At 37.9% G+C, this 211,138-nt stretch overlaps 1 protein-coding gene and 1 pseudogene across 3 annotated transcripts; one reads left to right on the top strand and one right to left on the bottom strand.

Moving 5' to 3' along the window:
• Positions 1 to 33,913: 33,913 nt before the first annotated feature.
• NARS2 (asparaginyl-tRNA synthetase 2, mitochondrial) lies at positions 33,914 to 210,775 on the top strand. Of its 2 annotated transcripts, XM_081064086.1 has the most exons (14): positions 33,914 to 34,433; positions 37,232 to 37,341; positions 37,730 to 37,850; positions 40,255 to 40,395; positions 45,745 to 45,825; positions 96,735 to 96,829; positions 175,944 to 176,076; positions 180,138 to 180,236; positions 180,345 to 180,382; positions 187,738 to 187,804; positions 189,244 to 189,381; positions 202,385 to 202,482; positions 204,443 to 204,469; positions 207,277 to 210,775. In XM_081064086.1, exons 1-14 carry the CDS (start codon positions 34,293 to 34,295, stop codon positions 207,419 to 207,421), a joined length of 1,434 nt encoding a protein of 477 aa, XP_080920212.1. In that variant the 5' UTR covers positions 33,914 to 34,292; the 3' UTR covers positions 207,422 to 210,775. The 2 variants fall into 2 exon arrangements, with proteins under 2 accessions (XP_080920212.1, XP_080920213.1); XM_081064087.1 differs by lacking the exon at positions 187,738 to 187,804 and having other exon boundaries at positions 33,952 to 34,433; positions 180,350 to 180,382; positions 207,277 to 209,791.
• LOC308504148 (small ribosomal subunit protein uS5-like) lies at positions 191,354 to 200,170 on the bottom strand (annotated as a pseudogene). Its single transcript has 2 exons — positions 200,161 to 200,170; positions 191,354 to 192,170 (listed from the first exon to the last, which is right to left on the bottom strand). The product of its transcript is annotated as a small ribosomal subunit protein uS5-like (transcript).
• Positions 210,776 to 211,138: the final 363 nt, after the last annotated feature.

Raw genomic sequence — 211,138 nt, 5'->3', positions numbered from 1 at the left:
TTGCAGCATACAGGTAATTTTTCATCCTGCTTTTCTCACTTAACCTCACATTGAACCTCTCCATTCTAGAAGTCTCATATGACAGCTGGTCACTTAGGAAAGGACATTTGCTAAGCCCAGCTCCCTGGTGTGAATGGCAAACCTTATGAAAATTCAAATAATTGAGGGCAGGAGTCAGAGCAGGCGGCACATTGCTCTCCCGTTGGCCTCAGGACAGGCCCGGCACCAGGCCCTCTGGGAAGGAGCTTCAAGCTTCTGGCTGTTCCTTCCAACCGTGGGCTCTTCAGGCACCGCTGCCCAGACCGTCACTCTTCTGAGGTGCCAGGAGGCACCTGCAATGGTGCAAACACACCTGCTTTTGGAGTCATGCCAAATTGGGTGCAGAACTTGGCTCCAGCACTTACTGTGTGGCTTAGGCAAGTCATTGAAACTTCTAGGGCTTGGTCTGACGTCTCTGACGAGGCTATGATGGTACATAAGCCTGCCAGTTACTGCTCAGATCACCTTAAAGGAGAGGGTAAGTCAGGTTACATATTGCTCAGAGCACAACAGGCCTTTACCCATGTAAATCTTCCACCCCACTCCCACCGCGCCCACCTTCCTTCCAAAATCTGGCACTCTTTCTGCTACCCCAGTGGTTGTCAAACTGGGACCTGCATGAGATTCACCTGGAGGGCTTATCGAAACAGATTGCTGGGCCCCACCCCCAGTCTCGGAATCGGTGCTGGGATAGGGCACGATAGTTTGCATTTCTAACATGTATCCAGGTGATACAGATGCCCCTTCACTCCCTGAGAACCGCTGCTAACTACACTATCCTTTATACTAGGTATAGAATAAGCTACTTAGCGCACCACTTGAGATGTCCTTAGTCAACGAAACCTACCATGGCCAGCCAGTAGAGCAGGTGCATCAGGTCCTCTGCCACTCCCCGCCCCCCTCCCACCACACTGCCGTCAGCTGCATGAGGACACCCCAGCCCCAATCGTACTCACAGAGTTTCACACCTGTGCGCCATTGCACACACCGCTTCTCAAGCCCAGCTGAAGCCCTCTCATTTGGCACTCGCTGAGCATTTGCCACGTGTCAGGCCCTCTTCAAGACTGAATAATTTGGGGTATGAGGTCTCAAGCCTGAAAAAGGCTGTATGTATCTAATCCCCTGTGCAGCCCCAGTGCCCAAAGCAGGTGCTCCGCTGTGGGTCACATCAGTTCAGCTTTCCCTTTGCCTTAGAGGTCCACCCTCTCTGGGATATTCGAGGAAGAAGGGGTTTGTCTCCTCTCCACTTCTGAATGTGGCCACGTGTCCTCTGAACTGGGTGTTGTGCCTGCCTACCCTGCATTCCTGGCAAATCTGTTGCAGCTGCCACTGACCTTGAGAAAGGAAAAAGTGGTGGAGAACAGAGGAGTCTCCTCTTCAGTATGCCCCAAGCCTCGCTGCCCTCTGTAACCCACCCTCAAGGTCGCCAGACTGATTCGACCTTTCCCAATCCAGCGGAGACCATGGAGAAAGCTACCACGTATGAAGACGACAACTTTCACAGTGAGTATTAATATGCCGTTTCCATGTCCAGGGAAGGAGTGGCTAAGAGTTCAACCTCATAGGGCTTTCCACTCCAGCTCATCCCACTGTTCTCACTCCTCACCTTGGAGTCTCTCAGGTTGTCTCTCTTCCCACACTGGAAATCGCTCTCCATGCCTCGGGCAAGTCCACCAGGCAATCCAGCGTTTATGTCTCAAGTCTGAAGTCCTCAGTTTGGAGTAGCCCTAGGGTGGGGTCCAGACACCACCCTCAGGCCAGTCCCCTCTCAAGGACTCAGGGGCAGTAGGAGTTGCAAATACATCCTTTTTCATTTGTTTTTATTAAATTTATTGAGATCACATCGGTTAGTAAAATTATCTGGGTTTCAAGTGTACATATCTATAATACAATATCTATATGTTGCATTGTGTGCTCACCACCCAGAGTCAGTTCTCCTTCCATCATCATATATTTGACCCCCTTTTTCCTTTTCTGCCACCCCCTCCCCCCTTACCCTCTGGTAACCACTAAACCAGGGGTGTCAAAACTGTGGCCCGCGGGGCAATTGCAGTCTGCAATCCATTGTTAATTGGCCCGCAGCAAATTCCAAAAATACATTTAGTTTACTTAAATAAACCAGGTGAGGCAATACATACTTCACCTGGAGTGAGTGGCCCAGCTGTTTGTGTATTTTACCGCATATGGCCCTTGGTGAAAAACGTTAAAAAATGTTTGGACACCCCTGCACTAAACTATTGTCTGTGTCAATGAGTTTTTGTTTCTTTGTCTTGTTCGTTTGTTGCTCTCAGTTTTATATCCCACATATGAGTGAAATCACATGGTTCTCAACTTTTTCTGTCTGACATATTTCTCTTAGCATGATAATCTCAGATCCATCCATTTGTCACAAATGGCAGTGTTTCATCTTATGGCAGAGTAATATTCCATTATGTATGTTCTTTATCCTTCAAGAATCCCAAGTGTGTTTGTGGAGATACACACCTTTCAAGGAAAAATATAAATTCTTAGGTGCAGTAGAGTCTTTGGCCCATCGGGCAAAAAGAAACACTTTCTTTCCTCCCCTGTAATCTGCAAGCCTGCTCCTGCCCACGGCGAAGTCAGTACCTGACATTGTATACAGGGCACTTGCTGTGCTTCTTTGCCTTTGTCATCTTCTCCCCAACCCTCAGAATGTGCCCACTCCACTCTCCCAGGACTAAGTTCTTAGAGTAAAAAATCCCTTCTTCAGTCTGGGAGATAGGAACAGAGGAAATAGAGTCATTGTTTCAGATACAGATATTTATTATATGACTGATTGGGTGAGTGGATGGATGGATGGATGGATGGATGGATGGATGGATGGATGGACGGACGAACGGATGGATGGATAGCAAATGAATGACTGAATGAATGCCATAGACAGGCCCCAGAGGAGACCTAGCGGAAAAACTGTAATTGATCAATAAACATTTAATGAGCATGAGTCAGAAAACAGACTCTGTGTTACCAGGGAGCATGTGCTCTGTGTCACTACTCCAGAAGCCTCAGTGTCCAAGCTTGCTAGAACTCAGAAGTCTGGTGAAGGAGCAGAAACTTTCCAGGTTTTGCCCTGAGAGAGGTGGTCGGAAGCCCAGTCTCAGGAATCAAAAAGCACCATAAGTTTGAGCTCAATCTGGATGATAAGGAGTTGTCAGTTTTACAGCAGAAGCACAGAGAGGCAGCCAGAAGCTCCAGGCACTACAGTAGGTAGGGCTGTGGGGAGCAGAACCCCATCCAGTGTCTAAAGGTCAAGTCCAGACCCTGAGGCAAGGTGTCTGGCTTCAGGTAAGTGGGATGTGCAGATGCCCTGACATCCGTACTTTATTGACATATGTTTGACCTTAAGAAGAACCAAGCTCTGGAGGACTGCAGTTCCTCCTCTGCCCACAGCCACAATCCTGTGACAGCAGCCCAGCCCCAGCTCCCACCTCCAGCCATGCCGAGCCCTCTGAGTGTGCTCCTTGCCACGTCAGCTACAAACTGTAGATTTCAGCTACAAACTCAGAGACTCCGGCTAGCTTGAGGGAAACGAGGGGTGTTTCTTCCCCAACAATAACCACTTGCCACAGTGCCAACGAAGGGGAGCTCAGGGTTGCCTAGGTGAGGAGAGGAAGGAATCTGAGAAAATTTCTGGAAGAGGTGGGTTTGGTGAGAAAAGATTAGATGAGAGTGAAAGATATTCCTAGTGGAAGGAAGGTGTGCTGTTCACATGGGCCTGGGGGAGCCTGAGCCCCCAAGCTCTACTCCTGTGAACCTAGTCTAGGCAGGCATAAAGCCAAAAATTCCCAGAGATCTGCTTTAGCATGTCTCAACTTTTTTAACACAGCAAAACACAACAATGGTTGATGTTTACATTCAGGAGCCACTCCCATGAGTATATCTAGGTTGGGTATAATAAAGGAGTAGGTTATATGCAAACCCCAGCTAACAGGAATGCTGCTTCTTTTTCCCTGCTCAAAAATCACATCAGCTTGGCCGGTTGGCTCAGATGGTTAGAGCAAGGTGCTAATAACACCAAGGTTGCTGGTTCGATCCCTGCATGGGCCACTGTGAGCTGCGCCTGCCTTAAAAAAAAATAAAAAATAAAAAATCACATCAGCGTGCAAGGGAGGGAGAGTGAGCTATTTCAGGGATAATTTTGAATATACTGTAATGTATAACAAAAGGAATTATTTTGCAAAGCTGTACTTTATTATTCATAATGCTATACTATGACATATTGCATCGCTGTTTATAGTAACGTGAAGACCAGGAACAATCGCTACCTCCTTTCTTCTTCTCTGTCTTGAGTGCAGGAGTTCCCCATGAGTAGATTCTGAACAAGGATTTGTCTGAAAGTAAGTTGTTAGGAAGTAGACCCAGGAAAAGCAGGCAGACATATGAAAGTGAGAGACAAGAAAGAAAAGAGGGTCATCCAGATCTCAGGCCAGTGAGGGAGTTGTGGAACCAATCAAAGTCACACCTGAGAGTTGTCCCCAGCGTGGCAGGGGACTGGGTATTTATACCTTTGCACCTGTTAAGGGCTGTTTCCGGGGATGTCGTTTCCCAGTCACCTCTGGCTCTCTGTGTACTAGGCAAAGGGAGCTCCAGCAGCCTAAGGACAGCCCACCTACAAAGAGTCACAGGTGTTCGCTGTTGGGAATGAAAGCACACAGCTTTCATTCATTTCCATCCAATGAGGGTGGCAGAGTCTCATAGCACCTGTTGTGGTCTCATTTCCTGCCTTATGGTGGGCACCAGGTACACACTGGCTGACTGTTGGCCAGTGACAGATGCCTCCGAGAGAGCGGGACACAATGATCACATGTATTAAGTGAAAAGAGGGCAGGACCCCAGCTGTTATGCTTACCACTGTATCCCTGCCACCTGGCACAGAAAGCCTTCAGATGCTTTGGTAGCTAAAAAATGAAGGAATGTCCCCCATGGTGATTCTATGATCAAAGATCTTCTCCAGGACGTCCTTCGTTTTCTCTTTCATTGCTTGTCTAATTCCGTGGGTGCTGCCAGAGATCATGGAGCACTCGGGCAGAGGTCCCTGGGGCTTCACTACATGGTGACCCTCCTCAGTGAGCAACACTGTCCAACCATAGGCCCAACATCTGCCTGAGCAGACGTTTCTGTGGATAAGCAGTGTTGCTCAGTGGGGAGAGCTCAGTGAAATGCAGGAGGCAAGGGCTCTAGACCCAGTCCTTTCTACATTAAATTTTATTTGAACCTACAGCAATATTCATGGTATGTGTTATTATCTTCCATTTTACAGACGAGGCTTAGAGATGTCAGTATTTGTTTGTACTGTTAAGTAATGGAATCAGAATTCAAATCTAGGTTTGCCTAACTCCAAATTCTAGGCTATTTCTCTTATGTCTCTAAAACTGGGGAGTAAGAAAATTTCTGATGTGAAAGTCTTTATGCACTGAAAAGTCTGATGATGGCCAGTCACCTTTCAAGTGCCCAGTGGGTCACCTGATGACTTCAACAAACACAATGTCAACCTGAGTCTTTGCTCAACTGTAAGCTCAGGGCTGCCTTTGTGGACGGGCAGCCTGTGCAGTCACACAGGGCCCTGGAGTCAGAAGGGTGGGCCCCACTCTTGGTTTAATGCTCTGCTGTCTCCATCTTGAAATTCTTGGTAGTTTTTTAACAAGAGGTCCTGTATGTGCTCCCCACACTGCTTACCCAGTGTGGACAAACTTTCAGCATTCTAGGGAGTTCTCAGGCCAAGGGTGAGGCCTGGAACCCCAAACGGGTGCTATCACACATATATTTGGGGACCAGTGGTACTGAATAGAACCAGCCAACGTCTTACCACCCTTGCCAACACCAAGCCAGGAAACCCCCACACAGTGGTAACCATCAAAGTCCACTAGAGTGGCAAAGACCTGGGAAAGAAGGAGATGTAGGCACATTGGGGCACAAAGAAGCTAGTAGTCATTTCCATCTGGATGAGGAAAGGTTCCAGAGGAAGGCGACACCTTGACTTAAGGGAAGGGAATGAAGAAGGGCATGATGGGTGGAGAGTGTGATGAGGTCAAGGCACTGAGTCGTCCTGCAGGTATCTCGGCAGGTCTCCTGGGCAAGGCAGTCGGGGGCCTCATGAATTAGAACTAGACCAGTGGGCAAGGCCCAGACAACCAGACAGGTAGGCTTGACTTTTCCTCCTTCCCCCAAGTGTCCATGCTCCTGTACCGTGTACATTCTCCTAGGTCAGTCTCCATTTCCACCGCACGTGCTACCAGATGGCTGGAATTTATTGAGATGACCGGTTTGATTTTCTCCAGATAGATGTTTGTCTACTCTTCTACTCTATTGTACAGAGCAGGTGATGAGCTTACAAGCTAATTGCTTCCCATTGATAGCGCCACCTACTGGTCATCTGACACCTTTTCCCATCTCTCCAGACTGACGCAGGAAAACATAGTGAGATCACGTACAAGACATAACAATCCCCGCTACACACACCACCACCACCACCACCACCACCACACCCACACCCACACCCCTGAAAGGGGACAGAGAAGGGAAATCAGTTTCAGAGGTCCCTTGTTCCCCTGCCTCAGTGCCTTTGGAGCCTTGGGCCATTGTGAGGAGGATCCCTCAATCTTGAATGTGTTGTCCCGAACACTATGTGGGTGACTGCAGAGGCCACTGCTGAGCCGGGGATTAGAAGAAGGTGGACAAAACTGTACTCATGAGTCATGGGCTTGGAGACTTACCTCAGGCCTCTTCAAACGATCGATAATGATAACCTCAATAACAAGGAGGAGGGGAAGGAGGAGAGGAGTTGGAGGGGAAGCTGCTATTTCTTGAGCTATCCTCTGTGCCAGACAGCCATACTGGGCCCTTTAGATATCTTTCCTGAATGTATTTTTGCAAGTGCATTAAATCTGTCTCAAACAAGGCAAGGTTCCGATGACAAATAGCCCTGAATGCCTACTATGCGTCAGGCACTTTTATAAGAACTTTAAATGTATTTGCTCACTTAGTCCTCATCATAGTAGAACAAGAGAGGTGCTATTGTTATCCCCATTTTGCAGGTGAAGAAACTGAGGCACTTGTCCAAGGGCATGTAGCTAGTAAGTGGAGAAATTGGGATTTGAACCTAAGCTGTCCAGTCCCAAGGCATGCTCTGTTAATCACTACCGAGGCTACCTTTTTGAGAGATGAAAAGAAAATGCATATACCCTAGAGTATTCTGGGGAAGAAGGATAAAGTGATTAAATATCCAGAATGCATTTACTTATTTACTCATTTGACAAACTTTTCCTGAAGGACATCTTACCCCCAGGTGTGGGTGGGTATATAGGTGTAAATTACCCCAGGAAGAGAAGATGAACCAAGCTAGACCAGCACACAGGTAATTCAGGGTGGAGCAGGAGGCCCTGGGACAAGAAGCAGAATCTAGGCACAGCTAGCCAGGCGGAGCTTGAACCCTGGCCTAACTGGGTCTGAGGAGTACCTAGCAAATAATGAATCCTCAGCAAACTGCCACTCAAACCCTGATTATATCTAAGATGCAACACTGATTCTCTCCTTCGGTTTTTTGCCTCCTACCTAGGGACAGAAGGGCAACAATACAGGCAGGACCCAGCTTCTTACAGCAAAACAAGATTAGCTCCCTCATGGTTCCAGATTTCAGATAGGCGGGCCTAAGCTGCCATCTACTGGCCAACAGTACACACTGCTTGAGATAGTGCCAGGGTCCTGACTTCTTACCCTGGTGCAGGGGAAAAGGGACCTAACATAGATGAATCGTCTGATCCTTGAGCAGCCCTGAGAGACTGTCATCTCCTGTGTTTTACAAATGAAGAGGAGGCTGAGACTCTGAGAAGTGACAGAGGTAGTAATAGCTTCCATCTACCATTTGCCAGGCACTGTGCATTCATTATCTCTGTGAAACTGCTCCCCTGAGATTTATCCCCCTTTTACTTATATCTCTGAAGTCCCTTAATCTATAATAGTTTCACCTTCTTCTTAATGCCATTTATTTGATGATGGTGCTAGGTCATTTGTACTATACAGAAGGTCTCACAACCTGGATTGAGGTGATGGCTCTTCAGACTGTCATTTCACTCTTAGGCCCCCATCTCCTATAAGCCAGCATATAGTTCTAACGGCTCAGTGCAATTCAGGTTCAGTTGTTTCAAGCAAGACTAATTCATTGCTTTCTGTTGCATCTTCTCAGGAGGCACATAATGTGTGGTCGTCCTATTTCTAGTGATGTTGAAATGCAGTGATGTTAAAGCAGTGCAAAAATGCTGACTTTCTAAGTCTATTATTCCTTTATTACCTAGGACTCTTCTTTAAAAAAGAACTTTCAGGTTCTGGCTCTAGATAAGATGGAGCAGCTATTGAATCTGCACAGAGCAGATACAGGAGGAGTCTGACAAGTAAACGGCAACAGGCAGGTGGGGGGAATGACCAGAATTTTGAGTGCCATTGAATTGGCAATAAGTTTACCTTTTGTATTCTCCTGTAGAGCCTCCCGGCCTTGATTCAAGCCAGCCCCAAACCCGGAAGTGGGTATCAGCACAGACAGACTCTAGGAGAAGCCCTCTGTTTCATGCTTGAGGGATGAGATAGGGGTGTCCAGAGAGTGTCAACCGAAACCTCTGACACCCAAAACTGTAAGGGAGGGGGGATAGCCTCTCAGATCAGAGGAGTGATGGTCTCAAGAGTGGGGGTGAATGTATCCCCTGCTACTTTTTTCCCTCTCTGTTCTCCCACCAGATGTCAGAAGGGGGGGAGGATAAATAAAGCCCTAGATTTCTAGCTGGAAAACCCAAAAGGGAGCCTCAGAGAAACAGAAAACACCAAGGAGACTATGGAGCAGGAGGAGCTCAGGAGAGTGGACCTGGACCCACTCCCAGTGGCACACACAGAGATCTGCCCCTAAGCAGCCTACTAGAAACTGTGAGAACTGAACTGAGCAGTAGACCATGGCCCAGGCCTCAGACTGGCTATTGGGTGGCACACAGATTTGAGCAGCCTGACAAACTCTTTGTAAACACTGAAACCACAGTCCATAGAAAGTTGGCCAGAACTTGTGGCCTGAACCCAACTTAGTCAAAGCTTGCTTCTGAATTTTTTAACTTCTTCATGGAATTTGAATAAGATCCGGAGACTCATAACATAATATTCAAAATGTCCAGGATACTTGGCACATGAAGAACCAGGAAAATCTCAACTTGGCCAATGCTGAGATGACACAATTGCTGAAATTATCTAACAAAGGCTTTAAAGCAGCTAGTATTAAAGTGCTCCAAAAGTAAGAGTGAACACTTGTGAAGCAAATGGAAAAATAGCAAGTCTCATAAAATGAAAGATATGAAGAAGAACCAAATGGATATTTTACAGCTAAAAAGTACAGTAACCGAAAGCTTAAAAACTCACTGGAGAAGCTCAGTATGCCAGAATGGAGATGACGGAAAAAGAATCAATGGCCTTTAAGATAGATTGTTTAAAAGTATCCAATTGGAACAACATGGGGGAACAAAGATTGGAAAAAGAAAAAAAAAAAAGAATCGAGATTCAGGGATCTGTGAGACCACATGAAAAGGTCTAACATTTGTGTCACTGGAGTCATAGAAAGAGGAGACAGTGCAGTGCAGAAAACATGCCTCAGGAAATAAAAGCTGAAAACTTCCCAAATCTGGAGAAAAACATAAACTTACAAATTTAAAAGGCTCTGTAAATCCTAAACAATATAAATAGCTGCCTACCAAGCCTGTTATCATTGGGAAGACTGCTTGTGATTCTGTGGGGGCCATAAGAATCTGTGCTGGGTATGTCATTCCCTGCACTGAGGTAATTCTACACAGGTAAAGGTAGGAACACAAGCCAAATGAGAGCAAAGAACTGACAACTGTTATCAATCCAGGTTCCCAATATTATTGTTGATAAGTAACTGAATTATGCAGTTGTCAGTCTAAGTCGATAGGTTTCGTAACATAATTCTCTAGTAATTAAGCAATTATCTGAACATTTCTTAAACTATCAGGAAATATTTTTGTGGTTCACAACTTCAATCCATTCTATCCGTGAAGAATTTTAGTAAATGGAAGTTCAATATAATGTGAAATGAGTAAACAAATAAGAGAGGACCTGGGAAGCACCAGTGATATTTGTATATGGTAAACCAAGAATTATGATGAATCTATTTTGGTATACTTGAGGTGTTTGGAAAAACTAAAATAATTATAGTGATTTTTAGAAGGGTAGAAGGAGAAAAGGAGAGGAGAAGTAGAAGGAAGAGCAGGTGGAGGAAGAAGAGGAGGGAGAAGAAGAATATTGTTTTTCTAACTATTTCACTCTGAAATGCAATTTATATAGGAAAGACAGGACACATTCTTGATTTTTTTCTGCCCTTTGTTTATCAATTTGCTAATCAATTAATTGGTGCCCTAGTTAAGATATATATATATATATATATATATATATATATATGTATATGTATATGTATATATATATATATATACATATATATATACACACACACATATATATATATTCTTAGAAATAAGATTTTTTTTCCAACCATCATGAACTAATGAATTTTTATGTGTTTTTCAGTTGGTTGGTTGCATTTTGATGGGCAAATTATCTTACCTTAGGCCAACTGGCTCCTAGTCCTTTTGACATGACCCCAGTGTCTTATATGGCTTCCTTACTTTCTAACAGAGTAAGATATCCCTAACTCATATTGTACATTTCAGACCCTAAAATTGGAATCAATCATTTCTCAAAGGATTCCTTGTTCCTTTTACTGAGAAATTGTATTCAGATACCATAGTCTGGAAGACATGTGCTCATTGCTACAGGGTTTTAATGGCTTCTAGGCCTTTTCAGTGAACAGAGCAAGGAAAATTATATTTTTTAAATGTGGAGGAAAATCATAAATTCTTACTGCATTTCTAATTATAATTGAAAATTACATGGTTTTTACTCATTTGATTTTGTACTTGGTTTTCTTTCTTCTTAATTTGAAAATCTTGATTTCTAAACATATTAACATAATTACTTTTTCAACTTATCCCACAATAAACCTATAATAGTTTCAAACTGACGATAAGACTAATTAAGATAGTTTAAGATTTCTTTGCAGTATTTTGTTGTTGTATAGTGTTTTACATCATTTGAAGAAATATTTTCTCAGTGTGGTATGTCACCACATTGATATAGTTGGGGTCATTTGTTTTCATTTGTTTTTTATTAAGAACTGATATTATTCTTCATTCAACTTATTTTTTTAAACTATGTAAATCATTTACATAGCTCCAAAGTCAAAACTATATAATGATCTAAATTTACAGAAATCTCACCTCAGTGTCTGTTTTTTCCAACCTTTTCTTTCCCTCCCCTCATACATAATTATTAGGTTTTAGTTTAATATTTCATTTTTTTATTTTCTTATTTGTATTTATTTATTTTGTATTTATTGTATTCAGCAAGAATTAGCACACTCTGGTCCTGTTCTGTACCTTGCTTTTTTGTGTTTTTTCATTTAACATATCCTAGAAATCACTCTATATCAGTATATAGTGATCTTTCCATCACTTTTTGGAGCTTCATAGTACTTCATTGCCTGTCTATACAATTATCTCTTCAACTAGTCCCCTATTGATGGATATTTTGGGCTATCTCCAATCATTTGTTATTATTAATTATACCACAGAGTTGTGCTTAGGTCATATTTACTTTTGCTGATATATCTTTAGAATCATATTCCTAGAAGTAGGATTGCTGAGTCAAAAGGTAAATTAATATATAATTTTGTTAATATGTCACCAAATTCCCTTCCAAAGTTGTATTTCTAGCAAAAAGGCATTTGATTGCAAGAATGTCTGTTTCCCTCACAACCTCATCAACAGAATATGTTGTAAAATTTTTGGATATTTGCCAATCTGATAAATGAAAATTGATAAATCAGCATACTTTTAATTTGTATATCTTATTATGATTGAGGTTATGTATTTTTTCTCATGTGTAAAAGCTTTTTTGTTTGTTTCTGTCTCTGTGAAATGTATGTTCCTATCTTTTGCCCATTTTTCTAAGCAACTATTGGTCTTTTTTCTTCAATTTTTAAGTTGTTAGGTGTTTATTGGGATTTGAGTAGCAAATATTTTCCTAGTTGTCACTTGTCTCTCAGCTTTGCTTGTGATGAGTCTTGCTACACACACAAAAAAAATGCATCAATATTTTTTTGTATTGCTTTTAGATTTTGAGTCATAAGAGAGTTTTTTTTTCACCCATGTTATTAGGGTAGTAGGAACATTTAGACTGTCATTGACAAATTGCTAGAGGCTCAGTGTGGACTAGTTTGAGAGTTAAAAACTCTGAGAGCCCAATCTTAGGAAAATCCCCACACTTTTATGACTTTTACCTCCAGGAACCCCATCAGGTTCTCCGGGTAACAAAGAAAAATCTCTTCATGCTTCTATCAGGAAGAGGAGAAAAGTAACCATTATGAAATACATCCAACGCATTCTGTTCTCCTCAAAGGAAATTATTGTACCAGAGCCTAACGTAACTGGAGGAAGGGAAATAACAAGCATGTACTGCTTAACAACAGGGATCTGTTCTGAGAAATACATTGTTAGGCAATTCCATCATGGTGTGAATATCACAGAGTACACTTACACAAACCTAAATGGTATAGCTTATTATACATGCAGGCTATGTGATGTAGCCTATTGCTTCTAGGCTACAAATCTGTACAGCATGTTACTGCACTGAATACCACAGGGAATTGTAACACAATGGTAAGTATTTACATATCTACACCTATCTAAACATAGAAAAGATACAGGAAAGATATAGCATAAAAGATTCAAGATGGTACACCTGTGTAGGGCATTTACCATGAATGGAGCTTACAGGACTGGACGTTGTTCTAGATGAGTCAGTGAGTGAGTGGTAAGTAAATGTGAAGGCCTAGGACACTAGTATACACAACTGTAGATTTTATAAACAGTGTACACTTAGGTTACACTAACTTTGTAAAGCAACATGTGACTTAAATGAAACACAGGAAAAAATGATGCCATCAAGAGACATGGTAAATGTGAGACGTATGAGGCTGCTATCGGTATAACACAGCATACTGCTTCACAGCACGCTTTTTTTATATAGAAGTACAGAGTACACACTAAAACACAATAAAGGATGGTAAGTACATACACCAGTAAGATAGTCATTTATAATTATTATCGAGTATCATGTACTGCACATAATTATGTGTGCTGAACTTTTATCCGACTGGCTCGCAGTAGGTTTCTTGACAACAACACCACCACAAACACGTGGGAATGTGTTGTGCTATGACATTATGACAGCTACAATGTCACTAGGCAAAAAAAATTTTCAGGTCCTATAATCTTATAGGACCGTCATCTTAAATGCTGTCTGTCATTGACCGAAATGTCATTATGTAGCACATAACTGTACCCAACTCCAACTCCTTCTAGACCTTTTTGTCTCACCTAAGGGGGGGAAGGGGACTGAGAATTGCTTGTGAAATTATAGCCTAGAGGCACAGACTTCCTGAAAGACTGAGGCCTAATTATACAATTATGGGGTACGTTGCCCCACCTTCAAACATTACCACCTCATCAATCAGGGCTCTGTATAATAGCAGGGGATCACTACTGAAAGAACTGCGAAGCTCAGACTCTATTTAAGAAAGAGTCTCTAGAGAATTCCAAAGATAACAGGGAGGACCAAAAAAAGGACAGTAGAGGAAATTCACCTATAGCCACCGCAAGCTGTAAACATAGTCTAATTCTTAGATAAACACAAAGCCTCACAATAAAGTCTTATTTAACTCAGTTCCTTTTACCGAATACATCATGTTCAGCTTTCCACAAATAAAAAAACACAAAACAAGTCATAAACATAGTCTGAAGAGACAAAACAAGCTTCAGAACTAGACTCAGATATGACAGAAATTTTGAAACCATAAGACTAGGAATTTAAAATAGCCACGGCTGATAAGAGCGCTAATGAAAATGCGAACAACACGTAAAACAGATGGGTAATGTAAGCAGAGAAATGAGAACAGAACTCTAAGAAAGAATCAAAAGGAAATTCTAGAAATCAAAGACAATAGAACAGAAATGAAGATGCCTTTGAAGGGTTCCTCAGCAAACTGAACACAGCTGAGGAAAGAAAACAAGTTTGAAGATGTGTCAACAGAAACTTCCCAAACTGAAACGCAAAGAGAAAAAAGAATGTGGGAAAATATGGAATGGAATATCCAAGAAATGTGGGACAATTACAACAGACTTCACATATGCATGATGGAATACCAGGAGAAGACAGAAAGCAACACAAGAAATATTGGAACTAATGCCTAAGAATTTTCCAAAAGTAATGACAGATCCACAAATCACAAATCAAGGAAGCTCAGAGAACATCAAGCATGATAAATTCCAAAAAAATTTGACACAAAGACATATTATGTTGAAACTACAGAAAAAATCAAAGACAAAGAGAAAACCTTGACATAAGCCAATCTTGAAATAATAAGCTTGCCAGCTTACCTATAGAGGAGTAAGGATAAGAATTATATCAGAAACCATGAAAGCGAGAAGAGAGTGAAGTATTTAAAATATTGAATGAAATTAAAAATATTGAGAATTATATATCCAGTAAGCACTTATTCTTCAAAAGGAAAAAAAGACTTCCTCAGACAAATAAAAATGGAGGGAATTTGTCACCAATAGATCTGCCATGCAAGAAATGTTAAAAGTTCTTCAGAGAGAGGGACATGATATAGGTTAAAATATGGGGATATGATATACAGAGTACAGAATATAGTCAATAATATGGTAGTATGGTATAGTGTCAGATGGTTGCTGGACTTATGGTGATCACTTTCTTAGATATATCAAAGTTGAATAACTATTGTGTACACCTGAAACTAATATTATATGTTAGTTATATTAAGAAAGATATTTTAAAAAAAATGAAGTCTACATGAAGAGAGGGAGAAGAGCATTACAGAAGGAATAAGTGAAAGTAAAATAACATTTTTTATTTTTCTTACACTTAACTGATCTAACAGATAATCTGTTCAAAATGATAATAGCAATAGTACATTCAGTGATTATAGCTTATGGATACGTGAAATGATAGGAACATTATAAGAATGGTATACAAAGAAGAAAAAAACAAGGGAAACAAATAGAAAATAGTTACAAATATCGTAGATATTAAACCAACTATATCAATAATTACTTCAATTTGGAATGTTCCAAATGCATCAAATAAAAGACAGACTGTCAGAATGTATTTTTAAAAAAGGCCCAAGTATATGTTGTCTAAAAGAAACTCACTTTAAATATAAAGGCACAAGAGTAAAAACAAAAAGATGGATAAAGACATATCATGCTGATACTCATCAAAAGAAAGCTGGAGAAGTTATGTTACTTTCAGACAAAACAGACTACAAAGCAAGAAAAATTATCAGGGATAAAGAGGGCATTACATAATGATAAAGAGATCAATTCTCAGGAAATCTTAGGTTTTCAAATCAACGACTGGTTGTGAGCGGGACAATGTGGGGGTGCAAAAAGATGCAGAAGGTGAACAGACTATGAAAGGTCATGAGGAAACTCTCAGGGATGATGGACATGTTCGCTACCTTGATTACGGTAAATGCATCAGGGGTATGTAGGTATGTCAAAACTTGTTAAATTGTGCACTTTAAATATATGCAGTATGTCAATTACAACTCAAAACTGTTTAAAAATTTTTTTAAATGCTTGCCATCATTATCCTTCGCTAACTGAAAGCCATGACTCCTTTTTCATAGTTAAAGAATTTGAAGCACAGAGAGGTTAACTAACTTGCCCAAGATCACATAGCTAGTAAGTAGTAGAGTCAGGATTTGAATTTAATTTGGCTGCAGAGTCCATGCTCAACCACTTTGCCCGAGTGAAATAACCATGGCCCACGTCTCCATTGCTAGTTTTGAAGCTGGCAGGGAGCAGATGCTAATGTTTGCTATTTTTCAAGTAATACCTGAGAACAGGCACACATTCAAACAATTCAGATAGAGAAGTTCTAGAAAAGACCTGTGTTCTAGAAGTTCTAGAAAAGACCTCTGAAGGGAAGCCAGGTGCAGGGTAGTGTGGATGGGTGTGACCTAGGAAGCTTGGAGGCTATAAGTGAAGAGTCCAATTTCAGATCTCAAAGACTCGAATGTGATCCACACACACGGTCGCCATCACATGCTCACTACACGTGCAGAGGTGTAAACTGGTTCCTGTGACCCTGAGATAACACAGGTCTTTTCTAGAACTTCTCTATCTGAATTGTTTGAATGTGTGCCTGTTTTCAGGTATCTATCTTCCTAATCCTCAGTTTTCCCAAATATAAATTAGGAACAGTATATGATGTCTGACAACCATTAAGTTTGTAAACTTGTTGCAACAATGTTGCTAACTTTTTTGATATTAGAGTCATTATTCATTATGCGTTTGTACCAACTGGACAAACAGTTAACTAAGTTTACTATTTGGAAGTGCTGAAAAGGCTGCGTGAAAAAGTTAGACAACCTGAGCTTTTTGCCAACAATTCATGGCTCTTGCATCACGACAATGCACCAGCTCTCACGGCACTGCCTGTGAGGGAGTTTTCAGCCATTAAACAAATAACTGTATTGGAACACCCTCACTACTCACCTGATCTGGCCCCCAATGACTTCTTTCTGTACCTGAAGATAAAGGAAATATTGAAAGGAAGACATTTTGATGACATTCAGGACATCAAGGGTAATACAAGGAAAGCTCTGATGGCCATTCCAGAAAAAGAGTTCCAAAATTGCTTTGAAGGGTGGACTCGGTGCTGGCGTCAATGCACAGCTTCCCAAGGGGAGTACTTCGAAGGTGACCGTAGTGATATTCAGCAGTGAGGTATGTAGCACTTTTTCTAGGATGAGTTTGTGAACTTAATTGTTGACCTCGTACTTCATGGAATTGTTGTAAGATTTTTTTATTTTTTTGAACATTATATTTAAGATTTTTTGAATCCCCATTCCCCTACTTCCTCCCTTTTGGCAACTTTTTCAGCTTGTTCTCTATAAGTATGGGTCTGTTTCTGTTTTGTTTTATGTATTCATTAACCTGTAGGTCTATCCAGGTCGCAAATGGCAAGACTTCATTCTTTTTTATTGCTAAATAATATTTCATTGCACATATATATGCAATGAAATATTATATATATATGTATATATATGTATATGTATATGTATATATATATGTATATGTATATATATATATATTTATATATATATATAAAATCTTCTTTATCCTTTCATCCACTGATGGACATCATCAAGGCTGCCTCCATATCTTGGCTATTACTAGTAATGCTGCAATGAACATGGGGGTGCATATATATCTTTTCAAATTAGTGTTTTGGATTTCTTCAGATAAATACCCAGAAGTGAAATTGCTGGATTATATGGCAGCTCTATTTTTAACTTTTTGAGGACCCTTCATACTGTCTTCTGTAGTGGCTATGTAGTACCCCCCAACAGTGTACGAGGATTCCTTTTTGTCCACATCCTTGTCAGCACTTGTTGTTTGTTGATTTATTGATGATAGCCATTCTGACAGGTGTGAGGTGATATCTTGTCATTTTAATTTGCATTTAACTGGTGATTAGTAATGTTGGCCATCTGTATGTCCTCTTGGGAGAAATGTATACTCAGGTCCTCTTTAATAGAATAATTTGTTTTTTTGGTGATAAGGTGTATGAGTTCTTTATATGTTTTGGATATTAACCCTTTATTGGGTATATCATTTGCGAATATCTTCTCCAATTCAGTAGGTTGTCTTTTTGTTTTGTTGATGGTTTCCTTTGTAGTGCAAAAACTTTTTAGTTTGATATAGTCCCATTTGTTTAGTTTTTTCTTTGGCTTCCCTTGCTTGAGATATATTCAGAAAGATATTAAGATTTTCCTGCCTATGTTTTTTTCTAGCAGTTTTATGATTTCAGGTGTAACATTTAAGTCTTTGTTACATTTTGAGTTTATTTTTCATATGGTGTAAGAAAGTGGCCCAATTTTTTGTGTGTGTGTGTGTAGACATCTGTGCAGTTTTGCCAACATCATTTATTGAACAGACTGTCTTTACTCCATTGTATATCCTTGCCTCCGTTGTCATAGATTAATTGACCATGTAAGTGAAGATTTATTTCTGGGCTCCCTATTCCATTGACCTTTGTATCTGTTTTGATTATTGTGGCTTTGTAGTATAGTTTGATATCAGGGAACATGATACCTATCACTTTATTCTTTCTCAAGATTTCTTTGGCTATTTGTAGTCTTGGATGGTTCCAGTATAAATTTTAGGATTAGTTCTATGTCTGAGAAGAATGTCATTGGTATTATAATAGGGATTACATTGAATTTGTGCTCTACTTTAGGTAGTCAGTAAATTTAAACAATATTAATTCTTCCAATCCATGAGCAAGGTATATTCTTCACATTTATTTGTATCTTGTTCAATTTTTTATCAATGTCTTCTAGTATTCACAGTACAGGTCTTTCACTTCTTTGGTTAAATTTAAGCCTGGGTATTTTATACTTTCTGATGCAATTGTAAATGGGATTATTTTCTTAATTCCTTCTTCTGATTGTTTGTTATTGGTGTATGGAAAGGCAACAGATTTTTGTGTATTGATTCTGTATCTTGTAACTTTACTGACACATTTATTAGTTCTAGTAGTTTTTTGTTTGAGTCTTGAGGATTTTAGTATATATGGTACCATGTCATTTGAAAATAATGAGAATTTTATGTCTTCCTTTCTAATGTGGATACCTTTTATTTCTTTGTCTTGTCTGATTGCTGTGGTTAGGACTTCCAATGCTATGTTGGATAGAAGTGGTGATAGTGGTGATATGCTTGTCTTGTTTCTAAGTGAGTTTTGAATGAGATAAAACATGTACGATATATAGTGGATGGTGTTGTAATTGCATCAACGTCATTATTCTCTCTAAGGTATTTCACACAGTTGTCAGACACCAGACTAGATCATCACATAATGAATTCATTGCTAACTTTAGGAGAGCTTTAAAAAGGAGGATATGCCCCATCATTTGGAGTGGTCCCGCCAAAATCAGGGGGATGTAGGAAATAATCTCAGTGCTTCATTCTGATGCTGATATTCTGTGATCTCAGATTTTGAAACTTCCACGGATGAACTGAGAGAATAGATACTGACAAAATGGATAGCCAGTGGTCATAATTGTGGGCTCCCTTGTAAATAAACTCCTTGAAGGTAGAGGCAAAAAAAATGTCTTTGTTTGTGTCTTTGGTACCTAAGACAAGGTCTAGTCTACAACATCTGTTTAGTAAACATTTAGTAAATCAGTCGATCCCTATACCAGGGCTTTAGGTTGCTGGTGGCAGGTCACCAGTTGTCCCTCTTTAGGATAGCTTAGGCTGAGAGAAGTGAGAATGCATCCCATGAGCTGCCAATAACATAAATCTTTCTGTGTAAAGTAGAGTTATTATCCACTTTCAGCTTTGCAATTGAACATTACCTGAGCACTGACTTATGCAAGTTACTTATGCACAATTTAACATGAGAGTTAAGTATTAAAAGAAAATCTATCTACCAAATACAAATTAAATACTCTTATCAATAACAGGTATTATCAGTCTATGCTTGTCTTGTTCTTCCTCTCCTTCACAAACTACCCAGGTCCCTCTGGGGGGTCCCCAGCAAATGTTCAGCCTCCTGACCAAGCCCAAGGGTTCATTGATTTACTAACACTTTCCTGTTACTCTGAGAATATTTATAATTGTTCCAAGCCTCAGTTCCCTGGAGCCCATCTGAGCTCCTGACCTTTGCATATTTTCTCTTTCTTATTTTCTCTTTCTCATCAGGTTCTGAACTGAAGCCACAAAGTTGGAGATGTTATTTGCTCTGATTTTTGAGTTCTGGTTTTCCTCCTGCCTGATGCTTGCTTTTCATTTGACTTTTTACAGAAAGAGAAGAGAAAGGGCTCTAGATTTCCTTGAAGGGATCAGACCCTTTCACCTTCGAAACTCCTTTTATAATGTCAATATTTTAAAACTATCCAACTAAACAGGGCAGATGTTAAGCAAGCTTACAGATTAGGATCTTTGCAATATGTTACAGTTAAATGTCAGAACTGGATAATGTCAACATTAATCAAAATAACCAGCTAAGAAGTGAAATGATGTAGGAACTACTTGGGTCCCCATTCGGGAGGTAATATTGCACTGGCAGATGTCAAAGTTATCAATGTTAGCCAACTAAACATGGAACTTCCTGAGCATATGTTGGAGGTGAGCTGATCAATGTTGAAATTAATCATGCTTTGGACAGCAGACAGACAATCTATAAACACTCAGTTGGCATCAAGAAAGAAAACCAATTTTATTTTCTTCTATTGCTACCGAAACCTTGACCATATTTCTTGTCATATTTGAAATAAGTTCATTGACTATGTCCATCTACAACTTGTACACACTTCCTTGGTGATATTTACTGCTATCTATTGTAATTAGTTATCTATCTTTCTCCCACACTAGCCTATAAGATTCTTGAATTCAGGGACTGTGGTCTACTAATGTCTGCCCAGCCTGCAATGGAATAAGCAAGAGCTTGAGAGTAAAAAAATATTTAGATTTAAATCCTGGCTCTAGAATTCTATCATCATGGGCAAGTTTCTTAACTTCTCTAAGCCTCATGATACTCATCTGTAAAACAGGGATTTTAATGTCTAGAAGAGTTGATTAGAATGAAGTGATATAACTTATTATATCATAAAGGTTCTTTGGTTAGAAACAACAGAACGACTGTATCATTAAGATTCTTTGGTTATAAGCAACAGAGATAAACTGGCTAATGAGAAAGAAGAACATGACAACTAAATTCAATGTGTAATCTATTGTGGGATGTAAGGGCAGATGGGGAAATTGATATAAATGACATTATTGGGAAAACGTAATCTGAAGCATGGACTGTATATTATAAAATAGTATTAATCTTAAATTTTCTGAATTTGATTATCATGTTGTGGTTATATAAGAGAATATCCTTATTCTTAGAAGATATACAATGTAAGCTTTGGGAGTAAAGGAGGATGGTGTCTAAAATTCTGAAATGGCTCAGCAAAAAATTATACACATATAATATATACATATGTATAATGTATATAATATGTATAACACACACACATAGAGAGAAAGCAATAAATTAAATATGGCAGAATATTAACACTTAGTGTCCAACTATCAATATTTCAAATAAAGGATATGGGAGTTTTTGAAATATTCTTGTTATTCTATAGTACTTTGAAATAATTTCAAAATAAAAGCAAATTTTAATGGAAAAAGAGGGAATTCATTGAAATAATCATGGAACATTCAAAAATCAACAAGAAGGCTGGAGAACCAGGCTTGGAAACTAGATGGGAGCCAGGACAAGAACTATTCAACTATCAGAATACAGCACTGGAAAAAAATGACTTTCTTCCTTCTTTTCATCACTTCTCACAGGACTCACAATCCCAGGAGAGAGAGAACTGTTCATGAATCAGTACAGGGGTAGGGATAGGATCTGGCAGAAGGAGTTTCCAGAAGGGTTCGCTATTGTGTCCCTCAAAACCTAGGACAGACAGTGCCTGGCGCAGCAGATGGTAGGAGCTTAAACAATAATTTTGAAAGCATGTTTCTACTCTAGCACAATAAAGGCGCACAAGAAACCTACCTAGAAATATTAGTCCCCTTCCTCCCCTTGTGTACCTCCAGTTCCGAGCACTTTACCAAACACATTAGGAGGCGTTCTCCAATGGTTGCTGATTGCATCATAGCACTGGCCTGGCCTGCAGTGGAGACGGCAGCTTTGCTGTGTCAGTGGCTAGTTCAGGGATCATATCTTCTGCCTCACTGATGAGTGCACCCACAGGCTACTCCCCAGACAGGGGACAGCTTCAAGGGTCTACACCAAAATGTAGGGAGCAGTGCCAAGGAAGCATAGTAGCCTGATTTTAGAGTTACCACCACTTAATCACTGTGAGATTTGGGGAGTGAGTCTCAGTCTCTCTAAGTCTTGGTAACCTCATGTATAGTATAGGATGTTAAATAGTACTTATAACCACTAACTCCCAGGAAAACTCCTTGTTGTTGCTTAGCAATCATATTTCCCTAGTACTTTCACTTTTCCACTCTCCAAAGGAATTACTTCACTCTCAATCATCTACATCTTTCCCCATTCTCACACTTGGCTGATGAGCCCTCCCTTTAACGATTCTTCCCAGAAGTTGCACAAACCACTTCTGTTGTATTTTATTTTCTAGCATTTCGTTACCTAGTTACATGTCCTTGCCTACCTACAAGAGAAGGTAGGAAATGTTTTTATCATGGGGGCCATGTACTACATACAATTCTAGGCTTCTATTATTAAAGCAAGGAAAATGGACATTGAGAAATAGTAGCAGTTTTTCCTATGATGGATTTATCATGTTTCCTGAGGCTAGGGGCCTCACTTCAAAATTATAAGTGAGCCTCAAGTGAACCCTGACTCTGGCAATCAAACTGTCTTTCTCTCCAGTCCATCTACTCTTCTACTCTCCTAGATGATCATTATATAGTCTTTTCTCTCTTTTCAAAACTTCAACACCTACTTCACACCTCTCTCTCTCTCTCTCTCTGAATGGGTACATGCAGGCTGGTGGATATGTATGGTAATGGGAGCTGGTGGAAGTCCTCAAATTAAAGAGGACTTCCACCAGCTCCCATTACCAAACATATCCACCAGCCTGCAGGCACCCATCCATGTACTCTACCTTCTCCTGCTATTATAAACTGCACAGAATGTTCCTAGCTAAGCTAGTCCTACTTGTACACTAGACCTCCCTCGCCCCACTTAGTGAATTTTCTCTTTCCTACATTGATTTTTTTCCTCTTCTAGATCTTTCCCTTCTAGTTTTCGATCCAGCATGTGAGGAGCTTGGAACTCATCACTCCTGTCCTCACAACAACAAAAAAAGTTGAATAAACTGAAAATCAACAAGTCTTCTTAGATCGATCAGAGAATTGAAGTCACAAGGCAAACCGCTGCACCCCAAATTGGAGAGACAAGACAAATTTCTTTAAAACTACAACTTACAAAACCTGGCACAAAAAAGAAATAGAAAATCTGTGCAACATCGTATTTATTAAACACACTAAATTTGTAATCTCAAACCTTCTCATGAAAACAGCTCCAGGCCCCCATGACTAGCAAATTCTATCAAGCATTTATGGAAGAAATTATACCAATCTTGCACAAACTACTCTTTCAAAATGTAATACCCTGTGCCTGTTGATATCTCTCTCTCTCTCTCTCTCTCTCTCTCTCTATATATATATATATATATATATATATATATATATAAAATACATATATATTATATATATTATTTATATATATAAATATAAATAATATATAATATATATTATACATAAATATATTATATATTACATGTATAATATTACATATATATATACCTTTTTTTAAACAGGATCCAAACAAAGATCCACGCATTGCGTTTGTGTGATGTGTCTCTAATTTTTCCTTTATAATGCCCTCTCTCCTTTTTTAATACTTTTAATTGTTGAAGAAACGGATTAATTTGTCCTACAGAATTTCCTACATTCTGGATTAGGCTTATTTCTTCCTCATGGTATTATTTAGTTTGTTCTTCTAACCCCCATATTTCCTGTTAATTGATATTTGTTCTAGTGCTAGGGTTGGCAAACCGTGGCCAGCAGGCTAAATCTAGTCTACAGCCTATTGCTGTAATTCCTAAAGCTAAGAATGGTCATTTATGTTTTTAAAAGTTTGTAAAAACAAATAAGAAAAACAATATGCAATAAAGACCATATGTGGCCTACAAACCCTAAAATAATTATTATCTAGCCTTTTATAGAAACCCCTGATCTAGAGACAATCAAATGTAAGTTTTATTTATTTGTTTATATTTGCAATACTGCTTCACATACTATTCTCAGTATGCGAAGCATTTCCTACTGGATCACATTAGGAGGCATATAATGTCCCATTGTCATACTTTTAGTGAAGTTAGGATTAATCAGTAATTTCAGAGGTATCAGCCTGATCCATTCTTTATAAAGTTTCCTGTCAATATTTCTCCTGTTTTAGCATCCATTGATGTTTATTGCCTATATATTTCATTAGAGATTATAAAATGGTGACTTTTCTAATTCCACTATTCCCTTTGAATATTTTAGTTGGAGTTCTTCAAAACAGAATAACTTTTCTCTATTTAATGGTTTGGTTACCCCAAAACACAGTTCAAGAAAGGCAGGACAAGTGTTTGTTTCTTATTATTTACCAGTTTTCAGAATAATGAATTGATGTCCTAATAGTCTCCAGAAGTGACCAATAGGATTTCTTGATTTTGGTGTTTGTTTGTTTGTTTGTTTGTTTTCTAATTTGTTTTTTTAGTATACAGTATTTATGATTACTTGGAGGTTTATAGATTTGATGTCTTTTCCTAAATTGTTATTCTTGATGGACAAAATGTCCCAATTTTGGGAGCCCCTTAAAGTTGTTTTCTGTGTTCTTTTGGCAAGACCTCATTAATATTCGATAGCTTCCTCTAATATTTGGCACAATCAGCCATCCCATTGTACATTTCCTTCCTCGGACCTGGAATTGATCTTTTCTCCAAGAAGTCCTAGTTCCATTGGTGACTCCAATCAGGCTTTTCCACCTACACTCTCCTACCGTAGTCTGTCAATGTCACCAAAGACTCCATATTTTTAAATCCAATGGTCATTGATCACTTCTCATCTGACTTCTCATCTGACTTGACCCATGTGTGGCTTTTGACGTGGCTAATCACTCCCTCCTTCTGAAAATGCTTTTTTTTTAACTTGGCTTCCAAGAACTCTACACTCGCCTGACTGCCCTCCTCTTTCACTGGTCTCTTCTCAGTCTCCTCTGCTGGTCTTCCTCATCTTCCCAACCTCTTAATATTGGCTGCCACAGTGCTGCCCTTGGACTTTTGTTGTTGTTGTTTTTATCTACCCTGACTTCCTCTGAGATGTCATCAATCTTATAACTTTAGATCCCACCTATATGCCAATTACTGCTCAAGTTATCACCAACCTAAACTGACTTCCTGAATTCCAGACTTGTATGTCCAACTGCCTGCGAAACTTCTCCACTTGAATAACTAAAGATATCTCAGACTTAACATCTTGCCAAACCCCACCCACCACAAAAACCTACCTCTCCTACAGTCATCATCTTGATAAATGACAATGTCATCATTCCTTTGCTCAATTCAAAATTGCGGTGTCATCCTTGACACCTTTCTCACACCCCACATCTAAATACCTAAGGAAATCCCGTTGGCTGTACTTCAGGATACAACCAGAATCAGAGCACTTCTTAAGACTTCCTCTGCTACAACCCGGTGCAAACTATTATATTCTCATTTCTCTTCTGGATTATTGAGGTAACCTCCTAACTGCCCTCTCTGCCTCTGTTCCTGCCCCCTTTCCTTAGGTCTAGTCGCAATACAGTAGCCACTGTGTTTTTATTAAAATATAAGTCAAATCGTGTCACCCTCTCTGCTGAAAACTTTCAAGTGGCTCACCATCTTACTCAAAGTAAAAGCCAAAGTCCATCCTCCAACTTACAAGTCCCTCTGTCTTGTGGCTCCTGATTACCCCGCTGACATATCTCTCTTTCCACCGACTTCACTCTAGCTAGCTACACACCTCTTTCTTGTTCTTTGAGGCATGGTCTTTGGTGGGGGCTTCAGCATTTGCTTTTTCCTCTGCCTAGAACCCTCTTCCTTCAAATATCTTCATAGCTTACTCCTCACCTTATTCAGGTGTTATCTTCTCAACAAGATCTTCCCTGGCCATTCTATTTAAAATGTTATTCTCCCCAGCACCCCCTATCATCTTTCTCTGGTTTAATTCTCGATAGCATTGAAAATACTCTTAACACACTGTATGGTTTACTTATGTGTTTACTGTGCGTCTCTAAGAGGTATGCTCTATGAGGCAGAAATTTTTGTCTTGTTTGTTCACTGCTCTATCCCCAGCACCTAGAAGAGTGCCTGGCACATAATATTTTGCAAATAAACAGATGTATAGAATTGTTGAGAGGGTTAAATGAAACAATACATCTAAAGCCCTTAGCATAGTGAATGGTAACTATTGATATTAACATTGTTATTATGAACCATTTTGTTTCCTCTGTATGAATGTAGTGACTTTCCAGAAAAGGGGAAAGTGTCAGTGTAGGACAATTCTCTGGTAGGGGCCATAGGATTGATTTCTCCCTGGGTTAATACATTCGTAACGCAGCATCTATGCCTCCTGGCACACGTTAATCTGAGGATACTAACAGGCTATTTCAGAGAGCATTGGTTAATTTATAGAAGGCTGTCCAGAAAATAATCTTTTAAAAATCTTTAACTGTCATTGCAAAGTCTCCTTTCCCTAAATTCTCAATAAATATTAAAAAATGGAGAACAAGACTTTTCTCAGACTCAGATTATACTGCTGTCATCATCCAGCCTCTGCGTGGGATGAAAGTTCATTTATTGCAATTCTTTTTCTACTACAAAGAGAAGAGTACATAATAAACAGTCCTTTCAGGTTCTGCTGGTTTCCTGAAGGGGAAAAGACAATTTTAACTTGGATTTCTCTTTTCCTTTGTTTTGGTTTTTAAAATGTTTTTTATTTCCAATGTGTTACCTTTTGGTTACATTATGGGTTAAATTGTTTTTTTTTATTGACGTATAATTGTCATATAACATCATATCCATAATGATTTGATATATGTATATGTTATGAAATTATTACCATAGTAAGTTTAGTTAACATCCATCACCACACATAATTCCAATTTTCTTGTGATGAGAACTTTGAAGACCTAGTCTCTTAGTGACTTTCAAATACGCAGTACAGTATTGTTAACTGTAGTCCCCACACCATATGTTACACCCTCAGGACATATTTATTTTATAATGGAAGGGATTAGCATTTAAATTGGTGGGCTGAGAAAAGCAGATGGCCCTCTCCAATGTGGGTGGGCATCATCCTATCCACAGAGGGCCTGAATAAAACAAAAAAATTAGAGGAAGGTCAAATTCTCTCTTGGCCCCACTGCATGAGCTGAGATCAGTCTTCTGCTGCCCTCTGTGCTCCTGGGTTTCAGGTCTGCAGACTGGGACTGGAATCAACAACATAGGCTCTCGGGCTCTTAGGGTTTCAAACTATACAACTGGCCTTCCTGGGTCTCCAACTTCCAGAGGACAGATCATGGGACTTCTCAGTCTCCATAATCACATGGACTAATACCTTTAAATACATACTTCCATACTGCATAAGAAATAACTCACCAACTTTCTCAGGGATCTCCAGAAAAACAGGACAAATAGGATAAACATATCCTATACATGATCCAGGGGTTCTCACTACTCATACAGTGGTGCTGACAAACGACCTCCGTTCTTTGCCATGGGAGCCTCTTCACAGGGCTAGTTGAGGATCTTTATGACATGGTACCTTGCAGCCCCTGGAGTAACTGATCCGAGAGAAGAAGCGATGTCTTTCATGACTTATCCTCAGACGTCACACACCCACACATGCTATATTCTTTTCGTTTATAGATTAATCATGTGTGACTAATGTGAAGAGCACTATACAGAGCTGTGAATACCAGAAGTAAAGATCACTAGGGCCATCGTGGAAGCTGGCTGCCACAGCCAGTCACTAGGAAATGTAAACCAAACTATATGATTGTGCTGGGCTCCATCCAACAGGAAAATATTTTTAAAATAGGGATTCAATCAAGAACTTTTCAGTGTGTTTATGACATATACATACGCACATACACGTATGTAGAAATATACACACATACATACACGTACATATCACATTCCTTTGTGATCCCTACCATATTCTAGTAACGAATGTTAAATTGCTTAATCTGATATATTGAAAATTAAAATTTTACATTTTTATATCAGTCAATGTGCTTTATTCTGAAAGTAAAGCCTGAACAGAGGATAAATCAGTTTTCAGGGAAAGATACGCTGTCAGTCAAGCTTCCTTACTGCTGTTCACAGGGACTGGTGGAACTCAAGGAAGCTCTGCTAGAAATCTACCAAAAGCCACATCCACATCCCTGGATTTTTAGGCATTACTGTTCCTGTGCTGCAGTCTACTTGCCATCCTTGTTCTAATACACCTTTCACGAGCCTCTTCTCTAGGAAGTTCAAAGGTTTACAGAGTCATCAATATTTTTTTTTCTAGTTTGCAAAAAGGACTGCATGAGCTCGTCTCCTTTTAGTGTTTTTAGGGGTTTACGTAATTGTCTATTAGTTTTAGACCAATGGTGAGTGCTGATAGTCATGTGGATTCCAGGAAAAACTCTTCTCGATTTTTTGTCATAAGGACAAAATCTTTCTTCAGTTAGAAGCTTTATAGTTTTAATCGTAAGTTTTTCTTTTCCCAAAATATCTCTCATTAATTATGATGTTACGTACCTGTATCTGACCATATACTTAGTTACCCTCAGGAGCAGCAGGGAACTTCCTTTAAGGAAAAGCATTTTGCCAAAAGTCTCCGAAGATATCCTTAAAAGTAGTGGCTTGCCAAGGGCGGGGCAGTGGGAGTTGTCTTCCCAAGGTACAGGCAACAGGGGGTGACAATTTAGAAATTCTTAAAACAATGATAGAACTAATCAAAAGCCAATCTGCTTTTTATTTGCACGGTGAAGTATTCTACCCTGAAAAGTATATCTGAACATTTCTGGAATTTTACTATTTTGGAAGTGTTATTTCTTTATGTGTAACATTTTTGGAAACTTTGGGGGGAAAGTTGTCCATTCTTTTCAGACTCATTTCATCAATGGAAAATGCTGCAAAACATAGGTATAGGCTGTAAAAAGACTTTCCCATACAAGATGGAGTGCTCATTATGAAGCCGTGTATGGATGAAAGGAATTTTGAAAAGCTAAACTCAATCTTTGAAGTTCTACGTGATCTAAAGAAAAATATGAATACACGAGGATTGACTCAGATTTTATTGCCTGCTATATGTGATTTTTCTGAGTTATCTTGTTTTCTGGAACGAAATTTTAGAGGTTAATTATACACAAAAATATTTGTAATCAGACAGAATCAGCCTCAAACAATGTACAGTGAAATTACAAGCTCTAAGATTATTCCCTGAAGATCACACAGAAATTGTACAGGCCATTACCCATGCAACTGAAACTAAGGAACATTTAAATAGAAAAAATCCATTTTTAAAGAATAATGACAGGAGAAATGACAAAAAAAAATGCTGGTCTTACATCGCCAAAAAAAAATCAAAAGGGTAATTTTGAGTGTCTTAAGAACTGAACGCTATTTCTAAAGCAAAGGATCAAATAATGTCAAGATTTGCTATCATTCAGCTATTTCCTCGCCATACCCCTTTGTAAAGGCAACCTACAGAATGGGTGAAGATGTTTGCAATGCATATAACTCATATCTAGAAAAGCTCATATCTAAAAGATATACATAAGAACTTGTATAGATTAACAAGAAAATCAATTAGAAGGAAATACTACTCAGTAGAAAAGTGAGCTAAAGACTTAGTCAATTCACCAAAAACAAAAACAAACATTGAAAGATGCTCAGGAATGATAATCAGGGAAATGCATATTAAAACTGCAATGAGATACTGCTCCACTTCCCCCAATACGGCTAAATTTAAGTCTGATGAGACCAGGTGTTGGCAAGAATGTGAAGCAGCAGGATGATGATACTTTGGAAAAAGTTTGGTCCTATTTACTAAAGCTTCAGTTTTTATATCTTATGATATGGCAATTTTACTCCTAGCTTTTATTCCCAGCTTAAATACATACAGATATACAATGAGCTATGTACAAAAATATTCATAGCAGTGTTACTCATAGTAACCCCAAACCGGAAACAATCCAAAACTCAATCAACAGAGTGCATAAATAAATTGGGTTGTAGTCATAAAATGGGATATCATATGGCAATGAAAATGAACCAACTATGGCTACAGGCAATGACAGTTTATTCTCACAAAAATAATGAGCAAAAGAAATCATACACAAAAATAAAGTACTATATGAGTCTACTTGCATAAAGTTCAGAGACAGGTAGAACTAAATTATAATGTCTGGACTACATAGTGAGGTGGTATAAAACAATAAAGAAAAGCAAGCAAAAGATTACCAAGAAGGTGAGGAGAATGGGAAGGTTATGATTGCAAAGAAAGGGCTGGCAACATGCTTTTTCTTGACCTGGATGGTGGTTACACAGTTATTCATTTTATAAATATTCATTAACTGTACATTTATATTTTATGCATTTTTCTGTTATTTTCATCATAACAAAAGCATTACTTAAACCTCCTTTTATCCTTAGCAGTGAAAACCCAGGCAATTACTCGTGCCAATTTACCCCAAATAAGGCATAAAAATTGGTGTGATTTACACATTAACTTATTTGTAGAGGATATTACAATTTACTTTCAACCCCATTTTAGGAAATGCAAACGTTTACCAGTGAGCCAGCGAATTAACAAGTATCAAACTCCAGAAGTAATTGTACAAAATCAAAACCTGTAGCAATCCCTCTAGTGGCAGGCTGTGTCCAATCTCTGCTAAATTTAAATTTTAAAGGGTGATAAAAAAATTAAAAACAAAACAAAACAAAAAAGTTTAGGGACTACTGGGAGTAAGTGTTTTCTTTAATCTACAATGTGGTCTGAGAACATTACAGAAATCTATTTTCTAAACTTTCTAGAAGGTCTTTGCCAAACACATAGAAAGTATCATGGTTAGTAAAACCACTGTGGGCAAGATCAATATCTCAAAATGGGGGTGAGGAAAGTGAGTAGGCACTAAATAACATCTTCTCGAAGATTCCACAGCTAATTTTTTTGGTCTTATTTCTCAGAATTCATCCTGCAGATATACAAGTTCTGTATGCATAGTGTATGAACCCCAGCATACTGAGTGCAGACTGCATGGTGCTCCAACAATAGGGGCTCCTTCCACACTCCTGAGGTCATGCTCTACCCACGGCTCTCGGATGCTTCCTTCTCTCTAAACCAGGAAGGCAGCTCGGACTGTAGATTTTTTTTTGTTATAGTTTCCTTGAAGATATGTTGGAAGTTTAATAATATAATAATAGTAACATATTGTATAAAAAAAAGATGTGCAAGTCTGAAAGTAAGGGCCTCCTGAATGCAAAAGGAAGAAACCAGGGAAAGGATGAGATCCAGCTATGGAGCAAAGCCAGTCAGAATATTCAGGCAAGAAACCTGGGAATTTGCATTTAACAAGCTCTGCACACTGAAGAAATTGTACAAAAACAGATAGAATTAATTTTGGCCTGCTACTTTGGTATCTAGAGAGAGTTTGCTGATGAAATTGAAGGGACTTCCTTATTCATTCTAAAACAAAACTCATCAACGATGGAGAGTATTCGGTCAGATATAATATGCATTTCTCTATCACAAAATTCACAAAACGCTTCAGTTAATACTGTTGACAGCACTGTGATGGAAGTCTAGCGTTTAAGTGACTTCCTGAAGATTCCACAGCTAATGAGTTGTACAGATGAGATTTGAACCGGGACTTCTGATTGCAGACTAGAGCTCTTTTCCACTATGTAATTGAAAATGATGGGGGTTATGGGTGAAATGGACTTTGGGGGGGAAAAATCAAAAACATAGAATCTCCAAAAACACTGAGATATTCTTTCTTACCCAGCATTGGGGAAAATTAGAAAGTCTGACTCTATTAGTTGTCACTAAAGTTATGGAGCTCTGAGAACTCTTATAAGCCTTATAGTACCAAAAGTCAACAATAAGGACATTACACTTCTGTTCCTCACTCCAAGACACTTCAGGGAACTTCCTGGATCATGGAAAGCCTGCTAGGCATGCTAAAGAAGGGAAGTCCTCTTTAAGTTGTAGGGGGAGCAACCAGAGGGATGTTTAATCACGGTGGTAACGAGTGGGTAAGAAGATGGATTCTGGTGTCAGACTGCCAGTGTAATGGTACAAGCTTGAAACCTCTGAGCTTCAGTTTCTCCTTTGGAAACTGGGGATGATGACTCTAACCCTACTTCAGAAAGCTATTGTGAGGATGAAATGAATGAATATGTGAAGAATTCCTGGCATATAGGCATTCTATAGCACTAGCCATCATTATTATTGACATGGTAATATATTCATTTTGGAAAGACCACTCTGGCTCCTGTCTGAAAGGTAATAAATCTAAAAGGGGAAGTGTGATTCCAATATTGAAAATAAAATAATATGATTAGCTATAGACAAAATGCCATAGGTAGGAAGTGAGCCAAGTGGGTCACTACTTTTTGTGCCTTGGACAAAGTAGGCATATTCAAACAGATTTAAAATGGGAAACGTGTCATTGCTGTGTACCCCAGATTGTCTTGTTCCCCAGATTTTGTAACCAATATACTGAAGGCTTTTTATTTATTTATTTATTCATTTATTTACTTTTGTTTTTAAGACCCATAGCTACATAATTCTGAAGGCATTTGGCTGGAAGTTTCCCTATTTCTTAAGGTTTAAGAAGTGCCCCAGAACTATGGTATTTTCACGGGAAATATTTTCCACTCTGTCTTGAGAAGAATTTTACAATTCTTCCATGCTGTTTGCTGTCCTGGAAACCTTTCCTGCTCAGCTGATGGCAGGAAATACCCTTTCTTACATCGCCACCTGGCAAAATTCTGATCCTCCTCAAAAAAACTCTATTTCCTTCTTTAGACTACCACTCCACCTGCGTCCACTTATGTATAGTTAGGGGTTTATGTTGCAAAGACCTGTTTTCTTGCCCGTTTCCCTCTCTAGACCATGAGTTCCTTGAGTGCAGGGACCAAGGTTTTACTCCCCACCTTGAGACATGGAATAATATACAGCATAATGGTGTAGTGCATGAAGCCAGGGTTTGGGGGTTAAATCTCACACTTAGAGGATGTATGTCCTTGAGCAAGTCATTTACCTTTTCTGCACCTAAGTTCCCTCACCTGTAAAGTGGTCATAATAATAGTGGCAAATTTAAGTAAGTAGCCCTTACTTCTTCTATCTTTCAATCAGAAGCCTTTTTGAGGATTGTTACTGAGTTACAGGCGATGACTTACGTTTCTGTGTACATTTAAAAGGTAGCCTAATACAGTACATAAAAGGATCAGTGTTCCCAGGTGAAACGAATGCAGATAAGCTGTGTTGGAAAAAAGGGAGAGACCTGAAGATTCTGGCAGGCCATGAGGGAGGGACGTCCCCGTCCTCTCTGCGACACCGTGACACTAGCGTGCCGTCTCTGATGCCCAGGTTCAAGGTCCCTTTCGTTCCTCTTACGTGTGAGAGCGCTACCTTCTCCAGTCATCTCTGGCATCCCCGCTTAGGCGTTACCAGCGAACTGACCACCCGTTTATGCCATTGTCTGTTCAAATGTCTGATGCCACACAGATTTGACCTGAGCAGGGGCCACACCACTTTCTGTACTCAGAACTCAGGAACGACGGATATCCTCAGGCAAACCCTCTCAACAGCTAAGACTCCTTCTGGACGCCGTCCCTCTTCATCAGTCACTCCTGCCCGGTCAGCGTTCCTCAGCATCACGTGGAAGCTTTAGAGATCAAGGTTCTCGCGCCCCTCCCCCAGCGCGCGCCGCAGCTCCTTCGGCTCCTTCCGGAATGCCTTAGCTCCGCCCCACTTTAGCTCCCGATCCCGCCCCTTCCTCCGCCCCGCCGCCTCTTTAAGCTGGAGTCGCAAGTACGCATGCTCCTTCTGAGCCTCCTCGTAGCGTGAGGACGTTAGCGTTGGCGTGGTGACGTAGGGGCGGCGGCATCTCGCATTTTAACTCGGGGTCAAGGCGTAGGTTTGGAAACCACGCGGGATCGTGGGGCGTCCTGGCCGCCCGCGGCGCGTGGTTTCCTCTCGGCTTGCGCCGCTTGATGTGTGGTCTCCGTCCCGCCCCTTCGGGGAGAGGGAAGCGGAGAAAAGGCGTTTTGGGAACAGAGTTGGAGCGTCGGAAGGGGAAGGGAGCACCCAGGGGGCCGTGGCGCGTCTGAGGACAGGGCTGCAGCCGGCATTGGGGAGCCGCTGAGGGGGGCGGGTCCCCGCAGGCAGGGTCGGACGCCGCCGGGATCGGGGCTGGTCCCGATGTTGGCGGCCCGGGGCCTGCTCCGAGCCCTGCGCTCCTGGTCCCCCGCTCCCTCCCCGAGACGCCGGCCGTCAGCCACGCTGAGCGTGCGGGACGCGCTCGGCTCCCGGAACGCGAAGGGGGAGCGCGTTAAGGTTCAGGTTGGTGTACGGGAAGGGGCCGGGTTGTTTCTTGTTAGGAACTTAGAAGGCACATCCACGTGTAAGCTCGTCTTGGGCTGTCAGGTCAGCACGACGGGCGGGGAGACGTTAGAAAACGTGGGCAGTCGTGTGCGTTCACACCTGCCTCCTTTCGCCGGACGGTGGCGATGCCCGGGACGCGCTGGCACTTTCCTGCCACAGCGCAGGGCCTCGCCTGTAAACGTGTTAGTCGCACAGCAAAATAAAAGCAAGAGCCCCTTTTCCTTTAGCACTCGAATGAATAGCCACAGGTATGTGGTGGTGGTTTTGAGCTAGCTCTTGGGACGCACACACACGGCGAACAGCAAATAGTCAACTAAACCATACCTTCCACTTGTAGCCACCTCAGTGCCTAATATGGGGCTTCGCAGATAGTTTATGTTTCACAAATTGGGAGAAAGATTGGAGTGTAGCAGCTTGAAAGAGCTCTGAGTCAAGATGCCCAGGATTAAATCTCTGCAATTTAACTATGGGCACGTCGCTTACGTGCTCTCTTATAAAGTGAAGGTAACAGTAGTCCTTTAATTGAAGATTAAGGGATAATAGGATAGTAGGTATAAGACATTTAGAACAGTGGCCTACAGTCAGTGTTAGCCGCTGTGTTTGCTCATATTTGCAGCAACTCTGCATAGAAGATTTCCTCTTAAGGAGCAGGCCAAGCAGGGTGCTTTCTTTCCTATTAGGTTGCTGAAATACACTGACGCAGTTATTTTTGTTGTCCTCACATACCCTTGATTTTTAGAAATATGACCAATTACCCCTCTGCATTTCTTTGGGTTTCATATTCTTTCCATGATCCAAATCAAAGCGTTTTCTTGAATTCATCTATGAATTCGACATACACTAATGATACCTTCTGTGTGCTAGTCTAGAGAGGATTCAAAGATGGGAAGAACAGAACCTACTCCTAGGTTAGAGGCTTTCATTTTAACGCCGCGCAGTCTAATACAGTAACTACCTGCCAGTTGTGGCACCGAGCACTTGAAATGTGGCTAGTCCGAATTGAGAGGTGCTGTAAATAAAATACACACCAATTTTGAAGAACAACAACAACAAAAAAGCAAAATACCTCATTTTTATGTTGATTACATGTTGATAATATGGGCCTAATGGGTTAAATAAAATATTAAAATTCATTTCACCTGTTTTTTTTTTTTTTAATGTGACCACTAAAAAGTGTTAAATTATTTATGTGGCTCACATTTTTGTTGGACAGTCCTGGTCTAACAGCTAAGACAAGTAATGATAGCAATATGACAAGTATTAGTGGTATAAAGAAAGAACTTGGAGAAAACAGAGGGAAGTCCTTAACTGCCTGAGGTCAAGGAAGACTTGTCTATAGGGTATGGGGGGGACACAAAGAAAGTAAGGGTCAGGACAGTCATGTGCCACATGATGTTTGGGTCAATGACAGAATGGCATAAAAGACGTGGTCCCATAAGAATAAAATGGAGCTGAAAACTTCCCATCACCTAGTGACCTGGGAGCTGTGGTAATGTCACGTGATAGTGGAGCACATTACTCAGGTGTTTGTGGTGATGCTGGTAACCACCTGTGCCGTCAGTTGTATAAAAGTATAGCCCCTATAATTATGTACAGTACATAATACTTGATAAGGATGATAAACGACTATGTCAGTAGTTTATGTATTTATGACACTTTTACCATTATTTTAGAGTCTACCCTTTCTACTCATTAAAAAAAAGTTTGCTGTAGAACTGTCTGCCATGTTACACCGGCAGCAGCCTGATACAGCCTGTGTTTACGCAGCTCTTGATTGCCTCATTTTCTCCTGTGTTTGATTTATTCTGATGTTATTTTGTACAATAATATGCTGAACAGGCTATGCCACAAAGCCTAGGTGTGTAGTAGGCTTGTGTAAGAGCACTTTGGAGTGTTCGAACAACAAGGGCATCGCCTAACGATGCGTTTCTCAGAATGTATCCCTGTTGTTAAGTGGCGCATGACTATATAGTTTTTCTGAGTAGGATCATTTTTCTTTTCCCAAGCATGTTTGGTGGTTAATCAAACACCGTCATTTATTTTACAGTTGTTCAGTGTCTGCTAGAGGAATATTCTCTTAACTTATATGCTAATTAAATTTCAATTAGATGTGATCTGTGAAAGAGCTGTTTTTAATGTCACTAGTCTACTGAAGACAGCTCATTTGTACTCACACCTGCCTGTTGTTTAAGTTCAGAATGCCTTTGAAAGTTTATGTACTGTTTAGTATATATTCATAATGAGAAGTTTCTTGAGAACTCTTTACGTTGTAAAAGGGGAAAAAAATCCATGAAGATGTTTCTAGTCTATAACTACATCATCTCTCTCTGGGTTTTGATATAAAAGGAGAAAGAGACCCAAGATATGTGCCCTTTTATTTGTAATGGCCCGAGGGGGCGTAGGGTGGGTGTTAGTGCAGAGGCAGGAGAAAATACGTGGAATAGCCAATATTGGGGGGATTGGTTATGTGAATTAGGCTCATCAACCTAATGGAATGTCAGGTATCTATTAAGGATGATGAGCTTTATTGACAAAACATAAGGTGGAATGCCAAAGCTATATCTCACTGTGATAAAAACCATGTAAAATTATACATGCATATGAGTCTGAGTGAACTAAAAGCAATTGATTTGTTAAGGCAGGATTATGAGGACTTTTTTTTCCCTATTTTCATTTAGTCTTCTATGTGTATTTGTAATGAAAATGTAAAACGTTTGTGTTTTAAACTCACGTTTAGAAGTATTTCTCTTTATTAGGGATGGATTCGTTCAGTCCGATCCCAGAAAGAAGTCTTGTTCCTGCATGTAAATGATGGGTCATCTTTGGAAAACCTTCAGGTTGTAGCAGATTCAAGCTTTGACAGTAGGTGAGTTGGGGGGAAAAAAGGGTCCTTTGATTGTGTTTTTTTCCCCCCATCTCTTCTGCTCCACATTCCCCTAATCCAGTGTTCACTAATCCAGTTGCCCCCTGAGTGATTTTTCTAAACAAACCTGCTTTTCATAACTTTCAGGCTCAAGTCCAAATACTCAAGATCCTCCAACCTCAGACCTTTTCTCCTGTCTAACGTCTTTGTGTGACAGTATTCCCCACCTACCCTTTGCTTCAGTTTCTCTTAATTACCTGCAGCTTTTAACCTAATTAAGGGTAAAAACTTTTATCATTAAATAGTTTAATGTTCTGATAGCAAGATTTCTATTAAAATGAGGGTTGCATATAATGATATCTTGTTTATGCCGGTTTTTTATTACTATTAGAAAACTGACTTTTGGGAGTTCTGTGGAAGTTCAAGGGCAGCTGATAAAAAGTCCATCCAAAAGACAAAATGTGGAACTGAAGGCAGAAAAAATTGAAGTTGTTGGAAATTGTGATGCCAAGGTATGTTTTCTGACCCTGTTATGGAGGCTGTTTAGGCTTAATTTAAAACATTAGCAGTCAGTTTTAAAAGTTATTATTGGGAAGATGACACTTAGAACATGTTTTGATTGTTACTTCCCAGATAATTGAAACAGGCTGTAGTGTCTAAGGAATGTAGAGAGTAGCAAAAAGTATTTGTGCAGATGGCTGAGTCTTATGAGTGAGAGCTAAGTATTAGTCTGTACATCTCTGTGGTTCATGTTACGCTTGAAACTTATCACTTTTACAAGCATGCTCAGTCAGTTGTAAATCCAGAGATGAACCAGGCAGACCACTTCCAGGCAGTTCAACTTCCAGGCGGTTCTTAGGAAAGCTGTCTAGAAGTGACTTTTTGCATGATCTAGAATTGTATTGTCCAGTATAGTAGCCACTAGTCATCTGTGGCTGTGTAATATTAAATCAATTAAAATTAAATTAAAAATCCCATTTCTCAGGGGCATCAGCCACATTTCAGGTGCTCAGTGGTTATATATAGTGGCTACCATACTGAATAGCATAGATACAGAACATTTCCACTTATAGAAAATTCTATTGGACAGTGCTATAGTGTTATAATGCTTGGGCTGAACAAAGAAATTCTACATTAAGACATGTTTATACATGTTTTTGCAAGACTCTTCTGTGTAGCTTTTTATTTGTAGTCTGATAAAGAGGTTAGAGGGAATAAAATCATAGATTATCGATCTAATTTCTTAAATTGTAGAAAATGAGGCCCAGCCAGGTGAAATAACTTTCCCACGTTTATAGTGCTCATCAGTAGCACAGCTGAAATTGATGTACGAGCCATTTGACGCCCCTGTGGTTTTGCAATACTTGTCTTCAAATATTTAATGAACAAAAATGAGAAAATATAGGGAAATTGCATCCTTTTAATTCATTTTTAGTTCTTTTGGATAACTGGGAGAAGTTAAATGTAGGAAATAAAATGGGCAATTTTTTTAAAATGTCATTCTGAGTAATTTTCTAAGAAATTCTAACTGACATGTAAAATCAAGAATCAGATTCTGAAGCTGAAGTAGAATAATATTGAATGTCAACTATAATTATATATATACACATACATACATATATATATATTTATTGAATGTCAACTATAATTATATATATATATACGCATACATACATATATATATTTATGGTCACGGGGTGTAAAGTACAGCATATTGTAACAGCTTTATGTTATACGCTGTCAGAGGGGTAGTACATGGGGGGGATATCTCTTTGTGAGGGTGTAAATGTCTAATCATGTTGTTTTGTACACCTGAAACTAGTATAAAAATTTTTTTAAAGAAAGAATTAGGTTTTAAAAATAGACTGAAAATAATTTGAAACTCAGAGAGGAATGGAGATGGTAACCGTTTTTGTTTTTGTTTTTTTAGAGGGATATAGGATTATTAAGAATTTGCCATGTGTTTTACTCCTTTTAAATGGTTCTCCCTTGGCTTCTGTAGGTGTTGATGCCTTCACCTTTTCCTTCATTTCAGTGTCATTTTTAACTATTCGGACATTAGGGAATTCTGAACTCCTAACAGTCCCCAGATTCCTATTTATGTGGGTATATTTTCACTTTAGTAAGTGTGGTGCTTATTTGTATATGACTCAAATTGGTATGTGCACAAGGCCTTGAAAGGAATAGACAAGACTAAAAGAAATAGGCTGCCATTGTAGCTCTTTTACTTCGTTTCTTTCTTTATTTATTTTTTACTGAAACTTTGGTTTTGGTCTGAAAATTTGTTTTTGTCTTTTTAACCTTATAACATGAGTGAGGATAAGGTGGAAATACTTCTAAGTAGAGTCATGATTTCCTTTAAAATTTTCGTAAATATATACTAGTCTAGAAAGCTGTTGACCCTCCCTTATGTTCTTAGATGGCAGTGCATGTTGATAAACAGTGATAAACAGTATCAGTTGATTATGAATAGTAGTGGACTCTCAAGACATTTCGGTGATTTTAAAACTGAACAGCAGCTGTGTATATACAGCTGTAGAAAACTAATGTCTATAATATTCTGAACTCCTGTCGGCCAAAAAGTGGATTGTTTTGCATAATTATATCCTAATCTCTCTATTTGTAAGTAGTGATTGATAGCTAATGGATAGAGATATGATAAATAACAGATTAGCCTTCGTGATAGTAAATGTATTCGCCCACAGCTGTACGTAGTAGAGCAGAATTCAAATCCACATCTGATTCCACCCCACCACCATTCTACTAACTTGTTGGAATTAATGTGAACTATATTCAGTTACATTAAGAAATAAGGGAAAGCACCTTAGTTTTGTTGTAAAGCACTATTATTTTTTAAATGCCCTGGAAACTTAATCTTTTTAGTTTCTAATTTTTTTTCTTTCCATTTATTGGCAGACTTTCCCTTTTAAATATAAAGAGAGGCATCCTCTGGAGTATCTGAGACAATATCCTCACCTGAGGTGTAGGACTAATGCTCTGGGTTCTATACTGAGGGTTCGCAGTGAAGCCACAGCTGCTATTCATTCTTTCTTTAAGGTAAGGTGCGCTTCTCATTGTTTTGTCTTGTGAAGAAGTTGAATAATTGTAACACTGGAGTATTATCCTGAAAGTTCTGTTAGTTATTATTCCAAGCACCCTTTACTTGAGTGGTACTTTTTTCTTTGGTTGATTTAAAATTTTCTCTGTATCAATGATTTTGAGCAATTTGATTTTGATGTGCCTTGGTATAGTTTTCTTTATGTTTCTCATGTTTGGACTTTGTTGAGTGGCTTGGATCTATTTTTAATTTTCATCAACTTTTTCAGCTTTGTCTTCTTCAAATATTTTTTCTGTTTCCTCCTTTGGGACGTCAACTACCCAGGTATTAGGCTACTTGATGGTATCTCCATAGCTCACTGATGTTCTTTTCTTTTTTAAAATTATTTTTTGCTCTCCATGTTTCTTTTGTATAGTTTCTGTTGCTGTGTCTTCAAGCGTACTTATATTTTCTTCTACAGCTCCTAATTTGTTGTTATTCCTATTCAGTGCATTTTTCATCTCACATATTGTAGGTTCATATAATATCTAGATGTTTGATTTGGCGCCCTCTCTTTTTAAAAATATCTTCCATTTTCTACACTTAATTTTCTGAACACATACAATACAGTTTTGAACATATACAATGAAGTAAAAATACTGTTTTTATGTCCTTTCCTTCTAATTCTAACATATCTGTCAGTTATGAGTCAGTTTTGATTGATTGATTAATCTCCTCATTACGGGTCATATTTTCCTGCCACTTTGCATACCTACCAATCTTTGATTAGATGCCAGACATTGTGAATTTTTACCTTATTGGGGGCTGAATATTTATAAAACTTCTTAAGCTTTGTGCTGGTATGCAGTTAAGCTATTTGAAACTGTTGATCTTTTGGGTTTTCCTTTTAAGCAGGTCTGGAGAAGTGCTCAGTCTAGGACTAATTATTTCTCATTGTTGAGGTAAAGCCTTCCTGGGTACTCTACCTAGTGCATTGTGAATTATGAGTTTTTCCAGTCTGGCTTGTGGGAATAGGCACCTTTTGCAGCCACATGTGAACACCAGACACCGTTTCCTCTAATCTTTTTGGATGATTTTTTCCTTGCCCTTGGATGGTTTCATAACACAAATGTGCTGATGATTCCTCTACCTAATACTCCAGGTGACCCTCTACACGTCTCTGGAGTTCTCTGTACAGCTCTCTCCTCTCTGGTACTCTGTCTTATGAATTCTAATGACTTTGGTATCAGCTCTGTCTCTTCAACTTAGTGAGTTTCCTGGGCTCCACTTTATATCCCCCCCTCTCCCTGCTATGGCCTGGGAAATCTCAAGGAAGTAAGCTAGGCTGCTGGGATTTCACTATGTTTGTTTTCCATCTCTCGGGGATCACTGTCCTTTGTTGTCTGATATTCAGTGTCTTGGAAACCATTCTTTCATGTGGTTTGCCTGTGAGTTTTTTTGTTTTTCATTTTTTGATTATTTCAGGTAGGAGGGTAAATCTGGTCCTCAAGACGGCTTGGTCGTAGACATATTTTATATATAGTAAGCACAAATTTTAAAGGGATACTGGCATTGATCAACTAAATTGATCTATCAAAAGGCATTTTATCTTACTTAGTTTTGTTTTTCAGCCATTTCCCCTCCCCCGACCCCAAAGCCACAGTGGAATGTAGCTCGTAAGTCGATAAGGTGAAGGGACCCTCTCCCCATGTGGATGGGAGGGCCCCAAAGGTGAGGAATGACCCAGCAGATAAAGTTTAGTGTTATTTCATGTGGTTTTGGAACTTTCTAGGCCACTTTTCCGGATCCAACTAATTTGCAGAGATTTTTTAACAGCATACCCTTCCCGGTATCCAAATTCATGCAGGCCCAGCCCTGATAGAGCTTACCAAAAGAGTTCTTGCTCTTTGAACAGCTCCTTCTGGCGAAACAGCTAAAGGACATCGTGGCTTTAAAGCATATACTGTACTTTTGAATAAACAAAGGAAAATAAATCACATTATGCAATGTCATCCCATTATAGTTTGAAAGGGTGCATTTGCATATGCTCTCATAAACTTTCTTATGCAACGTCCATATGTATTTTGAGTAGTGCTTGAACCACACAAAAAGAAAGTTTGTTCAGATCCAAAAATATTTCCCCCCCATATGGTTTTAGCAGCTGATAAAGTGATAAAGTGGACCTCCTTTAATTCTGAAACAGTTTTACAGATGTCTGGCCACTAGATGGTGGTATTGGCCATCTATTGACAAGTAGGCTTTACTGACTGCATTTCTTCATTACTTGAAGCTTTTGCAAATACGTAAACAATTAAAAAAGAGAACTAGAAAAATCTGAAATGAAAAAATAAGCAAAATAAAGTAAAATTTTAAGAAAGCATTCTAAGTGGTTGAAAAGAAATCTTAGCACTGTTGGTGATAGTTATACAGTAGGTACTTTTGAGTGCTATAAATTCACTTTGTAATTGTAAAACCATGGAAAATACAATCCTGATACCTTCTATACCTTCCTGATAACTTCTATAATGTTACCCAGTTATGCGTATGATAATTATGATTGAATTGTTTAAGGAAATCACAGGATATGTTAAATAATCATTATATATTATTTAGTATTTGGTACTATTTCTGTGACTTGTTACTTTAGGCTCCCTAAAAGATGTTAAGACTTAAAATCTAAAATTTTCATAAATTTCAAATCTAGAAACACAGAGAAAAAATAAACTTGCAGTACCTTTTAGTTAGGATACTTTAAGCATCTAGAATTATTTTTTTGGTTTAAGTTTCAAAAATATTTTGTATGTAACTTGGTTTGCTCATAAAATTGACACATTTGCTAATGTACTAAAACTTGGCTCTCTAGAATCCTCAAGGAATGAATTATTTAGAATTGAGTTTCTCAAATAATGGGATTCTCTCTTCAGGCACCAATTTTTCTAATTTCCAGTGGAAGTTATCCCAAAATGTATTACATACTTAACTTCCCTGGCTTCTTAAATTGAGCCGATAGAAAAAGAGTTTGCCCTTTCTTGATGAGTCAAGGTCCTTCCTTTGAGTATCAGAGTTTTCCCTCTTCTGAATGGCACAGTGCGGCCTATTCTTTGTCCCTGTGTTGAATGACCCCAGACTATCTTTGAGTTCCTGTGACTGTTTTCTGTGGATTTTTTTTTTTATCTTCTCTTGCTGTCACATTTTATTGCCAATGGTGTGCCTGTGGCTAGCAATTGCTATCATGTTGCTTTTTTGTTGATTTTGATTAAATAATGATACTTATTTTGGATGTGTGTGAAAGAAAAATATAGTCCATGAGCCAGTGAGGGATATGTGTGGGCTCTTGTAGGTGAATTTTGTAATTTTCAGATACTCAGTGCCTTATAAAATATCTGGTTCTAGAAGGTGTAGCTATCAAAATATTTAGATTTTTAGAGGTAGTGGGTGGAATCTGAAAAATTGGATGAAAGTGTATACTTGTCCTTTCTCGGGCCTTCATACCTGTAATTAGGAGCCCACTTTGCTGTGGGGTAGGGTAAGTACCTGACAGTGGTACCCATCGGAGGCAGCGACAGGCAGTGCTTCTCTCCTTCTTGCGACTTATTTTAGTGTTTATCTTTCTACTCCCCTGTCCACTCTCTTTTTTGGAGGACTTTGTTCTCAAAGCTTTATTTTTCTTCCTTTGTACTCTCCTTCATAGCTTTTGGTGGTAATGTTATGGACTTTGATATGATAAGCCTTGCCAGCAGCACTAAAGCTTAAAAAGTTAGTGCCACCTTAGGAAAGGTTTAGCATTCATAATAATTCCCACTGCTTGAATGATTTTAGAAAACAACAACAACAACAACCTCATACTGTTATTTTCATAAAATTTACAGTGTTGTTTCTTGTGGCAGTTGACCAGATCTAACTTTGGCATTTATATTTAGCCGTTAAATTTTCTCCTCCCTCTTCCCCTCCCTCTCACCACCCTCGTTTCCTTTGGATTTTTCACTTCCTTTCTTTGTTTACTGCACTCGTGCTCATAGTTGCCTGCATTTGTGTGGAATAAATGATTCATGTCCATAATTCTTGGCTCCTGAGAGATAAAAATTGTATGCAGTAATGTTATTGATTATATTTCATTCGTTCTCTATAATGTGCTCTGTGCAGCACCTCTAGGCATGTTGCTCGGGATTAAGTACATATTTGAATACTTTCTGAGACTCCTAATTTAGAACTTGAATATTTAATCAGTCTACATCACAAGGCAAGTTGTTAGCTAGATATTTTGTATCTTAGCCAGAATACTTGAGTTCAATCTTTTTAGGAAGGGGCAAATTTGGGAGGTCCCTGGTAACACACTGAGACATTTTACATTCTACCAGTGATAGGCAGAATTTAGCAGAGATAACATGTGTATATGTGAATTTATTGTATTGATTTCAAGACCAATTTTTTCTTTTTGCATTTAACACATATTATTCTGCCTTTTCAGCATAAATCCCTTTAGCTATCTGAACCCCAACCCTGCAACATTTATGCTGAATGTAACCTTTTGCCTACATCTATTGTCAAAATGAAAGAAGCATAACTTTGAAGTTGCTGGGTTATTCTAATCCTACAGCTTTTGTGGTTCACTAATGGAAATAGTCTCAGACTTTGGAGGTGAAGAATTGCAACTGGGCGCCTCAGTAATGGATGGATTTGCTGCTCAGAATCTTCTTTGAGGCGAAGGAAGTGCACTGCTTGTGCCATGTGCAGTGCACTGTGCAATCCACTTAATGACAGACTTCCTGAAATTCATTTCTGCCTTGTTTGCTGTTTATTTCTCCAGTCCCTATTTGTCAACCTACAGTTTTCTCCTTTTTTGGTTGGTTGTTACAATTGAGGGTCTCATTTCAAAATAACTGAACTTTACATGGATCGCTTTGTATTCCCTTAGCAATGTGGACAACATCATACATTAGCCTGGAGTGAGTGAGGGAGTAAGTGAGTGAGTGTGTGATCAATCATTACCAGTCTGTTAGAAAAGTGGGAAGAAGAAATAGCACCAGAGAGAGACGCGCAAGACCTGAGTTCCAGTCCTTGCTCTGCCACTGACTCCTTGTGTGACTTTTGGCCATTCGTTAAATCATTCTGGACCTCAACTTCCTTATCTTTGAAATGAGGAGTTTGGACTAGATAATGTCTAACTCAGTTTCTGATTTAAAATTCTTTGTACTTCTGTGCATAGTAAAACACTCAGCTTCCTATTTCAATAGTTTTCTTTAGGGGTTAGGGAGGGATTGCCCCTGGCATTCTCTTCTGCTCTTTTAATAGTGTAATAAGGTGTCCGTTCTTGGAATTGTTTCCTATACAAATGCACTGAAAGAAAGTGGCGTTTGTTTTTCTTCCAGGACCATGGCTTTGTGCATATTCACACTCCCATAATCACATCCAATGACTGTGAGGGGGCTGGGGAACTTTTCCAAGTTGAGGTAAGTTGTGTTTCCCACCTTGGGGGATATATTGCCCTCCGATATTTTACATCTGAGTGTTTGCTTTAAATTTAATAAGAATTGTGTGGATAGACCATGACCAGAACGTGAACTTTTGTCAATAGTAATCCTTAAAAAAAATATGTAGAAAATTCAAACTTTTCTGATTTCCTGTCCTACCAGCTATACTATTTACATTGAGACTAAACGGAGTGGATTTTTAATTTAGTACTCCATTTGATTTTCCTATAGAACTGTGAGTTGGTGAACTAGAGAAATTTGAAGAGACTAATAAAATTCCAAAATATATTTTGTGCAAGTTCAACCCCCAGTTAATATTTTTGAATGTAATTCATATTTTAAGAGATAAAATAGAAAAGTATACGTGTTAATATTTTCTCTTTCAAAGTCTTTAAAATATATAGTTTTCATAAGAAATGATTTATGTTCTGGATACCTCATAAAGGTTCTTATTTTAATTCTTTTATTCAGCAATCATTTTTTTGAGTTCCTAATATGTGCCAGGTATTGTCAATCTGGACTTCTTGCAGGAATTTTTAAATTTACCAGTATTTCTTACTTGTTGGCAGTAGAAAGCCCTTTCTTTTACCACTTTGCCAGGCTGTTTAAAATCATCGGCCAGCAGTATAATAATGGACAAAGAAAAATGTATGTTCATGAGTGGTGCTTTTTGTATTTTTTTCATTTATTCACTGATCTCTTTATCTCTAAAAAGTCAAGATTCTTCTTTACACATTTAGTTGATTCCATCAAATGACAAAACCTGTATATAACTCTCTGATTCTGTACACTTTGACTCTCTCTTTTTTCTTCAATTACAGTTGACATGCAATATTATATTAGTTTCAGGCGTATAACATAATGATTATACATTTATATAACCTAGGAAGCAGTCACCCCAGTAAGTCTAGTACCCATCTGATACCATACATAGTTATTAAAATATTATTGACTATATTCCCTGTGCTGTATTTTACATCCCCATGACTGTTTTTGTAATTGGTAATTTGTCTTCTTAATCCCTTCCCCTTTTTTCACCCATATCTCCACCTCGCTTCCCATCTGACAACCATCAATTTGTTCTCTGTATCTATGAGTTTCTCTGTTTTGTGTATTTATTCTGTTCTTTAGCTTCTACATATAAGCAAAAGCATATGGTATTCGTCTTTTTCTATCTGACTTACTTCTCGCTTAGCATAATACCCTCTAGGTCCAACCATGTTATTGCAAATGGCAAGATTTCATTCTTTTTTATGGCTGAGTAATATTTTGTTGCATATATATGCCAAGTCTTTTTTTAAAAAATATTTTCATTATTATTGACCATATTCCCTATGCTGTACATTACATCCCCTTGACTTATTTGTTTTATTCCTAGAAATTTGAACCTTATTCCCCTTCAAATTTCCCCCCCTTTAAAATTTTTCAATTACAGTTGACATTCAGTATTATATTAATTTCAGGTATATAGCATAGTGGTTAGACATTTACATAATTTAAGAAGTGACCCCCCTATCTAATCTAGTATTCACCTGGCACCACACACAATTATTACCATATTATTGACTATATTACCTATGCTTTACTTTACATCCCCATGATTGTTTTGTAACTATTAATTTGTACTTCTAATGCCTTCAGCTTATTCACCCTACTCCCCAAACCCCTTCCCATCTATCACCCTGATAAATCTAGTACCCATCTGACACCAAATATGGTTATTACAATATTACTGACTATATTCCTTATGCTATACCCTACATTCCCATGACTATTGTGTAACAACTAATTTGTATTTCTTAATCCCTTCCCTTTCTTCACCCATTCCCAACCCCCCTCCTGTCTGGCAACCATCAAAATGTTCTCTTTGAGTTTTCCCATTTTGTTTATTTTGTTCTTTAGATTCCACATATAAGCAAAATCTCACTGCATCTGTCTTTCGCTGTCTGACATACTCTAACTCAGCGCAACACCCTCCAGGCCCACCCATGCTGCTGCAGACGGCAAGAACCCATTCCCTTCCCTGGCCGAGCAATATTCCGTTGTACTTATGTATCACCTCCTCTTTATTCATTTATCCATTGACAAACACCCAGGCAGCCTCCACATCTTAGCCATTGTAAACAATTCTGCAATGAACATATGGCTGCACATGTCCCCTCAGTAGTGTTTTGAGTATCTTCGGATAAATACCCAGAAGTGAGATTACTGGATCTTTCTTTGATTCTTGTTATAGTCTTTGTTGTAAAGTCTGTTTCATTTGATGTAACTATTCCTACTCCAGCTTTTTTTTGTTTTGTTTCTATTTTCATGAAATATCTTTTTCCATCCTTTTACTTTCAGTCTGTGTGTCTTTCTATCTGAATGAGTCTCTTGTAGCCAGCATCAGTAAGGGTCTTGTTTTCTTATGTATTCAGCCACACTATCTTTTGATTGGAACATTTAATCCATTTACATTGAAAGTAATTGTTGATAGATATGTAGTTATTGCCATTTTATTATTTATTTGTTTGTTTGTTTGTCTTAAGGAAGTCCCTCTAAGATTCCTTGTAATATTGTAATATTGGTCTGGTGGTGATGAACTCCTTTGGTATTGTCTTGTCTGGGAAGTTCTTTATCTGTCCTTTTGATTGTAAATGACAGCTTTACTGGGTAGAGTAATCTTAGTTGCAGGTCCTTGCTTTTCATCAGTTTGAATATTTTGTGCCAATCCCTACTGGCCTGCAAAGTTGCTGTTGAGAAATCAGCTGACAGTCTTATGGGAACTCACTTGTGGGTAACTAACTGCTTTTCTCTTGCTACTTTTAAGATTCTTTCTTTGTCTTTAACCTCTGGTCTCTTAATTATAATGTGTCTTGGTGTGGGCTTCTTCAGGTTCATCTTGTTTGGGACTCTGCACTTCCTGGGCTTGTATGTCCATTTCCTTTATCAGGTTAGGGAAGTTTTTGTCATTATTTCTTCAAATAGGTTTCCAATTCTTTCCTCTCTTCTCTTTCTGGTACCCCTATGATGCAGATGTTGTCCCAGAGGTCCCTTGAACCCTCCTCATTTCTTTTGGGTTCTTTTTTCTTTTTGGTGTTCTAATTGGGTGTTTTCCGCTACCTTATCTGAATCAGTCCTCTGCTTCATCTAATTTAATGTTGATTCCCTCTAATGTATTCTTCATTTAAGTTATTGTATTCTTTATTTCTGACTGGTTCTTTTTTATGTTTTCTATCTCTACTTTTATGTTCCCTGAATCTTTGTTGAAGTTCTCCCTGAGATCACGGAGCATCCTTATAAGCAGTGTTTTGAACTCTGTGTCTGGTAGATAGCTTATCTCAATTTTGTTTAGTTCTTTTTCTGGGGTTTTTGTTTTTTTCTTTAATTTGTGACGTGTTTCTTTGTCTCCTCATTTTGACTGCTTCCCTGTGTTTGTTTTTATGTATTAGGTAGGGCTACTGTGTCTCCAGGTCATAGTATAGTGGCCTTATATAGTAGATGTCCTGTGGGCCCAGTGGTGCAATCTCCCTGGTTACCAGAGCTGGGTGCTCCATGTGTGTGCCTTGTGTGAGTTGTGTGTGCCCTCCTGTGGTAGTTGAGCCTCAATTGCTTTTTGCACATCTCTGAGAGGGATTGAGCCTTCGGCTGATTGGTGGTGAGGACTGGCTGTGCCTACAGTGGAGGAGCTGTTGTGCAGGGGCTGACCGTACAGAACAGGACTCACTTTAGCAGAGCTCTGGTACCTGCCCGTTAGCCCTTTGGGTGTGTCCTCTTTGGAGGCACTGGGCGATGCTCTGGCTTGGTCCAAAGCTAGCCACTGGGTGTGCCAGCACGGGAGCCTACTGGGAGGGACCCTGCCACAGGCCAATTTTAGCCAAAACCTGTTCCCTTCTCAGGACCACCTGGCATGAGCCACAAAGCAGTACACAGATTGCCGTCACCCTCGCTGGGCTTGGAGGTGCCTTGAGAAGCCAAGCCGCAAACTGAGGCTGGCTGCTGCCACTGCTGGCTTTGGGGCTGCTCAGCAAGATGTACTGGATATGCTGAAGCGAGATGCTGATTGTTTGGATTTTGTGAATCTTTGAGAGATTTTTAGGACAGCCGGCAGCATGAGCCATTTGTATGAAAGAGCCATTGGAAGCGGCTTGTTTGTACCTGAAAGTTGGGTGGGGCAGGCTCTTGGGGAATCATCAGAGTGGTGATTGTCTATGTTGATGGAGACTCAGATATGGTAGCTACCTGCATCTGCATGCTGGAAGGGGGGAGGGCTCAACCAAGAAACAATGGGTTCTGTCAGCACTTCTCTCTGGGAGAAAGCTATCCCTCAGCCCTCGTCCTGCAGCCAGACAACTCATCTCTTCCCTGTATGTTTCTGGTGCTTTCCAAGCTGCTGATGGAGCTCAGAGTGAGTGAGTCCGTGAGTGAGTAAGTCTGTGCATGGGCCCTTTAAGAAGAATACCTGGAACTCTAGCTGCCCTCAGTCTCACCCAGCCACAATCTCCCCTGGTTTTCACAGCCAGAAATTATGGGGACTTCTCTTCCTGGCCCAGAACCCAGGCTGAGAGCCTGGTGTGAGGCTAGGACCCCTCGCTGCTCCCAAAGGGACCTCCACAGTTGAGCTATCCCTCCCAATTTTTAACGGTCGTATGCAGGTGTGGGACTAGCCTCCATTCCCTGTCTGTGCCCCTCCTGCCAGTCTTGAGGTGGCTTCTTGTGTATGTCCTTAGTTATAGGACTTTGGTTCAGCTAGACTTCAAGCGATTCTCAATGATGGTTGTTCTGTAATTTAGTTATAGTTTTGATGTAATCATGAGAGGAGGAAAGCACAGCATTTACCTACTCCCCCATCTTGACTAGAAATCTGTACTAACTATTCTTTTATTCATTCATCTAATGATGGACACTTCAGTTGCTTCCACATCTTGGCTGTTGTCAATAATGCTGCAGTCAATATTTGGGAGCACATATCTTTTCAAATTAGTGTTTGGGATTTCTTCAACTAAATACCCAGAAGTGGAATGCCCAGGTTATATGTTGCTTCTACTTTTAACTATTTGAGGAACCTCCATACTGCTTTCCATACTAGTAACTGCACCAATTTACAATCCCACCAACAGTGCACGAAGGTTACCTTTTCTTCATATTGTCGCCAACACTTGTTATTTGTTGATTTATTGATGGTAGCCATTCTGACAGGTGTGAGGTGATACCTCATTGAGGTTTTTATTTGCATTTCTCTGGTGATTAGTGATGTTGAACATCTTTTTATATGTCTATTGGGCATTTGTGTGCCCTCTGTGCACATTCAGATCCTCTCCCCACTTTTTAATCAGACTGTTTGTTTTTTTGGTATTAGGTTGTATAAGTTCCTCATATATTTCGTATGTTAACCCTTTACTGCATGTATCTTTGGCAGATACCTTCTCCCATTCAGTAGGTGGTCTTTTCATTTTGTTGATGGTTTCCTTTGCTTTGCAAAAACTCTTTAGTTTGATGTAGTCTCATTTGTTTGTTTTTCTTTTTGTTTCCCATGCCTGAGGAGGAATATCCAAAAGAATATTACTAAGAACAATGTCAGAGAGTTTGCTGCCTATGTTTTCTTCTAGGAGTTTTAAGGTTTCAGGTCTTACATTTACGTTTTTAATACATTTTGAGTTTTTTCTTGTATATGGTATAAGAAAGTGATCCAGTTTCATTCTTTTGCATGTGTCTATCCAATTTTCCCAAAACCATTTATTGAAAAGACTGTCTCTACCCCATTGTATATTTTTGCCTCCTTTGTTATAGATTAATTGACCACATAGTCATGAGTTTATTTCTGGATTCTCTGTTCTGTTCCATTGATCTGTGTGTCTGTTTTTATGCTATTACCATGCTGTTTTGATTGCTATAGCCTTGTAGTATAGTCTGATCAGGTAGCCTAATACCTCCAACTTTGTGCTTCTTTCTTAAGATTGCTGTGGCTATTCAGGGGTCTTTTGTGGTTCTATATATATTTTAGGATTTTTTTGTTCTAGTTTTGTGAAAAATATTGAATCTATAGATTGCTTTGGGTAATATGGACATTTTAATGATGTTAATTCTTCCTACCCATGAGCACAGTATATGCTTCTATTTATTTGTGTCTTCTTCAGTTTCTTTCTTCACTGTCTTATAATTTTCCAGGTACAGGTGTTTTATCTCCTTGGTTAAATTTATTTCTAGATAGTTTTTTTGATGTAATTGTAAATGAGATTGTTCTCTTAATTTCTCTTCGATAGTTTGTTATTGGTATATAAAAATGCAACCAATTTCTGAATGTTAATTTTGTATCCTGCTTCTTAACTGAATTCATTTATAAGTTCTAATCATTTCTTGGTGGAGTCTTTAGGGTTCTCTATATGTAGTTTCATGTCATCTTAATTTAATGACAGTTTTATTTGTTCCTTTCCATTTTGGGTGCCTTTTATTTCTTTTTCTTGTCTGATCGCTGTGGCTAGGACTTCCAATACTATGTTGAATAAAAATGATGAAAGTGGACATGCTTGTCTTGAACCTGATCTGAAAGGAAAGCTTTGAGCTTTTCACTATGGAGTATAATATTAGCTGTGGGTTTGTCACATATGGCCTTTATTATTTTGAGCGATGTTCCCTCCATTCCCACTTTGCTGAGAGTTGTTATCATAAACAGATGTTGGAATTTATCAGATGCTTTTTCTGCATCTATTGATATGATCATATGATGTTTATTTTTCATTTTGTTTTCATTTTTTTGTTTTATTTTTCATTTTGTTCATTTTGTTTCATTAATTGATTTGTAGATATTGCATCCCAGGAATGAATTCCACTTGATCATGGTGTATGATCTTTTTAATGTATTGCTGAATTCAGTTTGCTAATAATTTGTTGAGGATTTTTGCATCTATATTCATCAGGAATATTTGTCAACAATTTTCTTTTTGCATCTATATCCATCAGGAATATTTATCTATAATAGTGTCTGTCTAGTTTTGGTATCGGTATTGCTGGCTTTGTAAAATGAGTTTGGGAGCTTTCCCTGCTCTTCTATTTTTTCTGAGTAGCTTGAGGAGGATGGCTATTAATTCTTCTTTCAACGTTTGGTAAAATTAATCTGTGAAGCCATCGGGTCTAGGGCTTGTGTTTGTTTGGAGTTTTTTGATTACTGATTCAATTTCATCAGTAGTTATTGGTCTGTTCAGATTTTCTGTTTCTTCACGTTTCTTTAGCTTTGGAAGATTGTATGTTTCTAGAAATTTATCAGTTTTTTCCAGGTTGTCCAATTTGTTGGCATATAATTGTTCATAGTATTTTCTTATAATCATTTATATTTCTGTGGTGTCAGTTGTCACTTCTCTTTCATTTATGATTTCATTTATTTAAGCCCTCTCTCTTTTTCTTGATGAGTCTGGCTAAAGGTTTATCAATTTTGTTTATCTTTTGAAAGAACCAGCTCTTGATTTCATTGATTTTTTTTTTTTTTTCTATTTTGGTAGACTGTATTTCATTTATTTCCTCTCTGATCATTATTATTTCTTTCCTTCTGCTCACTTTAGGCTTTCTTTGTTTTTTTTTTCCTAATTTCTTTAGATGATGATAGATTATTTCAGGTTTTTCTTGTTCCTTGCCTGTATTGCTATGATTTTCCCTCTTAGAACTACTTTGGTTATGTGCCGTAGATTTTTGGTCATTGTGTTTTTATTTTCATTTGTCTCTAGGTATCTTTTGATTTCCTGATCCCATTAAGTCATTCATTGTTTATTAGCATGTTATTTAGCTTCACATATTCATATGTTTTTCAGTTTTGTTCTTGTAATTGATTTCTAGTTTCATACCATTGTGATTAGAGAAAATACCTGATATGATTTCAGTCTTCTTAAATTTGTTGAGACTTGTTTTGTGACCTGACCTGTGGTCTATCCTGGAAAATGTTCCATGTGCACTTGAAAAGAATGTATGTTCTGCTGTGTTGGCTTGAAATGTTCTAAAAATATCAACTAAGTTCATCTGGTTTAATATATTATGTAAAGCTACTATTTCCTTGTTGATTTTCTGTCTGGATGATCTACCCATTGTTGTCAATGGGGTTTTAAAGTCCCCTACTATTACTGTATTACTGTCGATCTCTCCCTTTATGCCCTTCAATATTTGCTTATAAATTCAGGTGCTCCTGTGTTGGGTGCTTAGATGTTATATCCTCTTGTTGGATTGAATCCCTTTATGATTATGAAATGTCCTTCTTAGTCTTTTATTATGGCCTTTGTTTTAAAGTCCATTTTATCTGATATAAGTATTGCTATCCCAGTTTTTCTTTTCATTTCCATTTTCATGAAATATCTTATTCCATCCCTTTACTTTTAGTTTGTGTGTGTCTTTCAACCTGAAGTGGTTCTCTTGTAGGTAGTGTATGTATGGGTCTTGTATTTTTTATCCATTATGCTACCCTGTGTTTTTTGATTGGAGCATTTAGTCCATTTGCGTTTAAATAATTATTGGTAAGTATGTAGTCATTGTCATTTTATTCTTTTCTGATTGCGTTTTAGTTCTCTGTTTCTTATTATTTTACTCTGTTCTCTTGTATGTTGATGGCTTTTTATAGTGTTGTGTTTGGATTTCTTTCTCTTATTTCTTGTATATCTCTTGATTTTTGGTTTGTGATTACGATATGCTTCCTATATACCAACCTATGTTTACATCAGACTACTTTAAGTTAATGGTTGCTTAAGTTGGAACACATTCTAAAAATAACAACAATTTTTACTCACCCCCTTCACATTTGTTTTTTCCCCATTATGTTTTACTTGTTTTGTTTGTGTGTTTGTGTGTATCCCTTAACTTATTGTTGTAATTACATGTGATTTCCTACTTTTGCCTTTTAACCTTTGTACTAGTATTATAGTTGGTCGATCCACATCTTTTACTAAGTTTTTGCTTTTGTCAGTGAGCATTTGTTCTTTCCTATATTTTCTTATTCACATTTTTGATCTTTTATATTTAAAGAAGTTCCTTCATTGTTTCTGTCATGCTGGTTTCATGGTGATGACTTCCTTTAGCTTTTTTTTTTTGTTGTTCTGGGAAACTCCTTCAATTCTAAATGATAGCCTTGCTGGGTAGATTAATCTTGGGGAAGGTTTTTACTCTTCATCACTTTGAATATTTCATGCCACTCCCTGCTGGTCTGCAAATTTTCTGGTGAGCAATCCACTGATAGTTTTGTGGGAGGTCTGTTGTATGTAACTATATTAACTGCTTTCCTCATGCTACTTTTAAGATTCTCTTTGTCCTTAACCATTGGCATTTTAATTATGTTGTATCTTGGTGTAGGCCTTTTGGGTTCATCTTATTTGGGACTCTCTGTGATTCCTGGATTTGTATCTGTACTTCTTTTGCCAGGTTAAGGACATTTTCAGTCATTATTTCTTCAAATAGGTTTTCAATCCCTTGTTCTCTCTCTTCTCCTTCTGGTATTTCGATGATGCAGATGTTGGTATGCTTGATGTTGTTACAGAGGTCTCTTAACCTATCCTCATATTTTTTAATTCTTCTTTCTTTTTCTTTTTCTGCTTGGGTGGTTTCAACCACCTTGTCTTCCAGATCATTGATTCACTCCTCTGCTTCATTTAATCTGCTGTTGATTCCTTTCAATATATTTTTTATTGCAGTTATTATATTCTTCATTTTTGACTGGTTCTTGTTTATGGTTTCTGTTTCTTTGTTGAAGCTCTCACTGAGTTCATCTGTTCTTCCAGAGCTAAATTCCTTGACCATCTTTACAACTAATGTTTTTTTAACTCTGTAACTGGTAGATGTCTTGTCTATTTCATTTAGCTCTTTTTCTGGTGTTTTGTCCTGTTTTTTTCATTTGGGACATGTTTCTCTGTCTCCTCGTTTTTGCCAACTCCCTGTTTTGGTTTCTATGTATTAGGTAGATATGCTACATCTCCCAGTCTTGGGAGAGTGGTCTTATGTAGTAGATATCCTGTTAGGCTCAGTGATAGTCTCTCTGTTCACATAAGCCAGGTGCTCCAGGAGTGTTCGCTGTGTGGGTTCTGTGTGCCCTCCTGTTGTACTTGGGCTTCAGTTGCTGTTGGCATGTCAGTGTGTGGGATTCACCCTCAGGCTGTCTGGCTATAAGGGCTGGCCGTGACTATAGTGGACAAGCTTTTATGTGGATGCTGATCCCACAGAGTGGGAGTTGCTTTAACTGGGCTCTGGTGTCAACCGAGTCCACTCTTGAAGTGTGACATTTGTGGAGCTGTTGTGTGGTTGTCTGGTGTGGCTGAACCCAACCACTGGGTGTGTTGGTTCTGAACCCTCTTGGGAGAAGCTCTTGTGTAGGCCAATGTCAGCTTCTGTATGTGCCTGGCCTAGGGCCGCCAGGTGGGAGCTGTACTAATTGATCTGTGCATTGCTGCTGTTTTTGCTGGTCTTGGAGGTGCTTAGGAGAGGTTGTGCTGCAATCTAAGGCTGGTTGCCACTATTGCCAGCCTTGGGACCCTTTGGTGGTCAGCATGATGTGTGCTGAGTACAGCTAGGACTTGGAACAGGATTGTGGCCGCTTAGTTGAAGTTACATTTCAAGCCAACACTGGCTGCAGCTTATGCCAGGCTTTTGGATTAGATTTACAATGCAATTTGAGGCCAATTGCCACTTGTGCCAGGCTTGGGGTTGCTTAGCAAGAGGTACAGGGCGTGCCGAGGCCAGCCACTGCTTGTTTGGGGTTTGTGGACCTATGAGATTTTAGGAAAGTCTGAAGCATGAACCAAAGTAGGTTGCTCATGTGGAAAAACCGCTGGAAGTGGTTTTGTCCGGGTGCACGGGTTGGATGGGGCATGGTCTTGGAATCACCAGGGCAATGTGAATGTTAGCCAGGTTAATGGATAGCTCAGATTTGGCCCCTGCCTACACCTTCCAGCTGGGAGAGAAGAGGAGTCAGTAAAGGAACAATGGTGCCTGCCGGTGCTTTCGTCCCCAGATAGAGTGGCCCTCCAGTCCTCGCCCTGAAGTTAGTACATTCACTTTTTTTCTGTATGTCCCTCGTGCTTTTCAAGCTGCTGCTCCTGCACTGGAGCTCAGAGCGAGTGAGTTTATGAGTGAGCAAGTTCAAATGCGGGCTCCTCAAGTTACGCTTGGGACTCCAGCAGCTCTCTGTCTCACTTGGATGCAATCCCTAGTGGTTTTCATAGCCAGATGTTGTGGAAACTTCTCTTCTGGGCACTGGAGCCCCAAGCTAGGGAGCCGGGTATGGGGCTGGGCCCACCTGCCTCCTGAGAGGGGACCTTCACAGCCAAGATATCTCTCCAAATTCTTAATTGCCACACTGTGGATGTGAGACCTGCCTGTTCTGTGTCTCCACCCTTCCTACCAGTGTCATCGTGGCTTCTGTATAGCCTTAGTTATAGGACTTCTTTTCAGGTAGTCTTTAGGAGTTCTGTTATGGTTGTTTTATAATTTAGTTGTAATTTTGATGTGATCGTGGGAGTAGGCGAGCTAGCATTTACCTAGTCCACCATCTTGACTGGAAGTCCCCTTCATGTTTTGACTCTTGATAATGATGCTTCCTCTTCTTTTTATTGAACAGAGTGTTCACTGGGAGTTGTCCTCAGGTGTTGAAATCATTATTAAAAATAATCAATGCTGTCTTTCTTCATACATAGATTGAAGAAATCTTGATGATAGCCTTCTGCAAAACGCAGAATACAAATGTTTTCTTGAACATTTAAAGTAGGAGTGTTAGCATGTGTATATATGAATTCAAAGAAGACAGCAAATGATAAAATTACAATACAGTTGTCTCTTTGTAACTGTGGTTTCTGCATCCACAAATTCAACCAACCACAGATAGAAAATATTCAGGAAAAAAAGTTATGATGCTGCTGACGTGTGCTATATAGTTAGGCCCACAATGGTTGCATCTATTCTGAATAAGAGCAGACTTTTTTCTTGTCATTATTCCCAAAACAATGTAGTATGGCAACTATTTACATAGCTTTTACATTTTATTAAGTACAATACATAATCTAGAGGTAATTTAAAGTATATGGGAGGATGCGTGCAGGTTATATGCAAATGCTATGCCATTTTATGTAAAGGACTTAAGCCCCCGCAGATTATGCTATTGGTTGGGGGTCCTGGAACTAATCCCCTGCAGATACTGAAAGACAACTGTATATAAATTATAAAAACGCATTTTTTTTATCGGCGTTTATGTTGTTTATTTTCTGTTTGCACCCTAAGAGTCTTCTGAATATTGAAGTTATGAAGAATCACCCACCTTAAATACATTTGATAATCTTTAATCTAGACCACTGAATATTAAAAAATAAATGACAGGGAAGGAAAGGTATAATTTAAAGGCATTTTTACAAATAAGAAAAGAATTATTAAAGAGACACAAATTAAACGAGTAAAAAAAAGTCTGTAACAAATTTAAAAAATGGAGATAACTGCTGTGCTACTAGGGAAATCTCATAGCAACTGAATGATTATGTGTATTTTGGCTTCTGAACAACACAGGGCAAGTTACCAGGTAAGTATAAATACATAGGAAGGGAAAAAAATTTATTTCTGAACCTGAACAAATGAGAAGTGTTCTATGTTCATAGTATTTCAGGGCCAGGATGAGGAATTTTATAGTGGAATTAGGCTTGTCTGTTCAGAGTACCAGAAAGAGATGCTTTTGAATTCGTTGATCCTGGGCTCCTGCAGGGAGGATCTATAGAAGGTTTCAGCAATGTGTGGCTTTTGTGCTGTGACCCACTGTGTTCATTGCTTTCAGAAGTTCAGCTCCTAAGACTTGTCTTCTGCCCCTGCCAATTCTCCATCCTCTGAAAGCAGAGTTCCTTGTTATTGTACCTCACACACACACCTCTGTACTTCCAAACTTCATTGTGTTAACTTCCTCCTGACTGTATGAAGAGGCATAGGGATTTGAATCTTGGCACCCGACTGTTAGGAGGAAGTAGCGTTTCATGTTTAAGTAATTGCTTCTCTCAATAGTGCTCTTTTTGGCTCTAACAACAATGAAGTTTCAGTAACTATTTAAAGGTAAGGATGCTTCGTACACACTCCGGTTTGAGGACAGCAGTAAGAGGCCCCCTTGAAATGCACATAGTAAGAGCATGCACTTCTAAAACAGTGTTGGAAAGTGAATGCGTGGCCCATTATTTTAGTTTTCTTTTTCCTCATTTCCATTTCCTGCTTTAAGACTTGGATATTTGTTAAGTTTGGGGGACTACTGAATACATATGTAGAAAGTTGTATTCAAGACATTCATTTGTTATTCAGCAGACGTTCAGTATCATCTGTGTTCAAGATGCTGTGCTAAATGTTACGAGGGATAAAAAGAGGTAGTTGCAGTTCTGCCCCGTAGAGCTGGTGAGTTGGCAGAGGCTGACAGAGGAAGGGACATCCTTTTCATTCCCTCTTGTTGTTTATCCTACGATATTCCTTGATTGTACACTTTTTCCTCTAGGTCAAGGCCCTACCTGAGTCCCCACAATTGTTTGGTTTACAATTCTGGAGTAACTGTTTTGTCTCTCAGAAGATAAAAGAGATTAAAGGAAGAATTAATAATTGTGGCAAAAACTAGATGTTGATGGGAAATACGGTCAAACGGCTTTATGTATGTATTTGCGGTTATAGTGTTACTAATCATAACTGGTATGTAATCTAGAGGAAAATTAGGGCCGTGAGAATTGACTTGGTTAGAAAAATCTTCAAAATGAAGATGTGTTTGGACCGTCCCATTATTACATTATTACATTAGGGAGAGTATTCCAGATAGGGAGCAATGTGAGCAGAGTCAAGCAATTGAAGGGGTTTTCATTGGACTCTGGATGGACAGATGAGAAGGCTTATATTGGAGAATCAGAGAAGACACAGTTGGATAGCTACAGGAATGAGGAGATGGAGCAGGTTTTTAAAAGATAACTTTATGGATATATACCGGCAGTACAAAAAAAATGTGTACACATTTTAAGAGATGTCATCTGTGCTCAAGCAGTAGTTTGCCGTCATCAGAAGTGTCTGGATGCTGAGGGTAACCACTTTGAGCACCTCTTGTAATTGCAGAAGTCAAATGTGACTTGTATTCATCTTTTGCTCTCGGTATATATTGAGTGTTACAATTAATACAGTTTTTTTCCTTTCTTAAAATGTGTATACATTGTTTTTGGCCCTCTCTGTATCTTACCGTAAAATTCACTCACATATCCAGTCCTGTGGTTTTAGCATATTCATGGGGTTGTGCGCCCATCACCACAGTCTAAGTTTAGAGCATTTTCATCACCCCCAAATGAAACCTGGTAGCCATTAGCAGCCCCATCCCATTCCCACCCCCAACTGTGGGTAATTTAAAACTGCTCTCTATAGATTTACCTCTTGAGCATTTTATATAAATGGAGTCATACAACATATGGTCTTTTGTGCCTGGCTTTTTTCACTTAGCACAAAGTTTTTGAGGTTCATCCACACTGTAACATGTACTTCATTACTTTTTATATCTGACTAATATTTGTGTAGATATACATTTGTTTATCCATTTAGCAGTTGATGGATATTTGGCTTGTTTCCACCTTCTGACTATTATGAACAATGCTACTATGAACATTTGTGAAAACATTTGGATAAGCCTATGATTTCATTTCTCTTGGGTGGAATTGCTGGGTCATATGGTAACTCTGTTTGGAGAAACTGCCAAACCATTTTCCAAAGTGACTGCACCATGTTACATTCCCACCAGCCATGTATAAGGCTTCCAATTTCTCTACATCATTGCCAACACTTACTATTGCTCTTCTTTTTTTTTTTTCAATTATAGCCATACCAGAGTGTGTGAAGTGGTATCTCATTGTGGGTTTTCTTTTTGTCTTTTGCTTTCAGACATTTACAATTTACATATAAATGTGTAATTCACATTTAGCTTTAAATGACAATTCTGCTATGCCAAATATATAAATGGTCATGTGTTATGAAATTAAATTAGACTGAGACAATCTAAGAGTAATACTTCATATAACAGGACCACTACTCAAGTTTAGAATTTATACATTTAGGTATTAAAGTGAAGAAGGAACTAAAAGTGTAAGTCTATTAAATGGAACCGAAGAAGATATGTATACTTTTATATCTAAATCTCACACTGTGAGAAATCTCATACTGAGATTCTCATACTGAATCTCATGCTATGTATTACAGTTTGGCCTTAGATTGGTTTGCTTTTATTATTATTATTTTGGAGATATACACACACACACACACACACACACATATATATTATATAATTGACTGCTTTAAACATTATTAAATGTACAATTGAATACTATTAATTATATTCACAATGTTCTGCAACCATCACTACTATTTCTAAAACTTTCTCATCACCCCAACAGAAACTCAATAGCAGCAACTCTCCATTCCCCTTAACCACAGTCCCTGGTCTCCTCTAATCTACTTTTTGTCTCCATGGATTTCTCTATCTAGATAATTTCACATAAATGAATTCATACAATATGTGGCCTTTCCTCTCTGGTTTCTGTTGGAGCATGTAGCAGAATTTCATTTCTTTTTATTACTGAATAATATTCCATTGTATGGATATACCACATTTTGTTTAACCATTCATTCCTTGGTGGACATTAGACTGTTCCCACCTTTGGCTAATGTGAATAATGCTGTTATGAACATTTGTGGACCGATTTTTGTTTGAACACCTGTTTTCTTTTGAGTGTATACCTAAGAGTGGAATTGCTAGGTCATGTGGTTATTCTATGTTTAACTTACTGAGGAACTGCTAAATTATTTTCCACAGTGGTTGTACCGTATTATATTCCCACCAGCAATGTGGGAGGGTTCTGTTTTCACTGCATCCTCTCCAGTGCTTGTTACTCTCCGTTTCTTTGATTATAGCCATCCTAGAAGATGTGAAATGGTATCTCATTGTGGTTTTGATTTGCGCTTTCCTAGTGACTAAGGATGTTGAGCATCTTTTTGTATGCCTGTTTCATTTGTATAGTCTTCTTTGGAGAAATGTCTATTTAAATCCTTTGCCCATTTTTAAATGGGTTTGTCTTTTTGTTGTTGAGTTACAGGCGTTCTTTATTCTAGATACAAGCCTATCCTTCCCTCTCCCCCCCACAGCAGCCCCTGATGTTGCCCCTCAGTAGGCAGAGCCTTGGGTTTGCCCACAGTCACCAGAGGCGGCATTGGTTATGGCATAGCTCTCTCTGTCTCTTTCCTAGACCACACCCAGCTCTTAAACTTCACTAATTGCAGGCTGATTGCTCTATTGTTTTCAACAGTGTTCCGGGGCACAAATTACATCACAGATTGATCCAATCAAATTCAGTCTCTGTTAAGAGATAGGCTTTCCAAGGTCTGTGTTTGAAATTTATTCTGAACCCAGAAAGTCTCTTTCCAGAGGTCTCTTTCCCAGTTTCTGTCCCACAAACCAGTAGGTCTGCAGCCTAGCCTTTATCTCCAATGAATCTGTCTGTCTCCTCACAGTTGCCTTTCGTCACAACCTCTGTTTTCGAGAGCACCCTTCCTTTTGAACGTCTCCACACACTGTTGCACATGACGTCAGTTCCTTTGGGGAGAGGTTTGGAAGTCTGTTTTATGGCCTACATCTAGACCAAGGTAGAATCTGAACCAAGACTCTAGTGCTGGAGGCAGGGACAATGAATGCTTCTCTTTAAGTGACATCCTGATTTAGGAGCTGACTGCTCAGTAGAGCAAGTGCTGCAGCCCCAGATCTACCTGTTTCCCCAAAAATCAGACCTAGCCAGACCATCAGCTCTAATGCATCTTTTGGAGCAAAAATTAATATAAGACCCGGTCTTATTTTAATATAAGACTGGGTATAATATAATGTAATATAAAATATAACATAATATAATACAATATAATATATAATGTAATATAATACCAGGTCTTATTTTAATATAAGACTGGTCTTATATATTAAGTTTGCTCCAAAAGACGCATTAGAGCTGATGGTCTGACTAGGTCTTATTTTTGGGGAAACATGGGAGGCTTGCTTCTCCCAGCCTGGAACCCTCACCCCATGAACCAGGGTACTGGAATCAGGGCCTGTTGTTCTCAGCAGTGCTTTCCCTAAGGCAGAGCCTCCATCCCTCTAGCATCAAGTGGGCAGAAGACAGGAACTTGCGCCTCTTGGCCACACCCACCCATGGTTTAGCTTCTGCAACAAGTAGCTGTGGGCAATATGAAAACTGCTGGCCTGCTGTGCCCCGTGCTAAGGTAGTCCTTTGGGAGCTGGAGGTCAAGAGAGCGCTGTGCCCTTGGCTGTATTAGTCTGGAGCGGAGTTTCTGTCATACTGAGCTGTGATGGGGAAGGGAGAGATTGTTTGGCATTCCAACACCACCAGTGTTCCTTACCAAGTTTTAGTAGATTTTCTTGAATAGATATTTCTTCCTTTGTTGTATGTCCTGAGGGCCATTTCCAGAGACGCTAAATGGCTGGAGTGGGGTGGGCTTTTTTGTTTGTTTTTTATTTTATACCTTTGACCAGTTTCTCTGAGGAGTGGGTCTGTAGAACGCCCCACACTGTCATGCCAGAAGTGAGGGTTAAAAAAAAAAAAAGGTTAGTCATTTTCGGACTACTTTTTACCACCATGATCCTCAATTGCAAAATGTGAATAACACTTTTGTTATTCACATTTTGCTTATAGATTGTAAAGATGTAAATGAAATAACATGTGAAAAACTTAAAATTGTTATTCAAAAATAAGGAAAACTTAATATGCAGGAGCAAGCTAATGTAAGCACCAAAAGTTTCTTTTCCAAACTATTATGCGTTCTAGAAATGGTAACAAGACGTTCTTGGACTTCTGGAATTTTGATGCTTGTAAATTTTTATGTCTAAGTTATTTAAGACACATAACATTTTGGTTCTGCCTGATGTTTTCACTTTTTAGTACTCTCACCTGTTTCTTTAAACTTGAGATGGTTTGCGGTCTAGCCCACGTCAAACCTTCTCAAAAAACTCTTTTCCGTCTTCCAGCTCCTATTCACTTGTATTCCATTGTTGTAGCCTGTTTTAACATTCAGTTGACATCAATTTTGTTTCCTCATCTAGATTGTAAGCTCCTTACAGGGAAGAACTGTGACGTCCGCACTATCTGACAGAGGTGGAACCTTTGGATACCTGTTGGCTTTTATTTTCTGTGGGCTCTTTTAGTTTTGCACAACTTTCAGCCTTAAGACTAGTCATTTTCTTTTCTGTGAGGATGGCTGTTTCTATTAAGGAAGTCCAGTTTTTGTATGTGAGAAATACCTAGGACAGACATATCTTGGAAGATAAACAAGAGACTCACAATAATGTTTGACCCTGGGCATGGGGTCTACTGTTGTATATTCTTTGAATTTTTGATCGTATGCCTGTGTTACTTAAAAAACAAAAAAAGATAATATAAAGGTACACGGTTCAAAAGTTACAAAAGAGCATAAAGGAAAAAAGTCAGTTTCCCTTCTACCCCTGCCTCCCAGCTACACAATTCACCTTCCCAGAGGCAGTTACCTATTTCTCTTTACAGTAGCGTTTGTAACAACTTTTATTTCTGTGAGCAATGTGTGTGGGTGCTGTTTCTTATGAACTAGCTGTCAGAGTGTGTTACCAAGTTTTAAAACTTTTTTTTCAATTTTAATTTGATGTGTTACTTTTTCAGTTAAAAAAGAAAATGCCACACTAGATTAAGAGAAGCAAATCTGTTTTCAAGAGCACTGTAAAGAGAACTGCTCTGGGAAGCTGGTGTGCTCCCACCCATATTGTGTTATTGCCACTTCCATTGGAAAGTGAGAATCTTGTGAATTAACATCATGGTAAAAAAATTTCCTCAGATTGTGAACTGATACAGCCTGCTGCTGCTTCCTATTCAGAAGACTGAGCTATTTCTTCCCTCCTCTGTTACCCACCAAGTGGTGTGCACTCTTAAAATAACCTGATCCCATCAGCTACACACTAGACTAAAATTGCACTATTTGATTCATCCTGTAAATATTTGTTAAGCCTCCTTTTTTTGTGAAAAGTACTGTGCTAGTGCTATTTGACTTACAAAGTTATTTCCGTTTTGCCTCTCCGCAACATGAATTTGCAAGATATTTTTAAACGGGAAAACCAAAATTCTGCAACAATAAATGGCACCGAAATAATGTGCATTTGAAAGCTAGCCATATTAAAAGCAGATTGCAGATATTACAAGGATACATGTTAAGTCAAAAATAATATGAATCCAATTATGTTTAGGTTTATAATTTTAAAATAGTTTTAATTTGATTCAGATACTAGCATTTTAACCTGAGGATAGATCAGACTAATAACAACACCTAACATTTGTAACATATGTTAAGTCCACTAATATTTGTATAGTACTTTACTGCCATTTGTGTTATTTTTGCTGATGTTTTTTGGTAACATTAAACAGGGTACCTAAAGGGAATAATTCATCTTACTAGCTTTGAGTGTTCTAAGCAGAAAGGAGAAATAGCATTTATTGAATACCAAGTACATTTCAGGCATATTGAATTCAAGTTCCTTTATATATTATATACTCTTTTTAGCAGCCCTTTGAAGTAGGGATTAGTTTGCGTTCAGGAAGACAGAAACCATGTATTTCTTATACATTTGTATAATACCTGGCATATTCCCGGGATCATGGTAGGAGTTATAAATATTTGTTGAATAAAATACTTCTCAAAAACCACAAAGAAAGAGACAGAGTTGTAGTTTAAATGAGATCTGTTTGGCTGTAAAGTAAATGTTGTTTGTATATACCAGATACTGAAGTTGGGTTTTGAGAAAAGACACCAAAACTTCTACTAAAGTTCTCAGATTAAAAAAAGACTCTTTATTAGGTAACAGACAATTGTTAAAGTAAAGCATCCTTGCCATTTCTTTTTGGCTACTTTCCAAGACAGTCTTTTTTTTTCCCCTGGGGAAGGAGAATAAGAACATTTATTGATAGCCTGCATTGGCAAAAACTATGAGTACTGTTCTTTTTTGTATAAATAACCTATTAGTAATACTTAACTTATTTTTATTAAATATTATGTAGATGTTAAATAATATAAGCTATGTAAGCAGTAGGAGGCATACACCTGTACCCACTAGTAACCTTAAGAAAGTGAACATTATTAGTACCGTGTTTCCCTGAAAATAAGACCTGGCCGGACCATAAGCTCTAATGTGTCTTTTGGAGCAAAACTTTATATAAGACCCGGTATTATATTGTATTGTGTTATTATATTCTAAGATCCGGTCTTACAGTATAGTAAAATAAGACTGGGTCTTATATTAATTTTTGCTCCAAAAGACGCATTAGAGCTGATGGTCCGGCTAGGTCTTATTTTCGAGGAAGCATGGTACCTTTGATTCCCCACTTTGTGCCTTCCCCATTCCATTGCCCTCTCTTCTCCCACTGTGCTGATTTTGTGTTTATTATTCCCAAGTTTATAAAAAAAAAGTTTCAACACGTGGATATACCCCTAGGCAAAATATTGTTTTGTTTGCATGGTTTTCAATGTACACAAATGGAATCATGCTATTCTTCTGTGATGAGGTTTTATTGCTTTGCTCCAGATTACGTTCCAATTAGATCAGAATCCCTGCGAAGTAGGACTCAAGCCTTAGTATTTCTTAAGGCTCTTGGCGTGGTTCGAATGTGCCTTCGGGCATGTACAGAATAGTGGAAGTATACTTTCAGAGCTTCAACTTTCTCAATAAATCCAAATTTTTACAGGAAGGGAAGACTAAATTTAAACTCCCACCAACAGCGTGTTCCATATCCTTGCTAACATCTCATATTTTCAGTCTTAAATTTTTGCCAATCTAATGGATATAAAATGGTACCTTGATGTGATTTTAATTTGCTTTTCTCTGGGAATTGTTGAGAATTAGTATTTGTTTGGCTTGTTTATTTTTTTACTGTCATCCATCCTTTTGCTCTCAACCTTTCTTTGTTTTATGTTTTAAGTGTGTATCTTGGAAACAGCATATAGCTCAGATTTTTAAAAATTTAATCACTTAATCTTTGTCATTTTTACTGTTTAATTTAGTCCATTAATGTTTATTGTAATTGCCTATGCATTTTGATTTTTTTAACCATCTTATTTTCTGACCTTTGTCCTTCTTTGGAAAACATCCCTCCCTTTCTTGCCTCCTTTTGAATAAATAAATTTTTTTTCTCTCCTTTCATGTTTCCCTTCCACTACGAGTTTAGAAAAAACTAATAGAGGTAAAGGAGAAGGGAGAATTTAAAACAATGATTCTCAGTCTTGACTGCATATTAAATTCACCTAGGAACATTAAAAAGCATGAATGCCGGGGCTCTGCCCACAGAAATTAAGATTAATTGGTGTAGGATGTAGTCTGGCATGGGGAATTTTTTAAGTTTGCCAGGTGCTTCAATATACAGTCAATCTTGCAAGCTACTGCTCCTGCAGAAACTCATAAATGTATGTCATCAAATGTAGACACAAACTTCAAAAGCTCGGTGATCATGACTAAACACCCTTTTCTCCCCATACTCACAGCTGCTTTGCCTCAACCAACTAGGAGAATTCACTAGTTAGTCCTATTCTTTTTTTGTTTGTTATGTACTGGTATGCACAGATGTGTATTGTGTAATATGTTGAGAATTTTGAATTAAAAATTATGTTTTAAATTAAAGTGAGCTGGTGTTCAAGAAATATTTCCTTATCCAGAAGATGAAGTTGACAGATGAAACTATAGACAGCATAACTAAATATTTAATTGGGTTTTATGAGGATAATTACACAGAATAATTTATGTAGAATTATTAAATGTCAAATGTGGTTCATATTTTATGTGTGCTAGGAAAGTTTTCTAACAAGGAAAACCAAGTGCTAGAGTGATCAGAGATGTCTGCAGGGCAAAGTAAGCAGTTTATGACCTTTTTGATATTTCCATCTTTGATTTTTGCCCCCACCTTTGTCTTTCACTTTCTGCTTCCAAAATAACCCAGATTCATCCCAGGTCCCTTTCCAGAAAGTTAAATTGGTAGGAGTTTGGGGAACAGAGAGGCCCTTGGTGAGAAGCAAGTATAGAGTATGAATTATTGATGTACATCCCTTATCTAATGCAATGATTAGTTCTTTCTTTCCGGTTAATATTGAGTACTAACATGTACTGGGAACATAGTAGTGAAAAAGTACACAGAAGTCTTTTCTCTCGAGAATGTATATTGTTGTAGAAAGATAGGCACAATAAGTAATATATAAAAGTAATATCTGTAGTATGTGAAGTATTATGGTAACAGTCTCTAAAGATACCGTGTTTCCCCGAAAATAAGACCTAACCGGAAAATAAGCCCTAGCATGATTTTTCAGGGTGACATCCCTGGACATAAGCCCTAATGCGTCTTTTAGAGCAAAAATTAATATGAGACCCAGTCTTCTTTTCGGGGAAACACAGTAGCTCCCTCGTGTACTCTGCTTCCCAGCATTCATACCCTTCTGTTGTCTCCTCCCACACTTCATTTGGGCTCATTTTTTTTTAAATTAAATTTATTGGGGTGACAATTGTTAGTAAATTTACATAGATTTCAGGTGTACAATTCTGTATTACATCGTCTAGAAATCCCATTGTGTGTTCACTACCCAGAGTCAGTTCTCCTTCCATCACCATATATTTGATCCCCTTTACCCTCATCACCTACCCCCCCACCCCCTTACCCTCTGGTAACCACTAAATTATTGTCTGTGTCTATGAGTTTTTCTTTCTCATTTGTTTGTCTTGTTCTTTTTGGTTTATATACCACATATCAGTGAAATCATAGGGTTCTCTGCTTTATCTGTCTGACTTATTTCACTTAGCATTATACTCTCAAGATCCATCCATGTTGTCACAAATGTTCCTATATCATCTTTCCTTAACGCCGAATAGTATTCCATTGTGTATATATACCACAACTTCTTTATCCATTCATCTATTGAAGGACATTTTGGTTGTTTCCATGTCTTGGCCACCGTAAACAAAGCTGCAATGAACATTGGAGTACACGTGTCTCTATAGAGAAATGCTTTCACATTTTTTGGGTAGATACCCAGGAGAGCAATTGCTGGGTCATATGGTAATTCGTAATTTCTTGAGAAACCTCCACACTGCCTTCCATAACGGCTGCACCAGTCTGCATTCCCACCAACAGTGTATGAGGGTTCCTTTTTCTCCACAGCCTCTCCAACACTTGTTACTATTTGTCTTATTGATGAAAGCCATTCTGACTGGGGTGAGGTGATATCTCATTGTGGTTTTCATTTGCATTTCTCTGATGATTAACGATGTTGAGCATTTTTTCATATGTCTATTTGCATTTGGGCTCATTTTGTATAACCCAGTAGAGCAAGGAAGAAATGAAGCTTCCTTGGCTAGGGCATAAACCTCTGTTTTTGACTCTGAGCTTTTGGAATGTGAGTGCTGGGGGAAGCCAGCATCTGTATAAGAAGTCTGACTACCATGAGACCACCATGCTTTGAGCTAGCCCAAACTAGTCATGTGGGCAGGCTAAGTGGGGAAACAAAGATTCCTGGCCAGCACCCAGCTGTTTGAGCCATCCCAGCTAAGGCACCAGACTTGTGGTTGAAGAAGTCATCTTAGATGTCTAGCTCAAGTTGAGCCTTCAGATGGCTTTAGTCCCAGCAGCCATTTGGCTCTAACCACATGAGACATCCCAAGCAATAACCACCCAACTGAACCCAGGCAACCCACAGAACCATGAAGGATAGCAGTAAATTGTTGTTTTAAGCCACTGAGTTTTAGAGTAGAATTGTTACTCAGCAACAGGTAATCAGAACTGATGTTAATTAGTACTGAGGAGAAAAGTAAAGTGGGAAGAAGAAGTTAGGGAGTACCAGAGATAGTGAGATTCTAGTTTAAACTGGGTGGTCAGGGAAAGCCTCACTGAGATAATCAAACAAAAACATGATGGATGTGAGGGAGTAATGTTGACACCTGGGGGAAGAACATTCCATCAAAAAGAACCGCAAGTTGGCCGGCCTGGTGGCTCAGGCGATTAGAGCTCCATGCTCCTAACTCCAAAGGCTGCCGGTTCGATTCCCACATGGGCCAGTGGGCTCTCAACCACAAGGTTGCTGGTTCAACTCCTCCAGTCCCGCACGTGATGGTGGGCTCCGCCCCCTGCAACTAAGATTGAACACGGCACATTTAGCTGAGCTGCCTCCTGGATGGCTCAGGTGGTTGGAGCACATCCTCTCAACCACAAGGTTGCTGGTTTGACTCCCGCAAGGGATGATGGGCTGCGCCCTTGCAACTAACAGTGGCAACTGGTCCTGGAGCTGAGCTGCGCCCTCCACAACTAAGACTGAAAGGACAACAACTTGACTTGGAAAAAAGTCCTGGAAGTACACACTGTTCCCCAATAAAGTCCTGTTCCCCTTCCCCAATAAAATCTTTAAAAAAAAAATAAAACTGCAAGTGCAAAGGCCCTGTGGCTAGAGCTGCCTGAAGTTTTAAAGAAATAACCACGAAGGCCAGTGTGGATTGAGCATAATGAATGAGGGGAAGAATAGTGGCAGTTGAGGGGAGACGGGTATAAGGGGTTGGGAGTAGGTGCAGATTATAGGGGCCTGCAATTTTCAACTTTATAAGGTACAACACTCTTTTTCATAAGAAATTTACTGTAATAATACCTTTTCTCTCCTGAAATGAAATATAGATAATACAAGCTTTTTATGTACTTAATTTAAAAAGAAAATAATACAATGTTCACAACTTAATATAAAAAAGACATAAGGTGAAACTAATATACTTAGTGTGCTTCATTATGTAAATGCTGTGGTATGACAAGTTTAGGACACAAGTAGCCTTTATATGAGTTGGTGACTTTGAGAGCAATAAATGAGGATTTATACAGGTGTCTTCTATTGGTGACTCAAATACCATATACAGTGGTGCTAATGGTGATGGGATTTTATGAAATCCCAGGTGACTAATTCTTGATAGAGTTCTACACGAAGCAAAGTGCAGCCTTTCCTTAATTCACATGGAGGATACATTCTAGTCCACTGAAAGGATAAAATGCACATAATTCACTAACACGAATGTTCCATGGGATATTTGAAACTCTGGTGATACCTACTAAACTCTAATACTTCTCTCTAATCATTGTGATAATCAGCAACATTCCCATTAAGAATGTCAGATACAGGACCTTTCAGGCAATTTTAAAAACTTTAACTGTGAGTGAGATGGGAAGTCAGAAAGTTCTAACAAAGGAGTAGCATAAATCACATGTCTTAATGAGATCATTCAGCCTGCTGTGTAGAGAATAAATGGTGGGTGGGTAAGTACAGAAGGAAAACCAGTTAGGAGTCTAATGCTACAATCCAAGTGGAGAGATGATAGTGGTTTAGACCACAGTTGAAATGGTAGATCCTAAAATGTGGATGGATTCTGGATATACTTAGAAAGTAGTTTATGCATGTTAATACCGTGTCTCCCCGAAAATAAGACCAGCTCTTATATTAATTTTTGCTCCAAAAGATGCATTAGTGCTTATGTTCAGGGAATGTCATCCTGAAAACTCATGCTAGGGCTTATTTTCCGGTTAGGTCTTATTTTCAGCGAAACACAGTGCCAAGGCACATTGTTGTTGTTGTCATTATTATTATCACCATCATCGTCACCATCATCTCCACTCCTGGCCTATGTTTTCCCGAAAGTAGTTATGTTGGCCATTTCCCCTCTGTTAGAGACCTTTGAACTTTTAATATGGTGGTGATTGTTTTTTTCTGCAAATGTTTGTGTCCACTGCTAATTAAAGCAGACAGTGGATTTCCTTTTTTTTATTTAACATGAACTTTTATGTTGCTAGTTCAGACATTAGAATTCAGGTGAGTACTCATTAATGACAAATGTCAGCTTCAGAAACGCTAGACAGACTTTTGAACTTATACTTTTTAGGGCCAATGCCATTTATTGTTTGGGGAAATTATTTTTGTTGGAAATTGGACATTTATGGATGCCCTCCTTAGTGAAAGCAGCAAGAATAGGCTAGAAGAGGACGAGGTAGGAGACCAGGAGGTAGTAGGCCATTGACATAAAATCTAGATGTCAGTGATATGCACGAGGTCTTGGCAGCAATGGTAAAAACAGAAAGGAGATAACAAACTAAAAGTTTTTAGGTGCTAAAGATGAAGACAAGGTTTATCAGTGCTTCATGATCAAAAAGGGCTAAAAGGGGAGGTTTTGGGATACGCAATATTCCCAGTTTGCTTTGACTACTTCAATATTTCGGCCACCTCCTCCCAAGATTCTCACATTTTTCTTTATCTCAGTAAATGGGAGAAAATATTCATTTAGTTGATATGCAAGTGACGTAGGGGCTGTCACCTTTAAAAATTAAACAACAAAGGTTATCGAGCAGCAGATGTGTTTATTTGGGAATTGCAATTAGGGACATGCAGACTATGGCGAACCATAGGCAAGTCAGGAGAGACAAAAGGGAGGTTAGCTTTTATTGAGTTCCAGGAGGAAATTGGGGAGGGTTGTTTTGAACAGGAGTCCATTGGTAGGGAATGAGAGTTCAAGGTCGGGGCGGTTTCTTATTGGCTGTGAGCTGGGGGCAGTTGCTGTTGCTGAGACAAGCAGGGAAGAAATCTTCCTTCTTTTTGCTGGTTTTGCAAGCTGCAATGTAGTGCATGAGAGTCTCCCTTCATGGCTTCCCGACTCCATTCTAAATGAGAGTTCCTCTATTCATTTTCACAAGACTTAACCCTGGACAGTAGATTTCCCTTCTCACAGATGGGGTTAGAAAATGGGAGGAGAGGATAAGTTAATGGTCTGGGACCATATCATCTCCATCTTTATAACCCCAGTCTGCACACTAGTAAGCCAAAATTAATATTTTGTGAATGACACTGAAGAAAACGTTTGGTACATTTTCTCTGAACCCTTCACATTTGACAGCAAATCTGACTTTTGGCAATTTGCACCATTTCTCTCCTGAAAGAAAGGGGGAAAAGAACGGCAGCATTATTTATTCACCTTTTGTTTCGGCCCAGCCTCACTCTGATCTTACAGACTCCAGACCCCTTTTCTTGGTTCTTCTCTTGTTCATTCTCTTTCTCAGACGGCTCAGCAGGAAAGCAGACTGTTTACAAATAATCTGAGCTAACAACTTCCTTTTCTGCTGATCAAATAGTTGCCCAAATGAAACCTTTCTCAGGGCTGAGAGTGGGTGTTCTAGTTAGTGGGTGTTCTGGAATGTAAATGGATCCTTATTTTAAGAAAGATTATTTTTATTCTAGAAAGTCATTGTACATACACCAAGATACACACACATTTGTAGCAACTGGAAAGTATGGAAACAAACTGTACTTAATTAGAAATTATTAGATTAGTAAAAGGCCTACTTATATGGCTTGTTAATAATAGGAGAATCTTGAAACTCATGTAAACAGCAAAGTAGAATACTGTTTATTGAGCCTGTTTCCCTTGGCTTTCATTTTTATATATGAGATACAGTCTGACGTCATGCCAGGGCAATTTCTATGGCATGATAGTAGTCTCCTTTGAGACATAGTTTGATGGAGAACGACAAGCTACCCAACCACAAATCTTTGGGGACTGTATGACAGATTTAGTTTCTATATGTTGTTTTATATTATCAGAATTCCATACTTAGGAGAGCAAAAATACACTTTTAGGAAAAAAAAAGCATTTTGAATCCTATATCATTATTTCTACTGCACAGGAAAAAAAATAGGGGAGCAACCTGTTATATTAGGAAGATGATTGTAGTAGAAGCTGAAAAATCTGGATTCTACAACTGGTCTTGGCCAAAAACTGGTTTCGTATGACATTTTACTTAACGTTTAACACAACATTTTTAACCTATAGGAGATATATGTGTATGTATGTGTGTGTATGTATGTGTGTGTGTGTGTGTATATATGTATGTATATATATATATACATATATATATTTATATATATATATATGAAGTTGTTGTATTAGGATCTCATCTAACTGAAAGGTTCTTTGATTCTTCTTATCATCTGTATCACAAAAGGCATAGCCTGTCTATAAACCCTTTGGAATGAAAAAAGAATATCCACTAATTATGTGAAGCTTACAGATGGTGAGTACTCTCCCTTTCCTTCATGCTCTTTAAAGGAAATTGCAGATTAGGGTAAACAGGGCAATGGCATGCTGTTTTGATTTTAGACCTTTTATAGGTTTCTCTGCCATCCTTCATCTTTATGTGTTCTGTTCTCAACTTTTCCTCTCTGGAATTATGAGTAAATAGAAGAGAGAAAAATGTGGGGGTGGAGGGACAAAGTAGAAGATGGAAAAAGAGTAAAAGGAGATACAATAGGATGTGGGTGCTTCAGTAACTATGGAAGTCAAATGAATTTTCCATTGTTAATTATATTCCTTTCCACTCTTCAGTTAACTGCTGTTTGTCCTCTCCCTGCTATGCATTTTACATAGAGGCAGAGGCAGACTTGTGTGGGTTTTTCTATTTCATTCCCTTGAGATTTTGAAAATACTCAGCTATATTTGTTCTGTTCTGAGAACAAATAACTGGAGGGCAATTCAAAATATTTATTTAATATTTTCTTGGAAATCCTCAAAGAAACAGGGAGGCATTGAGAACTCCATGTTAATGAAACTAACTGGAATACACACATTTTTAAATTTTTGGTAATTCTTGGTTTCCCTTTTCTTGGCTCTGCATTTTCTGTCTTCCAATGGCAGAATAACCTAGCAAAGAAAAATAAATTTTGTTGTACAAGGTGGAGAAAGACTCTGTTAAATTGTGTTGCACTAATAAACTTTGTATGATCTGGGAAAGTTTAGTTGAATCAGAATGTTAGAGTGGGAGGGACTTTAAAATTATCCATTGTGATTTTGAAATGTTTTTGCTCAGAAGTTTTTTTCAAACAAAATCTTATACCAAGACCCAAAATATAAAGTAGATGAAAATAGTGACTGTTTATCAGGCAGCTCAGATTTGCATTGTTTGGTTGATAATTTTATTCCAATCACTTATATGAATGTCCAGCAGAACATTAGAAAGTTGGGAAATCACAGGAAAAGTCTTAGTTGTGTAAGACTACATATTGCAGGACATCTTTCACTTCTGCCCACTAAATGCCCCTCCCTACACATTTCCAATGTGTTTGCTAGAGAACATCATCATCACAGTGAAAAGCACTCATCTACTCATATAACCTTTCCCCCAGGTAATCTTACCCAGTTCCAAGGCTGTGTGTACCATCTACATACAGATAACTACAAACTTTTCTCTGCAGCTCCAGCTTCTCTTTCTGAGCTGCAGATTTGTAGAAGCAACTGACATTTTTCCTGTGATATTCCAATATACATTCAAACGTATGACTTAAATACGTATAACTCTTGATTTCCTCCCTCTGAAGACTCTTCCTCTTCTAGTCTTTCCCATCTCAGTAAAAATTACTGCTCTCCATTCAGTTGCGTAAGTAAAAAACCTAGAAGTGAAACTTAATTCCTATTTCCCCTGTCTGTCTTCTCTAACCCCACATCTAATTTATCGGTAAATTCTGTTGACTTATGGCAACATAGATCCTTCATCTCTCCATTTCTACTTCCAGTGAATGGTTCTATTCAAACCATTGTCTTTTTCCTTTTATTATCTATTCTCCGCTCAGACATTAGTGTAATCTTAATATATATCATGCCACAACTCTGTTTAAAACATTTCAGTGGTTACTCCATGTTCTTAAACTATCATGATCTATGAAAGGCACTGCAGTGATCTCACTCCTGCCTCACCCTCCAACCAATTCTTTTAACACCCTCTGTAATGCTTGATCTTCTCAAGCTATAGTGATCTACCTTCTCCTCGAATATATGAAGCCCCCTTCCCACCTCCTCATCTCTCCCCTGGCTGTTCTTTGTACCTGGAATCGTCTTTCCCAGTACAGAGTATAGCAAATGCCTTCTTGTCCATCCAGTCTCTGCTTGCATGTTGCTGCTTCAGAGCGCTGACCTTCCCCACATCCCATCCCTGACTCACTTATCCCAACTTGTAATTACAGTGGTGCCTCGGTTTTCGAACGTAATCCACAAGTTCTGAAACGTTCGAAAACAGCCGACAGCTAGGCGTCAGGATCTTGCACTTAGCAGAAGCCGCGTGACATGTTTGACTTCTGAGTCGTGTTAGAAAACCGAAGCATTTACTTCCGGGTTTACGGCGTTCATAAACCAAAATGTTCGTCAGTGGAGACGTTCGAAAACCGAGGTACCACTGTATCTTGTTTCTGTATTAGTGTGTATGTTCAGTTTCTTTGTTCCCCATTAGACAATGTGAGCTCTCAAAGAAACTGCCTTATTCATTGCTCTGTCTCCACAGTCTAGTACAGTGCCTGGATGAATGAATAGCATGTATGTAGGGTGTATTATGGAAGCCCAGAGGAAGGGCATCTTTTCTAGGCACAGAGTGGGTGGGCATCTGGGTAGAGGGAGCAATGTGTTGGGTATGAAGATCCAGAGGTTAGTGAGAACATTTTACTGTTAAACGTGACTAGATGTACAATGTGAGTACGAATTAGAGCAAGAAGGCCTTAGAAAGGTAAATGCCAGACAGTGAAGTTTCTTTGATGCTAGTTCAAGGGAGGCTATGGGATACTATCAAAGAATTTTTGTACTGTTTTCAGAGTAATCAAAATTTTAGTTTTATAAACATTACTCTGACAGGAGGCTTGAGTTTTGAGTGGAGTTTTTCACTATTGGAGACCCTGAGACTTCTGCCTGTAATTTTTTTCCATTTGGACACCTATTTATTAAGGTTTTATTTAGTCTTTGATTGTGTTAAGGAACTCATTTTGCTTCCTGTTGGGGGAGCCAGATTGTTTTGGCACAGCAGTTCACTAGACCCCTTCACACTAAAAAGTTATGGAGGACCCTGAAGAGCTTTTGTTTATGTGAGTTATATTCTATTGGTGTTTGCCATATTTGAAATCAAAGCTGAGAAAAAATTTTAAATATTTAATACTGTATTGAAAGTTAATTACAATAAACTCATATTTTAGCATAAATAAACAATTTTTATGAAAGATATTTTCTAAAACAAAAAGAATTAGTGAGAAGAGTGGTATTATTTTATACATTTGCATGTCTCATTAATGTCTGATTAATATAAGACATCTTGATTCTTTTACTTCTGTCTGCTTTCAGTCTATTGCAATCTATTGTTGTGGTTGAAGTATATTAAGAAAATCTAGCCTCATTTAGATATGTAGTGGGAAAAAGGAGGAGTATTCTAGTAGCCTTTTCAGATTATTGTGGCTATTCTTCTTTGATACTATACCGCAACTCAACAAGTGGTAGTTTCTTAACGATTAGTTACGTTATACTCATATCATAATACACTGATCTCTCTGCTGGCTGTTTTTTGTGCCTGGGCTACTCTTCCCAGTTCATACTATAACAGACATATTTTCATCCTTTCATATTCTGTTACATTAAAATCCTTTGGTTTCACTTATTATTTGAGTGCATCTTTTATCCATGCATAATTTTGTAGCATCATACATTTATTTGGATAATATTTATAGTCCTAGTTATACAGACTTTTAAATGTTGACACATTTCATTGTACAATATCAAAAAATCACATTGATTAATATCACTCTCAGTCTCTTAAAAAAAACAGTCTTTCAAGACTGGGACGCTATGGGGGCCGGCCCGGTGGCGCAGGCGGTTGGAGCTCCGTGCTCCTAACTCCGAAGGCTGCCGGTTTGATTCCCACATGGGCCAGTGGGCTCTCAACAAAAAAAAAAAAAAAAAAAAAAAAAAAACTTTGGGCCGGCCCGGTGGCTCAGGCGGTTGGAGCTCCATGCTCCTAACTCCGAAGGCTGCCGGTTCGATTCCCACATGGGCCAGTGGGCTCTCAACAAAAAAAAAAAAAAAAAAAAAGGCAAAAAAAAAAAAAAAAACCCAAAAATATTAAAAAAAAAAAAAAAAAAAGACTGGGACGCTATGAAACTCACAGTGGTAGATTCACATTTTCCAAAATCCCAAGTTTTTCTTGAAAACTTGAATTTTATCATTGGTTAAAAATGCTGTCCGTTGTTTTCCTTGCAGCAATAGGCTCCCTTCATTCAATTTTGAGAAAACGTCAGCCAAATATGAATAATCATGTTGGTCACTCTTTCAAGTAAAATTGGTATTCCATGAAGTAAAGCATCTTGTTCAACTCGCTACTCAAATAATCACACAAGTGCTTTTGCTCAAGACAACAATTCAGTGTGTAGCACAAGTACTTTATGTGTACTTCCTGTTTTGTCACACCAAATATTAAAAAGACATTGTTTTCGTTATTTCTCTTCTGATAGTTTCTTGTCAGTATATAGAAACTCAACAGATTTTTATATATTGGTTTTGTATCCTGCAACTTTATTGAATTCATTTATTAGTTCTAACAGATTTTTGGTGTAGTCTTTAAGGTTTCCTATACATAATATCATGTCATCTGCAAATAGTGACAGTTTTACTTCTTCCTTTCTGATTTGGATGCCTTTTATTTCTTTTTCTTGCCTAGTTGCTCAGGCTAGAACTTCCAGATCACATAATTTTCATCTTTCATTTTGTTAATGTGGTGTATCACATTGATTGATTTGCGGATGTTGAACCATCTTTGTATTCCCTGGAATGAATCCCACTTGATCATGGTGTATGATCCTTTTATTGTATTGTTTAATTTGGTCTGCTAATACTTGTTAAGGATTGTTATATCTATGTTCATCAGGAATATTGGTCTGTAATTTTTTTGTTTTATAGTGTCCTTCTCTGACTATGGTACTATATGGCTTAAAAGGAGTTTGGAAGTGTTCCCTACTCTTTTTTTTTTTTTTTTTTTTTTTTTTTAAAGAGTTTCTGAAGGATTGGTGTTGCTGTTTCCCTGAAAATAACACCTAGCCGGACCATTAGCTCTAATGCATCTTTTGGAGCAAAAAGATGCATTTTAATATAATATAAGACTGGGTATACTATACTATACTATAATATACTATAATATAATATAACATAACATAACATAACATAACATAACATAACATAACATAACATAACATAACATAATATAATATAACATAACATAATACCGGGTCGTATATAAGACTGGGTCTTATATTAATTTTTGCTCCAAAAGACGTATTAGAGCTGATGGTCCGGCTAGGTCTTATTTTTGGGGAAACACAGTAGTTCTTTAAATGTTTGGTAGAATTCACCAGCAAAGCCGTCTTGTCCTGGACTTTTCTTTGTTGGGAGTTTTTTGATTACTGATTCAGTTTCCTTACCAGTAATTAATTGATTTGTTCAGATTTTCTGTTCCTTCTTGATTCAGTTTTGGTGGGTTGTATGTTTCTAGGAATTCATCTTTCTAGGTTGTGCAGTTTTTTGGCATATATTTGTTCATGCTAGTATCTTATGATCCTTTGTATTTATGTGGTATCAGTTGTAATGTCTCCCCTTTCATTTATAATTTTATTTTTTGAGTCCTCTCTTTTTTTTGGTGAGTCTAGCTAATAGTTTGTCTGTTTTGTTTATTTATCTTTTCAAAAAAACAGCTCTTAAAAAAAAAAAACAGCTCTTAGTTTTATTGATCTCTTTTGTTGTCTTTTTAGTTTCTATTTCATTTATTGAGTGTAGTTTGTTCTTCTTCATTAAGTAATATAATGTTTTGATCATCAGGTTCACAGTTACCTTGGGGAGAAAAGAGGAATTACTGAGGAGAGGGACACTAGAGTCTTCTCAGATGTTGTTACCGTTCTCTCTTGTGATCTGGATAGTAGTCACATAGGCGTGTATTTTGTGATTAATCATCAAGCTGTATGTTTTCTGTACTATTCTTCATGTGTGTTGTATATTGCAATAGACATCTTAGAGGAAAAAAGATAACATTAGTGTTTAGTAGTATTTTAGTACACACTTTTAGTAGAAATATACTATTTGTGTTTCGTAAGTAAATTATCAATTTTTACCTTGCTAACCCCTGCATCAAAAATGACCTTTTCTAGCATTTTAATATTTTTAGAAATTGAATTTTTTATTTATATCCAGTATGGTTATATTCCTTATTGCTAGCATAGTATGCTTTAAAGTTCCTAACAAGGAATGTTTTAGATAATGTGATGATAATTAAGTGGCACGTTGTAGTCACTAAATATTTGTTCAATTCTAAAATGAATTGATGCAGGGCCTTGAAATCTGAGAGATATCTATATTTAAGATGAGACACAAATTTATTTCTCAATGGAGAGACCTTGGGAAAGTCTCTATTCATGTTAATTAATGCTAAGGAATACAGTAATCAAAAATGTTTGAATAACCAGAAATTAAAATATACTATAAAGCCTCTAAATTAAAATAGTGTGGTACTGGTACACAAATAAACCAGTAGGACAGAACTGAAAGCTCAGAAATAGATCCAAGTTTCTAGGAAAGGTATAAAGATAGTATCTCAAATCACTGAGGTAAGTGATGATAGGTCAGCTTGTGGCCATATAATTGTATCAACCAGGAATAAGTTGCAGAATTTGTATTTACACTGTGGCAGATAGAGTGATATGAATTTATATTTTTTCCCAAGGAACTTCGGGCTAATAATGCTGTGGTAATTTCTGGTATTTCTAGCACATCAGTACTAATTTCTGTGATTCTTACAATTATGGTACATGATTCATCTACTTTTATCCCATCTTCACCATATGTCTTTCAACCCCTGAGTATTTTTCTCTCATTTGGAAGAAATATTGGAATATAAAAAAGACATTTCTTAAATTATTGTACATTGAAATTTTTGGAATTAGAGCTTTTGTTCATTGTAAAAAGTATTTCTGAACATAAACCAGCAAGAATGCTTGTTATCTCGTTACTTGCCTCATATTTATTGATTTTTGTCATTATGGTGTCTTGATAGTGCATGAAATACTTTCATTTTTATTTTCTTTAATTATGTTGAATCTAGTTATCTTGTTCGTTTGTTTGTTTTTAAGATACAGCAGAAATATATTTATTTTGAAAGTTCATTTTTAAGTGGGTTATTTTGGATCATAGAACTCATTTTCCCTTACAGAAATATGTAGTAATTATATTCACAAGGTGTCCATAAGACTATATAATGCATCACATAGATAAAATGCTATGACTATTAATAAAAACTTACAGAACACTAGTAAGTAAATGAAACGAAAACAGTGAAACTGAATAAGAAGCAGTTTATTTTATGCTTGAAGAAAATAGGAGAAGGAAAGGTATTGACACTTGCGGGGATCATACAATACAATGTACATTTTTAAAGAGCTGTAAATGTTGATTTGTGGTTTTTTGTAATTTTAAACGTACAGAAAAGTACAGAGAATAATACAATAAACAACCAAATGCCATCACCCAGCTCAATATTTTGTTTCAGAAACTTAAATAAATAAAAATGACATTTTTAATATCATGTTTGATTTTTACTTTAAAACTTACAACTCTCAGTAAACTAGCAGGATATAAAATTAATATTTGGAAATCAGTTGCATTGGTATATACCAATGATAAAATATCAGAAGGAGAAATTAAAACAACAATTCCATTTACAATTGTTCCAAAGACTATAAAATATCTGGGAATAAATCTAACCAAAGTTGTAAAAGATCTGTACTCAGAAAATTATACAACACTGAAGAAAGAAATCAAAGAAGACATAAATAGATGGAAACACATTCCATGTTCATGGATAGGAAGAATTAATATAGTTAAAATGTCCATAATGCCTAAGGCAATATACATATTCAACGTAATTCCTATCAAACTACCAACGACGTTTTTCACAGAAATAGAACATATAATCCTAAAATTTATATGGGACCATAAAAGACCCCGGATAGCCTCAGCAATCTTGAGAAATAAGAACAAAGTAGGAGGTATAACGATACCTGACTTCAAACTATACTACAAGGCTACAGTAATCAGAACAGCATGGTACTGGCATAAAAATAGACACATAGATCAATGGAACAGAATAGAGAGTCCAGAAGTAAATCCATGCCTATATGCCCATCTAATCTACGACAATGGAAGCAAGAATGTACGATGGGGTAAAGACAGTCTGTTCAATAAGTGGTGTTGGGAAACCTGGACAGACACATGCAAGAAAATGAAGCTGGACCTCCTCCTTACACCATATACAAAAATAAATTCAAAATGGCTTAAAGACTTAAATGTAAGATCTGAAACCATAAAATATCTAGAAGAAAATATAGGAAGAAACTTCATGGACATTACCCGGAGTAAGATTTTCACTGATATATCCCCTCGCGCGAGGGAAGTAAGAGAAAAAATAAACATGTGGCATTACATCAAACTAAAAAGTTTTTTCACAGCAAAGGAAACCATCAATAAAACAAAAAGGGATCCTACTGAATGGGAAAAGATATTTGCCAATGATATATCTGATAAGGGATTAATATCACAAATCTATAAAAAACTTACTCAACTCAACTCCAAAAAAACAAACAACCCAATTAAAAAATGGGCAGAGGACTTGAGGAGACATTTTTCTAAAAAGGACATACAGAAGGTAAGAAGACATACGAAGAAATGCTCAACCTCACTAGCCATCAGAGAAATGCAAATAAAAACCACAATGAGATACCACCTCACTCCAGTCAAAATGGCTATCATCAATAAATCAACAAACAACAAATGCTGGCGCGGATGTGGAGAAAAGGGAACGCTAGTGCACTGTTGGTGGGACTGCAGATTAGTGCAGCCACTATGGAAAACAGTATGGAGGTATCTCAGGAATCTGAAAATGGAACTACCCTATGATCCAGTAATTCCACTCCTAGGCATCTACCCGGAGAAATCCAAAACTCCAATTCAAAAATCTGTATGCACTCCTATGTTTATTGCAGCACTTTACACAATAGCCAAGATATGGAAACAACCGAAATGCCCATCGGTAGATGACTGGATTAAGAAGCTGTGGTACATTTATACAATGGAGTATTACACAGCCATAAAGAAGAAAGAAATCTTATCATTTTCAACAACATGGATGGATCTAGAGAACATTATGTTAAGTGAAATAAGTCAGAAAGAGAAATGATCTCACATCATTTGCGGATCATTTTGCATATGATCTCACTTATATGCGGAATCTAAAGGAAACAATATGTGAATGAACTAATCAGAAACAGTTTTGGGGACACAAAGAAAAAACCGAGAGTTGTTAGATGGGCGGGGGGCGGGGTGGGGATAAGGGGAAAGGTGAAGGGATCAGGAAGCAGCTGGTAACCAAAAAAAACAACAACAACAAAAAAAACTTACAACTCTCAGAGCTTGATGTAGGTTTGGGTCATTTGTAGACTTGCAAGCATAAAGATAGAGTAAAATAAAGAGGCTCTCCCAGAGGTGCCTGGGGGTGATTTGTTAGCGAGCAGAAGGGTACATAAGAGAGTGTATGGATGTCTGCCTCCTTGGAACTGAGTGAGCCACATCCTTAAGAAAGCAGAAAAAGTTGAGATTGAAGTGTTTTTTGTTTTTTGTTTTTAGTGATCAGCAGATTATATTGATGATATTATCTTATCATCTTTTCAAAATCTTCCTGTTTGATGGATATCAGAATTAGGGAGATGGTGTTGGGAAGGTGGACAGAGGAGAGGAGATGACTTTTATATTTAGCTGAAAATGGTATTTTATTATGTAGGTTGTCTACAAATTATGTGTTTATGATTGGGATGGATGGGGAAAGATAGAATCATAGTAGTCACACAATTTACTTCTCTGAAGAAAATGAAAATTTTCCTGTAAGCTACTTGAAATTTACAACCACATATTCAAAATACATTCTCTACCTTTTGCATTTTTTAAAATTCTTGTAGGTGGTAAGATGATGGTGATATTAAAGAAAAACAACAGTAAACACCTATTTACAGCTCTACTAAGTAATGGAGAATTCATAATAAGCAGTGTAGTTATAAAAGTTAATATAAGAAATAATTTCTTTCTGTTGTACTACCTGCTTATCAGTACCTATGTTTGAAAACAAACATAACGCTGAAGGTACACTTCAAGTTATCTTTTAGACCAGCAAAGCCATGACTCTGCTGGAAGTTTTTATGGCTAAATGTACTACGTATGCTTTTTGTGCTTTCCATCGTTGTTCATCAGACTTTGTCTCCTCTGATCTCTGATCGCTGGCCCTCTCTGCTCACATTTCACATCACTCTTTCGGTCAAAAAGAATTTATAGGACAGTTGCTTGTTTCTGGCCCTGGGCTAGGTGCTTAGCATACCAAGATGTATGAACTTGATCTCTATTCAAAGAACTCAGTATCGCTTGGCCTTCTCTTCTCTTGGCCTGCCTGCCCCAACTGTTTTCATTATAAGCAGTGCAGTGTTAGACCTTTCTAACCACCTATGTTCTTCCTGGTGTTTGACTTTGTTCCATGCTTTGTTCTTGGCTTTTTGATGTTCCTGTTGGTACTGATCAAAGGAATCCACAGCACTACGGGACAAAAGGTAAAATCATTAGTGTGCATGTGATAAAGAATAGACAGGGAATAAAACCAGTACACAAGTGCTGTTTATTTTGAGTACTTGCTGACAATTCCTCAGAATCCAGCTTTTAAAAAATGTTATTTTAAATTTATTTTTTGAATAGGTAATGTAGTTCATAGTTCAAAAGACACCAGTTTAACAGTATAGAAGGATTCCCTTCCACCTTTGTTCCCCAGTGATCTAGTTTCCTTCCCCAGAATCAACTGTTGTTAACTTTCTTGTGAATCCTAAAAATACTGTGTGGCAGTATCACGTGGTGGAGGATAGAGATTCTGGAGCTAGACCTCCTTGTTCATGTTCTGTGTCACATTAGGCATGTTAAATTATTAACTTCTGTGTTTTAGTTTTCTCCTCAGTAAGTGGGGATACTAGTGCGTACCTCGTTGGATTGCTTATAAACTCCTTAGCACACTGCATAACACATAGTAAGTGCTTAGTGCGTATTGGCTGTGGTTTTTGTAGAAGTGCATGTATCTGAATGTGTATATTTTTTAATCTCAGGAATACAGAGTTGAGTTAACCATAATTTTCATTCACGGCCCATTGTTATTATTGGTCTTTGCAGGGGGCCTTTTTTTTTTTTATCATATCACTGTATAACAAAACCATTTATTCTTTCCCATGAGTCTACAACTCATTTGGGTGGTGCTAATCTGGATTGGGCATAGTCAGATGACAGGTTGGTTGGGACCTGGCTGGTCTTGGATAGCCAGCCTCATGTGAAATGACCCATCTTTTCTCCATGTGTCTCTCAAATTCCTCCATCATGCTACCAATATACACTTTGGTCGCATAAGTCCAAGGAAGAATGGAAATGCACAAGCACTTTTCAAGCCACTATCCTTGGTAGTTTTGTTACTGTATCATTGGCCAAAACAAGTCACATGCCCAGGCTCAGTGTTAGTGTGTGATATGCCAAGGGGTGCTGATGTAGAGTTGTGGAAATTGGAGCTATTGATGCAATTCGTCTAACACAGTCCACTCTCTAATAACTGCAGTCTAGCACTTGGTAGTTGCCTTTGAGCTACTGTTGGTCAGTAATAAGGAAGACAAGCTAGAAACTTGAGGCCACGAGGTACCTTTGTGTCTGTATGTCACTGTGTCAGACTGCCACAACCTTCTGAGAGAGACGACTTCATTTTCTCCTCTCAAATCTTGTACACATTCCTTTCCAACAATAGATGGCCAACTGTAACCTGGAACTGTGCAGGAAAAGGGATGCTAGGAAATGTAGTCCTCAGTTTAGAGGGGAGCAGTAATGCCCACTAACAAAATGCAGTCCAACCCAGCTCCATTGCTTTATTTTTTCCTCTTCATTCCAATCCCCACTCCTGTACCTTATTCTTTGCCCTCTTAGAGGTACCCACTGTAATATCTTTGATGTTTCTTTTATTATTTATGTAGCCTCATAAAACATGAGTGCTCTTTTGTGTTTTTTAATTTACATTAATGATAATGTATTATGTATCTTATTGTTTCCTTCTTTCTTCCATTTAACTCTGTTTTGAAATTCTATCTATGTTGCTGAAAGTACATCTATTTGTTGCTTCTCATTGCTACTAAATATTCGATGGTATTTGCTACATTTTACTTACTCATTCTGACATCTTTCCAACTCTAAGTTACATCCAGAAAAAAATACAGCAATAAATAGTCTTATACATATTCCCTAATGGACTTGTATGGAAGTTTCTCTAGAACGTGTATCCAGGAGTGGAATTCCTAGGTCATAGTGTATATACATTCTAATTTCACTGAATTCTCCAGAATAGCAGTACCTAGTCAAACTATAGTGGCATTTCCTGAGAGCTCTGTTTCCCTATGAATTAGTTTTGTATCACTTTGTAACAAATTGCCACAAACTTTGTGACTTAAAGCAACTAGAACTTTATTAGCTCACAGTTCTATTGATCAGTAGTCCAGGATGATGTGGCTGGGTTCTACTCAGGGTATCACAAGCCTGAGAACCGCAAGTCAGCGTTCTCATCTGGGGCTTGAGGTTCTCTTACAAGCTCATTCCTGCTCTCAGCAGAATTCAGTTCTTTGCAGGTGTAGGACTGAGTTCCTGTTTTGTTGCTGCCTGCTGGCTAGGTTGCTCTCAATTTCTGGAGATTTCTCTAAGCACCTTTCCAGGTGTCCTTCTCCATCTTCAAGCCAGCCACAGCATGTCGAATACTTCTCATTGTTTCGAATCTCTTACTTCCTCTTTTGCAACGAGCTGTGGAAAACTTTTCTTTTAAAGGGCTCATGTCAGGAATACCTTGAAAAATCTCTGAAACTTAGGGCCATCTGATTTGGAACTAACCAGATTTACTAACTTGCTTCACATCAGGACCTGGCTTAGTGGTTGATTGAGTAAACCAGAGAATCTTGGGGCACATCTTAGCATCTGCCTACCACACCCTTAATCTATACCTATACTTGATATTATACAACTTTCTAATCTTTGTCAATTTCATATATGCAATGAATTCTTAAAATGCCTTGTTTTAATTTACAGTTCTCTAATTCATAGTGAATTTGAGTATTTTTTTATACATCTTAGACATTTAAATTTTCTTTCCTGTAAATCTACTTTTCCTATTCCTTGCGCAATTGGGGAGCAGTTTATTTTCTTTCCTGTTCCTTGACAGGAGGTCTTTACATATTCTGTCTATTAATCACTTGTCAATTTTAGATATTGAAAATATTTTATTCTAAATCTGTCATTCTTCTGCTAAATTTGCCTATATCTCCTTTTATTAAATAGAAATCCTTAATTTTGATGTAGTAAAATTTGTCAATTTTGTAATTTATCTTTTGCAGTTTGGGGATCTTCTTAAAGAAATCCTTAAACGTTGGCAAAATCACAAAGTTGGATGCTTCATTTATGTATTTTATTCTTTCTTCATTGCTAACAGAAGCATTGAGGATTACAAATCTTAAATTTGCAATCTTGTATTAGTAGTTTTTAACCCTGTCAGATCCCATAATTACTTGTATGCTTTTTTAAAAAATTGAGGTAAAATTCACATAACAAAATTAACCATTTTATAAAGGGTACATATCACTTGCATTTAGTACATTTATAATATTATATGACTACCACCTCTATCAAGTTCCAGAACATTTTCATTACCCCAAAGGAAAACCCATGCCCATTAAGTAATCACTTCCCATTTTCCCTTCCCCCAAGACCCTGGCTCTCACTAATCCGTTGCTGTGGATTTATCTATTCTAGTTATTTCATATAAATAAGATCATACAATATGTGGCCTATTGTGTCTTTTTGTTATTTTGCATAATGTTTTCAAGAGCAATATATGTTTTAGCATATATAAGTATTTCATTTCACCTTATGACTGAATATTATCCCGATTGTTTGGAATGTCACATTTTGTTTATCCATTATTCCATTGATGGGCATGTGAGTTGTTTCCACCATTGGCTATTGTGAATAGTGCTCTTACGAACATTAATGTACAAGTATTTACATGAGTACTTAGGTTTAATTCTTTTAGGTATTTACCTAGGAGTAGAATGGATAGGCTATATAGTTATACTTTATTTTTTTAAGGAACCACCAAAATTAAGTTATTCCAAGTAGCTGTACCATTTTACATTTCTAGTTTCATTCCATTATGGTCAAAGAATATAATTTGTATGATTTCAGTCTTCTTTAACTTATTGAGACTTGTGTTATGTCCTAGCATGTGGTCTTTCCTGGAAACTGTTCCATGTGTACTTGAGAAGACTGTGCAGTTGCTATTGTTGGGTGAAATTTACCATTTTATTTTATTTTATTTATTTACTTATTTTAATTTTTATATTGGGGAACAGTGTGTTTCTCCAGGGCCCATCACCTCCAAGTCGCCCTTCAGTCTAGTTGTGGAGGGCATAGTTCAGCTCCAAGTTGAGTCACCGTTTTCAATCTTAGTTGCAGGGAGCTCAGCCCACCATCCCATGTGGGAATTGAACTGGCCACCCTGTTGGTCAGACCTCACGCTCTAAACAACGGAGCCATCTGGCTGCTCCTGAAATCTACCATTTAAAAGTTTCCTCTTAATTTAGCATTTGTTTGGTAGCTATAAACTTTTGACTGCTTTGCACAGTTCCCACTTTTGATCTGACAGTTTTTACTCATTATTTTCAGTTTTTCTGCGGAGGGACAGGCCTTCAGAACTACCTATCCCACCAATTTTGCTGACGTGACTCTCAGCAAGTACTTTTTAAAACAAATATTTTATAAGGTCCTTTAATATCCTGGAGTAAAATTTATAGGTAATATAACTAATACAGAAGTTGTCAAAAATTAATGTAATATATTAATTGTAATATAAAGGAGAAAAGAAAGAATTTATAAAAAATAGGGTGAATTTCAGTATGTAAATGTTTACTATGCCATTGCAAGACATAATGAAGTAGTGATATGTTTGTGCTTATTTAAATAAGTTGGATTTAAGAGCTATAAGAAGATCAGATTCCATTTTGTACAAACACTGATAAATGAAAGACTAAAATCTAGTCAAAATGACTAGACTTTTTTATATGTACAGGAAATGAGAGAAATCACTTTGAAAAGAACTTGGGATAAAACACCAATACAAATTAAAGAATAAAGAGGTGAAAGAAAGGAGAAAGTATAACATTCTTATAAATGTGTGGGGCCTTATTTGAAAAATAATTATTTAGTAAATATTTAGTAAATTAATAATAATTTAGTAAATTATTTAATAAATATCTCAGTACATAAGTCTTTTACTTTGAAATCCTAATTCACGTCAAGTCAAATTTTCTTTTAATTAAACTTTATTGAGGTGACAATTCTTAATAAAGTTACACAGATTTCAGGTGTACAATTCTGTATTACAACATCTATAAATCACATTGTGTGTTCACCACCCAGAGTCAGTTCTCCTTCCATCACCATATATTTGATCCCCTTTACCCTCATCTCCCACCCCCCATCCCTCTTACCCTCTGGTAACCACTAAACTATTGTCTGTGTCTATGAGTTTTTGTTTCTCATTTGTTTGTCTTGTTCTTTTGTTGTTTTCGGTTTATATACCACACATTAGTGAAAGCATATGGTTCTCTGCTTTTTCAGTCTGACTTATTTTGCTTAGCGTTATAATCTCAAGATCCATCCAAGTTGTCACAAATGGTCCTATTTTATCTTTACTTGCCGCTGAATAGTATTCCATTGTGTATATATACCACAACTTCTTTATCCATTCATTTATGGAAGGAAGTTTTGGTTGTTTCCATGTCTTGGCCACCATAAATAAAGCTGCAATGAACATTGGAGCACACGTGTCTTTATGAATAAATGTTTTCAGATTTTTTGGGTCGATACCCAGGAGAGGGATTGCTGGGTCATATGGTAATTCTATTCGTAATTTTTTGAGGAACCTCCACACTGCCTTCCATAGCGGCTGCACCAGTCTGCATTCCCACCAACAGTGTATGAGGGTTCCTTTTTCTCCACAGCCTCGCCAACACTTGTTATTATTTGTCTTGTTGATGATAGCCATTCTGACTGGGGTGAGGTGATATCTTATTGTGGTTTTTATTTGCATTTCTCCTATCATTAGTGATGTTGGACATTTTTTCATATGTCTATTTGCCATTTGTATGTCCTTTTTGGAGAAATGTCTCTTCAGGTCCTCTGCCCATTTTTCAATTGGGTTGTTTGTTTTTTTGTTATTGAGTTGTATGAGTTCCTTGTATATTTTGGATATTAGCCCCTAATCGGAGGCACTGTTTGCAAAAATCTCCTCCCGTTCAATTGATTTCCTCTTTATTTTGTCGATGGTTTCATATGCTGTGCAGAAGCTTTTAAGTTTCATACAGTCCCATTCGTTTATTTTAGCTTTTACTTCCCTTGCCTTTGGAGTCAAATTCATAAAATGCTCTTTGAACCCAAGATCCATAAGTTTAGTACCTATGTTTTCTTCAATGCAGTTTATTGTTTCAGGTCTTATGCTTAAGTCTTTGATCCATTTTGAATTAATTTTGGTACATGGTGACAGATAGCAATCCAGTTTCATTCTTTTGCACGTGCCTTTCCAGTTCTTCCAGCACCATTTATTGAAGAGGCTGTCTTTTCTCCATTGTATGTTTTTTGCTTCTTTGTCAAAAATTGACTGTCCATATTTATGTGGTTTTATTTCTGGGTTCTCAGTTCTATTCCATTGGTCTACGTGTCTGTTTTGCTGACAATACCATGCTGTTTTGATTATTGTAGCCCTGTAGTACAAGCTAAAGTCAGGGAGTGCGATACCTCCAGCATTGTTCTTTTTTCTTAAGATTGCTTTGGCTATTCGGGCTCTTTTATGGTTCCAAACAAATCTGGTAATTTTTTGTTCTATTTCTTTAAAAAATGCCATTGGGATTTTGATGGGGATTGCATTAAATCTGTATATTGCTTTGGGTAATATGGCCATTTTAACTAAGTTGATTCTTCCAATCCATGAGCACGGAATGTCTTTCCACTTTTTTGTGTCTCCTTCAATTTCTTTTAAAAATGTCTTATAGTTTTCAGCATATAGATATTTCACATCCTTGGTTAAGTTTATTCCTAGGTATTTTATTCTTTTTGCTGCAATTGCAAAAGGAATTGTTATTATTATTTTTCTGAGATTTCATTGTTAGTATATAGGAATTCAATGGACTTTTGTACGTTGCTTTTGTAGCCAGCAACTTTACTGTATTCATTGTTTCTAATAGCTATTTGGTGGAGTCTTTAGGGTTTTCTATGTATAGCATCATGTCCTCTGCAAAGAGTCACAATTTAGCTTCTTCATTCCCAATTTGAATGCCTTTTATTTCTTTCTCTTGCCTGATTGCTCTGGCAAGAACTTCGAACACTATGTTGAAAATCAGAGGTGATAGGGGACAGCCCTTTCGTGTTCGTGAACATAGAGCAAAGGGCTTCAGTTTTTCACCGTTAATTATGAGATTAGCTGAGGTTTTGTCATACGTGACCTTTATTATGTTAAGGTATTTTCCTTCTATACCTATTTTATTAAGTGTATTAATCATATATGGATGTTGTATCTTATCAAATGCTTTTTCTGCATCAATTGATATAATCATATGACTTTTGTCCTTTATTTTGTTTTGTGATGTATCACATTGATGGATTTGTGTATGTTGAACCATTTTTGTGCCCCTGGAATGAACCACACGTGGTCGTGATGAATAATCTTTTTAATGCATTGCTGCATTCGATTTGCTAGAATTCTGTTTAGGATTTTTGCGTCTGTATTCATCAGAGATATTGGTCTGTAGTTTTTGTGTGTGTGTGTTATCCTTACCAGGTTCTGGTATCAGGGTAATCTTGGCCTCATAAAATGAGTTAGGGAGTACTGTCTCTTGTTCAATTTTTTGGAAGAGTTTGCATAGGATTGGTATTAGATCCTCTTTGAAGGTTTAGTAGAATTCACTAGTGAAGCCATCTGGTCCCGGGCTTTTGCTTTTGGGAAGGTTTTGGATGACCGATTCAGTATCTTTACTGGTGATCGGTCTGTTTAGATTTTCCAGTTCTTCATGGTTCAGCCTTGGAAGTTCTTAGAAACATATAGCAATGTTTCTAAGAACTTGTCCATTTCTTCTAGGTTATTGAATTTGGTGGCATATAGTCCTTCATAGTATTCTTGGATGATCCTTTGTATTTCTGTGGCATACATGATAACTTCCCCATTTTCATTTCTGTTTTTGTTTATTAGTGTCTTTTTTTATCTTAGTGAGTCTAGCCAAGGGTTTGTCAATTTTGTTAATCTTTTCAAAGAAATAGCTCTTTATCACATTAATCTTTTCTATTGTCTTTTTGTTCACTATTTCATTTAGTTCTGCTCTGATTTTTATTATTTCCTTTCTTCTGCTGACCTTGGGTTTCATTTGTTCTTTTTTTTTCTAGTTCTTTAAGGTGTAAGATGAGGTTATTTATCTGGAATTTTTCTCGTTTCTTGAGATAGGACTGTAGTGATATAAATTTCCCTCTTAAAACTGCCTTCGCTGTAACCCTAAAATTTGGTAGGATGTATTTTCATTCTCATTTGTTTCTATGTATCTTTTGATCTCTCTTCTAATTTCTTATTTGACCTTGTGGTTCTTTAAAAGTGTGTTGTTTAATCTCCATGTATTTGTGGGTTTTCCTGCTTTCTTTTTGCAGTTGATATCCAATTTCAAAGCCTTGTGATCAGAGAATATGCTTGGTATGATTTCAGTCTTCTTAAATTTGCTGAGGCTGATTTTATGTCCCAATATATGGTCTATCCTTGAGAATGTTCCATGTACACTAGAAAAAAATGTATAGTCTGATGTTTTAGGATGAAGTGCTCTATAAATGTCAATTATGTCCATTTCATCTAATGTGTCATTTAGGGCTGCTATTTCATTTATTTTCTGTTTGGATGATCTATCCATAACTGTCAATGATGTATTCAGGTCCCCTAATATAATTGTGTTTTGGTCAATTTCTCCCTTTAGTTCTGCTAGTAATTGCCTGGTATATTTTGGTGCTCCCTGATTGGGGCACAAATATTGATAACTGTTATGTCTTCTTATTGTGTAGTCCCTTTTACCATTATGAAATGTCTATCTTTGTGTAGTCCCTTTTACCATTATGAAATGTCTATCTTTATCTCTTGTTACCGTTTTCACCCTGAAGTCTGTTTCATCTGATATCAGTATGGCTACACGTGATCTTCTCTGGATACGATTTGCTTGAAGTGTCAATTTCCACCCTTTCACTTTGAGTCTATGCTTGTTTTTGTAGCTGAGATGTGTCTCTTGGAGACAGCATATGGTTGGGTTTAGTTTTTTGATTCAATCTGCTACTCTGTGCCTTTTTATTGGTGAGTTCAGTCCATTTACATTTGGGGTGATTATTGATACGTGAGGATTTCCTATCATTCTATCTGGAAAGACTGTGTCTCCATTGTTTCGTTTCCTTTTTGTTGTTGTCTGTTATTTCTGTGTGGTGGTATTCTATGATTTTTTCCTCTGTTGTTTTTTTTTTATTACAGTATATATTTCAGTTCTGGATGATTTTTGAGTGGTTACCCTTAAGTTTATGTAAAAGAAAGTTTGATATTTAGAGTATTCCATTTTCTTCAGCATGCCTACTTTCTCCATTCCCATATTCCGGTTCAGGCCTTTACGCTCCCCCTTTTTATGTTTCGGTTGCCACAAATTGTCCCTGTTGATGGTGGTCGAATAGCCTCCTTTACTATTCCTTGTAGTGCAGGTCGTGTTAGAAAATTTCCTCAGCTTCTGTATGTCTGGAAAGGTCTTTATTCCTCCTTAGTATGTAAAGGATGTCTTTGCTGGATATATTATTCTTGGCTCATAATTTGTCTCTTTCAATAGTTTGAATATTTGGTTCCACTCCCTCCTGGCTTATAGAGCTTCTGCTGAGAAATCTGATGATAATCTAATGGGCTTTCCTTTGTAAGTTACCGTCTTCTTTTCCCTGGCTGCCTTGAAGATTCTTTCTTTGTCGTTGATTTTTGACAGCTTCAATACAATGTGCCTTGGAGAAGGCCTTTTGGGGGTTGAGGTAATTAACTGTTCTATTTGCTTCTTGGATTCGAGGATTCATTTCTTTCCACAAGTTTGGGAAATAGTCATCAACTATTTGTTTGAATATATTCTCTGTTCCCTTCTCTTTTTCTTCTCCATCTGGTATGCCCATTATTTTTATATTGCTCTTTCTGATGGAGTCAGAAAATTCTTCTAGAGTTCTTTCATTTCTTGTAAGTCTCAAGTCTCTTTCTTCTTCCATCCGTGTCATTTCCAGGTTTCTATCTTCGATGTCACTGATTCTTTCTTCCATCTGGTCAACTCTACTATCTAAGCTGGCTATTTCATTCTTCATTTCTTCTATTGAGTTCTTAATCTCCAGAAATTCCATTTGGTTCTTTTTAAAAATTTCAATCTCTTTGGTAAAATGTTTATGTTGTTCTTTGATTGTGTTTCTTGGTTCATTAAACTGGCTGTTTGTGTTTTCTTGCATCTCATTGAGTTTTTTCAGAACTGCAATCTTGAATTCTCTGTCATTTAAGTCACATATTTCCATATCTTTATGTTCATTTACTGGAGATTTTTCACTTTCTTTCTTTGTTGCCTTGGTTATTCATGCCAATTAATGATTTATTATTTCTCTTTCTAGACATCTACAGGAATGGGCTCTGTAACAGCTTAATAGGATGAGGTCTTTCTTTTGTTTTCCAGTACATGTTGGTAGAATGTTTTATTTTCTCTCCGACTGCAGCCTTTTTTCTCTCTCACACTGTAGTGTTATGTTTTCTCTGTACTATTCCAGCTTCTCACACAATGGGGGGATACCCTGGAAGTCGGGCTTCTCCTCTGTTAACAGTTCACCTGGGTCATAGGGCACCGTGTTCACATGGGGATGCAGAGAGCTTTTGAAGTTCCAAAGCTCTTCCTATACCTGATTCAGAGCCTGTGTTTCAGCAGTTCGGTTTACTCCTGCAGATATCTGCCTAGATAGGGGCGGAGTGAGTTTTGAAAGGTGACCCAGAGCAATGGCGGCAACCACCACCACAGCCTGTCCTCCTTCCACAGCTCCCTCCCCTTTGCCGGAACTAGTTGGGCTGCGAATCTATGTCTGCAGACCACAGTTGTCAGAACTGCAAAGATTATGTTCTTTTGATCGGACACTGCTACTGTTCTGCTTCTGTCACCGTGCAGGTGGGGGCCGGGCGAGCTCTGGGAGGTTAGGGAGGGGTCGGCTAGTCTCAGTGCCTAAGGCTTCCGATCTCTGCTTGGCAGTGAGGGCTTAAACCACCGTTTTCAGCCTTCTTCCCTCAGTCTTTTCTCCGAGGTCTCCGCCGTGAGCGTTGAGTTCAGCCATGTTATATGCTGTCCCCTCAGCCCTGTGGGCCATAAGCGGAGCCCTAGCAGTCCGAGTCCTTCCTTCTCCCGCAGCTGCGGTAGTTCCGGGATGCAGCGAGCTCGGAACACTGAGCTAAGTCTGCGTCCTGTGTGTCTCCGCACTTCTCCCTTCCCTCCTCTGCCGCTCGTGCAACTTACCCACCTTTTGGTTATTTCTGTTGTGTGACTCTTTGTCTTGCCTGTCTGCTGCACTGGGAGTCCTTTGTGGAACTATAGTTGTTCAATTTGTTGTAAATTCGAGGGGATATTTCAAGAGGCTCACCTCACATCACCATATTTATGACGTCACTCTAGGTCAAATATTGTATTCTTGAGTCTTTATGTCCTTGGAAACAATGCCTTTTCAGTGATAATGGAATTCTAAGATGGATTTTTAAAAAGCAATGATAAGACATTTGGAATCAATATCAAAGTAAACTTGAAAAATAATAGGAAATTACAAAATAAATGAATGATTTGAATTGGTAATTTTTACAGTAGATTTCTCATTCATACACATAAATGCCTATACATGATATGCAATATTTTTGAACAACTAATGGAATTAAATAAGGTATCTTCTTTTCATGTGTTTTTATAATTCTGTACTTGATACTAAGTCTCTTAAAAGGAGTGTTATATCTTATATTGCATATTTAAAATTGGATTTGTTGCTTTTACAGTAATTGCACCATTACATTAAAACATTTCAAATACATGCACAATTTAAAATACAAGAACAGATAAACAGGCTAGCCTCCTTTCAATAAATAGGTGTAAATGTCACAACTTGATCCCAAAGCTTTCTTAATTACACTATTTAAATAAATTTTTAACTTACTGTTATAAGTGCTGGCTAGCTTGTTTCCTACCCATTTCAAATGAAATAATCACCCTATCTATATTGCAATTCATAAAAATTTTTAAATCTAATTACTCATATATCTCTTAAAGATAGGGTCCTGTTCTTCTTACCTCTGAGTGGTGGTGAGAATTAAATGAAATAATGTGTTTAATAGTATTGACCTACTAGAGGCTATTCCCTTGAGAAAATTAAATCTTAATCATGGATCAAAATTTTTAAGAGATTCTATAATTATTCAACGTGTAAAAATTTTAATTTGGTCGCTTGCCTTGATTTTCCCCTCAATGGAAATCACTTTTAAGGGAGCAGTGTATTTTGTGACTAAAGCGCTTTGTCCTTTGGTTGTTGTATTTTGAAGATACGAAGCAAACTTCCTTGACTTAAGCACTTTCCAATCAGGCATTTTCTCTTTTAGGTGCTACTGAGAGCTGTCTTTATTTTCCTGAGAATGACCTGTCCTCACATATGTTTAATTGCATTTTGATTTTTAGTTGTGGCACATATGGAATGTAAAAAGCAGAGCAAAACGTGTAATAGCTTTTTTGTGGTTTATGTTTTTCATGTTCAGCCTTCAAGTAAAATGAAGTTACCTGAGGAGAATTTCTTCGATGTTCCTGCTTTCTTAACTGTCTCAGGACAACTTCACCTAGAAGTGATGTCAGGGTACAGAATTTTCTTTTCTCTTTCACTTTAATGGACTAGTGATTATGGGGTGGGTGTGAGTGCAATAATGCTTCCTTTCCCAACGTTAAAAGCAAAAAATTGAAGTTAGTGTTTATGGTTAGTTCACTTGAATTCACCAAAAGTACATTTATTGACAATATTCAAGTTTCTTCAAAAAAAAATCACATTAGTTTAGACTTTTGTTTTTATAGTGAAAAATGTAACACTGGAAATATGAAATTGTGATTTTTTTTCATTTTACTAATCTTTTTTTTGCTTAAATCTAAATATATAATCAAAATTTTAACATAATCATATTTATGAAAACAAAGACAGTTCACACAAGAACCAGGTATTGGCCCAGTTCATTAAACAAAAGAAAGGTACCTGAAACAGATGGAAGAAAAATACTTTTAAATAATTGGTTTACATAAAGAAAATTAACCCACAGGGCCATAATTGGAGACATGTGGCAAATTAGGAAGTCTTAAAAGTCAGATTGTATTGATTTTAGCCATTCTCAACCTTTGGAAAGTCACTCTACTACTTTCAGCTTGACTTTTCTTTAAAACAGGGAATTGGACAGGAAGGTCTTTACAGTCCTGTCTAAATCTTATATTCTATAATTCTGTGGGTAATATCTTAATACTGACTCAAGTACTGAGCCTCCTTTACATATCTTTGTTTTCTTATATGGAGACTGAGACTTAAAAATCTCTTCAAGTAATGGCTCCAATGGAAAAAACGGAATCTTTATGTGTTTCCCATTATTTTTGAAATGCACAGGTGGGAAAACTCAGGGGAAATAGAATAGTGTTCATGTTTATTTTTTTATGTACTTTACTGGCAGTATGGAAAGTCAGTGGTGGAGTTCAGGTAAAAATGGTGGAGTAGGCATTTATAATTGGCTATATAGCATATTGTTTATTTTAAAGAAACTGAATAATGGATATATGGAAATTTTTTGTGACTTTTTGTACATCTGAATTTATTTCAAAATGAAAACATAAAAAATAATCATTGATGACAAAAAAAGGATGGTCTTGCAAATAACGTATACTTAGATTCTTTTCTGATTTACCTTTGAGGCAGAAAGTTATTCGATAATTCTAATAACCACATAATTTGACAATATTATCAGAATACTGTGCTGAAAAACTATTATAGCATCCTAATAGCCCCGTGAAATTGTAGGATTTGAAGAGCTTTATGTGGGAAAGGCCATGGCAGACATGTCATGGAAAGTTTGTTATGCCTGTCAAAGTGTAATTTTATTGTTTAATTTTGATAATTGTATTCCCATCCTTCCATCCCTCTCCCTTTTGTCAGCCATCAGTTTGTTCTTTATATCTATGAGCCTGTTTCTGTTTTGTTTTGTTCATTCATTTGTTTCGATTTTTTAGATTCCACGTAAAAGTGAAACAATACGGTATTTGCCTTTCTCTGACTTATTTCACCTAGCATAGTACCCTCTAGGTCCATCCATTATGTCACATGCGGCAAGATTTCATTTTTTTTAATTGCTGAATAATATTCCTCTGTGTGTGTGTGTGTGTGTGTGTGTGTGTGTGTGTGTGTGTACACATACACCACCTCTTCTTTATCCATTCATCTAGCAAAAGGCACTTAGGTTACTTCTATATTTTGGCTATTACTAGTAACCGTGCAGTGACTATAGGGATGCAAATATCTTTTCAAATTAGTGTTGTTTTTTTTTGGATAAATATTTAAAAGTGGAATTGCTGCATCATATGGCAGTTCTATTTTTAATTTTTGAGTAATCTCCATACTGTTTTCCGTAGTGGCTGCACTAGTTTATAATCCCACCAACAGTGTACAAAGGTTCCCTTTTCTCCACATCCTCACCAGTACTTGTTATTTGTTGATTTATTGATGATAGCCATTCTGACAGGTGTGAAATGATATCTCATTGTGGTTTTGATTTGCAATGCACTGATGACTAGTGATATTGAGTATCTTTTCATATATCTGTTGGCTATCTGTGTGTCCTCTTTGGAAAAATGTCCGTTCAGGTCCTCTGTCCATTTTTTAATTGGATTGTTTGCGGTGTTTTGTTTTGTTTTTTGGTATTAAGTTGTATGAGTTCCTTATCCAGAGGGTGCCAGAAAAATGTATACACATTTTAAAAAAGGAAAAAACTATTAAAATTGTAATACTCAATATATACTGATAACAAAAGATGAATACAAGTCATCTTGTAGTTACAATTACAAGAGGTGCTCAAAGTGGTTACCATCAGCATCCAGACATTTCTGATTACGGCGAACTACTGCTTGAGCAACGTTGACCGAAGTGTCCACTTACATACATTTTTTTAGCATCCCCAGTATATTTTAGATATTAACCTCTTGCCAGATATATCATTTGCAAATATCTTTTCCTCTTTAGTAGGTTGTCTTTTTGTTTTGTTGATAGTTTACTTCGTTGTGCAAAAATTTTTTAGTTTGGTGTACTCCCATTTGTTTATTTTTTCTTTTGTTGCCCTTGCCCGAGGAAATATATCAAAAAAGAACAATGTCAGAGAGTTTACTGCCTATGTTTTCTTTTACAGGTTTTGTGATTTCAGGTCTTATATTTAAGTCTTGAATCATTTTTGAGTTTATTTTTGCATATGGTATAAGAAAGCGTTTCGGTTTCATATTTTTTTCATGTGTCCACTTTTCTCAACATCACTCTTTGAAGAGACTGTCTTTACCCCATTGTATATCCTTGCTCCTTTGTCATAGATTAACTGACCATTAATTGATCAGTTCTTATGCCTGTCAAAGTGTAATTTTAAAAAATAAAACATGACTTACTCAAATATAAAGTGAACATGTATCAAATATTTTACTCAATTCATTAATTAATGAGGCCAAGTAAAATAGTACAGCTACTTCAAAGAGCGTTTGAGGAGCTGTATATTCATAGGCAATTTAATAAAGGAATTTTAGAATAAGATTGCTAGGTTAGTTACAAACTAGTTAATATCCTACAGACCAATAAACACTAACCTTTGGAATTTTGTCTTCTACCTGACAGAAATGATTTACAACCTTACTGGACAAAATCTACAAGTTAACATATACCTTTACTTAATCTGGGATGTTTAATTCAATAGTAAATAGAATAATGGAGCAAAGTACATTCACCTAAGTAATTAAATGACTTCTGAGAGGGTCTGTGTCTCCATATTACATTGAAGGGACAGGCTGTCTATCTTTTGAAACCAAGTTTTGGATAACCTTTCTTAACAGCCTTTCAATATTCATTGTTTTATCTATAAAATTAGAGGCAAGGTATCTTCCCTTCAGCAGTGTCGTAATATGTGAAAGGTGTAAATTTACCAAACTTTTGTTTCTCTATTATAGTACCCTTAATGGATTAACTATGTCCCTTCTTTCCCAGTAAATTGCAGTGAACCACAGAACACAGTGTACAGAGAAACTGACAGAAGATTAAATTGGCAGAATATGAGGTTTTGTATTTTTAATGTGTTATGAAGTATTTCTAATAATGTCAGTCAAATGTTCCTAGTTTAATATGCATAGTTCTAGGACTGTTAATATGCAGTACATCATATTTCAGATTAAGGCATGATTTAATCTCCAATAAGGAATTGTTAGTCTTTTTTCCCTTAGCTTTGTTTTTCTGTAATTTTATTTAACGGACTTTTTTTTTTAACAGACTTTCAAAATTGATTAAATGATAGTTAAATTTAGAAGGTTAACATTTTCTCAAAAGATATATATATTGATTTGGTGGGTTTATAGTTCCGTTTTGAAGTTTAATTTTGTTGTTTTTAAATAAACTTTCTATTTTTGAATAATTTTTAAATCCAGAAAAGTTGTGAAGACTTTTTTAAATCCAGAAAAGTTGTGAAGATAGTGCAGACGTTTTTCATACCCTAAACAATTTTTCCCATTGGTGACATTACCGTGGTACGTTTGTCCATACTAAGAACCCAATGTTAGTGTATTACTATTACCTAATTTACAGACTTTATTTAGATTTCCCTAGTTTTCCATCAATGCCTTTTTTCTTTTTCCAGGATCCAATTCAAGGTACCACATTATGTTTGGTTGACATGCTTCCCCAGTCTCTTCCAGTCTGTAACAGTTTCTCAGTCTTTCCTTTACTTTCATGACATGTAAAATGTATCCCAATCTGGAGTTTTCTGATGTTTGTCTCATAATTAGACTGAAGTTACATGGGTTTTTGGAAAGAATACCCCAGAGGCAAAGTATACTCATTATGTTATGTGCGTATCAAGGGGGTATATGATATGCACATGGTGATTACCCTTCATTACTTGGATAAGGTAGTGTTTACTAAGTTTCTCCACTGAAAATGTGCTATTTTCCCTTTCTGTATTCTTTGGAAGTAAGTCACTTAAGTCTAGCCCACCCTCACTGGAGGTGTGAGTGAGGGTTGGGAGGTGGGAGATGGAATTAAACACCACTTCCTAGGAGGCAGGAGTATTCAGATTCTTCTATATGGAAGATTTGTTATCTTTTTACCCTTGTATGTTTATTTATGTAATCATTTAGATCAGAATGGGTTCATATATATTTATTTTATCATTTGGGTTATACTTTAATTCTTTGTGACTTATTTTGTTGCTCAAACTGTTGTAGCTATTGGGAACTCTTTAAGGTTGACTCTTGTGTTCCTTGGACATGTCCTGATCCTTTTGTTTTTTGAGCACTTCCTTATTCTCTGGTACTGTACGATTCCCCAGATTTATTTATTTGTTTGCTTAATTTTAATTTTTTACAGTTGAACCTATACTGACATGATCATCAGTCAAAGCCCATGTTTGCATTAGGGTTCACTCTTGGTGTTGTATATTCTATAGGTTTAGACAAATGTGTAACGACACATCTACCATTATAGTGTCATACAGAGTAGTTTCACTGCTCTGAAAATCCTCTGTGCTCCTCTTATTCATCCGTCCCTTCCCTGCAACCCCTGGCAACCGCTGATCTTTTTACTGTCTCCATAGTTTTGTCTTTTCTAGAATGTCATGTATTTGGAATCATACAGTATATAGCCTTTTCAGATTGGCTTCTTTCACTTGGTAATATACATTTAAGTTTCCTGCATGTCTTTTCATGGCTTGGTAACTCATTCTTTTTTTGCACTGAATAATATTCCATTATCTGGCTGTACCACCGTTTATTTCTCCATTCACTTACTCTCAAAGACATCTTTGATTGCTTCCAGGTTACGGCAATATCCCAGGCTTATTTTTCAATTTTCCCGACTCTAGCCCTAGAATTAGTCTTTTCTCCAAAGAGCCCTAGTTCCTCTGATGAGAAAATGGTATTTAGAAATCAAGATTTAATCATTGGGTACCTTGCTGTTACTAGGGGATTATTGCTTCCAAGCCCTCTCAGTGGACAGAGCTATTATATATTTTTAGAAATAAGAGAAAGCAAAGTGTTTTCATTATTTCTGCCTATAAATATAATTTATAAGTGGGATGTTCGTTCTGAGAGAAGTAGAAATGTTCTAAATTGGAAAACCTATATACATACATATATATGTGTATATATATATATATATATATATATACACATATATATATATATATATATATATACTCTTACTGGGGGGTGGGGGGCGGGGGGAAACATACATAAATAAATACACATAAACCCAGACACCTAGATTCCTAGATTCCCCTAAAACCCCAGTGTGGTCCTAAGATTATAATATTGGATACAAGGAAATATGCTTCTTATTTACTCACACAGAAGAATGTCTGGCAGTTTACCTAAAACAACAAGCAGACCATGAAGGTATCGGGCAAATAAAAAGAGCCTAAGATGCAAACAACACTTTTGCCCTTACTATTAGAGGAGTATGGGATGGGATTCTGCTCTTCTGTTTTTAACATTGCTCTGAATTTGTTTTTAAAATAATAACAACTTTGAGGGTTTGCTAAGCAAAGCAAAATGTGTGAATCTAATGCATAATGATCATAAATTCCATGCCAGGCATTTGGCATGGCAAAATGGACAAGAATACAGAACCTACGCCAGTCGACTTGTGGGATGTTCAGTTCTGAATTATCCAGTGAGGTAGGCACTACACACATGTGATGACTGAGTTCTTGAAATGTGGTTAGAGCAATGAAGGAACTGCATTTTTTAAAATTTTTTTAAAGCTTTATTTTTTCAGAGCACTTTTAGTTTCACAGCAAAATTGAGAACAAAGTACAGACATTTCCCATGTACCCACTGGCCCAACACATGCATAGCCACCCCCATTATTTACATCCCCTGTGAGAATTGTGCATTTGTTACAGTTAATGAACCAATATCGACAAATCATAATCAACCAAAGTTCATACTTTACTGTCGGGTTCACTCTTGGTGCTGGATAGTCTATGGGTTTGGACAAATGTATGACGACATGTGTCCACCATTATAGTATCATACAGAGTAGTTTCACTATCCTAAAAACGCTCTATACTCCACCTGTTCACCCCTCCTCACTCTCACATCTCTGGAAACCACTGATGTTTTTACCGTCTTCACAGTTTTGCCTTTCCCAGAATGTCACATAATTGAAATCATACAGTATGTTGGCTTTTCAAATTGGTTTCTTTCACTTGGTAATTATGCATTTAAAGTTCTTCCATGTCTTTTTATGGCTCAATAATTAATTTAAACAAAACGACAACATTAAGACAGTGTATATTTACAGAAAAAAATAGAAAGATATTACACAGAGTTTCTATACACACGGCAACCCAATTTCACTATTGTTAATATCTTATATTGCTATGGTATATTTTTATAACTAACAAAGCAATGTTGATATATTGCCCATACTTTATTCAGATATCCATGGTTTTACCTAATGTCTTTTTTTTTGTCTGTCCCAGGATCCCATCCAAGATACACATTACATTTAGTTGTCTCCTAAGACTCCTCTTGGTTGTTATGATTCCTCAGACTTTTCTTGTTTTTGATGACCTTGACAATTTGAGGAATATTAATCATGTATTTTGTAGAATTTACCTTGATTGGGATGTGTCTACTGTTTGTCTAATGCTTAGATTGGGGTTATGAGTTTTTGAAAGGAAGATGACAACACATAAGGAAAGTACCATTTTGACCATATCGTATCAAAGATAAATACTATCAACATGGTTTACCTCTTTTGATTTTAACCTTGATCAACCTGGCTGAGGTAGTGTTTGTCATGTTTCCACACTGTAAAGTCACTCCTATTTTCTTCTTTTCCTTATCGTACTTTTTGAAAGAAGTCATATATGCAGTCCACACTTAAGAGATGAGAGATGTGCTTCATCTCCTTGAGAAAAGAGAATTTTCATAAATTGTTTGGAAATCTGCACAGGAGATATGTCTCTTCTTTCTACTTATTTATTTATTCAATTATTTATTTGCATCAGTATAAAGTCATGAATATTTATTTTACCTTTAGTTTATCATCCAACACTGTTTTATTTACTTTGTTTTTCAAAGTGTTTAAGCTTTGGCTATTGAGGTCTTTTTCATTTGGTTCCTGTGTGACTTTTATGTAGTTCCATAATTATAATTCTCAATTCTTTCTCAGACCTACGGCATTACTGTCATTCATTTCTCTGATCCATCTGCTAAAATCACCCAATAGATTATTCCTATTATTACTTTAAATAAATGTATCTCTTGTGCCAATTATAAATTAGGAAAATATAAAAATAAATATATATTTTACCTTTGTTTATTTCTTCTCTGACACTCTTCCTTGTTTTATGTGGATCAGACTTTCTGACCCATATCATTTCTATTCTCTTTGAAGAAAATCTCTTAACATTTCTTGCAGAACAGGATTACTAACAATGAATACGTTCAGTTTTTATTTGTAAAGCAAAATATTTTTCCGTCAATTTTAAAGGATGTTTTCATTCATTACGTAATTCTGTATTTGTGGGATTTTTTTCTTTTAGGATTTTAAATATTTCACTACTCTTTCCCCTTGTTTGCATGACTTCTAATGTGAAGTCTGTTGTAATTCTTATCTCTGTTCCTCTGTAGTTTTGTCCCCTCGTTTCCCTCTTGCTGGTTTCAAAAATTTGTGTATGGTTTTTGGCAGTTTGAATATTTTTGACCTCATTGTAGATTTTTGATCTTTATCCTGATTGGTGTCCTTTGAGCTTCAAACACCTGTTCTTTGCTGCCACCAATTGTCTGCCACCAATTTTTGAAATTGTTGGTCATTATTACTTTAAATATTCTTCTGTTCTATTCTCTCTTTCTTCTCCTTTTGGTATCCAAATTGCATCTATTTTTTACCTTCTAAATTACCCCACAGTTTTCGGATGTCCTGTTTGTAATGTTTTTCTCATGATGTTAAGTTTTGGAAGTTTTTATTGACCTGTGATCAAACTCACTGATTCTTACCACATCTGTGTCTAGTCTACTGATGAACTCAAAAATATTATTTTTGATTTGTAACATTTCCTTTTCATCCTTTCTTAGTTTCCAATACTTTGCTTACACTATCTATTCTTACAAATTCTATTTTTTTCCATCAAAATCATAATGTATTAATCATAATTATTCTAAATTCTCTGTCAGATAATTCCAAATCTGAGACTTACCTGAGTTGCGTTCTAAAGCTTGCTTTGCATCCTCAGACTCTGGTTTTCCTTCCTTTTAATATTCCTGATAATTTTTGTTGAGAGTTAAAGATAATGTATTGGGTAACAAGATCTGAGGTTAATAGACTTTTAGTGTAAGATTTTATGTTAATGTGACTTGTAGCTGCATTGTTTTTAATGTTTGCTGTAGCTTTAGGTATCACAGGCTTCAAATCCGTCTAGTGTCCTTTTTACTCACCTGTTGTATTTGGGTTCCTACAGGAACTTCTCCTTAGATAATGTAAGTGTCTTATAGTGCTTTGAGCTATATACTGTCTGTATAATGGATCCTTGTTGGTGTGGTGGTAAGGTGTGGGGGAGGAAAAGCTTTCTATAGTCTTATGATTAAATCTAAATGTTTTCTTGGGCCTGCGTTATGTACATGACCTTCACAATGTTCTTCAGTTTTTATTATAATCACTTCTAACCCTTTTATCTTAGATAGAAAAAGTAGAGGGGCCCGGAGCAAAGAATTTTAGTTAAAAGTTTGGAGAACTAGATAGGGATCTTACAATTTTGTATTTGTATATTATATATTAGGAGATTTGGGGGAAAATACAAAACTTTTAGTAGATCATTAATGTATAACTTCACATATGACATATGTACATATATAAGCACAACATCTTTTTTAACACATAAGGAATTATTAAAAGATTACAGAAGAAATGCCCATTATTGTGAACAATTTAGACACATGAACCAAATAATATACTCTGAAATAAGGAATGTCAGAAATGACAATTATCTAATGACATTTACTGGGAATTTAGCATAAAAAGAAACCAAAGCTCAAAAACATCTCATAACAGTTAATTTCATATGAAATGTTAATGATCTCATTTGTTAACTTCTGAAACCATTTTGGAAATTGTAATGATTTGAAAATAAGGGGCCCAACATAAAATTCTTGGTGTGTGATAGGCTGTTTCTAGCAGGGCAACAAAAAGCCGCAGACATAAAATTATATTCATGCTGAATAACCATCATGAAAATACATACACTCTAATTATTTTCATTGCCACAAGGATTAAACAGTGAGTTAAAGCAACTTGAATGCTTTCACTTTGTGGACCAGGTTAGGGAAGAAAGCAAGTGATAAAACTAACATGTTTTAAGCACCTATATGGGGAAGAAAAAAATACTTTTCTCCTACCATTCTAAGTTCTTCACTGGGGCCCCTATAACAAAAGATAGATTAATAAGACAAGAACATACTGTTTTATTTATTTGATATAAATTTTATGTGATATGCGAAGAGACCTAAAAAAAAGAAGTTGAACCTGAGTGTTTTTATGTTAGGGTTGGTAAAGTATTGAAATCTGTGGGAAAATGTGATAGGACCTAAAGGCTATGAACTAAATGTATTAAACTGGGGAAAACTTATCGAGGCCTGTTTGTTCAGATTGCTGTCATAATCCCCATATCTTTAGAGATAAGGATACTCCTTTCCTCTGGGTATAGAAGGGCACCTCTCACATGAGGGTTTTACAACCTACTTCAAGGGAAAGTCAGAAAGTTATCCCTGCACCTGCAAATTTTCAGATTCTTTTACCTTAAAATATTCAATATTCCAAGGTGCTATTTTTTGGGTAGTGTGCCCTGAATCTCAGAATCTCATCATCTACAAAAACTACACTAGGTAGTGTGTGTGTGTGTGTGTGTGTGTGTGTGTGTGTGTGTGTGTGTACACACAACACATTTTATATATTTTTCATGTATATTCTCACTTTTAATATGATGAAAGAACCTACATTATATGGGGTAATTATGTGAATTTCAAGAAGGTAATTTAATAATTTGAGATCCGTAGTGTGAAATGGCATGATTTTATTCTGAGATACTGGTCAGTTGCTTTGGAACTGCTTTGCACCTCAACTAAAAGAATAATTTCAAAAGAGAATTTCTAATAATAGTCAGGAAAAACAAATGCATCAGACCTCTAAATATTAAAGAATTTCAAAATGTTTACTTTAGTGCTTCCATCCAAAATCATCTTAAAAGGCATGTACAAATGCATTTTATATAATACTACGTATACAATTAACCTATTTTTTTCTACTTCTACAATTTACCTACTTCTTGGATCCTGTTATAATAAAATATGAGCAATATCTGTCACAGTGTGGGAATGAGAACACATTGAAGGTTTGTTGGGCCCTGAGGCCCAGATCCTGGCATATGCTTGTCCTAAATTCAGGTCATTTCGTTTTCTGAGTTCAAAGAACATATCTTCAAAAAACAATTATAAGTAGATTTATAAAGGTTGTGCTTCATCTCAGGCATGAGAGAATACATATTTTGTCCTGTGTGTAGTCAAAGTTGTCCAATACAATTTCTACATTTTAAGAAGTGCTGTATAGAAAACTGCATCAAAATCTTAATTTATTGTCTGTGTCTATGAGTTTTACACAGACAATAATTTAGTGGTTACCAGAGGGTAAGGGGGTGGGGGGTGGGTGATGAGGGTAAAGGGGATCAAATATATGGTGATGGAAGGAGAACTGACTCTGGGTGGTGAACACACAATGGGATTTATAGACGATATAATACAGAATTGTACACCTGAAATCTATGTAAATTTACTAACAATTGTCACCCCAATAAAATTAATAATAAAAAAAATAATAATTAGGTTCCCTCACTTTAAACACTGTAAAAAAAAATATCTTAATTTATTAAATGTCATTAATAGCAGCATACGTTTTCAACTTTAAAGGAGATTAAGGTAAAAGGAATAGGAATAAGATGAAAAAAATCGTGATTTTAAATCGTGTAAGTTGGCTGATTATATATATGAGTACTTAATTTTAAATGGATAAATATAAATAACCACAGCTAACCAAACCTACTTCAGAGAAGGTAGCTATTTGCATTTGGCCTTGCATGGTCAGCCTTTAGAAGGTTTATCTTTGGGTCCCAAATATCAAATTGATAGGAGAGGAAAGAGAGGAAGAAAATAGCAACATGGCTTAGCACTATGCCACAAGATAAAAAAGTATGGAATTCTTGATATCTGTAAAGTCAATATGAGATAACAGGATGATGTACTCTCCTCTCTCCCCACCAAAAAATAAGGCCAGTTCAAACATAAGCAAGTTTAATAGGTTAGAATGTTAAGAATGAGGTAAATGTTTCTTTCTCTCACCTGTTTCTTAATCAAAACAAATCTTGAACACTGGATTCAGTTCTGAAGCTCTGATCTTGGCGACAATCACCAAAGTGAAGTTGAAAGTAGAACCGAGGGCATGTGAATACTATGTAATTTGTAAGAGGGAGAAAAAAATGGTCATCTGCCCAGATCTGTCCAAAAAAGGGTATTGGACTTATTATGACTTGAGCTAGTGAACTTCGACTAGTTTGATAGTATTAACAGAGAACCAGAATGTGCCTTAATGTAAGAATTTTACAATGATTGGAATTATTCACCGATGAAACAGGTTACCCCCAACAATGATTTCCCAGTAACTGGAAAATGTTAGATTATTGTTAGGATGAGCAATTGGAGGACATGCTGCAGAGCAGTGCTCCTCAAATTCAATGCATCCAAAAATCACCTGGGGATCTTGGTAAGACACAGACGCTGATTCCAAAGGCGGGGGAGGGAAGGGCTTGTTTCGTATTTCTAAACAGTCCCATTTTATACTACTATCGCTTGTCTATGGACCACACTTAAGAATACAACCTTGTAGAGGAATTGCATAGACTTCTTTTCAGGTTTCTTTTAACCTTGAGACTTGACTAGATCCTGATGGGCATGCCATGAACATGTAAATATTCAGCTTGGAAATTTTCTCCATCCCACTCTGGTTATATATAGAAAGAGGTAAAATTTTTTTCACAGAACATTCCAGAAGAGCAAGTGAGATTACAGTTCTTAATAGGAGGAAATTGTTACTCCCATCATGTGTTACCACACACAGTACAGTAGTTTTGCCTTCTATGTTGAAGTTTCTGAAACCAAACACTGTTCATATCCTATGTCCTGTTTCTTTTTAGTAAATCCTTGTATTTTGTATCACTGTTCTTTGACTTTCATTAATATTGTTGGAAGAGAAACTCTTTACTAGGAGGTTTGCCTTAAGGTCACACTTACCTGCTTATGGATTTCAAAAAATTGTAGGTGGTAGGTGTAAATCTAAAAATAAAAGGCCAAAGTAAGAGGTAACAAATGTTTATCTGAGATAAAAGGAATTGGAATTCTTGGAAGCACAGATTCAGGCAGAAACCCACATACCGTGTTTCCCCGAAAATAAGACCAAGCCAGACAACCAGCTCTAATGTGTCTTTTGGAGCAAAAATTAATCGAAGACCCGGTATTACATTATATCATATTACATAAAACCTAGTATATATTATATATATTATATTATATTATATTATATTATATTATATTATATTATATTATATTATATTACATTTATTATGTTATGTTATGTTATATTATATTATATTTATTATATTACATACCCAGTCTTATAGTATAGTAAAATAAGACTGGGTCTTATATTAATTTTTGCTCCAAAAGACGCATTAGAGCAAAAATTAATATAAGACCCAGTCTTATTTTACTATACTATAAGACTGGGTATGTAATATAATAAATATAATATAATGTAACATAACATAACATAATAAATGTCCATTGTCCAGCTAGGTCTTATTTTTGGGGAAACACGGTAGAGTTCTGATTAGGAGGTGAAGGAAAAGGGTATTTATGAGAAAGGGAAGGGAAATACATGAATGGAAGGAAGGACTTTCTATACGTGCAGATAAACTGTCAGTTTTTTCCTATACATGGTGGTGCTAATTCTAAAGAATATCTCTAATTTTCAGTCTTGTAGTCATGATGTCTACTTTCCAGTTAACCCATTTCAAATAGTCCAAGAGTTTAAGGAGTTAAGATGTGCAAGGCAACTCCAAGACATAACAATCAATAGCAACCCCTGTCTCACTCTGAACCTTCACATTATGGTAAAACAAAACAAAACAAAACAAAACAAAACAAAAAGTCATTACTTCTATAGTTCTATTTTCAACTCATACTTCATTCTTGTTGATATCCAAGGTAAGTACTTTAGTAGTTTTTAGGAAATTGATTTGTACCAATAAATTTCAGAAAGCTGAAAGGGTAAGAGGGTAAGAAAAATTAGAAGGGTTCTAATATTTTAACAGAAGTCTCCGAAGTATATACTAATTAAGGAAAAACAAGGAGAGAAAATATATTATTAATACTTGGCCTGTTTTAGATTGCATGGCATAACACAATCATTTTAATTTGAAATACTAAGCAATACTCCAAGTTTTGTGCCTGACATAGAAATCAGTCTCTATCAGATGAATAAAAGGATATTTGACTTAGAAGAATTTAGTTTGACAGACTTGATTCGCCCTATCTGGAGAAAATAAAACTATATATCCTTCAGGTTCAGATGTCAATCAATGAAAAAAAACAATTCTTATAAATAAATTATTTATTATTTCATTTATCTTCCTGCCTGCTTTAGGATGAGATGGTCACAAAAATATTTTAAGAAGAGCAATTTTGGTACAGGTGTATGTCTCAGGAGCTAAACATATTCTGTCAAAAACAACTTCTGTAGGAATTTAGTGTTTTGAAATATGAGAAAATAAATTTATTCAAAACTCACTGGGGAAAATAAACTTTTGGGTGCTTTAAGTTATAGGGAAATATATAAAAGTACATATATACATATATATCATTTGATTTATATATCAATGAATCAAATGATATATATATATCAAATGATATATAAATATGTGAATAAGTTAAGTGGATGACAGCAATGTTACAGAGAAAGGAGGGAGGGATTGGGAGTTCTCTCATACAGTACCTGCATTAACTATGAAGTGGTATAGTGTTATATGAAAGATAACACATTAGTTGTACATGTATATTGAAAAATCTAGGTAACTATGGAAATAGTTGTTAAAGAAGAATAATTGCTACGCTAACAAAAGAGAGAAAATGGAATCATATGAAATGCTTGTTTAAAACCAGAAAAGGCAGAAAAAGAGGGAAAGAAAAGAAATTGATATAATAAATATAAAGTTTTAGACATGGTGGCAGATATGAATCCAAATAGATGAAAATAAATCAGTAAATGTGAATGGACTAAATTCACTAATGAAAAGTCAGAGACTTTCAATCTAGAGTGGATAAAAAACTTTTTATCCAGACTTTTTATCCACAGTGGATAAAAAAACAAGAACCAATTAATTATATGTTGTCTACAAAACAGACACTCTAAGTATAAAGATACAGAAAGATTAAAAGTAAAGGGACAAAGAAAAATGTACCACGCTGACACTCACCAAAAGAAAACAGGGGTGACTATAATAATTTCAGACAAAGCAGATTTCAGATCCCGGGAAATTATCAGTGACTGAGGGGCATTACAGAGACAGCAAAAGGGTCTATTCTCCAAGAAGACACAGCAGTCCTTCGCAACTAACAACAGAGTGTCTAAACATGTAAGTAAATACTGGTACAACACCAAGGAGAAATAGATGAATCCACTGTTACTGGAGAATTCTGATACCCCAGTATCAGAAAGGGGTAGATTCAGCAGGCAGAAAATCTGTAAGGATATATTATATATAGTTGAGCTAAACAGCACAACAATGTTAATGAGGTCAGTCAACTTGACCTCATTAACATTTATAGAATACTGGGTCCTATAATGGAGGTTTATTAAAAAAAAGTTACAAGGAACATTATTCAATACATTGCCAGAAGTACTATGTAAATAGGAGATTAGTTAAAAGTCTTGTGCCAAATGTTAAATTTACTAAAGGGAATAACTGTACTGTATACAAGAGACTGCTATTTTTTAAGAAATACACAAACAAATAGTCCAAGAGAAAGTGCATGATGCGTGAAATATATTCTCAAATATTCAGGAATGTATGCATAGTTTTCATGCATGCATGTGAGTGTTTATATACAGAGAAAAGTGGGAAGAAGGACAGGAGGCAAAAACAGAGAGACAGGAGAGAGATGTAAATGAGTCAAAATATTGGTAGATAAATCTGGATAAGTGTTTTATGGTTTTACTCATCCATACAACTTTTGCACGAGTTTATTTATTGAGAAATAAATACATTTTTTCAACGGACCATTCACTGTTTTTCCTTTTTTTTGTTTTTAAATTTTACTTGACCTTTCACATTTCTGCCTTCGAAACTCACAGATACCCTCAGTACTATACACAGACCCCAGGAGTGTGCAATGGGCCTTTAAAACAGATGTTTTGGCTTCTGTCCCAGACAGGAAACCTAGGATGCTCTGCACATTTAAATAGTCTAACATTGCCACACGATTTTACAAAACACTGAAGATATCCCCTCACCTGCAAAAAAAAAAAAAATGTTTATTTATTTATACACAGTATAAGACAAACAATAAATTCAAGATGTTTACTGCATGGAACCCCTAATTCCTTTCTTAGCTAGTGCAAACAGGTTGTCTGTCTTCTAGGGTTTTGTGGTGTGAATTGCTTTGCCAGCACTTCCTCTGCTCTGCTTGTCACTTAACCACTCTTCCACAATTTCCGTCTTCCCAAAACGTGTCGATGTCTTTTGACTTATCCTCACTTTTCCTTATCAATCTCACGCCCTCACTCTTTTTAAATTCTTTTCTCCTTTGATTGAGATTATATTTCACATACCACATAATTCACCCATTTAAAGTATATAATCCCACACATACTTTTTGTATGGAATTTCTGCATTCACAGAACTGTGCATCATCACAGTCCATATTAAAATATTCATGATTTCAAAAAGAAACCTCATGACCTTCAGCTATCATCCACCTCTTCCCTCCTCTCCCCAGGCCTAAGCAACTACTAATCGACTTTGTCTCTATAGGTTTCCTTATGTGGACATTTCACATGAATGGGATCATATGTGGTCATCTGAGACTGGCTGCATTCGCTTAGCATAATGTTTTCAAGGCTCCTCCATGTTACAGCATCTATCAGTATTTTTAGTGCCAAAACATGTTACATTGGATGGACAGACCATATTTATAAACCATCTGTTGATGGACATTTAGGTCATTCCCACCTTTCTATTCTAAAAGTAGTACTGCTAAGAATATTTCTTTATAAGTTTTATGTGGACATAGTTTCATTTCTTTTAAACATATACTTACAAGTGGAATTGCTGGGTCGTATACTAACTCTATGTTGAACATTTTGAGGAAGCACCAGACAGTTTTTCCAAGTGGCTACACCATTTTTCATTCTCATAATCAGTGTATAAAGTTTCCACTTAGTCCACATTCTCAGTGACACCTATTGTCTGACTTTTTGATTCTAGCCATTTGTGTGTGTGTGTGTGTGTGTGTGTGTGTGTAGTGTTATCTCATAGTGGTTTTAATTTGCATTTCACTTATGGCTAATGATGTTGAGCGTCTTCTCATCTAATCTTTTACTTTTTGTGCCAGTTTGGAAAGTACAGGAGTGTGTCTGATCTACTGTATGTCTTTAACTCAATAGCTCAGTTTAATATGTTTCATGAAAAAAATTCCATCGAAATATTTGAAAACACATACAGCAATACCAAGTCCTATCAACATTTGTCGATTTCTACTTCTATACTTAATACATGTTGGTATAGTTACTGTGTAATTAAGGGACAGCAATATTTTGCACTGGATTTACTCTGTAAGATTACTTCTTGGGTGGACTTGAAGGTTAAATTCACTCAAATGGCTCCTCGGGGTTAAGTAAAAGGCAGAACAGGACTGATTGCCAAAGCCTCTAGAAGCTCCATGCTTTTTCGTCACCAATGCTGTTTACATCTATGGTGAGTAAGTGTGTTCCACAGATGATAAATCTCAAAGAAATGTGAGAATTTTGACATGGACACATAGCAGATGATGGGAGTGGATGGCACGATGGTTCGATGGGTTTGTCACTTTATTATAGTGTAAAAATGGGATGTATCACACATGCCAGATGATAACTGGGAAAGTTGGGTGAGGGTACATGGAAAGATATATTGTCTATCTGCTCTTGTGCATTTTTACACATTTCTGTATTAATATTTTTAAAAGAAAATATGTTGGTGCCTCATAAGGACGGGTGGTGCAAACAGAATCCCACAAAGATACCTCAGTCCATCAGGACTACGGTTTATGTATTTCTCAGTGAGGCAATTTCAGGAAGTGTCTTCTCCTCCTCCTCCTCCTCCCCCTCTTCCTCCTCCTCCTCCTCTTGAGGTGAGGAAGGTAATCTCTTTCTGTATTTAAAAAAAAATAAGGAAAAAGAAAAGAACTTGAAAGTGTTTTTTTGAAGTGTTTTGATGAAAATTTCCCATCTCATGGCTTCTAGCTCCTCTGTGAACAGTGGTCCAGCACATGTGTTGAGCAAATGGAGATGGCCTCACTTTGAGGAATGTGAATGAGATTTGAAATAGGTTTGAGTAGCAATGCAGAGAGAATGGACTCATGAAACTGTGACATAAGCTCTATTTGTTCTGTTCATATGTTAATAAGCATGGGATAATTATTTGTGAAATGAATAAATGATTTCCAGATAGTACTGTGGCTGAATTTATCTGAGTACCACTAGACTCAAATGTGGGTTTAATCTAGTAGTTACCAGTGACTTGTAGGAATGCATTTCTTGAAAAACAGAGCTCAAGTGTTGCCAAACAGGAAGAATTAAATGGGATTGGAAGGGGCCCATTTGTAGTAGAGCTCTTAAAATGTTGGTTACCCAAGAGACCATCAAGTCTACCTGAGACAGGGAGGAAAACAAGAGCTTGGATTGATAGGGATTGACAGGGAGTAAGTGGGATGATGAATGGAGTTTAAAAATTAACAAGGGACATATAAGCTGAAAGGATAGGGGGATGAGGCCTAAGGTTGGACTGTAAGCTGTATTATCCCAGATGGCAGACGTGTTCCTGGTAATAAGTTCTATAGTGTGGAAGTAACTGCACTGGAATGATAGTAAAGGACCCTCAGATGAGATGATGCGGGAACTGGATGCTGAGTCATTGCCTGCTCCATCCACATGGATGGGCAAGCCCTCCACTGCCTTTATACCTCTTAAGATCCCTGCCATCGGCCCAACCCACCTTTTGTCCTTTCCAGGGCCTCCATAATACTTCACTTTTTTTCTGTAACCCCAAGTCAGATATTGTAGGGTCAATGGCATAACTCAGGACCCGAAGATACAAGTGTGGTGGTGAGAGAGAGGGCTGTGGTGGACACCGGTTTGTGTTGTTTTTGTCCTTACGGGAGTCACACATCTTGCTCTCTAGGACACTCACTCCATTTTTGCATCCCAGTCTGTACAAGTGGACCTGCCTTCCCTGCAGACCCCTGTTGTAAGGGTGGGTATGTGTGCAGTCTTGGCTAATAGAAGCATTCCATGGAGGTCCACGGTGACCACCAAATATCTGTAACCCTGGAACTCACTTGTGGTTCATGAGCTACAGGGGTTCTGGAGAGATTTCTTTTGCCTCCACCACAGCCATGAATATCAAAGGTGAAACTGCCATCCTGACAGCTTGAACGGTACATGCTAAAGACAGGATGTTGTCTATTTCCATCGAGCATGGATGGAAGGAAGGCATGGAGACCACCTTCCCCAAAGACAGGAATGCCTGACGACATCCGGCGAATATTGTTTTACTACTCAAACAAGAGCCCTGTACCTTTTTGATCTAAGGCATCGGCTTGCTCTGTGGTTCTCTGATCAGCATCGAGCAGGTAGAGCTGGGACCAGATTGAGGAAGCTAGAGCAAGACGGGGTCACTGTGCAGGGATGATGAGACATAAACTTATGTTCCACTAGCGATGTCATGCTGTCCCCTCTTCTTTCCTTCTTACTTTCCCACTACTCTAAGGTATCTTTTGCTTACTTTCACCTTTATTTTAACCTGGAAGGGAGTGGCTGCTTTGTCAATATTCGTAACACTGACAGCTGAGTGATACTGTTGCAAAAAAAAAAAAAAAAAAGTCAAAAATTCTGCAGCCTGAAGAAATATCCAGTGATGGGAAGCACTTCCCCAAGATGACCTTCCAGTAGGGAAAGTTCAGTGTCACGTATAACATATTCACATGACCCATGAGACAGGCTTTTAAACATTACTATACTCCTCAAACTTCATCAGGGACGAAATGGTTTTCTGGGGCACATGCTATCTATTTCTCAACTAGAGCTCCAGGGGACAGGTCATATTTAGAAGCCAAAGGAAGCAACTGGTAAGAGCTGAATACCTTCTTTTCCCTAAGCACAAGCTCTGAGTTGCCCAAAACCCATGCCCCCAACACACTACACAGAAAATACACCACTATTATTAGAGAAACATTTATTAGGATGAATCCACATTCTCTTCAAGGGAGGAATTACTTGGGGGTTGGAAAATGTTTTCCCTGGAAATTCTGGGGAAAGGTTTTGTGTCTAAATGGTACACACACATCTCTGAAATCAGTATCTTCAGCAGTGGAGAGAGCAACCTGAGGCCCCTGGTCAGACTCTTGCCTGCGGGTGGGGCTTGGATGGGGCACTCTCCTTGTGAGGCCTGGATTGGGGGTGCTTCTGACATAATAGCTGCTCCATAAATGCTAAAACTTTCTGGGGTCTTTGTCCTTGTGTCTGATTTGTGTAATTCTAGGAGAACTCTGGCCAGCAAAGAAAGCTTCTTGTTCGCATGATTTTGTTTTTGTCACTTGACAGCAGGGAGCCCTGGAGTTGAAAGGTCTCTGGGTGGGCCCTGTGTTGCATCCAGTGCAACACAGGCAGTGAGCGAACGAGAAGGGGCGGCAAAGGGTTAAGAAAGTAAGAAACAGAAATCAAGAAAGTTATGAAACGGGCCAAGGGTCTCACAGCCTCAAAGGACTGAGAGCCAGGAATTGAGCTGCCTGGTGGGCTGCCTTGTGGCTTTTATTGATGCACACACAAGAAAGCAATGTTGTTTGCTCGAGGGTCTGTGAATTTCACACATTATACTAAGAAACTGATTTGAACTAATTACCCTTGCCTGCAAACAGCTGAACTGTTAGTTTCAGAATGGACCTCCCCAAGAGACAAAACCTTTATGCTGAAACTTACTGAAATGGATAGATGGAAAACTGATGTTATTACACCATTGAATCTCTTCCCAAGCAGGTTGTGGGAAGGAATGCAGCCACAAAGGCAGAAGCTTTCCTTAACTGGCAGAAGGTGGGGGTCTATGCCCACCTTTATCAACCCCGTGGGTTATCCTGTTGGTCCCCACTCGACTGTACCTGGCTTGAGTTGTCCTCCCTGTGGGGAATCTTACCTGTCATTGACTAACCAGCCATCCTCCGGGGCCAAACAGGGAGATATAAGGTGTAAGCACAAAGGTGAAGCAAAGTCCTGAAAGGATTTGTCTCACAGAATCTCCTTTCTTTAGGGGTAGGTACGAGGGGACAGATGGGTAGGCTTCTCTGTCACAACATCTCTCCCTTTTTGTTTTTAAAATATGAAAAACACAGATTCTGCAGATTTTTCATTCATTGCCGGTCAGAGGGCTGTTTGTCCACTTCTGAGGACTAAACAAAATAAACATAAAACAAACAATAGCAATAGCACCAACAAACCTTCCACCCAAAGTATTTGTCCAGTTGACAGGGTTTAAAGTATAAAGTCCTTCTGCAACCACAGAAAGTGTCTCCTCTCCAGGAAGGAGTTGAAGCTTGGCATTAGACATCTGATCAACTTCTTGTTGTAGTTGTAAAATGTCCACAGTGAGATTGGGCATGTGTCCCAGGAGATGGCCTCGCACCTCAGACCAAGGGGTAAGAGTTTGATTATAAGAGAAAGGGGTTACACAATAGGTAGATATATTCAAATTATATTTTGAAGTAATCGTAGTATGGAGATTTTCCAATTGATCACCAAGAATTACAACAGTAGTTTCTAAATTAGCTAATCTAACATTAATTTCCTGATCTACCTTGTTCATTCCAAAATTTATTAGAATTTTCATGCCATTTTTGTACAAATTCAGTGGTCTGTATCGTTTGGTGTAGAGCTACTCCAGAAACGGCAGCTACAGTAGCCATAGCAATTATTCCCATAATAGCTGCAATTAAAAATCCCAGAAATCTTTTGGTTCTTCTTGCGGTTGACTGTCAGGCTGGTCTTCGGTGCATTGTCCATGATATGGTTTAATACACTGACTGGGCACCCACAAAGACGTTCTTCCGGTCCTGGAGAAACACAAGCATAACATCGCCCCCATGTTAACAAGGTTCCTAACGGCCATTGATTATTTTAGATGTCTTTCTACCAAATGGGCACATTCTCCAAGGCTCTAGGACTATGGTGATTGTTAAAACGTCTTTCTGCAGCTATGTGTCCAAGGTTTCGTTCTGTGCTAAAGCCAGAAGAATTAAAAAAATTTAAAGTAAACTTGGTTTTAGCTAACTGTACTTGTGGAGGATCCTTGCTGTCTCAAGCTGTTCCTGGTGGAACTTAAAGCAATCAGCTAAAATCTCTGTAGATGATGCAGCACAGAGAATGTAATCCATATAGTGAAGGATATAGCAATCTGGAAATTTTTCTCTAACTGGCAAAACAGCCCAAGCTACAAAAAACTGGCAAATTATGGGGCTATTAAGCATTCCCTGTGGAAGAACTTTCCATTGATATCTTTTGATAGGTTTTTTGTTATTTATAGAAGGTACTCCAAATGCAAATTTAGGGCAGTCTTGAGGATGTAAGGGGATAGTATAAAAACTATCTTGTAAATCTGTTACTACTAATGGCCAATTTTTAGGAATCATGGACGGTTGTGGGAGTCCAGGTTGTAAAGGACCCATAGGTTCAATTAGAGCAGTAATAGCTCGCAAATCAGTGAGCATTCACCATTTTCCTGATTTTTTCTTTATTACAAACACTGGTGAATTCCATGGACTAGTTGAGGGTTCTATATGGTCTTTTTCTAATTGGATCTGTACTAATTCTGTCAAAGCCTCTAATTTTTCTTTTGAGAGGGGCCAGACAGGTTTTTGCTAACGCATTCCAATCTATAGGAATCAGCCAATTGCCATCAGCAATGCCTCTAAGAAGGCCTATAGCATAAGATGAAGTAGGTCCAAATTGCAAAACTGCGTGTTTTAATTCTTTGAATAATTTAAAAGAAAAAGGTTCATGAACTGCCTCATGAATCCATTGGAGTGATCTCCAGTAGGGGCTTTCCGTTCCCTAATGACTACAGGGAAGGCCAAGGCATTTACATCACCTTCTAACCTGGCCTGGCGTATGCCACGCTCTATGGCTGATAATGAAGAGGGAGTACCCTTTCTCAGCGTGGGAGGTTCACTTTTGCAAAGAAAAGGATTGTTATTTCTTTTTACTATCTTGAAGGCCCCACGCTTGCTCTGTAAAGGAAGGCGGTGGTGAAAGTAAATGAGACAAGTGAGTGGGAGGGAGACAAGCTTCCTTTAAACAGTTTCCCAAGTTTGGATATAATGATTTTGGGACTACTGTTGGCGTTGTCTCAGACTCTCTGTCTTCATTTTCTCCTCCCTTTCCCCCATCTAGTCTTCCATCTCTCCCTCCGTCTCCTCCTCTGAGTGTGTCTGAAGAGGTTCCAAAACTAAACAAACCAGTTCCCATGTTTCCCAGGTTGAACCAGGCAAAGAGAACCCATTGGAATGTAACTTACAGAGGTCTCATCTGACTTCCTCCCATTTATCTAAATCAAATGATCCAACGTCTGGAAACCAGGAACAATGAGTTTTAATCACCTGAAGAAGTTCCTCTACTTTCTTTTCTGAGGTTTTATGTTTTCCCTTCTTAAGAAGTTGTTTAAGCAGACAAATATAAGGTCTATACTTACTCTCAGCATTGCCCACGTTAGTAAAAGAAAAGAGAAAAGATAAGAGAAGAGCTTATACTTCAAGTTCACTCTGATGCTTCTCTGGCCACATCCCTCGCATGACTTTAATGTCGGTCTTGGCTAAGGTGCACCTGTATAAACTCCGGACCTGGTTAATGCCGCCAGGCGATAAGTCACCATTTTGCCTTATGACCCAGACCACAGAACCGCACAGTACAGCCCACACAAACTCCGTAGCCGAGTCTGTGCAGCTAAAGTCAATCACTAACACAATCACACTCTTACATACAAAAGTGTTTAGTAACGTTTTATCCAATCACTCCTTTCTTTGGTTAATTCTCTGGGACCTTCCCTACCTCCTTACCAGGGAGATGTTGTGCAGTGATTACGTAGCCCTTGCCGTTGCTCCACCGGTTAATTTCAACTCGTAGTAGTGCTTTCCTCCTCAAGCCCCACGTTGGGCGCCAGATGTCTCGTTGGGCGCCAGATGTCTCGTCCAGTTTAACATAGGCAGTGTGAGAACGAGAAGGGGTGACAAAGGGTTAAGAAAGTCAAAAACAGAAATCAAGAAAGTTATTAAACAGGGGCCAAGGGTCTCACAGCCTTAAAGACTCAGAGCCCCGCAGGGGTGTCCTGTGGCTTTTATTGATGGACACACAAAACACAACATTGTTTTCTCCAAGGTCTATGAATTTCACACAATATATTAAGAAACTGATTTGAAATAACTACACCTGCCTGCAAGCAGCTGCACCATCAATTTAAGAAACTGATTTGAAATAACTACCCCTGCCTGCAAGCAGCTGTACCATCAATTTCAGGATGTACCTCCTTAAAAAACTTTACGCTGAAATTTACTGAAATGGATACATAGAGAATTGATGTTATTACACCATTGAATCTCTTCCCAAGCAGGTTGTGGGAAGGAAAATAGCCACAGATGCAGATGCTGTCCTTAGCCGGGGGAAGGTGGGAGTCTGCGCACCTCTATCAAACCCGTGAGTTCTCCAGATGGCCCCTATGTGACTCTGCCTGTCTTAGGTTGTTCCTCCCTTGAGGAATCTTACCCGTCATTGACTAACCAGCCATCCTTTGGGGCCAAACAGGGAGACATAAGGTGTAGCAAAAAGGTGAAGCAAAGTACCTGAAAGGATCAGTATCATAGACTCTCCTTTCTTTAGGGGTAGTTACAAGGGGACAGACAGGTAGGCTGCTGCGTGACAACAGGCCTGCCTGGGCCAGTACTTCTGTCTTCTCTCTAGCTTTCACAAACTTCACAGGGAAGCGATGAAGCTCTTGAACAGAGGGAATAACTGTTGCATTCAGACATACCACTTTCTCCTGTAGAAAATTCCCAATGCCTGTCTTGACTTTCTGACATTGGTTCAGACCTGTCAAGGCAGGTATAACTTGATCTAGGCCTGTGCTCTGTGCAGATGATATGGGACTGCCCATTTCATGAGAATTTTCTAGCTTTTTGCGTTCTCTGTCAGGAAAAAGGCATGGCAAGAGGAGCCACATTTGTTTTCTGAATGGTCTTTCAGGAGCAGACTGCCCCTTCTCTGCCATGGTCTGGGAAGATGTGCTCCCAATCACCTCCTCTAATGCCATGTCCTGAGCAGGGACATTCTTCTTCTAGGTTGGGATGTTCCCAATCCTGGATTGCCTCCACCAAGTCCATCTTATTTGTGGCCTGGTGGACGCACTTTTCATTTTGTTGAATTATCTTCTTCTGATACCACCTTAAGACCCACTTTGGGCCCTGAGGCACCTGCCGTGGCTCCATTAGACTCCTCGGTCCTCCACATAGACAGGTGATCCCTAGATAGCTCTCTTGTTCGCACTGGGGATACCCTGAATTTGAGTTAGGGAGGCTTTGTAAATCGCACTGTGTGAAGACAGGGATATGTCACTGGGGTAGCCTTGGGCCTCACTCCTGTTGCATCCTGCTCAACTAAAGCTGTGTGAAGTGAGAAGGGTGGCACAGAACTAAGAAAGACAGCAATAAAAAAAATAGAGTGTAAGCGGGGCCAAGGAACTCAAGGTTCAAGGACTGAGCTCACCGCATCATGCCACCTTGTGGCTTTTATTGATGTACACAGAGGAGGTAACATTATTTTCTCCACGGTCTGTGAATTTCATACATTATACTAAGAAACTGATTCAAACCAATCACCCTTGCCTGCATGCAGCCGGAACCAAAAGTCCCAGGATGTCTTAGTAATTGTTGTATGTACCTCCCCAAGGGGCTAAACCTTTATGCTGAAACTTGCTGATATGAATAGATGGAGAACTGATGTTATCATGTCATTGAATCTCTTCCCAAGCAGGTTGTGGGAAGGAATATAGCCACAGATGCAGAACTATCCTTAGCCGGGGGATTTTGGGGGTACATGACCACCTCTATACCCCGTGAGTTTTCCAGATGGCCTGTATGTGACTCTGCCTGTCTTAGGTTGTTCCTCCCTTGAGGAATCTTACCCGTCATTGACTAACCAGCCATGCTTTGGGGCCAAAAAAGGAGACATAAGGTGTAAGCACAAAGGTGTAGCAAAGTCTCTGAAAGGATCAGTCTTACAGACTCTCCTTTTTTAGGGGTTGGTATGATGGGACAGACTGATAGGGGGGGGTATATGCCCACCTCTGTCAACCCCGTGAGTTCTCCAGATGGTCCCTATGTGACTCTGCCTGTCTTAGGTTGTTCCTCCCTTGAGGAATCTTACCCGTCATTGACTAACCAGCCATGCTCTGGGGCCAAACAGGGAGACATAAGGTGTAAGCACCAAGGTGAAGCAAAGTCCCTGAAAGGATCAGTCTCACAGACTCTCCTTTTTTAGGGGTAGATATGAGGGGACAGACGGAAGGTGGGGGTAGGTGCCCAACTCTGTCAACCCCGTGAGTTCTCCAGATGGCTCCCATGTGACTCTGCCTGTCTTAGGTTGTTCCTCCCTTGAGGAATCTTACCCGTCATTGACTAACCAGCCATGCTTTGGGGCCAAAAAAGGAGACATAAGGTGTAAGCACAAAGGTGTAGCAAAGTCTCTGAAAGGATCAGTCTTACAGACTCTCCTTTTTTAGGGGTTGGTATGATGGGACAGACTGATAGGGGGGGTATATGCCCACCTCTGTCAACCCCATGAGTTCTCCAGATGGTCCCTATGTGACTCTGCCTGTCTTAGGTTGTTCCTCCCTTGAGGAATCTTACCCGTCATTGACTAACCAGCCATGCTCTGGGGCCAAACAGGGAGACATAAGGTGTAAGCACCAAGGTGAAGCAAAGTCCCTGAAAGGATCAGTCTCACAGACTCTCCTTTCTTTAGGGATAGGTGCGAGGAGACAGACGGGTAGGCTGCTGTGTGACAACAGCCCTACCTGGGCAAGAACTTCTGTCTACTCTTTGGCTTTCACAAACTTCACAGGGAAGCGATGAAGCTCTTGAATAGAGGGAATAACTCTTGCATTTAGACACACCACTTTCTCCTGTAGGAACTTCCCAATGCCTGTCTTGACTTTCTGACATTGGTTCTGACCAGTCAAGGCAGCTGTAACTTGATCTAGGCCTGTGCTCTGTGCAGATGACATGGGACTGCCCATTTCATGGGAATTTTCTAGCTTTTTGCATTCTCTGTCAGGAGAAAGGCAAGGCCAGAGGCACCACATTTGTTTTCTGAATGGCCTTTCAGGAGCAGACTTTCCCTTCTGAGCCATGGTCTGGGAAGATGTGCTCCCAAGCACCTCCTCTAATGCCATGTCCTGAGCAGGGACATTCTTTCTTCTAGGTTGGGATGTTCCCAATCCTGGATTGCCTCCACCAAGTCCGTCTGATCTGGGGCCTTGAGGGCGCACCTGCTTTTCAGTTTGTTGAATGATTTTCTGATACCACCTTAAGACCAACTTCAGGCCCTGAAGCCCCTGACGTTCCATTAGACTACTCGGTACGTCACATGGATAGGTGGCCCCTGGGAAGCTCCCTTGTCCACTTGGGGATACCCTGAGCATGAGTCAGGGAGACTTTGTAAATTGCATTGTTTGAGGACAGGGATATGTCACTGGGGTGGACTTGGGCCTCATTCCTGTCATCCTGCACTAGAGCTGTGTGAACTCAGAAGGGTGGCACAGGACTAAGAAAGACAGAACTCAAAAATAGAGTGCAAGCGGGGCCAAGGGACTCAAGCCTCAAGGACTGAGCTCCCGGAATCAAGCCACCTTGTGGCTTTTATTGATGTACACACACGAGGTAACATTGTTTTCTCCACGATCTGTGAATTTCATACATTATACTAAGAAACTGATTCAAACCAATCACCCTTGCCTGCAAGCAGCCAGAACCGAAATTCCCAGGATGTCTTAGTAATTGTTGTATGTACCTCCCCAAAGGACTAAACCTTTATGCTGAATCTTGCTGATATGAATAGATGGAGAACTGATGTTATCATGTCATTGAATCTCTTCCCAAGCAGGTTGTGGGAAGGAATATAGCCACAGATGCAGAACTATCGTTAGCTGGGGGATGTTGGGGGTACATGACCACCTCTATCAACCTCGTGAGTTCTCCAGACGGCCCGTATGTGACTCTGCCTGTCTTAGGTTGTTCCTCCCTTGAGGAATCTTACCCGTCATTGACTAACCAGCCATGCTTTGGGGCCAAACAGGGAGACATAAGGTGTAAGCACCAAGGTGAAGCAAAGTCCCTGAAAGGATCAGTCTCACAGACTCTCCTTTTTTAGGGGTAGGTATGAGGGGACAGACGGAAGGTGGGGTTAGGTGCCCAACTCTGTCAACCCCATGAGTTCTCCAGATGGCTCCTATGTGACCCTGCCTGTCTTAGGTTGTTCCTCCCATGAGGAATCTTACCCGTCACTGACTAACCAGCCATGCTTTGGGGCCAAAAAGGAGACATAAGGTGTAAGCACAAAGGTGTAGCAAAGTCTCTGAAAGGATCAGTCTTACAGACTCTCCTTTTTTAGGTGTTTGTTTGACGGGACAGACGGATAGGGGGGGTATATGCCCACCTCTGTCAACCCCATGAGTTCTCCAGATGGTCCCTATGTGACTCTGCCTGTCTTAGGTTGTTCCTCCCTTGAGGAATCTTACCCGTCATTGACTAACCAGCCATCCTTTGGGCCAAACAGGGAGACATAAGGTGTAAGCAAAAAGGTGAAGCAAAGTCCCTGAAAGGATCAGTCTCACAGACTCTCCTTTCTTTAGGGATAGGTGCGAGGAGACAGACGGGTAGGCTGCTGTGTGACAACAGCCCTGCCTGGGCCAGTACTTCTGTCTTCTCTTTGGCTTTCACAAACTTCACAAGGAAGCCATGAAGCTCTTGAACAGAGGGAATAACTGTTGCATTTAGACACACCACATTCTCCTGTAGGAACTTCCCAATGCCTGTCTTGACTTTCTGACATTGGTTCAGACCAGTCAAGGCAGCTGTAACTTGATCTAGGCCTGTGCTCTGTGCAGATGACATGGGACTGCCCATTTCATGGGAATTTTCTAGCTTTTTGCATTCTCTGTCAGGAGAAAGGCAAGGCCAGAGGCACCACATTTGTTTTCTGAATGGCCTTTCAGGAGCAGACTTTCCCTTCTGAGCCATGGTCTGGGAAGATGTGCTCCCAAGCACCTCCTCTAATGCCATGTCCTGAGCAGGGACATTCTTTCTTCTAGGTTGGGATGTTCCCAATCCTGGATTGCCTCCACCAAGTCCGTCTGATCTGGGGCCTTGAGGGCGCACCTGCTTTTCAGTTTGTTGAATGATCTTCTGATACCACCTTAAGACCAACTTCAGGCCCTGAAGCCCCTGACATTCCATTAGACTATTTTGTACCTCACATGGATAGGTGGTCCTTGGGAGGCTCCCATGTCCACATGGGGGATACCTTGAGCATGAGTCAGGGAGACTTTGTAAATCGCATTGTGTGAGGACAGGGATATGTCACTGGGGTGGACCTGGGCCTCATTCCTGTCATCCTGCACAACTAGATCTGTGTGAAATGAGAAGGGTGGCACAGGACTAAGAAAGACAGCAATCAAAAAAATAGAGTGCAAGTTGCCAAGGGACTCAAGCCTCAAGTACTGACCTACCGGAATCCTGCCACCTTGTGGCTTTTAATGATGTACACACAGGAGGTAACATTGTTTTCTCCACGGTCTGTGAATTTCATACATTATACTAAGAAACTGATTCAAACCAATCACCCTTGCCTGCAAGCAGCCAGAACCGAAATTCCCAGGATGTCTTAGTAATTGTTGTATGTACCTCCCCAAAGGACTAAACCTTTATGCTGAATCTGGCTGATATAAATAGATGGAGAACTGATGTTATCATGTCATTGAATCTCTTCCCAAGCAGGTTGTGGGAAGGAATATAGCCACAGATGCAGAACTATCGTTAGCCGGGGCATGTTGGGGGTATATGCCCACCTCTATCAACCCCTTGAGTTCTCCAGACGGCCCGTATGTGATTCTGCCTGTCTTAGGTTGTTCCTCCCTTGAGGAATCTTACCCGTCATTGACTAACCAGCCATTCTTTGGGGCCAAACAGGGAGACATAAGGTGTAAGCACCAAGGTAAAGTAAAGTCCCTGAAAGGATGAGTCTCACAGACTCTCCTTTTTTAGAGGTAGATATGGGGGATAGACGGAAGGTGGGGGTTTATGCCCACCTCTTTCAACCCCATGAGTTCTCCAGATGGCCCCTATGTGACTGTGCCTGTCTTAGGTTGTTCCTCCCTTGAGGAATCTTATCCGTCATTGACTAACCAGCCATGCTTTGGGGCCAAACAGGGAGACAGAAGGTGTAAGCACAAAGGTGAAGCAAAGTCCCTGAAAGGATCAGTCTCACAGACTCTCCTTTTTTAGGGGTAGATATGAGGGGACAGACGGAAAGTGGGGGTATAAGCCAACCTCTGTCAACTACGTGAGTTCTCCAGATGGCCCCTATGTGACTCTGCCTATCTTAGGTTGTTCCTCACTTGAGGAATCTTACCCATCATTGACTAACCAGCCATGCTTTGGGGCCAAACAGGGAGACATAAGGTGTAAGCACCAAGGTAAAGTAAAGTCCCTGAAAGGATGAGTCTCACAGACTCTCCTTTTTTAGAGGTAGATATGGGGGATAGACAGAAGGTGGGGGTTTATGCCCACCTCTTTCAACCCCATGAGTTCTCCAGATGGCCCCTATGTGACTGTGCCTGTCTTAGGTTGTTCCTCCCTTGAGGAATCTTATCCGTCATTGACTAACCAGCCATGCTTTGGGGCCAAACAGGGAGACATAAGGTGTAGGCACAAAGGTGAAGCAAAGTCCCTGAAAGGATCAGTCTGACAGACTCTCCTTTTTTAGGGGTAGATATGAGGGGACAGATGGAAAGTGGGGGTATAAGCCAACATCTGTCAACTACGTGAGTTCTCCAGATGGCCCCTATGTGACTCTGCCTATCTTAGGTTGTTCCTCACTTGAGGAATCTTACCCATCATTGACTAACCAGCCATGCTTTGGGGCCAAACAGGGAGACATAAGGTGTAAGCACCAAGGTAAAGTAAAGTCCCTGAAAGGATGAGTCTCACAGACTCTCCTTTTTTAGAGGTAGATATGGGGGATAGACGGAAGGTGGGGGTTTATGCCCACCCACCTCTTTCAACCCCATGAGTTCTCCAGATGGCCCCTATGTGACTGTGCCTGTCTTAGGTTGTTCCTCCCTTGAGGAATCTTACCCGTTATTGACTAACCAGCCATGCTTTGGGGCCAAACAGGGAGACATAAGGTGTAAGCACAAAGGTGAAGCAAAGTCCCTAAAAGAATCAGTCTCACAGACTCTCCTTTTTTAGGGGTAGATATGAGGGGACAGACGGAAGGTGGGTGTATATTTCAACCTCTGTCAACTACGTGAGTTCTCCAGAATACCCCTATGTGACTCTGCCTATCTTAGGTTGTTCCTCACTTGAGGAATCTTACCCGTCATTGACTAACCAGCCATTTTTTGGGCCAAACAGGGAGACATAAGGTGTAACCATAAAGGTGTAGCAAAGTCCTTGAAAGGATCAGTCTCACACACTCTCCTTTTTTAGGTATAGGTATGAGGGGACAGACGGGTGGGCTGCTGCGTAGAATACATTTCCACTTACCCTTTGAAGATTCCCGGCTTTCTGCTTCTCAAGGATATCACTACTTTTTGACTGAAGAACACTGAACTGCTCAGCTCGGCTTTCTCTCTGCACATGTACCTGGAAAAATGTTCTGATTGGTTCTCCATCTCTTTCCCTTTTTGTAATTTTATTCTGTCACTGGATGTTACACTGTTATCCTTAGACTATCATGTTACACTTGCTTTTCTTGGGGGCTTTGGTGGGGGTTTGAGGAATGGAATCAGGCTCTGACTTGCTTTGCCTATGATGTCGAGTGTGACAGGCAGATGTGTCTATCCTGCATGCCTTATTCTCTGAGCAGCCTCCGCATGTCCATGGTGGATATCAGAGGGTGAGTGACTCAGGCTCCCTGTCCTTTCTGGTCCCCATGTGAGGTGGCAGGAGGAAGACTATACAGAATGGAGGCTAAATATACTCTCCCCCCTTTTCTCTGTGAAGACACAGAGAGCTTCTACTACGGGGCATATAGTCCCCAGATTTGGTGTCCATTATAGGGGTCAGGCTGTTTGATTAAGAATGTTTGAATGCATCAGGAAATAGGATGTGCTTTCTTTCCAGGAAAATAATTGTATGTATTCAAGGACCTGAGGTGGGTGGCCCCACAACATCCTCATATGAAACTTTCATATGAGCTTCCAGCATCTTCTGTGCACTTGACCCAATGAAGGAAAGCTCCTACAAGGTATTCAGGTGGTAGTCCCTACCTCTGCTGGTGGCAAACTTCTCAGTTTTATTTTGGTGTGAGATTTCAGAGAAAGGGTCGATGATGCCTTCTTGAGAGCATGCGCATAGTCCCATGCAGACCACCCTCAATGATCTTCTCACACTTGTTGCAATGTACTGTCAGGGCATTTTCAGGTTGTCTGTGATGTAGACTCTGCCCAGACACCATTGTATTTTCTCCTGACAGATTCGTCTTATAACCCTGTAGGTCATCCTCAGAGTTACACACGAGATCAATCTCTGAGGAGCTCTCTCTGTCACTCCACAGAGGATACTTTGGGCCAGTCTCTGGGTATTTGCCATTATCCTTCCCCTCAGCTTTCTCTAGCTGAAGCATTTCTGAGCCCCTGTCATAGAAGCTTCTGGCTTGGCTCAATCCAACATTTAGGTATTTGCTATACTGTCCTTTATACACAGAGATCCATGAAAATCCCTAATTGATCTCTGGCTCATGTACATCTGAGTAAAAGCTTGGAGGCCTCGTCAGTGAGAGACCCCCATGGGTTGTTCAGGGCAGGCCCCCCCTGTGTTGGATTAGCCCGTTTTGATGGTGATACTCTGGATTTTGGGGAAGCTCATTGCTGAGTGGAAACTCTCCAGGAAGGATGGAGATTGAAAAGTGGGCCTGGGAGGGCCCATGGTGAGCACACTTGCGAGCTGAACAATTAAAGTCCTCCTGACATCTTTGGACCGTGGAGGGTAAACCCCATAAATGTTCCTGTTGCTTGTGCAACAAGCTCCATCCCAGGTGTTGAATTACAGATGAGGTACAATAATATGATTAATTTTAAGGGCAAAGGAAATACACTCCACAGATCCTAATCTGGGGTATATGACCATTTGGTACAATTGGGAGTATGCATTGAAGTTGGACCTGGGGTCGGATCTGAGAAAGAGGTAGGAGCTGGGATAGGGGCACGGTTTGAGGGAAGGGTGGAGGCTGGAGCTCAGGAAGGACAGAGGTAGGGCATGGAAAAGTATGGGGTATAGTTGGCCTGTGGAGGCATTTGGGGTTCTGTTGAAAGGAAAGATTGAGGAATAGTCACACAAGATATGGACAGCAAAAGGCAAAGCCTGTCTGGGTAAAGATGCGAAAGAAAAGCTGGCTACGATTATCCACCAAATTATCCCACCATGTCATAGGTTGTGATGACTGCTGATGGACATGCAGTTCCATGGGTTTGCCTTTGCTGCTCCGGAAAGAAAGGGCGACTACTGAGTCATGCTTATCAGCAGTTGATTCTAATATTTTTCCTGAAGATTTTAGGTTCGAGTCTGGACTGAGATATTTTGCTAAAGAATGATTTTTCTTTCTCCCTTCCATATGATGAAATACCTCCTCTTTTGGACTGTTTTTCTGGAATGCCAGAATGGCAAAGTTGAGAAAAAAAGGTGACCACTCCCTACACGTCTGGTGGCAGGTTCTCCCCCAAAAGAGGCCTGTAAAGAATGGAGGGCAAGAAAGTCTTGCTTGAAATCACACTGTGTCAAGGGGGAAAGGAATACGTCTTAGGCAAGAGCTAGTCTATACCAGGAAAGGTTGGACAGTGACAGGCTACAATGGTCAACGCCTGTGACACTTGGGAGATAAGTGGACAATGCACCAGGGCTATCTGGAGATGCATTCTCTGGATCAGGATTCAGGAGGTTGTAAATTGATTTATAGTGAGTCACAGTGAAACTGTAGCCTGGTGGTGGTGAGGTAGACAGCATAGGTGTTGCCTGATGATGAGCAAATGAACCAGGGTATTCCTTGTCTGTGACAAATCTGGTAAGGGATATGGAGGGGTTAAAAAAGATGGTATTCAGAATCGAAGGGGCCTGTAGTTGGAGAAGAGGATCTGCTCTTGGAGTGCATTGTGGTGGAGTTCAAAGGGGTTCGAGTGGGGAATGGTCCGTTGGGGATGCAGATTCTAAGGGAGGAAAAGGTTCTGGTGGCAAAGAGTCACCCTGTGTTGAGGTGAAGGAAAGTCACAGAAGGGGGTCATTGGCTTAGGAGGGAGAATTGGGTGTGGAGATGGAAAAAGGCTCAAATAGAGGGGCTGGTATTGAATCTCCTGGAGGTAGTGCAGAGAAGGTGGGGACAGAGGGAATGGTGAATCAGTCACTGAATCTGTGAAAGCCAAAGGGGACACACAGGGAGTAGCATCATCCAGGGCCTCAGGGAACAACAGACAATTGACCTCAGTAGTGGCATTATTGCTCACCTGACACAAGGGGTCTGGATGAAATAGTTGACAAAAGTGCATGGTATCATGATGCTGGCACAGGAGGCTGCAAGAAACAGGAGATACAAAGCTAGTCAGGACCAGAAGAAAGAAAGGAGGACCTCCTGGGACCCTGGGGGTGGGGCCTCTGAAGGAAGTCTGCTGCCCTTCACATTGTTCCACATCCCTGACTTCACAATACACTCAATAGCACTCACCCCAGGCCTTCAATCACATCCCCATTGCTATGGCTACGCCACCCCACGACTATGGAAAGCTCGAGAGAACATGCTAAAGAGAAAGCCCCAAAGAGAGCGAAAGGCTAGTCACCATTTCAGGAGAGAAATCGGCCTCTTTTTCTCCTCTTCTGTCCTCTGGTAATCTCTCCAACCTGGGCAACCATGAGAATGAGTTATACGGTATGAGGGTAGATGCATGGGTCTCATATGGGAGTCCCTTCAGGGGAGACCATTGTGACATTACACAGTGAAAGCCCCAAGAATCAGTAAATGAGCTCAAGTGGCCGACGATAACATGAACAAGGTGCCCATGTGTCCATTGCTTCATTTGTAAAGTACTTTCTAAGTACTAATACAGTATCTCATTTAGTGATCCAAATCACTCCGTGAAGCAGAGGTCAGTGGTTACAGAGAGAGGAATCTGATCATGCAAGAAGTCAAAGTACTTAAACAAAATTAACAGACAGAAGTTCTGAGTCTTGACATCTATTGGGAAACATTCATTGCTCAGTTCCATCACTGCTACTGCCCAGAGATGGCAGAACAAGGGACCTGAAAAATGACTCTGTTTCTGACTGCCTTCCCATGAGCCTCTCCTCTGATGGCTCTGTTTTCTGAGAAGGACCATATATAGCAACTAATATCCTCAGAGATCATGGACCTGGGATTTCACGGAAAGGACAGACAGGGTCACCCTTGGAGAGCTTAGGTGAAAGAGACAGAACCTTACCTTTCCATGCCCCCCCTTTCCTTCTTCTCTTGGCTCTGCCCTGATGCTGAAAAAAACAGAAGAGAATCGTTTCTGTCACTTCTTTCCATAGGAAACGGAGACATTCGTGATCCAGGAATACGATGACTCTATTTTAATTACTAGAACTTTGTGTTCCTTCCTTTTATCAATTTTTTGGGGCTCAAAATGTTTTCAATTTTTCCCTCTTGACACACTCAAGGAAGGATTTTGTCTATGACGTCCACATTTGGTATTCTCAGTCAGAAGTCTTCTGCTCAAGGAGGGCATAGAATCTGAGGCCCAACAATTGTACCTCTGCTCCCTCCCATAGGACCCTGTAACCTGGGGCCGAGGTCAGGCTCCAGCCTCTCTGCTCAGAAGCTCTCTGAGGCTCAGACTTCTCTCCTGATCAGCCCAACACAGAGGAAGGCTCTGTGGAGTGAAGCCAGAAATGGGAATATGACCTATGATGAAGTGCTGGGGAAGCCTGTTCTCCTGCAGAGTCCCCAAACTCTAAATAACTCAAGCCAGGGCCAGGAAATCACTGTTTTGGGTGAATCCTGGAGTCAATCCTCTACCACACCTAGATGGACTATGAGCTTCCAAGAAAACAGTGGCAGCTGAACCCCTAGCCTGGCCATGCCTCTTCTGTTAGAAGGATTTCTATTCTCTGACTCCCCACCTCAAGTGTAACTCTGATCAACCATGCTCATTTTAAAAGGTGGGACTGGAAATGAAAACAACATTAAAGAAACTCTGATGGGGCTCACACAGAGTTCCTTACTTTTAGGATGTTTTTGGTTTCCCAGAGGGTGGTAAAGATGGAATCCCCACAGGAGTAGCACAGGAACAGAAGGAGCCACCACACCCACACAAGCGAGAATTACCTGTAAAGATGTTGAGCAAAGCTTGGACAAATGTCAATGAGACTATTCAGAAATAAGAACACATTCCATTCTGTAAATTCTGTTATCTGAATCACCATACTGCTGGAGGCAACTGAGCTCTGAGCGTGCAGACCCTGGACTTTATTGCCAAGCGTGCATCACAGACCATTGATGAGTCACAAAGGGTTGTGACACAGCCCCTCTCCCACCCACCAGCTCAGTATTCTCTCCACCCCTCTTGGACCTCTAGGTCCCTCTGCCCTACCCTGTCATTCTATTTTCCAATCCATCTTTCATCACATTATACATGTACCTTAATGAAATGTTCTGCTGGTTCCATCTGTAACCTAGATTTTACCTGGGTCCCCCTTTACTGTGTGGAGACCTTGACTGAGGGCTTACCATGTCTACCTCCTTGAAAGTCTGAAATACTGCCTGGAATGTTTGCTTGTACCCAGACATTTACACGAAGGTCATATATGTCCTCCAATTCATCTTTCCTATAGAATTTTTTGCCTCACATGGGCCCAGATTCTTTTATATTTAGTTCTCTGAATGTTGCATAGCAAATTTTAGTGTATTTCAATCAGCTTTTATCTCTTGAATCAGAGGGGCTGACTCAAATAATTAAAGTGAATAATTATTTGGACATTCACACGACTGAAATCAGTATAAAATAAATGTAAATAAACTCTCAAAGGATCTTGGGGATAATTCTGTAGAACTTACTTCTCTGAAGTTAGTGAAGGTTAAACTGCACAAAAACTTTTGCGACATGCTACACACACACACACACACACACACACACACACTTTCCCATATCACCATTCATTACCTGACTGGGACATTTTTGTAATCTATGAACCTACATGGACATATCATTATCATTCAAAGTCTATAGTATACATGAGTGTTCACTCTTGGTCTTGTACGTTCCATGATTTAGACAAATGTATAATGACATGTGTCCCCTGTTAAAATATCAAAGAGTGTACGTTCACTGCCCTGGAAATTCTATTTTGTGCCTGTTCACCCCATCCTCCCCCCATCACTGGGCAAACATTGAACTCTTTATTGTCTCCAGCGTTTTGCTTTTCCAGAAAGTCATCGAGTTGGAATCAAACGGTGCATAGCCTTTTCAGATTGGCTTTTTTCACTTAATAATATGCATTTAAGGTTCCTCCATATCTTTTCATGGCTTAATAAATAGCTCATTTCTTTTTAGTGCTGAATGATAGTCCGGTATCTGGATGTATCATAGTTGTTTTATATATTCTCCCTGAACATTTTGGTTGTTTCCCAGTTTTGGCAACTATCAATGAAGCCCATAAATTTTCTTTATTTAAAAAAAATTCTTTATTAAGATATAATTCACCTATCATACAATTCACGTTAAAAGTGTATGATTCAGTGACTTTTAGTATATTCACAATGGTGTACATCCATCACCACAATCAGTTTTAGAACACATCCAACACTCAGAAAGAAACTCTGTCCCCTTTAGCCTTCACCTTTCAATCGTCTTATTTCACCCAGCCCTAGGTTACTACTAATCCATTTACTCTGTAGTTTGGTGAATTCTGAATATTTCATACAATGGAATCATACACTATATGGCTGTTTCCTTGGTGTAGCCCACTGAATTCAGTTTATGTAATAAACTTACCATACGAATGCAAAGCATCATATATGTATCTGTAATATGCTTCCAGTGAACACGCCTTAATAAGCATCAGTTGGTTTCTACAGAAAAATCTCAGTGTTCACAGAATAAATGAAGCGTTTGCCAAAATGTGATTGGGGCTAAGGGACACCCAACTGGTCAAAGATGGCAAAGCAGCAGAACTAGCGACAACAGGGAGACCTCAGTTTCCTTAGGCATGAAGGCAGAATGGGAAGGAGGGACTGCCCAAGTCCAGACAGGGATGGAGCCGAGCTTCTCTAGACCTGTTGGGGCCTTGGACATCAGCCAGCAGGGAAGCCCAGCTGGTGCTGGGTACAGAGCAAGACAGAGACAGCTGAAAAGCTCACTGGGATTGGCAAATGGCAAATATTCGGCACATACAATATATTTCAGTTTCTAAATTCTGGCAAATATGATGTTAATTGATGTATAGAATACTGAAATTACTTAAAATTGGCAAGAAAGCAAAATTTCCCCATTGAGTCTTGTGACAAAAATGTAATTATATTCCTTAAAGAGAAAAAAAATTAACATCAGTTCAATGAAATCAGCCTTAAGTATATAGAATATAATCATATGATAAAAATTCATCGCCAGAACAAATCTGGAAATAAACATGCGGAAAGCTGAAGAAACAGTGATCCTGTGTCAGATCACAGATGGAGCCACTAGCCTTAGGCTCACGTCCCGCACCCTGACCTCTCTGCGCAGACCATTGAAGTACTATCTCCTTTAACATCTTTGTGAAGACAGGTCCTCAGTGGTACATTTTCTGACATTCACGGTCTCAAATCATGAAAAAATCATCGATATTCTTAGGGAAACTATACTCTTTATCCAGAATGCTTAGTGTCTCAAAGGATCTTTGTTCCCTTTTGCATCATTTTCCATTACTCTGCATTCTTATCTTTGTGAACTTTAAGTGGGACACCTGAACTTTCCACATCTTTGACTTTTCTCACTGATAAAATAGGGAAGTGAGATTTATTCAACTCTTCTTTCCCTAACCTACCCCTCTAGTTGGTTCACACATTACAAAAATGCAAGTCTCTTGCTCTTTCTACATTCAAATGAGGGCAGAGTTCTGTGTTCCTCCTTGTACACACACACACACACACACACACACACACACACACACCCATCTCCGATTCCTTCACTTTCCAAGGAAATCCCTCAAAGTTCAGATTAAATGTAATGTGTTGTCTCAAGTCCTCGGTAATCTTTCCCCATACCATGCACCCCAGGAACCACCCCACCCTCCATCTGACCAACATAATTAAATATCCCCTCTCTCCTGCTCACCTGGAACTTAATCCCAAACTTTAGAATGTGTCTTATCACCTGGGTTACAGTTAGCACTTTCGGTGATCATTTTCATACTAGGATGTTAGTTTAGCTCTTGGAGGCAGAAATCATGCAGTTTACCTTTGTGTCCCGAGTAGCAGAGGGAGAAGATTCATAATTTATGTTAAAAGAAGGAAAAAATCTGAAAAGGTTTTCAAGGTATCTTTAAGGATTTTTAAGAAGACGTGTAACTTTCATGCCCTCTACTCTGCTCTGGGCCAGGGTGACAAGGAGATAGATGACAGACATCCGGGCTTTCCACTTGATCCAGCAATCAGGTCAAGACCATCACAGAAATCCCTTTAAGACAAATACAAGAACAACAAGTAATATATTAAAACCTCCTTTTTTCACTTAATTCTTAAACAAGTTCTGTATGTAACGTTGCTTTAAAATGAGAGGTGGCTATTTATTAATATATTTTTGTTTATTAAGTGTCATGAGCTCTGTTTACAACATAGGTTGTAGCTATAATACATTTACACAATTATAAGTAAAGCAAACTGCAATGAGATTAGCAATGGAAGACCTGAGATTGTGTTTCCATAAGGACTGTCACAGTGACTTCACGTTTATGGCCAAGTCACGACTGTACCCTAAGGTCAATTTATGCACATTAGGTGGTTACACAGCTTTCAGTAAGTTCCTATTATTTGCAACCCATTGTACTCTAAAACTGCTCAGGTAACTAAGTGTGAGATTCACTTGTTTTCCTGCCCGAGGGAGGGACAGTCCTCCTCCATCTGCAATTACCAGCACACAGATCACAACTACCTACTAGTGAGGATGGACTTTCCCTTATTTCTAAAGCAACATAGGAGGTCACAACTAAATCCACAAACTTGTTGAAATTATGTTGCTAACCTTTTTTGATATCAGAGGTATTATGCATTATGAATTTGTACCAACTGGACAAACAGTTAACCAAGTTGGCTATTTGGAAGTGCTGAAAAGGCTGTGTGAAAAAGTTAGACAAAAATGACCTCAACTTTTCAACAATTCCTGGCTCTTGCATCACGACAATGCACCAGCTCACAGGGCACTGTCTGTGAGGGAGTTTTTAGCCAGTAAACAAATACCTGTATTGGAACACCCTCCATGGCCCCCAATGACTTCTTTCTGTACCTGAAGATAAAGGAAATATTGAAAGGAAGACATTTTGATGACATACAGGACATCAAGGTAAATATGATGACAGATCTGATGGCCATTCAATTTTGGAGAAAGAACTCCAAAATTGCTTTGAAAGGTGGACTAGGTGTTGGCATCAATGCATAGCTTCCAGAGGGGAGTGCTTCAAAGCTTACCATGGTGATATTCAGCAATGAGTTATGTAGCAGCTTTTCTAGGATGAGTTCGCGAACCTGATTGTCAGACCTTCGTATTAATGTGGAAAGAATGCTTTATTTGGAGAATGAAAGGCTTAGGTTCAAATTCTGGCTGTGTTACCAGGTCTCAGACTAGGAAGCAAAATTCAAGGCCACACTCCCTCTCAGGTCCCCTTGGTCCTATCCCATCCATGACAACCTCTGTCCTGTTTTTTTAATTGAGAGAAAAATCATATAACATAAAATTAACTATTTTGAAGTGTGCAATCAGTGAAATTTAGCCCAGTCACAATGTTGTGCAACCACCACATCAAACGTTTTCATCACCCCAAAAGGAAGCTGTGTGCTCATTCAAGTAGTCACACCGCATTCCTCCCTCCCTAAAACCCCTGCCAACCACTAACTGCCTTTCCATCTCTGTGAATACAGCATGTGTGCTGTAGTATAATATTATTAATAACTAACTTACCTTGTGCCAAGACATTATTTGAAGAGCTTTATGTGCATTAATTCAATTAATCTTCACAAAATACCCAGTGAGGTAGGCATCAATATGCCCATGAGAATGGCTTATTTTTCTCCAAATATTACTTCTTCAACTGTAAAATGAACAAACTAGCAAAAGCCAAGTAACAGTTTGCTAACCACATTTGTGTGAAAGCCATGGTTCTAGACCAGGAATCTCTAATAGGATTCGTCTCCACCCAACTGTAGGGGTCTGACTTCCTGTGGAACAGAGGGAGAGGGCATCTTGACCTGGCTCATGGAAACAGAGTATGGTCATCGACTCATGAGGTCTGCCATGGACATAGAAATGGGTGACATGCCCTAAAGAACAGAGATTTGCCTTACCTCCCAGGCAAGTGAGAAAAAAAAACATTTTATATATATATATATATATATATATATATATATATATATGTATTACATATATGTGAAATGCAGACTTGGCCTCAGTCAAGTACGGGAAGCATCACCTATATGAGTGTAGTGCGGCAGGGAAGCCAATTTGTAGAGTGTTAAGAACAGAAGTGCTGGAATGCAAAACAAAGAAAATGGAATGTGTTCAAATCTTGACTCTGCAACTCACTTGTAATGTCTTGAAAAGTTATTTAACCTTTCTTGCTCTGATTACCACTTTTGTAAAATGGATAATAAATCTAACTCATAATGTTCTGGTGGCAATGTCATGAGATAATGTCAATGAAATACTAAGCATGGTATCTGACATATAGTAAGACCTTAATAAGTGATAAGGAAATAAAAATATATATAATGTATTACATATTATATATAATACATTATATTATGTATTTTAATACTTTATGTCATATGTGTATGTATATATAGAGTGTAAATGTATATGTGCACACATACACACACATTCATACACATACATACATATTCATGTTTTCTGCTCCTCATAGGACATAGAATGAACAGGAAGGAGGAACCACATCTACTTGCACGAGGGAGTAGAGGTCTGCAAAGCCTTCATAGAAGGAGGCCCTTAACATGATACTTGAGAGAACACACTCACATGCCTGCCTCACTCTGTTGTTTTGAGGATTTGGTGACATCATTTATTTAAAGCATTTAGCACAATACCTGCAGTCCACATATGTGAGCTGAACATAAATGTTTTTGTTAGTTGCTTTATTGTTCAACTGTGACCTTTGGAATCAGTCAGAGTTCTTGATGGCAAACAACAGAAACTGCCTCTGGCTAACCGAAGCACAAGAGAAATGTCTTGGATGGGTCTCAGAGAGCTCAATGAATCCACAGGAAGCAGGCTCAGAGCAGAGGTGGGAACCAGAGAGGCTGGGCAGCTGAGGACACAGCCAGGGTCAGCTCCTCGGAGCACCACCACTGGACACTCAGCACTGCTGCCACCACCAGGAGTAATTCTTGGTGTCCCTGGGAGGTTATACCACTTCCTCAGGATGGAACACCCTTGGTGAAAGGACCCAGTGTCCGATTCTAGGTCAGCTGTTCACATCCCAGCTGCCAGTGGTCATCGAGAGAAGGTATCTGACGTCTTCAGCTTCCACAGTACAAAGCAGATCTCTTTTTCCAACTAAGAATCACACAGTAGGGCCTATTTAAGAAATATTATAGAAAGGGAATTTGGATGTAGGGTTTCAAAACAAAGTTTCAGTTGTACCTTAAAGAACATTGTTTTGACATAGCAGAGAACATTGTACCAAAAATGTAGAAAATCATCATGAACCCCAGAAATGTATCTTCACAATTTAAAATACTTAAAAATCAATACTTTCAGATTGTCTTTTGGTTTTTCAGGCCAAATCCCTGCTAGATAGTAGGCAGACAAGAAAAAAACAGTGAAATAAATGTAGCGTCAGTAACTCAATGTGTGATTAGTATAATCAGAGTCATTTCTTCAAATCTTTAAAAATTGGTCTAAAATGTTGATTTCTCAGTTTGACTCATATTCTAGGCCAATTTGGAATATGGGAAGATTAGTTATGTTCTCTTTACATCCATTAACAAATTTAAGAGATATTTTTAACTATTGTGAATACAGCAAGTGGAAAATAGTCAGAGGGGAATCTATATATAAAATTATAGTTGACACTTAGCATTGTTCATCTTCAGTTTCAGGTGTACACTGCAGTGGTCAGGCATCTACCATCCATGAAGTGGTCTCTTTAATAAAACAAGTGTCCATCAAAAAAATATTTGCAACATTATTGGTTATATTCTCCATACTGTCTTTTGTATCCTCGTGGCAATCTTGTGGTTACCAATTTGTGCTTTCTAATCCCCTCACCTTCTCCCTCATCTCCACCCCTCCCATCTAGAAGTCCTCAGTTTTTTCTCTATATCCCTGGGACTCTTTCTGATTAGTTTGCTCATTAATTCTATTCTTTAAATTCCACATATAAGTAGAGATCATCTAGCATTTGTCTTTCTCCTTCTGACTTATTTCACTTAGCATGATGTTCTCTAGGTACATTCATATTGTTGCAAATAGTAAGATTTCATTCTTCTTTATGGCCTAGTAATACTGCATTACATAAATATACCACAGTTTCTTAATCCAGTCGTTTACTGATGGGCATTTCGGTTGTTGCCGTGTCTTGGCTATTTTTGAGTAGCATTGCAATAAACATAGGGGTGCATATATTTTTTCAAATTAGCATTTTGGATTTCTCTGGATAGATACTTAAGAATGGAATTGCTGGGTCGTCAGGTAGTTCCATTTCCAGTTTTCGGAGATACCTCCATACTGATTTCCATAGTGGCTGCACCAATCTGCAATTCCACCAATAGTGCACGAGGGTTTCCTTTTCTCCACATCCTCACCAACACTTGTTGTTTGTTGATTTATTGATGATGGCCATTCTGACCAGAGTGGGGTGGTATCTCATTGTGGATTTTATTTGCATTTCTCTAATGATTAGTGACATTGAACATTTTTTCATGTCTGTTGGCCACCTGTATGTCCTCTTTAGAAAAATGTTTCTTCATGTCCTCTGCCCATTTTTTGAGTGGTTTGTTTCTTTTTTGATGTTGAGTTGAATGAGTTTTTATAAATTTGGGTTATTAATCCCTTATCCGATGTATCATTGACATATACACACATACACACATACACACACACACATATATCCACAAAAATGTATACACATTTTTAAGAAAGGAAACACTATTAAAATTGTAATACTCAATATATACCCATAACAAAAGATGAATACAAGTCACGTTTGACTTCTGCAATTACAAGAGGTGTTCAAAGTGATCACCATCAGTGTCCAGACACTTCTGATTATGGCGAGCTACTGCTTGAGCAGCGTTAACCAACTCTTAAAATGTATATACATTTTTTGGCACTCCCAGTATATATATTTCTTCTTAGCTCTATCCACAGAATGGGCCAAATAACAATGACAACCTAATCATAAAGCACACTCAATAGTGATTCCTAAATCTCTTTCACCACTAAAATAGCCAGGAATTCTTGGATAACTGTTGCTTCCTGAGCAAACAGAGAGACAGTATAAAATGAGATACTTTATTGTGGCTTAAGCATGGAAATACTCAAAATATGATGAGGACCAATCAAGGGACATATAGGACACAATTTGAAGGGTCTTTCTCCCACTGTCCATATTTGAAACATTTTGAGAATCAAAAGAAATAATCATAGTAATGAACTATAACACATTATATAAAAAAAGAACCTATGACCCCATGGTGCTAGAAGTAAAGCAAATAGAAACAGAGTGGGAATATTGAGAAGAAAAACCCAGACTTCGTAAGGATTGCCAACCATTACTTTCAGAAGAAATGATTAAATTAGCAAATCTCAATTTAAAAACCTACAATATTAGTTTCAAGCAGGTTTATCAATAGATACTAAAATCACTGGAATCAATCATCAAATTACTTATCAATGACAAAAGAAAATGTACCTTTACAATGGAAAATTTGTAAGATAACAACTTAATCCAGAGATCAAAAGTTAATATCACTAATAACTATGACAACTGACATATTAATGTAGAGAACAGTGCATCACCGTACAGAATTCTTACCAAAAATATTTAACCTGAAACTAATTACAAATGAATAATCAATAAATAAAAACTTGCATACATTAAAGATAATATTTCTGAAATCTTAAAATATATCATTATTGTAAAGGACAAAAAAGGCAGGAAAATTCTTCTGAACAATAGAAGAGATTAAAAAGAAGAGTCAACTAAATACAACATGAAATTCTTGATTGGAAACTTGATGGAAACAAAACACTACAGACGACATTATTGGACAATTGTGGAAATTTGAATATGAACTATACATTAAGTAATAGAATTTTATCAATATTACATTTCTTGAATGTAATGATTACACTGCGGTTATTTAGGAGAAAGCTCTTCTTTAGGAGATAACTGACTGGAGTACTTAGGAGTAAAGTGTATGATGTCTGCAAAATACTTTCCAATGGTTCAACCAAAGGAAAAAAGAAGAGATAAACTGCTAATAATCAAAAAACCCACTTGAATAGTACATTGGTGTTCATTCTACTATTCTTTCAACTTTTCCATAAACTTTATTTTTTTTAAATATCAGAAATATGAAAAAAATATTCCTTGTAGTTTATCTCCTACCCATGTCATGGTCTTAGACATTACAGATCTTTATTTATTTATTTATTTATTTATTTATTTATTTATTTATTTTTCCAAGTTTATGTGCTTCATCTAGTAATTTCACTTTTTTTTCAATTAAAGTTTATTGGGGTGACAATTGTTAATAAAGTTACATAGGTTTCAGGCGTACAATTCTATAATACATCATCTGTATATACAGATTTTTAGATATTACAGTGCCAAATGTTGCATTGTCTTCTACCCATGGGGTGGCAGGCAGCAGTGACATCTTATTTTGCATTAATATTTGAAGGTTTAAATACATACATATCAACAGTAAAATCAGTTTAATGTAGGGATTCCTAGGCTCCCACAATCTGAGATTCTGATTACTTACAAGGTGGCTCCATAAGATTGTTCGCTGATTTCTCAACAGAAACTTTGCAGACCAGAAGGGATTGGCAATACTCAAAGTGATGAAAAACAAGGGCCTACAACCAAGACTACTCTACCCAACAAGGCTATCATTTAAAATTGAAGGAGAGATAAAGAGCTTCCCAGAAAAGAACAAGCTAAAGAATGTATTACCACCAAGCCAGTATTATAAGAAATTTAAAAGGGCTTCTTTGAGAAGAGAAAGGGAGAAAACAAACAAACAAACAAACGAAGGTCAAAAATCTGAATAATAAAATGGCAATAATGATGTACCAATCACTAGACACTTTAAATGTAAGTGCTTTAAATGCTCCAACCAAAAGTCGTAGGGTAGCTGGATGGACAACAAAACAAGACCCATGCATACGCTGTCTACAAGAGATTCTTCTCAGTCAAAAGACACACAAAGACTGAAAGTAAAGGGATGGGAAAAGATATTTCATGTGAATGGAAATGAGAAAAAAGCTGAAGTAGCAATATTTATATCAGACAAAAATAAACTTTAAAATGAAGACACTAAAAGACCAACAAGGACATTACATAATGATAAAGGGATCAATCCAACAAGAGAACATAACCCTAGTAAACATCTGTGCACCCAACATAGAAGTACCTGAATATATAAAACAAATGTTGATCAACATAAAGGCAGAGATTGACAGTAACACAATTATAGTAGGGGACTTTAACACCCATTGACACCAATGGATAGATCTTCCAGACAGAAAATCAGCAAGGAAACAGCAGCTTTAAATGACACATTGGATTAGAGGGGTTTAATTGATATTTTTAGAGCAGTTCACCCCAAAGTAGCTGAATACATATTCTTCTCGATGCACATGAAACATTTTCCAAGATAGACCACAAGTTAAGTCATAAAACAAGTCTCAAATAAGTTTAAGAGGATTGAAATCATATCAAGTGTCTTCTCTGACCACAATGATATGAAACTAGAACTCAATTACAAGAAATACACTAACGAACAAAGAAATACTTGGAGGCTAAATAATATGTTACTAAATAATGAATGGTCCCACAATTAGATCAAGAAAGAAATCAAAACGTACCTTGAGACAAATGAAAATGAAAACACAATAAGCCAAAATCTATGAGACACAGCGAAAGCACTCCTAAGAAATCAGAGCAATGCAGGCCTAACTCAAGAAACAAGAAAAATCTCGAATAAACAGTCTAACTTTACACCTAAAGCAACTGGAAAAAATAGCAAACAAAGATCAAAGTGAGAAGAAGAAGGAATAATAAAGATCAGAGTGGAAATAAATGAAATAGAGACAAAAAATGTACAAAAGTTCAGTGAAACCCAGAACTGGTTTTTTGAAAAGATAAATAAAAGTAACAAACCTTTAACCAGACTCAATAAGAAAAAAACACCCATATCTATCTATCTAGATAGATAGATAGATAGATAGATAGATAGATAGATAGATAGATAGATAGATATACACAGTTAGTTTTGTTTCTTTTGGTGTTTTATTACAGGTGTTTTTTCCTTATGGACTTTGAAGTCAAGGATAAAACTGATGATTTCCACTTGAGCATTGCTGTTGGAAATAGAAATTGGTATGGCCTCTCTAGAGGAATACTCTTTTACCAAGAATTTCATTTCTAGGAATTTTTCTTAAGGAAATGATCTGACAACTCTGTAAAGACATGTAAACAAAAGTGTTGGAAACAACTTTACTTAATACTACTGAAAAATTACTAACAACCTAAATGTCCCTTTAAGAAGATTGAGTAACCCTCAGTATACCTAGAAAATAGGCATCACCATTTACCGTCTGATATTATACATAATTTGCAGAGTTGAAAATAAAGATTGTGAAAAATCAACTTTATTAGAATTTTAATAAGAATTTAAATGGAACATATCCAAAACTTTAAAACTGCTTTATTGAGAGATAATTTATGTCCCATAAAATTCACCAATTTAAAGTGTACAATTCAATGGGTTTCAGTATATTTTCACAGTTGTCACAAACATCACCATAATCTAATCTAAGAATGTCTTTATCATTCAAAAGGAAACTTTTTCCCACTAGCAATCAATCCCCATCTTCCTTCCCACCCTAAGCAAACTACTTTATGATCAATCTATTCTTTGTCTCCATGGATTTGCCCATTCCAGATATTTCATATAAATGAAATCACACAATATATCGTATTTTGTGGCTGGTTTATTTCACTTTTCATAATATTTTCAATATCTGTCTATATTGTAGCATGTGCCAATACTTCATTCCTTTCTATTGCCAAATAGCATTCCATTATACAAGTATACCACATTTTTTTATCCATTCAGCAGGTGATGGACATTGGGTTGTTTCTACTTTTTGGCTATTGTAAGTAAAGTTACTATGAACATTTGAGTACAAGTATTTGTGTGAACGTGTTTTCATTTCTCTTGGGTGGGTGCTTAGGAACGGAATTGAGGAGTTGCATGGGAAATTGAACTATGTGAGGAACTGCTAGACTATTTTCCACGGTGGCTGCACCATTTTACAATCCTACCAGCAATGTGTAAAGGTTCCAGTTTTTCCACATCCTTGCCAACCTTTTTTGTTACATATCTTTTTTATTGTGCCACTTTAGTGAGTATAAAATGGCGTCTCATTATGGTTTTGATTTGCATTTCCCTAATGACTAATGATGTTGAGTATCTTTTCATGTGCCTGTTGGCTACTTGGGTATCTTCTTTGGAGAAATGTCTGTTTATATCCTTGGCTCATATTTTCTGTTGGGCTATTTGTCTCATTATTTTGTTGTAAGAGTTCTTCAGTATTCTGGATACAAGTCCTTTACCAGATACATGATTTGCAAATTTTTTTTTTTCTATTCAGTGGGTTGTCTTTTCATTTTTTTGATGATGGTGGCAAACCCAAAGTTTTATTTTTCTGAAATTTGAGATTATCTCCCATCCCCCAATAAACACAGGCCTTTGAATGTAGCTGTTTATCAACTGCCATTCATGAACCTGGAACATATGCAGATTCTGGATTTCAAATACACCTTTAATAGTTTCTAGCTTATTATTACTTTTGGTTCTTGTACTCACATCATCAAAAAGTAATACTTTTGATAACAGCTCATAATTTTGTTGAGGAGAGTGTGGCCATAGTTTTGCTCTATAATTACAAAACATTTTTAGTTTTAGATTCATAAACACTCATTCAAATGATCAACTCAGTGAATTTTTTTCATTTCTCCATGATATCTTTCCTTCCAAACACCTTTGTATACATACTTGTCTTCAGCATTTGTCTACTTATTAACCATATCAAGTAAATTTTGGTGCAAAAATATCATAAATAGTGTCCATGTTCTTATTCCAAATTGTTGCATGATGAAGTCTTTACTATGGAATGACTAATTGGAAAAAAATACCATATATACATTTTTTGCCCTTAGAAATGTATTATTCACTTACCAGTTCTTGAGTTTGAGAAAATTCATTTAGAAAATTGTTATCTGAAGTGTCATAGTCTGAAATTTCACTTATATAACCTATTTTACCATCATCATTAGAGATTAGATTGTTACTGCCTCTTTGCATTCATTTCCTCATTTGTCTAATATTTATAAAGCATCTTTATTATTTTACTTCTCTTTGTCATTACGAACCAAAAGGAAAAGTTCTCAATTCTCAACTGTGTTCTCTGAAAACTACAAAAAAAAAAAACCCCAAAAACCTATAACAGTGGTGTCTCCAGGCTTTTATCATACTTTCTTGAAAGATGACACAATACTTTATGTACTGCAATAAAAAAAACTGAAGATGATACATGGTGATTTATCTCACTATGAATCTTCCTCTTGGCCATTATCTTAGGCATCCATCCTTCTCATGCTTTCATAATATTTTACTCTTTTTTGACCAATTAGCAATTGATGAGTAATGATAAAAAAGAATATGTAAGATGATAAAATAGCAAAATGTTGCAGTATACAAGAAAAGTAAGATCGCTAAAATCCCATATGTATCTTGGATTCATGAGGGGATTCAATGGGTTTTATTCTATTAGAAAAAAAAATACTTCCCTTGCCTTTGGAGTCAAATTCATAAAACACTCTTTGAACCCAAGGTCCATAAGTTTAGTACCTGTGTTTTCTTCTATGCAGTTTATTGTTTCAGGTCTTAGTTAAGATCTTTGATCCATTTTGAATTAATTTTGGTACATGATAACAGATAGCAGTCCAGTTTCATTCTTTTGCACATGGCTTTCCAATTCTCCCAGCACCATTTATTGAAGAGGCTGTCTTTTCTCCATCGTATGTTTTTGGCTTCTAGGTAGAAAATTATCTGTCCATATTCAGGTGGGTTTATTTCTGGGTTCTCAATTCTATTCCATTGGCCTGTGTGTCTGTTTTTCTGCCAGTACCATACTGTTTTGATCATTGTTGCCCTGCAGTACAAGCTGAAGTCAGGGAGTGTGATACCTCCAGCATTGTTCTTTTTTCTTAAGATTGCTTTGGCTCTTCGGGGTCTTTTGTGGTTCCATACAAATCTGATGATTTTTTTGTTCTATTTCTTTAAAAAATGCCATTGGGATTTCGATGGGGAATTGCATTAAATCTGTATATTGCTTTGGGTAATGTGGCCAATTTAACTATATTGATTCTTCCAATCCATGAACATGGACTGTCTTTCATTTCTTTGTGTCTTCTTCAATTTCTTTTTTAAATGTCTTATAGTTTTCAGTATATAGATCTTTCATATCCTTGGTTAAGTTTATTCCTCAGTATTTTATTCTTTTTGTTGCAATTGCAAAACGAATTGTTTTTTTTTAATTCTTTTTCTGTGATTTTATTGTTAGTATATAGGAATGCGATGGACTTTTGTACGTTGCTTTTGTAGCCAGCAACTTTACTATATTCGTTGATTGTTTCTAATAGCTTTTTGGTGGAGTCTTTAGGGTTTTCAATATATAGCATCATGTCATCTGCAAAGAGTGACAATTTAACTTCTTCATTCCCAATTTGGATGCCCTTTATTTCTTTCTCTTGCCTGATTGCTCTGGCTAGGACTTCTAATACTATTTGAAAAGCAGAGGTGATAGGAGACAGCCCTGTTGTATTCCTGAATATAGACCAAAAGGCTTTAGTTTTTCAACATTAATTATGATATTAGCTGAGGGTTTGTCATATGAGGCCTTTATTATGTTAAGGTATTTTCCTTCTATACCTATTTTATTAAGTGTTTTAATCATAAATGGATGTTGTCTCTTGTCAAATGACAATGTCTCAACACTTCCAATAGGGGCTAATATCCAAAATATATAAGGAAGTCATACAACTCAAACAAACAAACAAAAACAATCTAATTAAAAAATGGGCAGAAGACCTGAAGAGACATTTCTCCAAAGAGTACATACAAGTGGCCAACAGATATATGAAAAAAATGCTCAACATCACTAATTATCAGAGAAATGCAAATAAAAATCACCTCAGCCCAGTTGGAATGGCTATCATCAACAAGACAAATAGTAACAAGTATTGGAGAGGCTGTGGAGAAAAAGGAACCCTCATACACTGTTGGTGGGAATGCAGATTGGTGCAGCCGCTATGGAAGGCAGTGTGGCGTTTCCTCAAAAAATTAAGAACAGAATTACCATATGACCCAGCAATTCCTCTCCTGGCTATCTACCAAAAAAAAATCTGAAAACATTTATCCATAAAGACATATGTGCTCTAGTGTTCATTGCAGCTTTATTTATGGTGGCCAAGACATGGAAACAGCCAAAGTGTCCTTCGATGAATGGATATAGACTTTGTGGTATATGTACACAATGGAATACTATTCTGCCATAAGTAAAGATGAAATAGTGCCATTTGCAACATGGATGGATCTTGAGATTATAATGCTAAGCAAAATAAGTCAGACAGAGAAAGTAGAGAATCATATGATTTCACTGATATGTGGTATATACAACTGAATTCAATGAAAGAACAAGACAAACAAATCAAGAAACAAAAACTCATAGACAATAGTTTAGGGTTACCAGAGAGAGGGTAAGGGGGGAGAGGAGTTCTAGAAGAGGGTATTCGGGGTCAAATATATGGTGATGGAAGGAGTACTGACACTGGATAGTGAACACATAATGTGAGATATAGATGATATTAACAGAATTATATAGATGTATTAACAGAATTGTACACCTGAAATCTATGTAACTTTACTAATAATTGTCACTCCAGTGAACTTTAATTTTAAAAAAATAGAAATTTTTATGTCTTTTGGAAAACCTCTCTAGTGGCTTGAGAATTTGTCCCCCAAAGAGACAATCCCTTTGAATGCACCCTTATTGGGAAATAAGGTTTTTTTGCAAATGTAATCAAACGAAAATACTGGATTAGGATTGGCCCTAAATCCAATGACTAGTATCTTTATATGAGAAAGGAGAGGGAGATTTGGATACAAAGACACCGCGTAGAGATAGAGAGAGAAGAAGGCCATGTGAAGACAAGGCAGAGATTGAAGCAGAGGAATGCTGAGGATTGCTGGGAGCTCCCAGAAACTAGAGAGAGGCAAGAAAGAAGTCTTCCCCAAACCTTCGGAGGGAGCATGGCTTTGCCCACACCTCAATTTCAGACTTCTAGCCTCCACAGCTGTGAGAGAATAACTTTCTGTTGTTTTTAAGCTGTCTGGTTTGTGATAATTTGTTATGGCCACCTGAGGAAACAAACACTATCTCTAAGAAAATATAAAAGTCATGAAATAGTTTAAACTTCTCAACAAAGAAACTCAAAAATTAAAACTGGACATAATGGACCCTGGCAATAAACTGAGGGTTAATTCTGATTCAACCAAAAAATGGATTACTGTACAGACATTAAAAGTGACGATAAAGTTTTGCATGTTTTTTATAGGTAAAAAAAAGTGGTGATGAAACAAGAAGTAGAATGTAATTTCAGTTTTCTACAATATGTGCATATGTATGCATAGGGAAAAGTGTGGAAAACTACACCTTCAAATTCAACTCTATCTCTACTAATTTTTATTTATTCTTTCTTAAATTGTCTTTTTTTCGGATTTGAAAAACCAGTGTTTATTACTTTTATAATGAGAAAAAATTAGCTATTTCCATTTTGGGAGGGAAAATCAATTTGGGCTTTGAGTTGATTTCATCCCAGTTTGATTAATTGGTTGCTCTGTGATTGTTGTGAGCAATCTGAAACTCATTCCTTTGGGTTATCTCATCAGTTCAGCTGCTGAGCTCCGAAGCCACGAACTATTCATACTCAGGATGTGCTCATCTTGTTAAGTGACAGTAGTAAGGATGTCAACATGTAACCGGAGTTAAACTGAGATATACTTTGTAACTGGGTGTGAAACTGTTTTCCCATCCCATATGGCTTTCTCATTCTTCATGCACTTGATAATTAGATGCTTATCTGAATGTTAATTTATACTCATTTGATTTTCAAGATTTTTTTTGAGTGTGGTTATTTTATTCATGCCATGCATTTTTCACGTACCTCTGTGTTTCTAATGCTCCTCTCTATAGAATTAGACTCTTTTTTTCTGTAACTTATTCCTCAAGACTCAGTTGGAATAATCACTTGTTCCTTGACTCCTTCACTGTTTTTCTCTCTATAGAAATTATTTTTCTCTTTTTCCGTTTTTTGTGTGATACCTATTTCATGTCTTAAAGGGAAAAAGTTCCTCTTGTTTTTGACAGTTAGCCAGTTTGTAGTTATTTTCATATGTCTGTCTCATAGATTACATTCTAAATACCTGCATCCACTAAAAATAGTATTCAGTAAGTACAATTGCATTTGTAAAGCACAAAATTTTCTTCTAAAACTTTCCTCTACTATTTCTACTATAAAGTTGAGCCCACAACAGGAGTTATGCATATATGAACCACTCCTTTTACTCTATTTCATGGAAATGCTATCACCATGAAATTTTGAGATCTTTAATTATCTCATTGTTTCCTGAACATGTGTGAATAGTGATGGTTCTTTATGCTGTTCTCTTTTTTCAAGAAGGTATGACCTTAAAACACAGAGGTTTCTTCTTTTAGTGTATTATTTACATTAAAAGTTAAGTTATTTAGATATAAACATGAGTTAACAGACTACTGGTGTAAATGACTCATAACTTCATTCATTATCACCTTATCAGTTTCATTATTTGTAAGATACAGCCAGGACATGAGCATTTCAGGCCAATTAAGCAGCAACTGCAGAGGCTTTTTAGAAGGATATTTAGCTTGTTTGGGTACAGTACTGAGAATGTGAGTATTTGGAGTACCCAATTGTTAGGTATGGCCAAGTGACTTTGATGGAAGTGGTTAGGTACCAAAGGTTATAATGATAGATCAAGGAATCTGTGCTTCGGAAAGGAAAGAAGTGAGGAAATAGGAGTAGAGTGTCCTGATGGAAAAAGTGGTAGATTTAAAGAATATAACGTCTTAATGAAGAACAGTTGGTGTGGAAGTATTAGAGTACCTGGATGAATATGAGGTGATGGTTAAAGAATGCTATTGTGAAATTCATGTCACTAACATGGAATCTCTGCTCGGCTCCACCTGTAAACTGAAATGCTAATTGTCTTCTCCAGTTGGCTGTTGTATAACCATCTCAACACGTTCAAAACTAAATTTATACTCTCATTCCCTGAATCTGTTTTTGTTTTTTTTTTCCCTTCTAAATTCCCTTTCAAGACGTGCACTACCATCCATTTGTCAAAGCAGCTATATGAATATTATTCCAAATTATTCTTTTTCCACACCCTTTGCATTCTGTCAGTCATTTCCTTCCACTTCCTTTGCTTCAGCTATCCTAAACTTCTTATAATATCCTAATCACATCATATAATTTCACATATTTGCCTTGCTTTACATATGTCGTTTTTCTACTTAGAATATCCTTGCCCCATGCATTTATCTAGCTAATCCCTGGCCATCATGCTAAACTCAGCTTAAAAATGATCTCACCCAAAATCCCCACCACCATCACATCTTTCTTGTTAAATACCCCCTGTATGTCCAGGTTGCTTTATTCTAACCTATTCTGTGCCTCTGGAATCACTGATTTTTTTCCTTTATAGTTTAGACTCTGAGCTTTTGAATTTGGGGATTGTGTTTTATTTAATTTTGTAACTATTACTTAATACAGAATAAAGACTTAAATACCTGTTAGAAAAGGGTTTGTATCAATTCTATTTATTTAAAAACTTGAAATTATATATGTTTATTTGCTTATCTTCCTATTAGCCTGTAAATTCCTCAAACTATATCTGTTCTTTATCTCTTTAGTTTCAATTACTACCACTTGCCTGATCCAGGACTCAAAAATCAATCTCAATTCAATTGAATGTTTGTAGAGAGCCAACTGTGTACCAAACACTAGGTTAGATGCTGGGATACAGAAATGAATAAAACAAATAAGATCCAACCTCCATAGCTCTACACAGTCTAACGACCATGATAGGCATTAAATAAGAAATTAGAAATGTGGTAGCTGTTATAAAAAAGATTGTCCTTAGGGCAAGAAGAGCATATGGCAGGGGGATTTCACCTGGTCTAAGTTGAATTAGATTTAGAGGTAACCTTATCAGTAGAATGATTAGATGAGAGTGCATTTTAAATTGTCATTTATATTTAATGACCACTGTTATATTTAGTTTGGATTCCATTGCTTTTCTATTCTTGGAACAACAGAAATCAGTTAATATTTTTCCCCGTTATTATACAGCATTTTATGATGTGTAATCTTTTAGTTATATCCCAGTATGTTATCTATATTTGGCCATGGAATGTCTTTTGGTACTTTAATGTCATGTTTGTTGCTATGTTGTCTTTGAATGAATTATATTTAGCCAAATGATCAGAAGCTAGAAAACTATCTAGCTTCTCTGTCCCGTTTCTTTATCTACTTCCAAATACTTAGAATATTTTATTAAACTTTATGTGAAGTGCATGTTTGTTTGTGTCCTGTCTGACTTTAGGACACCAAAGGTACCTGGACATCATGGCCTAAAGAGCTGGGTGAAGAAACTGAATATGTTTAGCATAGGAAAGACAAAGGGGAGACATGATTTGATTGTTGTTCACATCTATTTGGTGTGTTTCTCTGAGAGCCCTGTATGCAGATGAGTAAATGAGTTTTTAAAACAACTTTATTGAGATATAATTCATGTACCGTAAAGTTAACCCTTTAAAGATGCACGATTCAGAAGAATTATGTCATAAAAATGGCAGTGTGAGGTGAGCCTCTTGAAATCACCCCTGAAGTTTATAACAAATTGAACAACTATAATTCCACAAAGGACTCCCTGCACAGCAGACAGGCAAGACTAAGAGACACACCACTGAAATCATCTAAAGGTGGGCAAATTGGGCGAGTGGGGCAGAAGAGAAGCGGGAAGTGCGGAGATGCGGCCGCACGAGCACAGGATGCAGACTCGAGCTCCCTGCATTCCAGAACTACAGTAGTTGCAGGAGAGGGAAGAACTGGAACTACTAGCGCTCCCCTTATAGTCCACAGTCCCGCCAGAGGAATCAGCGTATAACACGGCTAAACCCAATATACACAGCAGAGACCTCAGAGCAAAGACTGAGAGAAGAAGGGTGAAAACAGCAGATTAAGTCCTCACTGCCAAGCAGAGGATGGAAGACTTAGGTGTGGAGCCTAGCCGATCCGTCCCTACCCTCCTAGAGCTCACCCCACCACCACCCTCCCAGTGCTAGAATCAGACGGTAGCAGTGTCAGATCAAAAGAAGAGAATATTTGCAGTTCTGAGAAACATAGCCCGCAGCCACCAACTCATAGCCCAACAAGTTCTGGTGAAGGGGAGGGAGCCCTGGGGTCACCGTCAATGCTGGAGGTCACTGCCATTGCTCTGGGCCACCTCTCACAGCCCACCCTGCCCCTGCCCCCACCTATCTGGGTGGATCCTTGCAGGAGTAAACAGAGCTGCTGAAACACACAGGCTCTGAAACTGGTGCAGGAAGAGCTTTGGAACTTCAGAAGGTTTCCACACACACTCTCCTCACCCCCTATGCACTGTGACCCAGGTGAACTGTTCACAGAGCAGAAGGGGATTCCAGGGAATCCCCTCATTGTGTGAGAAGCCGAAACAGTGCAGAGAAACTACATGACTACAGTGTGAGAGAATATAAAAGGCTGCAGTCGGAGAGAAAATAAAACATTCTACCAACACCTACTGGAAAACAAAAGAAAGACCTCTTTCTGTCACTCTGTTGCAGAACCCCCTCCTGTAGATGCCTATGAAGAGAAATAATAGTTCACTAATTGCCATGAATAACCAAATTAACAAGACAGCTCAGAAATAAAATGAAAAGCCTCCAGAAAATGAACTTGAAAGACATGGAAATATGTGACTTAAATGACAGAGAATTCAAAATTGTAGTTCTTAAAAAACTCGACGAGATGCAGGAAAACACAGTTTAATGAACTGTGTTTAAAGGAAGTTTAATGAACTCAGAAACACAATCAAAGAACAACATGAACATTTTACCAAAGAGATTGAAATTTTTAAAAAGAACCAAATAGAATTTCTGGAGATTAATTAAAAGAAGAGATTCAGTAGTACAATCTCTTAAGTAAAAGAAGAGATTCTGGAGATTCAGTAAAAGAAAAGAAGAATGAAATAGCCAGCTTAGGTAGTAGAGTTGACCAGATGGAGGAAAGAATCAGTAACATCGAAGATGGAAATCTGGAAATTATACAGATGGAAGAAAAGACAGACTTAATACTTAAAAGAAATGAAAGAACTCTACAAGGACTTTCTGACTCCATCAGAAAGAGCAATACAAGAATAATGGGCATATCAGAAGAAGAAAGGGAGAAGGGAACAGAGAGTAACTATATTCAAACAAATAGTTGACGAGAACGTCCCAAACTTGTAGAAAGAACTGAATCCTCAAATCCAAGAAGCAAATAGAACACCTAATTACCTCAATCCCAACAGGCATTCTTCACGGCACATTATATTGAAGCTGTCAAAAATTAAGGACAAAGAAAGAATCCTCAAAGCAGCCAGGGAAAAGAAGACTGTAACCTAAAAGCCCATTAGATTATCATCAGATTTTTAGCCAAAAGTCTACAAGCCAGGAGGGAGTGGAATCAAATATTCAAACTATTGAAAGAAAGAAATTATGAGCCAAGAATAATTTATCCAGAAAAGATATCCTTTAGATATGAAGGAGGAATAAAAACCTTTCCAGACATACAGAAACTGAGGGAATTTTTAACACTTGACCAGCACTACAAGAAATACTGAGTGAGTCTATTTGACCAGCATAAATAGAGCTAATTTATGACAACAAAAACATAAAAGGCGGGGGGGGGGGGGTGGAGAGTAAAGGCCTAAACCGGAATAAGAGAATGGAGAAAGTAAGCATGCTGAAGAAAATGGAATACTCTAAACATGAAACTTTCTTTTACATAAACATAATGGTAAGCACTCAAAACAAATCCAGAACTGAAATATTTAACATAATAAAAGAAGAAACAGAGGGGAAAAAAATCATAGAATACCACCACACTGAAATAATAGACAACAACAAAAAGGCAAAGAAACAATGGAGACACAGTCTTACCAGAAAACCAACGATAGAATGATAGGAAATCCTTATATATCAATATCACCCTAAATGTAAATGGACTGAACTCACTAATAAAAAGACACAGAGTAGCAGATTGGATCAAAAAACTAAACCCAACCATATGCTGTCTCCAAGAGACACATCTCAACTACAAGGACAAATATAGACTCAAAATGAAAGGATGGAAATTGACACTCCAAGCAAATGGTACCCAGAGAAAATCAGGTGTAGCTATAGTGATATCAGATGAAACAGACTTCAGGATAAAAAAGGTAACAAGAGACAAAAATGGACATTTCATAATGATAAAGGGGACTATAAAACAAGAAAACATAACAGTCATCAATATTTATTCCCCCAATCAGGGAGCATCAAAATATACCAAGCAACTATTAACAGAACTAAAGGGAGAAATTGACCAAAACACAATTATAGTAGGGGATGTAAATACATCATTGACAGCTATGGATAGATCATCCAAAGAGAAAATAAATAAATAGCAGCCCTAAATGACACATCAGATGAACTGGACATAATTGACATTTATGGAGCACTTCATCCTAGAACATCAGACTATACATTTTTCCTAGTATACATGGAAACTTCTCAAAGATAGGCCCTGTATTGGAACATAAAACTGGCCTCAGCAAATTTAAGAAGATTGAAATCATACCAAGCATATTCTCTGATCACAAGGTTTTGAAATTGGATATCAACTGCAAAAAGAAGGCAGGAAAAATCACCAATATGTGCAGATTAAGCAACATACTTTTAAAGAACAACTGGTCAAAGAATAAATAAGAGGAGAGAGCAAAAGATAACATAAAAACAAATGAGAATGAAAATATATCCTACCAAAATTTTTGGGATGCAGCGAAAGCAGTTATAAGAGGGAAATTTATATCATTACAGGCCTATTTCAAGAAAGCAGAAAAAATTCTAGATAAATAACCTCATGTTACACCATAAAGAACTAGAAAAAGAAGAACAAATGAAACCTAAGGTCAGCAGAACAAAGGAAATAATAAAAATCAGAGCAGAACTAAATGAAATAGAGAACAAAACGAAAATAGAAAAAATTAATGTGACAAAGAGCTAGTTCTTTGAAAAGATTAACAAAATTGACAAACTCTTGGCTAGACTCACTAAGATAAAAAAAGAAAAGACACAAATAAAATCAGAAATGAAAGAGGGGAAGTTATCACAGATGCAAATACAAAGGATCATCCAAGAATACTATGAAGGACTATATGCCACCAAATTCAATAACCTAGAAGAAATGGACAAGTTCTTAGAAACATATAGCCTTCCAAGGCTGAATCACGAAGAATTGGAAAATCTAAATAGATCGATCACCAGTAAAGAAATTGAATGAGTTATCCGAAAACTTTCCAAAAGTAAAAGTCTTGGACCAGATGACTTAACTAGATACTTCTACCAAACATTCAAAGAGGATCTAATACTTGTCCTACTCAAAACTCTTCCAAAAAATTGAAGAAGAGACAATACTCCCTAACTCATTTCATGAGGCCAACATTATCCTAATACCAAAACCTGGTAAGGATAACACACACAAAAAAAAATTACAGACCAATATCTCTGATGAATACAGAGGCAAAAATCCAAAACAAAATTCTAGCACATCCAAAGTAGCAATGCATTAAAAAGATTATACATCTCGACCAAGTAGAGTTTATCCCAGGGGCAACAAGGATAGTTCAACATATGCAAATCCGTCAATGTGATACACCACAAAACAAAATAAAGGACAAAAGTTATATGATTATATCAATGGATGCAGGAAAAACATTTGACAAGAGACAACATCCATTTATGATTAAAACACTTAATAAAATAGGTATAGAAGGAAAATACCTTAACATAATAAAGGCCACATATGGCAAGCCCTCAGCTAATCTCATAATTGATGCTGAAAAACTGAAGCCCTTTGCTACATTCAGGAACACAACACGGCTGTCCCCTATCACCTCTGCTTTTCAACATAATATTGGAAGTCCTAACCAGAGCAGTCCGGCAAGAGAAAGAAATAAAAGGCTCCCAAATTGGGAATGAAGAAGTTAACTGTCACTCTTTGCAGATGACATGATGCTATATATAGAAAACCCTAAAGACTCCACCAAAAAGCTATTAGAAACAATCAGCGAATATAGTAAAGTTGCTGGCTACAAAAGCAACCTGCAAAAGTCCGTTGGATTCCTATATACTAACAATGAAATCACAGAAAAAGAAATAAAAAAAATTCCTTGTGCCATTGCAACAAAAAGAATAAAATACCGAAGAATAAACTTAACCAAGGATGTGAAAGATCTATATACTGAAAACTATAAGACATTTTAAAAAGAAATTGAAGAAGACACAAAGAAATGAAAGACAGTCCATGTTCATGGATTGGAAGAATCAACATAGTTAAATTGGCCATATTACTCAAAGCAATATACAGATTTAATGCAATCCCCATCAAAATCCCAATGGCATTTTTTAAAGAAATAGAACAAAAAAATCATCTGATTTGATTGGAACTACAAAAGACCCCAAGTAGCCAAAGCAATCTTAAGAAAAAAGAACAAAGCTGTAGGTAACACACTCCCTGACTGTAGCTTGTACTGCAGGGCTACAATAATCAAAACAGCATGGTATTGGCAGAAAACAGACACAGAGACCAATGGAATAGAATTGAGAACCCAGAAATAAACCCACCAAAATGTAGACAGATAATTTTTTACCAAGAAGCAAAAAACATACAATGGAGAAAAGACAGCCTCTTCAATAAATGGTGCTGGGAGAACTGGAAAGGCACGTGCAAAAGAATGAAACTGGACTGCTACCTGTCATCATGTACCAAACTTAATTCAAAATGGATCAAAGAGCTAAACATAAGACCTAAAACAATAAATTGCATAGAAGAAAACATAGGTACTAAACTTATGGATCTTGGGTTCAAAGAGCATTTTATGAATTTGACTCCAAAGGCAAGAGAAGTAAAAGCTAAGATAAATGAATGGGACCATGTCAAACTTAAAAGCTTCTGCACAGCAAAAGAAACCATCGACAAAATAAAGAGGCAGTCAACCAAATGGGAGAAGACTTTTGCTAACAACACCACTGATAAGGGGCTAATATCCAAAATATATGAGGAATGCATACAACTCAACAACAAAAAAACCAACAATCCAATTAAAAAATGGGCAGAGGACCTGAAGAGTCATTTCTCCAAAGCGGACATACAAATGGTCAATAGACATATGAAAAAATGCTCAACATCACTAATCGTCAGAGAAATGCAAATAAAAACCACAATGAGATATCACCTCACTCCAGTTAGAATGGCTATCATCAACAAGACAAATAGTAACAAGTGTTGGAGAGGCTGTGGAGAAAAAGGGACCCTCATACACTGTTGGTGGGAATGCAGACTGGTTGGTGTAGCCACTATGGAAGGCAGTGTGGAGGTTCCTCAAAAAATTACGAATAGAATTGCCATATGACCCAGCAAACCCTCTTCTGGGTATCTACCCAAAAAATCTGAAAACATTTATACATAAAGACACCTGTGCTCCAATGTTTATTGCAGCTTTATTTACGGTTGCCAAGACATGGAAACAACCAAAATGTTCTTCAATAGATGAATGGATAAAGAAGTTGTGGTATATATACACAATGGAATACTATTCTGCCATAAGAAAAGATGGAATAGTATCAATTGCCACAACGTGGATGGATCTTGAGATTATAATACTAAGCAAAATAAGTCAGACAGAAAAAGTAGAGAACCATACGATTTCCCTGATATGTGGTATATAAAACTGAAAACAACAAAAGAACAAGACAAACAAATGAAACAAAAACTAATAGACACAGACAATAGTTTAGCAGTTACCAGAGGATAAGAGTGGAAGGGGTTTGTAGATTAGGGTATTTGGGGTCAAATATATGGTGATGGAAGGAGAACTGACTCTGGGTGGTGAACGCACAATGTGATACATAGATGATGTATTACAGAATTGTACACCCACCTGAAATCTATGTAACTTTACTAACAATTGTTACCCCAATAAACTTTAAAAATATATGCACAGTTCAGTAGTTTTTACTATTTTCAACAAGTTTTGCAACCAGCACCACTAATTTTATAATTTTCACTTCAAAAAGAAATCCCTTACCCATTAGAAGTCACTTCCCATTCCCCTCTCCTCACCGTCAGCCCCTGGCAAACACCAGTGAAATCAAAAACAGTGAGAGTAGGGCCAGGCAATCTGTGTCATAACAAACTTACTAGGTGATGATGAGTTGTGGACCACTGCTTTAAAGAAAGATCCTCTGTTCCCTGGTTAATGGGGACATCTGGCTTTCAGCCATTCTGGTGGGAGCCAGGAGAGGGTTGACAGTTCCAGGTGCAAATTCTCCAAGTATCTCCATTTCCCCCATCCCCCACCTCACCAAAGTTCTGTGTGCATGCCACCTCCTCTGCTGCAGCATACTCACTCTGTATTCCAAAGAACTGCTTCCATGCTTTGACACATTGGTCATCACTCAGCCATCTGTTTTCTGTCCTCCAAAGATTTGTTGAGATATCCTGTCCTCTGAAGGCCGCTTTCCTGTTTCTTTCAATTTTCTTATTATTATTTTAAGATTGTCTCAGGAAGGAGTTAATATAAATATTTGTACTTAATTCACTATTTGAACTTCATTTTTACTAGCTTGAGGGATATTAATTTGCTTTCCTTTAATTGCCATTTAGGTTATGCGTTATTTGCATGATGATTTAGTGTCTCTGTCTAATGTAATGTCTGACGTCTCTAATTAACTCTGCAGTATCTGCATACCACCTTGGAAGTATAAACGTTGGGTTCTCTATCCATTTCTAGTATTGCATTCCTTTGTGAGGGAGATTTCTAACCCCCTTCTTTTTCACTCTAAGTGTGTGGAAGAATAGCCCCCCTCTTCTTAGCTAGCTTGCTGCAGTCTGGCTAATTAAAGTATCTGAAGGATTGAATGCCTTTGAAATAAATAAGTTTGATGTGAGTTTTAAAAAACTCCCAGTCAAGCCTTTGAGTAGTGATACAAATAGAACTCATTTTGCATGAAATGCAATGCTTGGTGGCTTTAAAAGCATTGTCAAAAGCAAATACAGGTTATTACTATAGTGAGACATCAAATTAATCCTTAGTAACTTGACCAATATGGACAGTATTTGGAGCTACAGAAAGCAAAACTGATATTGTTACTTCTTTCAATTACTGTTTAATTCCATTTTGCTTTGGTGGCTTTAATTATTTTTAGGAGAAGAGAGAAAAAAAATCTGTTTGTTATATGTTTGCAGAATTTTGGTTTAGTTGGGAACAGAGAATTTATGTCATCGTGACTGTTTTTCCCCCCAGCTTGTTTTCTTCTCCCTAAAAATAACTATGGGTACTTATTTATTCAGCAGTAATTTTAGTGTTCACCCAAGTGGTATGTAACTGTGTTGGACAACAGGAGGGTGTTAAAACTATGGAAATCCTCACTGAATGCCCGATAGCAGGTCACCAGTGCTGTTAAGAGTTAAGGAACTCCTAAAATAATGTTATCCCTGCCCAAAAGTACTGAATTTGTCCAAGTGAATGGTTCTGTTAATTGAAGGAAATACAGTCTGAGAGACTTAAACTGGAATTCCAGCTTCTTTACATACTAGTTTTACAAACTTAATGTCTGAGCCTCCCCTCCCTAGCTGTAAAGATAAATTATAATGGCCACCTTGCAGAGCTGTTGTGAGAATTAGATACTGCAAAGCCTAGTGTTTATCACAGTTTGACACTGACATGGTAAGTGCCATTGATGATGGTCGTGATGACGACTGGAACCTAGAGTGCCCAAGGTGATGATGAAGCACTAGCTAAAGAAAGTAGCCGAAGCAGTGCACCCAGGAAGAATACCTTCCAGCTACCGCGTCTCCCCGAAAAGAAGACCGGGTCTTATATTAATTCTTGCTTCAAAAGACACATTAGGGCTTATGTTCAGCGGATGTCATCCTGAAAAATCATGCTAGGGCTTATTTTCCGGTTTGGTCTTATTTTCAGGGAAACACAGTAGGAACAAAGTCGTTTTACAACAGTAACAGAATTGCAGAATTACACAAAGCAGAGGATTGGGACAAATAGTCCGCCAGGGTTCAGTATTCACAAGACAGATGAGAAGGTTAAACTAAACCAGTCTGGAACAGAGGAAGGGATTGGGACACAGAAATAAGATACCTGTCAGAATTTGAAAACTAAATCAGAAATAAACTATAAGAGCAGATTAGGCCATAATCTGCCCTCAAACAGTAATCAGTTATGTTGACAGTGAAGTTTCACTGTGTTCTGGATTCTTTTGTCCTTTGAAGTAGATCATTGCTGTGCCCTTTTTGTAGTTCCAAGAGCCTGACACTTCACCCTTTATACTATAGTTGGGGCAAGATTGTAATTTAAGTAATTAAATAATAGGATAAACCAATGTATGAATAAGCTCTTTTTTATTATTATAGTCTCTCAGTCAACTTTATTGAGTATATTTTAGATACAATAAAAATTCACCCATTTAAAATATATAGTTCAATAAATTTTGACAACTTTATAAACCTTTATAGCCTCTACTGTGATAAAAATATAGACTATTTGCCCACCCCCTCCAACCCCCAATCCCCTCTTTTCCCTTTGCAGTCAGTCTCCCTCCCTACGCAACCATGGATCTGCTTTCCGTCATCATATATTAGATTTTTCTTTTCTAGAATTAAACATAAATGGTGTCTGTACACTATTCAATTTATATTTGTATATTTATATAAGTGGTACCATACAGTATTTACTCTTTTGTATCTGACTTCTATTACTCAATATAATGCTTTTGAGATTCATCCAGTTGGTTCCTTTTTATTGCTGAATATTAGTCCATTGCATGAATATACAGTTTGCTTATTCATTCATCTTTTGATAGACATTTGGGTTGTTTCCAGTTTGAGACGATTATGAATGAAGCTCTATGGAAATTCATGCACAAGTCTTTGTGTGCACATATGTTTTCATTTCCCTTGGATCAATACCTAGGAATTGCTGGGCTGTATGGTAAATTTATGATTAACTTTATAAGAAACTGCCAAACAGTTTTCTAAAGTATTTGTGCTATTTTATATGCCCACCAACAATGGATGAGAGTTCTATTTGTTCCACAAATTGCTCCACAATTTTGCTTTGACAAAAATTGGTGTTAATTATTTTTTGGTCATTTTAATAAGTGTACAGTAGCTCATTATGGCTTTAATTGCATTTCTGTGATGACTAATATTGTTGAACTTATTTTTTCTCCTGTGCTTATTGGCCATTCATATATCTTTTATGAATTATTTGTGTCGGTTCTTTTACCTATCTTTATTAGGTTGTTTGTCTTATTATTATTGAGTTATAAGAGTTCTTTTTATGTTCTGCATACTAGCCCTTTAGCAGTTATATGTATTATAAATATTTTCTCCCAGTCTGCCTTTCCTTTCCATCTTTATAGTGGTCTTTTAAAGACCCGAGTTTTTTATTTTTTTAGTGTGTAGTTTATCCGTTTTTCTTATGTGATTTATGATTCTTGTATCCTATTCAAAAGGTTGCAAAAATTCACTCCTAATTTTTTTCCTAGGAATTTTATACTCTTAGCTTGTACATTTAGGTCTATTATCTCCCCTACTAGTCTACAAGCTCCTTAAAGGTAAAAGCCCTGCCTGATTCATATCTGTATTTTCCATAGTGGTTAGTAGTCTAATAAATATTTGTTGAATGAAGAAATAAATGAATGACTTCATGGTAGATAATGATGATTGTAAAACAAGGGCAGATAGCGAGGTTGTAGGATGCAGTCTCTGTTTCTTCTTGGCTGCTAAGATCGATGGACTTGAATTCTGTGCTTTGGACTTATTTCATCAATTTATTCTAGTTGGGGGAAAAAGTGCCATCAGAATATGTATTCACAAACTTAGAATAATATTATATTGGACCTATTTAGGTACTTTAAGGTACTCTTATTATACGAAAGTAAAATTTTACTTTATATTCCCATGTTGTTGGCATGAATTCCCCTCTGTATGAATTCATCAAATTTAGTGTCTTTAAAAAAAAATCAAAATTTTAAAAATTCACCAGTAAACACCAGTAAACTGTGTATGTGAATTATGGAAACCACTGAACTACTTTTGTATATTTTACTTTACTAAAATAGATTTGTTTCCTTTTATACAAAATAAAAGGAAATTGTACCTTTGCTCCTCTAGAAGACATTGCTAATAAAGAAACTCAGCCATGGTTTTTCTTTCTTTCTCACCAGTAGAAATAGGTAACAAATAAGTTTAGTCACATATATTTGCTGATATTTACATTACTTTTATTTCTCTTGATGTGAACTCCCACTTTATCTCCCATCATATACTCCTACATGGAAAAAACAAAAAACAACAAAAAAATCCCTGTATTTTGCTGCTTGAAATGGGTGCATAGGACAGATAAATAGACATTTGTCACATAAATCTCTAGAGTTTGGAGAAGAAGCAAAACCTGAGCCAGCCTTATTTCACATTTAAGAGGCAGATTTAGTGCATTATGATAGACATTGGAAGGTAAGGATGAAAACCTAAAGGATTTTGTTTCAGGGACCTCATTTAGTGATTTTTACTTAGTTTCTTCACCTGGGCTTTCCTCCTGATTGTACTTCAGGACAGGACAGTGTGAAGTTCAATGAGAAGATTTGGACTCTGAGCAGACAGCACTTTAGGGGCTACTGTACAAACAATTATCTCCGACTGACTCGGGCCTGCCCCTAGAGCCAACATAAGTGTCTGATTGGATAGTACTAGTATTTCATATATAGAGAGCTGCTGAGGGTTCGGTGTAACTTGGGGATTTGAAAATCACTGCTCAAATAATTCAATCCACACTCTCTCTACCTTTTGTGTAGATCATACCATGATCCATATCATTAAGAATGTTTGTTTTTAGTATCTGTACAGCACTCACTCTTTCTTTGTGGCATTTAGAGACATACGAGCATATTGATACGTGAAGGCAAAAAGATGAAAGCACTAGCCATTTCATCATGTGTCTGTTTTGAATGTTCCAGGATCATTTGAGAATAGTTGGTTCATCCTCATCTTTAGAACATGATGAATACAATGGTTTATAGTTTGCCCAGGGATGAGCTAAGAGCCTAAAAAAAGCCTGATTCTTTGAGTTACGTATGCATATTGATGGGAAGTTAACGAAAGCTGGAAACATGGTTTACTGAAAAATTCTTAGATTGTGTGTCAGTGCCTTTCAGGAAGAGAGCTGTTTTATTAGAAGAGGGGAGCTATGCCTGCAAACGTGAACAAGTAGGGCATTAGTTTTGTAAAGCAGCAAATAAATAGGAGTGAAGGAAGGAGAGCCACAGAGGCCTGGCATGGCAGAGCAATAGCTGTGGGGAAAATGGAGTGTGTATGACTAGGCACTGGAACAAATTCAGAAACTACCCAACAACTCTGTCCTCCATTGATCTCTTTCCTCCTGTCCTGTTGTCTGAACACACATTTTTGTTCAGTTGATTGTCCTCTGCATTCATTGAGCTTTCCCAGTCTACTTCAGTGCTATACAGCAGAACTTCCTTCAGTGGTGGCAGTGTGCTGTAGCCACACTGTCCCATGTGGTAGCCACCAGCTGCAGGTGGCTGTTAAGCACTTGGAATGTGGCTGGAGTGACTACAGAACTGAATTTTTATTAATTTTATTCAATTTTAATTAGAGTAAATTTAAATAGGCACAGGTGGCTCCTAGCCACCATATTGAACAGGGTAGATTTAGTTGGCTTCTGTCCAGACTGTAAAGCATTGAAGTCACCATGTCAAACGCTGTTTGGACGTTTCTGTTGCTCTTCGCATAGTAATAATGCTGGGCAAATGTAGGAACTCAGTTATGTGTTAATATTTGTTGAATTAAATTGAATGAACAGTAAGAGAGAGGGGAAAGGTAGGAAGCTTGAAGAACTGAGTGGTGCCCTGGTAGGTATTTTGGGCTCTGATGCCAATACCTGCCCTTTAGTTTTAGTATAATTCTATCATTTTACTTTTTTATTATGTTCCATTAGTTTGCCCATCCTGACTCGTTTTTGGTGTCTAAATATTGCATAGGCACAAAATAAACTTTTAAACATATGTATACGTAAAGTATAAAGAATAAACCTGGGTCTCCCCAAAGTGTTTCATTTTTTTAATCTCCTGTGTATACTTTTCTAGTCACATCCCCTTCCCAACCCATGAGAACTAGCCACCAACCTCAATTTTGTGTTTATCATTCTTTATAATTTCATCATATATGTGCATATTTATAAACAATACATTTGTTGACAAGTTTTTGAACTTTATATAAATGGAATCATCTGTGTTCTTCTATGACTTACTTTATTCACTTAACATTGTATTTCTAAATTATATCCATGTTGCATAATCTGTTCATTTTCACTACTGTAGGGAATTCTTTTGTGTGACTATGCCACAGAGTATCTCTTTTATTACTGATGGATATTTTTTCCTGATGTTTTGCTAGTGTATACAGTGCAGCTTAGTACACATGTGCGCAGAAAGGCTTATTACTGAGTCCAAACAGACATCTGTGGTGTGTGCATGTGTGTCTTTGTCTTTTCTCCCTCCTCCCTCTTCCCCGTTTTCCCTCCCCTTCTTCCCCTTCTTCCTTTCCTCTTCCTCCTCTTCTAGAATTCAGGGAGAATCAATGCAGAGAAATAGAGATTTTTTTTTTCCTGACTTATTTCTATAGACTAAGTGCTCCTTTAAAAGCATCTTGCCTCTGTTTCTAGTCCGTCATGGTCCCTTTGTGATTTCTGTTCATAGACCAAGCTCTGATTTGGAATCTGTCAAGAATATTAGAAATGTTTTATTTTATTCATAGTTTATAGCTCTTATGCAAATGGTACGCTTTTATGAAATATAATAATACCTTTTATATCAACTATTTGTGGCTCTTACTTTTATTCATAATTGGTGATTAGTCAGTCTAGATCAGTGGCTCAAATCCCCAAGAAAACAGATTTAATTGGTCTGCGGATGGGACTGGGCAGCAAGATTGTTTTTGAAGTACATGGGTTATGCTGTTATGCAGCCAAGATGGAGAACCACTCTAGATCAGTTGTTCTCAAAGCGTTGCCCTTGCACCAGCAGCAGCAGTGTTACCTAGGAACTTGTAGAAATAAAAACTCTCAAATCTACCCTAAGACCTACTGATGCAGACACTCTGAGGGTAGAGTCCAGCAAGCTGTGTTTTAACAACCCCCAGGCGATTCTAATGCATGCTCAAGTTTTAGAACCACTGCTCTAGATCATCTAAGCATTTGTAACAAGCCTCCTTTTACTTAAGTCCAACCGTTAGGATCCACAATGTTCCACAATGGCTCTGGACCTAACAGTAGGTAAAGCAACAGGGGAGGGGAGTGGGTGAGGAAGGCAGAGAAGCACACAACAAAAGAAGTCTTTGTTGCAAAATCCCTGAGCCTGAACAAAAATGGCCGTAGCAAAAAGAGCTATAGAGAATATTGGATGTGTTATTTTTTGTACCCTGAAATGGAATGAAAATGTATCCTGATGGACCATCAATACTTATTAATGACTATCCCCTCTCCACAGAGGAGCTATAGATAGATAAAAGCATTGAGACAGAGAAGAGAAGCTGTAAGTGGTAGGGAGTGGCAATCACAGAGATAGCAAGTGAGGGAGGAAAGGTGAGTCAGACCAGCCACCAAGAATTAAATGACTGTGCTGTTATCTGGGAGGGAGCAAAACCCTCCCAGATAACAGTGACATTAAGGGCACAACACTTCTCTTTGGACCACATGGTAGTGTTTTGTGGGGTTGTGGGCCCATTACTCATCTGTGTTGCACTTCGTTAGCTTTGAAGAGTGAGCACGCGCAGCACAACAGAAAGTGGGCCATGGAGTCAGACTGCTTTGGTTAAAGCCAACTTGGCAATGCTACTCTGGGCTAGTCCCATAACTTGTCTACGCCTCAGTTTCTTCAGTTGTGAAATGAACTCACGTGCCTCATAGGGTAGCAAGGATGCAATAAAACATGTATAAAGTGCCTGATGGACGATTATTTCCAATAAACTTAAAAATTTTTTATTTTGATAAAATACGCATAACGTGAAATTTACTATTCATGATACTGTGCAACCAACACCACTCTCTAATTCCAGAACATTTTTATCAGCCCCAAAGGAAACCCCAGACCCATAAAGCAGTCACTCTCCATTCTTTCTTCCCCCAGCCTGTGGCAGTTATCCTCCTGCTTTCTGTCTCTATAGAATTACCTGTTCTGGATATTTCATGGAAATGAAATCATACAATACATGGCCTTTTGTGTCTGCCTTCTTTCATTTAGCATAATGTTTTCAAACTTCATCCGTATTGTAGATAGAATGTATTACTACTTCATCCCTCTGTATGCTGAATAATATACCATTGTATGGATACCACATTTTGTTTATCTGTTAATCCATTGATGAACATTTGGTTGTTTCTACTCTTTGATTACTAAGAATAATATGAATATGTTCACTATGCTGTGAACATTTACATGCAAAGTTTTGTTTGAACACCTGTTTTCATTTTGGGGGGGTGTATACTCAGGAGTGAACTAGCTGGATCTTAAGATAATTCTATGTTTAAGTTTTTGACGGATTACCAAACTTTTCCACAGCGGCAGCACAATTTTACATTCCCACCAGCATTGTACAGGGAGTTTCTTCACATCCTCACCAACACACATTATTGTCCATTTTTTAAAAATTGTAGCCTTCAAGAAACTTTTAAAAAGTGTATTAATTAGGGATCTAAACTTTTTTTAAAGGTAGTGATTCTTAATCAGGGGTTCACATAATAATTACTTGTGGATCTTTTAAATATACTCATGACCAGGAGGACCGACCCTCCCTAGATTTTCTGAATGGAAATATCCAAACGTAAAGCCCAGGGTTAATATTCTTAATTAAGAAACATCGCCTAAGGTACTGGTTCTCAAAGTTTGGTCAGGTACCTTTTCAGGGGAGTCCTTTCTGAGATTAAAACTATTTTGATAATAATACAAAGACAGTATTTGCCCTTTTTCATTTTCATTCTCTCATGAATGTACAGTAAACTTTTCCAAAGTCTTCATGACATATAGTATAACTGATTGAATGCATAAGCAGATATGAGAATCCAGCTATCTTTTGTGAAGCCAGATATGAAAGAAATGTACAAAAATGAGAAACAGTGCCACTCCTCTTGTGAATTTTTTATTTTAAAAATATTCTTTATGAAGTATGATGAGTTTATCATTGTTTTTGAATGAATTAATAAACAGTATTTTAATTTATCGGTTTTAATGGTAAATATTGGTCAACATAACCTACATAAACAAAATCTTTGAGATTTGCAATAATTGAAAGTATAAAGAGATCCTGAGACCATCCAAATGAGCACTGTAGGTCTTTGGAAAGGAAGGAAACAAAATGAGCTATCCCCCATTTGTTGAACACTTACCTTGCAGTTAATATTAGGTTCAACTTTTTACATATTTTGTTCTGTTTCATCTTTATAATAACCCCAGCACCTATGTATACTTAGTATACCTTATTTTCACAAGTAAATTTAGTCTCAAAGAAGCTAACTTGGCCAGTTCATAAGTGGAGGAGCCCAGATCTCAATGTAGTCTAGAGTACATGCTCTTAATCACTATCATAACCTTAAAAAAGTAAGGCTCACCTGTACAGGACTTGAGCCCAGGAAATGGTGTATAGTTCAGTGCCTTAATGACGCATCTACCTCTGAAGTGTCAGTCCTCAGAAAAGGTGACCTTTGAAATCCTGGTCGACTTAGATAACATGTAACTACCATGTGGCGCACTTACCTAAAATAAAGTACTCACCTACTGTTCTCTTTAGTGGCCCTCAGCACAAGGACTGCTAAATACGAGAAATATAAGGGGGATAATCTAGGCATGAATAGTTACAGCCGACACAATGTATACCTTTTTTGGAAAGGTGATTTTCATGCCTTGCTTGAAACATGAGGATAAGTATTCAGTTAGAAAAAACAATCAGCAAATTGTGACCCTTTGGAAAAATGTTATTTTCTTAGACCTCAGATCAAGTCAAGTCAGCCCTCTGAAGAGCCCATCATTGCAGGTATGATGCAGTGGTAATAATTGTTTTAACTATGGAGAAGCCAAGGATTCGGGTGCTGCTCTGTTTGCATCGAATAAGACTTAGGGTAATGTTTGTCACGTGGCAATATTTTCATTTCCCAAAAAATAAATCTATGCTAATTAGAGTAGTTCACCTCATGTAGTCCTTTTCAAAGATTTACTTGTTACTTACACATTAAAAACTAATGGGTGGGCAGTCACTTTTCAAAAAACTGATTCTGTTATCTTCTAGTGCCTTCTGTGAAAAAGTATTTCAGAGACTAGCAGAATTTTTGCTTAGTAATTGACATTCAGTTTACCATCTTCCTCTTCTTAACTCCTCTGCCCTCACCCCCATCCCATTGCTGTTTCAAAAATTCAGTTTGGGGATCAGCATATTTTATAGAAAATAAGTTATTTGCTTATTTGACAAATATTAATTGTCTATCATGTGTTGGGCACTGGGTTAAGACAGAGGACACCATTATAATGAACCAAAAACTAGATAAGGTCGCTCATTAAATTTATAGTCTAATGAAGGATGTAGGCATTAAACAAATAATCACATCCATATATGTTAATTTTTTATTATGAAAGATGCTGTGAACAGTAGTACATGGTTTTATTAAAGAGCCTAACGGGAGGATTGACCTAGGAAGGCTGGAAGAAGACTGAAGCCAAGCTGAGGGATAAGGAGAGGCATGCGTTCTGCTTGGGACAAGTGAAAAGGTCGATTTAGTAGATGGGCATATGCTTCTGGAGCTTAGAGAAGACGTCTGGGCAGGAGATAAATATTTGTGAATTGTGTGCCAATGGTAGTTAATTGAAATCGCTGGCTGAGGTGAGATGATTTAGGCAGAGTGTATTCAGTGAGAAAAGAAAAGGGCCTGGGACTGAGTTTTGAGAAATGCTAGTGGTTACTGAACAGCTAGAATAGAATGTAGAAGAAGGTAGAGATGGAGGTCAAATAAATAGGAGGAAAACTAGTCGATACCAGTGTTAAATATTTCAAGAGGAGGAAGTATTTTAAGAAGTATCAAATGAAATCCAGACTATCCTTCTCATAGCTTGTAAGGAAGGCCCTGTGTTCTCATCCCTTCCCACCTCTTTGACCTCATCTCTTACCATCTTGAGGCTGGCCTACTTCTTTAAACATGTCAGGCTCTTTCCTACCTCAGGACCTATGTGTTTGGTGTTCCCTTTGCTGGGCTGTTCATCCCCCAGTTCAGATGTCATCTGGGAGAAGAGTAGCCAACCCTCCACTCCCTTTAGCAGGATTGTTGTCAGACTCTAGCATGATCTTTGAATTTCATCATACAACTAAGATTACATTTTGCTTAGGCCTGAAATTCAGTTCCAAATCAACTATTTAGGACATGTTCAAGAAAATTAAGTTTGTAGAAATGTTTAGCGGTAATGGTAAAGAAGAATTTTTAGAATTTAGAGTCATACTCCCTAAGGATTCCTGACATGAATTGATGAAATGGTGAGGGCTGCATCTCTTTTATACCCTTGCACCAAGGGTATTGCATGATAGAGGAATAGAGGAAAGCTGAAAAGGAGGTAGGTGTCTGGTCCAGTCTGTTAGGCATGTAGAAACATGAATGACAAATAAGTCACAGTATTGATAATCCAATGGGTACAAAGCTGTAGTAAATTAGATTTTTATTTTGTGAATGATAGGAATACCACTCGACAAAGACTGTTTTAAAACCTAATTTAAAGCTGTGAGTTCAGTTCAGTGAACACTTACTGAACTGACAGTAGAGAAGTGATAGGAGGTTGGTAGTGGGGGCCTTAGGGAAAGGTGCTGAATAAGCTCTTCTCTAGCTAAAGAAAAACAATTCCTCTCTTCTTTCAAAATATCAAGCTCAGCTCTGGAATTTCAGAACCAGAAAGAATAAATGGCCAGGCAATCAGTGATCATTTTATAGTATTCCACTTGCCAATTGAGGTCTTCATAAACTCCACACAAGGAGGAAAATGACCTTTGAAGAACCTTTTTTTGGTAACTTTTTATTTTTAAAAAGCCATTTTTTTTATTTATTTTTTTTTTGTAGCTAACTTGGTTGATGTGTATTGAATGTACTTTTGTTATCTTAAACATCAACTCCAAGCTCATGGACTTTCCTTATATAGCTTTTCTCTCTCCATCATTTGGCACAGGAATGCTTTTTAGTGCTGAATGTTTTCTTTTTCTGCTGGTCTCTTCTCACAGCAGTACTGGCCTTTCACCTGGTTTTGTATCTTATTTTAGAAATGGCCTTGTTCTCAGATCTTATTTTAAATGTTCGTTGGTTCAAGCCTTGCTGCAAATGGCTTTCATGTCTGTGAAAGACAGAGAAAAATAAAAAATCAACAAAAATTAAAGTAAGAGTGATTTTACACGAACCTAGGAAGAAAATCCTTACAAAAATACTAGAAATTAATGCGAATCTACCCTCATCTTTTACTCATGAAAGAATTTGAAGACCACAAAGGCTACATGACTTACTAAAGGTTACAAAACATTGATGAAAATTTATCATTCTCATAATTTACATGAAGAGAAATTATAGAGAGCTGCGACTTTAGCACATAAAACAAATAAGCTATTTGTAAGGGAGAGAAATATGCCAAACCTCTCACCCTGGTTATCTCTGAGGGGTGGGGAGTCGGATGGGTGTATTACAAATTTTTCTTTCTAATTTTCTGGGTTTGTCAATGTTCAGTTCTGAGCGTCATTATTTTAATATAATTAAGGCTATGACCATTAGAGTGAGATCTGGATTTGAATGTGGCTTTCCCATTTACTAGGCAATGATTCAATGAATTTTGGGAAAGCTTCTTAACCTCTCTGAATTTAACAATACTTGACTGAGTTAACTCTAAGCTTCCTACATCTGATGTCTGGCCTGCGAGAAGCCCTTACATGGCAGCCGCTGTCACTGCTCTCACTGCTTTTATAACAGAACACAGGGCCCTAACATAGGTCATCGTTATTGAATGATTTAAACATTCATCTCCTGGAAGACTAGATGCTGAGTGAGGCAATTTTTCAACATAGCTTCCAGCTCATTTTATCTTTGTTAATTCAGAGGCAGGAAGCCCATGGCCATCAGTGTTTGCATACCCTAGTAGAGTAATACTTAATGCTTGGGTACCTCAGTCAGAGCCTGATCCTTACCATAATTAAAATAAAAATTCCTGATCCTCTTCTGTATTTCCTACTAGAAAGCTTAGCCTGCATTGCTAGGGAAAATCATTAACCCTTGTTAAATAAAACATCGCTGTTGCTACTCGTCTTGGAGAGGCTGGCATAGAATCACCATGTGAGAAGCAGATTGTGAGAAGAGATTGTGAGAATCACCATGTGAGAAGCAGAATGCCCTTGTGACTTGAATTTGCAATTCTTTTTAGACACCACTGTTTTCTCTGTACCTGGTACCGTAATACAAGTGACATATCTCTTTTGAGCAGCAATACCATTGGCTTTCCCTGTATTTCAGGAAGATAACTGCTCATTTCTTGTAAATCTCCCTCAGAGCCCCCAAAGTAAATTTCAGCTAGGCCATCTCATTTGTATTTACGCCCTGGAAAATCCCAATAAAATATCCTTTATTGTTAGTGAACATCTGTATATACAATTTCTTGTGATGCAGGACCAGAAAGAAAAGTCATTTTATGTATTTCGATATCCTGTTGCCAACCTACCTAGACTTTGCATAGTCACAGATTGGAAACTCAAGGCCTTGTCATTTTTGAATTTATTGTTTGGGACAGACTTAGATGGTTTGACCCATTTTAGATACTGAGTAACTGCCACAGGAAACTGTGTGCGAGTATTTTTATGGACATTATTTTTACTGTTACTGTTTGTGAGGATGTTGTGCTTTTCCAGTTTACGACTGAGGAAGCCTGTCATCGTCATTAGCACTCATTCATTCCACAGGAGCACCTGCTTTATCTTAGGCGCTGGGGATGTAAATAGGAATAAAACATGATTCCTGCTCTGGAAAATTTCATCATCTATTGGAGAAGAAAGATACTGAAATACATCATTACATTTCAAAGTGATACGTTCTGTATAAGAAATATATGAACAAAGGATTATAGTCACATAAAGGAGGGAACAAGAAATTGGGAGATGTATGCTAAGGTTACAAAGAGAAAGTGGCATTTCAGCCAAGTCTTGAAGGATAGATGGGAATTTGCCATTTAGAGAGAGGGGAGCAAGGGATGGGCATTACAGAGTAGGGAACGGCCTATGCAAAGGCCCAACAGCAGGTAGGGGCAAGTGTGAAGAGAATGTCTTTGGTGCAGCTGGAGGAGAGGGTTTGTGAGGGAAAATCCAGTCAAAGTTTGGCGTTTCAATCTTATCCTTTGAACAATGGGGAATCATTAAAGATTTTTAAATTACAACTGATATAATTAGATTTGAGTTTGAAAATATGTACTATTTTGGGGCTGGTGGCGGACACCAGTTGAAAAGCTGTTGTAGTTTTCCAAGCAAGACGCAGGAGTTAGGCTTAGTACCTGTGGAGATAAGAAAAGTCTCTAGCTTTGAGAGAACTTTCCTAGGTGTAAACAGTATAGTTTTGTGCTCAATATGATACAGGAAATGTGGTCAGTGGGGGAAAGGGCAGGGAATCTGGTTTGGTGGATTAACTGAGGAGAACAGAGCTGGGGAAAACGTAAAGGAAAAGCAAGATTGTTATTTTTGGTTTTTGTTTTGGGGAATGGGACAAGAGTTTTCATTTTCTACAAGGTAGGTTCATGGTTTTCAGGAACATTCTAGTAAGCAAGTCTGCATCTGAATCTTGGGAGAGAGGTTACCATAGTAATATTTGAGTTCTTACTGTTTATTTTTCCATAAGAAACTAAGGTTCTCAGAGGTTAACTGATTGTGGTCTCAGGAAAGTGGCTGTAGAACGAAAACATTTATTCCTAAGCTACTTACCAAGTAGGCCTTAACTGAAACAGCCTTTGGAAAGAAAAAAACAAATCTTTTGATTTCCACTATAATTGGTTTACTGTTTCATTTCCCAGAGTATCTTTACTTAAAAAAAATCTTTTTTAAAAAGCCAACTGGTATGTATATCCACAATCCGTCTATTTTCTGCACGTGTGTTCTGATATTAATGTTGTCTGATTGATGACAGATGAATAGTGCTAAGGACGATGGCTAAGGAACTCCAAACCTCCTCTTTTGTTCTAGCACAACCTTAAAATTCAAAGATTAGATAGTCCTCAAGAAATAGGTTTGCTCTAACTTCAGTTGTTGCCCTGTTTCCATATGAGAGAAGATGTAGTGTCCACTTCTGCAGGAATTTAAAAATAAATTGTTTTCCCATTTGGATTGCTGAGCTACAGTCTTTTCTGAAACCAGGGAATAAAGTAGACAATTCTTCAAAATCCATCCTAACTCCCAAATTTCAGGGGTCGTTCAGCATTAATTTGAACACTTGGGTGGTTGTGAGGGACTTGGGTAGGCTTTGAACAAGACAAATCACCATACATGTCTGATATTCTTTTTTCACATATTTAAAAAATAATCAGCATACCTTATCCACATGAAATTCTGGTTTTAACTGTTACTATCTCAGTTCTCTGTGTGGCTTTTTGGGCTGTGGCAATTTTTTCCTTTACTTTGTTCTTGATTGCTGTGAAATGTAGTTGCCTGCTGTTTGCGGCAGCTGCAGCAGAGTGCACCCAGAAGTGGTTATAATTCTATATTTAGTAAGCCATAGGGTTTGTAAAGCATTTGCACATTCCTTCAAGATAAAATAGTTTCTATAAATGTAACATTTTTAATGAAACTAGTATTATCACCCATTAGAGAAATACAGCAGCTAATATGTGTGGATTTGTGGACAAGACAGAGGCACAAAACTTTTTTTTTAAGAGCTCGTTGAATATTTTAAAACTTAATATTAATCATGTGAGTCCTATTTTTATACTCTTAATTTCCAATTGCAGAGCTTTTACTCGAGTGTTTACCTTTGGTCCAACATTTCGAGCAGAGAATTCTCAGAGCCGGAGACACCTGGCAGAGTTTTATATGGTAGAAGCAGAGATTTCCTTTATTGAAAGCCTTCAAGATCTCATGCAGGTAGGTATGCAAGTTTTAAAATAACTTCCTAACGTCAGGCATCTGTGACGTTAAAATGCTTCTGTATACATTTTTACCTGAGACATCCGTACGTTATAGGTGTTCACAGAATGAAGGACATGGAGAATTACTTAATTTAATAAACATCTACATTCATGAATGCCTTTAGTATCATAGTTTACTTAGAGTCAGACAGATTTCAGTTCATATCCCAGGTCTGCCATTAACTTTGTCGTGGTGCTACCTTGGTGACCTTTGGCTTCCTCACCTGTAAAATGAGGATAATAGCACCTATTTCATAAGGTTGCTGTGAGGAGTAAATGAAATAATATATATAATGTAAAGCACCTGGGGTGGGGTCTACACATAGGAGGCTCAGTAAATAGCAGCTCCTGACTTGCTAGGTAAATGAATAAAATGTCTCCATGGTTGAGAAACATCTACATAGCTGTATTAGAAATCATGCACAGGAGCTGTCAGAGCTTTGTTTGGGGGTCAAGGGATAGGGCTGGAGAGGCAGTGCAGAGTCAGATCATGAAAGAAAGACTTTGTATTTAAATGCCACACTAAGGAGTTTGAATGTAATTCAAAGCATAAAGGAGAAAGCGTTGTCAGTGGGAAAGGCCATGGTCAGAGTTATATTTTAGAAAAGTCTCTCTAGCAGCAATATGAAGAATGATTTAGAGGAAGATAAAAAAAATAGGGCTGGGACCCCTTGTAGGAGGCTGTGGACGTATTCCAGATGGAGCACACAGGCTCCAGAGTTGTATGCAATGGGATTTGATTCTTAGCTCCAACATTTACTTGCTGTGTGACCTTAGACAATGGACTTAATTTCTCTGAGCCTCAGTTTCCCTATCTGTAAAATGGCAATAATAAGTCCTGCATCTTAGAGTAGACAGATAATATACATGTACACAAGGCACTTAGCACATAATTCATGTCACTTAGTAAGTAACCTGAAATCGTTAACTATTGTTATTATAAATTCTCTATCCAGTGACATTTTGGTTAATACCTTAGTTTAGATTTGTAATTACAAGATGGTTATTTTAGCAATTTTCATCAATTCTCACTTCTATTCATTTATATGTCTTTCTATTCTTATTTCCCCAGTAAATGACCCAATTCCACTTAAAACATAAATACCACATATACCACCAAAAAGAATGGGCTATTTTATTATCCTGTCTTAGGTTGGATTTAGAGTTTGTTTAAAAACAAACTCTAAAGCAGAGATTTGCATGCATGGGCTAATGGGGGAATGTTTGAGAACAACACATGTAAGGAAAGGAAGGAAGCAGCAGTGGGCAGAGGGAAATGTTGAACTGTGATGCATTTCCTAATGGAGGCCTTCTCCAATCCCATGAGAAACTTGGAGCTAGAGCGGTCCATAGTTGTCCCATGTGAAGGTGAAGGAGTGGGCTTCTGTGCCTCACCACCCCCATCAGCCAGTTACTACCTGTGGGCCAGCCTTGGGAAAACACGTAACCTTGAGTAAGACAGCACTGTTGGTCTGGAGGGTTCAAGAGAGACTCGGCTATGGACCATCAGCAGTTACATTCCCAACAGGTAAAACTCTTGGTCCTGACAGGGTGTTCTAGCCACACACCACAGCTCCACTTCCATCCCCTTTAACATCTCCCACTGATTGTTCCAGATCAGTGTCCCCTAGGGGACATTTTTGGTTGTCCCTAATAAGGAGTGAGTAGTTGCTAATGGCATCCAGTGGGTAAAGGCTAGGGGTGCTTTTCAGCATCCTGTAATGCACAACGCCTTCCCCCAAACCAAGAATTATCTGCCAAAAATGTCAATAGTAACACTGTGGAATAACCCTTTTCTAGATTGTAGGAATTCAGGATCTGAGCCTTACAAGGAGTCAGTAAAATTCCTTAAGGAGCTTTCACTTTGAGTCTACCACCCGATTCTATATTATTCTTTCAGGCCAAGAGAGTGTTGCAAGGAACAGAACCACACTTTTTACCCCCATTTATGCCTTGACCCTGTCTCACCTGACCCAACATAGATACCAGAGAGAAGTTGCAAAGACACATAAGTTATGTTAGAATTTACTAAATATTATCATCTTTGCTCCATAATTATATATTCTATAATTAAGTAATTCTTACGTAGTTGGTACTCTACTGAGTGGTACTCAGGGCATACACTGTTGAATGATTTAATTAATTGAAATACAAGCTTTTCTCCTAAAGATAAAAAGAAAAAGCCTGCTCCCCCAAAGGTAATCTCCTGCTTCTCTTAAATTTTCTCCTTTTATAAATTACATTCTATGGAAAGTATTATCTCGATGAAGAGAGGTCTGTTAAATATTAAATCAAAATATTATAACAAGGAGTACAGCTCTTGAATCCCTCGGGGGACGTATGATGTACTTGGGAGTGGGTTGGCAAGGTCATCGGACCAGGAGAGCTGGGACTCCTGCACACCCCCCAGGGGGCTGCGATCGTGGTTACTAATAACAACAACAAAGAATCACACACAAAAATATCATAACAAAATATTTTCCCCTCATGAGGTGTAGTAATTAAATATTACTATTTTAGTGCCATTGAGTAATATATTTTTTAAAATATCTGAGGGTTATGCTAACCTTTCAGTTAAGTTTCTTTTTTTTCTTCAACTGTATGTAGAGAGAGAGCATAGTCTGAAAGTCAAGGTTAGGGAAGCCAATGATTTACTTCTTCAAATGAAAATTTACTGCTCATGAAAGACACCGATTTAACAGCTCCAGTGGACAAAGTCTTCATTTTACAGATAGGTATATTGTGTTCCTCAAAAGTACAGGCGTATTATCTAATCTACCTGCTCTTTTTCTTCCCAATATGCATAGGCTTGTTTTTCAATGATTGAGGATATGGCCCTTTATAAATCATTCAGTTACTTAGTGATTTCTTTATCTCACTGCCAAATTGAAGGTGATGTAGTCTCAAGGTAAAAGATCCTTAGCCTCCTTTTGCTCTTCTGTCAAGTTATTTTTTACTTCTGTTTTATATATACACACACACACAATATACATACATACACACACGTATATATACATAAATGTAAAATGTGTAAATATAAATATAAAAATACATATAAATATATCTGGTTGTCACTTGGTAATTAACTGCTTTCTTATATCTGATCATATTAAATTATTTTAGTAGACGTTTATTCCCCCCCCTGTGTTTGCAGCCTTAATAGGGCATACCAGTGATGAAAGAGAAGAAAGGAAGATACCTACTTCTGAGGCAGCTTGTACTTAATAAATGTATCTTTCTGAGTACAATATTTGGGGCGGCCTAATATGGTCTCATTGACTTCAAACCAAAATTTTAGTTTTTATTAAAAATATTTTAGAAATATTTTTCATTCCAATCACCTTTTTCTTTTACGAACAAGTTTTTCCCATGAAACTTCTATGGACACTCCTGGTAGAATGAATTCTTATATACTGATTTGTGTTGTACAATGATTTGTGTTATTTTTCTTTTATGTTTTAGCAATGGAAAAATGTATATATTTAGATGTAGCCTATATCTCATTACTTCTCTAATTTTAAAGTTTACTTTCATTTACCAATGACTGAATGAAGCGTTTTCCTCAGTGTCTCACTCTTCACAACTAATATTTGTTGTGTGCTTCTGTGAGCCGGGTACTAAGCTATGTCCTCTACGTGGATTATCTCATTTAATTCTCACAACAATCCTGTAAACTAGGTAGGTTTATTGTTGTGATTCTGTGAATATATTGAAATTTAGAGAGGCATAAATCAATTTTAGCTGTTTATTTGATATCTCACTTTAATACCAGTATTAAAACTGTTAACAAAAATTTCAAGCATTTTGCTTTCTTTTTTTACCTGTCTGAGAAGAAGTTGCAGTGCTTTCTCTAATCAATCTGGAAAACTGAACTAACTTGCTATAGGATATTCAGAAATTAAGAGGCCTGTGGATTTATGGTTGCTAAAACCTGGAGAACAGTTCTTACAAGACCCTAAACAAGTTTTTCATATAAAGTAGCTTATTTGTCAGGCAATTCTGTGTCATATCTCACAGGTTATGGAGGAGCTCTTCAAGTCTGCAACAATGATGGTTCTCTCAAATTGTCCTGAAGATGTTGAACTTTGTCACAAATTTATAGCTCCTGGCCAAAAGGTAATTAGTTTTGTGGATAAAGCCTAATACACTACTCTTTAAATATGTTAATTGCATATAATGAATATAATTACATTTAATAATAAATTTTCTTTTTTTCTTACCAAGGACAGATTAGAACATATGCTAAAAAACAACTTTTTAATGTAAGTAGATATTATACTTTCTCTGAACTTTATTCATACTTTATCATCATATTTATCACACTGTATTAAATTTTTTTTGTTATATATCTGCTTATTATATTCCCTAGACTCAAGAAATGGCCATGTTTTAATTATTTTTATAGCTCTTCTATCTGGTTCATAGTTGATAATCAATGTTTCATGAATAAATAAATGAGTAAATTATAACAAGATAAATGAACATTGTAGTTATTAACTGTATTAATTCAATTCAAGCTAATACTAACTTTAGCAATCAAAACTTAGCTTGATTAAAAAACAAAACTTAAAATTCATACATATAATATCTGCCTCTCAGTTTGTTTCAGTCTTCTTCTTCTTTACCTTCTCTTGCTAAAACCTGACAGTATATTCTTAACTGGGTTTTTTACTTTTTGGCCACTTTTGTTAAACCTAAAAATCTGTGTTTTAGGCATAACCTATATATTATTGCTTCATTTCCACTATAATTCTGTTCAAGTCGTACTGGATATTGGGCTGGTTGTTTATTCCACCAACAAATTAATCCGATAGGCATATAAGACAGTGTTCAGTATATTTACAGTGTATATAGGAAATAAGTTTGATGCTCAGAAGAGTAGAAAATTGTTTCTAAAAATAAGTTATCATTCTTCACTTGCTGTCTTTAGGTTTAGGAAGGTGTTATTCTAATAAAGAATTCAACCTGTCCTTGAGGTGTGGAATACGGAAAACTTGGCAGATTGACTGAGCTAAGAATTTTGGGTGTCAGCCCAGACCTTCAGGCTGCAAGTTAAAAGTGATGTGTCGTTGAGCCTGAATGAATAGCAAGGCAGCAGAGGTAGGATCAGAAAAGAACTTGGAAATAGTCAAGAGCCCTGTGATAGAGAAGACTCAAAAGGTAATGAAGTACAAGTGAAGGCTTTTGAGGTATTTTTCTTTCACTTAAATGTGTATTGAATACTTACTATGTGCCAGATGTTTTTCTAGACTCTAAAAACTATCTTAAAGCAGTGAATAAAGCAGATAAAATTCCCTGCTTTCATTGAGCTTACATTTCTGGTGAAGGTAACAGTAATAGCCAAGAAACAAAGTAAGTAAAACATGTAGTCTGTGAGAATAAATAATACTAAGTGGTAAAAAAAAAAAAAAACAGAAGAGAAAGTAGATAAGAGAAGACGAAAGAAGAGTGAGAAGGTAGAAATTTTAGCTAATATAGCAGGGAAGATCTCACTGAGATGAATTTTGAGTGAAGATCTAAAGGAAGTAAAAGAACTAGTTATATGGCTATGTGAGAAAAGAATACTCCGGGAAGAGGGACTGGCAAGTACGGAGGCCCTCAGGCTGGATCATACCTTATGTGTTCAAGTAACAGTGAGGAGTGGATAAGGGAAGAAGATAATAGAAGATAAAGGAAGAAAGAAGGATGGAAGTGAGAAGATCATTTGGGGCCTTCTAATGTCAGCATGAGGAGTTTGGGTTTTCACTTGGATGTGGTGGGGAAGCCATTGAAGGGTTCTCAGCAGAGGGCTGGCAAGATCGGAACTGGACCTAACAGGATCACTCTTGCCGCTTGTTGGAGAATAAGCTGTTGTAGGACAAGAGTGAGAGAAGAAAACCAGTCATCTGGGTGAGAGGAAGTGGTGGTTGGGACCATGTTTTCATCAGGGTTCTCCAGAGAAACAAGACCAACAAGGTGCATGTATGGAAAGATTTATTTTAAGGAATTAGCTCACCCAGTTGTGGAGGTGTGGCGAGCTCCAAATCTGATGGAGTCGTCCAGCAAGCTGTAGGTGCAGGGAGAAGCTGCAGTTCGAGTTGAAAGGCAGACTGCTGGCAGAATTCCTTCTTGAGGGAGGCCAGTATTTGTTCTGTTAAGGTCTCCAACTGATTAGATGTGGCCCAATTAGATGTAGACATTATGGAGAACAATCTGCTTCACTGTTAAGCTCCTCCAAAAAACACCTTTACAGAAATATCTTGACGAATGTCTGATTCAGTATCTAGGTAGCCCAGCCAAGTTGACACACAAAATTAACCATTACAAACTAGGATAGTGGCAATGGAAATAGAGAGAAGTTGTCCTATTCTGGATATACCAGAGGTGCCCCAAAAATGTAAACACATTTTAAGAGATGTTATCTATGTATTACTTTTCAAAGTTGAATTGAATTACGTAGCAATATGTATGTAGTAGGACGTTCGCTCAAAAGATGGCGTTAACCAACTGAATGCCAGCATCATTCATTGTATGACAATTTTAATACAGTTTTTTCCTTTCTTAAAATGTGTATACATATTTTTGGCACCCTCTATTTTGAAGAAAGAACAAACAGGATTTGCTGAGAGTGAGAGAGCGAGAAGAAGAGTCAAGGGTTGACTTCAGTGCTTTAGTTTTGTACAATTATAAACATTGAGTTGCCATTAGCTGAGATTGGGAGAGTAATAAGAGTAGCAGGGGGGTTGGGAGGAGAGGGGCATGCTATCAAGGTCATCATCATCAGGTATCATGTTACAATCGAGAAGCTTTTCAGACATCTAGTTGTAGATGTTGGGTAGGCAGTGTACAGATCGGGAATTCACGGGAAAGTTCTGGACACAAGCATATTGATAAAAGTTCTGGACACAAGCATATTGATAAAAGTAGATAAGGAAAGAAGTAATTTGAGCATCCCAAGGAATCTGTGCTGGTGACAAAACCAGGGAGAAGATCTTAAGAGAATTTATGTAGCTCCTATCTTATGAACTAGATCTTAGATGGGGAAAAAATAGCTACCATTTATTGAATGTTTCCTATGTGCCAGACAGTGATAAACTTTACATACATTAGTGATTCATTTTATCTTCACAACAACTCTGTAAGTAGTTATTGTTGCCATTTTATAGATGAAGAATCAACTCAAAGAGATTAGCTGAGTAAAAGATAAAATGGGGATTCAGACTCATATTCATCTGATTTCAAAGCTCAGACTTTCAACCACTATACTTTACATATTTGGAAGGGCACTGGAATTAATGCAAGAGTAGTTGTAGCTCCCCCACTGTCCTTAAGACTCTTACATATCGCTTAACTGTTGTGCTTTTTTCCATGGACTTTGGAGTCCATGTCTGTAAAATACAGAGGTTGGGAAATGGCCTCATAGGCTGTGCCATATCAGTCATTGCCATCACCATCTTCCATGCCACACAGCACAAATCATAGTTGAGGTTTAAATTTATATGTGTGGTTATTTGTTTAGTGTCTGTCACCTCCAGGTGGTTAGAGACTTGTTTCTTTTGCTTACTATTATACTCCTATTGCTTAGCACAGTGCCTCTAACAGGAACTCAGTAAATATTTATTGAATAACTGAGTGATTGAATAAATGATATTTGAGTAACCATAAGAGTAAGGGTCTCCTTTACACTAGGTCATCCCCCTGAGGTTTCCTGTTAACACATATCACCATTTACATTAGGCACTGAGGGTAATGATCTGTGATTCAGAGGACCTGGATTCTCATCCTGGCTCTCCCACTTATTAGCTATTAATGAATGAATTAACATTTTTCAAAAAGTATTTATTGACTACCTACTGTGAGTTAGGCACTGTGCTAGTCATTGAGGATTCGGAAGTGAAAATAAGCATGGATTGGTGCTGTTATGGAATTTAAAATCTAGAGAAAAAGATGAATCATTCAGTATTTGCATGAATAATTACAACTGTGAACCTGATTAATAGTAAATCTTTAACCTTTCTGAACTTCAGTTTTCTCATCTATAAAATGGTAACTTGTCTGTCTTATATTGTTGAAAGGATCAAATTACCGTACTGATCCTGATGTACAGGTTATCTCAGTACGTCAGATGAGATAACCTGGAAACCCTGATGCTACAAAACATATGAAAAAGCTAGTTAAAATATTATGAAATCCTTTTAAATGCATTGTTGACGTTCACTAGAAAGTAAGAGAAGTTCTAGGAGTTAGAAATGAAAGGGGAACTGAACACCAGAAAGGCATACATAGATGACATGATGCTGAGTGTTTTCAAGGAGGAGGGTACAGGAGATGGAGAGGGGTTTGCCAGTCTTTGAAACCAGAGTTTTTTGACAGTCATGAGAGGACATGAGAGTCAACCTAAGCATAATGTATTAGAATCGAGATATTCCCCAAAATACACACTCATGTGCACGTGCACACAATACCATATGACTTGTAGTGTTTTGAATAAATAGATTTCAGTGTATTCTTGACTAGTGATAATTGTTTTATATAAAATATTATTTAAAGGATTTGTGTGGTCATTGAATTTAGCCTTTATCAAGCAGAAATAGAATTCAATTATTTTACATTTCCTGTTTAGTATTAAAGTTTTTAAAATACAGAGTACTTACCTTTTTATTTGTTCTTCATTTATCTGTGTGAATGTGAGGCAAAGAATGCTAATAATGATCTCTGGCTTAGCAGTTTTACTCTAACAGCTTCAGAATAATTTTCTTTCATCAACAATAAAAAATTTGAAATATGAATGTATTCAGTTTAATACTGTATCATGCAATTTTACAGTGTCTTCTTTCCTCAAAGCACTTTGGAAATAGTTTCTAGTAAAGAGAAGAAATATTATTCTCTATACGTATCAAGAAAAATTAGCAGAGTTGATGAAGGCCTTTAAGGCTATCCAGTGTCAGGACTGTAATTTGAACTGGAAAGCTGTGCCTTAACTTAAGGTGCAAGCGGTGGAGGGAGGAAGATCCAGAATAACAAGAGATGTTTAGACATGGGAGCCGTTTTTTCTTAATCTACCAGTAACATCATCAATGGCACAAAATCCTTGTGCTTTCCATTTTGATTGCTCTTATATTTCTCAGTATAATGAGTAGATCATATCAAGTAATGATGGAATAGAACAATAGACTAAGCAGAAAAGAACGTTAGGCAATATAGTCCAATCGCCTTATTTTTCAAGTGCAAACACTTAATTTTTTAATGTTTATGTAGCACATTACAAAAATTTATAAAATGCTTCCATTAAGGTGAAGTGATTTACGTAGCTAGTAAGTGGTAATAGAGTCAGATGGAGAACCACGAGCCCATTATCTTTTGTTTTGATTGAACATACGAAACTCCAGGCCGTTTAGGCATTACGTCAGCAGTTAAAAACTTAGACCCTGGAGTCAGCACAGCAGCGTTCACTACTTACATGACTGATTTTGGCAAGGTAACTGGTCCTCTTCCAGCTTCAGTTTCCCTTCTGTAAAATGCTCATTTAAAAAGTATTCCTACTACCAACACTGCCACCATTCTTGCCTTAGAAGTTACCTGTTATTTAATACTGAATTTTAATTTGAATAGAATTTTTTGGGGGCTTTATTTTGTACCATAAGACACAATTCTTTCCAGTTAGTTGTTACAAGACCAGTGCTCTAGCCCCTGAGCTATGGAGCCTACCATCCAGTTAGTTATTACAGATGTAAACTTCATTGCTGCCTCAGAGAATAAGTTTGTTAGGTAAATTAGTTTTTGAGCTCAAAGTTCTTCAGAAAGTTTGTAGATTTTTGTTTTTAATCATCAAAAATACTGTTGCAGAAAACCTAGGGGAACTGACATTTTCATGTGTTATTGGTGGACATACATTGGTATAATCCTATAAAAGAGGAACAATATCTTTCAAAATATATAAAAACTGCAGATGCAATACCCTTTCGTCCAACAATTCCATTCTTTCATATGTAAAATTATTATATAAGAATCATTTATAACAGCATAAAATAGGTGTATGTAGTCATGATTTATAATAGCACAAGATTGGAAGCAGCTGAAATATCTATGCATCAATAGATGACTGGTTAAACTAATTAGGATATATCCAGAAAAAACAATATTATGTAATAATTTTTAAAAATATGAAGCTTTTCATACACTGATAAGGAAAGATCTGCGATGTATATTATTGAATAAAAAATGATGTGAAAGAGTGTGTATCGTATGCTATGGCTGCCATCTATTAAAAAGGGGAAGATTGCATATTAATATCATGCTTATGGATGAATAAAAACCCTCTGGAAGGATATACAAGAAACCACTAACTGTGACTCTGTGTGAGGGGAGAAACTAACTAGGTAGCTATGGGACAGGGATGTAAGACAGATGTATGCTTTTTTATACATCTTGACTTTTAAAAACTGTATGCATATATTTATGTACTCAAACAGTTAAAATAAATCCTTGGGTTGGCCTCCTTTAGGCATGAGCGTTTCTTACTGAGGTAACCAATGACATTTTTCCTAAATAGTCTTAAACAATGCTTAGATATATTAAAAAGCCCTTACCATGGCCTAAAAGAGTTCATAAAATCTGACCTGTGACTACCTTTCCTAGCTAATTTCCTGGCATTCTTCCCCTTGTCAGGATAGTATGGTCACGTTGACCTTTTTGTTCCTTGAATGATCCAAACTCAGGCCTCACTTCAGTCCTTTGTACTCGCTGTTCCTTTTGCCTGGAATACTTCCCACAGATATTTATGTGGCTCAGTTCCTTACTTGATGCAGGTTTCTGTTCAGATGTCACCAATTCAGTTAGGCTTTTTTTGACCATCTTATCTAAAATAGCACTTCAAATATTCTGTCTTCTTACCTTGCTTTGTTTTTCTTCAGAGCACTGTTAGCTCCCTAGCGTTATATTATTTCTATTTGTTTCTCTTTCTCTCTTTATTATATTTAAAATCAATTTTTTTGTGTAATTTTGTATTTAATATTTGTCTCCTACTCTGGGAACTTCATGAAGTCAGGGATTCTGTTTTTCTTACCACTATATCTCTCGCTTACTCTCTCTCTCTCTCAGACACATTCACACAGAGGAATATTGGCTCCATGAAGGCAGGAGCTTTGTTTTTATTTCTTGTATCTCCAGTGCCTGGAATAATGCCTAGCACCTAGTAGGTGCTCAGTATATGTTTGTTGGCTGAATGAATGAATGATGACTTTAAGGTCCTGAGAGCGCACGTGATTCATCAGTGGGCACGTACATAATGTCAGAAGCAAGTCTCCTTCAAGTCGCTCTTCCAGCCCCAACATTTTGCACCTTTTGTTACAGCAGAGGCATATAATGAATTCAGAGAAAATCTTTACTTAAGTGACTAGCTCCTCTGTGTACACTGCAGGTAGGTCAGGAGTGGGGTTATTAAATGGCCACTTCTCTTCATGCTCATAGGACTCTCACAGGATTAGATCAACCTTAATTCCTGATTACTCAATCATTTCATACTCATTTATGATCTTGAAGACTGTATAGGAATAGGCCTTTTCTAGTTTTCAAGTGAACTTGGTAACAACGGCCCACTGTATTGACCTTTCTCTGCTTTTATCCTCTTTCTCCCCAGCATTTCTTACACTGAAGCGATAGAGATCCTGAAGCAGGCATCCCAGAACTTCACCTTCACCCCAGAGGTAATGTTTATGTGTGGCGGTGTTTGTGTAAAAATGTTTCCCTCTTGTCCATATCTTATTATTTAAAGCGATCTTATTTCTCTTACTAGCAGTGTGCAGGACTTGCTCCTCTGCACATTTCCTTTTTTTGATGTTTACTCAACCTTGTTAAAATATTTAGAATAAAAATGATCTTGAAGAAGAATCATATCATTTGGAAAAGCACTGACTAAAGCATTATAAAGAAGTTTCCCAAATTTAAGATGAAAATCCTTAAAAAGAATGGCAATCATAGACTAGTAGTGTAGAAATCAACTAGTTCAGCGTTTCCAAAGTGTATTCTGAGTAATGTTAGCAGGTAACAGACAAAAGAGGTTCTGGGATCAAGTCCGTTTAGGCAACACGTTAAACAGGTTTCTTTTTCTGTTGAACTTCATACAGCCTTCTGACTTGTGATCCACTATGGAAAACACTGAATTGTTTGTTTTGTTTTGTTTTTGTAAGAACTCCTTTATTTCTTTGGCAAGGAGATCGGTCCTGAGAGGCCACATGATTCATCAGTGGGCATGTACGTAATGTCAGAAGCAAGTCTCCTTATTCCTATGCCAGCGCTTTCCTATAATTAAAGACATTGCCAGACAAGTGGGCATAATAAGATAATGTTCAGAATATAATACCTTTATCTTCAAACTAATCCTTGCACCAGTCCCATCCCCAGTGAAGTCTGATCGTCTTATAATTGTTCCCTGTGCTTGTTATATTTAAAATCAATTTCTTTGTGTAATTTTGTATTTAATATTTGTCTCCTACTCTGGGAACTTCATGAAGTCAGGGATTCTATTTTTCTTACCACTGTATCCAATAGTGAACTATATCCAATACCTGGCACAATACCTGAGACTTAATAGGCGCATTAGTATTTGCTGAATAAATAGATGAACTGTGTTATTAAATATTCATCAAAGAGCGTCTGATATATCAGTTAACTCTTTTATTTAAAAAAAAATTTACTGAGAACCTCCATCTAGCCAAAGATAGACTCAATATTGGAAATATTATCTTTCATCATTTAATTTCCTGAGACTTAGGAACAGTAACTGTGGAAGAAGCTCTAGGCAATATTAATAAAATCTATGATCTCAAAGTCAGTTTTTATCCACTGTGGAAAGTACATTTTGTTTTCCTACAGGTGCTGTTCATCTGCTGAGTGCTGCTCCCTGCGACGGGGGCAGAAAGCACAGTGCTTATCTACGAACTTCAGCTTTCATCTTTCCAGGCCTTTGGATGTTCTTGTTAACATAGACCTCTCTCTAGTGATCTGTGTAACCTGAGCAGACAGCTCCACACATCACTGAGCCTCGGGGGGAGGAAGCCGTTGGGAGTGACACAGGTTATTTTCAGGTCCTGCATTGTATGGTTCAGCTCTGGCTTCTTTGATCATTTCTTTTTTCTCACTACAGTGGGGTGATGACCTTCATACTGAACATGAGAAGTACCTGGTGAAGCACTGCGGCAACATACCAGTCTTTGTTATTAATTATCCATTAGCACTCAAGCCTTTCTACATGAGGGATAATGAAGATGGCCCTCAGCACACAGTAAGAAAAGAAACTAAATAAGCGGGGGGTTAGTCATCTCATAGTTTGGGTTTTTCCCTTGGTTTAATTTCATGTATCCTTTGGAATAATTTCTTAAATTCATCACTCTACACCTTCTAAAATGATAAAAAGTTTCTTAAAGGCACCTCTAAAAACGTGTTCCCAAAGTAGATCCCAATGTTCTATAAACATACTCCCTCATTTCTATGGCAAAGGTGTCCTTAGTTTAGCAGATGCAACTGGAGGTATGTATTGTTTTGTTTTTTAAATAACTGAAAGGAAGCAGCTTAGAGCACAGTTTCGTGATGCCTGGTCTACTCTCAAGTTGAATACTGGTTAGGGGACTACAGATGTGGGGGAATATACTGGCAAGAGGATAGCAATGGCACCAACAGGCACAGGAAGAGCTAGATTGGCAGAGCAGGAGGCAGAGTACTTTGGTTCGGCCATCAAATAGAAGTAGGTTCGGAGGGCTCTGGGGGGACCTAAAGGTCTGGGCTGATTCTCCTGTCAGTTCTCTGATGGTCTCTTCTCCGTCTGCTCTATTTAGCCTTTCTTATCCTTTGTTCTTTTATCACCCTTAACTTTAGGTGCTTTTTTATTTTTTTGGTTTCCTTTTTCCTTTTCTTTTTTTTTGGTTTTGTTTGTTGTTTTGTCTCTTCTCTCCTTAACAAAATTATCAGTTATATGAAATAAGAATATATTTAACTCCAAATATTTATTGAATAATTATGTATATAATGTCATTAATTATAAAAGTCTATGATACAAACATTATGTTTATCTCAAAAAAGGTCCAAAAACTAAATTTTGCTGTTTGGTGCTTGTTACTTGTCTTTAGAAAAGTACCAGTAGGAAAATGTAGATCAGGGCCCTCCTATAAATAAAATGTCCCCCTCTTAAGTATACAGGGTTATCTCTTTGAATGTAGTTCCTGTTTTATGGTATTACTAAAACAGTGGTAGCCACTGATTAGTAGATGACTATGAGGCAAGCATTACCATCTCATCTCTAAATCTTGAAACAACCTTGCCAAGAAACTTGCTGTTTCTCCCATTTTACAGATGAAAAAATTGGGGTGCAAAGAGACCCTTTGCATTTCCCAAGGCTACATAGGGAGTAAGTGACAGAGTTAGTATTCAAACCTGCTTGCCTCTGGCTCTGAAGTCTGTGTTCTTTTCCACTCTCTATCACTGCCTCAAAATCACAAATACACAGTGACATTTTAGCCATTGATTTTACTCATCCTCACCTTTCGCACAGCATTATCCAAATCCAGTGAGCAACACAATTGATTTACGATTCTTATTTTTCTTTTCCCTACCAATCCTCTAGTATAATTGATTTTGAGAAATGAATTGGCCAACAGGTTGGCAGCAAAAAATAAGTGAGACTGGGGCATACGATTCATTACTGAATCCTAAATAACTCAGTATTCAGCCTACATCTCAAGACAGAGGACTATGTCTATATCTCTTGGCATTTTAAATTACTCCACCCCATTTCACTCCCACCTCCCGCGCCCCCCACACACCTTGTATTCTTCTCATGTAATTTCTGTAGTTTGAGCACTTCTCATTCATTCAGTTTTGCACTTCTTAAATACTCCATGTGAGGCTTTCCTTTTCTGTAAAAAAATTCCTGGTTTACACAGTCACCTTGAGCCTTTTCTGAATTTCTGTGACATTTAAAGAATTAGTAAAACTGGTAGCCTTGTGTCTATTTCTTGTAGTCTCTATATAAGTTTTGCTTTCTCAAACAAAACTCTTAACTTACTCAGGGTGGTGAATGAATTTTCTATACCTACCATGGCACCTGCCACTCATCCCTCATTCCCTCTAATGTGACTTCCATCTTTATCACACCACTGAAGTCGCTCACTTAGGGTCAGTAATACTTGTTATTTTATTAAATCCAACAGACTTTTTTTAAAAAAAACAGACTTGATTCACTTTATTTTTCTTGTGCAAAATTATGTGGCGGCCACAGCTGGAGCCTGGGTCCTCAGCATAGAAACTCTGGTGTGGGTCTTTACAAGATGGTCAGTAAATTCCTGATAGGGAGACTTGGTGAACATGGTCTCTTTCCAGAGGCCCGGGGTGAGATAGGTATAGGTCTTAGAGATGGCATCAAAGGTGGCCTGGGCGAACTTGCCCAGGGTGGCAGTGCATCCCCTGGCTGAGGTATAGCCGTCGTCACAGGGGCCATCAGCAGCAGCTTCTTGGGCACAGGAGATGAGACAATGCCCGTGCCCCTGGCGTTGGAGGGGGAATGAGGTGCACCAACATAGAGCCACAGCGGCCGGGCACCTTTCAATAGACAGTGGGACTTGCCGTTCCCCCAGTAGCCTTGCCCCTACACAGGGACGATGGAGAGCTTGGCCAGGATGATGGCCTCGCGAAGGACAGTGGCTACTTAACACCCAAACCCACATGTCCTTTATAGTCCCCGATGGCGACAAATACCTTGCACCGGGGCCTCTGGCCAACACGGTACCGGCATTATCTTCAAAGCCTTGTCCTTGAGGGATGCCTCCAGGAAAAAAAAATCAATGATCTCAGATTCCTTGATGGGCAGGGAGAAGAGATAGATCTCCTCCAGGGACATGATCTTCCTGTCCTTGAGCAGGCTGCCCAGCGTGGTGAGAGGGATCCACTCCTTGTGCTCAGCCTTGCCGCTACGAGCTCCGCAGCCCCAGCCCAGCCGTGAGCCTGAGCACGACCTCCGCCCCAGATGCCGCAGCTCCCATTCCAGGTTCTCCGGATTCCTGCCCGCAGCGCTGGCGTCATCTCACGTTGGGTGTTACCTCGGAGTCCAACAGACCTTTGAGTCTTTGTTTTACTTCACCTCTCAGCATTATTCATCACTATTCATTACTTTCTTATTATTAAAATTTCCTCCTCCCTTGGCTTCTGTGACATCTCCCAGTTTTCCTCCTTACTCAGTCCATTATTCTTTCTCAGTTTCCTATACAAGTTCTTCCCCTTCTATTAACCCATTAGCTATTGGAATTTCTCTAGGCTCCATTCTAGGTCTTCTTTTCTCTTCCAGTATGATTTCATCTGTACCCACATTTTTCTGTTTGTTTTCCAGACGCCTCAGAAATGTATACCTCTAATCCAGACTTCTCTGAGCATTGGACTCATCTCACTGCCATTTCCATATCCCAAGGGCATCTCTAACTTAACATGTCCAAAACTGACCCCAGGAATTATTTCTCCTCTTCTCCCCTCCTCCCACAAAATTTAATCTTTCAGTATTCTCTGTTAATCTAATTGTACAAGCCAAGTAACTGAGCCATTTTTTAAATCTTTGTTTCTCTTACTTCCCATAGGCAAGTTGTTACTAAGCTCTGTCATTGTTTTTCTTCTAAATATATATCACATCCATCCGCTTCTCTTCATTTCCACTTTTACGTTTTTTATATTAAGATGCCATCATCTCTTGCCTGGATTACTTCAGTAACCAAGTAATGGGCCTTCCTGTGTCTGTTCTTTCCTCCTCTGGGTCAGTACCCCCCATTTTAGCATGAGCTTGTAGAAAATGTAAATCTCATCTGTTATCTCCCTTCTTAAAGCCACTCAGTGGCCTCCCACTGCTGGTAAGCTAAAGGTTAAAATCCTTTGTGTGGCCTGCAAGCCCAGTGCAATCTGGCAGCTGCTGTCTTTCTTGCCTGATGTGCCATGGTGTTCCCCTTGGCGTTCTCTGCTATGTCCACACCGCCCTTCTTCCGTGTCTTCAGAAATGCAGTGCTTTCTCTCACCACAGGACCGTTGTGTAAATAGTGTTCCCTCAATCTAACAGTCTTCTTCCCTAAGTAATTTTAATTATTCTCCAGGTCTCCACTCAGTCATCATTTCCCCAGAGAAACCTTCCTTGACCCTCCAAACTGAATCAGACCCTGTCAGACACTACAGTGGTGCCAGGTTAAATTTCAGACCCAGAGCTACTGATTCTTACTCCATCATAATCCTTAACACAGTTGTAATTTTACATGTATTTGTATGACTGTTTACTTCATGACTCTTTCTTCTATGCCAAAGGACTTAAAAAACCCCTTTTCACTCATCGATCTATCTCTAGTGCCCAGTATAATGTCGGGGGCATAGCAGTCTCCTCATATCTATTTGATGATGGATAGGTGATTGGATGGATGGGTGAATCCAGCCCAACACAATTATAGACAAAGAGTGGACAAGTAGTGAGTGAGTGACTTGATTTGTTAAGGACATTTCTGGGAAGCTAGAGCTGCTTTTACTGTAAAATTTTTGACTAATTACAACATGGCTTAAAGGAAAGTCCAGTGGCTTTAGAGTCAGACACTGTTGAGTTCAAGCCCCAGGTCTTTGTGTTATAAACTGTGTGATCTTAGATAAACCATCTCATTTCTTTGAGGCTTAGGTTTATTTTCTGTAAAAATAAGATGATAATATTTTCCAGAGTTGTGAGGACTAAATTAGATAATATGTGAAAAATACACAGCACAGTGTTTGAGGTGATAGGTAGTTAATAAGTGTGAAGCCCTCTCTCCTTCTAAATTTTGATAAAATCTTTACTGTGATAAAGCACAATAATGTTAAAATGTGTGTGTGTGTGTGTGTGTGTGTGTGTGTGTGTTACCACAGCATAACATGCTCTTACATAGGATTCCTTAAAAGGCATTTCTCTCATAGACTGCAGTCACAAACATTTCTTACCTTTAAAAGTACCAGGAGCCCTTCATTAAGACAAGTCTCTGCTGTATCTCACAGCTTGAAGCCTAGAAGCATCATAATGGGACTTCAGTGTACTTATATAATTTATGCAGCGCTGTAGCATATAGCTTCTCAGAGCTAAATTACTGAAATATAATTTATTTAAACTATATACATTAGGCATAGATTATAACACTGATTCATTAGCAACCTAGATTTCTTTTCAACCCACTTGTATGAAGTGCTGGCTTCCACCCATGCTGTTTTTCAGTGGTGAATGAACAGGCTTTTGGCCAGATAACTAAATTCTGTGTTTCTTTTAGTAGAACTATAATAACAGTTGTTGGTAGGGTTGTAAGAGTTTCTGCAATGGGTGTGATGCAATCTAAAAAAAACTGCAACAGGTGTGTTTCACAGGTGCTTTCTCTAGGGAATCCAAAAAGAAGGGTAGGAAAATGTTTAACCTACATTTGTAACCTTTGGCCAGAGGTAATAAATAGTAAAATGGTATCTTTTTACAGTTACAGTTTCTTTTTCTTTCTTTCTTCCCCCACCTACACACACACACACACACACACACACACACATACACACAGATATGCACTATGTTATAATGAAAACTACACTGAACTAAGAAGTTAGCAGTGCTGGCTTTGAAATTCAGCTCTCTTCTTTGTTAGCTGTATGACCTTAGGCAACTTTCTCCAATCTCTGAGCCTCAATATGTCTCTATACGCTGTTTCCCCAAAAATAAGACCTAGCTGGACCATCAGTTCTAAGGCGTCTTTTGGAGCAAAAATTAATATAAGACCCGGTCTTATTTTACTATAATGTTACTATATATTACTTATCTAACATAATATAATATAAGACCAGGTCTTATATTAATTTTTGCTCCAAAAGATGCATTAGAGCTGATGGTTCTTCTAGATCTTATTTTTGGGGAAACATGGTAAAATCAGAGAATTGCATTAGATGATCTCCAAGGTACTAACCAGCTCTAAGATTCTCTGATTTCAGGTAGCCTAAGGTTCTCCTTATTTGGATAGATATAAGAACAACTTGTAAATTACCAAATGTCGTGCAAGAGACCCTACTCGCTACGCCATTTGTCATGCAAGGCAGCCTGTGGGGTCTCTGGTCCCACTCCCCACATAAGAATGCAGGACATGGTGAGGCCAAAAAGGAACACCCACGGAGCCATAGGTAGGGGAGTCATACCACTGTAGTCTCACTGGAGGCTGGGTTCACACGACCTGCAACCTGCTGTCCGCTTCTCTGACTGCCAACCACCGACTCACTGACTCGACTCTCGCCTCTCCAACCAGCGCAGCCGTGGCAGTTATAGCTGTGGCTAATTGGCTGTCAGCTGTGGCCGGTTAGCCAGTTAGCCACTGATATAACTGCCACGGCTGTGCTGGTTGGAGAGTTGGGAGTCGAGTCCATTTGAGAGTTGAGTCAGTGAGTTAGTCGGTCGATTGGCAGGCAGAGAAGCAGCCAGCAGGTTGCAGGTCTTGTGACTCCAGCCTCCAGTGAGACTATAGTGGTATGACTCCCCTACCTATGGCTCCATGGGTGTTCCTTTTCGGCCTCACCGTGTCCTGTGTTCTTATGTGGGGAACGGGGGGCGGGACCAGAGACCCCACAGGCCACCTCGCATGACACCAAATATGTTTGATTATTTGAAGGGAACAGATCATGGGACTACGTAAAAATGAATCCAAGCAAACATGCAAAATGCCATATGCCCCTGAGTTTGGGTCCCTGAGTAAGTCCCCCAAAAAACAGGTGGCAAATATTTAGCTAGGCAAATGGCTTCACAGAAGACAATATCCACTCATTCCAACCATTTGTGATTAGGAAAAAGTCACTGCCCAGCAGTTCTTAATGAGATGCCAAAATCACCAGATAATGTTCTCATTTTAAAAATTATATCAATTATATTAAGTATTACTTAGCAAATCATAAAAATGTAAGCATTAGTGGGAATTCAATAAAGAACATATTGTGAAGTCAGCTTGGAAGGAAGAATATTCCTGGGCAAGGGATATCCAGTGAATTTCCCTGGGCTGGGGCTAATTAGCTGATCTTCATCAAATAGTAATAGTGATAAATAGTAATTTAAACCAATAGTAATAGTGATAAAAGAAAGTGCTAGTTTTTCCCATATCTAATGACCATCCTGGGATATTTATGTCAAAATTGAAAGTATGCATTTTAGTCCATCCGAAATACTTCCAGACCAGTTGTTTTCCTAGCCAAATTCCATTTTCAGTCTCTGCTACCTGAAGCCCATTTGCATCTTGGTATTGTCACACCTGGAAAACTCTTTCTGTGCCTCATTGTTTTTAGGGGCACAATACTGTCTGTGTCAGCAGTTAGAGCAAAAGCTCATAGAGGCTGAGACCACAAACATGTTTCCTATGGTTTGTGGAACATTATTCTTTTGAAAATAGTATGTAATGTTGCTTCCTTATTGGTACAGCCTATGAGAAGCCTGTGAGAGTAGGGAGATGTTCAATTTGTGTTTTTCATCAATATTTAAAAATACTGAGATACGTAGACAGAGAGGTATCAGAGGAAGGGAGATTAAACTTTTGCCCCCTCTCTTTGAACTTCGCATGGAAAGGGTAATGTATGAAAGACTTTGTTCCTGTCTAGCCTGTTTGTTTTTCAAGTCAAGGTCTGAGTTTTATTTTCAGTACATTGATTGAAATCTAAGAGTCAAAAAGGAATATCATAAATAGAGACCAGAGCTTATTCAGCTTGAATACCAACACAGACTATTTCTAGACAGCGTGCTGCTGCAGCTGTGTGACTTAAGCAAAATCAGAACTGGTACACAGTGAAGGAAGATGAGCCAGGCAGCAGTCTGGCCTAGATGTGCCCAAAACGGAATAAGTTTTGTTTAAGACTAGAGAAATTAGCGAAGAGTGTAGTAAAATTATCTGTAGCCTTCCTTATCTGTGTAGGAGGGTGAACGAACAGAAGAACGAAAGTCCTTCCTCTTATTTCAGGGCTCCCCGATCTGCACAGGGACACAATGGAGATTTTAGCTACAGAAGTGGTCAGATTTGGTCTTCTTGAAGAGAACATGTCACGGTGTAGCCAGTGAATTCTCACTTTCCCTAACCAAGGACAGGATTGCTCAGCCCTTGGCTCTGTAAAGCAGCCTCAGATTCCTGTAAACCACAAACCTCCCAGCACATAAAGGCAAATGGTATTCACCAGCCGATGTCCTAGGAAGCTTGCTTGTTTCCAAACTGCTTGCACTCTAACCACCGCCTCACTGCCCATCACTGGGCAAACACCAACCAAGTTTTTCTCATTGCTTCTTTTTTTTTCTCAATTACATTTGACATTCAATATTATTTTATATTTGTTTCAGGGTTACAGGCTAGTGGTTAGACATATATATAATTGATGAAGTGATCTCCCAATTAGTCTAGTACCCACCTGGCACGATACATAGTTTTTACAATATTGACTATATTCCCTATATACTGTACTTTACATGCCCGTGACTATTTTGTGTTTCTCATTACCTCTTAAGAAAGTTGTGTGATTCCCACATTTTACATTTTGTGCACCCTTGTGTCATAGTTTGTGTTATGTCTGGAAGTGCCTTTTACCTCCACGAGAGCCCTGGAGAAACAGGTGGTTTCTGTAGTATTTAGCCCAGTTGTTACCAGGGGGAGACATAAGCTAGGAGAAACCTACCTGGAATCTCTACCCTAACTAAAAGTTATGGAAATTAAGGAGATCATTTTAGTGACTGTTAGGGAATGCAGTATTTTTTATATCTTACCAGAAGGAAGTGCAGCTCTGTGTATACCAAATGTGAGTGTCTTTATTTATAGTTGAGGAATACTTTATTATAGCTTCTCAGAAAGTGTGCAGACTCTCTAGATAGACTGGAGGATATCATAATAATAAAAGAAAATCAGGAAGTATAAGAATCTGACATGGTTGAAGGGAAACTAAACCTAAAGTAAAAGAAAAGAAGTTTATGTGGAGGAAGAGAACGAGGCCTTTGTGGACCTTTTTTCACAAAGAGATAAATCTGTCCTTGATTAAAAACAAAAAAACAAAAAGAAAACAGTACCCGTTTGTCATACAACATTATTGGGCATTGTGAAGGAATGCCTTACTCAAAATAAACAGATCTCTTAAAGAGGAGAAGCAACTTTATTAACTCTATGTCAAGAAAACATACAGGGAATTCACCCACCTGAGAGTGAATTTTCAGACCATTTAGACTAAGAAAGGACATAAATGTGTTACTTCATATCACAAAATTAGTAATGATACGGGACTTTACCAAGATGGCCTCTAAAATTTTTACTCAGCTAAAATAGGCAATTTAGGTAAGTTCTTTTCTATAAGTTAGGTTAAGTTCCCAGAGTACAGAGCAAGAAAAGAGGGGCCTACTATTCTGATTTTAATTCTAATTGACAATGAGGAATTGGTGGGAGAGTAGAGAGGAAGAGTTCAGGCAGGTGGGAGAAAAGTGACATGCTAAACTGTTTTATGGTACATAAGTATTAATAGTTGCCACTCCTCCCTCAGAGGGAATTATACTGCCCTGCCCCACTGACATGAGCTTTAGTAACTTGCATTGGCCAAAGAACTGTGAGCAAACGGAACCTACATTCCTTACTTCTGGACAAATTCTTCTACTGCATAGTCCTCTGTGCTCGTTTTCCATCTGCCACAGATCAGCAGTACCTCAGAAAGAGGCTTTTTTATCAGCTTCAAACCAGGATGGACATGTAGCATAAGTTTTTAGAAGCCAATTTGTTGTTGTAAAGCAGTCATTCTCAGTCGGGTTATTTTGTTTCCCGCCACCCCCACCCAGTAGACAATTTTGGTTGTCACAACTAGGGGAGCACAACTGACATTTGGTGAATAGAGGCCCAGTGTGCTGCTGAATATCCCACAATGCACAGGACAGGCCCTCACGACAGAATTATCTGGCCAAAAAATGTCACTGATGCTAAGATTGAGAAACCCTGTTTTAAGCTTCTGGACTTATTTGTTAATACAGCATAACCTAGCCTATCCTGATTAATATAGCAACTACCATACTAATTTCATAATAGCCAATGTGGAAATAGTTGGGCTTAACCAGTTAGTACCTTGGTTATTAGGAAGACAGGTTTGAAAGAAATCAAGAAAAAAAAATGTAGATATCATGCTATGGCATAAGATTTTAAAAATCTTTAAAAAGCCAAAGGTCCAAAATTAGTACAATTTAGACCTGCAAAAAGTGCTAAGATCCCAAAAGGGTTTTGTTTTGTTATGTTTGTTTGTTTTGCTTGTTTTAGTTGTATTATTAGCAAGACCAAGCAAGAAATGGATCTCTCTTGTTGATGCCTGCAGACTAACAGAGAAAGCAGAACAACTCATCATGGGTTGCCTCATTCCCTCATCACTGGCCACCAGCCTCAGCTGGACTACCTACTTTCTGTTCTCCCATGATAGCTGGTTCTCCAGTATCTTTTACTGAGGCAGTGGCCCTATTTAGCTGTGCCTCTTAAAGCTTTCCATGTACTTGCAGTATCAGAAGCAATTACTGCCCTGCTTTGTGGCTTGGAATTGCCCCAACTTCAAAATCTTGGAAATAAATGATATATTTTATTTATTTAATTTTTTTAAATTTTTTTCTTGGCTGACATAAATGATAGATTTTAGATATACCTATTCCTTTTTAATAGTCACAGCTACACAAGGATGGAATGCTATATTTCAACAGTGGTGGTTCCCAGTCTTGAAATATTTTCAAGTGGAGGCCAGAGAGCGCTTGGTTGTCTATTCTCTTCCAAACCTGATTGCCTGTAATTTTCAATTAAAAACTCTCAATTGAAGTTAAGAACAAATTTTTCATCATGTGTCCCAACTTCTAGCATGTTTTAGCCATGTCTAAAAGCAAGATGCTAGTAAATAAAGAAGCCAGTCCTTCTGTAGCCATAAAAACTCTCTTGAACCTTCTCCTTTCTCTATGAATTGTATAGGCCCTGAAAACTTCCTCGTCATGTTAGTAAGCCTTTTTTGTCCACCTATCCAAAGCTGCTTGTTTCATTACCTGCTATCATGTCTGAATCACAAAATCCACATTCTAAAATACCTACTGCTTCATTGTTGGCCCCCAAATTGAAGAATCACTAAGCAGTGCTAGTACGACAAAGACGTGTTTGTATACTTACTTACTCCTCACCAAATTATTGAGCCGTAGGAGATCTAAGTAGAAACCATTAGTGAATTTCTGTTCTCCCTTACTCTAATTCAGCCAAGTGATTGATGAAAATCATGCCTGTGTGTTCTCTTTTAATGATGGTAATGAGGATGAGGTATACAGCATTTGGAGCAGATTCTTGAATTACTATATTCTTTATTAATCTCAGTTATTCATAAAGTATATCTCAATCAAAAGTTCTGAAATCAAAACAAGGGGATGGTTTAATAGTAAAGTGAGGCAAAGTTTAAGAAAAGGTCTTATAATATGCCATTTAAAAATTAAAATGTGGCTGGCCCGGTGGCTCAAGCAATTAGAGCTCCATGCGCCTAACTCCGAAGGCTGCTGGTTAGATCCCACATGTGACAGTGGGCTCTCAACCACAAGGTTGCCAGTTCAATTCCTCGAGTCCTGCAAGGGATGGTGGGCTCTGCCCCCTGCATCTAAGATTGAACATGGCACCTTGAGCTGAGCTGCCGCTGAGCTCCCGGATGGCTCAGTTGGTTGGAGTGTATCCTCTCAACCACAAGATTGCCAGTTTGATTCCTCGAATCCCGCAAGGGATGGTGGGCTGCTCCCCCTACAACTAGCAACAGCAACTGAACCTGGAGCTGAGCTGCGCCTCCACAACTAAGGTTGAAAGGACAACAACTTGACTTGGAAAAAAGTCCTGGAAGTACACAGTGTTCCCCAATAAAGTCCTGTTCCCCTTAAAAAAAAATTAAAATGTGCTGTATGCATTCCTAATTTTTTATTTGTTGCATTAACTCTTTCTTAGTTTTGTGCCTTCATGTTCTTGGTCTTAAAAATGTCTATCCCTCCCCCTCAAAAGAATTGTCAAGTCACAAGATAATGCGGAAAATAAGGAAACATTCTCAAAAATGAACTACTAGTAATTAAAGAAGTACAAATTAAAATATCAAGTTACCATTTTCCCCTCTTAAGTGTTTTTGTTGTTTTCTTATTACAAAAGTATAACATCATTATAGTAAAAAATAAAATATAAATAAAAGTCACAGTGACAACACAATAACATCTCATTATATAGATGTCAGTCTTTTTTCTATCCATGTATAAAATTTATCTAATAGTCTCCTATTGATTTTAAGTAATGCTACACTTAACATCCTGTACGTTAATCTTATTTTTGCATCTCAGATTATTTTGTTAAAACTAACTCCTATAATAGAACTACTATTGCTGAGTCAAAGCATATTGCATTTTTAAGGCTTTTGATTATCTTTTGCTAAGTTGCTGACCAGAAAGGTTGTTATCAAATGTATTGAGAGTATTGGTTTACTCATTCTCTAATCCATATTGTTTATGTTGTTTTCTTATCTTCATCATTTTGATAACTCCAAAATGGTATCTAATGATTTTAATTTGTACTTCTTTGATTTATAATCAGAACATAGTTTATATGTCTCAATAAAATACTACAAATTAAAGAAAAATCTCTGTTGCCACATTATAAGAGAAAACAAACACACACCCCTGAAAAAGGAAAGGAGTTAAATATAAACTATGACTCCTAAACAATAAACTGTGCAGCTATTAAAACATTAAGTATGCAAAGTACTTGAACTGACATAGGGAAAATATTGTGTAATATTAGTGAGACATTAGAATGGTAAATTTTTATATGTAATTTAAATCTGTACCTTTTAAATGCATAAGAAAAAAAACATGAAAGAAAATATGCCAATATGTAATTCCTTCTGCATGGTGGTAGGTGATTTTTTAATCTTTTATAATTTTTAATATTTTCCACATTTTTTATAATTAACATTTATATCATATTTATGAAGAGAACACATTTTTGTTAAATACACTGCATAAATGGTGCAAGAGAGGAGAGGAAACTGTCCACCAGCAATTTGTGTAGCATTTGGTCTAAACATAATATTAAACATTTGATATTGAAATGGAGCATGAACAGATAACGTAGATGAGATTCTGATAAGCACTTAACGTGGTTGTCAAAAATGTTAAAAGTTCCACTTGCTTGAGAAGCTGACAATTGTTGGAATCCCCTGAAAATGTAATATTTATGACTTATTTTTTTTCTTTTTAGGTTGCTGCTGTTGATCTTCTGGTTCCTGGAGTTGGGGAGCTCTTTGGAGGAAGCCTCCGAGAGGAACGGTACCATTTCTTAGAGCAGCGACTGGCCAGGTATTGGTCAGACCTAAAGAAACGAAGTTCAGAAATTGGGGATGAGGCACTCCAAGGCAGTCATAGCAAAATAACAGAGAGCAACAGCGCATGGGCCTCAGCGCCTCACAGACCAGAACCTCAAATTCTAAGTGACCTTGAACAAGTTTTTGCTTGACCTTTCTGAACTTCCTTCTCATAAAGACTGGAACTGTTTTATGAAAAGGCCACAATAAAATTTGCCCATTATTTGTATATATATCGTCCTATGGAAATGGCTTTTTTTTTTAAAGTTAATGATAGAAGGGAGAGGGAAATTTCCCCCTTAAAGGTTGTCGTTCATTTTGATTTTTCTCTTCTATGTGTTCTTTTTTATTTACTCTAAGTTATGATTGGCGGACTCCTGTAGGGATGTAAAGAAAGACAAGCTCTGAACCATAAGATAAAGATGGAAAAAGTAAAGATGGAGAAAGATACTAAAAGTATCTGCTAAGCTAGCATTTAGAATAAGCAGTTTTCCCTTCCTCAGGTTTTCTACGTTGTGTAAGGGTCTTGATTTAACTATTTGAATAACTTATTTTAACTTGCTGTTTGAGACCTGGGAATGAATCCGTAAACACACAGAAAATGTTTTGGAGAAGTAAGGAATCATGTTCCTAATTGAACTACCACTCCTATATATGCAATGTCTGCCAACAAACTATAATAACTTCCTAAACTAAGGTTATAAACCTCTGTTTTCCATGGTTTCCACTTTTGCTGTACCCAACTTTCAAAAAAAAAAAAAAAAAGCTTTCCCATGTTGAAGACATACTCCTTTTCTCCTGGGTTTCCTAGTAATCTGGAAAAGCCATAATTGTTTGAAAGTATCCTGTTAAATTAGCATTTGTAAGGCCTTTCCCTAATGGAAAAATGCTTAAAAAGTTGATGCTTTTCCAACATCCCAACCTATAAATCTGTTGGGTAACTTGGTTGTATGAACTGCTCTATTTGGTTAGGATCCAGAGGAAAGGGGGTGAATATGTTCTGGGAAGACCCTTTTTTTCATCAGATTACTAACTCCTTACTATTGCCATAGTGTTAGAAAGTCCTGGGAAAATCATGAAATTGAAGTTAAGGTCAAACTCCTTAGATGGAAAGAATTTAAAGATTCTCTGGGGGTTTTTTTTTTTTGTTTTTTCTTTTTAAGCACAATAAAAATCACACATGGCAAGAAACCTCATCTGTTGAAAGATTAATTGGTCTGTTTTCTTTGCTTGCTTCCTTCCTTCAGGAAACCTTTCCTCATAACATTAAATGTTTACCTAGTATCTGATAATATCCAAATTTATCTTTCCGAATGAAATGCATATATGTGTTTCCCTCTCTTAGGGATCTGTGACTTCTATTTATGTGTTCTGTATTTTTGCATATTGGCGTTTTTCATCATCCTGATCACTTAAGATATACTGTGGTTCCCAAACACTTTTTTAAAGGGCTGAAATTAATTTTGATGAGTACTGACAGCTTAAAACTTTAGTAACATTTCTCAAATTGGCAAAATCCAATAAGAAACCACATTTTGAAGGTAGCCTCAGCATCTATATTTTTGTTTTAAGGTTATAGAACAAAAGGTTTGTCTGTGTAGCCCTTGTTTCTGTATGCCTCCCAACAACCTTAAGTAGCAGTAATAGTGCTTTCCTTATGTCCTAGGACAAGAAGCTCATCTCAAATGAAGCCCTTCTTTCAGGCTCCAGACCATACTTTCTGTCTATAACATGTATTATTTATGCCACTTATTTGATAATACCTGGGACTATTGTTTAACTCACCTTTCTTACCATGTAATGAAGGTTTAGCTACTCAGATACATTGCATGTTATTTGAGAGCACAAGTTTTGGTGTGTACGTCTTTATAAAGAGCACATAACCCAGAATAAATGGTGATTAGTATATTTATCGTATTACCATTCTCTGAAAGAATTGTATTTTCCTTTCACAGATCAGGACTGACAGAAGCCTACCAATGGTAAGAATGCAGCCCCTAATGATTTTTATTCTAGCTGTTGGTCTGCGCGTTACGTAGTGTTTACTTGTATTCCCAGGGCACTATGCAAGAGTGTTAAGAGCAATGCACAGCTTCTCAGATTACTTATTCCCTTTGAGTCCTTGAAAAATAGTAATAATAATGGCTGCCGTTTTCGTATTATTGTGTGCCAGATAACTGTGTTAAAAATTTAATGTATATTATCTCCTGTAATCATAATACTCTCTGCGTTAGGTACCATTCTCATCCCCTTTTTGCTGCCCCTCCAGACCTGAGTCCTGGAGATGTTAACTAACTTAACCAAGAGCACACAGTTAGAAGCACAGAGCTGGGACTTCGTTCCCAACCATTACCCTTCAGTTTCTCTGTGTTAAGTTAGGAGCTTGACCACGTAAGCGATCTCTAAGTGATCCTGACCAACTGTAGAAACCTGAACTGCCTAGGGAAGGTCACCTTTCTGCATTCATACACTCACTTTTCCATAGTTCTGCTTTTCTTTCCACAAACCCTTTCTCCGAGTACTGTTAAATATATACAAATTTTTATTCATAATAAAAAATTATTATGTAATTTGTTCTGTAATAGCACTATTACTAATAAAAAAATTTATTCTGTAATAGCACTCCTTTAGGATCTTGCTATAATAATGCCAATAGTATTATTAATTCTTTCCCTGTCCTCAGAAAAAGGAAGGGTCAAAATACACTCCTTTTGGTAATGAAGGAGCTGGATTTTAGAAATGCAAAAAGCCTAAAATTGGGTTCAGGTAATGGCCCTCAAACGCCTTTGTTTTTTACCAGTAATGACCTTAGACACACTTAATCTGAGTCTTGTTTTTCTGTACTGTAAAATGGAACGATAATATCTACCTCACAGGGTTATTGTGAGGATGAAATGAAACAATATAGGTTAAGTATCTACATAGAGTAGAAGCTCAGTAAATGAGTTTCCTACCCCATTTCCTTTCTTTGTTCTGAGTCTTACTATTAGGTAGATGAGCCTGATTGAGCAAGCTTGTACATTTTACCTCAGTTTCTGTCTACAGAATAGTATTCATAGTGTGTAAAAACTAGCTAAATACAAATTTTAATTATTGCTTAAATAAGTTTTGGCCTTTTCTGGTCTTTATTAATTATTTCAATACTATTTTTCTAACTAAAGTTTTCAAACTGTTAAGATCTCTGAATATAAATATTTATTATTTGAATCTTCTTCCTTGTAAATGGTTGTCATAGTATTTTAAAGGTAGAGGGATTTTTAAAAATCTTAGGTCTGTGATCTCTGCTAGTGTTCCACCACACTGAGGAGTCACCACAGGTGTCTAAGAATTTACTCACTTCCTATTTCTACACACCATATGCAAATAAAATCTGTAACTAGTTCCACAAATATTGTACCATCTCTTCTATAGTCTCGTTACCCTGGAAGCAATTTAACAACAATCCTACAAATACAAATTCATTTGAAAACTTGTTTCTTAAAAGTCGATTTTTCCATCTATCAAAGCAAAGGCAAGAAAAATGCTACAGACCAAATCCCTCTGTTGAATTCAGTTTCCAGAAATTAGGCAAGTGTTTTGACATCTATATATGAGGAATTTAGAGGTACCTGAAGCTGTTGCTAGACTTCTAGCAGCCAGCTGAGATCCTGCAGGTGTTTGAAGCAGGTGGTTTGATTATCCTTCATCTCATTTTCTCACTAAATCAAAGTATTCCCTGCCCCCAGGCTTTGTAAACTTAAACAAGTTAATTCAGCTACCAAACATTTCAGTTACTGAAGACTGTGTTCCTTCCATTATTTCTGACAGTTCTTACTAATCTGAAGTTTTATACTAGATACTTCTGTTTATAGATCGTTCACTTGATTCTAACTCACCTAGTTGCAATTCATCTTTTATTTTAGAAAGATAAGTGCTTAATCTTAACTGCCTAAAATACCAATGCATGTAGTCATTATTATTAACAGTGAGGAAATAGATGACAGTCTTTATCCTTGAGGAGCCAAATGACTACCAACAATGGCTTTTACATTTTATTCCGATTTTACAAATCATTCAAGAAACTGTAAACTTGTTTTAATCAATATTATATAACTCAAGAATTCTCCCACCAAATAACATAAAAATATTTGCAGAATCTTCTTCCTCCTCTTCCTTTCCTAAAATAATTTCTTCCAGGCTAGTGTATTAGAATCTGAGTTTGAATCATGGCTATTCCATTTTCTAGTCATTTTTAGCCATCTTTAGTGGGAATAGGACATGTATGGATGGACTTCAGAGGCTATCTAGCCTTCCAGAAAAATGGACATCTTCCACTAAGCCTAAAGCAGAGAACTGGAAGTTTCTCCTTACTCCAGTGCTCCAGAGTATATTTTCATGCCTTCAACAATTTTTTTTGTAGTAAGCATACTATTCATCCAGAGCATACTAAGAAACAGAAAAGGAATATATTTTGAAGAAAATTAGTACAGTTATTAGAACATTTTATGTAGCCTCATCAGGCAAGTTTTCTGTATATAAGTATATTTAAGAAAAAAAAAAGGATCAAGTAACCAAACTCCATGAATGAATGAAAGGCTTTGCTACTGTTTGTCTGGGTAATCTTGGACAGATCATTTTAACTTCTCTGTGTCCTTTACCTGTCTGTCTGTGGAGGGAAAAGACTGGTCTACCACCATCATGTGAATGATAACAAGTGATTACAAAATACTTTGAAACATAAAATTATTTTATAATATCTGATCCCATACAGCATTTATAAAGGTGATGATTCTCTGTTCTTTAAAATCAGGTATCTGGACCTCCGTCGATTTGGATCTGTGCCACATGGAGGTTTTGGGATGGGATTTGAACGCTATCTGCAGTGCATCTTGGGAATTGACAATATCAAAGATGTTATCCCTTTTCCAAGATTTACTCATTCATGTCTTTTATAGCTGGAAGACTGGTTAATGAAAACCACCCCAAGGCAGAGGTACCGCACATGAATATGCATACAGGAGGATGCGTGTTTGAATTTTAAAAATGCAGACGTTTTCAAAATGTAATTGTCCATCCATAACACATAACGTATGAAAAATAGACGTGATCATGTTTTTCTTAGAAAGTTGAGGGCATTTCATAGAAAGATGGACTTTCAAAAAGAAGTACTTACAGCAGATAGAATCTCAAATCTGTTAGGTCAACTAAGAAGAAATGAAGAAATTGAACTAGATGGTCTCAAAGCTCCTTTCAAACTCTAAGACAGGATGGGATAGTAGTGTATTTTACTTGTCTTTAATGATTAGATCTTGTGTGACCCTTGAGAAACAACTAGTAGCTAAAACTACAATGTTGTTGATCTTTTCTCCCTTGTCACTTAACCTATGATAAATGTTCATCTTATTCTCAGTGTTTTACTGAAAATTACAAAAGAAAATATTCATTTTTTGGGGTCTCGAGTGAATAAAGTTCCTATTCTGAATTGAAATCTGCTTTCATCAGACTGGGTGAAAAAAAAATCGCATTTAATAACTGTTAATCCTCATTAAAAAGGGTATAGAAGAAAGGGGCCTCAACATAATAAAGGCCACATATGACAAACGCTCAGCTAACAATATCATACTCAGTGGTGAAAAACTGAAAGCCTTTCCTCTAAGATCAGTAACAAGACAAGGAGGCCCACTCTCACCACTTCTATTCAGCATGATACTGAAAGTCCTCGCCAGGGCAATCAGACAAGAGAAAGAAATAAAAGGCATCCAAATTGGGAATGAAAAAGTAAAACTGTCACTATTTGCAGATGACATGATTCTATGTATAGAAAATCCTAAAGACTCCATCAGACTATTAGAAAGAATAAGCAAATGCAATCAAGTTTCAGGATACAAAATCAGTGCACAAAATCCATTGTGTTCCTATATACTAACAGTAACATATCAGAAAAAGAAATGGAATAAAACAATTCCATTTGCAATTGCTACAAAAAGGATAAAATACCTAGGAATAAGCTTAACAATGGAAGTGAAGAACCTATACACTGAAAACTGTAAGACATTGTTGAAAAAAAATGAAGAAGACACGAAGAAATGGAAACATATTTCATGTTCATGGATAGGAAGAATTAACATATTTAAAATGGCCATATTCCCCAAAGCGGTATACAGATTTAATGAAATCCCCATCAAAATCCCAATGGCATTTTTTAAAGAAATAGAACGAAAAAATCCTCAAGTTTGTATGGAACCACAAAAGACCCCAAATGGCCAAAGCAATTCTGAGATAAAAGAACAAAGCCAGAGGTATTACACTACCTGACTTCAAATTATACTACAAAGCTACAATAATCAAAACAGTATGGTATTGGCGGGGGGGGGAGGGGGGAAACACACAGACCAATGGAACAGAGTTGAGAGCCTAAAAATAAACCCACACATATATGGGCAACTAATTTTTTACAGAGGAGCCAAAAACATATAATGGAGAAAGGAAAGCCTCTTTAATTATGTTGGGAAAATTGGAAAGCCACATGCAAAGAAATGAATCTAGACTGCTATCTGGCACCATACACAAAAATTAACTCAAAATGGCGAGGCCAGCCCAGTGGCTTAGATGGTTGGAGCGCCGTGCTCCTAATGCTGAAGTCGCCGGGTCAATGGGCTGCCGTGACTAGCTGGAGGTCAGTTTGGGCAGCTGTGTGCTGCCGTGGGTTGCTGTGGACTACCGCGTGCTGCCATGAGTGGCCGGTGGCCAGCATGAGTGGCCGTGTGCTGCTGTGGGCTACCGTGTGCTGCCATGAGTGGCCAGTGGCCAGCGTGAGTGGGTGCAGCCAGCGAGAGCTGCCATGAGCTGGCATGAGCTGCTGTGAGAGGCTGACCTACGACTGGCAACCGACTGCCTCAGCAAGGCTCATAATACCAGCATGGGCCAGGGAGCTGTGTCCTACACAACTAGACTGAGAAACAATGGCTAGAACTGGAGAGATGCGGGGAGGGAGATGAAGGGGGGAGAAATTTAACTCAAAATAGCTTAAAGACTTGAATATAAGACCTAAAACAATAAAATACATAGAAGAAAACATAGGTACTAAACCTACAGACCTTGGTCTCAGAGGGATTTTTGTGAACATGACCCCAAAGGCAAGGGAAGTAAAAGCAAAAATAAATGAATGGGACTGTATCAAACTAAAAAGCTTCTGCACAGCAAAAAAAACCCAAAAAACCCATCAACAAAACAAAATGGCAACCAACCGATGGAAGAAGATACTTGCAAATGATACCTCTGATAAGGGGCTAATATCCAAAATATGTAAAGAACTCATATAACTCAAAAGAAAAAAAAAAGAAATCCAGTTAAAAAATGGGCAGACGACCTGAACAGACACTTCTCCCTAGAAGACATACAACTGGGCTAACAGGTATATGAAAAAATGTTCAACTTCACTAGTTATTAGGGAAATGCAAATCCAAACTACAAAGAGATACCACCTCACACCTGCTAGAATGGCTATTATCAATAGCACAAGAAATAATAAATGTTAGAGGGGATGTAAAGTAAAGGGAACCCTCATACACTGCTGGTGGGAATGTATATTGGTGCAGCCTCTGGAAAACAGTATGGAGGTTCTTCAAAAAATTAAGAATAGAGCTACCATACAATCCAGCAATCTTTCTTCTGAGTATGTACCTGGAAATTTTGGAAACACTTATTCGTAAAGAACCCCTATGTTCTTTGCAGCATTATTCACAACAGCCAAGACAAAAACAACTTCAGTTTCCTTCAACTGACAATTGGATAAAGAAGAAGTGGTACATGTATATAGTGGTATTACTCAGCTACAAAAAATGAAGTATTGTCATTTGTGGATTGATCTTCAGAGTATCATGCTAAGTGAAATAACAGATGGAAAGGACAAGAACCATATGATTTCACTCACGTGAGATATAAAACAGAAAGCAACAAACAAACAGACTCATATACACAGACAATATGGTGGTTACCATAGGGGAAGGGAGGGCAAAGAAGAATGAAAAGGGTAAAAAGGGTGAAATATATGGTGACAAAAGGAGAGTAGACTTTGGGCAGTGAGAACACAATGTGATATACAGATGATGTATTATAGAATTGCACCTGGAACTTACATAAAGTCGTTAACCAATGTTAACCCAATAAGTTTAATTTAAAAAAAACTAATCTTTTATTATGAAATCTAATGAGATGTATGAATTATTTTAAACTACTTGCTGTTGTAGTATGATTAGTTTATATTAGATGTTTATAACTTCTCATAATAAAATTATTTGTAATACCTATAAAAAGTTACATTTTAAAATTCCATTTGGCTTTTTCCCAGGGAGATTTGGAAGAAAGGAATTTTCAATCCAAGATGAGGATGCAAATATAGCTAAACCTATACGATGGGTAATTCTGGAGTTGAAAATAATGTTGTCTATTAGAGTGAGAACTGACAGTTCTACCAGTTTATATGTGTGGTTTTGGACAAGCCGCTCATGAGCTCATGAGCTCATACATCCTTTTCCTCAGAGTTGATAAAATAATTACATGAAAGCGTGTGTGTGTGTGTGTGTGTGTGTGTTTAAAATTGTGAAATGCCACACAATTTTTTTTAACTCTTTACTTTTAGTCTTCATTGAGTTACATATACATGGACTTAC

Source organism: Rhinolophus hipposideros (genome assembly GCF_964194185.1).
Source record: "Rhinolophus hipposideros genome assembly, chromosome: 10".
Taxonomy (NCBI): Eukaryota; Metazoa; Chordata; class Mammalia; order Chiroptera; family Rhinolophidae; genus Rhinolophus; species Rhinolophus hipposideros.
The sequence above is the reverse complement of the archived record's forward strand: the minus strand, read 5'-3'. Positions and strand labels throughout refer to the sequence as shown.

Excerpts from the sequence above, each read along its gene's own strand:
- NARS2 (XM_081064086.1), top strand. The coding sequence starts at position 34,293 with ATGTTGGCGGCCCGGGGCCTGCTCCGAGCCCTGCGCTCCTGGTCCCCC. Across the intron at positions 37,851-40,254 it reads TTGGAAATTGTGATGCCAAG|ACTTTCCCTTTTAAATATAA; the intron begins GTATGTTTTCTG and ends ATTTATTGGCAG. Across the intron at positions 202,483-204,442 it reads TTAGAGCAGCGACTGGCCAG|ATCAGGACTGACAGAAGCCT; the intron begins GTATTGGTCAGA and ends TTCCTTTCACAG.